Source organism: Geotrypetes seraphini, chromosome 3, assembly GCF_902459505.1.
Source record: "Geotrypetes seraphini chromosome 3, aGeoSer1.1, whole genome shotgun sequence".
Taxonomy (NCBI): domain Eukaryota; kingdom Metazoa; phylum Chordata; class Amphibia; order Gymnophiona; family Dermophiidae; genus Geotrypetes; species Geotrypetes seraphini.
The window spans coordinates 375,033,888-375,322,245 of NC_047086.1; the positions used below are offsets into that span (position 1 = coordinate 375,033,888).

The window sequence follows — 288,358 nt, forward strand, 5'->3', positions numbered from 1 at the left end:
CATTTTCAAGAGGGCCATTCTCAAAATTGTCAGTGCTTTATAAATTTGGTTAATAGGGGGAGTAGTTATCAAGGTGCACACCTTGATTTACCACAGGAATTAACCGCCTCTGGTATAACAGTCCTGCAGTTTGCTGACTACTGTGGTGAGTGAATAATTCTGCTCATGAGCCATCTCGAGTCTAGGAGCAGCGAGCCTCAAAGCTGTGGCTAGATGTTCCCAGGTGCCCATAATGAAACTTGTGAAGTGTACACCACAAATCTTATAGTTTATACATAGTAATAAGCTGCTCCACATGCTTGCATCTCATTACTATGCAACATTCAGTGACCTAAATATCACTGCAGTAAGGCAAGACATGCTGCATTATAGCCCTTTAAGTCATATTAAGGGACAAATAAAGCGACTTAAGGCCCGAATGCAGCTTGATAACTTCCCCTACTAAATGTTAGGTGGTATAGAGAAATATAAAGAGAAATTTAAACTACAAATTGCTTGCAGAATACAAACATGACACTTTAGTAATGAGACCAATGTAATAATGGTTTTTTTTTCCTACACTATGCTTATAGGAAACTGCTTAGAACACAGGATCCGTTTTGGACACTGGAAAGGCCAATGCTTTAAAAAAAATAAGGACACACTTTGACCCAATGTCATAGCTATCTATATACAATCATTAAATTTGAAGAACATTCTATTTGATTTTCTGTGGTAAATTCTCTTTGCATTTATCTCCATGTAAAGCAGAGTCCTAAAATTATTCAAATAAATACAAAAGGCAGAGACAAAATACGTTTTAACGTTAAAATCTGTCATGCAGCAAGACCACTTCTTTGAGGAGGAAAGAAATTATCTGGAAAATATTTGTAAGCTACGATATGATTTTTATCTGCAATTCAAGTTTTGACCTTTTTCCAAAAGGGCCCTTACTAGTTTTTCTAAGGAGAAAAGATGCTCATCAGCATCTTCCGGTATCATATTCCTCATGGAATTTGCAAGTTCAAATAAGTACTCTGTGTTTCTTCCACTAGGACCAACTGCATTAGAAATCTGTATAGCAATATCTTCTAGAGGTGCTGGACCCAGGTAGTTGGGATTATCACAGGTTCCAATGTATAGTAAGACACTAAAAGATTTCAGGGAGGGATCTTTTGGGTAAAAATCAACAGTTGTAGTCCTGTAGCCCCCTTTCTCTCTAATGTCAAGGTATGCTTTTACTTCTTCTTCTTTTCCTGTTGGCAGTCTGTAAGCAATACCCCATACACAACCCTGTTGGGGAACACAAATTCATTTGTATTAAACACTGTACTGTATATCTTTTAATAAAACACACATCCTTATAAGTTAAAGATGTAACCTATCTTTTTCACATAGGCCATTATAGCAATAATACTTTCTAGTCATAATAAAATGTTACCTGAAAGTTTAAATTTTGACCGGAGCAGGAGGCTGGGCAAAGGCAAGGATAACAAATATACCCCCCTCCCCTTTATCAAGCTGTGTTAGGGTTTTTTTTAAAATCACTTGCCCATGCAGTAAAAGCACAGATACTCATACAATTCCTATGAGCGTCGGAGTTTTTACCGCAGCGGCCAGCAATAAAAAAAAAAGCTTGATAACAGGGGGAGATATTCTAAACATGTTGATTTGTTTTTAACAAAGGTGACCTTTTAGAAAACTGTGGCAAGCACCAACACATGCGTACGGTAGGTTAAAAATCTATTATTATGTGGGGCACGCTTGGAGCATCCCACAGTAGTTTGGGATCAGTGTGTGCTTCCCATTCACTAAAAGATACTTTTATTTTTTAACACTGGAGGCATGTTGTGGGGACAGGGAATAGGTGTGTAGTCTTACAAGCAGCTGGTGTAGTTTTTGGACATTTGGTATAAAAGGGTTTTCTTCTTATCTAAAAAAAGACTACCTTGATGAGGGTAGCCAAGGTTGTGCCTATTTTACATTACATTACATTAGTGATTTTTATTCCGCCATTACTTTGCGGTTCAAGACAGATTACAGAAGAGGATTTCTGGACATGTCCAGAGGTGTTACAGAGTAGAGGATTGAAATGTTTAATTCGGTGTGTGTTAGTCTTCAAGGAGTTCTTGAATAGCAAGGTTTTTATTTCTTTTCTGAAAGTTTTGTAGTATTTTTAAAAAAGGTTCCAGGGGAAATTACAGACCAGTAAGCCTGACTTCAGTGCCAGGCAAAATGGTGGAAAACAATTATAAAAAATAAAATTGTGAAACACAGACAGACATGATTTAATGAGACAGAATCAGTATGGGTTCAGACGAGGGAAATCTTGTCTCACCAATTTGCTTGACTTCTTTGAAGGTGTGAATAAACATGTGGCTAAAGGTGAGCCGGTTGACTTATGTTCTTCTTTTCCCAATCGCACTGTATGTAATTCATCTATTTGTTGTGAACCGCCTAGAACTCCCTGGGTATGGCGGTATACAAAAATAAATTATTATTATTATCTAGATTTTCAGAAAGCCTTTGACAAAGTTCCTCATGAGAGGTTCCTGAGAAAATTAGAGTCATGGGATAGGTGGCAAAGTTCAGTTGTGAATTAAGAATTGGTTAACAGATAGAAAACAAAGGGTAGGGTTAAATGGTCATTTTTCTCAACAGAGGAGAGTAAACAGTGGAGTGCTGCAAGGATTTGTACTAGGACTGGTGCTATTTAACTGATTTATAAATGAACTGGAAATTGGAACGAGTCAGATGATTAAATTTGCAGACGACACTAAACTGTTCAAAGTTGTTAAAATGCATGCGGACTGTGAAAAATTGCAGGCAGACCTTAGGAAATTGGAAGGTGGCAGATGAAATTTAACGTGGAAAAATGCAAAGTGATGCACATTGGGAAGAATAACCCGAATCAGAGTTACCGGATGCTAAGGTCCACCTTGGGGGGTTAGCGCCTAAGAAAAGGATCTGGGTGCCATTGTAGACAATACGATGAAACCTTCTGCCTAATGTGAGGTGGAGGCCAAAAAAGCAAACAAGATGCTAGGAATTATTAAAAAAGGGATGGTTAACAAGACTAAGAATGTTATAATGCCTCTGTATCACTCCATGGTGCGACCTCACCTGGAATATTGCATTCAATTCTGGTCTTCTTATCTCAAGAAAGATATAGCAGCATTAAAAAAGGTTCAAAAAGAGTGACCAAGATAGCTGGAAATCCTCTCGTATGAGGAAAGACTAAAACGATTAAGGCTCTTCAGCTTGGAAAAGAGACGGCTGAGGGGAGATATGATTGAAGTCTACAAAATCCTGAGTCGAGTAGAACGGGTACAAGTGGATCAATTTTTTACTCTGTCAGAAATTACAAAGGCTAGGGGACACTGGATGAAATTTCAGGGAAATACTTTTAAAACCATTAAGAGGAAATATTTTTTCACTCAGAGAATAGTTAAGCTCTGGAATGCGTTGCCAGAGGTTGTGGTAAAAGCAGATAGCGTAGCTGGTTTTAAGAAAGATTTGGACAAATTCCTGGAGGAAAAATCCATAGTCTGTTATTTAGACAAGGGGAAAGCCTATGCTTGCCCTGGATCAGTAGTATGGTATATTGCTACTCTTTGGGTTTTGGCCAGGTACTAGTGACCTGGATTGGCCACCGTGAGAACGGGCTACTGGGCCTGCTGGATCATTGGTCTGACCCAGTAAGGCTATTCGTATTCTTAAATTATCATAGCTGGGTTTAAAAAGGGTTTAGACAAGTTTCTAGAGATGTCCATAAACCATTTTCCATGTAGATTTGGAAAAAAGTAATTGCCTATTCCCAGATGTATGTTCCAAGGAAAGGATCTACTGTCAGGATCCTACTGGGTACTTATGACCTGAATTGGCCACTGTTGGAAACCAGATACTGGGTGTGATGGACATTTGGAATGATATATATGGCATTTCTTGGTACGGATATGTGCTGAGCCTTTTCATCTCTTCAGATACAACAGCATTACAATAAGTATTTTGTAAGGTGGGAGATACTGTTTTTGATATTAAGCTTACTAAAGAAAGATTAGGCACTTACCTCGATGATCTTCTTTCTTGTAGATGCATCTAGTAGTCCTGAACGCTAGGGTTATCTATCTGAACCTGCAAGTTACTTGTAGAATGCTGTCAGTCATCTTTTCAACTCTACCTCTTCCCCAGCCAGCTGCTCCTGCCCCCTCAAGTTTGTAGAAAAGCAGAAAGGAGGGAAACGGGGAACTCCCCAACACTAAACTTCTGTTCTGTAACAAATATAACAATTAACAGTACAAATCTGTGTGCAACCAGCACTAACATTTATGGAGCTCGCAGCTTTTTGCATGTCCTTCTAACAGGCAGAAACTCAGACCTGATTTCTGGGTTTTTTTGCAACTCAGCTTAGTTGAGAGACAGAGAGTTCTCCAAATTCAGAAACAGACTGATTAAGACAGAAGGCGGGCAAAGCCCACTTATGGGGCAGGGCTTCAGGACTACCTGACACATCTACAAGAAAGAAGATTATCAAGGTAAGAACCTAATCTTTCTTTCTAGTGTAATGTGTATAGTAGTCCTGAATTCTAGGGATGTACCAAAGCAGTCCTCTGAGGCTAGGGTGGGACTACTGAGCCTGCCTTTAACATGAAGGACTCAAAGGCGGCGTCCATCCTGGCTGCCATGTCCACTCTATAGAACCTGGAAAAGGTATGAAGAGTAGACCATGTAGCTGCTCTACAAATCTCCTAGGGAGAAACTGCCTGAATCTCCGCCCTTGAGGTAGCCACCGTGCTGGTAGAGCGTGATTTCAACGCGATCAGTGGCTGCTTACCACAGCCCACATACACGGAGGAAGTTGCCTTTTTAATCCATCTGGAGATCAAAGCCTTAGAAGCAGACCTCTCTTTCTTAGCCTGACAGGTCAGAACAAAAAGGTGATCAAAGACCCGAAACTCATTGGTAACTTTGAGATAATGAAGAAGCACTCTTGATATCTAGCAAATGCAATATTTGTCTTTTTCTTCAACCCTGTAGGCTGAAAGGTGGGCAAATGGACTTCCTGATTGAAGGTAAAGACTACTTTAGGTAAGAAAGATGGAACTGTGTGCAAGGAAAGCCCTGCCTCTGTAATCTTTAGAAATGGCTCCCTGCAAGAGTGTGCTTAAAACTGAGACCTGTTTTGCCAATGTACCAGGTATCAGAAACACCATTTTAACTGTAAGATCATAGAGAGCCCTAAAGATGGATGGGAATAGTAGACGCACTGAAGGGCGCCACCTGAGAAATCCTTTAAGGTATCTGGTGACATCTGGATGAGAGGCCAGGAACTCTTTCCCCCCCTAATGAGCTCGGAAAAAGAAAAGGCCCGCTATCTGCATGCTCAGTGATCTGACTGACAGAACCTTTTCAAGTCCCTCTTGTAAAGATTCCAGGACTACAGAAATCAAGGCTTTTAAGGGCTTTGCATTGACCTTAGCACACCAGTGCCAGAAAGTCTTCCAGGCCTTAGCATAGGCTGTCACTGTTGAGGGCTTTTTGGCTCTGAGTAGAAACGACCACCTTCCTTACTAGGGCAGCCCAATCATGAGCCATGCCGTAAGCATGTTGATGAGAACCAGACCCTGCGTCAGGAGATCCATATGAACTGTTAATCTGGGGCTTTTGTCTCTCTGTAGATGAATTAGGTCTACATACCATGGTCTGTGGGGTCAATCTGGAGCCACTAGGACTACCAACCCCGGATGACTCACAAGCCTATGAGTGACTCGACCTAGCATGGGGCATGGGGGGAAACATATTACTCCGCCACGTCTGGAGTAATACATCTAACCCTATGCTTCTGGGCTCATATCTTCAGTTGTAAAAATGATCCACCTTTGTGTTTACTTCTGAGGCCATCAGATCCATCAGTGGCTGTCCCTACTGCCGAACAATGGCGTTGGACACGTGGGGACAGCAACCACGTCCCCAGGTCAAGACTGCTAACTGAGATAGTTGGCCCGAACATTCTCCATTCCTGCGTGTGTGGCTGAGAGAACTTGTAGGAGCTGGGCTTCTAGGTGTAACGGAGCACTTCTGGTGCCTCCTTGTCGACTGACAGGCCCCTGCTGTCACACTGTCTGAGAAGATCATGACTGCCTTGCCTTCCAAAAACTCCTCCAGGGCCTGTAGGGTAAGCCAAATGGATCTGAGCTCCAAGCGATTTATGGACCACATTTGCTGAGCCAGGGATCAACGACCCTGAACTGGGTGTCCATTGCAATGACCATCCCCCCTAACCATAAAGGTTAGCATCAGTTGACAGTATCTCCCAGGAGGAAATGCGAAGTGGTATGTCGTTTGAGAGGGGAGCTATATGCAGCCACCATTGCAAGCTGTTTCTCGCTTCTGGGGGTCCATGGAAGTGGCTGATGAAGCGAACTTGTCTGAGGAGACCAGCGAGATAGAAGAAAATCTTGAAGAGGTCTCATATGCTCTTACTGAAGGGATCACCTCTATGGTTGTCAACATTGACCCCCCAGGACCTGCAGATAATGCAACACCGTAGGAGCTGGCCTCAGTAGCAGGTCTGATATCTGCTTCTGGAGCTTCTGTCTGTGTGGTTGTGGAAGAAAAACCAGGCCTACAGCCAGGTCGAACAGAACTCCCAAGTACTCCAAGCACTGGGTTGGTTCCAAGTGACTCTTCTTGAAGATGACGATCCATCCCAAGACCTGCAGAAGTTGGACCACTCTCAACACTGCCAGTTTACCCTCCTCCTTAGACGGGTCCCTCATTAACCAATCATCCAAATATGGATGCACCTGGGTCCCTGTCTTGCGGAGGTACACTGCTACCTCCACCATTACCCTGGTAAAGGTGTGAGGCGCTGGTGCTAGTCTGAAGGGCAGAGCGGAGAATTGGAAATGCTGCTCCAGCATACAGAACCATAAGTACCTCCTGTGACCCAATGATCTATGCCTATCTGTGCCCAGACCGACCAATAAGCTGACACTCTACCCCCCTATCTAGGGGTGTGTGGCCACTGACCTGACATCATTGTATTTTCTTGGAGGATGGAGAGGGGCGAGATCCAGAGGCTTGCTGCTTTCTGCCCCCGCTGAACCTTTGTCTTGACCCCTGAAAGGACTTCTGCATTGCTTGACCTCCTGTGTAAGAATGGAATTTTCAAGAGCTTTGAAAATTTCTATGTCCTAAACCTTGAGCCACCCGGGGTCTGCTGTCTGGCAAGACCTTAGGGCAACAGTCCGTAACACTGGCTATCAGGTTGTCCAGACCCTTTCCAAATAGCATTTGTCCCTGGAAGGGAAGCCTGCTAAGTGTGGCCTTAGAAGTTGAATCTCCTGCCCACTGTCTGATCCACAGCATCTGTTGGGTGGAGATAAAATAGGCTGAAACCTTGCTCATGACTTATGTCATACAGAGCATTTGCTCTATAATTCACCCCAGTTGAGGGTCCTTGTCTTCCTCTGATGCTGGGACCCGAGTCAGACACATGTGGCAAGCATGTGTTACAAAGAAAGCCGCCGCTGCTGCCTGATTCCTAAGGCTAAGGCTTCAAATTGTCTCTTGAGAACTACGTCTACCTTGCAGTCATTCTGGGGATCTAATAGCCTTTCTCAGTGCATTCCAAACCCTGGATGATCCCCAAAATGATTTTCGCTATACTCTAGACCAGTAGTCTCCAACTCAAACCCTTTGCTGGGCCACATTTTGGATTTGTAGGTTCTTGGAGGGCCTCAGAAAAAATAGTTAATGTCTTATTAAAGAAATGACAATTTTGCATGAGGTAAAAAATCTTTGGCTAAGTCTTAATAATAATATTGTCATTTATAGCGAAAGAGACATATGAGCAAGAAACTGTTTTATTTTACTTTTGTGATTATGATAAACATACAGAGGGCCTCAAAATAATACCTGGCGGGCTGCATGTGGCTCCTGGGCTGCGAGTTTGAGACCACTGCTCTAAACCTAACTAAATCAATTTCTTGCAACTGAAAACCATTCATTCAACCCCATTTTACCAAAATCCTTAGGGTCATTTTCAAATTCAGAGTTCTGAGAGAAACATACAATTATTTTTCTCTTTATATAATAAGATAAAAGTAAATGTAATATGCCGATTTTGAGACCTGTTTAAAAATGTTTTGTTTGGCAATCTTAGTAAAAGCTAACTAAAGAAAACTTACAGTTACATAATTACTAGTTTGCAATATGTGGCTATGTGTGTATGAATGAATAAGAATCCATGCAAAACATATATGGCTTTACCTTAGGATCTTCAATCAATGTTACAACTCGTCCAGGCTAAAAGAGAAAAAAAATAAAAGTTGACAGTTAGAGTTTGGCTTTTATTCAGACAATATAAAACTGCAGAAAAAGTAAGAGAGAGGCATTTTAGAAAGGATGTCCAACTCAAAATAAGCACATCCAGGTTGGTGCATTGTTAGTGGTACTAGTATTTAGAGCAGGATCTGCCGACATACAAGATCTGACAATTAAGTTCATGAACTCATCCTAGAAAAACTGCTACGTATTAGAGAATGACACAGGGAAAAAATTTGTCCCTGTCACCTCTCCGCCCCCGTAATCACTATCCCTGCCCATCCCTACTATCACTGCCCCGCAGAATCCATACAAGCCTCAGTACTGCAATATTTAGCTTATTCCTTCCTTATAAATCAAAGTTCTGGCTGCTGAACTGGAGAAAGATATGTTCAACTGGCAGGGCTTTGTTTATAAATTTTTATCAACACAACTAATATACTATTTTATTCTAAAGAAAAGAAAGAAAGAAAATAAATACTTTTTTATCTACCTGTTATCTGGTTTCAGGTTTCTGCTTCCTTCATCTTTTCTTTGAATTCTTTCCATCCATTGTCTGTCTTCTCTCTGCGTCTTCCATTTGCTCTGTTACTGTGCCTCTCCCTTCACCCCTGCCTAATTGGTCTGGTACCCATCTTCTTCCCTCCGCTTCTCCCATAGTCTGGCATCTCTGTCTTCTTCCCTTCCAGCATCTTCTCTCCACTCTGTCTTTTCCCATTTCCCTTCAGCGTCTTCTCCCCACTGTCTTTCCCCATTTCCCTTCAGCGTCTTCTCCCCACTGTCTTTCCCCATTTCCCTTCAGCGTCTTCTCCCCACTGTCTTTCCCTATTTCCCTTCAGCGTCTTCTCCACACTCAATGTTTCCCATTTCCTTTCAGCGTCTTTTCCTCTCCACCCGCCTTCGGCATCTGTTCCTTTCCACCACCACCCTTCCCTCTCACCACCTCATTGCCCTTCAGCACCCCTCGCGCGGTCTGAGCATCTCCCTCCCTCCCCCTTATCTTCGCGGTGCGTTTTATGTTTACAGACCAACTTGCTCAAGCCGCCGGAGTCTGTCTGCAGTTGCGTGCGTCTGGGCGGAAGTTGCGTCGGAGAAGCTTCCGCTCAAAGATGCACGCGACTGCAGGCAGACTCTGGCGGCTTGAGCAAGTTGGTCTGTAAACTTAAAACGCGGCGTGAAGGTAAGGGGGAGGGAGAGAGATAGACAGATAGATAGATTTGGCCAGTAGGTAGGAAGGAGGGAGGTGACTGCGCACGTTTCCTCCCTTAACTGCGGGGACAAGGCTATTCACCGCTCCACGGGGCGGTGGATGGCCTTTTCCCGTACCCGCAGTGAGCACTTCCCCCCCCCCCAATGTTTTGGCGGGTTACCCATGGCCACCGTGTCATTCTCTACTACGTACCTCGTTGCTGAATATCACTACTGTCACCTTTGAAGTACTCGCTAGCGCCTAATCCACTCTTCAATGCAATTTTGGAACTCTTTTTCTGGAAAGGCCATCAGAGCCGTCATCGAATTACCCTTGGTGTCCTGAATGTCATAAAAATGTCTTCCTTTCAATATTTCCTTTATTTTGGGGTAAAGAATAAAGTCATTGGGGGTGAGATCATGTGAGTAGGGAGGGTGTCCCAATAGTTATTTGCTTACTGGCTAAAAACTCCCTCACAGACAGTGCCGTGTGAGCTGGTGCATTATTGTGTTGCAAGAGTCATGAGTTGTTGGCGAAAAGTTCATGTCATTTTCGTCTAACTTTTTCTTGCAGCCTTTTCAACACTTCCAAATAGTAAACTTGGTTAACTGTCCGGTTGGTACAAATTCATAATGAATAATCTCTTTGATATCAAAAAAGGTTAGCAACATCGTTTTGACTCTTAGTTTGGGCTGACAGAACTTTTTTGGTTGTGGAGAATTGGTTGACTTACATTATGCACTTTGACATTTTGTTTCAGGGTCATATCAGTACATCCATGTTTCATCACCAGTGATAGCATGGCCCAAAATACTGTCTTGCCTCTGGCAAACTTCGACTCTTCTCATGCCAAGATTCTCAGTTACGATTTTCCTGTTTCTCTATCAATGTTTACTTGGTCTGCTATGCTTCTCACAGTCAGCTGACAATTTTGATGCACAATTTAATTAATTTTTGCAATGTTTTTTTCAGTTCTGCTCATTACTCTCATAATTGGCGACGCTTTCTCTCCCCTCAGAAAAACGTTTAATCTATTTATACACTGCTGTTTTCTTCATGGCATTATCCCCATAAATGTGGACCAATGTAATGTTGGTTCATTGCTCTAATTCAAGCTCTGACATTCTCGCGATAGCACAGAAAAACATGAAACAACAATAATGAACGCCACTCAGCAAGAAACCGCCACACGCTGACACAAACACAGCTGTGAGATACTGATATATCAAGGTCATGAAACCTTACTGAGCTGTTTGTACAGTGCTGCCAACATAAGCACACGGTGACAAGTTCATGAACTTAATTGTCAGACCTTGTATATAGCTTGTTGAAAAATATGTGAGAAATAACCAGCACATGGACATTCATGTCCAGCATGAACTTCGTTTTTACAAACTGAAACATCCAAACTATGGACTGAGCAAACCAAGGGACATAGATGCCAAACTGGCAGCTAAGGAAAGTCTGTTATAAAATGTAAATCCCAAAATCCTATAGGCTATCTTATTGACTGGTACACACGGGAGCAACCTTAAATCAGGAGGACTGGCGTGCAAGAAACCACAGAACTGCACTTTAACTGACGTCCGATTCTCCAGCAGCCATACTGGCAGGCCTAATTAAAATTTTAAAATCTTTTTAGGGGATAGGAGGAATAAGAAGCTACTGTGGGGGAGAAGTATTGAGAGAGGCTACTGCTGGGGGCAAGATGTGATGCCAAATTTGTTACTATTGTGGTTGGGCAGGTGATAAAGAGTAGCTTTAGGTGTGGTTGCTGGGAGGGGATTGACCAAAAGTGAGGAGGAGTACTGCCTGATTCAGTGACAAAAATTTTGATTCGATTTGCTTTTCCCACCCAATCATGCTTTTTTTTTTCCCCCCAAACATCCTAGTGGGTTTATTTTGTAGCTTCTTCATCCACCCCACCCCCCTTTGCCCTCTCCAACCCCATGCTGGCGCTGTGGTGTAAACAAAAAAGACTTTTTTCTCTCTCCGTTATGTCCTAGTTCATGCTTGCTGCCTAACACCAGCTCTGACAGGATACACATTTCAAATCTGACATATTGTAATCACAAAATAGAAATTAACCTTATTTTTTTCTACCTTCCACTGCCATAACCAACATTTCTGTTTCTTTCACACTGTCTTACCGTCTCTCTCTCTGGCCACCCCCCCTGCCTTGTGCCCTAGGTCAAACCTCTCTATTCCCCTTCATGCAGCATCTCTCCCTTCCTCCCCTCCATTATCATGTGCAACATTTCTTTCTCTCTCCCCATGCACCATCTCTCCCTGCTTGTGGCTTTGCAAAGAGAAGTGCAACTGGGAGGAGGAAGCCTCAGCTGGCCAAAGGAGGTAAATACCCATGGGAGGGAGGCACAAATTTGGGCCGAATGGAGGGAAAGATGACACAGAAGGGAGGGGACACAGAAGGGAGGAGGAAGGTCACATTTGAACCCGGAAGGGAGGAAGAAGGGGCATGTTGGCACAGGAAAAGAGAGGCAGAATCCTGGTTCGTAAGTACGAGCTCGACGTAAGTTTGGTGTTTTTAAACCGGGGACTGCCTGTATATAGTATACTGTATTTGATCAGGGCTTAAATCAGTGATTCCCAAACCTCTTCCTGGAGAGCTCCAACCACTCAGGTTTTCAGGGTATCCACAATGAACATTCATCAGATCGATTTGTATATGCTGCCTCCATTGCATGCACATTTCTCTCATGGACTCCCCAATTATGTAAATTGTTCGAGATCCATATTTAAACTAACATATAAATTGTGCCTGCAATTCACTGCTGCTAGTTATGTACTTATTTGTCTTCCCTGACCTATACCATGCATCTACTGTAACTCTAGGTGCTTGTATTATTTGTTACCAAGACAAGCAAAACATTTGCAAAATCAGCGCCTCGGAAACCCTCTCCCCTGTGATCCGGCACCCTCTGCTTGCGTCGCACCCCCTCCCCGCTGCGATCCGGCATCCCCCAGCCATCCACCCACCCACCCGATCACATTTCTTACCCCTGTTTGGCACCGGCACCAACACACAAAACATGCCAGTGCCCGAAGATCTGCCTCCTTCGCGCTGGGCCTTGAAAATCTCGGAGAGAACGGGAACCCGAAGGCCTTGAGTATACGCAGATGCTCAAGGCCCAGCACAAAGGAGGCAGATCTTTGGGCACCGGCATGTCCTGTGCATTGGTGCCGGAGCCAAACGGGGGTAAGAAATGTGATCGGGTGGGTGGGTGAATGCCTGGGGGATGCCGGATCGTGGCGGGGAGTGGGTGCGCCGTGAGCGTGGGGGGGTCGCCGGATCGCAGGGGCGAAACGAGCAGGGTGGATGGCGGATCACGCGGGGGCCTTCATGAGCGGGAGAAGCAATGTCGGTTCTTGGGGGGGAGCAGCGCCGCTGGCCTTGGGGGGGGAGGGTTGGAACGTATCAAAGCGAGTTTCCATTATTTCCTATGGGGAAACTCGCTTTGATTTATGAGTATTTTGGTTTATGAGCATGCTTCTGGAACGAATTATGCTCGTAAACCAAGGTACCACTGTATGTGCTGTCTGTCTTGTCTCTGACCTAATATTGTGTATGTACTCCTGTAACCCGTTCTGGGCTCTTTTGGGAGGACGGGCTACAAAAAAAAAAAAAAAAAGTGAATAACTAAATAAATAAATAGTGAATATCCTGAAACACTAACCTACAAGTACGTTAATTCTGCTGCCCCTAAATATCTCTCCTTATACACCTCCTAGAGAACTCTATTCCTCAGATCAACTGCTGTTAGCTGCTCCGTTCTCCTCCACTGCCAATTCCAGACTTTGTACCTTTCATCTAGCTGCTCCCTATGCCTGGAATAAACTGCCTGAGTTTGTCCGCCACACCCCTTCCCTTGAAAGCAGACTGAAAACTCACCTTTTTGATATAGCCTTCAATCCATAACCCTACTCCCCAATGCCCACCACCCTAGCCAGCAGATTAACCATTCCCCTTTACTGTATCCATGGCATCCTGTCTGTCTTGTCTGTTTAGATTGTAAGCTCCTTCAAGCAGGGACTGTCTCCTTCATGACTCTCTACAGCACTGCATGCGTCTGGTAGCGCTATAGAAATTAGTAGCACTACTATTACTAATCATTTATAAAGCGCTGAAAGGTTTATGCAGTGCTGTACATTTTGACATTTATAGATGATCTCTGCTCAGAAGAGCTTACAATCAAACTTGGACAGACATGACATATAGGGTTGGGGATGCAGAACCCAAAGTGAGAGGAGTTAGGAGTCAAAAGCACTCTCAAAGAGGTGGACTTTTAACTGAGCCTTGAACACATCCAGAGACGGAGCCTGCCGCAGGGATTTGGGCAGCTTGTTCCAAGCATATGGAGCAGCAGTAGTAGTAAAACTTTATTGGCTAGGGTTCCCCAGGAACAAGTTTGGGAATCACTGGCTTAATTTCTGGGATATGACAGTATTCTGCTCTGTCCCCCCTCTCTTCTAGGCAACCTATAGGGAAGGGAGGAGGGAACAGAGAACAGTCATTCCACTCCCTGATCTAGAGGCTGATGCAACATTTGCGCACAATTTTGTGGGTGCACGATGCAGAAAAGGATTCTGTACAGAAGCTAACCTCTTGCAAAGCATCTAATTGTCAATGGTAATGAGGTCATTAGGTATTCTGCCTTTTTGCGGAGAAGTGCACAGACTTTAACACTGAGCACAAGGCCTGGGCTTCAACACCATGTCTAAGGAGGCATAGAATGGTTTAGCTGCGGTACTACCTGGGAGGATTTAACTTTTTGCCAATTTTTTGGCTTAGTAAAATAAAAGAATGATTTGATTTATTGTTCTTGATATACCACTATGCCATTAGTATTAAGTGCTTTACAATGCTATAATTCAATAGTCTACAAAGATTATATAATACTACAATTCAATGGTCTACATAAATTACACATTATTCAGAACCACAGTACAAAGTGATAGCAACATCATTAGCAGTTCCTCTAAATACTGAATCAAAAACTAAACAAAATTCAATCAAGAATCTGCTGATCAAAATTTTTCTGAACCATAATATTGGTCTTAGTCAGCTTGCAAAATGCAAGACAGGATAAATCCCCATGAAAACTATTTAGCAAAGAATTCCACAAGGCTAGACCAACATATGAAAAAGCTCTACTTCTGGGACCTTCCAGGCTGATTTCTCTATGACCAGGTAACCTAAAAAGATCCTTTTGTGATGATTGTGAAGACCTCCCTGGAGAATATTTAACCAGATTCTTGGATGGATACTTAGGTGATTTCAAGTGCAGGCTTTAAAGACCAGACACAACAATTTAAACTACATACACTATGTCACAGGCAACCAGTGCAAATTATACAAGACCTGTGTATAAGACTGGTGGGGGAGATAACAGTTCTGTGCTAAAGGCAGCTATAGTTGCACAGATGTATAAATATGCCAGATTTATGTGCCTGTGCTGAATTGCTATTTTGTACATAAATACTGGCATCACAAACATTTTATGCACAGAAGGGAAAATTATGTCCTTACCTGATAATTTTCTTTCCTTTAGTCACAGCAGAGGAATTCAGAGACTAGTGGGATTACATCCATCAACCAGCAGGTGGAGATAGAGAGCACTTGATTTATCCTCAAGGTATATCTTGGATGCACAGCCTCCTGGCCAACTAGTACAGGTCTAGGTCTTCTCAAAGCAGTTGAATTAAAACACAAAGTAAAGCACATAAAAGACATGAGACATATGAAACATAAGATACATATGCAACTTCATTCCCTCACATGTGCTACCCGCACCATTGATGCTACAAAATCAAGAATGCAATTTCAGCCGAAAGCATTCTGAAACTGCGCCTGAGAGTGACAAACCCCTGCAACAGGGTAGGGCTCTGGATTCATCTGCTGTGCCTAAATGGAAAGAAAATGATCAGGTAAGGACATAATTTTCCCTTCCTTGTCATCAATAGCAGATGAATCCAGAGACTAGTGGGATGTACCAAAGCAGTCCAAACGTAGGAAGGGAAATAAACAAGCGAACGGGAAATCCCTCGTCCCCCAAATCCTGCCCTGCAGCACGCATCCACAATCATAACCTCTCTAGCACATGTGAGCAGGAGCCATCCTTGCCTGAGAGCACCATGCTGTGAAAACCACAGCTACATTGCCTCTCCACGAATAGAATGAGTGCAAAGCAGCCTCCTATCATGACAGCAAGGCCCCAAATAACTTCCTGTGAAATGGAACCATCACACCTGGCAATGATCCTTAGCTGATATCAAAACCCATGAGCACCACTGCAGACCAGACCTTTTTTTCCTTGCAAGGGTCTAGGGCACAGTTCTTCAACCGCCAGTCTGCGGACCAGTGCCGGTCTGCAGAAAATTCCTGCCGGTCCGCGCAGGGCCAGCGAGATCGACGGCGTTACATTTCCTGCCCTGGTAGTATTCGCGAAAATCTTCTGTTCCTCCCAGCCTCAGGCGATCAAGACAGGCTGCCAACGGGCATTCCCTCTGTGAATCTCGCCTATGCGGAAACAGGAAGTTGAAACAAAATAGGCGGGACTCAGAGAGGAAATATCCCGACATCGGCAGCCTGTCTTGATCGCTGCCCCTATGGAGTCACCGAAGAGGGCTGCGGGGAAAGTGTAAGTAGAAAGGAGATGGTCAGCGTGCGCGGGGGGGGGGGAGGGGTGTCAGCGTGTGGATTTGGGCCATCAGCAGCGTTTGCCCATGCGCAGGATGCAGTGGGTAGGGGCCTCCGGCTCGTCTTGGGCGGCAGGGCCTGCGGTGCAAAGCTGTTTTTGCCGGCTTGGGGGGTCGCGAATGTGCAGGGAGCCTTCAACAGTGGCTGTCTGTCTCCTCTCCTAGCAGCTCTGTACTTACCAGGGCAGTGATTCACTTCGGCAACTTCCCCTTTCCTCAGAGGTGGCAACGGACCCAAGGCTGCCTAAGGAAATCACTGCTGCAGGCAAGTACTGACAGCTGCTGGAAGGAGAGGAAGCCACTGTTGGAGGCTGGGAAGCTGCTGGATAAATGGAGAGATGCTACTGCACCTGGAGGGAGGTAGAAGGAGAGATGCTGCTGGGAGGGGAAGAGGGAAAGGGATGGGAAGAGAGCTACTGTTGGATAGGGGGAGAAAGAAAAAAGTAAGGAAACAGCTGGCAGGGAGATTACAGGAGGGTAAAGGGGGTCAGGGTGGAATGGAGAGATCAGATGAGAGAAAGGGGAGAGAGAGGAATGAGAAAGTAGAGAGAGATTGATGCTGGAAAGGGGGTCAGCAGAGAAATGAGAGAGGGATAAAGATGCTAGATCTGGTGTAGGAGAGATAAAAATGAAGAAAACAGTGAAGCTGGAATGAATGATGTAAAATGGAGAGAGGAGGCACAGGCTGGATGGAAAGGGGAGAGGGGCATAGAAAGAAGTCAGATACATATGGAAGGGAGAGAGGGCAGACAGTAGATGGAACGGGCAGACGCTGGAAGGAAAAGAGTGAAAAGAAGATGAAAGCAGAGACCACAAAAGGTAGAAAAAATCATTTTATTTCTATTTTGTCATTACAATATATCAGATTTGAAATATATATCTTGTTAGAGATATAACTGGGGACTGCAAAGCCTAACACTATTCCTGTCATGTGTTGACTGCAGTATTCTGCTAGCATGATATTTCTGTGTAGCATTCTGTAATAATTTGGCTTGTTCAGTTTTCTTGATAGTACAGGGGATATATGTGAAGGGGAGGGGAGACAGGGGTTTTGTTGGTCCTTGCTCTGAATATTTATATTTATAAAATGACAATTGTACAGAATATTGTTTCTTTTTATACTTTAATAAAATACGTTCAATATAAAATCATAACTGAGGCTTGTGCAGATGGGATCAGATGGTTTGTGGGGACCGAGCTTGTGAAGACGGGGCGGAAATGTGTTTTTTTATTTCGGTCTTAGTAGTTTGGTTTTTATTGAGCAATAAACCAATACAGAATGCAAAAATCACAGAGAACATCTTCCATGTTGCTCACTTAGAGAAATTTCACCCCTCCCAATTTGGTTTTATATAAGCAAAGCTGCAGCTAATGTTATCGTTAGTAACACAGATTCCCCCCCCCCCTCATCCCACCTGCTGATTCAATGAGATTTGTGAGGCACTGTATACGGACACCAGGAAGAAACTGACATTTGAAAGGGAGGCCATAAGGAAGTCAAAGCCCGACCCACCCAATCTCCCTCTCGTGCTGACACGACCAAAGCAAATGATTAAAGTTTAGGCAAATTTACATTTTTCTTGAAGTAAAACTGCTAAAGTTTGTCAAACGGTCTCAAGCCTTGTCAGCGGGCCCGGGCGATCCCCTTGACAGGTAGCAGAAGATAAAATACCCAGACCTAAAAGAAAATAAATATTTGCTTAAACATCCTCCACGTGAGGATCCAGGGTGGGTGGGTGGGGGGAGGAAGGGAAGTGTATTTCGAGGATTAAAATTATTTCATTATAATATTGGGGGGTCGGTGAACATGCATTTTGTGCAGTTGTGGTGATTAAGGATGTACCCGGAGTAGCTGTAAAGACCACAGTACCACCTTACTAAGATAAGTAGTTTTTGTTCCTAGTTCAGGAGCTGTGGATGCAGTTAAGATCTAATGTTATATGTAATGGTGGGAGAGACTGTGAACAAGCAATGATGGTCTCTTTACACAGCTTCTCTGTGATATTTCACTGGGATATAGTTGTGGGTCTGAGCGTTCACTATTAAGCACGTGTGGTCATTCTATATATAAAGAGATTTACAGATTTGGTATGGGTGACTAATTAAAGCAGTGTTATTATTATCACCCTTTTTGTGATTATAATTCCCTCTCATAATAAGTTTAATTATAATATTGTAGTCACATAATATGTTCTATTGTATTAATAATTGGGAGGAGGGTGGGAGAAAATGATTGTTTTATGTATTACTTGTGTAATTAATAGTGCGTTTTAGGCAGTATTTTATGTTCAATTAATGGTATTGCACTGTCAAAGTTTGAAAATCAATAAAGATTAAAAAAAAAAAAAAAAAAAAAAAGAAGAAGTTTCGGTCCCTGTCCTGGCCCCCTCGTGAGGCTGACCCCCCCCGGCTGCGATCATCCTCCCGTTGCTGTTCCGCTGGGATCTCTCACCTTTCCCGGCACTCCGCGGTGGTCGGTGCTGCCCTGCCAAAACCTCCGGCTGTAGCACGTGATGTGGCCGACCAATTTCTCCTCGTAAGGAAAATCCACCTTCCAGATCAAGGACCCGTAACCGAACACCCACATGGTTTGACTCGCCATTGCTCGGAGGCAAATGCCGGTATCCATACAGCCGGTAGCGCAGTGACGTCCCCTAACCACCGGCCTAGGCCCAGGGCCTCGTGGGAAATGTAGTCTCGACGGCACTTCGGCGCGCTCCCCAAATAGCTTCGGTTGGGGAATTGGGGCTATATGTATGTCGCTGTCGTCAAAGAAAAACACGTCGCCTCGGTTTCTTATTACCTGCGTTCCACTAAATCCCCTCGTTTAAATCGGAAGAAGATACAAGAGTGGAATGTGGAAACTAGGAGGGGGGAATCAGAGGGAAAAAAACAACTCCAACTCCCAATGCACTTTTCGTCGCTTTGCGCGTAACGTGACGTCAGGACGTGCAGCCAATGGCAAAAGAAGAGGAAGCGAATTTTAATTTCGAGTCTTGGGTTTTGGGGCAGTGTGGAATTCAGGTTGCTGCAAAGTATTTGCCTGGGGTAGGAAGAGCGAGAAGGCGCCTGGTTTGGTGGAGGCGGCGACATCCGGGACAGAGGTGGATGAGCTCATTGTTCTGTACACCTGATTGTTCAGAGTTGGATTTCTTGGGTTTGTATTTTGTTCTTGTATGTGCTAGCATTGGCTGAAACGTTTTCAGGCAAATTTTTGGTGTGTTCTGAGGTGCTTGTGCATTGGTAATATGGTGAGTTATATAGGGTTTTAAGTTTACTTAAAAAAACACACAAAACAACAAACAGTACGGGATTTGTAGTTCCTGGAGGAGGTAGTGAGCATGCAAATCTTTCTCATGTATATTCATTAAGAATAGCCTGAAAAACTGACTTACTGGCTGAATCAAAGACTGGGGAGCCAGATTCTCAAAATTTAAGGTTGCCTTTAATGCGGTCGCTAAACCGGTTCCTGACCAGCTCCCCCCCCCCCCCCCATTCCGCTAACTACACACATCCTCCCTCTGCAGCGGAAGAGATGCCCACTCTATCCCACCGTTGCTGGAGGGATGCCTAACCTCCGGCTGGCAGGCCCACCTCTTCCAAATTGGTGGGCCTTCCCTTTCCCGGTGCATTCTGGAATGTACTGGGAAGGGGCCTAGGGCTCTGATTAGCCTAGATGTCTAAGGAGGGGCCTTAGGATGCACTGTGAAGGGAAAGGCCCGCCAATTTGTAAGAAGTGGGCTTGCCAGTCGGAGGGTAGGTGTCTCTCCGGCTGGACTTCCTGATTAAGGTAGGGAGGGGAGGGGTGGAGTTGTTGGGGGCACAGGAGAAGTTATGGGGAGGGTGGGTGAGTGATGGTGGGAGCAGCATATGTTTGGCAGTGCTTAGAAATAAGTAGTAGTAGTAGTAGAACAGAATGAACAAAAATTAACTGACTAATACTCAGTGTATTGATAAGTGGCCACTTGTGCAGGGAACGCTCACAGGGCTCCTGGTCCCTAAGGGACTCGGATCTTTGGGGAATGAAGAAAGTTCAAAGTGCTATATATAATGCTATTACTCATATTTTGTTCCCCATGTACTAAGTTCTAACTGCACAGTCCAACACCATCAAACAATGAACACCACTTATTATAAAAATAGAAACATAATGGCATATAAAGGCCAAATGGCTAATCAGGGACTTCCTTAGACTCCTCCCTAAGGAAGCCCCTGATTGGCTGAGGTGCCCCAGGCCACTTCCAAGGGAGGAGCCCGAGGTGCCTCAGCCAATCAGGGCCTTGGGCCCTTCCCCATACATTCGTTGTCGTCGGAGGCCTGGAACAGGAGGGACAGAGCACCCCTCCTACTCCCAACTTTTTAAAGGTATGGGTAGGGGAGGGTCAGCTCGGCCCGGCTGGGCTAGCTAAAGGTACGGGGAAGGAAGTGGGCCGTGCCAGGCTGGGTTTGCGATGGCAGGAGGGAGTTGGCATCCCTCCTGCTATATTCATTCATGCGCAGGGAGGAGGTAGGTGGGCAGCGTCGGGCCCTATAGCAGCAGGCATCAGTGCATGGGGCATTTTTGGGGTTCGGAGAGGGAGGGCACTGTCGAGTTAAAACCATGGCCTTGCCATGCATTTTGAAGAATATAAATAAAAGAAAAATTCCTTTTTTATATATCCTGCTAAAAGCATTGCGAGCCCGTGGTTTTAAAGGGCAGGAGAGTCGGCAAGGATAGAAGTGACTGGTCTTCAGCAGTCGCTTCTTTTCTGATCGGCAACCCCAATCGGTGTTCCAGAAATTGTTTAGTGAATCGCCTTATAAAATTTGCATGCCATTTCCCTCATTTGCATGCACAGATCGGATTGGGAGGAAGGATAGTAAATCGGGTCGGGGAACAATTAGGTCCTGAAGTGGTCGGGACATGATCGGTGTCCTTAGTGAATCTAGCCCATAGTAACCTGTGGAACTTTTAAAGCCTCTGTGCTTTGAAAATGCGCCCCTTTATTCATTTATTTATTTTTGAAATTCTTTATGTAGAAAAAGAAACACTGCATCAAACATCAATACAATAAACCAAAAAGTTAATACAGAATAACCCCCCCTATACAATCAATCGTCATGACACCACTACATAATCCCCCCCCTAACAGCAGGCTATGAGCTACAGATCCCAAGTCCCCCAGCTATTTCACAATCCTTAGTGCAACTAACTAAACAAACGGGTATAAACATGAAAAGAAGAAGAAGAACCCCAGTAGAAACAGTTATGATTCTCAAATGTACCCAAAAACCAGCCAATCAGCCCTGATCAGTCCTACCCATATCCAAACCCTCCTCTGCTAGGTATCTGCCCCAGAGAGAGCCCCTTTATTAATCACATTTTAAGAAGAAATTCACCCTAGATGGGTATCTAAATGTTATCATAGTACACATTTAGAACCGTGAAGTAAACTTGTAAATCAGGCAAATTAAAGTAACAATGGTTCAGCAGAGTAGATTATTCAAATAACAGAAATATGCATTAAAGTGGTGACAAAGACGAGAAGGGTACAACAAAGGAAATGGGATAAATAAAAAGTTGTTCAGATAGTTGATTAAGGTGTGTATAAATGGTCAGGCAAGTGATTGGCTGGTGTGTTTTCTTGGTACTGAATGCATTGACTTCTTTCTAGGACCTGTCTTTTTCTCTCTTGTCAGCCTTCTTGACTAGGATGGTGGCATATTGGCTTAGTCCCTGTTTAAATTGTGTGTCATCTGCCAATCGGCAGTATCAGCCTATTTTTTTCTCTAGTCTTAGTTTAATTTCTGTGTCTGTTTTCTGATAATTTGTGATGTATTTTGCATGTTCTATATGTGGGCAGCCATGTATATGTTTCTCAGTAGACTCTTGACAAAGGCATAGATGCCAAAACACTGTCAGTGTTGAGTCAAGTCCTTGCAGTGCTACTACCCTGTTTCCCCGAAAATAGGACCTATCCCGAAAATAAGCCCTAGCATGATTTTTAAAGATGCTCCTAATATAAGTACTACCCCAAAAATAAGCCCTAGTTAAGATCGAAGCCCCCCCCCCCGAATGTACCCGACACTCCCTGACTCCTTCCCTGACACTAGTGCTGTCTGATTTGCTGAAAAAATTGGACTCATCGATTTAGCAACCCCCACCCTTGCTGCTTTAGGAGGCCTCAGAGCGAAGGTATGTCAGTCTCATGGTGGGAGGGTCGGTGAGGTTCTGCTGCACAGGGGGATGGGTGAGAGGGAAGGAATGATGCCGCAAATGGTGGGGGGGAGAAAGGAAAGAGGAAGAATTGGGATGGAAGAGAGGAAGGGATTGATAATTGTTGTACATGAAAAAAGTAAGCCCTAGTGCTTTTTTTGGACCCAAAATTAATAAAGACATTGTATCAATAAAGTAAACTGAACTTTACACCCGTGGTTGAATTATTGACATCTCATCCTCACAACTCCTTTGTTGTGCCTTGATTGTCTCGTCGTTGAAGCCCCCTTGGGCTCCCTTTTTGGAGTTGTAAATAATCTACATTATCATTCTTTATTTCTTCAGTTGTATTAGGTATATAAGGTGCTAGGTAAATCTCTTACATAAGTCAGTTGGAACAGGTCATTTTGAGATTGGCATAGCTTCTCTGCGATTGAGTTCAGTACGTGGGGGCTATTTCCGAGAAGGCTCGCGGGTGGGTATCACGTGGTGTGATTTCCTTTGGTGAGGGTATAGTTAGTAATGTTCTGGAATGTCCCTGTTCATATAATCCGCTCCCTGATAAGTTTTAAAGAATGTTTTAATATCCTATATCTTTGCTTTATTCTACAGAAACTCCCAAAATGGACTTTACAGAAGATTTCTTGGACACCTGCTCTGCTGTAGGCCTTGCAGCAAGAAAGGGAGATGCAAAGCATTTACAGAAGTTGATCAAACAGGGAAGGAGCATTGATGTCCGTGATAACAGAGGCTGGATGCCCATTCATGAAGCGGCATTTCATGACTCGAGTAAATGTCTAAGACTGCTCATTCAAGCAAGTAAAGCCTCGTTGACAGGTGCTTGACTGATAGCCTCTGGTTTCCCCCTCACATCGTTTTCTGAATAGCAAAGAAGTCAACAATCATCTACTTTCTTTAGTTTATTTTTATGACTGCCTTTTCTTTGTATGCTTTGGTGTATTTACCTTTCTGTGACATCTTTATGTTTGCTAAAGTGATTTAAATGTTCTGTAAGACATCTGATGAAGGGCCTGTTGTGTTTTTGAAAGTTCATGTACAGCATGTCCGACCTAATTTTCATATAGAATTCAGTTTCTCCATTGACAAGGCGGATGAAAAAAACACATGGGTGTCAATGCCAGGATGGACTGGATTTGAGATGGACTGGAAGAGCTTTTGAGCAAGTGTGGAACCTCTAGCGCAGGGGTGTCAAATGTCAGTCCTCGAGGGCTGCAATCCAGTTGGGTTTTCAGGATTTTCCCAATGAATGTGCATGAGATCTATTTGCATGCACTGCTTTTATTGTATGCTAATAGTTCTCGAGAATCCCTGATCTAGTGTGGGGTTTGTTGTTGGTTTTTGTTTTTTGTTTTTTTTTTAAATTCTGCATGCCCAAACAAACTTGTTTGTAGGTCTGTAAAAATCCTGAAGTTGTTTTTTTTTTTTTTTAATGTTTTTGGTTGCAGTTTTTCTCTCTAACCTGCTTTCAAAAAAACAAAAGCTGCTTCTTTTTCTTCAAATCTATTTTTGTTCCTTAATTTAACCTACCAAAGGAAAATACATCTTTTTTAAAAGGTGCCCCATCTACCATCACTTTCTGTATTTCTATAAGAAGCATATTTACTTATTTCCTTCAATAAAATGTTATAAATTAAGAAGCATATAGCTTTTCCAATCTGCCCATCCAAACCAGTCTCTACAACCCTTTCACCATCAGGTATTATAGGTGCTTGCTTCTTGCTTTCTGATACTTCCTATCCACTGCACCTCTGGGAAGCTCTTTCTCACAGGTCTATTTCTGTTTTTGTAAAGATATATTTTCTTAAGTAGTACTGATTGTACCTCTTTTGTCCTCTGCTCCTCATTCCAGAGCCTCCTTTCCAGTGAAAAAGGCCTGACTTCTATCTGATCCTTTATAGGTATTTAAATATCTTTTTCATGTCTTTCCTATTGTGCCTCTCCTCCCAGGTGTACATATTAAGATCTTTAAGTCTTGTCACCGTGTTCTTTATGATGATCATTGACCATTGAAGTTAATCATTTTGAAAGTGTGGTCTCCAGAATTGCACCCAATACTACAGAGATTTATAGAATGGCACAATCACCACTTTCCTGCTGACCATTTTTTCCCAATGCCTCAAGTGTCCTGGGTTTTCCTATTTCCTTTTGAAACTATTTGGTCACCTCAAGATCCTCGATACATTTAACCCCAGATCTTACTCTTCTTTTGAATACAAAAGAACTTTGCTCCCTATAACTGTTCTCTTGGGGTTTTCCAGCTCAAATATGAACCCTGCTGCTTTTGGCTTAAAATCTTATTTGACAAATAGGGGCATTTTCAAAACACAAAAATGTCCAAAAATTGGCACTCTGCAAAACGTCCAAGTGCTGATAATCAAAACAAAGAACTTAGATGTTCTAAAATGTCAAACTCAGGGGGAGGGGGGGTGTTAAAGGTGTGATTTGAGCGGGCTGTGGACTGTGTTAGACTTGATGTTTTGCGGCAATAATTAAACCTTTTATAGGATGTCCTAGACCAGAGGTGGGCAACTCCGGTCCTCAATGGCCGGAATCCAGTTGGGTTTTCAGGATTTCCCCAATGAATATGCATTGAACGCAGTGCATGCAAATAGATCTCATGCATAGTCATTGGGGGAATCCTGAAAACCCGACTGGATTCTGGCCCCCAAGGATTGAAGTTGCCCACCCCTGTCCTAGACGGCGCTTAAATGTTCTGAGCTAGACCTGTTTTAGAAGTGTCTTTGTGCCAAAAAGTTACCTAAACTGACCAGATGATAACTGGAGGGATTAAGTAATGATCCCCCTCCCACCCCCCAAAATATGAATAAAACATAATTGTCTGTAGAACAGCAGCATCTGGTATGGGAAAGGTTAGTAGGGCATCACATAGATGTCTTAGGTAGCCTGGTGGAGGGGCTAACGAGCCATTGAGAGGAGGATCCAGGCCCATAAGACACTCTAACCCAGGGGTGTCCAATGTCGGTCCTCGAGGGCCGCAATCCAGTCGGGTTTTCAGGATTTCCCCAATGAATATGCATGAGATCTATTTGCATGCACTGCTTTCATTGTATGCTAATAGATCTCGTACATATTCATTGGGGAAATCCTGAAAACCCGACTGGATTGCGGCCCTCGAGGACCGACATTGGACACCCCTGCTCTAACCACTACATTTATGGTGGGAAGTGTAAGGCCACAGAAACATCCGAGTTCAAGTTGAAAACATCGAAATCTAGACCATTTGTATGTGGGAAGGCCCAGTATTATAATGGACTGGTCACATAGACATCCCAATAGAACAGTGGGGCACTGCTGTGAACTTTACATAAAGGGCGTCGGATATACATTTTGCTATAACCCCCTTATAATATATGCTGAACCCTCCAAAACTCTCCCAAAACCTGCTATACCCACTTGTCTTCAACCCCAATAGCCCTTATGGCTGAAGGCAGCACCTATATGGAAATAAAGTATGATTTTTGTGGGTTTTGATTGACTCGCATTTTCCACCATAAATATAATGGTAAGAGTCTTATGGGCTTGGGTCCTCCTCTCTATGGCTCGTTAGCCCCTCCACCAGGCTACTTAAGACACCTATGTCATGCCCTACTAACCTTTCCCATACCAGATGTTATTCTGCAGACCGGTCCGTACTATTTTATTCATATTTTGGGGGGGTGGGATCATTGCTTAATCCCTCCAGTGGTCATCTGGTCAGCATGTCTAGCACGATCTTCTGATCCAGCTCTTGGGTTATCTAGTCAAAGAAATTGATCTGCTTCATCTCACAAGACCTTGTTTTGGTATAACCATACTGCCTAAGTGAATTTCAGAAACAGTCCCACCCTCAGGTTTTAGCAGCAATTTCCATTAACTTACTCATTATGGAGGTCAGACTAATTGGCTTGTGGTTCCCCCATCTTCTCCCTCTCTTTTTCTACAGGAACCATATCTACCCATCTCCAGTACTCTGGGATTTGTCCCAACTCTAGAGGCATTGAAGACATTAGAGTTGCCAGAACTGTGTTCCCTCGGTGTCTGACGATGTTGCTTTCCCCCCCCCCCCCCACGTGGACGAGTAGCCTGATGGTGAGGGCAGCAGGCTGGGAAGTAGGGAAACCAGATTCAAATCCCACTGCTGCTCCTCTTGATTTGGGGCAAATCGCTTAATCTTCCATTGTCTCATGTACAAACTTACCTCCCCTTTTATGAAGCCGCGTTAGGCTTTTTTTTATTGCCAGCCGAGGCAGTAAAAGCTCTAATGCTCAAAAGAATTCCTATGAGCATCGGAGCTAATACTGCTGCAGCCGGCGATTTAAAAAAAAAAAAAAAAAAAAAAGCCTAACGCGGCTTCATAAAAAGGGGCCTTAGATTGTAAACTCTCTGGGAACAAGGAAATACCTAGTGTACTTGAATGTCACTTTCCTTGAATTATTCAAAAGTCATAGAGTTAAAAATCCGAACCCTTTAATCTAGTTTTCTGTAAGCCTGAGTTCTACCCTATGTAATGAATCTTGTCATTATGGACTCAGAAATAATGAGCTGCCCAGGGGTGGTTCGGTGTAGTTTTTTGCCTATAGAGGCCAGCTTACTTCAAGTTGAGCCCGTAGTGCTAGTTGCTGCCAGATCTTATGTTGTAATCAAGTACTCTAAGCATTTTCCCTATCTGTTCCAGCAGGCTCACAATCTGACTGTCCTCTAGATGTGGGACTTTATTTTTCATATAATGGGCATTAATATGCATAGCATTTTAGATAAGAACATAAGAATAGCCTTACTGGGTCAGACCAATGGTCCATCAAGCCCAGTAGCCTATTCTCATGGTGGCCAATCCAGGTCAGAAGTACCTGGCCAAAACCAAAGAGTAGCAACATTCATGCTACTGAGCCAGGGCAAGCAGAGGCTTCCTCCAGGATAAACAGAGGCTTCCCCCCATGTCTTAACACACTATGGACTTTTCCTCCAGGAATTTGTCCAAACCTTCCTTAAAACCAGCTCTGCTTTTACCACAACCTCTGGCAATGCGTTCCAGAGCTTAACTATTCTCTGAGTGAAAAAATATTTCTTCCTATTGGTTTTAAAAGTGTTTCCCTGCAGTTTTATCGAGTGTCCCCCCTAGGCTTTGTAATTTTTAACGGAGTGAAGAATCGATCCACTTGCACCCGTTCTACTCCACTCAGGATTTTGTAGACTTCAATCATATCTTCCCTCAGCCATCTCTTTTCCAAGGAGGAGAGCCCTAACCTTTTTAGTCTTTCCTCATATGAGAGGAGATCTATCCCCTTTATTATCTTGGTCGCTCTTCTTTGAACCTTTTCTAGGGCTGTTATATTTTTCTTGAGATAAAGAGACCAGAACTGAACGCAATACTCCAGATGAGGTCACACCATGGACCGATATAGAGGCATTATAATATCTTTATATTACATTAGTTTCTTTTATTCCTCGAATACCTTGGGTTTCTAGGCAGATTACAAAAGGAAGAGATTCTGGTCTAGTCTTGTTAACCATTCCTTTTTAATAATTCCTAGTGTCTTGTTTGATAAAATATTGCTTTTATTTACCTATTTTAATTGTCCCTTACGATCTTTTTATATTGTACACCGACTAGACATTTGTTTTGATAGATGGTAAAAACTTGAGCCCTATTCTTATGCAAGCTTTTAAAAAGGTGCAAATTAAAGCTCTGGCAAGTTTGGAGCAGTCTCCTTCCCATTGAAAATATGGGGATGTACATTAGGTGAGGAAAAGTAGAGATGGTGATCATTTCCCCAACTAAGGAGCAGGCCCAATGTCAGGAGTCCAACTGCCATCTTATTTAATGGACACGAGTGATTGGCCTGCTTAGATTGTATATTTCTGTTTAAAGAGTGCTGCTTGTCTGTGCTGTCGGATGCCTTCAACAATGAAGTGGTGAATGTCACAGGCTATACGCTAATACAGGCGATTGTAAGAAGAGAGACTTTCTTTTTTAACCCCTAATACACAGTTGTGATGAAACGGGGGTCCGTGTTGAATCTGTAGATCTGCATTTTTCAGGAAAGTAACTTTTATCTATAATTCACAAGGAAGGATATAATGAAGAATAATACTTGATGAAATTCACATGAAAGTGAGGAATTAGTGGTGGCAGCTTTTTTTTAAGTGTAGGTGCTTGTTACATAAAAGCATAAGAATTGCCACTGCTGGCTCAGAACTTTTGTTTATATATACCCAGAGGTTGTTGCATGATATTCATATTTAAACATAAGAACATAAGAAGTTGCCTCCACTGGGTCAGACCAGAGGTCCATCTCGCCCAGGGGTCCGCTCCCTCGGTGGCCCATCAGGTCCGCGACCTGTGAAGTGGTTTCTGACCACTTCTATAACCTACCTCAAGTTCTATCTGTACCCCTCTATCCCCTTATCCTCCAGGAACCTATCCAAACCTTCCTTGAACCCCTGTACCGAGTTCTGGCTTATCACTTCCTCCGGAAGCGTGTTCCAGGTGTCCACCACCCTCTGGGTAAAAAAGAACTTCCTAGCATTTGTTCTAAACCTGTCCCCTTTCAATTTCTCCGAGTGACCCTTAGTGCTTGTGGCTCCCCACAGATTGAAGAATCTGTCCTTATCCACTTTCTCTATGCCCTTTAGGATTTTGAAGGTTTCTATCATGTCCCCTCTAAGTCTCCTCTTTTCCAGGGAGAACAGCCCCAGCATTTTTAACCTGTCAGCTTATGAAAAATTTTCCATACCTCTTATCAGTTTAGTCGCCCTCCTCTGCACTCCCTCGAGTACCGCCATGTCCTTCTTGAGGTACGGCGACCAGTATTGAACACAGTACTCCAGGTGCGGGCGCACCATTGCGCGATACAGCGGCATGATGACCTCCTTCGTCCTGGTCGTGATACCTTTTTTGATGATGTTTTATTTTTTTTTATCCTTTATAGAGTGTTAGTCTTTCTTTCATAATCCCAATCACCTGCTTATTGTAAAGTCACTTATCAATATTCATGGGTTCCTTAGGCTTTCTACCATTGCTATATACTTAGCTTATTCAATGTGAATGTCTAGGAATCCCATTAGAGGTGACTGGATAGTCTGGTGCTTTTGATTTTCTAGGTGATGCACCAGACTATCCAGTCACCTCTAATGGGATTCCTCGACACTCACATTGAAATAAAAGAAATATGAATTAAGAGTGTAATCCAATATAGGAGGATAAATAAAAAACCAATGATAGCTCGCAATAGGCAACTTTGAAAAAGACTAGTTCTTAATATCAGATTGCCACGAGCACTTGAGGCTTATATATCCCTAAATAATATTTAGAATCCAGGTGTCCTAGTGATTTCTTTTATTAAGATCCTCATAGAACATTAAATAATATAATATATTAGTGAAAAAGAGAAAATAAGACAGGATTTTGCCTAATTCATCGATAATAAATAAAATAAAAAATAGTTTGCATGGGCTGGGCTTCCATGCACATAACACAGAGAATATTGTAAGCTATGTATGTCCCTGCTGCTTTTAAGCATCTGCATTTATGCCAGGTCTATGGCTGGTATGACTGTGGGTATGTAAATGGGTGTGCAGATACTGGGTCAATGCTTGTACAGTATTCTATAATGGAACCCGGACACCCAGATTCCATTGTAGAATAGCTTCCATTGCATGTCCCTTGTACCTAAACAGAGGTGCCGAGTTGTGGCACTGTCGCCTAAATGCATTACCAACCACCTACAACTTTTATCAGCTTATGAAATGGCTCAAGCATCATCTGGACTTGAATTCTAAATGTTTGTGTCTTAAAAACTAGTTCTACTGCCTTTTCTGACCTGCTGTGTACAGACTAAATTAAATCATCAATATGAAAGTTAACTCTAATGTCATAATAGGAAAGAAAACAAAGTGCTTATAAGAGCTATCATTCCTTCCCCCCACAAAAAAACAAAAAAACAACACAACAAAAAAAGAGGACAGCTGATCATCTGATTTCTGGGAATGATTAGGGGTTAGAACCAATATGCTAAAGAGAAAAATGGCTTTTCAAAAGGGCTTTAAACCTAACAAATGTGAAATGGTGTGGTCTTCTTCAAGGTATTTTTACATATAATCTAACGAATGAGACTTCTAAATGAATAGCAGAGGGACTCATGCATGTGAAGGTCCTTTGCCTGAGAGAAAATAATCAAAGATGTCTCAAAAGTGGCACGATCATGAAAGCCGATTAGGGATGATTAGAATGAACGAGCAGAAGGTACCACTCCAAGTGAGATCTTAAATAATCATAGCCAAGGCCTTAAATGCACTTAAAACAGTTAGACAAATTACACAATAACAAATCCCTCTCTAGTGGAAGGTTTCCTATCTTGAATTTGATCTTTCTACTGTATTAGAAGTGTTCTCTAAGAATAATGTTATAATCTTTTAGGTGATTCTTCAGCTTACATAACATCGAAAACGTTTGAGGGGTGGACTTCACTGCATCTTGCTGCTAAAGGTGGATGTGTCAAAAGTGCCAAAATCCTTTTAAAAGCTGGAGCTAATCCTAACCAGATCACTCATCAGAACACAGCACTATTTGTGGGTGAGTTACAGCGTGGGAATTCTAACATAATGCTGGAAATGTTTGGTTGAAGGGTGGGTAGGACTATAAAGCGAGCAGATACTGTGTAATATGTATATAAATTTACCCAGCAGAATAAATGATGTATTGGGCAAATAAATTGACTATATCCTGTCAGGAAGAGGTAGCTGAGAAGCCATACACATCTCGGAGAAACTGAATAAATCCCCTTTATTTGGGTTTCTGGGTCAGCCCCTACTTTCCATGGAAAATTGCGTTCATGATATTAATGGCAAATTGGGTATAGACAATGGACTTTCAATAGCAAAAGAAGTTTATTAGCACAGAGCATATAATCATTCATTCAACATGGAACAGTGTATCAGCAGAGAATCTGCCTGCCTCAGGATTCCCAATACGTATTTATAAAAAGTAAAACAATACGTAAAGGTAATGATTAAAAATAGATATAAATATATACATGTATAATTCCTTTCATAAACTTATGTCGATAAATATACAATATGTGTGTGTATAGTAGTATAAATAAATGTTTAAAAATATGACACAATATATAATTATGACAAAAAAATACTAAATACAAGCTGAATATATAGAAAGTTCACTTCACCACACAAAATATATTCAGAAACCCCACTGTACCTGAGGTAATCCTGAGACAGTTTCCTATTATTTAACGGAGAAAAGACCTCGGTTCTTTCCAGGGATTGTTGTCACCTGGAAAATCTCTGTTAGCTGTACTGTACAGTTATATAGGAAAAAACATCTTTGGTCTACAAAAACTGTATGAAAGGTTAATATATTCTTTAAATAGTATTCTTATTTAAAAACTCAGTAACAGTTCATAGGGAAACTTATCTTCAAAGGTGCTCTATCCTCCGGACGTGGTTTAAATCTTAGCCGTCCATGTTATTCTCCCAGTACTGCTGTCACTCTATTGCCTGGGAGAAAAAAAAAAAAAGAATTCCCGACAGGCCCTGCTTCGCACTTCTTGCTGCGTCAGGGGAAATTATTGAACAATCGAATTGCCGCTTCAATGATTCTCTTTTAGAAAGTGCGCAACGGGGGCCTGTCGGGAATTTTGTTTTTTTTTCTCCCAGGCAATAGAGTGACAGCAGTACTGGGAGAATAACTTGGACCGCTAAGATTTAAACCACGTCCGGAGGATAGAGCACCTTTGAAGATAAGTTTCCCTATGAACTGTTACTGAGTTTTTAAATAAGAATACTTTTTAAAGAATATGTTAACCTTTCATACGGAGTTTTTGTAGACCAAAGATGTTTTTTGGTGACAACAATCCCTGGAAAGAACTGAGGCCTTTTTTCCGTTAAATAACAGGAAACTGTCTCGGATTACCTCAGGTACAGTGGGGTTTCTGAATATATTTTGTGTGGTGAAGTGAACAATATATAATTAAACATGCAAAAAACTAGATCAGTGAGGATGAAACCAAAATGATATCTTAAGAACATAGGAATTGCCAAACTGGGACAGACCGAAACGTCCATCAAGCCCAGCATCCTGTTTCCTGCTGTGGCCAAACCAGGTTCCAAGTACCTAGCTAGATCTCAAGTACTAAAACAGATTTTATGCTGCTTAGGAGGAATAAGCAGTGGATTTCCCCAAGCCATCTCAATAATGGCCTATGGACTTCTCTTTTAGGAAATTATCCAAACATTGTTAAGCTAACTGATTTCACCACATTCTCCGGTTTGTTCTAAATCTACTATTTAGTAGCGTCATCGCATGCCCCCTCGGTTTAAGAAAGGTTTTGGAAAAGTTCCTGGAGGCAAAGTTCATAGTCTGCTATTGAGATAGATGCAGGTACTGTGACCTGGATTGGCCACTGTTAGAAACAGGAAACTGGGCTAGATGGACCATCAGTTTAACTCAGTATGGCTGTTTTTATGTTCTTTCTCAGTAGAATTAGTGACTGAGCAGTAAGAAATCCAGCCACAAATTTATATATTTTCTGTAGCGCCTGGTAGACCATTATAGTCCTTACGAATGGGTTATATACCTCACTGCTACCATCAGGTGGAGACTGAGAACAAACTTGAATATTAGGATAGACTACCCCCCCCTAGCAATCCAGTCTTATCTCAGTCTCCAACAGACTAATTCGGCTCCCCTCTTTGTACTGTTGGAATTTGTTTTGAACTCCTGGGTTCCCTTTTGTGCCTCATTTCTGACTTTTCCTTCGCTTTCTCCCCAGGCTGTGGCTGAGTACATCCACGACAGGGTTCATAAGGATTAACGTTGAGTTCTCGACCAAATTTGCCTCCGCCTCTCCCTCTTTTCTGTCCTGCCAATCCTCCACTGACCCTTGCCGCCTTCCTTCCGTGAAATCACGGAGGAGGAAACTGCACATTTTCTCTCCTACTCCAAACTCGGTACCGGTCCTCTGATCCCATCCTCACTCATCTACTGATCAACATCTCTCCTACTGTCATCCCTGCTATTTGCCATATCCTTAACCTATCACTCTCTACTGCGACTGTACCAATTCCTTCAAACATGCTGTAGTTACGCCACTCCTAGGGAATTAGTTACACAGGTTGAATAATTTTATTTATTGGGATTTATTAATTGCCTTTATGAAGAGATTAACTCAAGGTAGTGTACAATAGGTAATCTTGACATAAACAACTTTTCAAATGTGTTAACAGTGTAACAATAGTAAGTGACCAAATGTAAGTATTAAATGCCAACACTGAGGTGAACCTTGAATGTAAGTATTAAATGCCAACACTGAGGTGAACCTTGAATGTAAGTATTAAATACCAACACTGAGGTGAACCTTGAATGTAAGTATTAAATGCCAACACTGAGGTGAACCTTGAATGTAAGTATTAAATACCAACACTGAGGTGAACCTTGAATGTAAGTATTAAATACCAACACTGAGGTGAACCTTGAATGTAAGTATACCTGAACTGAATAAGTATTAAATACCAACACTGAGGTGAACCTTGAATGTAAGTATTAAATACCAACACTGAGGTGAACCTTGAATGTAAGTATTAAATACCAACACTGAGGTGAACCTTGAATGTAAGTATTAAATACCAACACTGAGGTGAACCTTGAATGTAAGTATTAAATACCAACACTGAGGTGAACCTTGAATGTAAGTATTAAATACCAACACTGAGGTGAACCTTGAATGTAAGTATTAAATACCAACACTGAGGTGAACCTTGAATGTAAGTATTAAATACCAACACTGAGGTGAACCTTGAATGTAAATATTAAATACCAACACTGAGGTGAACCTTGAATGTAAATATTAAATACCAACACTGAGGTGAACCTTGAATGTAAGTATTAAATACCAACACTGAGGTGAACCTTGAATGTAAGTATTAAATACCAACACTGAGGTGAACCTTGAATGTAAGTATTAAATACCAACACTGAGGTGAACCTTGAATGTAAGTATTAAATACCAACACTGAGGTGAACCTTGAATGTAAGTATTAAATACCAACACTGAGGTGAACCTTGAATGTAAGTATTAAATACCAACACTGAGGTGAACCTTGAATGTAAGTATTAAATACCAACACTGAGGTGAACCTTGAATGTAAGTATTAAATACCAACACTGAGGTGAACCTTGAATGTAAGTATTAAATACCAACACTGAGGTGAACCTTGAATGTAAGTATTAAATACCAACACTGAGGTGAACCTTGAATGTAAGTATTAAATACCAACACTGAGGTGAACCTTGAATGTAAGTATTAAATACCAACACTGAGGTGAACCTTGAATGTAAGTATTAAATACCAACACTGAGGTGAACCTTGAATGTAAGTATTAAATACCAACACTGAGGTGAACCTTGAATGTAAGTATTAAATACCAACACTGAGGTGAACCTTGAATGTAAGTATTAAATACCAACACTGAGGTGAACCTTGAATGTAAGTATTAAATACCAACACTGAGGTGAACCTTGAATGTAAGTATTAAATACCAACACTGAGGTGAACCTTGAATGTAAGTATTAAATACCAACACTGAGGTGAACCTTGAATGTAAGTAAAATAAATTCTAATAATAGCAATGATATGATACAATATGAGGAATAGCAACAACAAAGAATCCAACAGAACTGCAGTGAGAAATCGAGTCAAAAATCAAAAGCAAAAACTGCAGTGGTGATGTACAAGATGCCAAATCTTTAATGGACAATCATAAGAAATAAATATCAATATAGTCAGAAAACAATTTGTATCCAAAAAATTGATTGAACCCGGTCCCGACACATTGAAACTGCACAGTGGAACATTCACATAACTTAAATATGATAAATGTTAATATATAAGTGATTCAGCATAATAGGCAGAGGGAAGAACATTCACATAGGTTCATAGTCTATAAATGGCCCCTTAACTTAGATGCTGGTAGGCGCTCTACCGGCACTTGAGTGCAAAACTCCATTTAAAAGACCTTTAATAGAAATTTCAAGGCGCTTAAAAAATGGTGTCAGAATCGCACTTACGGAGGCGCTTTAAGATGCCTAACACCACTGTTAGGCGTGGCTAATGTCGGAAGTGACATTAGGCTTGAGTCGCATCAAAGGAAGGCACCGGAAATGTAGGCCTTGAAAACCTTGGCCTACGTTTCTGGCGCCTACCTTTCTTGAAGGCGTGATTCTCAAAATGGTGCCGTTGCACGATTGACACGCAATCGGAGGCCACTTTTTAAGGCGGCTGCCGACAACGGTGCCATTTATAGAATCTGGGCCATAATGTGTTTTGATACGATACAACGTCGGCACAATATAAATACATTAAACATGCATTAGAACATTCCAAATAACAGCTTCGATGCTCACGATGTCAGTCAAGAAAATCTAGTGTATGGGATGCGCTTGAAATTGTTTTTGCAAACTGCAAGGGGAACATGGGTGAGATTGTCTGTAAGTAACTGAGTTATTCTGAGGGAAATCAAATTAAAGCTATCTTTCCTGCTCTGACTGTTAAAACCTTGAATTAGAGCTTGCATTTGTAATGCCTCCAGTTTCATCAGTTTCTACTTATAAATAATCCAACAGAAGCATCCGTTTCTCAAACTGTCATATACCTGTTATGACCCATCAATACATTTCTGTTTTGTATGAGTGTTCTACATTCAGCATACCCTAGGATTTTTTTTCCCCCAACAGTGTGCTGTATTATATTGGCTAGAAGTTTTAATATAGTACTAGTGTTTTAGCCCGTTATATTAACGGGAGCTAGAGTAGATGTCTGTCTGTCTGTTTTGTTTTGTTTTTTTAAATTTGTCTCTCTCTCCTTGGACGCTGTCATTCTTTCTGTCTGTGTCTTTCCCTGGCCCCCTGTCTGTCTATCTTTATTTCTAACTCTATCCTCTTCCCTCAATCCTGCATGTGGCCTTTTTCTTTCTCCTCCCCACTTCCTTCCAACGTCTGCTCCCCCTGTCCTCCACACTTCCATTCGGTGTGTCTCCCTCTCTCTACCCCTTCCATCTACTGTTCACCCTCTGTCTTGCCCCTCTCTTCTCTTTCCATCCAGTGTCCGCCCTCTCTCTCTCTGTTCCATATGGTCTCTCTCCATCTCCTCCTTTCTTTTCCCTTGGTCTGGCATACCTTCCTCCTTCCCTCCAAGCCATTCTCTCCCCCCTCTGCTCCCTTTCCTCATTTAACTACTTCATTGGGCAGCAGCAGCATTCACAATTCATTGCTGTTGATGGCTTCAGGTCTTTCTCTCTGGCCGTTCCTGTCTTTATGAAAACAGGAAGTAGGCAGGACCGGCCAGAGAGGAAGGCCTGAAGCCAGCAACAGCAGCGAATTGTAAACGCTGCTGCTGCCTGAAGCACCCGAGGCAGACGCTTCTCTCTCCTCCCAGCCCAACCCCTGATGACTCTGCGACCCTCCCAGCAAGATGACTTTAATATCAAACCTCCCTCCAGCGTTGGCAGCCGCAGCACGCTAAACAGGCTGCTTCGCGGCTTTTTTCTGCCATTGAGTCCCTCTGTCGCGTCATTGATGATGTCATCAGTGACGCGGCAGAGGGACTCAACTGCAGGAGAAAGCCCGAAGCAACCTGTTTAGCGTGCTGCGGCTGCCAACGCTGGAGGGAGGTTTGTGCCGGTATGTGCAGAACCGGTATGTCCCTCCCCCTCCAGTATGTGTGCAACACTTTGCGCGGCGCATCCTCCCACGATCCTGGGTCGGCCACAGCGCTCCAGTGTGGGCCCTAACCGCGCATCCGCTCTCCTGCCTGCGGATCACGGAAGCACGCAGGCAGGAGTGCGCATGCACGGCTAGCGTTTTATTATATAGGATGACCTGACCATTACTTATCTTTAGCTACGCGGATGGGGATATGCACTCCGACGTAGACTACGTTTCGCCCCTCCGGGTTGTATCAAGGAATCCCCCTGCAAAGTAGTAAAATATATTATATATATTGTATATAATAGTGTCAATTCACTATAATAGTTTTAACATAATTCTGAACAATATATAGTTAATTAGGTTACCTCAAATATACCAGCTCATGCTCCCCGCGTCAGGTTTAAAGACAGGAAACATGGCCGCGGCGTTCACACATTTAAATACCCTAAATCCTTTTCAAAACGTGATGACATCAGTCTTAGCGTAAAACAACGCCCCCCTTTTTTTTCTTTTTGGCCTCATAGTAAAGTAGTCCATTCTATTTCGGCATTCAAGCCAGTAGGAGTCACTGAATTTAAAGAATAGATCCATTTTTGCTCCTTATAGTTTAGTTTACTCTTAGAGTCTATAAGGAGCAAAAATGGATCTATTCTTTAAATTCAGTGACTCCTACTGGCTTGAATGCCGAAATAGAATGGACTACTTTACTATGAGGCCAAAAAGGAAAAAAAGGGGGCGTTGTTTTACGCTAAGACTGATGTCATCACGTTTTGAAAAGGATTTAGGGTATTTAAATTTGTGAACGCCGCGACCATGTTTCCTGTCTTTAAACCTGACGCGGGGAGCATGAGCTGGTATATTTGAGGTAACCTAATTAACTATATACTGTTCAGAATTATGTTAAAACTATTATAGTGAATTGACACTATTATATACAATATATATAATATATTTTACTACTTTGCAGGGGGATTCCTTGATACAGCCTGGAGGGGCGAAACGTAGTCTACGTCGGAGTGCGTATCCCCACCCGCGTAGCTAAAGATAAGCAATACGTTTTTGAAATATAAATTTAAAACAAAATTATCTTTAAAAATGTTAAAAAATATAAGGGACCAATGACGATTAGGGGTGCCATTGATTCTGCATGTTCTAAAAGTTTAGTGGCATGCAGACGTTACCACTGAGGTCCGTGAGATACAAGCTACTGTTTATTTTGAAAATGTTTTGAGACCTTCCGCACTTTTGCATGTTGAACAAGATATTACAAGGGAAGGCTTGAAGAGTGTTTTAGCCACAGTTGAAAATTTATTCTGATTGGCTTATAAGCAGGGAGAGCAGAGGATGCTTTATTTTATTTTTTTAATAGGCAGGAGGAGCTGTGCTAACATTTGCTCTTCTGAGCAAGTGCCAGGTACAGTTCTTCCTCATTTTACTGGCAATGCTCTGCACGAATAACATGCATATAATTTGTATGCTATTGTGCTGAGCATCACTAGTAAAAGAAAAATTACTCCCGTGTGGTGTGAGAGTTTTGTGCATCTGGGCCTATAACTGGGAGTGGAGCTCAGCAATGGAGTTCCCTACTGTTATATATTAAATCTCTAAAAACAAGCATTGAAAAACTTGGCTTTTTATTAAATATTTAAATAACAAAAGACCATTTAGGTTATACACAATTTTATGATAATTATTTTCATTGATCTATGTTTTATAAAACCAGATTATTGATGTATATTGTAGTAATTGATGTTGATAATCTGATATCCGCCTATAACTAGTGCAGGTGATGGAGGCAGACAGCGTGCCAGACTTTAAGAATAAATGGGATACCCATGTGGGATCCCTACGAGGGTCAAGATAAGGAAATTGGGTCATTAGGGCATAGACAGGGGGTGGGTAAGCAGAGTGGGCAGACTTGATGGGCTGTAGCCCTTTTCTGACGTCATCTTCTATGTTTCTATGTAACTAAATTAAATTCAAGTCAGAGGCATCCACTTGTCTGTCTATGTCAAAGTCTAGTACAATCAAAGTCCCACCAGGGGTAGCTGAATAACTCCAGTTTTTCATGGAAGTTTGTATTTTTTCCTCAGGTTTCTATGGCTCACTTTTAATCTGTCAAGAAAATGGTTCAGAAAGTTCCATATTTTTATTTTTCTATTAATAATGTAAAAACAAATGAACCCCTTCCTCCATCAGCTATTTGGATTATTGCTTGAACGTATCTTATTATTTAGCCATGTATACTGTGAAAATTCTTGTCCATGTGTATCAAAGAGTAACCTAACCAGTAAACTCAAAAGTCAAAAGGCCAAAAGATAGTGTTTGACTATTTTTAGCTCTTGAAAACTAGTCCAGTAGAATATCCTTATCTACAATTGTCTTAGCCCCTTATTTCTGCAGTACTCGAGTGGACTCAAACAGCAGCCACAATACTGGTGCTAGTAATGGAATTTCCTTGCGGTTCTAAGTGCCACCAGATGTCAGTATAACCAAAGTACAGGAAAATTGCCTCTGATAAAAATGTGCTGTACTGAAATGAACTAAAATGGACCCTGGTAATGGAAGAAAGTATCCGATGACAATTTTTTTTTTTTTTTAATAACAACCCACATATCTTCCCTCAAAACAATTTGTGTGTAAGGTTGTTTTTTGTTTTTTTTGCTAAATGATTCCTAATTTGTCAAAGTTTTGATACGTGTGTTCTTACTGTCAGGGTTCATGACTATACACTGTAGTACATGGCTGAAACATAGCAAACTGATCACAAATAATTTAATTTATATTACACCAACTTGGAAATAATTATATATGGATGTTGGGGTGGGGGGGTGTCAGAGGCAATTCAGATCTCAATATGTATATTTTAGAGGAAAGGAGGGAGAGGTGAGATATGATAGAGATATTTAAATACCTATGTGATATAAATGCGCATGAGGTGAGTATTTCATTTGAAAGGAGGTTCCAGAATGGGAGGGCATAGGATGAAGTTAAGAAGCGATGGGCTCAGGTGTAATCTAAGGAAATACCTTTTTTTACAGAAAGGATGGTAGATGTGTGGAATAGTCTCTTGGTGGTGGAGACAGAAAGTGTCTGAATTCAAGAAAATGTGGGACAGGCATGTAGGATCTCTTAGAGAGAGGAGGAGATAGTGGATCCTGCGGAGGGCCATTGGACCTTCAGCTGCCATTGTGTTTCTGTGTTTCTAATTGGTAGTACTTTAGTTAAATAATGCCTACAGAAGCCAGTGGAAAGATTCTGTTGGCAGATTGGCATCCTGGCTCTATGAGCAAAATCCATTTTAAACGGAGAAAAATGTTTTACCTATAGGATCTAAATTTACAAATCCAATTGTGTTTTGCTTAACAGAAAGAGGCATTTCTTTATTACTATTCATGTCGATCAGTGGTGCCACACACACATCATTTCATGGTTATCAATTAGCATACTCAGTCTAATTGTAGTACCTGCTGTCTACCTAGGCTTCGCTTGAATTTTTGATTCTTAGGCGTATCCTCAGCAGTGAAACTGGGGAATATGAAACAGGGTGCAGCACTTGGTTAAGTATGGGAGTGTTTGACCTCAAACTTTACAAGATTTTCCAGGAAAAGATAAAGCCTCTAGTTCAGAGGGCCGTAGCTAGGTAGGCAACCCTTTTGCAGGGCACCTACTTAGCTGGTCTGCACTAACACTTAGGATGGCTCGGGGTGCATTCTCCTGGGAGCTCAACTCGCCCCTGGTTTATCAGACAGTTGAGCAAAGGCTGAGTGGCCCTCTGTTGGTCCACAGAACTGTGCTGGCTGCATTCTCCCCCTCAAAGACACGTGATTTGCTAGTGGGATTGAGGGTTTCAGGCTCTCAGAACCTGTCTAAAAGGCAGCCCAAAGAGACAAACTTCTGGAGGTTTTTATGTGCTTATCAGAGGCAGAAACTTCTTTGTCCAGCTGCAGTGTGAGCTGATGCAGGCACAGCACCAGGCAGTTGTCTGAGTACAGTCTAGTATTATTGTCTATGGGAGACTTTAGGATGGTTAAAAAATGAATGTTTCGAGGGTCTCTGGGCGTTCCGGTAAGGACCCCCACTTCCAAAAATCACTTTTCTGAGTTTTTGAAACTTTTATCTAGCTCTCATGGGCTGTTTGTTTTAGCTGATTTTATTTCAAAAGCCTTTATCTGCCTCATAACTTCAGTTTTACTAATAATCAATTTTTATGGATTTGGGAGCACTAGGCTTAGCCTTCTGTGGTCCCTCCAGGATCTTATAGTCACAGGAAGTTTGAATATTGGGTTAAAATCCTTCCTAGAGCTCTCAAATTGCGACTTGGTGTCAAATTGCAAATGTGCAGACACCTTGTAATCCATGAGGAGACGAGGAACGTTCCTGTGGAGGTGCTTAGGAGATCTAGTTCAGGGATTTGACTCTGATTTTGTGAATGCAATGATTGAAGCTTATATGACATATTCAGGATCATCTGCATAGCCTGGAAGTATGCCGGTGACTGTGTGTTTGTTTTTTTTGTCTTACAGATCACTGATCATTTGTGGAAAAATATTCTGCAGGAACCAGAAATCCAGTTGGAAAAGGACTGGGATAACTGGGGATCAGGTTTGATTCCTTTGCTCCCACAAAGTGAATCTTCAGGTTTAGAGGATTCTGGGTTACAAGTGGGCACTACCAGTCAAGTGTCTGTGGCAGCCCTGGACCAGGCAGACTCTTTAAACCAGCAGACTTAATGGAAGTCATTACAGTATCTCTGAGGGAGTTATGTTGGAACCGCCTCAGGCTTCCATGGTTCAAATCTCTCTTATGAGCAGTTCTGAGACCCAGTCCACATTTTTTTCTTTCGTATCCAGAGATCACCATGATGCTAATGGAGCAATGAGAGACACCAGAGGGCCCCCTTGAGGTTTGCCAGAGCCATGACAAAAGTATACACATTGACTTCTGAGTTCCAGAAGTTATTTGTGCTACCTAGGGTGGATTTGCTGGTAGTATAAGTTATAAAGTAGGTGCCACTTCCTAGGAAAGGTAGAGTAATTCTAATGGCATCGGCGGTCAACAAGAAAGCGTCTCGTTACTTCAGCCACAAACTAGATTTGGGAAACGCTGGCATAGATGCCAGGATATAACCGTGGCCAACAAAGGCGCTGTTTTGCTTATTTCCCCATGACCAAGGATAGGCCAGATTATTTGAAGAATAGCAACTCATCAAGGGGTGGGGATTCTCGTGCACTGGATTGGCTACTTCGCACATGGTATGCAAATCTGATTCAGCTATAGCAGGGCAAGTATCTTAGAAACTACCAGTGCTATCAATGCTGCTTTCGCAGGGTCCAGTTGCCCTGGAGAGTCCACACTTTGGGCTTATGGCATGGCTCTTGAGCGTGCAGCCCTAAAGAAGAAACAATATTCACAGGGGGTTATAGCTACCCTCCTATGATCTAAAAAACAGACTATGGCTTGGAAGACTTTTCAGCAATGGTGTGCGGAACAGAAGGTGGAGCCTTTTAGGGTTCTGATTTCTGCGGTCCTTTTAATGTCTTCAGGATGGTCTCCAAAAGAACTTGGCAGATGCAAGCCTCTCATGCCTTAAGGCTTGAGTGGAGAAAGGGTCTTTGGCTTCCCATCCAGATGTGTCCAGGTTCTCTGAAGGGAGCATTGCATTTGTATCCTCCTCTGTGACAGCCATTTCCAACATGAAATCTTATTGTGATACGGGCTAGAGAATGACATAGTAACAAAATTCATCACCATTCCCATCCTGTGGATAACTCCAGGAAACCATCCCATTACATTCATTAGTGTCTTATCTCAACCTCGATCCTTCTACAGCAGCATTCTTCAATGCAAGGCTTTGAGGGTCAGTGGTTGCACCCATTCTTACTCTGACTCTTCTCTCTCTCCTTAATTAATGACATGAGGATGGTTTGCCGTGGTTATCTGTGGGAACGGTGACGAATTCTGTCATCATGTCATTCTATTAACGGGTCCCAGTAGAGCCCTATATGAGCCTTTGCAAGAGTTGTCAATAATGGATCTGACCATCAAGATGGTTTTCTTGATAGCTATTGCCTCGACAAGAAGGGTTTTGGAATGTCAAGCTCTGTCATGTAGAGAGCCGTTCCTCAGATTTACAGAGACTGGTGTGTCTCTACACAGGGTGCCTTCCTTTCTGTCAAAGGTATTGTTGGTGTTCCATGTCAGTCAGGGAGTCTGACTGCCTCCATTCCAGGTGTAAAGAAAAAGGGCAAAGTTTTGCAGTTACTGGACATAAGGAAAGCTCTTCTCCTTTATATTGAAGTGACAAATTATTTTCATCTTTCAGATCATCTTTTTTGGGATCACTAGTCCTAGCAGACTGGGGAAGCCAGCATATAAGGCTTCAATTTCCAGATGGATCCACATAGCTGTTTGGTTTGACTACATTGGCTGTGGTAAACAGCTGCCAATCTCCTTGAAGGCACATTCCTCCAGAAGTGTGGTTTCTTTAGGGAAGAATCCCAAGCAGTTACACCCGAAGAGATTTGTAGAGCAGCTACATGATCCAATCTCCAAATTTTCACAAAGCTTTACAGAGTGGACGTGAAGACATAAATGTACGCTGCTTTTGGGTCCTTGGTGCTAGCAGCAGGCTCATCTTCCCTGTCCTAGACCCAGGGCACAGCTTTGGTACATTCCATTGGTTAAGATTCATGTTCCTTTTGCACTGGAAAGGAAGATTAGGTTCTTACCTCAATTTTCTTTCCAGTATAAAGGAACATGAGTCTTGACTCCCACCCTATCGGATATCAATTTAGCCTGCTTCCTGTCTCAGACATATATGTGTGTCTCCAAATGCTTGCCATGGAGCAGTCAAGAGGGTATGTAGATTGTTTTTTGACTGTCCAACAAGTACAATAAGTGATGTGATAACTCGTTATGGCAAAGTCCAAAGGAGAACCTATAATAGCTGTATAAATGTGAGTGTTGATTGCACACAGATAGGTGGCTTGTTTGGGTCCACATTGGTTGGATTAAGTTTTCAAGGGGTTTAATTAATTGTTTTTGTTACAGAGCAGAAAAGACTTGACTTGGTTGGGGAGTTCCCTGTGCCCTCCTTGTTATTTCTTCTCTAAGGGTGATCAATTACTTTGGTATGAACTGAGGAGATGGGGACTGCCCACTGACACAAGTTGGTGGAGCTAAAAAGCTGTTTCTCCTACAAAAACTCACTGGTAGAGGTGAATAACCCACTGATCAAGGCTCATGTTCCTTTATACTAGAAAGAAGATTATCAAGGCAAGAACCTAATCTTCCCTTTTATGCTATGTTGGAATAGAAATCCCTAATGTAATGTAATAATGTTGCATTGTGATTGATAAAGACCTGCAGTGTTAAAGCTCTGTCATAGCAAAACACTAGACTTACTTTTACAGAAGCATTAAAATTTAACCAACTGAAATAAGGCAAAATTAACATAACATAAGAATAGCCTTACTGGGACAGACTAATGGTCCATCAAGCCCAGTAGCCCATTCTCATGGTGACCAATCCAGGTCACTAGTACATGGCCAAAACCCAAGGAGTAGCAATATTCCATGCTACTGATACAGGGCAAGCAGTGGCTTCCCCCATGTCTTTCTCAATAACAGACTATGGACTTTTCCTTCAGGAACTTGTCCAAACCTTTCTTAAAACTAGCTACACTATCCGCTCTTACCACATCCTCTGGCAACACGTTCCAGAACTTAACTATTCTCCGAGTGAAAAAAAATTCCTCCTATTGTTATGTTCTTTGGGACTATATGGCACTAAAAGATAGGTTAAATATTTATACAGTGAGAGAATTGTTTATTTTTTTTCCTTGTTATATGCCCTTTTCATCTCCCTCACATTGCCTGCTCCAGCTGTCATTGAGCCTTGTGGGTCTTAAAGGTTAGATGGAGGTCCCTTCCAGACTTATCCTGAGTGTCATTCCATAACTCTGCAGGCTGGCATAGTAGAAGCAGCTGCCAGTCTACTTTTCTTGGCTCACATTCACCAACTTCATGGGATGTCTCAAAACCTGCTTGCCTTGTTGAAAAGGAAATTTTAAAAAATGCTTCTTTCCACACACAGCCTCCATGCAAAATAGCTTTAAAATGTTGTTTTCCCTATGAATCTGAGAAATGTTCTATGTTGTACAGCCTGGAAGTCAGTGGTTGTCTCTATTGACCTCCAAGTATTATTTCCAACTCACCTCCTACTACCTCTAGGGTCTTGCTCAGCACCACCTTCAGAAAAGCTTTTCTGTTTTCTTCTACCGTATATACTCAAATATAAACCAATTCAAAAATAAACCAAGGTAAGTTTTCCCCCCCCCCACTAAAAGAAAAAGGGGGTTTACAGATTTTCTTAAGCAAGAGGCACTCAACAATTTAAACTTTCCCTCCCTTTTAGGAAAAGAACTAAAGGAGTCAAGAATTTCATCCTCTCTTTGGCTTTTAAATTTTCCCAATTATGGAATGAACTTCCTTTAATTTGAGATGTCCCAGTCCTTTCCAGTCCTTTGTAAATCTTTAAAAAATTTTCAATTTGCTAAACATTTTGAAAGTTAATCTCCTTGCAATTCTAGCATATCTTTATTAATTATTGTTAACCGTGTCGAGCTTCCTCTGGTTGATGACCAGGTATATAAAGCTAAGTTTTAGTTTAGTTTAGTTTTAGTTTATATTAAGGTACAGGGCAGAAGCAACCCCTCAACCCTTCCCTGGTGTCCTGTCTGCCGGCTCTGCAGCCAAACAGCCAACCAATCTGCCCCCCTTCCCGAAATGGCCCCCCCTTCCCACAATTCCCACCCACCACGGGCCTGCAGTACTGCCATGGCGGTCCAGTGGGGCAGACAGACAATCTGTCCACCTTCCCAGACCCACTGCAGATCTTGTGGCAGTCATTTTTTCCACTATGGAGACTTCTGGGCAGGATCGTAAAGGGATCGCTCCTGCCCCGGCCTCATGGCTGGACCACCGGGGACATAAAGTAGGCCTACAGGGTGACTGGGAGAGGAGGGACAGGCTAGTTGCACAAAGTCACCTGGAGGGAGGAATTGATGGCATCTCCGGCTCCCTGCACCATTGGACCACCAGGGCAGTACTGTGGAGGCATATGGTGGGTGCGGGATGGTGTTAGCTCAAATATAAACTGGTAGTGTCAGTAAGCCTTCTCAGAAGGTGACAAGGGCAGTAACATTAAGGGGTCAGAAAATGCTGATTTCAAGGACTGCAAGCAATAGTTTATCTAGTGCAGGGGTGCCCACACATTTTGGGCTTGCAAGCTACTTTTAAAATGACCAAGTCAAAATGATCTACCAACAATAAAATAATTTAAAAAAAACAAAGCACACTGTACGCAGAGAAAATGTTAATTATCATTTATATTCCGGTTTTTTTTCAAAGAGGTCAAGGCAGATGACTCTATGCACTGTCACCTCAGTAACAACCATACAAAAATAGACAAATATACCCCTTCTCCCTTTTTACTAAACCGCGATAGCAGTTTTTAGCGCAGGGAGCTGCGCTGAATGCCCCGCACTGCTCTCAACGCTCATAGGCTCCCTGTGCTAAAAAACGCTATTGCGGTTTAGTAAAAAGGGGGCCATAGTGCAAAATATAGACAGCAGATATAAATTCTCAAAACGGACATATTTTGATCACTAAATTGAAAATAAAATCATTTTTCCTACCTTTTGTTGTCTGGTGATTTCATGAGTCTCTGGTTGCACTTTCTTCTTCTGACTGTGCATTAGAGAATGACACGGGGAAAAAAATATCACCGTTCCTGCCCCATCCCTGCCCCGTCCCGTGAGCTCAGTCCCTGTCCCCACCCTGCAAACTGTCAAATCTCCATTCGCATAAGCCTCGAATAGTTGTGATTTTATATTGAACTTATTTTTTTTAAATATAAAAAGAGACAATATTCTGTACAATTGTCATTTTATAAACACAAATATACAGAACAAGGATCAACAAAACCCATCTAACCTCCCTTTCACAAATATCCCCTTCACTATAGTGAAAACTGAACAAACCAAATTACTACAGAATGCTACATAGAAAAATCAAGCTAATAGAATACTTTAGTCACACATGGCAAGAATAATGTTAGGGGAGTGCAACTAGGGCAACTGCCCCCTGGTCAGAGAGAGAGCCCTAAGCCAACTGGAAGCTAAAGAAGCACAGCCTGGACTTTGCAGTCCCCAGTTATGTCTAATACTAGCTCTAGCAGGATACATATTTCAAATCTGAAATATTCTAATCACAAAATATAAAATAAATTAATTTTTTTTCTTTTTGTTGTCTAGAAATTTTATTTTTCAAATCACATTGGTCTCAGGCTTTGGTTTTAGGTTCCTTCTGTCTTCATCGTGGCATGACAGGCTCCTGAAGGTAAAATAGGCGCAAGAAGAGCTGGGGAGAAGATGCCGAGTCTGACATGGGCACAATTTTTTACCACAGGAGTAAGGCTTTTCACCGCTCCCATGGGGCGGTGAAAGGTCTTGTCCCCATTCCTGCGGTAAACCAGTTGCAAATGTCTCCATTCCTGCAGATTTACTGCAGTGACCCGTGTTATACCGCGGAAAACGGTCCACGTGCCATTCTCTACTGTGATTCCAATCTTTCTTCCCTTCTTTCAGCCTGTATGCTTCCTCTCCTCCAGACCTCATTCCATCCCCCAACTTTTTCTTCCCCTCTCCCTGCCCTTTTTTTCTCCCTGCCCTCCTTTCTTTTTTTTCTCTCTTCATGCCCCCTTTCTTTCTTTCTGTTTCCCTTATTTCCTTCTGTCTCCCTGCCTGTCCCCTTTCTTTCTTTCTCCCTGCCCTCCCCCAAGCCACTGCTGCCGCCATCAGGGAACAGGTTCCAAAGCTACCACCGCCGCAATCCGTGTCGGGCCAACCAGCATTCATCTCCCGCAGCATCCCTCTCCATGCTTCTGCCCCGCTGCTAACCCAGCTGGTCGCTGCCGCGAGTTCTGGCTTCTGCCGCTGAGCAGTACCGAGGAGGTGGCTTTCTGAATGGCTCAGCTTTTCTTTCTTCCATTTGTATCTTTGCTTTCCTGACTTCTTGATCAGCCTCTCTAAATGTTTCCAGATATTTTTGCTTGTCTTCCTCTTTCTGCAATATTTAGTAGTTTATGAAAGCTAACCTCTTATTCCTTACTGTCTCAGCTACTACTTTTGAGAACCAAAGCAGCCTTCTTTTCCTCTTATTTTTACTTACTTGCCTCACAAAAAGATGATCACTGATGTCAGGTATTGTATGCTTCAAGTGAATGTTTGTCTCCCACCTCCCCGGCAACATTTTAAGCCTCAGATGAGCTTGTCATGAAATTATATACATCCATCAAGGATTAAAGGGCAGCTGTCAAACTGAAACCCTGAAACTGTGGTGAAAGTAATGTAATAAATTTGGTTTATTTTGATGTTATATTTAGACTAGGGGAACTTTTTAACTTGCTGAACATTGGTAAAAATTTTAAACTTCTTTAAGAGAATAATGGCTGGGCAGTACAGGCAGCCATCTACTTTTAGACACTTCATAAAATTAGTGTTTTGGGATAGAAATTCATTATTATTTTTTTTTTTTTCAACCCAATAGAAGTTGGAAAGAATTATACAGAAGGGGTTGAGAATACCTGTCTGCCCTCTCTCTGTCTGGAAGCCAAATAACTGTCCAAAAATATAATGAACTGTGCTGAAACTTGGTTTCGGCGGGAAAACTAGTAAAATATGCAAACAAATTTGAAAATAGGCTAAATTGCACTTGGTGGTTCCAGAGAAATAAGCATCTCCCCACCCAAATAGGACCCAATTCATTTCTTTGGGAGAAGGAGTTCAGCTTCTGTAGATAGTGAAATGTAGCAGTTGGCAACTTCTTCCTGTCAAACTCTCTTCAAGTTCCCACCCTTAAAAACTAATCCCCCCCAGGGGGCAAAGTCAAGATGGCTGCACATACCCGAGTGTGCTCCGCTCTGCATGCTCCATTTTTGCTTCCTTTGTTGCCTTGTTCATACGAAGAGGAGCATGGTAATTTAACCTGCAGCCTCTGCGGCTTGAACTTCAAGCCCTAGTGCAAAAGACCATTAAGTGCTATGCCACTGGGACCTCTGTAATAGTTAAGAGTTGGAGTGTCTGCTGCTCAGTCTGACAGAGGAGTGTAAGAGAGCTTGGGATTGGAATATTCTTTTTTTCTCCTCTAGCCTGTAATATACCCACATGGCCAGCAGACATGCAGAGAGGAGCTGAATGTAGAAGTCGCAGTCAGTATCCCTCCGGAGGCAGAGTTCAATCTTTAACCCTGCGTGGAGTGATGCTGTATGGCGTGTGATGAGTGCTGACCAAGGTGGATGTGGTGCTATCCAAGACTTTATCTGCATTTGTGAGTGACTCATTTAATTGGTACCATGAAATCTATTAAAATTAACTTTATAGTGCCGATTCAACAAATAAATGATTATGTAAAATCTACTCAGGAAGTGACAGACCTGGTCAAAGATAATGTAATGCTACATAAGAAAATTGAACAGCTGGAGAACTTTAATAGGAGATTGAACTGGCATTTATTTAAATTTGCCCTAAATTGATAGATATTTGGTAGATATATTGAAATACTTGTTTTACTTGGGAAAAAATTCCCTCTTATAAATGTTTACATCTTGCCTGTTTCCTCGAATAAAAATGGAAGCAACACTTTTTGGAAATGAACAAAGGAGAGAGCAAATGGGGGAAAATGAATTGGACTTTGGAACTGTAACAAAATTTTTAGAAAATTCATCAGTGGAAGATCTGGAATGATTTATATTACTTGTATCATTTGTATTTGAACAAGATTTAAATTCTCTTCTTTGGTTGGAATTTTTAGACAAATATCTGGATGTTTACAGGTAGTCTAAGGCAATTGCCTATGGGGGCTATAAATTCAGCAGCTTGTGAAATGTCTCGTTCCCCATGCCAAGAAGGAGTGGATGCACAGCATATGAAATAATAAGAACATAAGAACTGCCATCTCCGGATCAGACCTTCAGTCCAGCGATTCGCACACGCGGAGGCCCAGCCAGGTGTATACCTGGCTAATTTTAGTCACCCATATCCCTCTATGCCTCTCGTAAGGAGATGTGCATCTAGTTTGCTTTTAAATCCTAGAACGGTGGATTCCGCAATAACCTCCTCTGGGAGAGCATTCCAGGTGTCCACCACTTATTGCGTCCATGTCCTCTTGTCTGTGTCACATTGGACATTGTAAATAATTTTTTTCCCTGCTCTATTTTGTCAATTCCTTTCAGTATTTTGAAAGTCTCGATCATATCCCCTTGCAGTCTCCTTTTCTCAAGGAGGAACAATCCCAGTCTCTTAAGTCGTTTTTCATATTCCAAGTTCTCCATACCTTTTATTAGCTTCGTTGCTCGTCTTTCTCCGATCTACTCGTGATTCCTTTCTTTATCATGCCTAACATTCTATTTGCTTTCTTTGCCACTGCCGCACATTGTGCCGACGGTTTCAGGGTCCTATCTATCAGTACACCCAGGTCCTTTTCATGTTTGCTCTTACCCAGAGTTGCACTTGACATTCTATACTCGTGTTCCTTGTTCTTTCTGCCTAAATGCATTACTTTGCACTTTTCCACATTAAACTTCATCTGCCATTTCTCCGCCCATTTCTCTAACTGACACAAGTCACTCTGGAGTTCCTCGCTATCCTTCTGCGATCTGATTGCCTGGCATAGCTTTGTGTCGTCTGCAAACTTGATGATCTCACTGGATGTTCCTTCTTCTAAGTCATTGATGAAAATATTAAATAAGACAGGCCCAAGTACCGAGCCCTGGGGTACACCGCTAGTCACTTTCTCCCAGTCTGAGAACTTCCCATTTATGCCTACTCTCTTTCTGTTCTCCAGCCATTTGCCTATCCATCTTAGTATATCTCCCTCTATTCCATGGCTTTGTAGTTTCCTGAGAAGTCTTTCATGTGGAACCTTGTTGAATGCTTTCTGGAAGTCCAAGTATATTATGTCCACCGGTTCTCCACTATCAATTTGTTTGTTCATGGTCTCAAAAAATTGAAGTAAATTTGTCAAACATGATTTCCCTTTCCTGAAGCCATGTTGACTGGCTCTCATCAGGTCGTGTGTATCCAAGTGCCGGACTATGCTATCTTTAATCAGTGCTTCAACCATCTTTCCAGGGACAGACGTAAGACTCACAGGTCTGTAGTTGCCTGGTTCTCCTCTTGATCCTTTTTTTGAAAATTGGTGTGACGTTCGCTATCTTCCAATTGTCAGGTATCTGTCCAGGTTGGCAAGTTTTTGCAAAAGCTCTCCGATTTCAACCTTCAGTTCTTTTAAGACTCTTAGGTGAATTCCATCAGGTCCAGGGGATTTATCGCTTTTAAGATTGTCGATCTGATAGTATATCTCGTCCAAGTCCACTTCTACTGTGGTGAGGCTATCCTCTATTACTCCTTTGAACACTTTCACTGCTTCTGGTATTGTTGCGGCATCCTCCTTTGTAAAGACAGACGCAAAGAAGGAATTTAGTCTGTCTGCAATTTGTTTGTCTTCCTTGATGTACCCTTTTCTTCCCTGGTTATCCAGCGGTCCCACCGCCTCCTTTGCAGGTTTTTTTTCTTTTACGTATCTAAAGAAGGACTTGAAATTTTTCTTATTAATGTATTTGTCTTTCTAATATTGACTTTCCTCAATCTCTTTTTTTCACCCCAAACCACTTAGGGCTCCTTTTACAAAGCCGCGTTAGCAGTTTTAGCACATGTAGCTTTTTAGCGCTAGCTAAACTCGCACTACGCGGCTAGAACTAACGCCAGCTCAATGCTGTCGTTAGCGTCTAGCTCGGCTGGCAATTTAGTGTGCGCTATTACGTGCATTAAACCGCTAACGCGGCTTTGTAAAAGGAGCCCTTAATCCCCCCACCTCCACATCACTCACTTTTTGATTTCACCACCTCACTCTCCCTTTTGTCCTCCACCCTCTTCTCAGCTCGAGAGCTTCAACACTTTCTCCCTCTTATTCAGCCATGTCTACTCTACTTGCATGCATCTTGACTGCAGTGCAAACCCTCCCCCCCCCAGCTCTCCCACACTTATCCATATTCTCTTACTCCTATTCTTGCTCTCTGCTGGGGACATCAATCCCAATCCCAGTCCTCCCAGCCAGCCCTTACCCTACTCATGCGAGTCACATCGCATTGTAACCAATCTTATTTCTGTTCCTCTCCGCCTTTTTCATGTGCCTTGTGGAATGCCCGCTCTGTTTCCAACAAACTTACCTTCACCACCTGCTAGCACTAACTGAGACCTGGATTTGCTCCGAAGACTCTGTTTCACTTGCTGCCCTGTGTCATGGAGGTTACCTTTTCTCACATACACCTCGCCCAGTTTGTCGTGGCAGTGGTGTTGGGCTGTTACTGTCACCATCTTGTAGATATCAATCCCTTCTTCCGCCATATACAGACACAGACCGTGAAAGTCTGCCCAGTACTAGCCTTAGTTAAATATTTAATATTATTTTCTGATTCTAGATCCTCTGTGTTCATCCCATGCTTCTTTGAACTCAGTCACCGTTTTCCTCTCCACCACCTCTCTCGGGAGCGCATTCCAGGCATCCACCACCCTCTCCGTAAAGTAGAATTTCCTAACATTGCTCTTGAATCTACCACCCCTCAAACTCAAATTATGTCCTCTGGTTTTACCATTTTCCTTTCTCTGGAAAAGATTTTGTTCTACATTACTACCCTTCAAGTATTTGAACGTCTGAATCGTAACTCCCCTGTCCCTCCTTTCCTCTAGGGAATACATATTCAGGGCTTCCAATCTCTCATCATACGCCTTCTGCGCAAGCCTCCTATCATTTTTGTTGCCCTCCTCTGGACCGCTTCAAGTCTTCTTATGTCCTTCGCCAGATACGGTCTCCAAAACTGAACACAATACTCCAAGTGGGGCCTTACCAATAACCTGTATAGGGGCATCAACACCTTCTTCCTTCTACTGGCTACGCCTCTCTTTATACAGCCTAGCATCCTTCTGGCAGCAGCCACTGCCTTGTCACACTGTTTTTTCGCCTTTAGATCTTCGGACACTATCACCCCGAGGTCCCTCTCCCCGTCCGTTAATATCAGCTTCTCATCGCCCAGCATATAAGGTTCCTTCCGATTATTAATCCCCAAATGCATTACTCTGCATTTCTTTGCATTGAATTTTAGTTGCCAGGCATTAGACCATTCCTCTAACTTTTGCAGATCCTTTTTCATATTTTCCACTCCCTCTTTGGTGTCTACTCTGTTACAAATCTTGGTATCATCTACAAAAAGGCACACTTTTCCTTCTAACCCTTCAGCAATGTCGCTCACAAACATATTGAACAGGATTGGCCCCAGCACCGAACCCTGAGGGACTCCACTACTCACCTTTCCTTCCTCCGAGTGACTTCCATTAACCACCACCCTCTGGCGTCTGTCCGACAGCCAGTTTTTAATCCAGTTCACCACCTTGGGTCCTAACTTCAGCCCTTCAAATTTGTTCAACAGCCTCCTATGAGGAACTGTATCAAAGGCTTTGCTGAAATCTAAGTAAATTACATCTAGCATATGTCCTCGATCCAGCTCTCTGGTCACCCAATCAAAAAACTCAATCAGGTTCGTTTGGCACGATTTACCTTTTGTAAAGCCATGTTGCCTCGGATCCTGTAACCCATTAGATTCAAGGAAGTACACTATCCTTTCTTTCAGCAACACTTCCATTATTTTTCCAACAACCGAAGTGAGGCTCACCGGCCTGTAGTTTCCTGCTTCATCCCTGTGACCACTTCTGTGAATAAGGACCACATCCGCTCTCCTCCAATCCCCAGGAACCACTCCCGTCTCCAGAGATTTGTTGAACAAGTCTTTAATAGGACTCGCCAGAACCTCTCTGAACTCCCTTAGTATCCTGGGATGGATTCCGTCTGGTCCCATCGCTTTGTCCACCTTCAGTTTTTCAAGTTGCTCATAAACACTCTCCTCCGTGAACGGCGCAGAATCTATTCCATTTTCTCATATAACTCTGCCAGACAATCTCGGTCCTTCTCCAGGATTTTCTTCTGTGAACACAGAACAGAAATATTTGTTTAGCACATTTGCTTTTTCCTCATCACTCTCCACATATCGGTTCCCAGCATCTTTTAGTTTAGCTATTCCATTTTTCATCTTCCTCCTTTCACTAATATATCCGGTGCCGGTCCGCAGAAAATTTCTGCCGGTCCGCGCAGGGCCGGCGAGATCAAGTCGGCAGTTAAATTTCCTGCCGACTGCGGATCCTGCTGACTAATGTTCCTCCCAGCCTCAGGCGATCAAGATAGGCTGCCAAGTGCCAACGTCGGGGCCTTCCCTCTGTGAGTCTCGCCTGTTCGGAAACAGGAAGTTGAAACAAAATAGGCGGGACTCAGAGAGTGAAGATCCTGATGTCGGCAGCGTGTCTTGATCGCCACCCCTGCCGAGTTGCTGAAGAGGGCCGCGGGGAAGTTGCGATTAGACCGGAGAGAGCTGCAGATTCAGGTGCAGGTGGAGGAAGATGGTCAGCGTGTGCGAACAAGATCCTGGGGAGCCTTCACAGTGGCTGTCTCCCCTCCCACCAGCTCTCCAATTTGCCAGGGAAGTGATTTACTGGCATCTTCCTGCAGGCAAGTACTGAGAGCTGCTGGAAGGGGAGGAAGCCACTGTAGGAGGCTGGGAAGCTGCTGGATAAAGGGAGAGCTGTTACTGGACTTGGAAGGACTTAGAAGGAGAGATGCTGCTGGGAGGGGAGGAGGGAAAGGGATGGGAAGAGAGTTAATGTTGGATAGAGGGAGTAGGGAAGGGAGAAGAAGGAGAGATGCTGCTGGGAGGGGAGGAGGGAAAGGGATGGGAAGAGAGTTACTGTTGGATAGAAGGAGGAGGGAAGGGAGAAGAAGGAAAGATGCTGCTGGGAGGGGAGGAGGGAAAGGGATGGGAAGAGAGTTAATGTTGGATAGAAGGAGGAGGGAAGGGAGAAGAAGGAGAGATGCTGCTGGGAGGGAGGAGGGAAAGGGATGGGAAGAGTTAATGTTGGATAGAGGGAGGAGGGAAGGGAGAAGGAAAAAAAGGAAGGAGGGTAGGGAGAAAGAAAAAAGGAAGGAAACAGCTGGCAGGGAGATTACAGGAGGGGAAGGGGTCAGGGTGGAATGGAGAGATCAGATGAGAGAAAGGGGAGAGAGAGGATTGAGAAAGTAGAGAGACATTGATGCTGGAAAGGGGGTCAGCAGAGAAATGAGAGAGGGATAAAGATGCTAGATCTGGTGTAGGAGAGATAAAAATGAAGAAGGCAATGAAGCTGGAATGAATGATGTTAAAAGGAGAGAGGAGTATGGACAAGGAAGAAGGGCATAGAAAGAAGTCAGATACATATGGAAGGGGGAGAGGGCAGACATTGGATGGAACAGGCAGATGCTGGAAGGAAAAGAGTGAAAAGAAGATGAAAGCAGAAACCAGAGACAACAAAAGGTAGAAAAAAATAATTTTATTTCTATTTTATCATTAGAATATATCAGATTTGAATTATATATCCTGCTAGAGACATAACTGGGGACTGCAGTATTCTGTTAGCACGATATTTCTATGTAGCATTCTATAATAACTTGGCTTGTTCAGTTTTCTTGATAGTAGAGGGGGATATATGTGAAGGGGAGGGGAGACACGGGTTTTGTTGGTCCGTGCTCTGTATATTTGTATTTATAAAATCACAATTGTTCAGAATATTGTTTCTTTTTATACTTTAATAAAATACGTTCAATATAAAATCATAATTGCGGCTTGTGCAGATGGGATCAGATGGTTTGCGGGGACCGAGCTCGCGGAGATGGGGCGTAAACGGGGTTTTTAAATTTTAGTCCTAGTAGTTTGCCGGTCCACAAAATAATTCTTTTATTTCTGCCGGTCCACGGGTGTAAAAAGGTTGAAGAACACTGCTGTAGAGTATACCTATCTAGATAGAAGTTCCATCTTCTCTTTTCAGAGCAATCCATATCGCTTCTTCCTCTCCCCAGGTCCCTTGCATTTCGGTCACTTGGATATTGATCTTTACATGGAGAGCTACTCCTCTGCCTTTTTGACCATCTCTGTCCTTCCTATAAAGATTATATCCCAGTATGTTTGCATCCCATCCATGTGATTCACTGAACCATGTCTCTATGATAGCGACAATATCTAGATCTGCCTCTAACATCAGGGCATGCAGATCATGAACTTTGTTGCTTAGAATGCGAGCATTTGTGGTCATCGCTTTCCAGCTATTTTTCAACGGTAATCTGCTTTTTCGTATAGATTTGTTTCGTTTCACTTTCTGTTGCAATGCTAAGAAATGAGTTGCTGATATTGTTTATGTTGCAATCTTTACTACTATGACATCTTTTCTTTTGCCAGGGGTGGTCTCTATAATTGTCCTTCATACATACACCACCCCCCACCTTCTAGTTTAAATGCCTAGAAACAGGCCAGGTCTCCCACCATGTTATTCGCAGTTTCACCATATTCACGATGGTTTTTAATAGAAAATGACGAATAACATATGAAAAAGTTATTTGCAGTTTTTCTGTATTCACGGCCTGTTAATCCCCTATCACAGCGAATATGGAGGGAGAAGTGTAGTAGTTCCATTTTACCATCCACTCCCCTTCCTTTGTGGCCATATAAAGAGTTGGTTTTTTTTTCCCTATTATTATCCTATTGATGGATGTTGTTCCTCTGGGTTTTTTTTAAATTGTTCTCTCTTTCCTTAAGTTGTAGCTTGTCTGTAATATTTTCTAAAACTATAAATAAAGAATTAAAAAAAACACCTCCTAATAATTCCAAAAATTAACAGTCTACAATTCTTTCACTCCTAAAATAAAACCCAAACCTACCCCCCCCCTACAACTATCTTGCCACTCTTGTAGTTCCTGAACAGAGCCCCCACAACTGCCCTAACATCCCTCAAACTGCCCACCCTCAAAATTACCCCACTTCACAACAACCCTAATCCATCTCAAACTGCCCCCACCCCAAGAGTTATCACTCTCAAATGTTCTAGGCCCCTACAAAGTGCTCCACTCCAAAAAAAAAAAAAAATACCCTTCTGCATTAACTTCTTCAACCCTCAAACTATCCCATGAAACTGTCACTACCTTACAAAATGCTCCCATCTCCAAATTCTACCCCATGAAACTTGTCTAACACCCCACAGTCTGCTCCCTGCAAATGCACTATTATCTCGCATACTATCCCCACTAATGTTGCATTTCTCTGAAAATTACCTCATAACCAAAATATACCCCCCACAATTGGCCTACACAAAGTGGTGTGTGCTGAGTAGAGTCTACACATATGCACTCTGCCACACTGCCATGAACACTATGGATAATTACTTTTTATAGATAGTAGGATCAGTGGCGTACCTAGGGGGGGGTGGGGGGGGGGCGGGCCGCCCCGGGTACCAGCCCTAAGGGGGTGTTCCCGGCCTTGCCGTTCAGTCCCCCGCCACCCCCGAAGGACCGCTCGCCCCACTGACCTTCCTGCACCACCTGTGAAGCAGCCCGCAGCAGGATCGCGAAGTCAGCGTCAGCATCCCTGCGCTGCTTCCTGCGCCGCGATCCCGCCCCTCCTCTGACGTCAGAGGAGGGGCGGGACCGTGGCGCAGGAAGCAGCGCAGGGATCGCTGACGCTGACTTCGCGATCCTGCTGCGGCTGCTTCATAGGTGGTGCGGGGAGGCCAGGGGGGCGAGCGGTCCTTCGGGGTGGGTCGGGGCATCAGGCCTTCAGGGTGGGGCGGGCGGGCAGGCAAGCAGGCTTTCAAGGGGGAGGGGGTGACAGGCAGGCAGGCAGGCCTTCAAGGGGGGACAGGCCTTCGGGGGGGGTGCAGACCTTCAAGGGGTGCAGGCCTTCAAGGGGGGACAGGCCTTCGGGGGGGGTGCAGACCTTCAAGGGGTGCAGGCCTTCAAGGGGGGCAGGCAGGCCTTCAGGGGGGTGCAGGCCTTCGGGGGGGGGGTGTAGGCCTTCGGGGGGGGGTGTAGGCCTTTGGGGGGGTGCAGACCTTCAAGGGGGTGCAGGCCTTCAAGGGGGGGAACAGGCCTTCAAGGGGGGAAAGGCAGGCAGGCCTTCAAGGGGGGGACAGGCCTACAAGGGGGGGGGACAGGCCTACAAGGGGGGGGACAGGCCTACAAGGGGGGGGGACAGGCCTTCAAGGGGAGTACAGGCCTTCGGGGGGGTGCAGACCTTCAAGGGAGTGCAGGCCTTCGAGGGGGGTGGTGCAGGCCTTCAAGGGGGTGCAGGCCTTCAAGGGGGGACAGGCCTTCAAGGGGGGAAAGGCAGGCAGGCCTTCAAGGGGGGGGAGAAGCTACAAGGGGGTGGGACAGGCCTTCAAGTGGGGGACAGGCCTTCGGGGGGGTGCAGGCCTTCGGGGGGTGCAGACCTTCAAGGGGGGGACAGGCAGGCAGGCCTTCAAGGGGGGGACAGGCCTACAAGGGGAAGGGACAGGCCTTCAAGGGGGGTGCAGGCCTTCAAGGTGGGACAGGCAGACCTTTAAGGGGGGACAGGCCTTTGGGGGGGGACCATGATTTAGAAGTACACGGAGGGAAGGGGGTGTTCAAAGAGACATGCATATGCCAAACTTTGGGGGGGGGAAGAAATAATGGGTCTGAAAATAGAGGAGAGGGAGAGAGATGATGGACCATGGGATTTAGGGAGGGAAGGAACAGAAAGGGAGAGAAATTGGACACAAGGGATGGTGTGGAGGAGGGATAGAGATACTGGATAGGAGGGTAATTAGGAAAAGAAACGGAGAGATGGTGGACTCTGGGATGGTGGGGAAGGAGGGAGAGATGCCGGATGAAAGGGTAGTTAAGAAAAGGTGGATCTGTGGAGGGAGATGAAAAAAAGGAAAGATACCAGACTTCCTGGGAAGGGAAGGGAAATGGAAAGGGAGGACAGAGTTGGCAGATGGATGGTTAGCATGCAGAAAGAAGGAGACCCTGGCAAGCAAGTTATCAGAAGAAAACCAGAGCCTTGGACCAACAAGATTTGAAATATAACCAGACAACAAAAGGTAGAAAAATTAATTTTATTTTCTGTTTTGTGATTATAACATGTCAGATTTGAAATGTGTATCCTGCCAGAGCTGGTGTTGGACTGCAAACGTGAGCTAGGATTTAACAGAAAGAGGAAAAGTCCTTTTTGTTTCTTTATTTTATTTACACCACAGCGCCAGTGTGGTTAGGAGAAGCCAAAGGGGGTGAAAAAGCTATAAAACCCACCAGGAGTTTTGAAAAAAATCACCCAACTGGGCAGGAAAATCGAATTGAAAAACCAATTCAATAGGGCTGAATCGAATCAAAATTTTTTTTTCCTGTATCTGGCAGCATTAGTTTGCGCTACTGTCTTAGACTTTAGGACCTGGGATTGGGGAGAGATGGCATCCTCAGTACTTTATAATGCAAGTGAAACGAGGATTTGGTCAGACTTTTGAAGGGTCTGCAGAAAAAAAATATTGTATAGGCCGGGGACATGAGACAGCAGGAAATGGGAACTTTTCTTCCTTCTATTTTTGTGAATGGAAAGGCTGAGGATGTCAGAGAGGTCAGTTAAAATATGTGCTTTATAAGAAAATATAATAATGTGTTTTATAAAGTTTATAGCATAGCTGGCCTACCCAGTGAGGTGTTCCTAGTGGTGATGGTGGCAGCGTGTCAATGTGTTGAGAGGAAGAGGTGGTCTGGGAAATTCTGCTGAGCAAACTCCGGGCCCATTTCCACCCCCCAGTTAGTCCACTCCACTCAACTGATTCACACACTGAGTGGGTCTTTGGGTGTTGTTTTGGGATCTCTTCCAGTGGTTTATCTCCTTCTGGTCCAAGGAAGGAAACTTTGTTATCCTTAGCATTGACCTACAGAATATGTTTGTAACAGCGCTGCTTGTGTGGCATTAGGCTATGTAGTGATCGAAAGAAAAAAACAGACCTTTGCACATTTTTGCACTATATGGTGGGTGTATGAGGAGATTCACATTTCCTGCACAGCTAAGTCCATGTGAAGTTACCTTGTGCTGTATTTGACATCTAGCAAGGTCTCTGTTTGAAAGGAAAGATCTAAACTTAAAAATGAAGTGGCCAGAAGTTATGGTAAAAGCAGATAGTGTAGCTGGTTTTAAGAAAGATTTGGACAAATTCCTGGAGTAAAAGTCCATAATCTGTTATTAAGACATGGGGGAAGTGTCTGCTTGCCCTGGATCGGTAGCATGGAATGTTGCTACTCTTTGGGTTTTGACCAGGTATTAGTGTCCTGGATTGGCTACCATGAGAATGGGCTACTGGGCATGATGGACCATTGGTCTGACCCAGTTAGGCTATTCTTATGTTATGTTCTCATCTGTAGGGGCCTTTGTTTTCACTTCTTATTTTAATGTATTTTTTTTCTGGGAACTTATCAGTGTTTTTTATAATGGGAACAAAAATGGAAGAGAATTAATGTGTGTGGAATGGGGGGTAACTAATTTCTTCAGCTAAATAATTCAATCCACTTCAAACAGACATAGGAGAACTTGTGCACCATTCACACACCCTCCAACCAAAAATGTCAAAAGAAAAAAAACTGTTCGACAACCTCCTAGCCATTCGAGCTGCAACACTCGACCCCCAACTCTACAACCAATTGATATCAACCACAGACTGCAAAACCTTCAAAAAGAAATAAAAACCCTTCTATTCAAAAAACACATAAAACCGAACTAACACAATCAGAACTGTCCCAAGCATCACCTGCAACTACTCCATATGTACTTCTAATGTCATGACAATTTAGACATAATTTATGTTATGTTATGTTTGGAATAATGGTTACATATATGAGGTTCAATAAAAGAAAATTTTCACTGCCTGTTTCTATTCTGACCATTTATTCCATTTCATGGTTATTGCAAAAAAAAAAAAAAAAAAATTTTTTTTACATGGGGGGGGGGGGGGGTGTCAAAAAATGATGGGCCCCGGGTGCCACATACCCTAGGTACGCCACTGAGTAGGATTCTGAGTTGTTTTGTTAGCAATAAGGTATTCAGTCTTGAAATTGAGTAAGTCCCCCACACCTCTTTTATAGCATTGCTCTAATGGGAAAATTGGTTTCAAGTTAATGTTTCAATTTAGTATGATTTTTACTAACCTTTTGTATTTCAGTCTGAGGAATACCTTTTACCGTCTATCATTGTTCTTTGTTTTACTCTTTACTGCACCGTGCAGTAAATAGATTTGACTTAATTGATCTCACATTTTCTATGATATATTTTATTGGACCAACATTCATTTTTCAGAGTAATCTTTTAAAAACTACCTCACAAACTCTCTCTTGCTTCAAACAATAAACCAGTGCAGTGACAACTCATTTCCTATTTAAATAAGTTTTCTGACTAGGTTTTGTTTTCATTTTTACCAAGTTGCATATCTTATTTTTTTTTTAAGTCAAAAGCAACTATTTTTTTTCCTCTCTGCACTTTCTTTAAGGTCAGCCTCTCTTCTGAGAAACAAACTGTCTTTTAGCAGCTTCATATATCATTACTGACAGCCTGATAACCTAAAAACAAGTTCTGGTTCTGAAGTGATTCCTTCTAGCGATTCTTAGTAATGATGTATAGAGCAGATAGGAAGCAGCCTGATTTCGTGAGCTGGGTTAATGCTGCAGATGGATGATAGGAAGAAAAGCTAGTTTGACTTGTAAACTAGCAACACAGGAGCTGAATATATTTAGAGAAGCATATGACATAGGAAATCTTTGGGGAAAACTTGCAGGTTTTTTCATAGGCACAGTATGGGGGAAAAGTACTTTCCGTGTAAAGCCTTTTGACTTAAAATAGCTTTTCACCCTAATCACCTTAAAAGGTTGTGTAGATGAAATGCTATTCTCAGGTATATCATAGTAATGAACTTTGTGGGATCTGAGTAGTTTGAAACTAGAGAGTATCGTGTAGCCATTGAATTTTATGTGGCCCAGAGACCATGGGAAGTATATCCAGGGGTCAAATTTGCAGATTGAGTGGCACCTTTTCTTGTAAATCCTCATCGGAATCTGATAGGTTTCAATGACTAACATAAGACAGGACCAGAAACAGTAAAGAAATAAAGGCAGAGATAAAATCATACAAAAAACAAAGAGTAAAAAAACAGAAAACAAAAGAATAAATACAGTTTAAAGAGGCGTAATTGTTTGTGTAACACTCAAGGACAGTAGAACAACGTAATGAAATACAGTTGGATCAGCAGGAGTCCTTTATCAGTTTTTTAATTATAGCGATCACAGTCGCGAAACTAGTGACTCTCTTCGACATTATGTATATTCATATTTTGAGGATTTTAGATATTAAAACTGGGTTTACTGCATTGCTGCTAGTCCCGTTTGGAGTCTTCCTCCATCCCAGGTTGTCTGGCATTTCTGAGAGCGAAATCAGCTGTCGCTGAAGTTTACATTGACGCTAAACCGTGCAGTATGCTTCTAGAATAACGCCAGCTCAATGCTGGCGTTAAGATCTAGCGCGCACGACAATTTAGCGCGCGCTATTCCGTGCATTAAAGCCCTAACTAATGCACCATATTAAACATTTATTAACATACTAACATATTAACATAATAGAATAACAAAAATAATATCAGTCTAGTCCTCAGGAAATAGTTATAGTGTCCCCTTACTGCAACACAGATCTCAATGTTCAAATCTTTTCCAGAGAAGGGAAAATGGTAAAACTAGAGGGCAAAAATTGAGGTTACATGGAAGAAGACTTAGGAGTAATATTAGGAAATTCTTTTTCATGGAGAAGGTGGTGGATTCCTGGAATTCCCTCCTGAGGGAAGGGGTGGAGAGGAAAACGATGATGGAATTCCAAAAAGTGTGGGATAAACACAGGATATCTAACTAGAAAATGAATGGTAAAATTTAAAGAACTAAGGCTAGTACTGGACATACTTGCACAGTCTGTGTCCTATATATGTTGATTTGGTGTAGGATGGGCCGGGGAGGGCATCAGTAAAAACTCCACTAACTTGGAACATGAGGATGCTACTGGCCAGAGTTTACGGTAGATATCCTGTAAATAACAGGATGGTTGGACAGGTCGAAGTGAGCTTGGACGCTAACTCCAGCATTTGGAACCTAGGACAGAACCGGGTGGACTTTACAGTCTATGGCCCAGAAATATCAAAGAAAAGAGACCCAAGCCAATTTAATCATGTATTGTTAATGAGTGTGATGCAGCATCCTGAGGTTGTGGGTAGAGAATGACACGGTGATTGGTAGCCGAGGGTAACCCGCCGAAACGGGGGAGAGAAAGGAAGTGGTTGCTGCAGGTATGGGGAGACGACCATTCACCACCCCTAGGAGCTGTGAATGGCCTTGCCGCCACAGTGAAGGGAGGGAACGTGCGTGGTCACCGATCGTGCTCCCTCCATATTGATAGCTGCCGCCCGATCGCCGCCACCGCCCAAGCATCTCCCTCCTGATCGCCGCCGCATGAGCCTGATCGCTGCCCAAGCATCTTCCTCCCTCCATCCATCCTGATCTCCGCCTGAGCCCGATCTCATCGCCCTCCCTGCCTTACCTTCGCAGCAGGGAATTTCTCTAAATGTGCTTCTTTACCAGCAGCCGGAGCATTGAAATCACGTGTGGCTGCCGTAAAGGGTCATCTCTGATGCAACCGTAAGTTGCATCAGAGATGACCTTTCCTGCAGCCACATGTGATTTCAATGCTCTGGCTACTGGTAGGAAATATATTTAGAAATTGCCTGCAGTGAAGGTAAGGGGCAGGGAGGGAGAAAGGGAAGAAAGGTGGGGTGGAGAAAAACAGACACTGAAGAGACCTGGGGAAGGTGGGGTGGAGGAAGTGGGGAGAAGACGCTGGGAAATGGTGAAGAGAGTAGGAAGAAGACGTTGGGAAATGGGGAAGAAAGAGTGGGGAGAAGACGCTGAAGGGAAATGGGGAAGCGAGAGTGGGGAGAAGATGCTGAAGGGAAATGGGGAAGCGAGAGTGGGAGAAGACGCTGAAGGGAATGGGATGAAGAGTGGGGAGAAGACGCTGAAGGGAAATGGGGATGAAAGAGTGGGGAGAAGACGCTGAAGGGAAATGGGGAAGAGAGAGTGGGGAGAAGACGCTGAAGGGAAATGGGGATGACAGAGTGGGGAGAAGACGCTGTTACACCAGTTCCCTGGTCAGACCATCAACTTATTACAATTAAGCTCCATTCTAAACAAATCATAAAGTATCCACTGTGCAAAAAAAAAATTTCCTATCCCAATTACACAAAACTAGAACTATCAAACATATCTCCATTATTCACATTATCCAAAAGTATTAAACTTAAATGCTGACACATTAGAAAAACAGCTCATTACCTGGAATTCAGCAATCCAATCCTTATTAGATAAAGAAGCACCTTTGATCTCTAAAACTATTTCCTCACGTAAAATACAAAATCCGTGGTTCTCAGAGACGAACTAACTTTACTTAAGATCTCTTGAGAGGAAGTGGCGACAGAATAAATCACCCACAAATTTAAAACTTTACAAAGAGCTTGCTTCTCACTACAAGATGAAAATTAACCTTGCGAAAAAACCCTACTATTCTAATAAAATCTCAAAAGCAAAAAATCCTTCGATTCCATTGTCAAAGCTATTGCCCCTAATCCTCAGAGACTAGATACTAATACGATAAATGGCCTAACAGCCCAAGATCTCGCTGACAACTTTTGCAAAAAGATTAATGATATTTGGAAAACATTTGTTCCTGCCACAATTAACCAACTACTTACACCCCAAATGATTACCATTTACCGCTAGCTAAATGTTCTACATTTAATCTTCCTACTTTAGATGATGTGAAGCGTCTTTTCCAAAGAGTCAACTTAAAAGGCTCTCGAGCAGAGATCATTCCTCCATTAATTCTAAAACAACTTTTCTCGTGTTTTGGTCCTTTCATCCACACCCTTATTCTAAATAGTTTAAAACTTGGTCTGTTACCTTCAGCATGGAAAAAGGCCTCAGTTCTTCCAATAATAAGATTACAAAGCTAGTCCGGAAGACGCCTCAAATTATCGTCCTATAGCTAATATTCCGTTTCTAGCTAAACTAACAGAAAGATTAGTATTCGAACAGCTATCAGACTTTGTCGAAACAACCAATGTCTTACACCCAAACCAAACAGGATTCAGGAAAAACCATTCTACAGAGTACTCGCTAATTGGTTTGACCACGAACATACTTTATCATTTAGATCATCATAACTCTGTTATTCTTTTCTCTTTTGATCTATCAGCAGCATTCGATACTATCGATCATGTGTTACTTCTTGAAATACTGAAATCTATAGGAGTTTGTGGCCAAATACTTGATTGGTTTAATTCCTTTCTAATCGCTCATCTACTGTTACTTTCAAGGATACAGTTTCAAAATCCTATGCTCTCAATTATGGTATTCCTCAAGGATCCATTCTATCCCCGCTATTATTCAATATTTTCCTATCCCCTTTACTAAACTTATATCAATCTATAGGCTTTACTATTTTCACATATGCTGATGATGTCCAACTTCTACACACTTTAAATCCAGAAAATAAAGAAGAAATAATTGATATTAACAGAAAGTTAGTGGACATTAAGCAATGGCTTAATTCTAATATGTTAGCCCTAAACATTCAGAAAACTAAAACTTTACTTTTCCCGTGGAAAAAAAGACATGTCTGACTATCCCATTCATCCTAGATAACATCCATCTAAAGTTAGTAAAATCTTTGAAAATATTGGGTGTCACTATTGATGAAAGGCTTTCCTACCATGAACATGTAAGTAACACCATTAAATCTTGCTTTTATAAGCTACGAATGATTCGCTCAATTTCTAAGTTTCTTGAGCCAAAATCACTCGACATACTAATTCATTCCCTAGTTATCACTAAACTTTGACTAATGTAACTCTTTATTAATAAATATTACTCAGAAAGAAAAGAGGCGTCTTCAGATAGTCCAAAATACCGCCATTAAATTGATTCATAATGGCAAAAAATACGATCATGTTACACCCTTTCTGATCAAATCCCACTGGCTTCCAGTTAATCACCGCATTACTTTCAAAATCTTACTTTTAGTATTTAAAACTTTGTCTTCCAATGAACCTCAATTTATTAACAAACTACTTATTCCTCATAATACATCACGCTCCCTTAGGTCCACTAATCAAAAACTTATAATAGTTCCCTCATTGAAAGTAATTGGAACTCGTCGTCATGACATGTTCTCAGTAATGGCCCCGCAAATATGGAATACCTTACCTCAGTATATAAGAGAAGAAAATGATTTAAGTCGCTTTAAAGGCAATTTGAAGAGTTTTGTTTTTAAAGATGCTTTTAATCTTTAGCTATGCTCAAAGTTTATTTTAGTCCTTCCTTATTTCTACTTTACCCCCCTATTGTTCTTTCCATTCATGTCTTCTCCTATATTCTAATATAAACAATTGTAGTTCTGCCCTTCTTACCTTATGTATCTGTTAGTCTGTTAGTTAAACCCATTATATTTAATGACCAAATTGGTATATGCTTATACCTTTTTTTAAATTTGTAAATCGCTTAGTAAAGTAAATAAGCGATTCATCAAGTCAAAATAAAACTTGAAACTTGATGACAGAGTGGGGAGAAGATGCTGGGAAGAGAGAGTAAGTAAAAGACGCTGGGAAATGGGGAACAGAGAGTGGGGAGAAGACGCTGAAGGGGAATGGGGAACAGAGAGTGGGGAGAAGATGCTGAAGGGAAATGGGGATGACAAGAGTGGGGAGAAGATGCTGAGAAATGGGGAAGAGAGAGTAGGTAGAAGATGCTAGGAAATGGGGAAGAGAGAGTGGGGAGAAGATGCTGAAGGGGAATAGAGAGTGGGGAGAAGACGCTGAAGGGAAATGGGGATGACAGAGTGGGGAGAAGACGCTGGAAGGGAAGAAGACAGAGATGCCAGACTATGGGGGAGCGGAGGGAAGAAGATGGGTGCCAGACCAATTGGGAGGGATGAAGGGAGAGGCACAGTAACAGAGCAAATGGAAGGCGCAGAGAGAAGACAGACAGTGGATGGAAGGAATTGAATGAGGAGCTGAGGAAAGCAGAAACCAGACAAAAAAGGTAGAAAATTTTTATTTATTTATTTATTTATTTTTGCTTTAGGATAAAGTAGTATATTAGTTGTGTTGATAAAAATGTATAAACAAAGCCCTTCCAACTGAACATATCTTTCTCCAGTTCAGCAGCCAGAACTTTGATTTATAAGGAAAGAATAAGCTAAATATTGCATTACTGAGGCTTGTATGGATGCTGCAGGGACAGGGACGGGGCGGTGAAGGGGCTAGCGGGACGGTGGTCCAGTGACAGGGCAGTGATGGGACAGATTTTTTTCCCTGTGTCATTCTCTGGTTGTGGGTTCAAACCCACGCTGCTCCTTGTGATCCTGGGCAAGTCACTTAATCCCTCCCATTGCCCCAGATAGATTGTGAGCCCACTGGGACAGACATGAAAAATGCTTGAGTACCTGAATAAATTCATATAAACAGTTCTGAGCTCCCTTGGGAGAACGGTATATAAAATTGAATAAATAAATAATGGGCCGACTAGATGGACCACTTGGGTCTTTATCTGCTGTCATTTACCATGTTATAGCTAGTATAGTGTATAGCTAGTTGGTATGTTTACTTTTATAACTTACTGATTTATTTGTAAGCTGTCTAGAGCTAATAGTAAGGACTGTATATAAAAATCTCGTTATATTGTATATATTTTTAAATTGAGACATTAAAACTGCTCCTTTCTATTAGAAGGAAGCCTATTTTTATAGCACTGCTGACATGTGCAGCAATGTTCAATGGTGATAAGCATTCAGCAGCAGTTGGTTCTTGCCAAGAAGAGCTTACAAGTGGGTACCTGAGGCAGTGAGAAATAGTGATTTTACTCAAGATAAGGATTGCTGGTGAGTCTTAGGGCTCCTTTTACAAAGGTGCGTTAGGGCCTTAATGCGTGGAATAGCATGCGCTAAATTGCCGTGCGCTAGACCTTAATGCCAGCATTGAGCTGGCGTTAGTTCTAGAAGCATAGCGCGGGTTTAGCGTGCGCTAAAATCCTGCGTGCGCTAAAAACGCTAGCTCACCTTAGTAAAAGGAGCCCTTAGAGTTTGCATCCTAGCTTCCCTGGATCTGCCCACTCCTTTAACTGCTAAGCAGCAAGCGCTCTTTTGTAATACCGTGTTTTTTTACTGTGTTTGACAGGCAGCTCCTGATTGGTGAGGCCTGACTTTAGTACAGGAATAGGCGGTCGGAGCATACAGCGAGTGATTTCCCTCACTCGCAGCGCTCCGGCTGCCCTCTCCTGCCTGGTCATTCGCGGTTGAAAAATACCGTGAATGACCAGGACCGCGAACCGCAAACTTGCAGGGGAGCACTGCAATGTTTTACTAATCATTTCTATAGCACTGCTAAACATACGCAGCACTGTACATCGAAACACAGAAGAGACGGTCCCTGCTGAAAAGAGCTTACAATCTAGTGATAGAATTTGGGGGGGGGGGCTTGTCCTTATTTCTTACCCTAAAATCTCATTTAACTATTAACCTGAGATCAAAAAGCATGAACCCCTGATTCGGGATTTGGCTAGGTGAGAAAAAAGGCTACTGGGAAAAATAAAACAGGAAAGAAAGTGTATGATTATACCAGCTATTCACAGATCTGGAAACAGCCTCCCCAGCAGGGACAATCATTATTCAACGTTGAGCTTATTCTGTATAGTGTCACTGAAATGCTTAGGGGGTGTTCAAGTCCCCTTCGCAGTGATCTCCTCTTTTACCTGATGAGAATTTGCTTTGATTATGCCAGGCCTGCAGCAGAATTGCAATCGCATAAAAACTGAGACGGCCGATTCACCTAACATGCCTTTGACAACCATTCTTTTTCAAATCTGTGTTTTACTGCTCCTTTCCTAGCTGTTGAAAATGGACATGCAGATGTTGTAAAGCTCTTACTCAGACATGGAACCAATGTTAATGGATCCCATTCTTGGTCTGGATGGACTGCTTTGCACCAGGCTTCTTTTAAGGTAGCCTATAAATTCATTATTTTCATTCTCTTGTAAATCGTGCATGTTACCCTTTAAAATGGAAGTCTCTACAGTTTGTCTCTTGCGCTTCTGTGATTTATGGTGGTTCAACTAGTACAGAAAAGACAGTCTAAATGCTAATGATCTTTTGAGATTTGCAAAAGTAGGCTACAGAAGATATAGAGGGTGGTGAGATACAGTTATTATTTAAAGATTAAAAGTGTTGGTGATACTTTAAAAGGAACAAATGCACTACATTTTTATAATACGCATATTTTAGTATAAACAGTTAATTTAATATGCAAACTAACACTCATATTTATGCTTGTTTTTGAGGTAGAATGGAAAAACCATTAAATGGAAATTTGTGATTTTTAAGTTTTCTCCTCATATTGATCTGACTGACTAAGGAGGTTAAAAAGTTTAGATTTAAATTTTTCCTCTGCTGCTTTGGATAAGATGAAGGTAGGGTTGGGTCACTTGTTGCACAAGGAATTTGACACACAGAGAACATTTTGTATTCCAGGAATACACTGAGATAATGAAACTTCTGCTAAAGAATGAAGCCGACAAGGAATGCCAGGATGACTTTGGAATCACACCCTTATTTATAGCTGCTCAATATGGACAAGTGGAGAGTTTAAGAATACTTGCATCGCAAGGTAAATGCTTTGTTCCTTTGCTTAACTTCTGAAGTTCAAAATATCAATGGGGGGGGGGGAATTAATCACTATTTGTGATTGAGGGTGTACCAGACTGGTTGAATATAAAGAATAAAGGTCACTTCTCTAAAAAAAATTAACAACTAAACTAAACTAAACCTTAAGTTTATATACCGCATCATCTCCACGGAAGTAGAGCTCGGCACGGTTTACAAGAACTTAAAAATGAGAAAGGGTAGGAAAAGGTTTGCATAAGTTTATAAATCGAGTGGAAAAGTAAGGGAAAAGAAATGACATGTTAGAGAAGAGCCAGGTTTTTAGTTGCTTGCGGAATAAATGGAGGGAGCTCAGGTTCTGCAGCGGGATAGTAAGGTCATTCCAGAGACCTGTAATTTTGAAAAGAAGTGATTTTCCCAGTTTACCTGCGTGGAGAATACCATGTAGGGAGGGGAAGGATAGTTTTAATTTATGGGCGGTCCTGGTGGAGTCAGGGCACGAGGAGTTGAAAGAAAGTGGGATTAGGGAAGGAAGGATGCCTTGAATAATCTTAAAAGCCAGGCAAGAGCATTTGAATTGGACTCTGGAAATCACTGGGAGCCAATGAAGATTGGCCAGGAGTGGGGAGACGTGGTCAGATTTACGTTTTGCAAAAATCAGCTTGGCTGCTGTGTTCTGAATAAGCTGGAGTCTTTGGAGGCTTTTTTTTTGTTAAGCATAGGTAAATGGCATTACAATAGTCAAGTTCAATAGTCAATAGTCAAGTTCAATAGTCAACCTCGTGCACATAAGCATTAGACTTCTCATATATATAATTCAAAGGCTGAATATGCTCAGACAACACAGAGGCAAAAACAAGGGGTATTTACCCCAGAAATATCGCTAGGAATTCAAAACAGTTTCATAAGCATATATTTTATTCAAGCATACATTTTCTTCACGAAAATGTATGCTTATGAAGTTGTTATGAATTCCTATCAGAGACTATACCATCTTTATAATCGATTAAATCTCTTTTTGGTTCCCTGACACAGGAGCAAAGCAGGTTTAGCCTGTCGGAACCTCTGAAAAAGTTAAGTATTTTGTCATTCTAATTGAACACTTTTTGAAAACAATTAGACTGGGATATACAGCACTCAAAGGTGTTTGAAGGCACTTTAAGCACATGCGATGATTGGGTGGTGAGGCGATATTCTTGGGGTAAATACCTCTTGTTTTTGCTTCTATGTCTCTGAGCATATTCAGCTTTAGAGGAGTGACCTAACTTCTGAAGTTAGCTGTATGCACAGGAGTTCATTTGCATTGCAAGTTATAAAGTTAATAGTTTTGTATAGTTGTGAATGAAGATAGCAACTAACTGATTTATGATTTTATTTAGTATTTATTACTTGTCGCCATGTAATGTACATCTTACTAATTTGTCAGGACGTAATCTTAATAAACTTTGTAGAGAATGACACGGGGACAGATGTTCCCTTTCCCCCCAGGACCTCTCTATCCCTGTCCCGTCCCCATGGATCTGTCCATGTCCCATTCCTGCAAGCTCTGTCCTCATCTGCATAAGCTTAAAACATTTTAAAATCATAAATGTTCGAGACTTGTGCGGTTAAGGCATTGAGACATTTAAATACGTCACTGGTTGTGTCGAGGTGGAAAAAGATATATTCTTTCCCAAGGGACCCTCAGTCACAAGGGGGCACCCGCTCAAACTCAGAGGGGGGAAATTTAGTGGTGACACCAGGAAGTATTTCTTCACGGAAAGGGTGGCAGATCACTGGAACAAACTTCCGGTGCAGGTGATCAAGGCCACCAGCGTGCTCGATTTTAAGAATAAATGGGACATCCACGTGGGATCCCTACGAGGGTCAAGTCAAGGTCACTAGCACTCAGACTCAAGGGGGTGGGTCAATAGAGTGGGCAGACTTGATGGGCTGTGGCTCTTTTCTGCCGTCATCTTCTATATTTCTATGTTCTATGTTTCTAAGCTTGCACATAACTCGCGGGGACAAGATGGGATATTGAGGTCCTGCAGAGATGGGGACAAATTTGTCCCCGTGTCATTCTCTATGGCACTGAGCAAGATTATTGGCATATTGATTGATGGACGTGTTCTCTTTTGGATGGAACACAGATTCAACTTTCTACTCTTGCAAGGTATTTTAGAGTTTCATCAATTTATTAAATAATTGTAATGATACTGTACTTGCTGTACAGGAGCATGTGTTGTATTTTGCTGTCCTCAATCAGAGCTAATTACATTTTTATACCTCTGTCATCAGCTGTAAATAAGTCACTCTTTGGTGTCCTTAGTTAATAGTAGTCTATAAAAGACTTCGCTCTTTAGTAATCTATTTGTACTAGAAATCCCATTTTGTGAACTAAAGTGATGGCATAGAGAATGACACGTCTAAGCCCAATGAGTGTTCGAGGCTTGTGCACATGAGGGCAGAGCTGATAGGGACAGAACTCGCAGAACGAGGATGGAGATAGATCGCTCATGTCATTCTCTAGACTCTGCATTTTATATCACTGAGGTTCAAACTGTGTTCTTTTGCCTGATTTTCTTCCCAGTTAAGACTAGTTGCAAAGCTCATGGTCTGCACTTGCTAATATCTGACTTTCTTCATAAGATTATGCTCATTTTAGCCTAGGAGTCTTGTTTCACATCTGGTGAACTGGACTTGTGACCAGAACTGATTCTAATATTTATCACTTGCTACTAAGCAATTTCAAGAATCTCTAAATCAGTGGTTCTTAACCTGGGTTCGACCGAACTCCAGGGGTTCGTTCGGTGAGTCAGTCTCGCGGGTTCGGCGGAGGTCAAAACACACCTCCGACTCATATAGCACTTCGGTCACGTTCAATCATCTATCAGTTATTCAGTGATTTTGATCAAGACTGATCGTGTACTCGGTTTCTTGATCTATCAATCTGTAACTAACGCCTTATATACATCCATCAATTCCTGATCAAAATTTGTGATTTAACTGATAGATGATTGAACGTGACTGAAGCGCTTATGATTCGTGATGATACGCCCCGCTTGTCCATAATTGGCTGCAGGTGATCACGCAACATCGCTTGGCCTATCTGTGCTGCAGGGGATTTGATGCGCACAGTAGTCGAATTGTAACTGTTGTGATGGTACGTCGTGTGATACCTATCTTAATATTTTAATCCCTTACTAACTATGTCGAGCAAAATACGAAAGTGGTCGGACGAATATGTACAATATGGATTCACATGTATAACGGAACGTGATGGGAGTCAGCGTCCTAATTGCATGATTTGCAATGCCAAGTTGAGTAATTCTAGTCTAGCTCCGGCAAAACTAAGGGAATAAAGAAGGGTTCGGTGAACACGCATATGAAACTGGTGGGGTTCAGTACCTCCAACAAGGTTAAGAACCACTGCTCTAAATAGTTTAAATTTATCATTGGCGTTTTAATGGTTTTGATGATGATGTTACACAGTAAGGTAAAACTACAAAAGTTTTTCATAGCAAGTACCTTTTCTGTCTGGAATGTTAACATGTTGCAGAAGAGAGAGAGAACAAAATGTGCTAGAATTGAAAGTACAAAATTGAAATTATATAAAAGTAATAAAGACTGTTGATCATCTCGCTTTCATTTTGGGACAAAGGAGGATTGCTGTTTTGCATTTTTGTTTATGGCAGGTGCTATTGTCAATTGTCAAGCCAAGGACAAAGCCACCCCGTTATTTATTGCTTCTCAGGAGGGGTATGACCAATGTGTGGCGCTACTGTTATCCAAAGGGGCGAATCCAAATCTATACTGCAATGAGGAGGCCTGGCAGTTGCCAGTTCATGCAGCAGCACAGATGGGCAAAAGCAAGTAAGTTGTCTGCTCTTGAAAAATATGCGCGCAAGCTAATAGTTATAAAATTGGATAACAATCGCGAATTGGCATCCTTTTCCAGAAGAAAATATGCTAACTTAGACATTTTACTAAGGGTCCCTTCTATAAAGCCACGGTAATACTTCTTCTGTGGCAAATGCACCGAAGCCCATTCAGTTCCTATGGGCTTTGGTACATTTGCTACGGGAGAATCGCTACTGTGGCTTTGTAAAGAGGACCATAAGTGTTATAAATATTTTTTATTTTATGACACATTGTATAGCTATTTCATTGTTGGCAAGGAACTGTGAGAGGAGATTGATATATAAGGGCGATTACAGTTTTGGTAAGTATCGTTTTGACTGTGACCAAGATCTTGCTGCTTAAGCCCTCTAGTTGGAGAGCGGTGTGTTCTATTTCATCCACTATATGTAAAGATGGAGGACCTAATTTAATTTGCTTTTTTCCCTAATGTGAAACGGTCATTGCTAATATCGGAGAAATGGCTTTAAGTATGGCGTTTAAGTAGCGTGCCTGTTTCTGCAGTGTTCGTTTAAGCACAAGTTTTTACACTGAGGTAGTGAACGGGCACAGAACTTGCTAATTTTTCTTATGGAAAGACACTTTACTTTTGTCATTTGAAAATTGAGAACACTTTTTGGCTCCTGTATATTCAATGTTTAATCTATTCCAGAATTGTATACTCAACTACTAGGGAAATAGAGGTGAATATTCTGTGATGTATAAATGATCACAATCTAATACCACAGTTCTGAATAATTTAAATTCATCAAAAAAAAAAAAAAAAATTATTGTGTAAAGTGCTCAGACCCTACAACCAATTATGTTCAGTGTTGTCACTCAACTATGGTTGCCGGTGGGACCATCATCGCCTTTACAGTCACTGCCTCCCTGAGTCACCATTGATGACACATATACTACTTTGTATATATAGGTAACTTATCTGTAGACATTGATGGGAGGCCCCTGGTTGGTTTAATCGGCAATCGTAGACTGGAACCATAAAAGTGCTTGTGCTCTGAAAGTTCTGATATTAAAAACAACTAAGTGCCAAGCTGAGAAACCGAGCCCCTCGACTCGAGTTTCGTATCCTTCTTCAGGAGGGGTCCCTAATGAATACAATAAAATAATAAAATAAAAATAAATATGAAAATAGATATGTAAACATCAAACCCATTATAAACAATCAGTATAACAACACTGAAACACCTTATTCATACTCCATTGCGCTATATGTTGAGAACTTCTAAAAGTTGTTGTATAAACTCATTGATAGAAACATACCTTCTCTTGGCTAATACAAACCCAGAGGGAAACCAACCCAGGCTATGAGTGAGCTTAGAAACAAAAACAGCCCATTTTAAATCCTTCCCCAAAATGGATCCCGAAGCATCGCTGAACACGTCATCTCATTATCATAACCTTTGTGCCAAAGCTCCAAGGAATATTTACAATTGAAACCAGTCGATTTCAGCGTTTAAACCATGAGGAACTAAAGTTGACCAGTTAAAAATGAACTTATGTTCTCTGAGAGATAACAAATTTGTTAAATCACCTGTAAAGCCAAACACTTGGAAGAGGACCATATACCTGAAATCGTCAGTGGTATGGCCCATTTCCAACCTTAGGGAAACTCCAGAAGGGCTCAGATATAAATCTTGGTGGATCCCTCCAGGTCCCCCTGATGCTTCAATAGCAGCATTTGAGCGTTTAGTTTTGCGAGACATTGACACTATGGAAAAAAGGAACCATAGGATCAAGTTTAATTTATCAGAAGAACAAAATAACATCATAAAAAACTTGCAAAATGATAGCTCAATTATCATTCAAAGAGCTGACAAAGGAGGCGGCATTGTGATTCAAAATGTTTCAGAATACACCAAGGAAGCTTATCATCAGTTATTAGATACCAGATATTATATGACAATGACAAGAAGTGTGGCAGCTTAAAGTCCTTGTGGTCTGCTGTCCTTATATATGATTTTTGAGGCTTTTTCTCCACCTTTTGTGATAATTGATATCTCTACTGGCTTGCCCACTTCTGGCTGGTAGTATTTGTTTGCTACTATTTTTGATTGTTATTGTGAGAATATTGCGTATGCCCGATTGTCTTAGAGAAAGCAGAGGTACTTACTTACCTGTAGCAGGTGTTCTCTGAGGACAGCAGGCAAACATTTTCATAACCCGCCCACCTCCCCTAGTTGGCTTCTTCGCTTTGTTGCTACTCCAACTTATGAAGTTAGTAAAAGATTTAGGGGACTCAAAACCTCAGATGTTACTGGAAAATTCTTGCATTTGGCTGATGGAAGGGCAAAGCTCCAGGATAACAGCCAGACAAGAGTGGATCTTCTCAATAGTCTCGTTTTCAACTTGGAAAAACCCAGTTTGTTCTGACAGAAAAGGTGTTGGACACCGTTTAAAGGCTGCTTCAGCAGGAGTGGATCCAGATATTTGACCATTGGGTACTGGATGTGTTGAGGTGGGAATATATGCTGGAGTTTTCCTACCATCTCACGGATTTATTAATAGATACCTCTTGTCATACTCCAGCCAATAAAGCAGCTATGCTAACAACTTTAATGTGATTATTGAATTTAAGAACTGTTGTTCCCATGCCTAAGGGAGACTGGGGTAAAGGCCAGTACTCCCATTTACTTTATGGTACTGAAGAAGGAAGGCTCTTTCAGCCCATTCTCAGGATATCCCCCTCTGGTCTGGCCTTGGCACTTTGAACCTTCTAGATCAGTGGTCTCAAACTCAAACCCTTTGTAGGGCCACATTTTGGATTTGTAGGTACTTGGAGGGCCTCAGAAAAAAATAGTTGCCGTATTTTTTGCTCCATAAGACACACCTGACCATAAGATGCAACCTAGATTTAGAGGATGAAAAACCAAGAAAAAAATATTCTGAACCAAATTGTGCCTCTGAACCCAGCCTCCTAGAAAAATAGACAAATTACTGCAGCAAACAGATTTTGATCACTAACTTGAAATCCTACCTTTGTTGTCTGGTGATTTCTGGTTGCACTAGATAATTATTTCCTTCTTTCTTTCCTTCCTTACTTCCTCAGGCCCAACAATTGTCTCTTTCTATTCCCTCCCTCCTTCCTATGTCCCAAGTTTGGGGGAAGACTTGTGGGCCCGATTGCACTCCAGCGGCCCTTCTCTTCCTTTCCTGCGGTGGCGAGTGGGTAAGAGGGCGGTGAGCAGCACTAGCAATGGGGGACCACGAGCAGCAGGAGAACACCGGGAGGGGCGCCGCTGAGGTGTATTCGCTTCATAAGACGTACCCCTTTTTCCACCCCTTTTGGGGGTGAAAAAGTGCATCTTATGGAGCCAAAAATATGGTAATGTCTTATTAAAGAAATGACAGTTTTGCATGAGGTAAAACTCTTTATAGTTTATAAATCTTTCCTTTTGGCTAAGTCGTAATAATAATACAGTATTCCCCCAATATTCGCGGGGATTCCTTTCCAGGAACTCCTGCGAATGTCGAACAACCGGGAATACGGTTTTTAGGCAGGGGAGACAGGAGAGGGCAGCCGGAGCGCCAGCAAGTGAAGGAAATCACTTGCGGTATGCTCCGACCGCCTCTTCCTGCTTTGACACGCTGCTCCTTGTTGGTAAGGCCTGACTTTAGTACAGGAAGAGGTGGTCGGAGCATACCGCGAGTGATTTCCTTCACTTGCCGGTGCTCCGGCTGCCCTCTCCTGCCTCCCCTTCGCGGTCGGAAAATACTGCGAATGATTGGGACTGCGGACCGCGAATTCACCGGGGAGCACTGTATTGTAATTTATAGCTAAAGAGATATATACTCAAGAAACTGTTTTATTTTACTTTTGTAATTCAGATAAACATACCGAGGGCCTCAAAATAGAACCTGGCGGGCCGCGAGTTTGAGACCACTGTTCTAGATGGTGGTGGTAGCTGCAATGCTTTGTGAAGAGGTGATACTAGTTTGTCCATATGTGGTGATTGGCTCATTGAGTGATTCTTTCTGTGATCCAGAAGTGACATCAGAGGGAGCGTTGTAGATGCTGCTTGCACCGGCGAAGAGCCAAAGAGGTATGGAGGAGAGGAGAGGTACTGGCACCCCCACCAGGATGGCACACGGGACATTCTGCCCCCCCCTTACTACGTCACTGCTTTTATCCTCTGCCTATCTTCCCCTCTGTTCTGTTTCCTGCTGCATCAACTGTACTTTGAGTAGTGCCTTCGACCTGGTCGACCACGACATTATGCTCAACTGCCTTGACTCCATCGGCATCTCCGGTCAGGTAATAGATTGGTTCACAGGCTTCCTAACCAACCGTACCTACCAGGTCCACAGTAATGGAGCCTTCTCCCACCACTGGCGTAACCCTTGTGGAGTCCCACAAGGCTCTCCCCTATCCCCCTCCCTATTCAATATTTACTTGACCCCTCTGGCACGAAGCCTAGCAAACTCTAACCTAAAATCGTTCATATATGCAGATGACATCACCATCATTGTTCCCATTACCTCACTCACTCTAGAAACGGAAAAACTCATCGCATCTATCCTCACCAAGTTAGAACTGTGGACCTCAAAACTCAAATTAAAATTGAACTCTGAAAAAACCAAAATCTTCCTAGCTAGTCCCAACCACAAATTAACAAACACTTCCCTCAGATTGAATGGGCTAGATTACCCTATCTTACCCACCATAAAAATCCTTGGAGTCATCCTGGACCGCACCCTAACCTTCGATGACCATACCAGTGCCCAGGTGAAAAAATGTTTCTGTACCCTCTGGAAACTGCGCACCATCAAACGTTACTTCGACCACCAAGCCTTCCGTCTACTCGTCCAATCTCTGGTATTAAGCATATTAGACTACTGCAACATTATTTACCTGGGATCCTATAAAAAATACCATCAAACGTCTTAGAACAGTCCAAAATGCGGCCGTCCGCCTCATCTATGATCTCAAAAAATACGACCATGTTAGCCCCTACTACACCAAACTCCATTGGCTCCCAGTAGAGGCAAGGATCATCTTTAAGTTCGCCTGCCTCTGTTTCAAAACTCTAACAGGATCTTCCCCAATCTACTTGTCTGAGCACCTTGAAATAGCAGGCCCCTCTCGCACACGAAACGCCCACCTATTCACCTTTCCCTCCCTAAAAGGCTGCCTCTACAAGAGATTCACTGATAGAACCCTAGCATTCCAAGCGGGCAAATGGAACAATTGCCTTACCGCCCTCATCTCCAACTCTCCACCCTACCACCTGTTCAGGAAGTCACTAAAAACCTACCTCTTCGACAAATTCCGCTAACGCTGCCTTCCCCCCTTCCCTGCACCCTCCTGACCTCGACAGGCCTCCATTCCCTCTGACTACGCCCCCCTCCCAAGCCACTATGGCCTCTCTTTCTCAAGCTCTGTTTTACCTAATTGCCCTGCCTTTTCATAGCCTCATATTTAACATCACTGTAAATGTACCACCGCTTTAACATGGAACATCGCTGTATACGTACAGTCTCTTCTTTAGTATATGCCTTTTTATTACTGCTATTTATGTAACATCTTTGTAAATGTAATAACACTGTAATATGTATCATCGCTGTAAATGTACAGTCTCTTCTATTGTTAACCGCATTGAACTTCCATGGTATTGCGGGATACAAGAATAAAGTTATTATTATTATTATTATTATTATTACTTTTTCTACAAAGAAATCAGCTCATCCTTACCAGGCTTCTCAGAGGCCATTTTATCACTATTTCCCTTATTCCCAACCAACTCATGCTAAATGCTTTCATTGAATCAACTGTATGTGGGAGGAAAGTTTAATGTGGGCTGCTGTTAAGTGTTTTACTATTAATGCTGGTTATTAGTAGCGTGCACGGCATTTTAGAGCGTGATAAAACTGCTAGCGCACCTTTGTAAAAGGAGCCCTAAGTCTGTCCCCTCTCAGTCTCCTCTTTTCAAGGGAGAAGAGGCCCAGTTTCTCTAATCTCTCACTTTACGGCAACTCCTCCAGCCCCTTAACCATTTTAGTCGCTCTTCTCTGGACCCTTTCGAGTAGTACCGTGTCCTTCTTCATGTACGGTGACCAGTGCTGGACACAGTATTCCAGGTTGGAGTGTACCATGGCCCGGTACAGTGGCATGATAACCTTCTCCGATCTGTTCGTGATTCCCTTCTTAATCATTCCTAGCATTCTGTTTGCCTTTTTTGCCGCTACCGCCACACATTGTGCGGACAGCTTCATCGACTTGTCGACCAGTTCTCCCAAGTCTCTTTCCTGGGGGGTCTCTCCAAGTACCGCCCCAAACATCCTGTATTCATGTATAAGATTTTTGTTACTGACATGCATCACCTCACACTTATCCACGTTGAATCTCATTTGCCATGTCATGGCCCATTTCTCGAGCGTGTATATGTCATGTTTCAGATCTTCGCAATCCTCCTGCGTATTCATTACTCTGAATAACTTAGTATTGTCTGCAAATTTGATCATCTCTCTCGTCATGCCATGCCAATTTTCAGAGCGTTTATAAATATGTTGAAGAGCACGGGCCCAAGCACCAAACCCTGGTGACACTTTTCTAGTCCGAGTATAGTCCATTTACCTCCTCTCTCTGTTTCCTATCCGCCAGCCAGTTTTTAATCCATGTGAGTATTTCACCCTCGATTCCATGGCTTGCAATTTTTCAAAGTAGTCGTTCATGTGGAACCTTATCGAACACCTTCTGAAAATTCAGATATACAATGTTGACCGGGGCGCCTTTGTCTATCTGCCTGTTTACTCCCTCAAAGAAGTGCAGCAAGTTCGTCAATGAAGATCTTCCTTTGCTGAAGCCGTGCTGACTGGTCCTCATCAGATTGTGTCCGTCAAGGTGCTCAGTGATGCAGTCCTTTATCAGCGCCTCTACCATCTTTCCTGGTACTGAGGTCAGACTCACCAGTCTGTAGTATTTTGGAGCAGAGCACATGTGTGTGTCCATTGTTCGACTGTGGCTACTAAAAGCAGTCTGAGGAAAAGGTGAGGGCAGAAGTACAGCCCAGTGTTGCCTGTGGGCAAAAGGCAGTGGACTTGGGCCCCTGTTGCAGAGGGCTGCTAGAACTATGGTAAAGCAGCAGCCTATGAGATAGAATTGAGTGGAACTGTTTTTCTTTTCCTTGTTTTTGCTGAGGAATTTTTTTTTTTTTTTTTTTAACCTTTATTGTTGAGGATATTAAGAGATTGCTATGTCCTGCTGAATGAGAAGGACTTTATGAAGAGTGGCAAGGTGGTTTTGATGACAGTTCACCTGTATGGAGAAGTGTAAAAGAAAATAAACCTTTTTTTATATGTTTTGAAAAGTAGAATGGCTCAGAGACTGTTGGTATTTGAGAAACCTGCATAATCCCATTGGCACCCTGTAGAGAGTGGATCAGTGTGCACGTGGTGGATGTTTGGGCCTTGTCCTGCTGGAGGGCCTTGACCCCGCCACAAAGTGCATCACACTGAAAACAGAAACAGTCTGTCAATAAAACAGTATCATTTTTGAATTGAAATAAAAAGTGTGGGCAATGTCAGCATTACATTACTGTGTGCCGACTGTGTTCGGAGTGCAAGCAAAGGATTCTGGGATATTATATTAAACAAATCTGACCCTGGAAATGTCTGCAGATAGGCTGAATGGCCAGTGCCACTCAGTGTAGCAAAAAAGACATTAGAATGCAACTAAATGACTCCTTAGACCAGTACTTGAGATTAAGATAGAACCCTTTGCATAGTACTGGGAAGTATCATGCACAGCCTTGGAATTTCAACAGATGTGCTAAAGACAGGTGTTTAAGGAATGGCTCCAGCTACCTGTTCTTAAAGACAGGTGCTTCTTGTTAATTGAGAGTCATTGTTTACAGACAGATACCAGACTGTGACAGAAGAAGACACTGGAAGATACTATTTTTAGAACAAACTCAAATTTATAAAGACAGGCTGCAGCACCTTGGTCTCTCTCTTACTTATTATTCTTTCTGCCTCCTCTCTTCCCCCTTCAGCCCCTACACACTTCCACACCTACCTAACGCATTCATACAGACACAAAGGACATCCCTTCATACAAACTGTCTTTTCTCTCTCTCATTCACCAAAAGCAAAGGAGTTCTGTAGCATATCTCTTTAAGCATTGTATCTTTGTAATAATACACTTATTTCTATACAAAATATGTTTTTTATGCACCACCTGGATCTTGTCATCTTTATTTCCCACTGTCTCTGAGGCCTGAAACCAGGACCCCAAAATAGACTAGACAGTTACAGAAACACAAAATATTACAGGCTTCATCAGGGAAAATTCAAGTACATCCCACTGAAAACAAAAACAATCTGTCAATAAAACAGTATCATTTTTTAATTGTTTTACAAAAAGTAAACCTGCTTTGAAAGTTTACTGGTGCTTCTACACCATTGACAGGCAAATTACAAATTGGCATCTATTTATCTGAGCCACTCGCACATTCCTGAAACAACTTTCTCATATCTCCTCCTGCACTACATCTCCTATCGTCTTCCCCCTCTATTCCAAACAACAAAGTGCTTGCTTTTTTTTTTTTTTTTTTTCCTTTCATCTTAACTGAAAATGGCATCCTCATTCTCTGCTTCTGTAATCCAAACTTTCTTCTTAGTCAACCTGTCCACAGTAACTGTGTTATTCCATATATCAGTCAACATTCTTAAGGTACACTTGTAAATTCTCTGAAATGGCTTTCTGAAAATCCTCTTTACATATCCTCTGCCACACTGCAAAACCGTCACCTCCTCACTCTGCCATTCCTTATTCCCACCTTACACATCAAACAAAAAGAAAATGATCTTTCCACGCCAATGGTAATAAACCACATTTCTATCATTATGAGCAGGAACAATAACATATATGTTCCCTCCATACATTTTTTTATACAATTTTTATATGTATACCGCTAATACCTCATTTGAAGTTTACAGCAGTTCCCAAACAATGAAACATCTAATTCTAGGTGCTTGGAAACATCCCTAACCGTCCAGTAGGCTCACAATCTGACTAAAGCACCTGTATAAACAATTTCTCACAATACTGAGGAAATAGAAAGGAGAAAAGAGAAAGAGAGTCCAATAAAATCATAATCGCAGCTCCTTAAGGGTTAAAAATGCATAACAAAATTAAATCAAAATAAAATTAATTACCACATTTTTCGCTCCATAAGACACTTTTTTCCCACCCAAAAGTGGGTGGGAAATGTTGATGCGTCTTTTGCAGCGAAGATATAAATTTTTAACACCCTCCCTCCCGGTCGGGCCTTTTAATAACACCCCCAATACCTTTTTTAATCCTCGTCCCTTTTTAAAACACCCTCACCCAGTCCCGTCCCTCTTCAAATCTCCCCCATTGCCTGGTGGTCTAGCGGTGCATCGGCCGGCAGGCGCGAGCCCTCCACCCGCCTGCCTGGGCCCGCACCGCCTCTTCCCATCCTGTTCCGCACCTCCTTATGCCTTTCCCATTGCCTGGTGGTCCAGCGGTGTCAGCGCCGCCCTCTGAATGGTGTTTTCAGCGTCGGCCAGCAAGCGCAAGCTTTCCACCCGCCTGCCTGGGCCAGCGCTGCCCTCCGAATGGTTCCTTCAGTTCTTGCGATCTACTGGCAGGCCAAGTTTTCAGGATATCCACAATGAATATGCATGAGAGAGATTTACCTGCACTGCCTTTTTGGCATGCAAATCTCTCTCTCATGCATATTCATTGTGGATATCCTGAAAACCTGGCCTGCCAGTAGATCTCGAGGACTGAACTTGACTGAACTTGGGCAGCCCTGCTGTGGAGCTTTCTGTATGGCCTTGGTGTCTGCTCCTGCCCATGTAACTACTTCAGTGGTTGCTACCATGGAGTCTAAATCCTGGATGCATTTGTATACTCGTGAAAGAATATCCTTATGGCTGAGAGCCAGAGAAGACTGATTCAAATTCTACTGCAGCTACTTGTGATCTTGGGCAAATTGCTTAACCCTCCAATTAAAGTACAAACTTTAATTTTAAGCCCTTTGGAGACAGGAAGTATCTGCAGTACCTGACTCTGCTTAAGCTACAAAAGTAAAAGGTGTGTGAGAAATCTGATATTCCTTCCTTTCCTTTCTCCTTCCCCTATGGCAGGGATGTCAAAATCAGTTCTCAAGGGCCGCAATCCAGTTGGGTTTTCAGGATTTCCCCAATGAATATGCATGAGATCTTATTAGCATACAATGAAAGCAGTGCATGCAGATAGATCTCATACATATTCATTGAGGAAATCCTGAAAACCCGACTGGATTGCGGTCCTCGAGGACAGACTTTGACACCCCTGCCCTATGGAGAACCTTGTCGAAGCCTTTGCTGAAACCATATCTAGCATTCTACCTTGATCCAAAAGGTGGAATAAGGGGCCTTTAACATCCTCAGGCAGGCCAGTGAGTCATATTACTTGACATGTATTGATTTTCTAAATCTTTTGAGCTTTTCCATCAAGTTGTCATTTCTTGCTAATCTGCTTCTGATATCATAGAATAATTAGTACCTAGAATTTCATTGAGTTCCTCTAAAACAGAATGCATCTTGGACACACTGTCTTCAAGAGTGGCTATGACTTGGGTTACCATTTTTCGGGCTGCAAAAATCCAGACACATGGTCCTACCTCATTCCACCCTTGGTTCCACCCCACTCTTCCCAGCCCTTCCCTGTTCAGACTCCAGCCCCGCCCCCACAAACTTCCTCTTTCTTCCCCGACAAGCTTCGGCCGCTTCTGGAGGGCCTGGAGCATACTCAGATGTATGTGATATCATCCACACATGCTCAGATGCCCTTCAGATGCTGCTGCAGCTCATCAGGGCTTTCCAAAACTTGGACAAGCTGCCAGATTTTGGAAAGTCTGTCTGGGACTCCGGACAGTCTTCTAAAAAGAGGACATGTCTGGGTTTTCCTGGATGTCTGGTAACCCTAGTTATGACTGATTTTGTCACCAGTTTGGAGACTTCAGTTCATCAGGCTTTACTAATTCTGCTGCTGCGTCATGTGTCTATTTAGATTGCTCATCCATTGTCCTTTTCAAATTTTGCACACATCTCCGGGGCATCTCTCTTACAAACAAATTTGTCCAGAAGTCAGTTATTCAGGTTTGCAGAAATGTAGCCTATATAATCCAACTTAGTCCATTGGAGACTAAGAATAATAAAATAATGCGAGTCCACTGCAGAGTATAGTGTGTGGGATGCTCGTGCGTACTCTACTCATCATAAAACCTCTTTAAGATCTATTTTCTGTTTGAATAAGCTGCTTAATCACAAACTCTCTTGAATGACTTGTTTAATGGAACATTTATAAAATTTGGAATACATTTTTAAAAATATTATTTTAATAGATGAAATATTCTTCCATTCTCTCTGTCCTGTGGGTCCTTCTGCTGGCCTGCTCTTTATCCTGAAGTTACCGTTGCCAAGGAGATTGGCAAGAGAAAGCTGAATACAGCAAGAAATTCAAGCATGATCAGATTACACAGCAGGGGAACTTAGAATGCTAACTAGAAGAAGAGTTTTATCCTCCAAATTAAGCATGAGGTCTCTGGTGTTTATCCATGTGTGGGTAAAAAAATAAGGAGACCTTTTACTGAAGTGCGCTAATGCATTTAGCACATGCTAATGGTTAGCTATGCCGTCAGTAGTTTCACTACCCGCAGGGTCTCCCAAGGAGCACAGGTTTCAGTGGAGATGCCAGACTAACAATGTACCACCCATCTGGGCAGCAGCAGATGGGCAGTGTTGGAGGCGGAGGATTGCGTTTGATGCAACAACGGCGACAAAATCAAATTTATATAGGCCTGGCAATCTACTTCTGTATTCTGCCAAGAAAACTTTATGATGATGATGAGACATAAAGAATCGACGTATAGTGCTGGAAGATGGTCCTCTAGGTCAGAAGGTACTTGCTGTGCTTCTAGGGAAGAGCTGATCATCACCCATTCTATGCCCAGTGTTTGTGAAGCTGATGGATCAAAACCGCCAGGAAGTCTTGATATTGATATTACTTGACAGAAAAGGGAGATCAGAAGCTGTAAAGATATTCTTAACATAGGAACATAGAACGTACAAAGCATGAACCAAGGAAAATTAGAAATTGTTAAAAATCAAATGGAAAAAGAAAAAAAACACCCAAAAATTGATTTGTTAGGGATCAGTGAACTCAAATGGACAGGACAGGGCTATTTTTAATCAAACGTGCATTAGATCTGCTACTCTTGTCAATAAACACAGAAGAAAAATGGCTTGGCATTCATCTTCAACAATTAGCTTTCAAAGAAGGTATTAAAGTTCAGTGTTATCAGTGGTAGTCATGTCAATCCATCTACAGGGAAAGCCGATCAATGTCACCTTGATCCAAGTATATGCTCCAACAACAGACGTGGAAGATGAGGATATAGAGTTGTTCTACAAAAAACTTCAGAATGAAATAGATCAAATGCCTAAACAAGATCTATTGATCATTATGGGGAATTTCAGTGGAAAAGTAGGAAGTATACCTGAAGATGGAAAGTACTGCATAGGAGAAAGAATTGAAACTGGTGATAACTTAATACAGTTTTGCGAAACGAACCAACTATCATGAATACACATTTCCAATAACACAAACATCGCCAGTACATGTGGACCTCTCTAAATGGCATGTATTGAAATCACATCTGTATAGGACAGAGATGGAGATCTGCATTTTTGTCTGCAAGAACTAAACCAGGAGCTGATTTATGGAAGCAACTATGAGCTTTTGACATGCACCCATATTTGGACAATTGGCTCATCAGAGCTCTGTCCAAGGAGGAGGACGAGCTGGCGGTTTCAATAGTGGTGCAGCTCCTCCAAGATTTGGGCTGGATAGTTAACTTCAGGAAGAGTCAGCTATTGGATCACCTTTTTCTTCTGATCAGTCATGCCAGAAAAGGGAGGCTGGAGTCTAAAGCCTTGATTTCCAGATGGATTAAAATGGCCATTTCCTCTGTGTTTGTGGCTGTGGTAAACGGCCACCGATTGCATTGAGAGCACACTCCACTAGAAGAGTTGCTGCCTCGTTAGCAGAGACTAGGGCTGTCTCGCCTGAGGAGATTTGTAGAGTGGCTACATGGCCTATCTGCCATACCGTCACCAGGTTCTATAGGGTGGGAATAGCAACCAGGAAGGACACCACTTTCAGGGCCTCCATCTTAAAGGCAGGCATTGCAAGTCCACCCTAGACTCTGGGAACTGCTTTTTTACATCCCTATTGTTTCAGGACCATTGCACTAGAAAGAAAAATTAGGCTCTTAACTCAGTAATCTTCTTTCAGGTAGCCCTTTGGGACAAGAGGTTTAGTTCTAATTCCTACTTAAAATATTAGGAAATTGTTAAACTTATCTCTGTGAAAAAATTTCCAAATAGCTGAAATGTAATTCCTTTGCTTGATTGCTCATCCATTCCGGTTCTAGAATAGGTGTGTAGACTTGGGCATTTCTTTCTTTCTTTCTTCCTGTCTCTCACCCTTTCAAGCAGCACCCCTTCCCTCTTACTTTTACCTCCCCCCTGTCCAGTAGTACCCCTTCTCCTTTCCCTGTTCCCTGTCCAGCATCCGCTAGGCCGTGCAGCCTCGGGGCTTTTGCTAGGCTGGCCCGCCTTGCATTATTGAAGTGGGCCAGCCTAGCAAATGCCTCATGGCTGCTTGATGAAACTGCGTCTGCTGCCGCTGCTGGTCCGGGGGTGAGAAGAAGAGGCATCCTGGCAGCGGCAGCATAGTCAGAAGGCAGAAAGTCAGCTGGAGTTGGAGATCGGGGCAGGAACGTTGCTGGGGAAACTGCCACATGCATCGCAAGCCGTCGCAGGCTCCTACTGCGCATGCGGTGGCATAGAAGCACGGATCACAAAGCACGGACACACGGAGATTGAAGTGGGCTTGTGCGCTAAGGGTTTTATTATAGCGGATTATCTGTCTAGTGGGCCTGAAGCTCCGCCCTTGAATGGGCTTCGCCTGCCTTCTGCCTTAGGATCAGTCTGGAATGGATTTCAAGAATTCTCTGTCACTCAGAGGAGCTGAGAGGAGATATAATTCGTATATAAGATAATGCATAGGAAAATCCTCTGGTTTAAGTCTCTGCTTGATAGCAGGACATGCGAGTAGCTATGAGCTCTATATAAAGTTAATGTTGCACAAGTATGGATGTTATAATGTTTGTTAAAGGAACAGAATTGTAGTGTCAGGGATTTTTTCCCCATTTTCCTCCTTCCAGTTTTGTCTTTTATTACAGTGCTACTTGATTGCTTTTGTACAAACTGAGGGGGCAAGAATAGCTACCTAGAAAGGAGGCGCAATTGAAAACATGGATAACAATTTTCTGCAAGCAACTTGCGGGTTGAGATATAGAACTCCTTCAAGAAAGAAGATTATCGAGGTAAGAAACTAATATATCTTTCAGTCTTTCTGCCACTTTTTTTCTTTGTAGAGGCATAGAATATAACAGTAGCCAAATCTTTTACAGGGTATTGGACTTGCTTATTCCAGTTACCGATCGGATCTGTGAGAGAGCAGATAGCAAAGTGAGTCCAGTCTACTCAGCAGTGTATGGCGGTTACAAGGATTGCTTGGAAATGTTGCTTAAAGAAGGCTACAGTCCAGATGCCCAGCCGTGCCCATTCTTTGAGTGCAGCTCTCCTATGTCATTGGCCTTTCAAGAGCAGTATGTATACACTTTTGTTTTTAATTTTCCTTTGACCCTAGGGTTGTAGTCCAGTCACGTACTATTGCCATTTACAGTAGAAAGTGGTATACCCTACCATCAGAATCCTTTGATATCTTGCTCTTGCCATAATACTCATCTTGCTGAGAGGCATAAAAACCAGTTCAAGCACATCTTTAAACCAGTGACAGGTATAACTGAATTAAAATGGCCTTAGTCCCCAACCCATGTAGCCATGTAGCTTTGCACCTCCCCTCCCTTCCCCTCCATCCAATAGCAATGGCACGCCTATGATTGATATAACAGCTCCATGTGACACGTGTCTATGACTTGTGCATATATTGCACTCCAATAAGGCACGCCCTCAATATGTATGCCTATGGCATTGCTTTTTCTTGGCACATGTACACATTTATGCCTCTCTTTTTTTTTTTTTTGTGGACTTTTTCTGCGCATGTGCCGATCACTATCGCCAGCGACTCATCATGTAAATTTGGTGAACCTCATTTGCATACGTGGTTCTCCAAGCATGATTCATCTTTTTGAAATCGTTACATTTAAGGCTGTGACAGCAGCCTGTTAGATTTTACTGGTGACATTAGAGAATCCGTTCCCTCATGGTTAGAATAGTGGGCTGAGAATCAAGGAAACTTGGTTTCAAATGTGACTGACGCTCCTTGTGGCATTGGGCAAGTCATTGCCTTCCATTGCCTCGGGTACAAATTCAAATTTGTAAGCACTTCAAGGACAAGGAAATATTTAATGGAATGCACCTTAAACCACTATTGAAAAGACATGAACTGTGTCCAAATAATAATAATTTTTAAGTCTTTGAGAGCCATAGGCAAGTCTGTTTTTACAAGGCCTCCACAATGCATATTCATGATTATGCTAGTATATATTGGTTGTAGAACATCTAATATTTCTGTCCTAAGATCTGACATTCATAATCTCTGAAGTTATGACAACAATTTTAGACAGGTCCAATTCAGCCAACTGCAGTAAGTGGCTTGTAAGTTGCTCACATCCATAGGTCAAATTAACTACAGATAATTCAATGCTGGGTCGTGTCCAGCCTCTAGCATTGAATGTCTGGGTTAGTTCAACAATCTGGAAGTTAACCAGGCACCAGTTGTTACTTGGACCAATGCCCAGTTAATTTGGTGTATATAGTTGGGACAGCCTTCTTGCTGTCCTAACTTTATCTACTTACTTAGCCAATTAGCAGACTGAATATTGCTGTCAGATACCCTAACTTAGTCCAGGATTCTCAAAACCCGAATTAAAAAGCGACGGTCTGCTAATGCAGTCATTTTGATAGTGAATTGAAAAAAGTGAGACATTCTCAAAAAATCGCACATGCAAATGAGGTTGGCAGACAGCAGCGAAGATTCTCTAAATTTGTATGTGCCCATCACTGGTGATATCGATGGGCACATGCACAGAAAAAACACGTAAAGAAACAACCCTCCCCCCAAAACACAACAGCAGCGGGAGAGATGTTCAATCTATCCTGCTGTCAACCAACAAACATCCCCCCCAGAAGCGGGAGAGATGTCGATTCTCTCCCACTGCCAAGAAACCCATGTCGCCACCCAGCCACACCCCATCCCCCCCTGCAGCACAAGAGATGGCACACTCTCTCCCACTGCCTTGAAATCCCAGTCACCCCCCCCCCACTGCAATGTGAGAGGTCCCTAAGGTCGCAGGCCAGCTGAGAAGAGGGAGTCCGCGCCCCTCCCTGCATCTATTTGGAGGTAAGGGGGAGGAGGCATTGGAGGCAGGGGAGACGTGTTCTATGGCAGGGGTGTCAATTGCCAGCAGGGGAGAGTGGACATCTCTCCCACTGCAGGGGAGGAAGTATTGGTTGGCAGTGGGAGAGAATTGGCATCTTTTCCGTTGCAGGGGGGGGCTGTCGCTGCTGTTCCGGGGGGTTGTTTGCTGCTCCTGCAAGGGAGGGGTGTTGTGATGCAGCGGGAGAGAATGAGCATCTCTCCCGCTGCATCACAACAAAGGATTTCTAGCAGTCTGTGACACTGACTGGCACCCCAGAACCAGTCACTTATTTTTGTCGCCAAAAATTGTCGCCACTTCTAGAAAATGGCTTGGCATTTTTTTAAGAATTCACCGGAGGGCTCATTTCAGTGTTGAAGAGCCCATTGGCATGTCATTGTCGGAGACTGCTAGAAAGCTCACTATCGACAGAGATAATCCATTTTGATAATACGCTGCTAAAATGTGTACAGGCTAAGCTGTCGGTAAACAGTTTAGCGACGGCATTAAAGTTTTGAGAATCAGAGCCTTAGTTGGTTTGCACGTGGTCAGTTAGAGCTGATATTCAGCAGCACCACCTAATTAATTGCCAATGAATACTGATGGCTGGCCAGCTCAGTGGGGTTTAACTAGGCAAGAGCCTCTCCTACCCAGTTAAACTCCTTTGAATTTTGACCCTGAATTTTAAACAGACAAACCACCACATAAATTCACTTGGATATGTGGGAATAAAGGTCAATAAACAAGTTGTAGGTGATATCTTTTTATTAAACTGATGATGTTTCTTTGACAAGCTTTTGAGAGTTATTTTTTTAATGATTTTGGAGGACATAGGGTCATGGACTTGATGTACTGCCTTTCTGTGGTACAACCAAAATGTTGTTGTTTTTTTTCATATATTATATGCAGGTACTTTCTCTGTTCCTGGTGGATTCATAATCTTATTTGTTTTGATTTTTTTGTTCTTGGAGAAATGGAGAGTGTGATGTGTGCTTAAAGCTACTCACCTCAGCACCCAAACCCACACTGCTCCTTGTGACCCTGAGCAAGTCGCTTAATCCCCCCCTTATCCCAGATACCGTGACAGACAGGGAAAAATGCTTGAGTATCTGAATAAATTCATGTAAACCCTGGAAGAATAGTATAGAAAAACTGAATTAATTAATATAAATAGAAGATTCAACAAGGTAAACTACAAGAAGACAGTTCCATATTAACTGAAAGCCCTTAGAATCAGGTAAGAATTGTCAGGCCTAAAACAAGAACTGTTCAGAAAGAAAGAGAGATAATTTCTTCCTCTTTCTCTCTCTGTCTCTCTTTCTTTCTCTCTCTGTCTCTCTTTCTCTCTGTCTCTTTCTTTCTCTCTCTGTCTCTTTCTTTCTCTCTCTGTCTCTCTTTCTCTGTCTCTCTTATCAGCCCACTTCATTAACCTAGAAGAAATGGAACCAGCCTATGGGAGTTGCTCTGCATTACCAGGGAGATGTGTGTTTGAGTCCTACATTTTAAAATGGCTCCGATTACAATGCATTTAAGGCTACAAATACTATGACCATAGTTCATACATGAACTTGTTTTGTCATTGCTATAGCAGCTCATTGGATGATAAAGGTCAAGTAGTATCAGTTTAAACCAGGGGCTTTCAACCCATTCCTTTGGAATACACCAAGCCAGTCAGGTTTTCAGGATACCCACAATGAATACATATGAGATAAATTTGTGTGCAGATCTATCTCATGCATATTCATTGTGAATATCCTGAAAGCCTGACTGACTGGGCTGAGAACCCCTGGTTTAAACCAACACTTTAACTGTGGCACAGGAAATGTTACATACCCAGAATAGTTTAGAATTATATGACGTTGATAGGCTAAAAATTATTTTCCAGAAATTGTTCCAAATAGCTGGTTTGTCAGCATCATTGATTTTTAACAGTACTTCAGGTACCTTTTATGCAGTTTGAGTTGGATTTTTATTGTATACAGGTTCTGAATATTTTAACAGTTTTACATGGTCCTTCCATTCTGTGGTTTTTCAATAGCTTGAAAAAATGTCCAGCTAAAGAAGTTAGAAGAAAAACATTGCTTAATCAAGGCTACTATTGATCTAAATATAGGCTTGCTTATGGCACTAAAGCAGTTGTCTTCTAAACAATGCGTTTCCAATAATGGATACACTTCCTGCCTCTTTCATTTCCACTCCTGAATAATCAGTTCTGTTGGACGTTGATTTGAAGAGATCCTCTTGGTTTCTTGGCTGACAAAAGCTGAAATTTTTGATCTGTATGTAGGAAAGAATGTGGGAAGAAATTACTGCTTCTACATCCACAAACAGGTTGAATCAGCCATACAAGTGTCTCTGTAGTTCTTTGAGCTCCGATAAAGCTTCTGAGCATGTTCTGCTGTTCCATGTGTTACATACAGGAACTTAAATTGTGAGCCCATTTCTGGTCTTGGTCACTCTGTCTTTCTCTCTCCACCACCCACCCACCCCATCCCCCCCTTTTGGATCCAGCATTCATGTCCCCTCATCTGCTTGCACCCTGAATCCCTTACCCCACTCCCCATAGTCTGGCATCTCTCTCTCTCTTTCTCTATGATCAAGCATCTCTTCCTTCTCACCCTCCTTTCTGGCCTGGGTTTTCTTCTCATCTGCTTTCCCCTCCACTTACTGGTCCATCATCCTTGCCCCTTCTCCTCTCCCTACAGGTTTAGCATCCATGTTCCCTCTTCCCCCCCCCCACTTGCAGTCCAGCATCCATGTGCCCTCTTCTTCCTACCCCGCCATCATGGGCCTCACAGAATATTCAGAATTCTGTACGAATGGGGAATTCTGCGCAAATTCTACACTGCGCAGATGTGCAGAATTCTGCCAGGAATCAGTAGTGCATTATGCCTACTTGTGGCAATAGAATAGGCATGAAATCAATCTCTGCATAATTTCCAGTTCCTCTAGTAGCCAGAATCTCATGAAAGTTGAGCAAAGAAATCCTCCTTGTATTTGATCTCTTTTCAGCTAGAGCTGTCTGTAAAAGTAAACATGCGACTCTGTGGGATTTTGCCAGGTTGTGATCTGGATTGGCCATCTTTGGAATCGGGATACTGAGTCATACTCAATATGACTATTCTTATATTCTTACCAGTCAGAAGAGGATATAGAGCTGGACCAGGATGTTTGGTCTGACATACACTGGGAAGATTTAAAGTCCTTTTCCGTGACTTGCCTAGGGTCACAAGGAGCAGTGTGGGTTTGGGTGCTGAGGTGAGTAGCTTTAAGCACCACACCACACTCTCCATTTCTCCAAGAACAAAAAAATTAAAACAAATAAGATTATGAATCCACCAGGAACAGAGAAAGTACCTGCATATAATATATGAAAAAAACCCATTTTGGTTGTACCACGAAAGGCAGTACATCAAGTCCATGACTCTATGCCCTCCAAAATCATTTAAAAAAAAAAATAACTCTCAAAAGCTTGTCAAAGAAACATCATCAATGTTCAGGTCCTGATCATTGGGACATTTGTTGTCTGCATATGCAAAAGGGAACACTTTAAAGCCCGACAACTTCAGTGTGAAAAATGTTTTTGGGTTCGGCATTGACATTGCGCATGATGGGAGATTTGGGACAAGTTTCTCTACGCATTTCCTCCAGTCCCTCTCATCGGGAAATATCTCCTCAAGCTTCGCCAAGATTGGGGCACCATGATCCTCATAGCATCCCTTTGGCCATGCCAAGTGTGGTTTCCACTCGGAAACCGCAACCACAGATGAGCATTCTGGAAGTGCCAGTTGATATTAGAACCTGTTATTAGGGTCAACACAGATATGGTGATGAAGTGGCAGTATAAACTTCCACTGCTGCTCCTGATATCGCACTAGGGCTGGATCTGGGGCTGTACAACTTGAAGCTTGGTGTGGGCAGCCACTTACCTTTTTCTTCTCAGTCACGCACTATTACTACTACTTATCATTTCTATAGTGCTGCCAGACATACGCAGTTCTGTTTATTAAACATGTAAGAGACAATCTCTGATCGATAGAGCTTACAGCCTAATCAAAATAAACAAAAAGGACAAATAGGGGTTAGGGAATTTCTTACAGAGGGAATGATAAAACAGATGGGTACTTTACAAGTAAGAGCCAAGAGTTAAAAGCAGCTTCAAAAAAGTAAGCTTTTAGCCTAGATTTGAATACTTCCAGAGACTGAGCTTGATGCGTGCAGCAAGATAGAAGGGACAGAGTCTGGAGTAGGCCGTAGAGGAGAAGGGTATAAATAAGAGAGACTCATCCAATGAATGTAGTTCCTAGGGAGGAATATGAGGAGAGATACTGAGGAGCTGCAGCGTGAATGCATTTGTAAGTCAATAAGAGGAGTTTGAAATACTGTATGTGGAAATGGGATAGGGAGGCCATTGGAGTGGGAGGGGTAATGTGAGCATAGCAGCACTGGCAGAATATAAGTTGTGCAGCAGAATTTTAAATGGATTGAAGGGGAGAGAGATAATTTAGTGAAAGGACCTGTGAGAAGCAGGTTACAGTTTTCTAGTCAAGAGGTGATAAGAACGTGGATAAGGGTTTTGGTAGTGTGCTTAGAAAGGAAAGGTCAGATTTTAGGACTCCTTTTACTAAGCTGCGATAGCGTTTTTAGCGCATGCAAAATTTTAGCACGCGCTAAACCCGCGCTGCACGGCTAGAATTAACACCGGCTCAATGCTGGCGTTAGCGTCTAGCGCGCGCAGCAATTCAGCGCGCTAAAACCGCTATCGCAGCTTAGTAAAAGGAGCCCTTAGTGATACTATGGAGGCAGAAATAATAGGCACATGGACACTAGAGGGTTACTGCTCATCTTAGCTTCCTGAGCGACTACCCTTCTCACCCAACCTACTCGGTATGCATATAGTATAGAAAACATACTGGAAACCAGGACAGTCCCATATATGAGCCTGCATAAGATATATCAGAAACCATGGGACAAATATTCGGTCTATATTCAGCACATATCCCGGCCATGGGTTACTGCATAAAGATAGGACTGTTTTGATGCAGTCCTATTATGTGTTTACCCTGGCTGGTTAAGTACTTAATATCAGCACTTAAACATAGAAACACAATTGACCTAGTACCGACTCTACTCCTGGAACTCTTCCAAAATAGCTGGTTTTCACATAGCCAATAACTGCTAATCTTCAGCAGCGATAACCAGTTATATTCCACTGAAAATTAGCGGATAGCTCTGAACAAACGATTTATCCAGTCAGTGGTCATTTATGGTCTGTTAAATCATTGGTTATATCGACCAGCAGATTACTACTTACGGGTTAAAATGGGCAAGAAAAAGTAAGTAAAAGTTGACTGTCTTTAGCCGGAGCAAACACAAAACACCTTTATACTAATTATATCATTTCTTTTTTTCTAGGGACTTTGGCATGGTGCATGTATTATTAAAATATGGAGCCACTTTAACTGAAGCCCACTTAGGATTTTGCTTGAAATATGAGAAGTGCTCTCTGTTTCGCTACTTCCTGAAGAAGGGTTGTCCATTGCCTTCCGAAGGACATCTTCCAGAGTTTCTACAGTGTGCAAGACGGGCCCAGCAGAATTATAAAGAATGGCTACCCTATCTCCTATTGGCTGGATTTAATCCCCTGAATCTGTTGTGTGACTCTTGGTAAGAAACATATTTCCTCATGACGGAGAAACCTGTTTTGGGAACTCCATTTATCTGAATGCTTAGGGAATGATTCTATAAGTAGCTGCCTAGATATAGGTGGCAAGTACGTACTTAAATACCGATTAGTTTAGTCATTTACATGTGTATGTGAACACTTTATTAATTTAGGAGTCCTTTTACTAAGGCACACTAGCCGTTTTAGCACACACTAGCACGCCTTAGTAAAAGGACCCCTTAGTTAGTTTTATAGCCCATTCTCCCTGGGGAGCTCAGAATGGGTCACAAGATTACATACATAGTACAGATTGACATACAGTTCTAGACTTACAAACTTAGAACAGACAGGGTTACAGAGTTGTAAAACTAATGCATTCAGTCGTGAGAGGTTACAGTTTAAGGAGGTTGATACATGGTACAGGATAGAGGGGTTCTGTTTGCAAAGGGAAGGGAATTCAGGAGTAGAGGGAGCGAGGTAAATGATAAGAGTTACGCCATGTGCATAAATGCAATTTTCTGGCTACACACTGGTCTGTAAGTATGCACAAAACATTGCTAGGGTGTACTTTACAGGTAGGTACTCATATGGGCAGGGTGCATAATTACATGTATAAATTATAGAATACTTTAATTGACTGCAACCTTTCAGCAACTTATGCAGAATCATTCACACCAGCTTGGTGAGTGGTATGAGGGGGTCGGGTCTTAAATTTACACATGTGTTTGACCTGTGATGCTAGTATTTAGTAAAAGAAAGTATGTGCCTGCTTTCCTTTATATAGAATATATAGGTTACTTAGCAAGTTCTTATTAGATCAGCCTCAAAGTTGGCTGGATAAGGTTCACTTGGGGTTTTGTTAATTTTTATGTGGTTTTATTTGGCTTTGCTATTGATATTTATCCCAGGACAAGCAGGCAGGTATTCTCACTAGTGGGTGATGTCATCAGAGAGAGCCCCGGTACGGACGTCTCACAAGCACGTGTTGCTTGTAGAAACTTAAAGTTTCTAGATGCCCGCACCGCGCATGCGCCGGTGCCTTCCTACCCGGAGATCCGGGCGTGTCTCCTCAGTTCTTTCTTTTCCGCGGAGCTGAGAAGTTCAACTTCTTCATGCGCTAGCTGAATTCAGTTAAATTTGCCTTTCTTGTCCGCGTTTTCGTTTTCTTTTAATTACAGTTAACAGTTCTTTTCTTTTTCAGTAAAAAAAAAAAAAAAAAAAAGAAGATTATTTCCTCCGGCAGGTCGAACGGGCCGGCCACGTGGCTCAGGCCCACTGGCTTCGACCTAGCGGCGGAGATTTTCCGGCCTATGTCCCGGCCAATCACCGGGTTTAAAAAGTGCAGCAAGTGCCAACGCGCGATTTCACTCACGGACCCTCACTGGCGCTGTTTGCAGTGTTTGGGCCCTGACCACATCCCGAAATCGTGCGGGCCTTGCTCTACCCTTACGGCACGCTCATTCAAGCGGCGTTGCCTATTGTGGGAATCGATGTTCAAGATGGACGCAGCTAAGGATCCCTCAGCCTCCACTTCATCTGATACCTCCCCGGTTCGGGCGAAACCGGCATCGACCAGTCCTGCATCGAATGTGGTGAAACCGGCATCGCTCACCCCGACACCATCCACGAGCTCGACGTCGGTGCCTGCCCCGGTCTCCTCGGTTCAGGTACCTCTTCCTTCCACAGTGCCACCAATGGTCATCAAAGTGCCGAAAGCTACTAAGCAGAAGCACTCGGCCTCGAAGGAGCGCGATGTCCGTGCAGGAGGACCCCCTTTCGGTGCGGATCCCTCCTTATCGGCTTCGCTACGGTCCGTGCTGGAAGCTCAATTCGTTGAGCTCATGCAGACCATCGGACCCGGGCTCATCGCTGCCATACAGGGTGACCTCCCGGTACCGGTCCAAAGGGGCGGTCCGCCCCCTCCCCCTCCCCCACACCGTTCGACCTCGACAACCGACGAGGACGAACGGGGGAGGGCGGCGATGCCCACGCGGCAAGCCTCGCTTACCGATATGCCGCCATTAGAACCCATTACGCCTCCGCGCCAACATGGGACCAGACCTCCGATCGATACTCGAAGCCCTGGGCATAGTCAGGAAGAGTTCTTCCGTACTCCTTACCAGACTTGGGTAGCATCGCAAGAACCCGCATCGCAAACCCAGTTGCGATCCACTGCTTCCAGCCCTATCCACTTGGGGGCCTTGGGAGACCATGCGATGCACAGATGATCCCGATCCCCGTCCCGCCACCGAGACGGGCACCGATCGAGACACTCATCCTGGCACTCCTCACGCCATTCGGAGGTGTCACCGCAGAAAAAACTGCAACGTAGGGGATACTCCTCATCAGAGGTGTCCCCCCCGAGGGGCCCGGAGTACGAGGAGACACTGGTGCCCGATTCTCCTTGTCACTCCCCGATGTCCACGGACCTGGAGGCCTCCTCCTCCTCCAGCCCGTCCCACAGACCGACGCTGGCGGAACAATTGTCCTTCTCATCATTCCTCCGACAAATGGCGGAGGATCTGGATGTGACCCTTGACACGGGCTCCCGATACTCCAAAGAGTATCTGGACACCATGCATTTACCTAACCCTCCAACGGAGTCGCTTCGGCTCCCCTTGCATAAATTACTGGACCAGACCTTCATGCAGTGCTTCGAAACGCCGTATTCCATACCGGCGATCCCCAGCAAACTCGATGCTCGATACCGCATCGTGCACCATAAAGGGTTCGAGGGCCCTCAACTCTCCCACCAATCCCTACTGGTCGAGTCCTCCCTTAAACGCTCTCATCCCTCCCAGGTCTACGCCTCTGTACCGCCGGGCCGAGAGGGGAGAACGATGGACAAATTTGGTAGAAAATTCTACCAAAACTCCATGATGGCGTCACGGGTGCTAAACTACAACTTCTTTTTCTCTTCCTATCTGGAGTTCTTCTTGCCGGTGCTCCGCAAGTTCACTCCGTTCATAGACAACCAAGCTCGATTCGAGTTCGAGGAAGTGGTAGCCTCCCTCTCCCAATTACGCCTCCAGCTGATGCAATCCTCCTTCGATGCATTCGAACTCTCGGCACGCGCCGCCGCAAGCGCGGTAGCTATGCGTCGCCTGGCATGGCTCCGTACTATCGATATGGATCCCAACCTACAGGACAGACTCGCCAACGTACCATGTGCTGGAGCTGACCTGTTCGATGAGTCTATCGAAACTGTTACCAAGAAGCTGTCGGATCATGAAAAATCCTTTCAATCCATCCTGCGGCCCAAACCCAAACCTCAACAGTCTCGACCTTCCAGGCCACCCCTGATTTACCAGCGGCGTTACATGCCCAGACAAACGCCTGCTGCGAGACAGCCTGCGAAGAGACAACCTCCCCAGAAGTCTCAGCAAAAACCTCAGCCACCGGCGGTACCTAAGGCTCCCCAGCCCTTTTGACGCCCCCCCCCGGGAGCATAACCTCGGCCTCTCCCATAGGGGGCCGCCTCCATCTTTTTTACCATCGATGGGAGGCCATAACCACGGACCTATGGGTCCTCACCATCATAAGAGAAGGATACTCGCTTCAATTCCACCGGGTCCCCCCGGACCATCCTCCAAGAGAGTATCCTTCAAGCTCGACGCAGACCGCCCTGCTTCTTCAGGAAGTCCAAACCTTACTTCAGCTTCGGGCTGTCGAGCCGGTCCCGTCAGACCAATTGAACCGAGGGTTTTACTCCCGGTACTTCCTCGTCCCGAAGAAAACGGGCGACCTGCGACCCATTTTAGACCTTCGAGCCCTCAACAAGTTCCTGGTCAAAGAGAAGTTTCGCATGTTGACTTTGGCTTCTCTATACCCCCTCCTCGAGCAGAACGACTGGTTATGCTCCCTGGATCTCAAGGAGGCCTACACTCACATCCCCATTCACCCGGCCTCCCGAAAGTTCCTCAGATTTCGGGTGGGAAATCTGCACCTACAGTATCGAGTGCTACCATTCGGCCTATCTTCGTCCCCCAGAGTCTTCACAAAGTGCCTGGTGGTAGTGGCCGCAGCACTCCGGGACAGGGGTCTACAGGTATTCCCATACCTCGACGACTGGCTCATCAAGGCCCCGTCAGCCCCAGAGGTCACTTCGGCGGCCTTGGCTACAACCTACTTCCTCCAGAATTTGGGCTTCGAGATCAACTTCTCCAAGTCTCATCTACAACCCACCCAGTCCCTCCCCTTCATCGGAGCGGTCCTGGACACCACCCGACTCCGAGCATTCCTGCCTCGGCAACGCATGGAGTCTCTTCTTCATCTCAGCCAATCGGTGTCTACTCGCCAAACCCTACCGGCGAGACAACTGATGGTGCTCCTGGGCCATATGGCCTCCACAGTACATGTGACACCCTTTGCCAGACTCCACCTCAGGATCCCCCAGTGGACCCTGGCATCACAGTGGAATCAAACGTCCGATCCACTATCCAAACGCATCTTAGTCACACCTGCTCTTCGGCAGTCTCTACTTTGGTGGATGACCTCTTCGAATCTATCCAGAGGTTTGCTGATGCACTCTCCCCCCCATCAGAAAGTTCTAACAACCGATTCGTCGAACTACGCATGGGGGGCCCACCTGGAGGGTCTCCGCACCCAAGGATTCTGGACCAGTGCGGAAAGACTACACCAAATCAATCTACTGGAACTCAGAGCCATCTTCAATGCGCTCCAAGCTTTCCAACACCTACTCCACGACATGGTAATCCTCATTCGCACAGACAATCAGGCCGCCATGTATTATATCAACAAGCAAGGAGGCACGGGCTCGGCCCTCCTTTGCCAGGAAGCTCTACGAGTCTGGGACTGGGCGGTGCGCCACAACACCCTACTCAGAGCAGTATACATCCAGGGGGAGAACAACGTCTTAGCAGACAAACTAAGCCGTCTGCTACAACCGCACGAATGGACTCTCCATTCCAGCCCCCTTCACCAAATCTTCACGCAATGGGGGACGCCTCAGATAGACCTCTTTGCGGCTCCCCACAACGCCAAACTGCCTCAGTTTTGCTCCAGGATCTACACTCCTCATCGCCTCGAGGCAGATGCTTTTCTACTGAACTGGGGGAAACAATTTCTATATGCGTTCCCACCATTCCCGCTGATCCAGAAGACTCTGGTCAAGCTGAAACTCGAACGGGCCACCATGATTCTAATAGCTCCTCGGTGGCCCAGACAACCTTGGTTCTCCCTCCTACTTCAACTCAGCAGCAGGGAACCAGTACCACTTCCAGTGTTTCCTTCACTGCTTACTCAACATCAAGGATCACTACTTCATCCCAACCTGCAGGCTCTCCACCTGACAGCTTGGTTCCTCTCAACGTAACCCCTCACCAATTCTCACAAGAAGTGAGGGAGGTCTTGGAAGCTTCCAGGAAGCCCGCCACTCGACAATGCTACTCCCAAAAATGGACCAGATTCTCCTCATGGTGTGTTTCTAAGTCAAAGGAACCTCAGCGAGCTTCCTTATCCTCCGTGCTGGACTATCTCCTACACCTATCTCAATCTGGGCTCAAGTCCACATCCATACGAGTCCACCTGAGCGCTATTGCGGCGTTCCACCAGCCCCTACAAGGGAAACCCCTCTCGGCCCATCCGGTGGTCGCCAGATTTATGAAAGGACTCTTCCATGTTAACCCTCCTCTCAAACCACCCCCAGTAGTTTGGGACCTCAATGTAGTCCTTTCCCACCTCATGAAGCCCCCGTTTGAACCACTCAACAGGGCCCCTCTGAAGTATCTCACCTGGAAAGTGCTTTTCCTTGTAGCCCTTACGTCCGCTCGCAGAGTCAGCGAACTCCAGGCATTGATGGCGGACCCACCATTCACAGTATTCCACCATGACAAGGTGGTCCTCCGCACTCACCCGAAATTCCTGCCTAAGGTGGTCTCCGAATTTCATCTCAACCAATCCATTGTACTTCCAGTATTCTTCCCTAAGCCTCATTCTCACCACGGAGAATCGGCCCTTCACACTCTAGACTGCAAACGTGCCTTGGCTTTCTACCTGGATCGCACCAAGCCACACAGAACCACTCCTCAACTTTTTGTCTCCTTCGACCCTAACAAGTTGGGAAGACCCGTATCAAAGCGCACCATCTCCAATTGGATGGCGGCTTGTATCTCTTCCTGCTATGCCCAGGCTGGATTATCACTTCCTTGTAAGGTCACAGCCCATAAGGTCAGAGCAATGGCAGCCTCAGTAGCATTCCTCAGATCAACACCAATCGAGGAAATTTGCAAGGCTGCCACCTGGTCCTCGGTTCACACATTCACCTCACATTATTGTCTGGATACCCTCTCCAGACGGGATGGACAGTTTGGCCAAACAGTATTGAAAAATTTATTCTCTTAAGTCGCCAACTCCCCCTCCATCCCACTGAGGTTAGCTTGGAGGTCACCCACTAGTGAGAATACCTGCCTGCTTGTCCTGGGATAAAGCAATGTTACTTACCGTAACAGTTGTTATCCAGGGACAGCAGGCAGCTATTCTCACGTCCCACCCACCTCCCCTGGGTTGGCTTCTCAGGCTAGCTACCTGAACTGAGGAGACACGCCCGGATCTCCGGGTAGGAAGGCACCGGCGCATGCGCGGTGCGGGCATCTAGAAACTTTAAGTTTCTACAAGCAACACGTGCTTGTGAGACGTCCATACCGGGGCTCTGTCTGATGACATCACCCACTAGTGAGAATAGCTGCCTGCTGTCCCTGGATAACAACTGTTACGGTAAGTAACATTGCTTTTTCAGTATTATATTTTATTTTATTCTCTTTTCTTTTTGTTAACTCACCTTGAAGTTCTCTGGACAGAAAACTGGGAAAGCAAATATGGGAAAATGGATCTTAATGTTGGATAGTTGACTGGAATTCAGCATTAGAGTATGATTTTCTATTGGTTTCTTGTTTTGTCTAAACCAGGCCTGCACAACTTCGGCCCTCGCCAGGCCAGGTTTTCAGGATTTCCCAAATGAATATGCATGAGATCAATATGCATACAATGGAAGCAGTGCAGGCAAATAGATCTTATGCAAATACACTGGGGAAATCTTGGCAACCCGACTGGATTTGGTCCTCGAGAACTGGAGTTGTGCAGGCCTGGTCTAAACTAATCAGATACTTCTTCCCAAGTCCCTCAACAGTCTCACCAAGATTGACTCTGCATGCTTCTGTTCCATTCATCGGTTCTGCTTTTTGTCTTCCTGATCTTCCTTTGCCTTTTGTCTTTTTAAGAGTGATACTAATGTAAGACTCGTATATACCATACCATACTATACCATACCATACAATATCGTATATCCCACAATTTTCTACCAGGATTCATTGTGGTTTACAATATAATTACAGGACAGTTGGTTTGAGTTACAGTAAGCTTTCTCAGAAATGGGTAGTAAGTGGGGAGCTGAAGCAAACTTAAGGGTAGGCTATTCTAGCCTTTGGGTCCCTGGAATTTGAAGGTAGACTCAAATAGCTTTTTCCGTTGAACTTGTTAGGGAGAAGGGAAGGCCAGTTTGAAGCGTTTTGTTGTCCTTGGGTTATGCAAAGAGTGTGTGACCTTGATATCTGATACTAGTCCTTTAGAGTTTTCTCCATATATTATCTTGTAAAACCATGCAAGCGATCTTAAATCGAACTCTTTTTTTTCCTTGGCAGCCAGTGTAGCTCTTCTAGTAGAGAATTGGCCTCAAATTGGCTTACTTGAAAAATTAGTCTAGCCACTGTATTCTGTAGCAATTGCAATCTCTTATATTCCTTTTCAGTAATACCATAATACAGTAGAATCTCAGTTGTCTGGTACCCACGGGGATTGGTGGATACCAGATAACTGTTTTTCTGATTACTTGAGAGCGTGTTAGAAACCTTGTCCAACACGCTTTCAATTCTCCCCTCTCCCTTCTGCCCTGAAGAATCAGTGCTGCAGCAGTCCTCAGCCACAAAGCCCTCCTTCCTCCCTCAAGCCCCAAAGTGGCAGAAGCAGGTGGTGGTTCTCAGCTGTGTACCCCCTCAATCCCTTCCTCTCTCCCTCTCTTTCTTCCTTACCCGAAGCGCATTGGTCAGCAGAAGGCATAGGTTTCTCACAGCCAGCCCTGGCAGGGCCTTTCCTCTGACGCGTCACTTCTGACACAACAAAATTTCCATTTTGAGCCAATCAGTGACTTCAGCCCCTCCCACTGCATCCCATGATGCATTGGGAGGGGAAAGCCCCATCATTTGCAGCATGCGGCCCTGTAGGCTGGAGGGAGTGAGCTTCCCTTCTGCCGTTTGCTCTTCTGAAGGTACAAGGGGGCCCAGGAATGTTGGAGGGATGTGGTGGTGGGGGGAGGGGGCAGAGATGTCAGGAGATGTCGGGGGGGAGGTACGGGATATCAGGACGATGTGGGGGATGTCAGGGGGAGGGGTGTAGGGCTCCGTGGCTCAGTTGATCCTGGCAGGGGGAATCCCCATCAGCTAAGCCACCAAAAATCTCCAAAACCGGCTCAGCTGATGGGTATTCCTTCTGCCATGATCAGAGAAGGTAGTTGATGGGTACATCTACAAAACTTGCTTTTGTACGTTTTTTGTGTGGACGTTTTTATTTTTGGAAATGGACAAAAAAGGTAGACGTTCTAAGGATCAAAACTTACATCTAGTTCATTTACAAAAATAAAAGATAGACGTTTGGCAGCTTTGAAAATGGACATTTTCCCTGCTGGGTTTGTAGATGTCTTGCATAAAATGTCCAGCCTCAGATTTAGGTACATTTTTGATTATGCCCCTCCACGCGTTTTGTCGGTATCTTGACTTGATCCCATACTGCCATCGCTGACTCACATGCCAACTTATAGCTTTCTGGTATAGGTTTTCCTTCATTATAGTGATGAAAATTGACAAGTTAAAGAACATCCCGTCCACATGGCAGTCTAGAAGTTGACAGCTGGCAGACTGACCTTCCAAGGAGCCAGTTTTCAGGTGCAGATGTAAACTAGACGATGCCATACAAACTAATTATGCGAAGTCATTTACATTCACAATACACAAGCAAACAGTGCATGCTGGGGTGACCTCAAAATATTGCCTAATCAAACTGATACTTGACACACATGAGTAAGACATACCAAGTAGACAAAAATAAGCCTTTTGGAGACAAGATTTGACCAGGAAGAAGAAGGCAGTGTCCGGGATAAGTTAGAAACACCACTCTAATATGAAAGCTTAGCAGACCTGAAATATTAAAGTACCAAGATGCTTTTTGATTTATCTTGTTTGCTTCCATACTATGAAACAAAACATTTCCAATCTTTGATTTATATGGTATTGTAGAGAAACACAAGCTAAATAAAAATCATGGTGTTATAAACATGGAAATGCATTCTAGTATGATGGCATTCTCTGCCAGTAAGCTGGTGGACAGTAATTACAGTATTATCTCACTAATCATGGTATGAAATAATGCTTGCTTTGTCTTGCCTCATTTGCTATCAGATGGCAGGCTATACAGTTTTGTGTTTTGTGCAGCCATAGCTTATGTTTATAGCTGAAGTGAAGCTAGTCATATCTAAATCATAAGTAATGTCTCTTTGAGTGTAACACCGTGTTTGCCTTAAATCCTATTAAAAACATACTTGGCAGAATAATTGTCTGTCAAAAAGCAATCTTCACTTGATATGTATTTTTTTTCAAATCTAAATATGTACACATCTTATTTTTTGGGGTGCAGAAAAAAATTGGAGAATAATAAAAAGTAGATGCCATCTGTGCATTTGGCATGATTAATTGTTACTGATTTAGGATCATACAGCCGCTTTGTACAGCAACAATACATTTTTAGTGGCAGTATCAGCTGTAGTAAAGCAAAATCAGCGTTCCGTTAAGTACAGTCATGTGTATTGTTCAGATAACCGCATGAAAATGGCTTTATGCTTCTCAAAACACTAAACTGCATTGTATAAATTTGGAAGAAGGCACTGTTAAAAAAAAATCAGCTTACCAATAACAAGTAAATTTTATTTTCATTTAGCAATCTTGATGGCTTGAAAGCACTTTGTGGCATTTAGCTGGTGCTTCTGTGCTTTGATGTAATACTGTGGGTATTTGGATGTATCAAGTATGTTTTGAGAATTCTTCTAATGGCTCAAAAGGACCTTTGCACATTTGTGCTTTGAGTACTCTGGTGCTTGGAGAGAACAGTTTCAACAATAAATAAAATGGCACTTTGGATCTTCAAGCACTACTTAGCATTTCATGAGCACTTTGGAACCTCTAGATTATTACAGAACACTGAGAGTGTTTCATTACCTAGAGATTCCTTTGGTCTAGTAACTAACTTAACATAACTTTATTTTTCTATACCGCCTTAATCAAAAGAATTCTAGGCGGTTTCCACAAAAGAGAAAAACTAGACAATCAGTGAAATCCAAAATAATAAGAAAAAGGAATGTTATATTAAAAAGACATTAAAAATTTAAAATTAATGGAGTAAAATTAATTATGTTAAAGATAAAAGCCCAGATTAAAAGATAAATTTGTCAAATAATACTGTCTTAATTTCTTTTCTAAAAGCGCCATAGGACAGCATGGCTCCGCTGATATAATTACCCAACCAGGACTTAGAAGTGCTTAGTACATTTGCGCTACAAAAATTCCAAGAATTCTTTGGTGTCTTGAGAGTGTATTTTTGTGTCGGACCCTTTTGAATGCTTTGGCATCTTCTAATTGAAAGTTTCTTGAGATGAATTCAACCGTTGTGCTTTAGCTTCTACCTGCATGCATCTGTTTCTTGAATTTTTCTGAGTTTAAAAAAAAAAGTGGTTTTTCTTGGGGCAAATTCTCCATAACACTCCTAAGCTCACTCCTAAGCCAGTGTCTCTGGAGTGTGAACTCAGGTTCTCAAATTTACTGCTGACGCTCGCTGTAGAACCTGCACTGTATCAAAGAGAACTATTTCTGGATTTCATAGAATGTAATATATTGTAGGCTAACTTTCAAAGTATACTTGAAAATTGCTTTTAATCTGGTACCTAGTAGTATGATGAGAAATCTATCTGTTTTTATTTCTCATTTTTTTAATATATGAGGTGCTACCCAAAAGTTCGGGGAATGTGAACTCTGCGTGCCTTAGAGGTGTCTAGCATTATGCTTTGTGAATCGGTGTTCCCACGGGTGTGCAGATGAGTGATCGCATTGTTTTGTTCTGTGCGATTTTGTAAGGTTGTGTTTTAGTGACTCGGCGGATTTCGATATGACGGATTTTACTGAGCAAAGAATCTGCATTAAATTTTGTTTCAAACTTTTAAAGTGCTGCAGAAACCCATCATATGCTCCAGGACGTCTTTGGAGATAATGCCATGTGCCAAAGCAAAACCTTTCTTTGGTACAAATGCTTCAAGGACAGACGAACAAACATCTGTCCACGACGATGACCGTTCCGGACGACCACCAACAAACACAACACCGGAAACCATAGCAAAAGTTTGAGAGACTATCTTTGCAGATCATAGGCAAACTATCCATGATATTTGTGAGATGATAGGACAGTCATATTGGACAGTTCAGCAAATTTTGTCAGACGAATTGAACATGAGACGCATTTCTACCCAGACAAGTGGGAAAACAAAATTTGGTTGCTCCACCATGACAACGCGCCCACTTGCACATCACTTGTTGTTCAACAATTCCTGACTTCCAGAAACATTACAGTGATTACGCACCCTCCCTATTCACCTGACCTTGCCCCCTGTGATTTTTTTTTCTATTCCCCAAAATGAAATTATGACTGAAAGGGTGCTGCTTTAACATGATTGAAGAGATCCAGGCAGAATTGTAGGAGGTCCTCAAGGCACTCACCCAAGATGACTTCCATAGATGCATGGACTCATGGGAAAAACTCTACGATAGCTTTATACATTCTCATGGGGACTACTTCGAAGGAGACTGTGGAAACTAGGAGTTTCGGTAAGCAATTTTTTTTTTTTTTTTTTTTTACAATTGAATTCCCCCAACTTTTGGGTAGTACCTCGTAAAGGAGGAATCTAGTGCCTTTAGACAGTCTTGCCTCAACTCAGCAGAATGTTTAATGATCTATTTTTGAATCAGTTTCTTCAGTTTTTATATACATTTAATCACTTTCAGGATGTTGGGAAACTGACAGGGTTGACGGTCAGTCTAGAAGAGGTATGCAGGCAGATCGATAGGCTCAAGAGCGATAAATCCCTGGGACATCAAGGAACTGAAAGGGACTATAGCTGAACTGCTTCAACTAATAGCCAATCTGTTGATCAAATCGGAGAAGATTCTGGAAGACTGAAAGGTGGCGAATGTTACACCGATCTTCAAGAAAGGTTCGAAGGGAGATCCAGGAAACTACAGACCGGTGAGTCTAACCTCGATAGCGGGAAAGATGGTAGAGGCGCTGATAAAAGACTGCATCATTGATCACCTTGATGGACATGGTCTACTGAGGACCAGCCAGCACGGTTTCAGCAAAGGCAGATCTTGTTTGAGGAATTTACTGCACTTCTTCGAGGGAGTAAACAAGCAGATAGACAAGGGCGACCCAGTCGACATTGTGTATCTGGATTTTCAGAAGGCGTTCGACAAGGTTCCGCATGAATGACTACTTCGGAAAATTGTAAGCCATGGAATCGAGGGTGAAATACTCACGTGGATTAAAAACTGGCTGGAGCATAGGAAACAGAGAATGGGGGGGGGGGTAAATGGACAATACTCAGACTGGAAGAGTGTCACCAGTGGGATGCCACAGGGCTCAGTGCTTGGACCCGTTCTCTTCAACATCTTTATAAACGATCTGGACATTGGTACAAGTGAGGTGATTTAAATTTGCGGACAATACGAAGTTATTCAGAGTTGCGAAGATCTGCAACATGACATAATCAAGCTGGAGAAATGGGCATCAACATGGCAAATGAGGTTCAACCTGGATAAGTGTAAAGTGATGCATGTCGGTAACAAAAATCTCATGAACGAATACAGGATGTCTGGGGCGGTACTTGGAGAGACCTCCCAGGAAAGAGACTTGGGAGTTCTGATCGACAAGTTGATGAAGCTGTCCGCGCAATGCACGGCGGCAGCAAAAAGGGCAAACAGAATGCTAGGAATGATAAAGAAGGGGATCACGAACAGATCGGAGAAGGTTATCATGCCGCTGTACCGGGCCATGGTGCGCCCTCATCTGGAGTACTGCGTCCAGCACTGGTCGCCATACATGAAGGAGGACACGGTACTACTCAAAAGGGTCCAGAGAAGAGCAACTAAAATGGTTAAGGGGCTGGAGGAGTTGCCATACAGTGAAAGATTAGAGAAACTGGGCCTTTTCTCCCTCAAACAGAGGAGATTTGAGAGGGGACATGATTGAAACATTCAAGGTACTGAAGGGAATAGACTTAGTAGATAAGGGCAGGTTGTTCACCCTCTCCAAGGTAGGGAGAACGAGAGGGCACTCTCTAAAATTGAAAGGGGATAGATTCCGTACGAATGTAAGGAAGTTCTTCTTCACCAAGAAAGTGGTGGAAAACTGGAACGCTCTTCCGGAGTCTGTCATAAGGGAAAACACCCTCCAGGGATTCAAGACAAATTTAGACAAGTTCCTGTTGAACCAGAACGTACGCAGGTAGGGCTAGTCTCAGTTAGGGTGCTGGTCTTTGACCAGAGGACGGCCGCATGAGCAGACTGCTGGGCACGATGGACCACTGGTCTGACCCAGCAGCGGTAATTCTTATGTTCTTATGTCTCTGTACTTGTAGAATTGCACACTAATAGGAACATAGAAACATGATGGCAGATAAAGGCCAAATGGCCTATGTAGTCTGCCCATCTGCAGTAACCATCATCTCTTTCTCTCTCCGAGAGATCCCACGTGCCTATCCCAGGCCCTTTTGAATTCAGACACAGACTCTGTCTCCACTATCTCTTCTGGGAGAATGTTCCATGCATCTACCGCCCTTTCTGTAAAAAAGTATTTCCTCAGATTACTCTGGAGCCTATAACCTCTTAGCTTCATCCTATGCCCTCTCATTGCAGAGTTTCCTTTCAAATGAAAGAGACTCAGCTCATGTGCATTTACTTAACAAAGGTATTTAAATGACGCTATCATATCTCCGCTCTCCCGCCTTTCCTCCAAAGTATACAGATTTAGATCTTTAAGTCTGTCCCCATACATCTTATGATGAAGACCACATACCATTTTAGTGGCCTTCCTCTGGATTGACTCCATCTTTTTTATATCTTTTTGAAGGTGCGGCCTCCAGAATTGTACACAATATTCTAAATGAGGTCTCGCCAAAGTGTTCTACAGGGGCATCAATACCTCCTTTTTCCTTCTGGCCATACCTCTCCATATGCAACCTAGCATCCTTTTAGCTTTCACCGTCACCTTTTCAACCTGTTTAGCCACCTTAAAATCATCACATACGACTTACTGAGACAAGATAGCACTGAGATCGGACGTTCAGGAGGAAGCTCCGTTCGAGTAGCGACTTCACTTGAATAGCGATGGTGAAGCAGAAGGGCAAGCCGCATACTTACCCAGCTGAGGTGGCTGCCTCTCCGACTTTGGATTAACGTACACTACAGGAATTCCTTCTGCTGAAGGAACAGAATTTTCGGGAGCAGGAGCAGGCAGTGGAGGAAGAATCTGCTCGTGGCTCTGACACCTCACTAAGCCCCAAACAATGCGAGACTCCCAATCAGCCCGGAGGTGATGGCGCATTTGCAGTCGGGGAGTGAGGTCTAATTCTGAAGTAGTTAATGGGACTTCCTCTAATGCTGGAACGCTGCCTGCTCTCTTACCTGGATTAATGGGACACCCAGCGGCAGCGGTCTGTTTGAGAGCAGAAGGAGGAAGCCCAGTGGAGAATTTTCCCTCTGGAGCGGACACTGGAAGCTCTGAAGGCCTACCAACTGCTGGTATGAGAACTACCCAGAGGCTGAAGAAGAGACCTGAGAAAATTACCTTAGAGGTCGTGTGGGATGCTGTAAGTTTACTGGAAGCTGAATTGACTGCTTGACTAGATAATATTTTACAGATTCCAGAGCAAATTAAAGACCAGGTGTAAAGCAATCGGTGGATTTAGTCTCTAGCATTGAGGCTCGAGTTCAGCAGTTAGAAGCAACATCTGAGAAAATGCAATCTACTCAATCAGTCTTGATTAAAGATAATTTGTATATCCATCAAAAGCTGGAGAGACTAGAAAATTATGAACGCATGTTGAATTCGAGGCTGTTGAATTTTCCACAATCACCAATGTTATCACCTATTGAAATGGTTAATTTAGTTAAAGAACAGAAATCAGAAGTCAATTTTGATCTTACTGGCTTTTTTAGAGGATTCTAGATCAGTAGTGACTACGTCTACTGTAATTGCATCCTTTGCTCTGGAATTCGGATACTTTGATTGTATTTTCGCTTTAAGAATATAATGTTTCTGGGTCAGTCAGTAATGATTTTTCCTGACCTTTGTAGAGCCATGCAACTGAGAAGGAAGGCCTTTTTGGCACTCAAATCTCAGGTGCTGGAGCTCAAAGGGGTGTTTTTTCTTCAATTTCCATGTAAATGTATAGCTAAAATGAGTGATAGAACATATGTATTTTTGGACCCAGATCATTTAAATAATTTTTTAGAGGCAAAGCAACCTCCATGGAGTTCCTATAGCTGTATCCACCCCCTCTGATTGTGATGTTAATCTCATGATATAAAAATGATTCCTAAATGGTTCTGAAAAAGAAAAAATTTCTGTTTTGAAATTATGTTGTTTACTTTCCTCCAAGATTTCTGTAATTTTGTCTCCTCTCCATTTATTTCTTTTTTTCTTTAAATTGAGGTAAATATAGAGTTACACTTTTGTTTACTGTATTGCCTTAACTAATTGCTACTGGAGTTTTTCTAGTTAATCTATTTTCTTTATCAAGTGTAAACTTATATTTGAAAATTGCATAAATAATTTTATTTTTTTTAAAAAAGATCATCACATACAATCACACCCGTCCTAATCTTCTGTCATGCACATAAGTTCTTCACCCCCTAAACTGTACTGTTCATTTGGGTTTTTGCATTTCTTAGCATTAAATTTTGCCTAAGAGCCATATCACCTTAATGTTGTTTTGAAGAGTCATCTGCCCATGAGTGCTTTGGAAAGTGATATATTCTGTTTTCTCACTCAATTAACTCTTTTGAACACCTTCTCCCCCAGCTCTAGACAGCTCAGGTATCTTTGCTAGTTTTGGGTACTGGCAGTAGGTCTCCTCTGACTGTTGCTTTATTGTTCTTCCTCCCTTCCACGGATAATTGCGGGAAATCATCTCCATGTCATTCTATAATGAGAGAGGGAAGAATCAAGTATGAATAGGCACAACCACTGACCCTCAAGCCTTGCATTGAAGAATGCTGGTGTTGAAGGACTGAAGTTGAGATAGACTCTAAAGAATGACATGGGATTTTTTCTTGTGGTTATCTGTGGGGACGGGAACAATGATGAATTTTATCCCCAGGCCATTCTCTACCCTGTAATATGCTGAACTTTGTCATCACCCATAGTTTGGGAAATCCAGTCTAAATATATTTGTTTCTTTTGTTTTGTGGCTTGCTTGGAACTTATTAAAAAGCAATAAACTTTCAATGTACATTTCTACTTGTGGCTATTTTGTATGGCAATAAATTATAAATGGAGTGTTTAACATTGTGTTTTGTAGGGTTTGCTCTGCAACTGATGACATGCTTAACTTCACTCTGGAGTTCACTAATTGGAAGATACTTTTTCCAGCTGTGGAACAGACCCTGTCCTCCCACACAAAAAACTCCTCCTGGGTTCTCCCTAAGTATTTTGGTAAGCAGACCAGCCAGCTAGATGATTTCTGCTTTCTCTAGTTTGCAACCATTAGAGTAGAGAATGACTCTTTGGGGTATTACTTGAAAGCTTGAAATCTTAAAATAAATTACATTGAAACTGCATGTTCTATGAATCTGTAACAAATGATATTGCTCTAAATTGTTTTTGACTTTGTAAGATTAAAATAAAACAACTATTACCTATAAGGAGGGAAACAATGCAGGTGTTTCAATATGAAATATTCCTGTTGTGATAATTCCAGCACTAAGGTGATGAAGAATTGCTCCCAAATTAAGTTTCGGAACTACAATATTACATTTGTTTTCAAAAGTGGAAGACATGCATGTGGGTTATTGTATGTTTTTAATGAAAGGAATGAAAATTTGGAAAGATTTTTGCTTTAGGAAGAGCAGTAGATATGGGTCATTTTACTAAGATGCACTAACATATCTAGCGCATATTAATTAGTGTGCATTAAGTGCCATGCAACTATAGGTATATAATGGACTCTTCAGCATTTAGCGCACACTAAATCCATTAGCGCACTGTAGTAAAAGGGTCCAATAGTGTAACTGTTAAGAAGATTAATATTAATTTTAAACTAAGTTTTCCACATTACATTAGTGGTACAAACTTAAAAAGGTTGGCCTTGGGCTGTGCTGTGTCTCCTCAGTTTTACTTTCTACAGGCGAGTTGAAGGTGTCTGATCTGCTCTGATTTTCGGTTTGTTATTTTCTATTTTTTATCCTGAATTTGAGACTTATTGGTGCTTCAGAGCTCCTTCAGTTTTACTAGGGTAACTCTGCCTGGGAGAAGATACAGACTCTTCTGTCAGAAGTCTGTAGCTAGGAAGGTAACCCTTTTACAGGGCACCTACCTCAGCAAGAAGGTTCTCGGAGCCTTTCCTCAGGTTTACAGAGGCTGGGGGGTCTCGCACATGATACCTTCCTTTCTGCCAAGGGTGGTTTCGGTCATCCACATAAATCAGGAAGTCCAGCTACTCATGTTCTACACCACAGGTTCGAAGAAAAAGGACAACGTTTTGGCGTTGCTGGATGTTAGGAGAGTTCTCAGTTACCTTGAGGTGACAAATGATTTTCATGTCTCAGATCATCTTTTTGTTCTAACGAGTCCTAGCTGTCTGGGGAAACCGATTTCTAAGGATTCATGTGGATATTTCTTCAGCATATATTGGGTATGGTAAGGAACTACCGATTTTCTTTGAGAGCCTGCTCTATAAGGAGGGTGATTTCTGCATGGGCGGAGTCCCAGGCAGTTCCATCCGAGGAGGTTTGTAGAGCGGCTGCGTGGTCCACCCTCAATACTTTCATGAAATTTTACAGGGTGGATATAGCAGCATGACCGGACACCGCTTTTGGGTCCTCTGTACTAGCAGCAGGCTCATCTGCTCTGTCCTAGACTCTGGGGACTGCTTTGGTACATCCCACTGGTTCAAGACTCGTATGTCTTTTGCAGCTCATTCAAAACACGACTTTGGTACATCCCACTGGTTCAAGACTCGTATGTCGTCTGCAGCTCATTCAAAACACAGCAATTAAGCTTATCTATAAGGTTGGGAAATATGATCACGTTACTTCTCTTCTGTGAGAAGCTCACTGGCCCCCCATTACCCACCGTATCACCTATAAAACTTTAATGCTGGTCTATAAAATCAAACTTTTGCATCTCCCATCTTTTCTCGATAAACTTATCATTCCTTCTTGCCCTTCCCGGACTCTTAGATCGGCCGATCAGAATCTACTGACTATACCTTCCATCAAAGAATTCTATTACACAAGGAAAACTAACTTCTCTGTCATAGCTCCTACTCTATGGAACGCCATGCCACCTCAATTCCGCCTTGAAAATTCACTTGACAAATTTAGGATTAAACTAAAAACATTCCTATTCAAAGACGCTTACCATAGCATTTAAATATTTCCTCTCTAACAATTAGCAAACTAAATATGAACTGCTTTTAAGAAGCGATCCCCTTTCCTGATGTGTTATCCTTCCCCTCTCTTCCGCTCCTTTTAATTTGGGTTTTTTTTTTTAAACGATGTAATTATTAATTTTCCCTTCTCCCTTTACCCCCAAGCTCACGTTCGTTCTTGTAATTTGTCCATTTAATGTTTACACTTCCCCTCCCCTCATAATAATTTAATTTTAACTTTTTATTTTTTTTTAACATTGTAAACCGGCCAGGTGTTATTCGATGGTCGGTATATTAAAATTAATAAACTTGAAACTTGCACTAGAAGGGAAGATTTAGGTTCTTTCTTCAATAATTTTTGTAGTTGAAAGGCATACGAGTCTTGAAAGCCCGCCTTATCAAATTTCAATTAGCCTGCTTAAGGTCTTAGATGTGTGTATTTCTAGATGTTTGACTTTCTCCTGTCAAACAGGTCTGAAGGGTGATGAGCTAACTCTTTACTGCAAAAAAAACCCCCACAAAAAACAATGGGAGATCATGAGAACTACAAAAATGTTAGTGCTGGTTGTACTTAAGTAGGTGGCTTTTTCGATTTCACCTTCTTGTTTTGTTATGTTCCAATTTTTTTCTGTAATTGCAATCATTTAAGACCAGAGCAGACTTGACTTTGTTGGGGAGTTCCTCATGCCCCTCCTTTTTATTTCTCTATAGTGGTTTTCAACTGCTTTGGTACAGACTGAGGAGATACGCCACAGCCTAATGATACAGGAGGCAGAGCCAAAAAATGTAGATAATTCCTTCTATACAACTCGCAATTAGAGGTGAATAACTCACTGGTTCAAGACTCGTATGCCTTTCTACTAAAAAAAGATTATCAAGGTAAGAACCTAATCTTCCTTTGCCCCTTAACATGTATTAAACTGTAATGCATGTTAGTTTAAGTTACTACCCTAAAACCAACCTCCACCAAGTAGTCCCCTTGGCTTCTCAGAATACTCCACCTCCCCAGTCTACTTTTTTAAAATCCTGGTATCTAGTGGATCGTGGGTGGGAGAAATCCTCAATTACACTTACCTCCTTCAAAAAAAGGGCAGGAGCAAGTGAGGATCCTGTCTTCCTTGAAGCCATTAGATACTAGGGATTAAGAAGATAGACCGGGGGGAGCCTAATGGAGATAGGGTGAGGGTATTTTGGTTGTGCTTGGAGTGGGATCTCATGGGGAGAGATGGTTTTTCTGGTGGTGGTCGGGAGATCTTGTAGGTCTTTGGGGCCCAGGACAATTACTTGTAATGGTCAGCTTCAGCGTGGGGGGAAATAGTTGGAGGGGTCTTTGTTATGGGGTGGTGTTATTTGGCGGGAAGGGGGAGTTCTTCATTGTAAGCATCAGAAGCATCAGACTATAGACTTGCAATCCAGTGCTTCTGGAACAAAATAATAACACTGCTTATGAAGTTGATTCCAAGTTGTGTTATTGTTCTGCAGGAGTCTGTATTATGTGGTCTTGAGCTACCGCTAATTGGTAAATCTCTTGTAAATTAAGGTGCAGTAAAAGTCTAACTTACATTTGGTAACTACTCCTCTAAGTTTGTTAACTCTAGAGGTCATTAAGTGATCCCACAGAATTTATTTTCTTTCTTGTTTTTTGCTTTTTCAGCAGCATTTGTATGAAACAAGTTATAAAACAACAACAAAGCTAACGAGGCCATTGGAGAGTTCTCTTATGATAGCTAGATAGGAAAAAAGTAAGCAGAGTGGGTTATGTAAAGAAGTTCTTTCTCCGAGTCTAAAGTGAATATTTTATTTTCATAAATATTGGAATAATATGGTACAATATCTTTTGTGCTATTTTAGTTTTATGAGCATGTTGTGAAGAGAAGGCCATGTACAGTTCTGTTTGTTGTGAAGCACCATTGTGCAATGTGAAGACAAAACAGAATTCTCTACATGGTACATAGTTAAAGTTAAACTCTGTATCTTTTTGTAATTGCCAATGCACAGTTACTGTTTGTTTGCAGTATATTTTTTTATACAGATTCAGAATAAGAAAACTGAATTTGGCAGGTGTAAAATTTTGGTCACCTTTTTAATACAGTACTTTGTAACAGGGGCCTAGCCACAGGTGGGCCTGGGAAGGTTGGGCCTACCCAGTTTAACTGTGGCCTGTCCAGTGCTTCTGCACCTTTGACCATGCTGACATAGGGGAAGCATGCTGGAAGGGTTGCTGGCAGTGGCAGCAATTCTCAAATGCTGCCCACAGCTAATGCAGATGTCTCCCCTCTGCCACATTCCACCCCCACTGACTCCCTGTTTGGGCAGTACGCAGCAGCAGGGAGACTTCTGGGTGAGCCACAGGCGGCATTTGAGAATCGCTGCTGGCAACCCTTCTGTAGAAAAATACGTGAAGGGTGGGTTAGACTAGCAGGGAAAGACAGAGGGGCACAGTGGGGAGGGAGAGATGCTACACAAGGAGGGGCAAGAGAGGAAGAAATGTTAAATGCACGGGTGGAGGGGAGGGAGAGGAAGAAAGATGTTGGAACTGGGGCACAAGGAAGAGAAGGAAAGAGAGGTTGGACTTGAGGGTGGAGAAAAGGAAGGGAGAGATATCTACAGGAGGATGAAGGGAGAAAGAGGGAGATCTAGAGACCGAAGGGAGTGAGGGAGATATGCTGGATAATTGGAGGGAGAGAACATAAAAATAGACTGACTTGGTCAAACCAGTAGTCCATCTAGCCCAGCATCCCATCTTCACGGTGGCCAATCCAGATCACAAGTACCTGGCAAAAATCCAAATAGTAGCAACATTCCATGCTACCAATTCATAGCAAGGGAGATGTGCTAGACCATGGGGAGTGAGCAGGAGGGAAAAGAGAAGGGACAGGAAGATGTCAGTGGGACTGGGTCATAAGTCACTTTTTCTGTACACTGGCATGCACTTAAAGATTTCATTTCCAAATGATTGTTTAAAGTGTGGAGTTGAAGATTAAGTTTGTAAGAGAATAGACTCAAATTTTGATTTTGAACAAAGGAAGGTTTTGGTTTGTTTTTTTTTTTTTGAGCCAATGAAGTTATTTCCCTCTCTGATTAGAGAATAGGTGCTTGCTTTTTTTTTTTTTTTTTTTCTCCTTTTGTTGAATTTAATTCCTTTTCTATTTAACATGTGAAGCTGAAGCTAGTGCTCGATAAGTGTAATTTTATAAATACTATGACAGGGAAGAGCCTGTCACTGGCTTAAATCTGGTTTCAAACCTAGCCACTATGGGAAATGTCTCTGTTCCTAAGGAGAGGAACAAGCCCATTAAGTTGGTCCCTAGCCCTAAAGGAAGACAGAGAGGGCAGATTAGAGGGGATACTGCAGGGAGGAAAAGGATTTGTGCTACCAACCCCTATCATTCCTTTTACAAACAAACTGTAGGCTCTCAGACTAAACCCCTAGCCAAGCAATCTGACACATCAATGGTTAAAGAAAGAGGAGGGACAGAAAGGCACAAGCTTGCTCAGGGCACAGCTAGAGGTTGCTCCGAGAGACAAGGCAAAACTGAAGACATAAAGAAATAAATTAAGCCCAGTTGAGAACATGAGAGGGCAATCAGGAACTTGGAGGGAAGGTAGTTCCCCAGAGGGCAGAAAATGTTATGTTAGGAGCCCAACCCCGGTGCCTTTACCTTGTAAGCATTTTACTCCAGTGTACAGCAAGGCTGACAAGAATTTACTTCCAAGGCAAAGGCTAGCTTGGGGACAGGGGCAGAGGTATTCAGAAGCTGCCCAGGAGAACAGTATGTTCCCTACTTCTGAGTGGGAGGAACCCTCCATGGAAATAGAGGAAAATCTCCTTGAGGGAGGTGAGAGTGACAATGAAATAGAGTGGAGCCAGAAGCAGTGGAACATGTGACTGAAGAAAGCATAAGTAAGTAAAGTACTATAGGGGAAAGAGGGGCAAATATACTGGATTAAAGAAGATGATCTAAGAGACTGACTTTATGAATGAATGTGTGGCTTTGAGATCAGGAGTGGTAAAACCAGGGTCCCTTTGTACTGTTAGAACAGAGTGGAAAGGGGATGGGCTAAAGCTGGCTAGTCTCTGAAAGGGAATGGAACCCTTAAGTTAACTCAGATCCCTGACATCTGGTAATACCTTCTAGAGGAAACTTGGGAGGGATTTAGACCATCAGAATCATAACGGGTGGTACAGTATCCCTCTCCACTGTCCAGAGTTAAGAACTGGTCAGTGAGATACATGTACCACATATATACTTGAATATAAACTGATCCGAATATAAATCGAGGTAACCTTTTTCTCCCAATAAAGGAGGAATAAAAGGTTGACTTGAATATAAACTGAGGTTAGAAATTTGAGTATGTGAGTGTCATTTATCATCCCCACCAGAGCACCTGGCCTCATTCACACATGCTCACACAAATTCAAACCCATAAAGTAAGAACATAAGAATTGCCGCTGCTGGGTCAGACCAGTGGTCCATCGTGCCCAGCAGTCCGCTCCCGCGGCGGCCCCTAGGTCAAAGACCAGCGCCCTAACCGAGACCAGCCCTACCGGCGAACGTTCCAGTTCCGCAGGAACTTGTCTAACTTTGTCTTGAATCCCTGGAGGGTGTTTTCCCCTACGACAGCCTCCGAAAGAGCGTTCCAGTTTTCCACCACTCTCTGGGTGAAAAAGAACTTCCTTACGTTTGTACGGAATTTATCCCCTTTTAACTTTAGAGAGTGCCTTCTCGTTCTCCCTACCTTGGAGAGGGTGAACAACCTGTATTTATCTACTAAGTCTATTCCCTTCATTATCTTGAATGTTTCAATCATGTCCCCTCTGTCTCCTCTTTTCAAGGGAGAAGAGGCTCAGTTTCTCTAATCTCTCACTGTACGACAACTCCTCCAGCCCCTTAACCATTTTAGTCGCTCTTCTCTGTACCCTTTCGAGTAGTACTGTGTCCTTCTTCAAGTACGGCGACCAGTGCTGGACGCAGTATTCCAGGTGATGTCGGACCCGGTACAGCGACATGATAACCTTCTCTGATCTGCTTGTGATCCCCTTCTTAATCATTCCAAGCAGTGGCGTACCTAGGGGGGGGGCGGGGGGGGGCGGGGCCGCCCCGGGTACCAGCCCTGAGGGGGTGTTCCCGGCCTTGCCGCTCAGTCCCCCCCCACGCCCGAAGGACCGCTCGCCCCACTGACCTTCCAGCACACCTATGAAGCAGCCCGCAGCAGGATCGCGCCGTCAGCAATCCCTCAGCTGCTTGGGCGCTGCTTCCTGCGCCGCGGTCCCGTCCCTCCTCTGACGTCAGAGGAGGGGGCGGGACCGCGGCGCAGGAAGCAGCGCCCAAGCAGCTGAGGGATTGCTGACGGCGCGATCCTGCTGCGGGCTGCTTCATAGGTGTGCTGGAAGGTCAGTGGGGCGAGCGGTCCTTCGGGCGTGGGGGGGGCAGTAGCTTAAGGTAGCCCGGCGCAGGAAGCAGCTCCTAAGCAGCGCAAAGATAGCTGACGTCGCGATCCTGCTGCGGCTGCTTCATAGGTAGTGCGGGGAGGCCAGGGGGGCGAATGGTCCTTCGGGGTGGGTCGGGGCATCAGGCCTTCAGGGTGGGGCGGGTGGGCGGGCAGGCAGACTTTCAAGGGGGAGGGGGGGTGACAGGCAGGCAGGCAGGCCTTCAAGGGGGGGTGCAGGTCTTCGGGGGGGGGTGCAGACCTTCAAGGGGGTGCAGGCCTTCAAGGGGGGGACAGGCAGGCAGGCCTTCAAGGGGGGGACAGGCCTACAAGGGGGGGGGACAGGCCTACAAGGGGGTGCAGGCCTACAAGGGGGGGGGACAGGCCTTCAAGGGGGGACAGGCCTTCAGGGGGGGGTGCATGCCTTCAGGGGGGGTGCCGACCTTCAAGGGGGTGCAGGCCTTCAAGGGGGGGACAGGCAGGCAGGCCTTCAAGTGGGGGGACAGGCCTTCGGGGGGGTGCAGGCCTTCGGGGGGGGGTGCAGACCTTCAAGGGGGTGCAGGCCTTCAAGGGGGGGACAGGGGGACAGGCCTACAAGGGGGTGGGACAGGCCTTCAAGGGGGTGCAGGCCTTTGGGGGGGTGCCAACCTTCAAGGGGGGGTGCAGGCCTTCAAGGGGGGGGACAGGCCTTCAAGGGGGGACAAGCAGGCAGGCCTTCAAGGGGGGGACAGGCCTACAAGGGGGTGGGACAGGCCTTCAAGGGGGTGCAGGCCTTTGGGGGGGTGCCAACCTTCAAGGGGGGGACAGGCCTTCAAGGGGGGACAAGCAGGCAGGCCTTCAAGGGGGGGTCAGGCCTTCAAGGGGGGGACAGGCCTACAAGGGGGTGGGACAGGCAGACCTTTAAGGGGGGACAGGCCTACAAGGGGGTGGGACAGGCAGACCTTTAAGGGGGGATAGGCCTTCAAGGGGGGACAAGCAGGCAGGCCTTCGAGGGGGGGTCAGGCCTTCAAGGGGGGGGGGACAGGCCTTCGGGGGTGCAGGCCTTCGGGGTGGGTGCAGGCATTCGGGATGGGTGCAGGTCTTCAGGGGGGGACAGACCTTCGGGTGGGGGGTACAATCCTTCGGGGAGGGTGCAGGCCTTCAGGGGTGGGGTTTAGGCGTTCAGAGGGGGACAGACCTTCGGGTGGGAGGTAAAGTCCTTCGGGGGGTGCAGGTCTTCAGGGGTGGGGTGTAGCCCTTCTGAGGGGGGACAGACCTTCGGGGGAGGGGGGTCCTGGTGTAAAAGTACACAGAGGGAGAGAGGGAAGGGGGGGTTCAAAGATACGTGCATATGCCAGACTTTGGGGGTTAGAAATAATGGGTCTAAAAACAGAGGAGTGGGAGAGAGATGGTGCATAATGGGATTTAGGGAGGGAAGGAACAGAAAGGGAGAGAACTTGGAAACAGGGGATGGTGTGGAGGGGGGATAGAGATACTGGATAGGAGGATAGTTGGGAACAGAAAGGGAGAGATGGTGGATCCTGGGGTGGTGGGGAGTTGAGAAAAGGTGAATCTGTGGATGGAGACAAAAAAAAGGAAAGATGCCAGATCTCCGGGAGAGGGAAGGGAAACGGAAGGGGAGAACAGAGATGGCAGATGGATGGTTAGCACGGAGAAAGGAGACCCTGGCAAGCAAGACAACAAGAGCCTGGGACCAACAAGATTTGAATATTGATCAGAGAACAAAAGGTAGAAAAAATAATTTTATTTTCTGTTTTGTGATTACAATATGTTAGATTTGAAAAGTGTACATGAGACAGCTTGAAATGGGAACTTTTCTATTTTTGTGAATGGCAAGGCTGAGTTCAGTTAAAATATATGCTTTATAAGAAAATATAATAATGTGTTTTATAAAGTTTATAAGCATTGCTGGCATACTCGGTGAGGTGTTCCTAGTGTTGGTGGTGGTGGTAGCATGTCAGTGTGTTGAGAGGAAGAGGTAGTCTGGGAAATTCTGCTGAGCAAACTCTGGGCCCATTTCCACCCCCAGTTAGTCCACTCCACTCAACTGGTTCACACACTGAGTGGGTCTTTGGGTGTTATTTCTGGGTAGTTGTTTTAGAATCTCTTCCAGTGGTTTGTCAGTATCTCCTTCTGGTCCAAGGAAGGAAACTTTGTCAACCTTAGCATTGACCTTCAGAATATGTTTGTAACAGCGCTGCTTGTGTGGCATTAGGCTATGTAGTGATCGAAAGAAAAAAACAGACCTTTGCACATTTTTGCACTATATGGTGGGTGTATGAGGAGATTCACATTTCCTGCACAGCTAAGTCCATGTGAAGTTACCTTGTGCTGTATTTGACATCTAGCAAGGTCTCTGTTTGAAAGGAAAGATCTAAACTTAAAAATGAAGTGGCCAGAAGTTATGGTAAAAGCAGATAGTGTAGCTGGTTTTAAGAAAGATTTGGACAAATTCCTGGAGGAAAAGTCCATAATCTGTTATTAAGACATGGGGGAAGTGTCTGCTTGCCCTGGATCGGTAGCATGGAATGTTGCTACTCTTTGGGTTTTGACCAGGTATTAGTGTCCTGGATTGGCTACCATGAGAATGGGCTACTGGGCATGATGGACCATTGGTCTGACCCAGTTAGGCTATTCTTATGTTATGTTCTCATCTGTAGGGGCCTTTGTTTTCACTTCTTATTTTAATGTATTTTTTTCCTGGGAACTTATCAGTGTTTTTTTATAATGGGAACAAAAATGGAAGAGAATTAATGTGTGTGGAATGGGGGGGTAACTAATTTCTTCAGCTAAATAATTCAATCCACTTCAAACAGACATAGGAGAACTCACGCACCATTCACACACCCTCCAACCAAAAACGTCAAAAGAAAAAAACTGTTCGACAACCTCCTAGCCATTCGAGCTGCAACACTTGACCCCCAACTCTACAACCTATTGACCTCGACCACAAACTACAAAACCTTAAAAAAAGAAATAAAAACCCTTCTATTCAAAAAACACATAAAACCAAACTAACATAATCAGAACTGTCCCAAGCATCACCTGCAACTACTCCATATGTACTTCTGATGTCATGACAATTCCGACATAATTTATGTTATGTTATGTTTGGAATAATGGTTACATAAATGAGGTTCAATAAAAGAAAATTTTCACTGCCTGTTTCTATTCTGACCATTTATTCCATTTCATGGTTATTGCAAAAAAAAAAAAAAAAAAAATTTTTCCATGAGGGGGGGGGGGGGGGGTGTCAAAAAATGATGGGCCCCGGGTGCCACATACCCTAGGTACGCCACTGATTCCAAGCATTCTGTTTGCCCTTTTCGCTGCCTCCGCACATTGCATGGACGGCTATATCGACTTGTCGACCAGTACTCCCAAGTCTCTTTCCTGGGGTGTCTCTTACCGAGTACTGCACCAGACATCCTGTATTCGTGTACAAGATTTTTGTTACCAACATGCATCACCTTACACTTGTCCACGTTAAACTTCATTTGCCATTACGCGGCCCATTCCTTGAGTGTGTTTATGTCTTTTGCAGGTCTACGCAATCCTCCTGCGTCTTCACTACTCTGAATAACTTCTTATCATCTGCAAATTTAATCACCTCGCTCATCCTTCCAATTTCCAGGTCATTTATAAATATTTTGAAGGGTACAGGCCCAAGCACCAAACCCTACGGCACTCCACTGGTGACGCTTTTCCAGTCCGAGTATTGTCCACTCTTTGTTTTCTATCTACCAACCAGTTTTTGATCCACGTGTGTATTTCACCCTCAATCCCATGGCTCATAATTTTTTGAAGTAGTCATTCATGCGGGACCTTGGCAAACGCCTTCTGAAAATCCAGATATACAATGTTGACCAGGTCCCCTTTGTCTATCTGCCTGTTAACTCCCTCAAAAAAGTGCAGCAAGTTCATCAAGCAAGATCTTCCTTTGCTGAAGCCGTGCTGGCTGGTTCTCATCAGATTGTGTCTGTCAAGGTGGTCAATGATGTGATCCTTTATCAGCGCCTCTACCATCTTTCCCGGTACACACATCTAAGACCTTAAGCAGGCTAATTGAAATTTGATAAGGTGGGCTTTCAAGACTCGTATGCCTTTCAACTACAAAAATTATTGAAGAAAGAACCTAAATCTTCCCTTCTAGTGCAAGTTTCAAGTTTATTAATTTTAATATACCGACCATCGAATAACACCTGACCGGTTTACAGTGTTAAAAAAAAATAAAAAGTTAAAATTAAATTATTATGAGGGGAGGGGAAGTGTAAACATTAAATGGACAAATTACAAGAACGAACGTGAGCTTGGGGGTAAAGGGAGAAGGGAAAGTTAATAATTACATCGTTAAAAAAAACCAAAAACAAATTAAAAGGAGCGGAAGAGAGGGGAAGGATATAACATCAGGAAAGGGGATCGCTTCTTAAATGATCTTAGCTGCTTCGGCTGAAAAAAAACATATTTAACGAGCATATTTAACTATACATCTACAAGGGTATGCTAACAAAATACACGCCCCCAGAGCCCTGGTCTCCTGTCTCATAGACAAAAAAAAGCTTCCTTTTTTCTTGAGTAACCTTAGTTACATCTTGGTAAACCCATATTTTTTTTCCATAAAACAATTCTTTTGACAAACGAAAGTATAATTTTATAAAGGAATCCAAATCCTGCTGGAAAACAAAGGAGACCAAAAGTGTCACTCTTACTGAGGAGTCTGAAATAGACTCTTCCAAAATTACTGATATATTGTTTATATCCAATTGCGGAGTTTGAATTTTTTCTTCAGCCGTTGTTACCTGGTTTTTAGTGGAAGGTGGTAAATAGTAAATTTTGTTCAAAGGAGGAATAAGTTCTGAAGAATACTTTAACATTTCCACTAAGTATTGCTTAAACAGTTGTAAGCAGATATTCCAGGTATTTTAGGGAAATTCAAAATCCAAAGATTAAGTCTGCGATTGAAATTTTCAATATTTTCAATTTTTCGATGAAACATTGTGGATTCCTTAATCGCTGCTGCTCTATAATCCTGAAGTGACTTGATTTCTGAATGCATTTCTTTTATAGTATTTTTTACCTCAATATTCAAATGTTCCAAGGCTTTGGAAATATCGTCAATTTTGTTAATCAAAGATTTTACCTCCTCTGATGTTTTAGAAGCAGCCTTGTCCAACTTTTGGAGCATGCCCCAAATTGCTGTTAGGGTCACCTCGCTAGAGGGGGTTCTCTCCCCATTGCTGACTTCCATCGGCAGAAGCTCATCTGCCCTAGGCGTTCCACTAAATGTATATTGTACAAAAGGATTATTTGATACATTCCCCTTTCTTTGGAAGGAAGAAGGTATAAAATATTTAGGCATTTGGATACAAAAAACATTGGAAGAAACGATGAAAGTAAATGAAAAATCTTTATTGCTGAAGGTCACAGAAATGTGTGAGCATTGGAACCCATTATATCTGTCTTGGTGGGGGAGAGTCCAAACAGTTAAGATGATGATTCTGCCTGTGGTTTGTTATCAAATGGGTATGTTACCGTTGTTTTTCAAGGGTCCTTTTATAAGAAATTAAATAGCATTCTGACAAAATTTATTTGACTAGGGAAAGCAGCAAGAATGCCTTGGCATCTCTACAAAAACCATTTGCAGAGGGTGGGGTAAAATTTCCCAACTTTTATAGGTACCATGAAGCCTATATTATGCGTCAGGGTACGTACTGGATCATCCCTGAGCTCATGGAAAATCTCCCAGACTGGTTATGGTTGGAATGGCAACTCATGTCTCCATTGTGATTAGGTCATGTTCTAATTATCAAGTTTCCTAGATTGTATAAGGACAATAGAATTTTATTAGACACGTTGCAAATTTTAAAATTTATCAATAATTTAACAACTATTCCAGTCCATAAATTCTCATGTCAGGCCCTCTGGCTGAACTCCAAGATTCAAATTGGCAGGTTTAAGGTCATCTGGAAACACTGGATGAAGGCAGGTATACGTAGTTTGGATGATGTTATATCAGGTGGTAAGCTGCTTGACTTTTCACAATTGCAACACAAATTAGGGCTTAACAAATCACAAAATTATAGATGGTTGCAGTTGAAGCAGGCCATTCAGGAGGGGTTCCCTGAATGGAAAAATCTAATTAATCAGCATAGTTTGCCGATCTTATGTTTTCAGGTTGACTTCCTGGGACACCAGACTGCTCAGTAGTATAAATTAATATCTGGATTTTTGAATAAGAAACCAAAGACTGGTCTGCATGACATTTGGAGCACTGAGATAAAGCATCAAATTACTGCATCTCAATGGCCACAAATTTGGCCTTGGAGGATGAGTTATACGGCATCAGCATCTATGAGACAAACTTGTTTTTTTGGTTTTTTTGTTACATAGAGCAGTTTGGATCCCAGTTCGTTTACAGAAATTAGATAGCTCTAAGTCTAATAGATGCTGGTACTGTCATCTTGAAGCTGGGATATTAGATCATTTACTATTCTATTTTCCATTGATACTTAGTTTTTGGAAATCCATGTGGGGCCAAGTGAATAATCTATTGGAAAATCCAGTGGCATTATCATATGACACGGTATTATTTGGTACTTCCATGAGAGCCAAGAGTCAAATCTCTTCTAATAATATTAAACTTTTGCTCATTATGACAGGGGTTGCCATACAGCAAATTATGAAAAACTGGAAAAATTGGGATCAGTTGAATTATAATTTTTGGTGGAATTCGTTATGCCAAATCTTTAAAATGGAGTTGGCAATAGCCATATAGCCATAAGAAATCTAGGGAGGTTTGGGAGCCATTAACAAAATACTGTACAGAATGAATTTTATTTTTTTCCCTTTTGTTCATACACATCCAGGGTGGGGAGGGGGGTGAGAATACTTTATGATTTCTCATGCTTAAGAACAATTGTTGGGTATAAGGGAGGGGGGATATTTGATGTGAATTAGAATTTGATGATATATTAAGTGATGTTAAAGTATAAAATGATTGTTTCTTATGTTACACTTATTGAAAGTTTTAAAAATGAATAAAGATTTTAAAAGAAAACCCCCAAAAAACGGACTGTAGTTTGAACCAAGTGAACCTAACTAAGGCGCTAGCCTAGGAAGCTGCCTGAACAATCCAGAGAACTTTGAACTGGGAAAATGTTTGGATTGTGACTTCGTTGTGGACTGCATTTTTTTTCTTTTGTCTGTTGCCATTACTGTGTGGTTCTCCAGGGAGCATTGGGCCTTGCGCCTGTGGCGGATGTTGGGTCTCTTGCATGCTAGACAGACCCCATATACTTCATCATGCCAAAGAAAGGCTCAGATGACTGGAGGCCAACTCTGGACCTCAAGTTGGTCAATGCTGCATTGAAAATGGCACATTTCCACATGGAGACCATAGTGGCAGTGGTAGCAAGCGAGTTTCTTGCTTCCCTCGATATGATGGAGGCCTGCTGGACGACTGCCCATGGGTGGCTGGCACTGAGGACTGCCAAACTGCAGTATGGCAAATGAAGAGGGCTGCTGGCCATCTGGGGGTCCCAAGTACGGATGAGAACACCTGAAGGGACAAAACATAGAGCGTCCCAAATCCCTGAAGGGCAAGACCTATTCACAGGAGTCTAATCTATAAGGGCCTTCTATCTTTTCCTAGCAGAAAACCAACTTACTTACCTGTTGCATGTGTTCTTCTTAGACAACAGGATACAAGTCTTCACAGTCTCGCCTATCTCAACTAGTCTGTGTACTCTAAGCTTAATTAAAGATTGAGGAGATGTTTGGGACATGATAGTGATATGCAAAACAATATTGAAGATACTTATCTGCGTGGATTCTTAGATATCATCTGTGAGGATTGGTATCCTGCTGTCCTAGTGAATAAATTCTATAGGTAAGCTAACAAGATAGACCTGGGGAAAACCAACTATTATTCCTTGTGGTAAGTAGTATGACATCCTTTCTAGTTGTTTTGGATCCTACCAGATATTATGATCTAGATTGGTCACTGTTGGAAACAAGATACTGGGTGCAGTGGATCTTTAGTTTGACTTTTCTTAAGGTAGCCCCACAAAATGTTAATGTCTGCTGTTTATGTGCACCTCATTTTTATATATTTAAGAAGATAACAAATTTTGATTCATAGTAACAATAGTATAGGACAGATAAGGGCCAATTGGCTCATTTACTCACCATGAGATGACAATGTGACTGTACCATTTTGTTTGAAATCAAAGGATTCATCTCGGAAGTTCTGCTGTAGTTTGTGATGGTTGTTATCTAGGTTCCTATGTTTTGAATATTTTCTTTGTACATAACTGATTTAATGAAGAAATCTAATTTTTTTTGTTCTGTTTTTAAATAGCATCTTTACCCTCACTGGCACATCTTTGTCGTCTTAAGATTCGGTCACTTTTAAAAGATGAACGTCTGCGATCTGGCCTTTCTATCTACCAGTTGTTGCTTCCTGCTTGTCTGCACCACTTTCTGCTCTATGCTGAGACACTGAGGCGATATGGTGTACCAGAACTCTTAGATAATCAGGATTGTCTGCCGACAGTTGATTCCAATTCTGAAGACACTGAGAGTATATAAAAGTATTTTTACTGAACAATAAATATAAGCACATTGCTTTGGCCAGATTTAAAAAAAAATTGTTTTCAAGAATGTTGAATGCCTAGAAAGAATTTCAGTTATAAAACATTTGCTACTGTGGTTCATTTGTGTGGTATAACCAGGTATATAAAGTACGGATAAACTGAAAGCTGATTTTGAAAGCTTGTATAAAATCTTACCTTTCTTTAATTTGTTGTACTTTTTTATGAGAAGTAAAAACTGCTTTATGTCCTGATATGAAAATTTTTTTTAAAAAGTTTGTTTTTAAAAAAAACAACTTTTTTTAGTAGAAAATTTTGAAACTGCTGTATTCCAAGGCTAGTTTTCTGGGCAGATGTGGCTCCCCATGCCATCCTTGAGGCATTCCCTCCTCCTTTCCCTGTTCTCCCTCTCTTCTTATTTGTTCTTTCTTCTCCCTTCTCTCCAGGCATTTGATTTCTCCTTTCCCCACTTTCCCTTAAGCAATTTTGTTCTTCTTCCTTTCAGGGGTTTTCCCCTCCAAACATTCTCTTTTCCTCCTTCCCGACATTCTCTCCCCAAATTGCTGCCCTCTGGTCCATTGGGCAATGCCTGGAGCACACCTCATCTCAAAGCACTTTTGGTGGCTCCTGCGCTCTCTGCTTAAACATTTTTGGGGATCTTGCCAGTTACTTATGACCTGGATTTGCTACTGTTGGAAACAGGATACTGAGCTTGATTGACTTTCTCCTAGTATGGCAACTCTTACGTGTGTTCTTATATCTTCTTCCTTTAGAAGAACTATTTTTGATCTGAAATTGCTAAGTTGAGCCTGATTTATGTTTATCATCCTTGTATAAAAGATTCAAAAAGTGAAATTTTTCAAATATGTACAGGACTTTGTTCCTGTTGCAAGGTAATGCAGATATCTACACATTTTTATTGTTTGCATTGCTCTAACAAAGACCTTTTTTTTTTCTAAGCTAGCAACAGACAATGACTTATCTCCTCCTGTGGTGTTTTTAGAGGAACCTTGCACATTTGATAATTTAAGCACCGACACAGACTTCTGGAGTGCTTGTGCCAACACATTGTCATCTATCTAAGCTGACAGATTGAATATCAAATGAGCTATCATCTGTGCTTTTTACTCTTTTTTTTACTCTTTTTGCAATATGACATATTTCTGAAGACTTGCCTATTCAATACCTTTCTATTTTGACTGTTGGCATCTCTGTCATGCATAGAACTAATGCACGAAAGAAAACAGGTGGTAATTGAAATTGGAGCATTGAGACTTGTAAGTAGCATCTGTTTATGTCTCTCATCAGTTAATTGTTATCCTAATCTTTTACTCACTAGCTTGGTATATACAGGGTATGTGATAAGGCCCATTATAAGTCATCATAAGGTAGTAATTTGCACTTAACCTTTGACATTACTGAGTGGGTGAAGAGAGAAGCTATCTGGTGACCACACATGAAGGGGGCAGTGAAAAAAAATCAATTCTGAGATTAAAGTGTGCATGCAGCTCAAGTACTAAGCTAAAAGAATTTCCTGGAAAAAAAAAAGAAGATGCAATAATTTCTATAAATCTTAACTCCTCCCATAACATTGGCCTTTTGTTCTAAAGCAACCTGTTTCATGAGTTCTAATCTATCTTCCAACTTTTGTGTATTGACCTTAATGGTTTTTAAAAATGTGTAATATTGTATAGTCCCGTCTAGTTCATTAAAAAATGCACATATGACCACAGTAGATTTTACTAACATGAATGTCCTTTTTTTTTTTTAATTCTTTATTCATTTTCAAGATTACATTAAGTATTAAAATATATTCATTCACATAAACAATAAATACATCATTTACAAGCAATCATTAACACATTTCATAAATTTTTATCCCCTCCCCTATCTCAACCTTCCTTCCCATATATTCCATTATCATATAAAACATATAACAATAAAATCCCCCCTCCCTGCTCCTTAAATGAATAAAATATAAGGGAAATAATTTTATTATTATTTTTTTTTTAATTAATCTTTATAATATTTCGTTAATGGTTGCCACACATCCTGAAACTTCTTAAAATAATCCCGCTGTAATGCAATAAACCTTTCCATTTTATAGATATGGCATAAAGAGTTCCACCAGAAGGTATAATTTAATCTCCTCCAATCCTTCCAATTAAATGTGATTTGCTGAATGGCAACACCAGTCATTATTAGTCATTATTATTAATAAAAAGATGTTGTATTTAGCTTTTATGAGGCTATCATCTAGGCACATTTGGCATAAGGGGTTCATTTTTTTGAGAATGTGTTTTGAACTATAAAACAAAATAACTTTTATCAAAGCTAAATGCAACGGCACTCCATACGTACAGAGAGGATGTGGGAAATGTACCACTAACATAACTGTAATGAAGAAAATCCCTTTTCCTGAATAGCCTAGCCAGACCTAGTAATTGATATGATGATTTTCAATGGCAGCTAACATGCAAAATCTAATGTTAAGAAACTCCAAAAATGAATAAGAACCATCAAAATCCGCATAAATCTAATAATATGCACTACCAGTAAGAACCAATCAATTGGCAAGAGTCTAAAGCACAAAGCCCTTGCACTGTTCAAATAGGTTGTATATTGTATTATTATTCTAATATTAAAGATTTCTGATTTAATTGGAACCAGCCTCTATTAGGCCGCAATAGCAAGAACCTTCTTTCAAAACTTCATGAGGTATTTCCTCTATTATTTATTTAACAGACTTATATCTTGCCTAAAACCTAAGCAGGTTATAAGATACATATATAAAATATAATACATACTGTATAATATCAGACGATATAATAACAAAGGAATATTCATCCTCGTATATTCTTAGCGTCAGAGGGGTTTTTACTGGTTACCACTTGTTTTCTTTAATCATTGGGGGTATGCATATTGAAACACAGAAATTAACATTGAAGACTGAACATCTAAACAAATATCTCGTCATACATTCAGACTCCTGAGGCAGGCCCGTCAGGGGCCGAAACACAATCTTGTCGAGTCTTTCTATTCAATAAATAAGATTGAACACCAATCAGTCACCTTCATTGTTTTCCTACTGCTTAATATCTACCTCTCAACCACTCAAATTACATTTCAGGTTTTATACCTACTATTTATGAGGTCTTCTTGGCTGGCTGGGTTATACCTCTAGCACTATACTTCTATAATATCACTGCTTAGACATATAAACTGATATTTGTGATACCCTTCTCTTTCCTTCACTTGAGTGCTCCAAATCTTTCACTCTTTATGGACATAAAAAACAACAACAACATCAACATCATATGGACATATCATTTTGGGAATATTTTTTAAAGGACTTTGGTGACTGTTTCTGCCAATTATATAAATGCTTTTGAAGATTTGCCCAAATATTGTGTAAAAATGTTACATTTAAATGCAAGGCTGAACACATGACCAGTATGTGAGACTAGTGGAGTAATTCTATAATAAGATGTCTAGTTTTAGGCCACAAAGAACATGCGTAAATGATCTCTTCTAGAATACCAACTAGAGGAAATAAATGCAACAAGCTTTGATGGCTCCTGCTATGGCAATGGGCATGCATGTGGGCAGTTGTGGGGCAGAGAGCACATGAATACATGCAATTATAAAATACTATGGACTCCTTTTACGAAGGCATGTTTGGGACTTAACGCGCATGCTAGCTGCTACCGCCTCCTCTTGAGCAGGCGGTAGTTTTTCGGCTAGCGCACGTTAATCCGGTGCATGCGCTTAAAACGCTAGAGCACCTTCGTAAAAGGAGCCCTATAATTTACCTGTCTTCATGCATCTAGGCATGAACATTTAAACCAGCTATAGGCCTAATGTAAATGGTCATTCCTAGATGTATGCATGTTCTCCATCAAGAGGTAGAGAAAATAAAAAATTAAAGAGTTGGTGTTCGTGAAATACAATAAAACTCAAGAAGAGGAACACAGAAAGGAATACCGGATGAAACTGGAATAAGTCAAGAGAGAGAGATGCGTCTGGGGAAAAAACAAGTGGAAGAGCTAATGGCTAAAAATATAAAGAAGGGAGAAACACATTTTTTTTAGTTATATTAATGAAAGGAGTTGGGCAGACTGGATTGACCATGCAGGTCTTTATCTGCCATCATCTACTCTGTTACTATGGTGCTCATTTTCAAGGCACTTAGACACACAAAGTACTATAGAATCCTATGGTAGTTTGTGTATTTAAGAGCTTTGAAAATGTGCCTCTATGCTAGTAAAGATATTCCAGGGTCTGCTACACCTGTATCCCCCCTCCCAGTATCCTCTACCCAGTGGCGTACCTAGCATATGTGACGCCCAGGGCCCATCATTTTTTGACACCTTCCCCTATCTGTATGAAAAACATGATTTTTAGTAACAATCCAGACGTCACACAAGAATGTACCTAGGAAAAGGCAGCATCTTATGTACTGCAGTGAGCAGTACAACATCAATACACCCATTGTAAAACTAAACAAGCCAGACTAGTGCAGATCAATCCTGCAATCAATCCTAACAGAAAACTGTGTCTTTCGAACACACAGAACACAGAAAACACCTTCGCCTGGTATGGAATATGTAATCACCCTTAAAAACCAATGTCTCAATAAATTAGTTTGTATGGTGCCAGCAACTTCTGTTGTGTTTTGCTGCTTCAGACTAACATGGCTGCCTCTTTTTTTTAAAGAGAAATATCTATAGACTCATGCAATCTGTCCAGATCTCAGCTGTCAGTCATAGATATCCTGCAATTTATCAAGCTTCTATGCCTAGACACTGAGATCTATCTTTACTACATGGATAAGAATAACTGGGCAGGTCACCTGGGTTATTTTTCCGCCATCATCTCCTATGTTATATAGTAGAAACAGATTTCTCTTTATTTTGGCTTTGCTGTTCTGACATTATTTGTTATGATTGTGGAGCCCCTTTAGCAGCTGGTTACTTTTGTTTTCTCTCCTTTCTTTGTGTCTGCTGCCCAAAGATTCCCTTAGAACAACTTCATTTGAAATTATTATTGATTCTCCTAATCATCCTGTGCTTTTGTTCTCGGCCTTTATTTCTGTTGCTGCTAGGGCTCCAAAGATGATTTGCATCACAAGCTACCAGAAACTTCAGAATTACAGCAGAGCCCACTCGTACAATGAGATTTTACTCTAGGGGAAATTGCTGTGAAAGGGATTTTACTATAATAAGAGCAGTTATGAATATTTTATGTGGTTCAGATGGGAGAAAAAAAAAATTGCAGCAGAGTGAATTTTTCTCTTTCAGAACTTTGCTGCATGGGGCTTTCCTTTTGACTGATAAGAAATGAATTAAAATGTATTGACTTATCTCAGCCTTAGTCACTAAAGATGTTTACCTTAGGCATGAAACTGGAGAAGGCTCTTATTAATGTTCATGCTATTTTTTTTTTAATATCTAGATAGGCAAACAGTTATTTATATCTTCATAATTTAGGCTGCAAATACTAATGATGATGTTGCAAGCTGCTACCTCTTTTTAGATTGATATAAAAAGAAATAACCCAAAATGTTGCTTGTGAGCTTTAAAATGCATGCATGTTCCCATTTGGCAAGCTGAGTTTTGAGATCGATGAAGGTTTAAAAATGGATCATATATTGTCATTTTTAAAAATTTCAATATAGGTGCAAACTGCTATAAGAACAGGTAATTTATTAGAATTCTACATTCTTTAATATAATATTTCCTTACAATGTCTGTATGGGTTTATTTCTTAATTTAAAAAAATGTATATTACCTATATGGTTTCCATAGTAACAAGCATTGCTATAGTAGAAACCGATTTGGGATTGTTTTCATATTGATCAGTCCGATCTAAAACACATTGTAATGGCACAAGTATATACTATCTCCTGCAGGTTGCATATGTTTAAGTAGATGTGAAAGGGAGTATGCATAAGTAACATAGTAACATAGTAGATGACGGCAGATAAAGACCCGAATGGTCCATCCAGTCTGCCCAATCTGATTCAATTTAAATTATTATTATTTTTTTTTCTTCTTAGCTATTTCTGGGCGAGAATCCAAAGCTTTTCCCGGTACTGTGCTTGGGTTCCAACTGCCGAAATCTCTGTTAAGACTTACTCCAGCCCATCTACACCCTCCCAGCCATTGAAGCCCTCCCCTGCCCATCCTCCTCCAAACGGCCATGCACAGACACAGACCATACAAGTCTGCCCAGTAGTAATCGACATTGATAGCACTCGCGCATACCTTTTGCCAGCTGTTATCATTCTGAGACTCTATATAGTTTGTGTTCTCTTAGTTTAATTAAAGCATAGGTGTTCTCAACCTTCCCCCTCCCCCAATAGCATGTGTGTCATAACCCCCCCCCAAAAAAACCCCCATATGTACTGTTCCTTTAGCTTGTTATTGATACTGTAGCATGGGAATTCACTATAGCATGTGTGTTCTTAGTTTCCCCATGGCATGTATGTTATCAAAATCTCAATTTTCTGTAGCTCGGTATAGATCCTGTAACTTGTATGTTAATGATTCTGAAAACTACTGTGCACATATCCTTGGAACCCGCTATAAAAGTAAATAAAATATTGAGGTTTCTACAAATACATTATGTACCCTGTTTCCCTGAAAATAAGACCTAGCACAAAAATAAGCCCTAGCATGATTTTTAAAGATGCGCCTAATATAAGCCCTACCCCCCCCAAATAAGCCCTAGTTAAGATCGACCCCTGAAGCCCCCCTGCCCACACCTCATCTCCATCCCTGACACTAGTGCTGCCTGATTCACTGAAAAAATCAGATTCGTCAAACCAGCGACCCCACCCCAACCCGGTGAGACCTGACATACCTCCGCTCTGAGGCCTTCCAAAACAGCAGCAGCACTCTGAATGGGCTGCTTTGCAGCCTTCCCCCTGCCGCATCACCAATGCCATCATCAGTGATACGGCAGAGGGAAAGGCCCTGGTGGGGAAGGCCACGAAACAGCCCATTTAGAGCGCTGCCGCCGCTGCTGTTTTAAGAGGCCTCAGAGTGGAGGTATGTCAGTCTCGCGGTGGGAGGGTCAGTGTGGTTCTGTACAGGGGAATAGGAGGTATAGAAAGATGCTGCATGGGGGGTGGGGAGGAGCAAGGAAGAGGAAGAATTGGGGTGGAGGAGAAGAAGGAAGAGATGATTGTTGTACATGAAAAAAATAAAACATCCCCCAAAATAAGTCCTAATGTGTTTTTTGGACCCAAAATTAATTTAAGACACTGTCTTTTTTGGGGGGGAAACATAATATTTGACACACACAGGTAGACATTAAGGTTATTTATATTGCACTGCACAGTTACGTTTTTGTATAATTGAGGGCAGAGGGGGTTGTAGCTGATACTTTAGTAATAATTTCTAAGTGATGTCATCAAATAACACCAGCAAAGAGCAGCTCCCCTAAAGCTCAGAATTTTGTGCCAGATTTTGAATAAATGTGGCCCTTCCTGTTCACAGTAAGCTCTTCAGATCCTCAGCTAGTGTCATACTCAAGAATTAATGCAACGCCTGAGTACACAGGAGCAATTTATACCTGAAATATTTTGCTGTCTTTAGAAAACATCGGTTACAGGTGAGCAGTAATGAGATTTTTTTCTATCGGAAATTAATAGCTACTATGCAATAAATCAATCAAAATTATGCAACATTGTAAATGAGATGCCTTCAGATTAAAAAAAACAAAACAAAACCTCACCTAAGCGAGCGGCAATTATAATGCTGCCTTGAAGGGAAAAGAGTTTTCTCATTCATCGGGCCAGTCTCACTGTTGCCTATGACATATTTATAGGATTTAAATGTAAAATCACACTGGAGAAAAAAAAAACACCCCAAAAAACCTCTTTAATAAACACTATGGGCCAAATTCTATAAACGGCATCCTAATTGTAGGCAGCAGTAGGTGGTCTACCGCTCTCTGTCTAGCCAATTGGGACACATTTTCTAAAAAAAAAACAACTTGAGGCAGGCTGCCTACACTGTAGGCATCTATTGCGGGCGCAGGGAGGCGCCTAGAGACACTTAAGCTCACCCAAGGCTGGGCATGGGCATGGTTTCACCCAGAACTGGCCATAGGTGAGCTTAAGCGGCCCTAGGCGTCCCTCTACCGTGCTCACCTCAGCGGTCACATCGGGAACCCCGGACTCCCACTGCCACCCCCAAACCCACTCCCCTCCTCTGTCCATGGCAGGAGGGAGGCTAACTCCCTCCTGCTGCAAACTGCGAAACAATCTCCAGCAGGAGGGATGCCCAATCCCTTCTGCCACAAACCGTAAAACAATCCCTGGCAGGAGAGATGCCCACTCCCTCCTGCTGGCACCCCTCCCCCCACAACATCCCTAGCAGAGGGGATGCCCACACTCTCCTTCTGGCACCCCTGGACCTCCCCCCCCTCCCCGGACCTTTAAAAGGGGAGTGAACTTAGGGATCTGGTCAGAGCTAGACCACTTCCAGTGCTTCCCAGAATGCACTGAGAAGGAGGTCTAAGACTCTGGTTGGCCTAGGTGCCTAAAACCCCTCCTATGGGATGTGCCTTAGGCACATGGCCCAATCAAAGTCTTGGGCACCTCCCCGGTGCATCCCAGGGAGTCACAACAAGGCAACTCTAACAACCAGTTGGATTCTCACTCAGTTGATGTCTGAAAAGCAAGATTTCTCCATATTGGACGTTTCCACCCTAGTCCTTACAGCAGTTTCTTACAACGAAACCCGTGGTGTTTGGGGTTAATTTAGGTGAGACTATCTTTCATTCAGCAACTCAGCTTCTTTTTAAAGTAACTATTTTTGGACTGCTGGCTCAGTTAGTTTCTTAAGAGACGCAGCTGTTTTTCAAATAACTGCTTTTGGATTAATGACTCAGCGTATTCCACAACAGCAGATAAGTACTGATTTTTTTCATATGTTTTGACAGTTTGATGATTTTGCGTTTTGACATTTTTTGGTGTTTAGTGTACATACAGTGTTTATTGAAGAGATTATTTTTGTTTTTGCTCTAGTGTGATTTTACATTTAAATCCTAAAAATATGTCATAGGTGACAGTGAGATTTGCCTGATGAATGAGAAAACTTTTCGCCTTCAAGGCAGCATTATAATTTCTGCTCACATAGATGAGTTGGTTTTTTTTTTTAAATCTGAGGGCATCTCATTTATAATGTTGCATCTTATTTACATGTTGCATAATTTTGATTGATTTATATTGCACAGTAACTATTAATTTCTGGTTGTGTTTTTTTGTGTAGTATTTGTTTCTAAAACATTTTTGGGGAATTTTTTTCTTTTTTTCTTCTATGAACAAGAATGACAGAATCATATATCCATGTAGGTAACTTCTAAACTCAGAATTACTTATCTCTTTGTATTGCTCGCTTTCTAGTAGTGGCCCTCACATAAAAACAGTGTGTGAGTTAAAACATCGCAATGTCAGAGTGGTACAATTTGATGAAATGCAGTCTTTTATTGAAGACTGGTCCAAGCTGTAAATCAAGATAACTGTATAAAGCAGTGTCTCACAAACTTTCCATCCAGCGGCACATCAAATCCAGTGCCCAGGCCAGAAGTCATCGTGTTGACAGCCACGCATGCTTGGAGGTCCATCTGGCTGTGACCCACCGGTGGAGGGATCCAGGAGGTGCGGGGAGAGGAGGAGAGTCATCTGCACTGGTTGACTTCCTACAGGATGTGCCTCTCGCAGCGAGAGGCACATCCTATAGGCAGGCAGCCGGAGTGGACGAGTTTCCTCCTCGCCAGTGTGTCACGCCACACCAGAAATCTCAAGAGGCACACTGGTATGCTATGGCACACAGTTTGCGATACACTGGTATAAAGTAATGAGCAGTCAAGCAGACTTCAGGAGACTCACAATAGCTGGGTGGGTCTCTACTGCCTGGTTGTAATTCCTACCCATTTGATAAAATCCCTGGTGGTCCTCAGGACTCCATCGTGGTTCTCCATTCCCATCCTCCTTTCCAGCTTCTCTCTCTCATTTATAGCCTCAACTTAATTCCCTGTTGGAGGGCATGAATGATTCCAATTTATATAAGATGACTGCTGTGGAGCAGGACCAAACCCGAATAATCCTACTCAATTTATGGTGTGTTGGAGCTGGGAGACAAAAAAAGGGAAAGAGACAAGGGAGTCCAGGGAACCACTGGAAAATTTTAAAGGAAGATGGGAAAAGTATTAGGGCCACTGGTTCACTAAGGACATGAAGTCCAGTTTGGGGGAAGGACATCAGATCACTAGGACCTTTTCTTTAAAGGTGTAGGGTGATCTTTTAGGTTGCTGGCACATCAGGGGATCTCAGGTGTAGTGGTCGCAGGATCTGTGTTACAGTGTCTGGGATGTGAGTCCCAGAGACTTTTTCTATAAAAGAGGTAGGGTGAAATTTGGGATCACTTGCCCATCGAAACTGGAAATGCCAGGTCAGAGATTCTCTGGCTTAGTAGTCTAGATCAGGTCATCTCTGGCTCAAAGGTCCAAGACTGGAATATCTGATTTAAAGATCCTGAGGACTGTCTAGGGAGCCTCTTTTTTTTTACATTTGAAAATGGTAGTAAAGTTTTAAACCAGTCTTAGCACATGTTAATTCATCAGGTGTTTTAATGTAGTTTTTTCAACATATTATTAGCTTATTTATTACATTACATTACAGATTTCTATTCCACCATTACCTTTCGGTTCAAAGCGGATTACAAAAAGAGTTATGGAAGAAGGGTTACAACGTTAGATCAGAGAAGGTTTCCAAGAGAGGGAAAAGTAGGATCTGGGGTTAGGGAGGGGATGGTAAGAGGGGGGTTAAGCTTTATCATGGTATTAAGCTTTATTAAGGGATTTCTTGAAGAGTATAGTTTTTATTTCCTTTCTGAACATCTTGTAGTCTGGGGTTGTTGTCAATAGGTTGGAGACTTGGTTGTCCATCTTCGTTGTCTAAGTGGCCAGTAGTCCGTTGTATAGTTTTTTTCCTTTTTACTTCTTTGATTAGGGGAGTAAGTGAATGGGGTGTGTGTTTTTCTATGCCTGGTAGAGGTGGTTTGGATGAGGCGGCCGTTTAGGTAGGTTGGGCTGTCTCCATTTATAGTTTTAAATAGTATACAGTAGAATTTAAATTGTATTCTTTCCTGGCTTGGAAGCCAATGAGAATTGATGAATGCCTCAGTAATGTGATCATGTTTTTTCAATGAATAGACGAGTCTCAGAGCTGTATTCTGAATTGTCTGTAGTTGTTTAATCATTATTGCAGGGCAGGGGAGGTAGAGGATGTTGCAATAGTCTAGGATACTTAGGATTAGAGATTGTACTAGGAGCTGAAATTGGGTTTTTTCGAAGAATTTTCGGACTTGTCTAAGGTTTCTCATAACTGCAAAAGATTTCTGTATTGTTTTGTTAATTTGTGGTTGCATGGTGCAGCCTCTCAATAGTCATACCTAGAAGTTTTAGGGTGGTTTGCAAAGGGTAGTTGATAGAGTTGATTTCTAAGTTGGTTATGGTTGTATTTATCCATCAACAATGTTATTTTTAAATGTATGTGTAAACAAAATCCATTCTAAAAATTAGTGCCTATTTTTACTTACATTTAATTGTATATGAGCCTTTATCCTTAAACTCGACATTTTCTTTTGTGCTCATAAATTAAGGATGTTCTCTGATGCAGCTCGTACAATGGTTCATCTAGATCAGGATTGCCCAACATACAGCCTGTAGGCCAGAATCTGGCCTGCCAAGTGCCTTTTCTTGGCTCGCAGAAGCTTGGTAACTTATTTTTTTTTTTTTTGGGTGGGGGGGTAGGACACAGATTTTTACCTTGGGTTCCCTGCTTCCTCACCGCGCCTCATCCATCTACAAGCTTGAGCTGCATGGTGCTAGAAGTTTGGGTTGGTCTCATGGTTTCAAGTCTCATGGCACTTGAAACTGTGTGATCTACCTGAACTTCTGGCTCTGTACAGCTCGAGCTCATGGATAGATGAATCGGGGCGAGGAAGTAGGGATCCTGTGCTAAGAGTCTGCTCCTGAAGGCAGAGTAGGGGAATACCTGAGAGAAAGAAACAGACTAGGTGAAGACTGAAAGGGGATATGGGAGAGAGACTGGGTAAAGGCTAAGGGATACATGAGAGAGTATGAGGCCATATTAAATATGGCCTCTGATAAAAAAAGAAAATGGTTGGACAAGAGTGAGCGATGGGCAACTCAAAATCTCACGAGTACGTACATTGTTCAGCAGTAAGGGAATTAACTAATCCTTATGTCCCCTTTTTACATGGAAATTATTTTTGTATAGTAGTTGACTTCGCTCATTGAAATTTATCCTTTGGTTATCTTCGCATAAGAAGGAATGATTCTTTTTTTTGTAAGAAATTAAAATTGGCAGTCTACTGCACTAACCATTAAGCTACTCCTCAGATCTGTGAAGAACATCCAAAAATAGCTGAAGCTGTCAATGAACCTGGTATTTCTTGCCAGTTTCACATTCAGGGGTGAGGAAGGGAGGCAGCAACCACTGGGGGATTAAGTAAGTATCGTGCCTTATCCTTCCACTGGACAGCTGCTCAATCAGAGCACCTATCTGTAACCTGGACACGCCAAGTCTAAATAACAACATTCATCTTTTTAGACATAAACATCCCTTCCCTTTCTGTGATTGAAGTTGGACATTCATATTTTGTCTCCTTTATTCTGTCCAAAACATATCCCCTTGCCATACGGACATGCTGCAGATTTAGATGTCTATATCCTGGATTTATATAATTGGGGATTTGGATGTCTTAAGTGCCAATTTCCAAGCATCCATAGTAACATAACATAGTAGATGACGGCAAATAAAGACCCAAATGGTCCATCCAGTCTGCCCAACCTGATTCAATTTAAATTTTTTAATTTTTTCTTCTTAGCTATTTCTGGGCAAGAATCCAAAGCTTTACCCGGTACTGTGCTTGGGTTCCAACTGCCGAAATCTCTGTTAAGACTTACTCCAGCCCATCTAAACTCTCCCAGCCATTGAAGCCCTCCCCAGCCCATCCTCCACCAAACGGCCATATACAGACACAGACCGTGCAAGTCTGCCCAGTACTGGCCTTAGTTCAATATTTAATATTATTTTCTGATTCTAAATCCTCTGTGTTCATCCCATGCTTCTTTGAACTCAGTCACAGTTTTACTCTCCACCACCTCTCTCGGGAGCGCATTCCAGGCATCCACTACCCTCTCCGTGAAGTAGAATTTCCTAACATTGCCCCTGAATCTACCACCCCTCAACCTCAAATTATGTCCTCTGGTTTTACCATTTTCCTTTCTCTGAAAAAGATTTTGTTTTACGTTAATACCCTTCAAGTATTTGAACGTCTGAATCATATCTCCCCTGTCTCTCCTTTCCTCTAGGGTATACCTATTCAGGGCTTCCAGTCTCTCCTCATATGTCTTCTGGTGCAAACCTCCTATCATTTTCGTCGCCCTCCTCTGGTTCCAAAACAAGAACAGAGCTTCTAAAATAACCATCATAAGTTCTTAAACTTCAAAATAGTTTTTCTTGGAGCATTTTGGAAGGAAATATCTTTATATTCAGCAGTTACCAAGCATGGCTCCTAGAAAGATAATAGCATCGGCGTCTTTAAAAGCTATTTGGTCATATGATCATGAGCAGCCAATTTACAACCAGACTCGTACTAGTGTCATCCATGTAATTTATGCATTTCAACTAATGGAGATGCAAAGTTCAGGGAAAAGATCCAATATTATTTCCTATAGTCAGTTGTCATTCTCGATTCCCTACTCACCAATCCATTTGCATGTGATCAATAACTTGATCAGATATCCACAAAGTATGGAGTTTGTTTTTTTTCCTGCCATTGTGACACTAAGGGCTCCTTTTACTAAGGTGCGCTAGCATTTTTAGCGCGGGCTAAACGAAAAATACGCAAGCTCTATGGAGGCGTTAGCGTTTAGCACATGCGGCGTTGTAGCGTGCACTCAGCGCGTGCTAAAACCGCTAGCGCACCTTAATAAAAGGAGCCCTAAGGGTGCTGAAAGGGTCTCGGTATTAATACAACACTTATGCTCATTCAAATGAAGTTGGATTGGTTCAGTAGCCTGACCATACAGCAGTGGGACACAGGCAAAATACAGTAATGGCATAAATGACGAACCCTGTAACTACTACTTATTTCTATAGCACTGGCAGACGAACACATGTAAGAGATGATCCCTGCTAAGGTTACCAGATGTCCAGGGTGTCAGGTCAAAAGCGCGCTGGGACAAAGGCGCAAGCAGACAACTGAGCGCAGCGCGGAGGCGTGCGCTGAAGAAAAATACTATTTTTAAGGGCTACGACGGGGGGTGTGGGGGGAACCCCCCCACTTTACTTTATACAGATCTTGGATCATTCGAAATGCAGCTGCTGCACATGGTACCGTACTTCAATGGAATATGGCAACTGGGAACGTCCTATTAATAAAAGAACACATTTTGCCCAATGGAACGCTACAATCCATTCAAAATTCTGCTGTACCACCACGGCGTTCCTAAGCTCGGTAGTTTTTCCAAATTTAAGGCACCTTGTCTGGATCCAACAATTGAAGCTTATGTCGGGGGTCACAAAACCTGAATTTTAACACTATGGCAGCTTATTGGCTTGAGTTGTTCTATATGATTAGGTTTCTGGAAGGCACACTCAGGTTTTGTTATCTCTGATGTATGCTTCAGTTCCTGAATCATGGTCCCATTTGGTGGCTTTCCTCTTTCTTCTGTTGTCAGTCTATTGTCCTAGCCAAACTTCTTGGTTGCTGCTGGTTTTATCCTGCGGTGGCACTTTGCCCGTGCATATGATGGGTTCGTGCATGCAAGTAATATTGGGATAGAATGTGTACTATACTCCTAATTCTATGAATTTGTACACTCAGTTTTATTCTTGGCACACAAACTTGTGCGCAAAAGTTATAAAACAGTGGCGGTTATGTGCATAACATCATAAAGGGCTGTTAATTGATGTTAATGATCAATAATTAGCTTTATTTCCTGTCAACTGGTGCTAATTGGCATACATTAGCAATTACATGTATAACTGTTATTAGTCGTTCTTCTACAAAATGTGTGCATAATCCATAGCATGCAACTGCAAAGGGGGTGTAGACCTGTGAGGGGCATGTGCAAGTCAGATGTGGGCCTACCATTTATGTACACAGGTTATAGTGTATGTACATGTAGGCCTGAGCTGTTTCCCCAGCCAGGGAAGCTGTTGGAGAAAAGCCTATCGCCCCAGAACTAAAATTCAAATTGTGAGCATGTGAAGAGAAAATGTACAAGGCCCTGTGTTGTTGAAATTCAAGACTGAACTGAAAGCAAAAGCCAGTAGGATGGATTGAATATTCTTTTTTTTCTTTTAAAAACAGCCAGAGGTGGCAGATGATGCTGGAGGATGATTAGAGATTATGGGGGAAATTCTATATAAGATGCCCGTTTCTGAAGCCATCTAAGAAGCGGGCATGTGAGGGGGGGCAGGGCTGCTGGAAGGATGGAGTGGGTATCACTTCTGCTAGGGGAATTCGAGGGGGGTTTGGGGGGGGTGGTGGGAGGGATTAGGCATCCCTCTGGCCATGGCCAGTGTTGGGTGGGAAGGCGGTGGAAGGAATTGGGCATACTTCCTGCCACGAACAGTGTCAGGTAGGGGTTCAGGGGTTGTGGCGGGAGGGATTGGGCATCCCTCCTATAGCGGAGGGAGTGGGCATCCATCCTACTGGCTGACTTCGCGGGGGGGCGGGTTTCCTGATACAGCCGCTCAGCTAATTGCAGCAGGGAGATTTCCTTGTGATAGTCAGCTCAGCAGTTTAGTCTATTTGAAATGTAGACTAGCTTTTTGTTGGCCTACGTTTCAAGCATCTTTCGCAGCCCTAGGGAGATGTCTAGGGCTGCTTAAGCTTGCCCAAGGTCACATCCGGGTGAAATCACGCTCAGCCTTGAGCAAGCTTAAGTGTCCTGACGTGTCTTCCCTAAACCCGCAAAACGCCTACAGTGTAGGCTGCCTGTCTCGAGTAGGTTTTTTTTTCTAAAAACTTGCATCCCGATTGGCTGGTTAGACAGTGGGAGGTCACCTACTGCTGCCTAAAATCGGGACGTTGTTTATAGAATTTGCCCCTATGTGTTTTGTACCAACCCGAGTTTAGTGGCTGTTATAGTCTGTGCTCAGTGCAGATAAAAAGCCAACCTTGTTGTTCTAAAAGACTGTGAATGAAAACCCCCATAAGTTGTTAGAGGGCTTATTACCAGGTGCAAAGTGGGAAGCTATTTTGCATATATGATCAGACTCTACTAACCAGTCCTTTTTATTTAAGTATTGGTGAGAACAAGAACATAACATAAGAACATAAGAGTTGCCATACTGGGACAGACCAAAGGTCCTCAAACCCAGTACCCTGTTTCCAACAGTGGCCAACTCATATCACAAATGCCTGGCAAGATCCCAAGGAATAAAACAGATTTTATGCTGTTTATTCTAGGAATAAGCAGTAGATTTCCCCAAGCCATCTTAATACTTGTGGAAATAAAAGGAGAATGAAATGCAACAGCTCTAGGGAGACGTGAGACTGTTGAAGAGAATTCCCATGCAGAAAGGTGAATTGGATTCATAAGTCGACTTATCATATATACTCAAATATAGGATGAGATTTTTGGGCCCAAAAAATGGCCCCAAAATGGGGGGGGGGGGGGTGTCTTGTCCTATATTCAGGTCATCACCAGTGACCACCTGACCTCCCTCCCGGATTTGTTACAGGCCTCTGCCGGCCTGCCATGTGACCTGGTAGGCCGGGACAGGAGGGATCTCTCCCATTTCCCGTCCTGGCCGATTCTAACAATTTTTTTACCTCCCATGTACCTTTTTTTCATCTTTTTAAATTCCTGGTGGTCCAGCATTGGATGAGGCAGGAGCGAGCTTTTCGAGTTCTAGCTCTGCCCTGCGCCGCTCCCTGAATGGCTGCCGCCAGTTCTCGCGGGACTCGTGAAAGCTAGAAATACCCTTTTTTTTTAAAATGTATGCTCGTTTCCATATTTTTTTCTTATTGAATGGTTTGGGCAATATGATTTTTACTACTGTTAACCAAAAAAACTCGGATATTGTGAAAACCCAATAGATCTAATAAACACTTTCACAAAAAAGATGAACAATGTCTGATGGATACGATCGGATACGTTACACCCTGAGGCAGCAAACTTGTGTGATCAGATACGTTAAACCCTGAGGCAGCAGACTTGTGAAACGCTGGCCACCATTGGTGTACTGATCAAACAGAAGATAAGTGGAAAGATATTTTTTCTTCTTTCTTTTAAGCACAAATAGCATAAAAGCACCGAATAAGGCTTTTATCTGTCTGCAAAGAAATAGAGGTTTTTTGCCAGTGAGGTTAATGTCTAACCATCTTTAACCACCTTTTGTGGCGGTGGGAGGGCCTTAGTCTGAGGCTTTTTCCAAATTGCACATTGTGATTAAGCCTGGACTGTGCTGTTGGTATCCATCAGACATTGTTCATCTTTTTTGTGAAAGTGTTTATTAGATTAGTTTTACTACTGTTAAAACAGGTCTAGCCCCAAATGTCCAAATTGTGACCTGGATGTTTTCTAAAATGTTCAATTTTTACAGCAAAACATCCTAATCTTAAGCCCATCCTACTCCTACCCAAACCATGCCTCCAACGTGCCCCCTTCAGATTTAGATGCACTGCAGACAACCACCATAGAAATCCATCTAAACCAGTAGTCTCAAACTCATGGCTCACCAGGTATTATTTTGAGGCCCTCGGTATGTTTATCATAATCACAATAAAATAAAACAGTTTCTTGATCATATGTCTCTTTAGCTATAAATTACAATATTATTATTAAGACTTAGCTAAAAGGAAAGATTTATAAACTATAAAGAGTTTGACCTTGTGCAAAATTGTCATTTCTTTTTTTTTTTTTTATTTCTTTATTCATTTTAAAGCCATAAGTAAGTGCAAAATAAAATACAATCATATAATTCTATAAAAGCACTTAAATACAATTACAATTATAATCTATGACAAAAAGATTATAACCCCCACATAATTATATCTAAGAACTACACTCAAATTGAGAATTGAAAAATACATTCCAACCCGCTCTCCCACCCACCCACCCTGGACGTGTATGACCAAAGGGCATAATCAGCAATCATTCTTTGCAAAATTTTGTCAATGGCTCCCAAATCTTCAGAAACTTCTTATATTATCCCTGATGTATGGTGTCACAAGCCCGACTCCCGTTCTGGCCTTGTGCCAGTTAAGAGCCCCAGAAATTGCCCAGTAAAAATGGTTAGAGCTGACTAGTATGTCCCTGCAGGGCAGGAACAGGACCAGAAAGCTCAGGCTGAGCTCAGGCAGGACTTAGTACATAGCCCTGGAAAAAATGGTTTGGTTCCTTTAAATCCTCCATCTTTGAAACTGCTGACCAAACAGGTTAGAAGGCAGCCTCAGCTGCAGAAAGCCCTTCCCCAGGTAGGGCTGGGTGTGGCACAGCAACTCTTGAGCATTTAGAGAGCTGGCTGTCTCAGAGAAAGGAGCAGACTAAGGAAGCTCTCATGTTGAAAGAGCCTCCACCCCTTCAAGAGCCAGCAGATGTGGAAATGCTGAACCCAGAGACAGAGGAAGCAGCCCAGATAAACCAGGAACCACAGGAGATGGACTGGAGTGCTTTGCCAGAGTTTGTGTTTCCTGAAGAAATGGAAGTAAGCTAATTGGATTGTGTGCTTGTTTTTGGAAAGTTTTCTTTTTCTGGACTTTTTGGGTTTTGGCTGCTTGGACTATTATTTAACTGCTGTTATGTTTTGGAGAAAGTCACTGCTGGAGAAGTGAATTTTCTGTGTATGCTAGAAGAAGGAAGTATGCTAGTAATTTATTCTGCTTGTTTGGAAGTTTTTTTTTTTTGGTTTTTTTTTTGAGTCAAGATGGCTGCTGCAAGCTGAGGCTTGGCTGCAGTGAAGCAACACTAGTAGTGTCCTTCTTAAGAATTGCAAACCCCTGAAGGTTGGGGTAGAATCTGCCCAATATCCATGTGGTGGGATTTGAGGGTTAATTTTGCTCTTTGTCCTGACAAGTAGCCACTTTGGCAAATCTGCCAACCTTCTGCTCTTGAACTCTGAGGAGAAGGGAAGATCCATAATATTGTAATGTGATGAGTTTGTTTTTCTGTTTGCATTGAAGATTACTGGAGACTGAATTGAGTTTTGTTGTAGTGCTGCCACAATGAAGTAAGACTTACCTGGGACATAAGGTGAACACTTTTGAGTATTAATCAGACCAGGCTGATGAGTACAGCATTATTGTGCTGCCAGTTACTATTGCTGATATTTTTGCAGTTCTGTTTTACTTGTATTCTTTTTGCCCTGACTGGATGACCAATAAATTTAAGTTCATTCTTTTGGTACTTACTGGTGTGTTGCCATTTTGTTCATTAGCCACAAGATAAGCTCTCCACCACAGGGACTTCCTACCAATTGGGGAAGCACGTCGGGGCTATTTTGTGGTTGTGTACCGGTCCCTGCCTTGCCCTAAGGCAGGGATCTCAAAGTCCCTCCTTGAGGGCCACAATCCAGTCGGGTTTTCAGGATTTCCCCAATGAATATGCATTGAAAGCAGTGCATGCACATAGATCTCATGCATATTCATTGAGGAAATCCTGAAAACCCGACTGGATTGCGGCCCTCAAGGAGGGACTTTGAGACCCCTGCACTAAGGGACGGCCATGCTACAATGGCCATATTACGTTCCATCTTAAAGACATGACAGAGAGACTCCCACCAAAAGGAATAGTTCTGTCTATCCCAGTTTTTCCAATTCCTTAGAATAAGCTTTAAGACATTTACTATTTTTTACTGAGGCCCTCCAAGTACCTACGAATTCTAAAATGATCTAGAACAGGGGTCCCCAAAATCCCTCCTTGAGTGCTGAATCCATTCAGGTTTTCAGGATTTCCCCAATGAATATGCATGAGATCTATGTGCATGCACTGCTTCAATGCATATTCATTGGGGAAATCCTGAAAACCCGACTGGATTCGGCCCTCAAGGAGGGACTTTGGGGAGCCATGATCTAGAATTTGGGTTTTGAAAATAGCAAATCGGAAGGGTTTGGTGTGAAAAGCATCCATCTGGCCCTTCCTGCTACTTTTTGGATTGTTTTTCTTTTCTTTTGAAAATGAGCCCCTTGATGATGATGTCATGACAGACTATGTGAATTTGTAGACTGATTTTTACGGTATTATACGCATTCAGTATCGAAGCAGCATAACTAAAAGCACCGATTTAAGTATTTTGCTTGGGAGGTGCACAGTTATAACCTGCCTGGTAACTGCTACTGAGTGCCATAATTGAGGGTTTGTTGTACACTTTGTGAAAATTAATGGTTTCAATAACTGGTTTAAAAGAGCCACAATTTAAAACAAAATGCTTTTAAACTGCCAGGAGTATTTTTGTAAGTCATAATTTTTTTTTATATATTCAGGGATTAAACTCATGGGAAAGAGGTTTCCAAGAGGTTAACCTACTACTCATAGACTGTTGGAAAAATGTAAAATCATTTTTATTTTCTTCTAAGCAAATTTGTCACTTTCCAGTACACTTGTTAAATCATATCTTAGTCTTGCAGATAGTGTAAGAGCATCACTAGACTCCAACTGGCCCACCAGAGGCATCAGCTGCTGAGGGCATCATATGTTCGGGTGAAAACAAACTACTGCACTCAAACCTGGAATGGAAGAAAATCTGAGCATTTTGCCTTTTTATTTTCCCTTCTGCATTTACTAATAGTACAAGCCATAAAGGACCGAATTCTATACGTTGTGTCTAAGCGCTATTCTATAAACCGCACCTAAAGTAAGGCATGATTTAAAAACAGTGTCTTGCAACTTGCAAAGCCGCGGCTCGAAGGCAGAAGTGCGTGGAAGTCAACACAATGACGTCTGCGGGTGTGTGAAGGCCCTCCGGACGGGGCCCTGAGTTGCCAGTGTGGGGTGCTGGAAGGGAAAAGGCATGGAGAGAAGGAGAGGCACATCCTGTAGGCATTCAGCCGGCGTCTCTCCTCCCCCCCCCCCCCCCCCGGCATCTCATGGCACATCTGGAATTTCGGGTGGCACACAGTTTGCAATAGACTAGTTTAAAGAATAGCACTTAAGCCTGGATCCGTGTCTAACTTTTAGGTATGATTCAATCCATATCAATTGAAAGGTGTATCACTATAAATCACCCTCCATAGTCTCACACTTGCCAAATGTAAATTTGTTGGGAAGACCCTCAAAAATACTACCTAAATACTGAAAAGTTTCATTGTATCGGGCTTTATGTACTACTTCCTCACCGGGTCTTATTATTAATTATCAAGTGTTAAACTTTCACTGCTTAATTTTATAAGAGATGTTAAGGTACTTAGCTTGTATTGTGGTCTAAATTTCAGGGATTAGTAGTACGTAAAGCCTGAAACAATGAAACTTTTGAGTATTTAGGTGGTATTTCTGAGGGTCTTCCCAAGAAATTTACATTTGGGAAGTGTGAGACTGCAAGTGTTTGCCTGCAAACTTGATAGTGAATCAATTGTTACTTTAAAATCGGCCAGAGAATTGGCCAATAGCGATTGAGTCGCTATCTTTAGTGCAGTGGTCTCCAACTCAAACCCTTTGCAGGGCACATTTTGGATTTGTAGGTACATGGAGGGCCTCAGAAAAAATAGTTAATGTCTTATTAAAACAAATGACAAGTTTGCATGAGGTAAAAACTCTTTATAGTTTATAAATCTTTCCTTTTGGCTAAGTCTTAATAATAATATTGTAATATAAAGCTAAAGAGACAAATGATCAAGAAACTGTTTTATTTTACTTTTGTGATTATGATAAACATACCGAGGGCCTCAAAATAGTACCTGGCGGGCCGCATGTGGCCCCTGGGCCGTGAGTTTGAGACCATTGCTTTAGTGAATCTGGGCTATAGTTCTCTATTTGATCCCACCAAATGATGTAAATGAGTCCAAACTCGCAGTCTTGTTGTTCTTGTGGACATTTTCAATATTGAAAACCTGTGAATGAGAAAATGAAACTAATGTGTTAGTGTAAATAAGATAAATTGATAATTGAAGCACAAAAGGCATTAATATGCAATGCAAATACATAAAAACTTTTAGCAGAGCACTTAAAATATATTTCAGTAATTTGTGTATGAAACCCCCCATGTGAGCTTGGAAAGAGGTGTTTGTGAACAGTGGGTTTGAAACTAGCAATTATCTGTATGTTAAAAATTGAAAAGGGGTTTCTGCCTGCCACTTATCTGACTGTAGGAGAATTGAATTCAGTTTATAAAAGTTACATGGATGTGTGTGCACAGGGTTTGGGCAACTCCATATGCAAATCATGTACTGAGGAATGAACACGGGTGAAATGTCATGCATTTTAAAAGGTTAATGAATGGGAATAAAGCTTGGGGGCTCAAATGAACGTGGGGATGTGAGCTAAGCAGCGCTGAATCAGCGTAACAGAAGTGGATATCAACTCTCCTTAAGTTCAGAAGGGAGAAGAAATGGTGAGGATAACGGAGCCAATATACTGAGTTTGTACTGTATAGAATTATATCTGTGCATTATACTCATTTGGAGGGTAGCTCTCTCAATGGGAAACTTTCACTTGTTCACACAACTCTTTTTAGATCTGGTATAACATAACATAACATCGTACTTATAAACTGCATAGCCGTAAGTTCAATGCGGTGAACAAAAGATTAAAAATAACATAACCTAAGGATGATTTAAATTAGTTTGCTAAATATTTTGAAAAAAATGAGTTTTCAATTGAGTTTTTTATTTTTTTTATTTTTTTAAGTTCAATCAGTTTTATTAGCATTTTGTCATATAAATACAAACATAGACCTCATATTCATAATAAGTCTTTACAGAGTGTAAGTACAGGCAGTCCATGACATATCAGGAAAAACAGAACAAAGAAATAAGAACATAACCCAACTAACAAGCTCATCAGTCGTGTGTACAGATCTTAGATAAACACACAGGTATAAGAGGATATAATAACATTAAAGTGTGTCACGTAAAATTATAAGGTGGCTCATACAGTCATATACTTCAAAAAGATGATACAATAAGACACATCTTGTGTTCGTGACTCATGACTTCTAAAGTGCTTGTAAGAGAAAGCACTATGCAATAGTGGCCTAAATTCCCTGTCATAGAAAGCAGCCTGAAATGCTAGTATGTTTCAAGGATTTCTTGCTCTTACAACCTTGAGCAGACGGAAAATTAAACAATGCCATGTGATTCTCTCCTATGTTTATGGAATGCTATGAGAACTCTATCGGTCATATAGTTTGGAGCAACTTTGTAACAAAGACAATCCAGCTTGAACAAAATATGCGCCTCCACTGGAAGCCAATGCAATTCAGTAGAACGGAGTCACATGATCATATTTCTTTAGACCATAAATTAATTTGAATCAGTCTAAACCTAGCCATCTCTTTCTTGGTACATGTCAAATAGACACTATTACAATAGTCGAGAAGACTTAGAAGTAACGACTGAACTAAAAGTTTAAAGGCCGGAAACTCAAAATATGATTTTATGGTACGCAGCGTCCACAATGTGTAATAACCCTTTTGCACCACAGCATCTACTTGCTTTTTCATGGTCAAGTGTTGATCTATAACAACTCCCAATATTTTAATCGTTGGATTGATCTTATAGAGTGTTGAGTCTATAGTATTTGATGGTTCATGTAAAATTCTAGGTGGAGACGCAACAAAGAATTTGGTCTTATTATGATTTAATTTTAATTTAAATTCTTGCATCCATGATTCCATCAGTTTCAGTATAGACTCAATTATTTGGGTAATATGAGATATAGCTGTATTACAAGGAATGATGATCGTAATGTCATCGGTATACTGTTTACCAGCAGAGGTGTAGCACTAGGGGCACTCTTGAAGAAATGGATTGGCAGCCCTTGGGAGCAGAGAGCTCAGAGCAGAAGACCAGCAGCCCATGGGAGCTGAGCTCAAGGACTTTGGGAGCAGCTCAGGCAGAAGAAAAGGGCCTGCAGAGGCACTATGGGTGCCAGAGGGTTGAGAAGAGCAGAGGCAGCCTTCTAGAAGAAGCCCTGTTACTGGTGGTCACTGAGCTCTGTTGAGAGCTGGTAATCGGGACCCCAGTAGGGAGCCTACCCCAGAGGCTCTCTCAAAGGAGGGGAAGGCTACCGGAGTGCGGATTGGCACTAGTGGCCTAACATAGCTGCCAGACTGCTGGGGTGCGATTAGCACCAGCAGTCCAACAAGGGAAGAATGTTCCTTTGAGACTAGTGGCAGAGGTAGAGTGCTCTTGGGAGGGCCGCGACCCTCAGAGCTAAGGGATAATCACTAGAAGGCTGCCACAGGGGTAGGCCCACCAGCCAGGAAGGATAGCATCCACCTACCCGTAAGAGCTTCCATGGATTGGGTGAGAACTTGGGGACTGGGTGAGGGTGGCTTGGAAAGGGAAGGAGGGATAGCCATGCCCACCTAGGTACATAGCCATGCCCACCTAGTGATTAAGCTAAGAAGCTAGGGAAAAGCCTACAACTAAAGCATTGACAGAACTGATAGGGGATCAAATGTTTTGGAAATGCTGGATCTGAACTGAGAGTTAAAGGTTCAAGAGACTATATAAACAAAGGGTTTGACTATCTGAATAGTATATAAACACTGTTGAATTAACTTACTAGCATTGGTTTAAATGAGCAATCCATGATAATCGTACACATGGATGACGGAGGGATTATGAAACACGGTAAAGATGACAACTACATATAAAAGTTGACAAAAAGAGCAAGGCAGCTGGTACTGTTTAGGGTTACCATATTTTGAAAAAGAAAACCCCGGACCCTTAACCCTGCCCCGTTTTACCTCCAGCCCCACCCCTGGCAAGCCTCCTCTCTTGTACAACCAGCTCTGGCCGCACCTGTAGGGCCTGTAAGCATGCGTGGATGGGCGTGACGTCATTTGCGCATGTTCAGAGGCCCTCTAGATGTGGCCAGAACTCGGGGCTTTCCAAAACCTGGACGAATGCTGGGTTTTGGAAAGTCCTTCCGGAATCCTGGACAGTCCTCTAAAAAGAGGCCATGTCCAGGTGTTCCTGGATGTTTGGTAACCCTAGTAATGTTATAATGTCAGCTGATGCTGGTGAAGCATTACTCGAAAACTAAAATAAAGCACACTAGGTAGTGACAATGCTCAATAGAGAGAAATGATTGATACTGAGGGGGGGGGGGGGGTGGGGAGGAGAGTTAACAACGTGGGCTGCTGTTAAGTTGGATTCTTTTATCACATTAGCCAATTTTGAAAACTTCTCCCTAAATAGGCAAACTGGTGCCACTGAAACAACAGAAATCGGTGAACCAGCAACATGGCCTTTACAAATTTCTGATTCATTTCAAAATGAGTTTGTAAGTGAGGACCATGTAAAATTACTGTCTTTGAGTTTTCCTTTTAAAGATAAGACACTGATTTTCTGAAAACAATTATTACCCTAAATTACAGATTGATTAATTTATTGAATGTGGCCAACTTGTTTAGTCAATGGCAGGATGTTTTCTATTTTTTTTTTTTTTGTAAACTTTTTGGATATTTCAATTCCGGCAACTGGAGGTACATTTCTTACCGGTGAGACCATGCATGCACATGAAACCATTTGGAATCAATGCAGAAATGAAAGCTTTTGCACAGCTCATTGGAGATAAACACAACACTTGATGCAGAAATTGATTGAAGCTGAGAGAATACATTGGCAAAGAGTCCTGCATTGCATTATAGTAATTATTCAACGCTTAGCTGAAAGAAGCTTACTATTTTCAAGGAGAAGCTGAGAATCTAGATGAGCCTAAGCTATGGACATTTGCGTAGCCAAGCTGAGCTACTTGTAAAATTTGACCCTCGGGGCATTCAAGACAAAAAGACATAGGGAAACACATTCAAAATTAAATAATTTCCTGCTGGCAAAACATCTTTTTACAATAAGTCAATTATTTCAAGTAGTTAACCATCATGTTGGAATGCCCAACTCGCATCAGTCAAATAGAGCAGAAATCAGGAAGGGCTGTAGCTCATTGGTTGAGCTGCTGCCGCTGCACCCAGAGGGTTGTGAGATCAAATCCCAGTGCTGTCCAAGTAGTTACCCATCATGCTGGAGTGCCCACTGCTTTGAAATGACAAAGCAGTCCCCATTCCCTTATTGTCAGATAGTAGAGAATGACACAGGGACAAATTTGGCCCCTTAGGAACTCAATTTCCCCATCCTGTCCCCATGAGTTTTGTTGCTGTCCCTGTCCTGTTCCTGTAAGCTCAAGCTCTGCCTTAACTGCACAAGCCTCATAGAAACATAGAAATTGACGGCAGATAAGGGCCACGGCCCATCCAGTCTGCCCACCCTAATGAACCTCCCCTGCCTTTACTTTGCGAATAGATCCCACGTGTCGATCCCATTTGGCCTTAAAATCAGGCACGCTGCTGGCCTCAATCACCTGAAGTGGAAGACCATTGCAGCGATCAACCACCCTTTCGGTGAAAAAGAATTTCCTGGTGTCACCACGCAGTTTCCCGCCTCTGATTTTCCACGGATGTCCTCTTGTTGCCGTGGGACCCTTATGATTTTAAAGTGTTTGAGACTTGTGCCGATGAGGATAGAACTTGCAGGAATGGGGCAGGGACAGGAAAAGAACTCACCAGGACAGGAAAATGAGTTCCTGTGGGAACGAGGGAAAAAATTTGTCCCCCGTGTCATTCTCTTATCAGATACATCATTTTAGCGGAATGAGAAATACAAATCAAAGAAAGTTTCCTAGGCTTTATGGCCCAGATTCTATAACCAGTGTCTGAAGTTAGGCACCTAGGGTATCTAACTTAATTATTCATTTTAGGTTTAATTGGTGCCATTAATTGAAAAGTTAAATAAAAAAAAAGAAAATCACTCCATTGAAACTGAGCCGCCATGTGCCCATGCGATATTATCGTGCGTAAAACACAGGGGAAACAAATCCACAGGAAACAGAATAATAAAAACAAGTGGAATTGTCCAATAAGAAAAGGTGCAACAAATAAAGATGTCTTTCAACTCATCTGGATAATCAGGTTATTCTTTATTCTTCCAAAAATACTCGACCCGACATGTACATGTTTCGGCCCTACGGCCTGCGTCAGGAGTCTATAGGTAATGTATAAAATCATATAAACGCATATAGAAACATATAAACACTATAATAATAATAAAATAAAAGTATATAGTAGTAAAAACATTAAAGACATTCAAAATATTAAAAGGAAACAGCAAATTATATATAAAAGTTTCTTTAAACTATGCAAAACAACATATACTTTAATAAACCGAACATAAAGAATAAATAAAAAATGAATAATGACTAATATCATATAAATTTATCAAATACATATCATATAAATATTAAAATCAACCACAACAACAAAATATCATATAAATTTAAAATCGAACATAGTTTAGATATCACAACAAAGCAATATAGATATTCCATATATTTATTAATAGAAATCAATATATTATTGCTAGGAAAATTAAATATCCATAAAAAATGAAAAATAAGGTGACTAAAAAGAAATCAATAATCGATAAGCACAAAAACAATAAGTATATCTAAACGCTAGAAACAATGTACAGTATAAAATTTAAGCATATATTATGGAAATATTGGACCAATGAACCAAAGTATACTTGAAAGTGAACCAATAGCAACTAAAAGAGCAAATATCAATGTTAAAAAGTGAATATAAAGATGACTAAAGCATACTAGATAAAATGAATGAGATATAAGAGCACTGCAATAACTTGGAGATCTTTGGGTATAAATAACCACGAGTATGGACCACTTTAGAAAACTGTATATATCTAAGATAGAAATTGTACACCAACTGAACACTATATAACACAGAGAGACAAAAAAGGCTAGTAAAAAGAAAAATAATAATTAAAAAACAACCAATAAAAAAGTGCCACAAGTTGAAACAAGCAATGAAATGAAGCATGAATATATGGTGCCACAGCCCGATAGACACTAAAAATAAAGAAGTAAAGATAAATAAACAAAAATAAAAAGAACGCTTACCAGAACGTCGTCGTGTCAATACTTGCTGTAAAGTAAAAATCGAAAAGTGAACAGGTCGCAAAAACGCAGTGAATAAAGAAGCGGTAGAGAACGTGATGACGTAGGGAACGTGATGACGTCATCAGTGACTGTAATGGGACGGAAAAGCAAGGACATATGAAAAAAATATATAAAAAAAATATATAAAAAATATATATAAAAATGATTGTAAAAATAAAAATAAAAAAGTGAAAGAATGAATATCAAAGAAATAAAAAATACAAATAAACAAAAATAAACAAAGTATAAGTCAAATCCTCGAAAGAGATGAGAAATATATCAAAGGGAGTAAAAGTGAACACGAAACAAGATCAATCAAATCCAAACATAAACAATACTTAAAGGAACGAGCATTTAAAAAATATATATAAAAAAAACAGCAATAAAAAAATAAAGATAATAAGATAATTTTTTTATTGGTTGTTTTTTAATTATTATTTTTCTTTTTACTAGCCTTTTTTGTCTCTCTGTGTTATATAGTGTTCAGTTGGTGTACAATTTCTATTTTAGATATATACAGTTTTCTAAAGTGGTCCATACTCGTGGTTATTTATACCCAAAGATCTCCAAGGTATTGCAGTGCTCTTATATCTCATTCATTTTATCTAGTATGCTTTAGTCATCTTTATATTCACTTTTTAACATTGATATTTGCTCTTTTAGTTGCTATTGGTTCACTTTCAAGTATACTTTGGTTCATTGGTCCAATATTTCCATAATATATGCTTAAATTTTATACTGTACATTGTTTCTAGCATTTAGATATACTTATTGTTTTTGTGCTTATCGATTATTGATTTCTTTTTAGTCACCTTATTTTTCATTTTTTATGGATATTTAATTTTCCTAGCAATAATATATTGATTTCTATTAATAAATATATGGAATATCTATATTGCTTTGTTGTGATATCTAAACTATGTTCGATTTTAAATTTATATGATATTTTGTTGTTGTGGTTGATTTTAATATTTATATGATATGTATTTGATAAATTTATATGATATTAGTCATTATTCATTTTTTATTTATTCTTTATGTTCGGTTTATTAAAGTATATGTTGTTTTGCATAGTTTAAAGAAACTTTTATATATAATTTGCTGTTTCCTTTTAATATTTTGAATGTTTTTAATGTTTTTACTACTATATACTTTTATTTTATTATTATTATAGTGTTTATATGTTTCTATATGCGTTTATATGATTTTATACATTACCTATAGACTCCTGACGCAGGCCGTAGGGCCGAAACATGTACATGTCGGGTCGAGTATTTTTGGAAGAATAAAGAATAACCTGATTATCCAGATGAGTTGAAAGACATCTTTATTTGTTGCACCTTTTCTTATTGGACAATTCCACTTGTTTTTATTATCCCATGCGATATTATAACAAGCGAAAGAAAAGGCCTCAGTTCATTGGAGAGGTGTAGCCACACTCTTCCACCCAGACATCATTAATTGAAAAGTGCCATTAAAAAGCAGTTAAAAAAACCAATTAGCTTGTAGGCGTCTACTCGGTAGGCATCTAACTCTGGTAGGCGTCTACTCCAAGGTGCCTTCCAGATAGTAGGATTCTGGGCAAATTTAGAGTGTGGTTTAATGTAGGCTTAGGTAGGTGTTTAATTTAGGTACACTTGTTTAGACCAAGAAAACCCTGACATATAAATGGAGTGCACCTACGGTTTCGGTGCCTGCTGGTGCCTAAGAGTGCTTGGGTACCACTAGGCACAATTCAATAAACAGTGCCTAGCAAATGATTAACAATTGCACTCCTCAGTGCCCAGAAGTTAGGTGTCATTTATAGAACTGGGGTCTTTGAGTGTTTAGTAAAACAATGGGAGAAGGGTTTAAGTGAAAAAATTTTGCAGTTTCTGAAGCAAAATTCATCAGAATATACAAGCTGGTCAAAGTCAGTGTTGAGATAATAGTTGTCCTACGAAGGGCAGGCAGGAATTTTGAAGCTAAAACAACTAAGCCTTTTACCTGCCTTGTTGTAACCACAGCTTAAGTCTACTGATATGCGATGCATCCTACTCATTACAAACTGCAATTACATTTTTGGACAGTTGTCTACCTGTTCATTATTTCACTTATTGTTTGGCATCGTCAGTTCCTTATGGAGATCAATAAAGTTACAAAAATATTTCAAAATCCTACTGCTCATCTTGCAATGGCACCATGGAGGGGCATAATCGAAAGGGAAGTCTAAGTCCGTTTACGTCCATCTCGCAAGTCGTCCAAAGTAAAAAACAGCTTAAGACACATTTTTGAAAAATACGTCCAACTTTTTTTTCGTTTCAAAAATCGTCTAATTATACGTCTTGCTGATCTGATCATCCAAGCCGCTAAATCGTCCAATTTTATACCACATTTTCATCCAAGTCCAAAATGCCTAGAACAAGCCCTGTTGGACGTGGGAGGGGGTCTGCAAAGTGATGGACTGAACACCCAGACATGGCACCTAAATAGTGGGGTACCTTACAGGGCACTGCTGTGAACTTCACAAAAAGGGTGCCATGTCTTCTCCTCCCTACAGCTCCCTTATAGGTCATGGTGAGCCCCCTAACCACCTCCAGAATCCCCTAGACCCACTTATCTACCACCCCAATAGCCCTTATGGCTGCAGGAGCCACTTATATGCCAGTAAAAAAGGGTTTTGGGGGTGTATAGGGGAGTGCACATGTTTAAGATCAATGCAGTGATTACAAGGGCTTATGGGCATGGGTCCTCCTCTCTATGGTTCCCTAACCCACCCCCAAGATGACTTAAGCTGCCTCTGTGCTGGACGGCTAGGCTTTCCTATGCCAGGCGGCCAGGTGATGATGGTCTGGAGGCTGAATTTTAAAGATGTGATTAATATTTTTATGGGGGGAGGTTGATCACTGGGGTAGTGTGTGTGGGGTCTGTGTTATATGTTTTCAGTGCTTATCTGGTGAGTTTAGGTGGGTTTTTGTGACTTAGACCATGTTTTACATGGTCTAAGTCACAAATCCAAGTTCCGTCGATCGTGGGCTGTATAACTTTTGGTTATACATGCTGTACTAAGTCTAAGCCGGCCCATGTCCTGCCCAGCTCCCACCCTCGACACTCCTCCCGAAATGCCCCATTTATCTTTGGTCGTTCAGCGGCACTATGAAGGCCTAGGTCGTTTAGAAATAAATCCAAAACCCATTTTTAGTATCGGCAGTTGGATGTATTTGGGAAATGTTCATCCAAGTGTTGACTTAGGCCAGTTTTTGGACGTATTTCTCTTTCGATTATGAGCCCCTTAGTCTTGTAACAACAATATATAAACTGTTACTGTGTTTAGTAAGGGTGGAGGTGGGGTGTGGACTTCGGGGAACGCCAGCACCTCTCCTCCTCCCCATATACCTTTTTAAATGTTCGCCTGCGTAAACAGAATTTTCCACTTAACTGCTTGCAACGGGAGACTTGAGAGTTATGATCGACAAGTCGATAAAGCCGTCTATGCAATGTATGGCGGCGGCGAAAAGGGCGAACAGAATGCTAGGAATGATAAAGAAGGGGATCACGAACAGATCGGAGAAGGTTATCATGCCACTGTACCGGGCCATGGTGCGCCCTCACCTGGAGTACTGCGTCCAGCACTGGTCGCCATACATGAAGAAGGACAAGGTACTACTCGAAAGGGTCGAGAGAAGAACGACTAAGATGGTTAAGGGGTTGGAGGAGCTGCCATACAGTGAGAGATTAGAGAAACTGGGCCTCTTCTCCCTCAACAGAGGAGATTGAGAGGGGACATGATTGAAACAATCAAGGTACTGAAGGGAATAGACTTAGTAGATAAGGACAGGTTGTTCACCCTCTCCAAGGTATGGAGAACGAGAGGGAACTCTCTAAAATTGAAAAGGGATAGATTCCGTACGAACATAAGGAAGTTCTTCACCTAGAGAGTGGTAGAAAATTGGAACGCTCTCCCGGAGTCTGTCATAGGGGAAAACACCTTCCAGGGATTCAAGTCAAAGTTAGACAAGTTCCTGCTGAACCAGAACGTACGCAGGTAGGGCTAGTCTCAGTTAGGGTGCTGGTCTTTGCCGCATGAGCGGACTGCTGGGCACGATGGACCACTGGTCTGACCCAGCAGCGGCAATTCTTATGTTCTTAATAGCTCCCTTCTGAATCACTTCCTAGTCATGGGACCAGGACGTGAGATCAGAAGGGAGTCGATGCTGGCATGGGCAGCAAGTGGAAGATGGTCGTGCTGGTGAACATTTCAAGAGGTACGTGGGGGCTGGGGCGCTCATGCGGCGGGGACGAGTGGGAGGGGGTGCATAATGCAGCAAGGCTGGGCATCAGCTTCCCTCACTATGCCACTGGATGAAGCCATTAGTGTGGCTAAGTTGCCACATAAGAACATAAGTTGTAGAAAAATTACAAATTCCTGCTATGTCTCCAGCCAGAAACCATTGATGATTAAAAGGGACGTAATGAGCCAATATAATTAATGAAAAGATTCAGAACTGAATTCTTTTATTATGTTATTGATTTGGCATTACAAAAATTGGAAGACAGGTATTCCGTGCTTGGAAAGTATAATGAAATATTTGACTTCTTGTATGATTGACGTGCACTGAAGCAAATGTCCTTTCCCAGGCTCAGTAAAAGAACAAGTAGCTTAGAAACTGCTCTTACGGATTCAAAATCTGGAGAATGTGATGGGGATGGAACTGGATTTGCCAGAGAACTTCACCAGCTTACGTGACGTCTACCCAAATGTTGCAGTTGGACTTCGAATTTTGTGGTAATGCCCATGTCTTTGGCTTCAGTTGAATGCAGCTTTTCTAAAATTAAGCTCCTGAAAAGCTACTTAAACTTTCGCATGAGCCACGACCGTTTAAAGGACTTGTTTATTACTACACTTCTCCCTCCGCATTCGCGGTTTCAGCATTCACAGTTTCGATTATTCACAGTTTTTAGCTGGCTGGCTCCTCCCCCAAATTACATCAGCTTGTGTAGAGAAATCACTGATTCCAAGGATTTACAGAAATAAATCACTGATTCCCAGCACTTTCTTCACCGTGTTTTGCCTCTCCTTCAGGAACAGACCAGGTCTCCCACCATGTTATTCGCGGTTTCACCATATTCACGATGGTTTTTAATAGAAAACAGCGAATAACATATGAAAAAGTTATTTATAGTTTTTCTGTATTTACGGTTCTGTTAATCCCCTATCACAGCGAATACAGAGGGAGCAGTGTACTGATAGTTTTCAACTTACCAGTCAAGATGGCTTTCCTCCCCCCTAAGCGGCTGCACAGCAGCCTCACTTGCAGCTCATGACAATAAGGTGATCTGTAACTCAAGTATTGCAGATCAGCTTATTGTCGCATGCTGCAAGTGAGGTTCCTCTCAGTGGTCCTCCCCGCCTCCTGCTTCTTCCCCGCCCTCCAGTGCCACGTGTGTGCGCCGCTTCCCTTCCCCCAATACCTCTCTAATGTTCCTGACAGCAACCCCCAACCTGTTGTCACGCCAGCATTGGCTCTTCTTATGATGTCACTTCCTGGACACATGCCTAGGATGTGACATCAGAGGAAGAGACAATGCTGGCGTGACAGCAGGTTGGGGGGTTGCTGCTTGTGCCAGGAACGTTACAAAGGTATTGGGGAAGGGAAGCAGCGCACATGGCAGGAGAGGGTGGGGAAGGAGTGTGTGGAGGTACAGGGCAGAGAAAGGGGTGGAGGAGGGATGCCACCACCCAGGCGCCTTTCATCCTTGCCACGCCACTGGGTGCTGTGCAGCTCAGGAGGGAGGGAAAGACATTTTGATTTGTAAATTGAATATTATCAACAATATCTGGGGAAGATGTGTGGTTATAGTAAGATTCCACCATGTTTGACAGCCTATATGGTTGGAATGCTAGAGACGACAACTAGGATATAAGATGGATGGCTGTGACCCCACACTGGGTGACGGGCATGGCTCTGGCCACCTTGTTGGGCAGACTTCTAGGACCATGCAGGTTTTTATCTGCCATCATTTACTGTGGTACTGTGAGCTGAATTTGTAGAATTTGGTTTTAGAAGACCGAAATGATATATTTGTAGGAATATACCTCAAACCCTTTGCAGGGCCACATTTTGGGATTTGTAGGTACTTGGAGGGCCTCAGAAAAACAGTTAATGTCTTATTAAAGAAATGACAATTTTGCATGATGTAAAACTCTTTATAGTTTATAAATCTTTCCTTTTGGCTAAGTCTTGATAATAATATTGTCATTTATAGCTAAAGAGACTAATAATTTTATTCTTATATACCGCCATTCCGAAAATGTTCTAGGCAGTTCACAACAAGGTGAGCTAATACATGGGATACAGATGAAATACAAATTAGAATAATGGACTTAAAAACAGATAAAAGACAGAAAGCATTTACAACATAATGCAGAAAATACCGTCATTGCAGGGAAAGAAGTAATACATGGAACAGATAAAATACATCAAGTTGAATATAAGGAACTTGATTGAAAAAATGAAGCAGAATGCGTTAAGATACCAGCCTATAAAGAGTTGAGTCTTTAACAATTTTCTAAAATCAAGATAGGAAGGAGACCTCTAACATAATTTTTCCAAGCCATACATTTAATTTAGCAGCTTGAAATGTGAGGGTTCTCTCAAGGAACTTCTTATGACAGGATTTTATGGAAGGATATGATAACAAGTGCACTCTACGTATGATCAAGAAACTGTTTTATTTTACTTGTGTGATTATGATAAACATACCAAGGGCCTCAAAATAATACCTGGAGGACCGCATATGGTCCCCGGGGCTACGAGTTTGAGACCATTGTAATATACAGTAAATTATTTACACTGATGATAATTCAGATATGGTCAACTATAGGGTTGCTGTTACTATCATTGCTAATATGTAATTTTTCTATATTTAGTAGAATAGGTAACTTTGGCAAATATATATTACAATGTTTAAATCTGTAATTTCTACTCTATTTTGAACCAATTGAAATCAGTGCAGCAAGTCTCCTAGTGGATCAGAATGTGGTCATCACAAATCCATGGCTGGCCTAAAATCACTGTCCTGCAACTGTGTACCTTGGCAGCTCTAGTTTTATATGCTGATTTAGCTAAGTGAGGTAAACGTTGCCAGTACAAGGATATTCTTCTGTGTATCATTCTTAGGTATCGAAATAGAGACATGATTCAATGATTCCCATGAGTGGGATGTATCCATATTGGGCTATACTCTTTTTAGAAAGGAAAGAGATGGTCGAGGGGGTGGAGGAGTGGTGCTATATGTGAAAACCAATATTAAAGTAGCTGAAATACAGGGGTCCTGGGGAATGGAGGAAGAATTATGGATCAGCTTGAAGATGGAACCTCTAGTCTATACACACAGGAGTCATCCATAGGTCTCCAACACAAATTGAAAAGAGTTGGTTGTAGATATCCTTAAGCTGAGTCTGAAAGGGGAGCTGCTATTACCGTATTTCCCCATATATAGACTGCCCCCATGTATAGGCCACCCCAATGTATAGGCCACAGCAAACGGAGATCTGTGTTTTAAAATGGTAGATAAGCCACCCCATGGTTTTAGCCGTGGCTTATCTTACCGGTACATTATCTGCTGGACGACTGCCGGCTGCCTCCTCGAATCTCGTGGCCAGCGGTGCAGGACAGTTGCGATCTTTAAGTCATCCAGCCTGACCCTGCACAACTTGCTGAATGGCTGCCGTCAGTTCTCGCGAGTGCCGTGAGAACTGACGGCAACCATTCAGCAAACAGTGCGGAATGCTGAAAAGATCGCAACTGCCCTGCCCTGCTGGCTGCGAGATTCGAGGAGGCAGCTGGCAGCCATCCAGCAAGGGAGGTATGTAAGGGTGATTTTAAAAAGGTACGGGGGTGGGGAGGGGGGATGTGTGATTAAAAAAGGTACTGGGGGGGTTGATTTTAAAGGTTTAGATAGGCCACCCCATTTAAGTAAGCTGCGCCCCCATAGGCAGGTTTGTAAAACTCATGTAAAGGCCACAGCCTATATTTGGGGAAATACGGTACTAGGAGATTACAAACTACCTGATGAGGACTGGAACATCCCAACTGCAGAATCAGAAAGAAGCAAAAATATGGTAGATGTTCTTCAAAGTGCTCTGCTCAAACAAATGGTGATGGAACCAATAAGAGAAGGGATGACGCTAGATCTGGCACTCACAAATAGTGAAAGTGTGTCTAATGTCTGGGTAGGTGCCCATCTTGGTAACAGTGATCATAATACAGTATGGTTTGATTTAAAAACTAAAGCAGACCGTGGACACACAAAACTCAAAGTCCTGAATCTCAAGCATGCTGTTTCAGTAAAATGAGAACATTCCTGAAGAAAGAGCTAATGAGATGAAAGGATATAAGGGAAGTGAAAAGGAGCTATAAAAATGGCAACTGAACTCTTTTTGTAAGGAAAGTCAGTAAAACCAAGAGGAAAAGGAAACCGTTAAGGTTCTCTAAACAGGTGGCAGAAAAAATAAAGGCAAAAGAGGCGGCATTTAAGGAATAATGGATAAAACTCAAAGAAGTGAAAAGGGAAATGTGATTGTCGAAAGTGCAGGTAGAAGAAAAAGTGGCTAGAGAGGTAAGAAGAGGAGACAAGACTTTTTTCAGGTATATTGAAGAAAGGAGGAAGACTATAAATGGAATTGTGAGACTAAGGCAGGGATCTCAAAGTCCCTCCTTGAGGGCCGCAATCCAATTGGGTTTTCAGGATTTCCCCAATGAATATGCATTGAAACCAGTGCATGCACATAGATCTCATGCATATTCATTGGGGAAATCCTGAAAACCCGACTGGATTGCGGCCCTCAAGGAGGGACTTTGAAACCTCTGGACTAAGGGCTCCTTTTACGAAGCCGTGCTAGCTTTTCATCACGCCCTAACCCCTGCGCTGGCCGAAAAACTACTGCCTGTTCAAGAGGAGGCGGTAGTGGCTAGCGCATCTGGCTGTTTAGCGTGTGCTATTACACACGTTAAGGCCCTAACGCACCTTTGTAAAAGGAGCCCTTAAACACACATTGGTCATGCTACCAGATTCATTTTCTAAAAGCCTGAACATACGAGTGTATGTCCTTTCAAAGATTTTTTTTTTAATTTCTACAGTTCAGTTTTTAATCTAATACAAATTGGCAATGTATTCCATTCTTTGGTACCTGCTAATCACCCCCCCCCCCCCAATTTTCTTTCTTCATAGTAAACTACAAATATTAGGTAATTGCAACAAGCCTAATCCCTCCGATCTCAGAGACCTAACTGGATGATAAGTCTTCAAAACAGATGCCAAATAGAAAAGGGATAGTCAAGTTCAGCACTTTAAAAATGACTAAGAAAATGTTAAATTGCACTTGAAAAACAATCAGTTACCAGTTCAAACTCTTTAACCCTTTCAGGACCATAAGGATCGTAGGCCAATTTTTGTAGTTTTGACGACATTTTTATGGTAAAAAGGGCTTGCAGATGCCAAAAAATTGATTTTTTTTGTGAAATATCATTATTTTTAAAAAATCAACCTTCTGGCTTATGGACAGTGTGGCAAGTGAATCTTCTCGTCAATCTGGCAACGACCGCTAATGAATGAATGTCGGAACCAGTTTGTTTACATAAAGGCAGTATCATATGGAATCCGTACATATCAAATTTAGAACTGTAGACTATCCCAATCAAAATTTATAGGATTTTAAAGTTATGGGACAAATATGTCCCTTGGTCCTGAAAGGGTTAATATAGGAGATTTATGTTCAAAATGCAAAGCACCAGTTTTCAGTTGTGTGGCTTTATTTTGTCCAGCAGTTTCAGAGCTGAAGTGGAAAGGCCTAAATAAAGGCCATTGAAATAGTCTAATTTCAACACATGTAAAGACTGAACAGTATGAAAATCTTCAACTAGTATCATTGATTTCACCCTATGCAGTAATCAATTTTTTTTTAAAAAGGACTCCCCCACATTCTGTATGTGTAACTTCACTGATAAGTGCTTGCCAAGAATAATACATAGACTTTTCATTTATGATATCACAGGAATGTCATAAGAAACAAATATAAACTTTGATCAGGTATTTTCATCTCATCAGACTTTACTACACACACCTCAAATATAAAATTAATCTATTCTACTGTAACCAATCTGCTACTTCAAATAAGACCCCTTCTAATTTTTCCAAGGTTTGTCTCAGTGATTCTACTGGGATTAAAAAAAAACAAAACAAAGTACATCAGTGTATACTCTGTATTGAATCTGTAAATCAGCCAATTTAATACATGACAGAATCAAATATTCAATAAAACTGCTGACAGTGATGAGCTTTGCGGCATTCCTGTCATCTTCATGTGCATACCGATGAAAAATCACTGTATACATAATTTCCTGCATTCTCCTATCTAAATAAGAATAAAACCAATTTCAAACATCTCCTACTTCACACTCATTTTCAGCCTTTCTTATACAATGACATGAACAATTACATCACACGCAGCAGACAAATCTGGCATCGCTAAAACGTTATTTCAAATCTCTAGTCCTCCCCTCATAACATCCAGCGTAGAGATCAACAGTGATTTCAGTATTATGAGCTGATCTAAAACTAAATTGAAAACGATCTACAGATATTAGTGTAATGTATGTAATACCTACTGTTTGTTCGTTTGTATGACACTGTTTTAGATTAAAAATCAAAGATTAAAAAAAAAAAAAAGAAAATGATTTACGATCTTTGCCTTGCCTAGTGCCTACAATATATGATGAAAGACAATTTTCTTTATAATCTTGGCCACGGGGTCCTTTTATTAAGGCGCGCTAACCGATTTAGCACACGCTAAATGCTAAGGCACCCATATAATATAATAAGGACCCTCATATTTGGTAATCCAGAAAGAGGCCGATAATTCCCTAATACACAAGGGTCCATCTTAGGAGAAAAAAGGCTGAAACTACTAACATGTGAGGACTGGGACAAGGAGGAAAACCTGCTCATAAATGTTTAATTAAAAAGAAAATTAAAAAAAAAAAATTAAAAATAAAAATAATATATATATATATATATATATATATATATATATATATATATATATATATATATATATATATATATATATATATATATATATATATACATATACATACACTAAAATGTGGTTTGTATGAACTTTTTATGAGGCAGGGCTGTTTGAGATTTTGATTGTTTTTTTCATAGGGAAACAGTTTAAAGCAAAATGGTGATGTCCTCGATTTGGACAGCCTCGCCTAGCTTTCAGCTTTAACGGTAATTGCCAATAGGAAAATCATTTTTGCAGCCAAGGCCATGTCTGGTACCCTATGGACCCAACAAACAGCAACTGATGCTGTATTCATTTGTGCAAAGTACTTCTCTCTATTAATTATAAATGAAAGCAGCACTTTATGGATTTAAACAGCAGAGGGAGCCAGCTAACCTTATATTTGCGCAGAAAGGGTTGCTTCTTTACACTTGATTCCATTCTTTTCAGCTATATAAACAAGATTTTGAATTTGCTCTTGCAAAAATATGTGTTAAATTAGGGGGTTCTAACCCCCCCTCCCCACTGAGGTTGGATACAGGGTAAAACTTCTGCTTTGGGCAAGAAGGCAAGTAATGCAGAACGAACAAATGTCCTGCGTTCAGTTTCGTTTTAGATTCCGAGCAAGGCGAGACAGACCCAAACATAGGGTTACCAGACATCCAGATTTCCACGAACATGTCTGGGGGTCCGGACGACTTTTCAAAGCTCGGTACTTTGTCCGGGTTTTGAAAAACCTCCTAAAATCGTGCTGGGTAGGCAGGAAGTCCATGTATGCACGGATGTCACGTGATGAAGTCATGTGCACGCATGTGCGGACTTCCTCACTACCTGACAAGAGCAGGCGTCGGGGGAGGGGGGGTGAACTAGGGCTAGGGCAGGCATGGGGGCAAGGATGGGCAGAACTGAGCAGGCCTGGTGGCTGGTCTAGGGGTCCAGATTTACCCTACCCAAACCAGATGTTATACGAGGGCTGTTCAAAAAGTATCAGACCTTAATTTTTCTTGCGTAAACAAATAAAGCTGGGGAGGCGTGGCTTGGTGCATGTATGTAGGTGACCCTAATGCGCATGCTTGAATTTTTTCCCGCTTACAGAAGCTGTCAGTCGCCAGCAGACTGCCGATGAGTGAGGAAGTGTAAGTGAGCGCCGTCCGATTTTCATTTTGACAAAATGACAGAAAAAGTTGAACAACGCTACTGCATTAAATTTTGTGTAAAGCTTGGCGATTCCCAAGTGGAAACAATCCGCAAGATTCAACAGGCCTTCGGGGACGAAGCAATGGGCATCACTCAGATAAAGGAGTGGTACAACTGCTTCAGAGATGGCCGCTAATCAGTGGAGAGTGAAGCACGTTCTGGTAAGACCTCGACATCCAGAAATGAGATTGTCATTGACCAAGTGAGGACCCTGGTGATTCAGGATCGTTGAATCACGATCAGGGAACTTGCAGACGAGGCGAGCATCAGCGTTGGATCCGTTCATTCCATGTTGACTGAAGATTTGGGCTTCAAGAGAATTTTAGCGAAGTTCGTGCCAAAGCTGCTAACAATCGAGCAGAAGCAACTCCATTTGGAGATCACACAGGACATGCTAGAGACTGTGAACAGTGATCCCAACTTCCTCAGCACAGTGATCACTGGCGACGAGCCCTGGGTTTATGGGTACGACCCTGAAAGGGACCAGATTTCAGTCAAGAGAAGACATCATGCAGAATGTGATGGACCAGTTGCGAGCAATCTCAAAAGAGGCGATCCAGCACTGCTTCCCCGACAGTAGCAGAACCGTTGGAAGAAGTGTGTGGCAGCCCAAGGGGACTACTTTGAATGAGATTAGTATAAGATTGTTGTATCTTAATATGAGTAATTTTTTTATGAATAAAGGTCTGATAGTTTTTGCACAGTCCTCGTATGTGCACGTTTAAGATCAAATTAGCACCAAATGAAGGAACCGGAGTATCAAAATACAAACATACAAAACAAACCACAGTTATCTTTGCTGAGTATACTGCCTTATGATTTCCTTCCTAGATACATCACTTCATCTAGCAGGAGGGAAAAGGCCTCAGAAGCCACGGGGAGAGATACTGCTGTGAAGGAAAGAGCTACGTGTACACACAGGCCTGCACACTTCTATCATAAGCCTCTGGAAAAACCTCCTTTTTGTAATAGGTGTAGATTTCAGACGTAAATTTTATCGTAAGCTTTACATGTGCTGAAATTCGAACAAATGTGAAAGATGCAGAAAACGCTTATCTTGATGCTGGTCTTTAATGAACCTCTGCTGGACTTCTGTCTTATCTCGCTGTCATCACAGACTCAGTGCTAGCAACGGATTACACGTTGCCATAGCCGACGGTGGCCGTTGATTCACGATCTAAAAATCGTTTCTTCGGGGCACTGCGAAGTAGTATCGCTGTGTCACGATGGCCACCATTGGCTTTGGCAACGTGTAATCCGTTGCTAGCCCTGAGTCTGTGGCATCTGAGGCCTCTTCCTTCCCACTAGATGAAGTGTTATATCTAGGCAGGAAATAATGAGGCAGTATACTCGGCAAAGATAACGGGGGTTTGTTTTGTATGCACTTTAAGATCATACATATCACAAGGCGGTCCTCTGCTCCTAAACAGCGTCTTCTTGGGCTAATTCAAATAGGGTCCAATTAGAAAATATCACAGCCTGTGAAGCATCTACAAGCCCAGCATGAACTTTACAACTAGAGTAGATGCATGGTCTTACGTCTGTCTTGAATTGTATGCCCATGGCAAAACACTGTTCAAGCTAGGTGTTTGGGCAGGTTTCTGTCAGGAAAGTTCATAACAGAAATGTGCATGGCCTAAAAATAAATTGATGTATAATATTGTCTGGATTGTGATAGCTTTTTGTAATTTCAAAAAGACGCCTCAGCCCCACCACTCCACCGCATATAATATTTTATACAGTGGGAAGCATATTGTGGCGCTTCATCATTGGCTGTCAATTTTTGAATATTATTCTCTCCTTTTTATCTTTAATTTATCTTTTTATCTTTAATTTTCTATACGTGTTGCTCCTAATAAATACTTTTAAGAAATCAATATTTCAAAAACAGTTTGCTTCTTCAGTGTCGTAATATATGCTTTAAAAAGTAAATGGTACTTATCTCAGCCAAAACCTGGGGAGTCAGACCCTGAACTCCCCAGGTTTTGGCTGAGATAAGTACCATGAACTCCCCAGGTTTTGGCTGAGATAAGTACCATTTACTTTTTAAAGCATATATTACGACACTGAAGAAGCAAACTGTTTTTGAAATATTGATTTCTTAAAAGTATTTATTAGGAGCAACACGTATAGAAAATTAAAGATAAAAAGATAAATTAAAGATAAAAAGGAGAGAATAATATTCAAAAATTGACAGCCAATGATGAAGCGCCACAATATGCTTCCCACTGTATAAAATATTATATGCGGTGGAGTGGTGGGGCTGAGGCGTCTTTTTGAAATTACAAAAAGCTATCACAATCCAGACAATATTATACATCTACCTACATTGCATTTGACTGGATATAGCATTCTCTTCATTACACCCTTGCCATATTTCCAACAAGCTAAAAATAAATTGGGCTTGTATTCGTATTTTCAGAATGTTTCCTGATTTTTGTGTGCACTTATGTTATCTTTTTTTCACATATTTGTTTTAAATACATGATTATATGTATGTACACTACGGGGCCCTTTCATTAAGCTGAGTTAAGCTGTTAACTGAGCTTGACCGAACATCTTCTGTGCTAAAAAATGGCATCAGCATGGTAAAAACTCCATTTTAGCTTACCGTAATCCTGAAGAGTGTGGGAGCTGTGTGTGATATGGACACATGGAGCAGAGGCCAGCTGAGATAGGCTCTGATTCTATAAACGACATCTAACTCCTAGGCGTTGTTCAGTGCAGTTGTCAATCAACTGTTTACAGAACTGCGCCTAAGCATTCTTAGACACTGGTGGGCATTAATATCCTTAGGCACACTCCATTTAGGATGGGGTTTTCTTGGCCTATATAAGAGATGAACTGAATGTAGATGTCATAGGCGCCTAACTCAATTCATACCCAAATTCCACTCTGCCTATGCCCTAAATCAGGGTTGTCCAACCTGCGGCCCCGTGAAGTATTTTGTGCGGCCCCGGTCGAGTGCGATGTAGTGTTTTCCTCTGCTGCCCCCGGGTGTTTACCGGCTTGCCGGCTCCCTCCTCTGTCTTTCTGCAGCATTTGCGCGGCCCCAGAAAAGTTTTTTTCGGCCAATGCGGCCCAGGGAAGCTAAAAGGTTGGACACCCCTGCCCTAAATCCACCTCTCACCATACCTACTTGCTGGAATGAGTCTTGGTGTAGAGTAGGGGTGCCCAAAAGGTAAATTGCGATCGACCAGTAGATTGCAAAGGCAATGCAAGTCAATCACGGAGCCCATCCCGGGTTCCGTGATAGACTTGCGTTGCCTTCACGTTCTACCTGCTTCCTGACACCGTAAAGAAGACGCAGAAGTGCCGGGCCGAGCAGCCTTCAGAATGTTAATTCTGAAGTCGGAGAGGAAGTTCCGGGCTAGCCAATCGCTGCCTGGTTGTCCCGGAACTTCTTCTCCGACGTTAGAATTGATATTGGGTGGGGAAAGCTGCTCGGCCCGGCGCTCATGCATCCTCTTTACAGCGTCGGGAAGCAGGGAAAGCAGAACTCGGTGGCGGTGGCTTGGGGGCCTGTTCCCTGATGGCAGCGGTGGCTTGGGTGAGGGCAGGGAGAAAGAAAAACAAAGAAAGAAAGAGGGCAGGCAGGGAGACAGAAAGAAAGGGGGGGGCAGGGAGACAGAAAGAAAGAAGGGAAACAGAAAGAAAGGGGACAGAAAGAAAGGGGGTATGGAGAGAGAAAGAAAGACAAACAGAAAGAAAGGAGGCATGGAGAGTGAAAGACAAACAGAAAGAAAGAGGGCATGGAAAGAGAAAACAGACAGAAAGAAAGAAGGGGGCAGGGAGAGAGGAAGAAAAAGTTTGGGGAGGGAATGAGGTCTGGAGGAGAGGAAGCATACAGGAGGATGAAAGAAGGAAAGAAATATTGGATGCACAGTCAGAAGAAGAAAGTGCAACCAGAGACTCATGAAATCACCAGACAACAAAGGTAGAAAAAAATGATTTTATTTTCAATTTAGTGATCAAAATGTGTCCGTTTTGAGAATTTATATCTGCTGTCTATATTTTGCACTATGGTCCCTTTTTACTAAACCGCTATAGCCTATGAGCATCGAGAGCAGCGCAGATGCCTGCGCTAAAAAACACTATTGTGGTTTAGTAAAAAGGGAGGGGTATATTTGTCTATTTTTGTATGGTTGTTACTGAGGTGACATTGCATAGAGTCATCTGCCTTGACCTCTTTGAAAACCCCCCGGAATATAAATAATTAACATTTTCTCTGCGTACAGTGTGCTTTGTCTCTTTTAAAATTTTATTGTTGGAAGATCATTTTGACTTGGTCATTTTAAAAGTAGCTTGCAAGCCCAAAAAGTGTGGGCATCCCTGGTGTAGAGTCTACACCAGGGGTGTCCAACCTTTTGACTTCCCTTTGCCGCATTGGCCGAAAAAAAATTTTCTGGGGCCGCGCAAACGCTGCAGCAAGACAGAGGAAGGAGCCGGCAAGACAGTAAACACCCAGGGGCAGCAGAGGAAAACACTGTATCGCCCTCCACCGGGGACGCACAAAATACTTCATGGGGCCGCAGGTTGGACACCCCTGGTCTACATCAAGGCACCTTCCAGCACCTACCAGCAAGTAGGTGGATTTGGGGCAGAGTTTGAGTATGTATTGATTTAGATGGCTACATTAGAGAATGTCCCCATCCCTGCAGGAACTCAATTTCCCCACCCCGTCCCCATGAGTTCTGTCACTATCCCTTTCCATGCCCCCATTCCTGTAAGCTCTGCCTTAACTGCACAAGTTTCGGACAGTTCACGATTTTAGTGTTTGAGGCTTGTGCAGATGAGGACAGAGCTTGCAGGAATGCCACAGAAGGGACATGTCGGGGGAACTGGATATGCTGGGGTGTCATGTACAGGTCCAGACATGGAGTGATACGGGGGGGGGGGGGGGATGGAGAGATCTGATGTGCACACTGGTGTCAGGGGAGTGAGATCTGATTTGCGTGTGGGAAGCAGAAAGGCCCTGCTGTGCAATGGGACCTTTTTTTTTTGGGGGGGGGGGAAGGGCTGATTTTTGCCATTGTAATGCAGTGCTGTGCTAATGTATCTGCTCAGTAAAGGCAGGACTAGTGCTGGATACACCCTATCCTTTCACTACAAAGGCTTTGAATTTACTGCACCTTAACCTTTGCAGTTTGGGATGTGCTCAAACATATTTTAAGTGCCCAAAGAAACCTAACTGCAATCTAACAAATGCATATCCTAGTCCATAAACAATTTGGAAAGCCACTGCTTATTCTTGAGTGAACTTAAGAGCATAACAATGTAGGTAGGTCAAAGGTCCGTTGAACCCAGCATCTTGTGAAATTTTTCTTCAGCCACAAAGATTTATATTCCTTGATTTTGCTCTTCTGTTAAACCATCTGGACTACTGTAATTCTCTTTATTTCCCTCATGAAAAAAATTTCCACCCTTATACTCAGCCAGCAGGGTGATATTCATATAATGTGTGTTGGATCCATCAGAATATCTCAATATCTAACCCTTTCTGCATATTTGTCATTAAGTTCAAAATTTTTTATTAAATTTTTGAAAATACAAAATATTTGTCATTAATCCAGTTATTTATTCATTTTTTTTTCAATCTTCTATATTAAAAATTTTTATTACTTTTTTCAATATAATAAAATAACTGATCTTTATAAGCAGAAGTCAACAGCAAGAGACATATAGGGGAAATTCTATAAGGTGCTTCAAGTTAGGCCTCCATCTTAATTAGTAAATTGACAACCTCATAATTAAAAAAAGTAAACATTAATTGGGAGATAGGCTTATCTTCTTAGGTGTGATTCTACAAAAGATAGGCGCCAATCGCATGGTGTCAACGACGCCCAATACCAAACTAGGCGTGTTTAGGGGGTGGAGAAAAACTTAGGTACCGCTAGGCACAATTCTCTAAAGGACTTAGGCACCTATAATGTAGGCCTTTAAAACTCTGGCCTATATTACAGGCACCTAAGTTAGACACTGCTAAGATGGACACCTAATGTGACACCTAAGTGTGATCGACGTGAAATAGATGCTTAACTGTAGGCAAAAATTACATAATCCAGTTAATGTAGCTGGTTTTAAAAATGGTTCGGACACATTTCTGGAGGAAAAGTTCATAGTCTACTGTTGAGGCAGACATGGGATGGTAGCACGGAATGCTGCTACTATTTGAGTTTTTACCAGGGATTGGCATCCGTGAAGATGGGATTCTGGGCTAGATGGACCATTGGTCTGACCCAGTAAGGCTTGCAGTTAAAATTAAAAAGTAAAAGCTGAATTAAGATGTAAATGACATTTGCTCGGTAAACCAAATCAAACAGCAAAACCTCGTCATTTCATCTTAAATTTTGCTGTTCACTAAATATAGCCTATAAGAATAGTGGAGTTGCCTGTGCATTTTGAACTGGTTACTGGTCACAACTAGCAAATTAGGTGCCACATGGTTGGAATTATTTCCATTTCAATGCAGGAAGCAACTTTGAACTTTCAAAGCAGGTAGCCACTATGATGTAGCTCAGTGGTTCCCAACCCTGTCCTGGGGGACCACCAGGCCAGTCGGGTTTTAAGGATAGCCCTAAGGAATATGCCTGTCACCTCTATTATATACAAATGTCTCTCATGCATATTTATTAGGGCTATCCTGAAAACCCGACTGGCTGGTGGTCCCCCAGGACAGGGTTGGGAACCACTCCGTGTAGCTGATAGCAAAGCCAATATGTTGCAGCTTATAACAGTGGTACTCGCAATTCCATTCACTTTTCATACCTCAATCACTTCCAAAATAACTTCAAAACTCCAACTTAGTGGCAATACAATGGCTGCAGCTTTAATAAAAACATAACATAACCACATCTCATTAACAATTCATTCATACTTGAAATACAAATTATTGCCTTTACAACTAGTCAGTACCGCACTAGCTGTCTACTAACAATCTTTAATTCATATTGCCCCAAAAACACATAACCTGCGGTACCACAACATAACAATCACCAATGAACCCACATATCTTTACAAATAAAATAACTGCCCCTCTTCCTGTCTAACCCTTTCTTCTCTGTCCGCTGAGACCTCTAACAACCGAAATCCAAATTAACCCACTTCACCAAAAGGAGGGCGGGTCAAGCGAGACAGCTTTTCCTACAGCTTCCCACACAGCCCGTAAATGACCCTTCCTGCTCAACTCCTAACTTTCCTCCTCCCCAGTGGCGTACCAAGGGGTGGGTGGGGGGGGGGGGGGGGGGGGGCGGTCCGCCCCGGGTGCACAGCTGGCCCGGTTTTGAAGGCTACATTGGACGCTTAGCTGTCCTGTTCTCAACGCCGGCCCTGCAGCTCCGGACTTCCCCACACCTGCTCCCCCGGATCGCTATTATTTTAAATGTTATGGCAGCCGTGGCGCTGTATCCGTTGAAGGAGACTTCTAACCTCGGCCTGCCCCGGAACTCTTCCTGCAACAGCGACTTCCTGTTCCCGCCTAGGCGGGCGGCGGCTGCAGGAAGAGTTCCGGGGCAGGCCGAGGTTAGAAGTCTCCGATGGATACATCGCCGCGGCTGCCATTACATTTAAAATAATTGCGATCGGGGGGAGAAGATGTGGGGAAGTCCAGAGCTGCAGGGCCGGCGTTAGAGGGACTAAAAGCAGATGGTGCCATAGGGTCCCGCATGGGGGGGGGGGGAGGGAGGCAGAAAGAAGAGTAATCAAAGCATTAGCAATTTGGGGGGAGCAGTGTGGGAAAGTCCAGAGCTGCAGGGGAGAGTGTTGCTGTACCCAGCTGGAGGGAGAAGGAAGATGAGGGAGGGAATGAAAGGAGATGCTAGGGCTTGGAGGGAAAGAGGAAGTTATGCCAGACTAAGGGAAAAGGAAGGGGGAGATGTCAGAGCATGGAGGGGGAGGGAAAGATGGAAGAAAAGGAGAGAGATGCCAGAGAATCAGGGAACGGAAGATACCAGACTGTGGGGTATGAAGGAAAGAAAGGAGAAGAGAGAGATGCCAAAGCATAGGGGATGGGTTGGTGACAGAGAGAAAAAAATGGAGAGGTGGCAGAGCTGAAATAAATCATGTACAAAGGAGAGAAGGGGCACAGGATAGATAGTTATGAAAGGAGCATAGAAAGAAGGAAGATGTATGGAAGAGAGAGAAGGCAGACATTGGATGGAAAGGGCAGAGAGGGCAGTGACTGGAAGGGGCGAGACAGAAGGTGAACAGTAGATGGAAGGGGTAGAGAAAGGGACAGACACTGAATGGAAGTGTGAGGGAGAGGGGGAGCAGATGCTGGAAGGAAGTGGGGAGGAGAAAGAAAAAAGGGCACATGCTGGATTGAGGGACGAGGATAGAGTTAGATACTGGAAGGGGTGAGGGAAAGAGGTGGCAAGCTTTAGGTAGACAGTAAAAAAGGACATTGATGAGAGGGTAGTAAGAACATAATCTAGACAGATGCTGAAAATAAATTGAAAAGGAAAATGAGGGAGAAAAGGGAAAGGGAGGTGTGGGAGAGGGAAGGAGAGGAGAGAGATGCCAGACCAATGGGGGGTGAAAGGAGAGATGGAAGGGGGAGGCATACAGTTTCTGGAAGGGGCATAGAAGAAGAGAAGATGCCATATAGGGAAAGAGAGACAGCAGACATTGGATGGAAGGAAGAGTTACAAGAAGATGAGGAAAGCAGAAACCACAGAAGACAAAGGTAGAAAAAAATGTTCTATTTATTTATTGCTTTAGGAGACATGTGTCACTGTTTCTGTGGTGTTGCATTGTATGCAGAGTCCAGCTTCTTGCTGGTTCAATTTAACCTTTGTCTATGTATTTCTATTTTATCCCCCCTTTTACAAAACTATGGAGCGTTTTTTAGTGCCAGCCGTGGTGGTAGCAGCTCTGATGCTCAGAATTCTATGAGCGTCAGAGCTGTTATCTCCGTAGCTAAAATCCACACTACAGTTTTATAAAAGACGGAGGGGTTAGTTTGTGATTACATATTCCATACTAGGCGAAGGTGTTTTCTGTGTTCTGTGTGTTTGAAAGACATGATTTTTTGTTAGGATTGACTGCAGGATTGATCTGTACTGGTCTGGCTTGTTTAGTTTTACAATGGGTGTATTGATGTTGTACTGCTCATTACAGTATGTAAGATGCTGCCTTTTCCTAGGTACTCATGTGTGACGTGTGGCTTGTTACTAAAAATCATGTTTTCCGTACAGATGGGGGGGGGGGGGGTGTCAAAAAATGATGGGCCCTGGGTGTCACATATGCTAGGTATGCAACTGTTCCTCCCAGCTGCTTCTCCTGACAACCCACCACCAATCCCTACTCTCCAATCCTTTTACCAGAGCCACTCCACCAATCTTACATTTCCTTGTTCCTGAAATCCTTTTAAGCCCCTCCCTTCCCTTACTACTTACACCACTCCCAATCCTTCACTTTAACCCATTTCATAACTTCACAACCCCATTTCACCTTTCTTCATAGAAACCCCCCCTCATCCTCCACCCTCCCACACACCAGTTAGGCTCCTGGAATGCTCACCAGTGTTATCAGACCCCGCCTTAAAACAGAGGTCTTCTTTATGTTGAATGAAATTTCAATTTTTAAAGCAGTTAAACTGATGTTTTGCTCTAAAGCAGGGGTGTCAAAGTCCCTCCTTGAGGGCCACAATCCAGTTAGGTTTTCAGGATTTCCCCAATGAATATGCATGAGATCTATTTGCATGCACTGCTTTCATTGTATGCTAATAGATCTCATGCATGTTCATTGGGGAAATCCTGAAAACCTGACTGGATTGCGGCCCTCGAGGAGGAACTTTGACACCCCTGCTCTAATGGCACCGAGCAGGTTTGGACAATTTCCTAGAGGTAAAGTCCATAGTCTGCTATTGAGAGAGGCATGGCAGAAGCCACTGCTTGCCCAGGATTGGTAGCATGGAACGTTGCTTCTCTTTGGGATTCTAGAATCTTGCTTACTCTGAGATAATGGAATGTTGCTACTCCTTGGGTTTTGGCTAGGTAATGGGGATCTGGATTGGCCACCGTGCGAATGGCCTACTGTGCTTGATGGACCATTGGTGTAACCCAGTAAGGTTATGTTCTTATGAATGCTTTCCTTTAGTCAGGCACTTTCCTATGGCTTCAACTACTTCTGAATTCGCTGATAGGAAGAATGGATTTCCCCAAACGCTTTCCAATGCTGGGGAATCAGGCAGGTGGTAAATGCCATGAGTGTGTGTGTGTAACGTGGAGGCAGGTGTTGAATGGTGTGAGCATGTAATCGGTGCACCAGTGCCATGAGCCGAAAGGCAGGTGTGTCTAATCTGTGGAATAGTAAAAAATACAGTGCTAAAATGGGTGACATCTTAAAGTCTTGCTCCGAAAGCTACAGATTGTTTCTTCCATAAACTGGATTTTTCTGTGATGTTTTTGTTGAGTTTTTTTTTTCTTCAGTAAAGATTGTTGTCTGAAAGACTTAGTGATCAATCCTGTAGGTCCTTAGGGCATGTGCTGTTCCTATTCCATAAATCTGAGTTTCAGCAACTGCAGCTAGTAGGGTTTGGTGTTTTTTTTTTTGTTGTGTTTTTTTTCTCCCCCCTGCTGCTTCTAAAGATATCTCCTTGGCTGGTAAGAAATGTGTTGGAAAAAGGAGGTTGTACCAGTGAGGTTGTTGCCCTAGCATCCGGCTTCCTAGGTCAACACGATCTTGCTGGACAGTGCCTAACCCAGTGTCTCGCAAACTCTGTAGAGCTGCGGCAAACTAAACGTAGTGGCCGCGGCTCAAGGCATCTGGAAGTGCGTGGATATTGCTGCGATGGTGTCGCGCGCATTAACCAAGGCCCTCCAGATGGGCCCCGAGTCGCCAGTGGGCTATGCCGGCAGGGAAGACGCATGGAGTGAAGGAGAGGCGCTGGCACCAACTGATTGCCTACAGGATGTGCCGCTCGCCACGAGAGGCACATCCTGTAGGCAGTTGGCCGGCGCCTCTCCTCCTTCCCAGCGTCTTGCAGCACACCTGAATTCTCAGGAGGCACACAGTTTGAGATACACTGGTCTAACCACTACCTATAGCAGAGAGCGGCTTACAGCGCCTTCATTGTAGGCAAATTTATAGTACACTTCTCTCTCCGTATTCGCAGTTTCAGAAATCGCAGTTTCGATTATTTATGGTTTTTAGCTTGCTGGCTCCTCCCCCCCCCATTACGTCAGCTTGCCTAGAGAAATCGCCGATTCCAAGCGTTTCCAGAGAAAATCACTGATTCCCGGCACTTTCTTCACCGTGTTTTGCCTCTCCTTCAGGAACAGGCCAGGTCTCCCACCGTTATTTATGGTTTTCACCACATTCACGATGGTTTTAATAGAAAACAGCGAATAACATGAAAAAGTTATTCACAGGTCTGTTAATCCCCTATCACAGCGAATACGGAGGGAGAAGTGTATACATATTCACGAGGGATAACAATTGAAAACTACTGCAAGGGCAATTATCACATGCATTTCTAGGCATAATATGTTATGTTCAGTGGCATAGCGAGGGTGAGAGGTGCCCCCTTCCCCGCCCTCGTCTCCACCCCCAGCTCCTTCCCCGATCCCCCCCCCGTCATGCGCATGTCCCTTTCCCTCCCCCCATACCTCTAGCTGTCCACCGCCGCGAGTAACAACATCAATGTGCTTTTCGCGGCCTCGGCGGTTCTCCCTCTGACATCAGCGGGAGAGCTGACGCAGTCACGAGGAAAGGAGTGGGAAGAGGCAGAGTGGGCGGAGAGGAGGAGGAGTGCCGGCACCCCCCCCCCCCCCACCAACATGGCGCCTATGGCAGACCGCCCCCTCGCCCCATCCCCTTTACTACGCCATTGGTTATTTGATTATGTTCAGTCTTATATCCAGCTGAATCCTCACAAATCAGAATTCTAGGCAGGTTACAAGCAGCATAATATCACCTAGAAGTCCTGTAGAGGGTAAAGCATGGTTCATAGAGTTATATATACAATATACAGTGATACCTTGGAATCCGAACTTAATCTGTTCCAGATCCCCGTTCGAATTCCAAATTGTTTGAATTCCAAGACAATTTTTCCCATTTAAAATAATAGAAACTGGATTAATCCGTTCCTGGGTCCCACAAACTTAAATTTTAACAGTAAATACACTGGATTTTAAGGTAAAATATTAACAAATAATAATAATGCAGTACAGTATTTTCCTCAGTACACTACACAAAGGCGAAAATCACATGAGATGCTTTCACTACAGCTTCCGACAATGAACTGAACGACGTATGGGAGCACTGGGGAAATGTAGGCCCAAACACACACGAACAACGTGCAGGGCGTTCAGATACCACAGCAGCGTTCGGATTCCAAGGCAAAATTTGCTCAGATTTTTTGTTTGGATTCCAAGGTATCACTGTATTACCTAGAGTTATCAACATGTTACAGTAGTAAAGGGTAATAAATTAAAAAGGAGCTGATACCCGACCCTGTAAATTATAAACCCCAACCCTAATCACTAACCATGAACACACCATTCAATTCATGGAATATTTCTAAATTTCGTGTTAGCAGCATGGCACTTCCTGGTCTTGCAGCACACAAACTGTTGTTAATATTATTAATGTTGGAATTACCAGATGTACAATGCTATACCCTTTAATTCGCTGTATGTACAGTTTCTCTTTATTGTATTTACAGTTTCTCTTTATTGTAAACCGCCTAGAAGTCGCAAGATTGTTGGCGGTATATAAGAATAAAGTTATTATTATTATTATTATAATACAGGAGTTTAAATGTAGAAATGGGTCTTGGAAATTGTTACCCTCTGTTTGGAGAAACTTATATGCACAAGATTATAGGGGTGACATTTCTGGGTGGGGGGGGGGAGGTCAGGAATTACACATATATTCACATACTCTTGTATTTTGAAAAACATGTATATAATTTTAACCAGAGCAAGTACCTGCATAAAGAGCAGGTATAATTGTGTGCATGTACTTTTACCCAAGTAATTTTCACAGGGAAAACTTTCTTTTTGAATACCGATGTAAAATCGATTGATAAAAACAACTGGAGACTTTTGCACTTGTGTACACAAAGTTGTGGTCTGTGTTAGTACATAGGCAAAACTGGTTGGTTTTATCATACGTGTGGTAGGCTTCTATATTTTCCATAGCTTAGTGCCTCACCCTTGTGGTGTTCTGCAGTTCTGGCTATATTCTGAGGCATTCTTTCAGGAAACCACGATTATTTATAATTTTCTTGTGCATTTTGTTCAGAAAATGTATTGTGGTCTTTCTTAATCCAGTGGCAGGGGTGTTTTGTCCAACATTCTCAGTTTTTGGCATTGCACTGAATGTCTTCAGATTACCTTTTTCCTCATTTTGTGTTGCATAGACCAGTGGTCCCCAACCCTGTCCTGGAGGACCACCAGGCCAATCGGGTTTTCAGGCTAGCCCTAATGAATATGCATGAGACAGATTTGCATATAATAGAAGTGATAGGCATGCAAATCTGCTCCATGCATATTCATTAGGGCTAGCCTGAAAACCCGATTGGCCTGGTGGTCCTCCAGGACAGGGTTGGAGAACCACTGGCATAGACCATCAAGAGAAACTAGAAACTTCTACTTATTTGCCTATCCAAAAATTAATGGGTGTAGATATAAGACCTTTTTAGATAGGACCCTAGCATTTCAAGCTGGTAGGCAGCAATCTTGGTTAGGTAAAGCTATGTTATCCTATTGCTGTTTTCGGAAATTAATTAAGACCACTTTGTTCGATAAGTTTATTACTTAATGAGAGTTTTATTATTGAAATTCTATTTTACAAATATTTGTATTTTTTACTGTATTATTGTATTTCACTGATTGTTCAGCTCTTTGTAGTGTAAACCGCCTAGAACTTTTAGTTATGGCGGTATAAAAGAATAAAGTTATTATTATTATTAATAATAATTGCTCAAGAGTTTCTGCTTCTTACCGGTATTTGCTTTATTTTTCCATCTGCTTCTCTTTTCCTCTTCTGCTTCTCCTTGTCCTTTCAGTTTTGTTCCTTTCATTATTATGACCTATTCTCTGATGGTTCTTGTATGTTCCAGTCCTCTATTTAACACATGATCTATCCTAGGTATTAATCATACCAATCTCTTTCACTATATCCCAAAGACAGTCTTTTTTTTCATTATTCAAGTTGTTATCTTTAATCTGTATTTATCTCAGCTTTTTTTTTTTTTTTTTTTGGAACACTCTATCTATAACAAAAGTGCCTTTTTTCTTCATTATGCCGGCGTTCACTCGCCATCTGTTCTGATTGACAGAAGTGTGATTTCATTTTAAAGATCAGACCACTCCTGCTGACATCTCCAGCTTCACAATCCCTCATTCCCCTAAATACGTCTCTTGATAGTGGTGGCTTGCCTCCCCCCCCCTATAAACCTGGCCTTTTTCTCTATTTCAGTCACCTTGTTTCATATTCCTGCCTTTTGAATGTCACAGTATTTATATTCATCTTTCTGTTCAGCTGAATACTACAGATGGCTATTGATCGCCCGGATGTCCTTTTTTTCTGAGTGTCTTTGATTTTTGATCCTTTTTTTTTTTGTTTTGTTTCTCCTCTTCCACCATGCCTTTGTTAATTCTTTGCGACTTCAGTATTTCTATTGATCAAGTGTTTCACTCATATAATTTTCTGTCTCACTCTATTTCCTACAAATTTCTTTTATAATTTTCCTGCTCATAATTTTGGCATCTGTGTAGACCTCTTTCTTTCTTTTTCATGGTTTTTGACATCCATATCTTTTCTTAGTTTCTGCACTTGTCTTTCTGATCACTCTGATATCATTTTTTTTCTTTCATCTCATTCCTTTCCTACTCTTGCTAGTTTTACCTCACTGGAGCATTTTTTATTCGATGCAATTGCATTTCCCCACAATACTTTCAAGTGCTTTAATTTGGATTTCATTTCCGTCTGTGTCCTCTAATAACACATCTGACAATACCTTCCGCAGCTATGACTTACTTCCAGTAATGTGAGCTATAATGTATAGAATACAAATGTTAAAAAAATAATAGTGATGAAGTGGGGACCCAAAATGAGTGCTGAGGCTCATTTTGCACTGTAACATTTTCCTCTTAGTGCATATGGGCAAGCCCAAGAGTAGGTACTGAGGTGGACCTTCTAAACTTGGATCTTTAGCAGTGCAGGGCTTGGTGGATCTCTTTACTCGGCATGTTGAAGTTGAAGTTGTTGGGTCTGGTGTTAGCCCTCTGGAGTCACACAGGAGACAAGTGGGCCTGCTAACTCTGCTGGGCTTGAAATCACCCTTAGCTCTGATCTGAGGAACCCCTCTTCTGCAGCCAAAGTTGTAGGTCCTTCCTGGAGTATCAGTTCCAACTTCTCTGTTGGAAATACAGCATAGAAGGAGGAGAGATCTGAGTGAAGGAAGAAAGGTTAAGTTGACTTCCATATATGGAAGGCTGACCTCTAGCAGTACTGCGAGACTACCACTAGAGCTCTTGGCAGCTATTTTAGTACATGGAGCCACTAGGGGCAGGAATGAGTGGGGATCACCTCTGTCCAGTTAGCACCACTGGATCACCGGGGATGTAAGTAGGCTCTGGGGGAAGGGGGTCTGAATCAGTGGGGTGAAGGTGGAAGTCAGAATCAACAGGTGAGCTGTCTGCCGGGGTGATTGGGGGTTGGGATCTGAATAGGAAGGGGTGGGGGGATAAAGAAATTGACAGAGGCACATATGCAGATATGGATATTCAGAGTTAGAGTTGGTGCCCAGTACTGAATATCCAATTTTAATGTAGCTGGCAACAATCAGCCTTTAAAAACACTTTGACCGCTGCTGGATGAATACTAACTGGCTGGAAAATGCTTCTAGAAATTACAATTTGTGCTTTTTGAATTTTTCCTCCCACCTTCCAACAGTTATGTTCTGAGATACGTTGAGAAGATATTTAATGGGAGTCTTAGGCAGTCTGTCTGAATCCTTCCCTCTACTTACTTGGGTTCGCTATCTACCCTTTGGGAACCCCCCCCCCTAATTTGGGGAATGTGTTACAGGATAATGAATGCTTTGGATGTATCTGAATTGGAGCACTCTGACTCAGCCTTTGTGGTTGCTGCTACTTGATTGGTCGCTCTTACTTTAATCCCTGATAGATACCAGTTACTTATGACGTGCTTTAAAAATTTTGGAAAAACTTTATTATCCCCCTCTCCCCTTTTATAAAATCGAGCAAGAGGTTTTTGAATGCTATGCGTTGTTCCGCCACTCAAAAGAAACTCTGACTGTTGGAGCAGTATGGAGCGTTCAGTGCACTTGCCGGCACTAAAAACCTCTTGTGCAGTTTTATAAAAAGGGGGGGGGGGTGTGTGGAGGAGGGGTTAAAATTGCAAAACATGTATATTGCTAGATGCGTCTAAGAAAAATCGATGGCAAACACTATATCAAAATAATGGACAAGTCCTAAACAACCACAGCAAACAGAATAAGGACTTAATGCGTTGTCAATGAAGTAGACTATAAGAATTCTCTTAAGCTCTCAAATGCCTGCGTTAGCATTAGCATAGTGTTATAAGCTAACTTATGCAGGAAGTGTGGTATCTTTCATCGAGCTATAGAGTTCTTCATTAAAGATTTTTTTAAATTTTTTAAATGCAAGTTAAAACATATAAAAAGCAAAAAACCGGCACTTAGCTTTAAGCATGTGTTTTCACTGCTGGTGCTATGTTGTTAAACCAGACCCAACGGACCCCTGTTTCACCCAACTTGGGGCTTCCTCAGGGGTCAAAACGGTATTGAGCTGTTAAAGCCCAAACAATCAATTGCTTAAAGCTAAGTGCCGGTTTTTTGCTTTTTATATGTTTTAACTTGCATTTAAAAAATTTAAAAAAATCTTTAATGAAGAACTCTATAGCTCGATGAAAGATACCACACTTCCTGCATAAGTTAGCTTATAACACTATGATAATGCTAACGCAGGCATCTGAGAGCTTAAGAGAATTCTTATAGTCTACTTCATTGACAACGTATTAAGTCCTTATTCTGTTTTCTAAGAAAAATCGAAACATAAACAATTTCTTCCAAGACGACCTGGCATGGAACACATGGGCATTCATTTTTCTTGCTTTTTTTTTTTTTGCAAATGTATTATCAATCTTGGTTTTGTGAAATATGTTTTATTTGTCCCTGCGCAATTGTCTCCCTTTGTGTCTGCAAAAGTGGTTGACCCAAGTCAGCTGCATCTTCTACTAGACCAGTGGTTCCCAAACCTGTCCTGGGGGACCCCCAGCCAGTCAGGTTTTCAAGATATCCCTAATGAATATGTATGAGAGAGATTTGCATACTTGTCACTTCCATTATATGCAAATTTCTCTCATGCATATTCATTAGGGATATCTTGAAAACCTGACTGGGGGTCCCCCAGGACAGGTTTGGGAACCACTGTACTAGACAAATGCCTGTAGAATCTTCATAAAAAGAGTCCAAATTTTGAACAGAATTCTTTACTTCATTTCTCCCTCTGAATTTGCTATTACCATGTCACACCTGTACTAGCCGAACTTCATTGGTTGCTGGTCATATGGAGAATGCAATTCAAGGTTTTGACTCTAGTATTCAAATCTATATGTGACTTATTGCCTAAGGTGATTGCTTCTCTTCTGCATATATATGTGCCCTCTCGTTTTCTGAGATCACAAGATAGAGATTTTTTGATTGTTCCCACAATTCATTCTGCTACTAAAGTCGTAAATCGATCACGTATGTTCCAAGAAGCTGGACCTTCACTACAGAACTTGGTTTCAGATTCCATCCGTTTGAGTTCTCATTTTCTAGCATTTCTCAAAACCTATTTTTTTTCAACTTGGCTTCTCACATTGGGCCAACTTGTAATCTTGTAATTACTTGGCCTCATAGGAATTCTATGAGAGTTTAGAAAAAAGGGATGGATAGTCTTTAGCCACACATAGTCCTCTGTCTGTATTTGGCTGTCTGACAATGGTGAACGAACAGTGGCAGTCTTTTAAAGACTTCTTCCAGTGTCATCTGTCTTATTTACAAAGGTTTCTGTTTCAGTAGTCTCTCTTTGATCGAATACACTGCCATAATCTCATGTTCACTGATAAATGCAATTTATTCCATGCCAACAATTAAGTGGTAATCAACTAACAAACAAGCGGATCATTTCCCAAATTATCCAACCTACAAAAATTGTGATCAAGAAAAAAGGGGGTATAAAGGATAATTAATATAAAATCTAGTTTAATAAATTGTTATTATTAGTGTCTATCTTCTTTTTCATAAGATAATCTATTATTACTAATAACCCAAATTTTATCATATAAAAAACTAACTAATTTTGGGCACACACTTATCCTAATGTATGAATAAATTAAGAGGCTGAAGTATCATAAAGGATGCATTGTTCTCAGTAAAGAGACCTCTTATAACTTGGATATTATTTCAAGTCTTCATCCTGAATGCATATAGTGTAATTATTTACTTCAAGCCTCCTTCCTACCTCAAAAGATTTTTATTAATTTATACTATGTATCTTCTGGAACTCCTCTCGTACGAGGAAAGACTATTACAGTTAGGGCTCTGCAGCTTGGAAAAGAGACGGCTGAGGGAGATATAATTGAAGTCTACAAAATCCTGAGTGGAGTAGAACGGGTACAAGTGGATCAATTTTTCACTCCATCAAAAATTACAAAGACTAGGGGACACTCAATGAGGTTACAGGCAAATACTTTTAAAACCAATAGCAGGAAATTTTTTTCACTCAGAATAGTTAAGCTCTAGAACGCGTTGCCATTGGATGTGGTAATAGTGGATTGCATAGCTGGTTTTAAGAAAGGTTTGGACAAGTTCCTGGAGGAAAAGTCCATAGTCTGTATTTGGGAAAGACACGGTAGCATGGAATATTGCTGCACCTTGGGTTTTGGCCAGGTACTAGTGACCTGGATTGGCTAACGTGAGAATGGGCTACTGGGCTTGATGGACCATTGGCCTGACCCAATATGGCTGCTCTTATGCTCTTACGTGTGCCAAGTATATGACAATCAAGCCATTGTAACATCACTGATGAGGTTGGCTCTGAGGCACTGTGGAATGAGGCATTATGACATCACAACCTCAGCTCTGGAATGTTGCTCTCATTGGGGTTCCGGAATCTTGCTATTCTTTGAGATGCTGGAATGTTGCTACTCATTGGGTTTTGGCCAGGTACTAGTGACCTGGATTGGCCACCGTGAGAACAGGCTACTGGGCTTGATGGACCATTGGTCTGACCCAGTAAGGCTATTCTTATGTTCTTATGGATTTAAATGTCATATCGAAAATGCCTCTTGGTGTCTCCAAAATTGCTTTCTAAAATATGCAAATATGCAATTCTAAAGCTAGTTCAGTAGAATCTCAGGACTTCCTGCTGCTTCTAACCGCGAAGCTAAACAAATGCCTATTTTATGTTTGTTTAACTTGCCAGAGAACGCTAGTGATTCCTGATGGCTGTCTAACCTCACATTATTCAAAAGAAGATCCCGCTGAGACCTAAAGTGGTTCTGCCCACTTAATTATAGACCTGGATACCTTGTGAAGCAGCCTTTCTAATTTCACACACACACACACAAAAAGATTCCTTTTAAGATACCAGTTTTGACACAGTCATCCCATTCCACCATTTTCATTGAATTAACAGCACTATATTTTACTTGTTCTGTTTTTTTCTTACCTTTTTATCTTTTAAGCTGATTTTTAAAAATTTTTTTACATTACTTCTTGGAATAATTTGCTTTTTCTGCTGCTTTCTTTCTGTCGTTCTGCTCTGTTATATATTTCCATTGATATTTGCTATCGCAATGCTCTTCAATGCTGTTCAAACTTTTGTGCATTTGTTTTAATAATAATTTTATTCTTATATACCGCCGTACCGAAAAAGTTCTAGGCAGTTCACAACCAGGTGCAGATACAGATAAAATACAAATTAGAATAATGGACTTAAAAGAGATAAAGACTGAAAGCATGTACAATATAATGCAGAAACTACCGGCATGGCAGGGAAAGAAGTAATACATAGAACAGATAAAATACATCAAGTTGAATATAAGGAACTTGATTGAAAAAAATGAAGCAGAATGTTGGTTTGGGGATCTTCCCCAAATTACCTTTTATCTCACTTTGTGTTATATAGTCTAACAAGGATAAATAACTAGGAATTCCAATTTATTTGCCTATCCCAAAATTACTGGCTGCAGATATAATATCTTTTTGGACAGGACTCTTGCATTTCAAGCAAGTAAGCAGCAGTCCTATGGGGTAACTGTTTTGGTGGCGTTGTGTTGTCTTATGATGCAGTTCGAAAAGTAATCAAGTCAAAGATGTTTGATAAATGTACACTTTCCCCTCCCCATTCGCGGTTCCTGCACTCGCGGTTTCATATAATCGCGATTTTTTTTCTGGGGAGGGGTAAAAATTCAAAAAAGTCTTAATGTAAAAAAAAATCCATCGGTTTTTCCTCCCTGCCGCCTTCCCAGCCTTACCTGGTGGTTTAGAGGTTTTTGGGGCAGGAGCAATCTTCCTACGCTCCTGCCCCGTGCAGATCGCCATGAGGAAATGGCTGCTGGGAGTTCCTGTAGTCTCTCGAGACTACGTCGGGAACTCCCTACAACCATTTCCTGATGGCGATCTGCACGGGGCAGGAGCGTAGGAAGATCGCTCCTGCCCCGAAAGCCCTCTAGACCACCAGGTAAGGCCGGGAAGGCAGTAGGGAGGTGGAGGTGGGTCAGAGCCGGATAATCGCGGTTTTTCGGCATTCGCGGTCCGGCTCTGCCCATATCTCCCGCGAATGACGAGGGAGAAGTGTATTACCTAAATGAGGACATTACTGTTAACTAAAATTTTATATTGAATTTTTTAGGAAAATTGTTGTATTTCAATTGAATTTCGCTGATTGTCCAGCCTTCTTCTGTGTAAACCGCCCAGAAATTGTTTGATTATGGCGTTATAGAAGAATAAAGCTATATTATGTTTTATTTTAGGGTTTTGAGTAATATCTTCAAGTACATGATGCTCAAATCTTCCTTTTATTTCCAGTTCTTCCTGGATCCTTAATCAATCAAATCTCTTGCTGTCTCATCTATTTTATCTTAAAATGTCTTGGCATTTTTTTTTATTTTTTTTTTACAAGTAAGCCTTTCAAATGTATTTCTTCTCTTTCCTATTCTCTCTTCTACTCTTGATTTCTGTTCATAACAATGATTCAAATACTTCATGTTCAACTATTGCTCACAAAGTATATTTTTGATCTTGAATTCATATTTATTCTGCACATAAATCTGGTTGTTAAAACATGTCATTATCACCTCCTAAACACTGCTCAAATCTGCCATCTTTAATTTTTTTCTGCTGTTAGGCTCTTTCGTCAGATAATTATTTCTTATCTGGACTTTTCAAGCTCACAATTTTAGGACCGCTCCCTTGACCATACAGCTTTGCTCTTCATCCATCTTCACTGGCTACAGAATACTTAATAATATGGGTTTAAAATTCTTATATTTGTGAACTATATTTATTGCTATACCACACAATCCAAAGTTCTGGGCAGTTCACCAAAGAACATACATAATAAATCCAACTTAGAGGTGTGGTATGGCGGGACTAGGGCAGGCTTATGATTTAGAGATATCCAGGACACAGTTTGGACATTTAGAGCTTTACCTGTTTTAATAATGAATAAGTGCCAAAAAGGTGCCTAAACTGACCAAATAACCACTAGTGCCCTTCCCACACTCTCCCGGTGGAAACGGAGACCAGGACTGAGGTGAGGGGTAAGATGAAATGTCTTACGTTTCGGCAGAACCAAGCCAACCATTTCCCTTAAGTGAGGACAAAGGAATGGGTCTACATATGATTGTTTGCAAATACACAAGCTATCTAGAAGGCACCGTTTGGAAATGAATATTTTTGCTTTTAATCCTGTACAACTTACTGGATATAACAGATCTGACTGAAAGCACAGTGTATATATAGCCCAAAACCACATATTGTAGTTATGAAAGAATGCATCAAATGCTCATTAATATTTCAGATGCGAGTACTATATGAAAACGAAACCCCATCAACCTTTTATTGCATTTAGGAATTAAAAGCAAACAGAAATAAAGCCTATTATGAAACAATGTTAACACAGACTTAAATTTCCCATAAGCTAAAGATTTCTGTTCACAGAAGGAATCTACTTTGCAGGCCACCTCTCTGGTCCTCTTCCTTGTAGTCTTGCATAGTAAATTAAACTGGGCTACCAGCCAAAGTTGAGCAACATGCAGTGTCTTCTTTAAAGCTGTTGATTTCCCTTTCTTGGTTCCTTAAGTTTGAAACCATTAAATGATTTTCTTGAAACAGTTTCTACAACCCCTTATAACAATTTTTATGGAGGCTTTATTTGGCTAAGGATGTTAAAAGACTTGAAGTGGTTCAGAGAAAAATGACGAAAATGGTACGGGGCTTGTGCCAAAAGACGTACAAGAAGAGATGGGAAGACCTGAATATTTATACTCTAGAGGAGAGGAGGGACAGGGGAGATATGATACAGATATTTAAATACTTGAAAGGTATTTAATATAGAAACAGATATTTTCATTTGTACAGTACATAAATTTTTATCCCTCCCCCTTCCTATCCCTCCCTACCATATATTCCATAATCTTATTAAAAACATATTAATAAAATATCCCTCACCCTACCCAAATTAATTGATACATTAAAGGGAAACATTTTCAACTAATCCTTACAAAATTCTGCTAATGGTTTCCAAACATCCTGAAATTTCTTGAAATACCCTCTTTGTACTGCAATAAATCTTTCCATTTTATAAATATGGCACAAAGAGTTCCACCAAAAACTGTAATTTAGTCTCTTCCAATCCTTCCAATTATATGTAATTTGCTGAATGGCAACCCCAGTCATTATAAGTAACAATTTATTGTTGTTCGCAGAAATCTGACTTTTTGCTTTCATAGGATAATGCCACTGGATTGTCTAATAAATTATTAATTTGGTCCCAAATTGATTTCCAAAAATTCATTATAAATGGGCAATGAAACAATAAATGATACAGGCAAAAATCTTAGCGGTTTCTGTACAAATGAAAGAATGTAAAATGATATGTTTATTGTTAATGTGATTGAATATATATATACATTTAATGTAATTTTGAAAATGAATAAAGAATTTATAAAAAAAAAAAGAAACAGATATTTTCCAGAGAAAGGAAAATGGTAAAACTAGAGGGCATGAATTGAGGTTGCGGGGTGGCAGACTTAGGAGTAACGGAGAAGGGAGTGGATGCCTGGAATGCCCTCCCGAGGGAGATGGTGGAGAGGAAAACAGTGACTGAATTAAAAAAAAAGGTCTGAGATGAACACAGAGGATCTCTAATTAGAAAATGAATGGTATAGAACAAACGAAGGCCACTGCTGGGCAATCCTGCACAGTTGGTGTCCCATATATGGTTAAGATGAGCTGGGGACAGCTTAGGATAGGCTGGAATGGGAACCTAAAGACAGTAGCAGGTGGACTTCTAAGGTCTATTGCCCAGAAATATTAAAGAAAAAAAACAATTTAACCATGAATACAGACTGGATGGACCGTTCAGGTCTTTATCTGCTGTCATTACCAAAAAGATGTGCTGAGAGTTGAGTCGGTTCAAAGAATGGCCACCAGGATGATCTCGGGGACTCAAAGACCTCCCGTATGAGGAAAGGCTGAATAAATTGCAGCTATACTCACTCGAAGAACGTAGAGAGAGAGGAGACATGATAGAGACGTTTAAATATATCACCGGCCGTATTGAGGTGGAGGATGATATCTTCTTTTTTAAAGGTCCCTCGGCCACAAGAGGACATCCGCTGAAAATCAGGGGTGGGAAATTTCATGGCGACACCAGGAAGTTCTTCTTCACCGAAAGGGTGGTCGATCGTTGGAATGAACTTCCACTTCAGGTGATTCAGGCCAGCAGCGTGCCGGATTTTAAAAGGAAATGGGATATACATGTGGGATCTCTATTGGGGTAAAAATGTAGATGGGATACACATGTGGTATCTCTAGGGGGGTAAATTCAAGGGGGTAGGGTTGTTAGAGTGAGCAGACTTGATGGGCTATGGCCCTTTTCTGCCATCATCTTCTATGTTTCTATGTTTCTATTACTACATTTCTGTGTAAGAAGTCCAGACAGGAACTATAGTTTCCCAGAGGCTGAAAATGTGTTGATTTGCACGCATGATTCAGATTTTTTTCTATGTGATTTTTTTACCATGCAAATAAAGTCCAGCAGAAAAACACTGCTTTGACTTTTGCTACAGAATATTTTGCAAAGTAACCCTCACTTTACAAAGCTACAGTAGTGGCTGCCGCATGGCAAACGCTCCGATGCCTATTAAATCCCTATGGGCATCAGAGCGATTACCGCAGCAGCAGCTGCTACCATGGTATTGTAAAATGAGCCCTAAATGAGTTACATATATTGAGGTGTAGTTATTTTCTTTTTTTTTTTTTTACAATTTCACAATTTAAAAATTTAAGAACGTTGCATCAGAAATGGATAGCTATTTTCTTTTGTGAAAAACATTTTGGGCCAGATTCTACATATGGTGCTTTAATTTGCATGCTTCACTTTGAGTGCATGTCCATTTGGTTATTGAGCCAATTAACGTGAATAATTAGGTGCTAACAATTATTAGCATTAATTGGCAAAAATTTAGATTTACATGCACATCTTACAATGCAATATTCTATAGAGATGAACTTCTAAATCTTTTAGTGAAAAATGGTGTGTGGGGTCTTCGTGATAAGGCGTATGGGGACAGACTTAAAGATCTCAATCTTTATACTTTGGAGGAAAGGCGGGAGAGAGGAGATATGATAAAGATGTTTAAACACCTACGTAATATAAATGTGCTTGAGTCGAGTCTCTTTAATTTGAAAGGAAACTCTGCAATGAGAGGGCACAGGATGAAGTTAAGAGGTGATAGGCTCCGGAGTAATCTGAGGAAATTCTTTTTTACAGAGAGGGTGGTAGATGCATGGAACAGTCTCCCGGAAGAGGTGGTGGAAACAGGGACTGTGTCTGAATTCAAGAGGGCCTGGGATAGGCATGTGAGATCTCTTGAAGAGAGAAAGAGATAATGGCTACTGTGGATGGGCAGACTAGATGGGCCATTTGGCCTTTATCTGCCGTCATGTTTCTATGTTTCTAGTGTGCAACTGAAGAGGGTGCATGGTCCTGAGAGGGGCATGTGCAGATCAGGGGTGTTCGCTAGAGATGCACACAGAATTAAGGAGAATTGCACCTTTCATTTGGGGCAAAGTTGGACTTAGATCCTGGAGAGATGGACTATTCTATAAATGGTGCCCAATATGGAGCACTGTTTATAGAAACGCTCCGAGCGTGATTTTTGTTCGGTGGCCAGATTTGAGCGTCATTTATACAATTTCTCCCTTTGTGAAGCAAATCTCACCCATACTTTTCCTTTTTATTAAAATAATTTTTATTAGAAATGCAGCCAGTACAACAAGAACATGTAAACATTGTGGGCACAGTATCATTTAACCACTAACATTGCACAACCCTGTGGATAGGGCCAAAAGAACCCCCCCTGCCCCAGCAAAGTTAAGTACTTGATGGGACTGTAGCACCCCTGCAAGCTACAGCACATACACAGACGAAGCAGACCCCCCAGCCAATCAACAATGTGCCCCTGTCTCCGGCAGTACCCTAAGGCAGTGATTCCCAACCCTGTCCTGGAGGAACACCAGGCCAATCGGGTTTTCAGGCTAGCCCTAATGAATATGCATGAGAGAGATTTGCATATGATGGAAGTGATAGGCATGCAAATTTGCTTCATGCATATTCATTAGGGCTAGCCTGAAAACCCAATTGGCCTGGTGTTCCTCCAGGACAGGGTTGGGAACCACTGCCCTAAGGGACCCACCAAGGACAGTGCTGGGATGGGAAGCATCCACACTCCCACAAAATTGTCAAAAAGCTGCAATAGAATTTTAAGAAATTTAAATCTCCACTCACACTAACATTCATTCCATATAGTTTTCCTATATGTGAAGACTTACTGGGCTGCTTTACAGCAACTTAATAACTGTTAAATTTCAAGCATGCAAAACTCTGTATGAAATTTTGTGTAGTGAAATGAAATGAAAATAGTATACAGTGTAAACTGAAGAAAGTAATGGAAAAATCCTGTTTAAGTGACCAAATAAAGTTTAAAACTAGCCAAAAATGTAGGAACACTTATAATATATAATGTGTATTTTTTATATAAACAAGGGAAAAAAGACCTCAAAATACCCCTTGTATGTGATCAATAAGTCACAACTTTTTCGGGGTGGGTATCATCACTGCTTTTTGAATGAATTTTGAGCAATATTGAACATTATACTGGCACTATCACAAACTTTATCATTACCCTTGAAGAAGCCCATCAGTGCGAAACGGGCTGGGCCTCCGTCGGTTTGTTGAGATAAGTGCTTTTTTAGTATTTCACATTAGAATAAGATAAATACTATGTGAATACTTGTTATACAAGATGCTAGTTATATATATGCTCATTCACAAGAAGGAAATTTTTATATAGTCATAATTTGACTTAAAGTGAAAATAAATCACAAAAGCATACACAAAAGCATACACAAAAAAATTGTATTCAAAAATTATAAATTAAAAATCAAGGGTTTTTGACCAGTGATGATACCCACCCCAAAAAAGTTGTGACTTATTGATCACATACAAGGGGTATTTTGAGGTCTTTTTTCCCTTGTTTATATAAAAAATACACATTATATATTATAAGTGTTCCTACATTTTTGGCTAATGAAAATAGTATACGCCATCACAAATAACACATGTTGCAATCTACTACATTTTTCCGAAGGGGTGAATAAGCATGTGGATAAAGGTGAGCTGGTCGACATTATATATCTGGATTTTCAAAAGGCATTTGACAGAGTACCTCATGAAAGACTCCTAAGGAAATTAGAAAGTCATGGGAAAGGAGGTAATGTCCTATTATGGATTATGAACCGGTTAAAAGATAGATTAGGAATAGATGCTGGCACTGTCATCTGGACATAGGGACACTGGATCATCTGTTGTTCTATTGTCCTTTTGATACTCAATTTTTGGAGGTCAATTTGGGGAGACATTAATACCATTCTGGAGTCGTTGATTCCATTGACATATGAGGTTGTCATATGTGGGACATTATTGCATATTAAGCCCCCCATGGACCAATATAAATGCCAGCTTTTCCTGATTATGACTGGGATAGACATGCAAATGGTTACTCGTAATTGGAAAAATTATGATCGCCTCAATTTTCCTTTTTGGTGGGCGAATTTATGCTCAAGCTATAGGTATGAGAAAATGAATGCTGACATTTATTTAAATTGGTTTGGAGCCCGTTGACGTTTTTTACTACTTCATTATAGTTGACTTTTATCTTTAATTTTTGTTTATTTTCACACACATCCCGGGGAGGGTGGGGGGAGGGATGGCTATCTCTTTGCTTTGTCTTAATCCTTGATGAAATGTAATGGAAGGAAAGGGGGGGATCTATTCTTTATGCATTGTTATTGATTATGATTATAAGTGTTTAACCTGACGATTAATGTATGTATACAGTTCTGCACTTTTGTTGGCCTTAAAAATCAATAAAGATTAAAAAAAATAAAAAATAAAAAAGAGGCTAAAGTAGGATTAAATAGTCAATATTCTCAATGGAGAAGGATAAATAGTGGCTGAATGGCATCAGTTTGATCAGCTTAAATGCACTGTGATTGATCAAATCCCACCTTTGCAACAAGGTGATGACAGGAGAACAGTGCTGTTATGCTGAGAGCAAGAGTAGATTTATAATTTGAACACCGAGGAACCTTTTGGTCTCTGAATGCCAAGACTGAATGGCGTTATTTCTTCTGAAGGGACCCTTAAATGGATTTTCCTTTTATATATGATTTTTGTCAATGGATTGTTTTTGGAGCCTGGATTGGTCTTTTCACTATAATGTCACCAAATACATTTAACTTATATTTTGGGACATGTGATAAGGACAAATTCACTGGAAAAGGAGGTGCTACTCGGAATGGTCAGCGGTAAAAGGAAACAGGGGAGACTAAAGGCCCGTTGGCTGGATACCATCAAGAAAGACATGGGAATGAACATCAAGTAATTGAAAGAAGCTTTGGAAAACAGGGAAGCATGGTGAAAACTGGCCTAAAGAGTATTTAAGGGTCAGACATGACTGAATGGATAGTAGTAGTAGTATCTTATAGCAGTGATTCCCAACCCTGTCCTGGAGGAACACCAGGCCAATCGGGTTTTCAGGCTAGCCCTAATGAATATGCATGAGAGAGATTTGCATATGATGGAAGTGATAGGCATGCAAATTTGCTTCATGCATATTCATTAGGGCTAGCCTGAAAACCCAATTGGCCTGGTGTTCCTCCAGGACAGGGTTGGGAACCACTGTCTTATAGCATGCAAGGCAGTACAAGCTCTCAGCCCAACTGCCGGTGGCCTGCATATTGCTTCGTGGCTGTGTCAGGGGATGAAGAGGACTGAGTCTGCAATAAAACACACAGTCAATAAAAATGTCATACAAACACTAAAAGTTGAGCAACTTGCTGAAAAATCTGTGCTCATCTTCATTAACTTCTCAAAGGCACACAAATTTCATGCTAGCGATTGCCCACACAAAGATGGCTGCTACGTGCCTGGTGTTGTATAGGACCCCACCCACTACACCGTATGATGTCACACTGAAAAGGCCAGTCCAGGCTTAAAAAAACCATTCATTGAGAGAGCTTTTTTATCTTGTATAAAAGTTACTTAAGACAATATTGTAAGGAAAATCCATTACAGAGACCCTCCAGAAAAAAATAACACCATTCAATCTCCTAATCTGAGAGGATCATTCAGTTTTTTAAAGTGCAAAGCCCTTCTTTATGGGGTATGCATACAAGCCGCTAAAGTTTGAAGTAGCGTCTACATTTAAAATATTGAAATTAATTAAGCCCCACTAGTTACACTATTTGTTGAATAATTTTGCCAATTTCTTATAGACTCTGTTTCCCTGCTGAATCTATTTAAAGGGGATTCTATGAGCAAATTAGCCAGGTTTGGAGGGTATTGAGCAGGAAGCATCATTTTCCATGTGTGAGCCAAGCGCCAGTGTATAAAGAAAATAACAAAAAAAATTCTCCTAAACAGAGATTTATTTATTAAACTTTATGTACTGCCAATGCAATACAGATCATTCAAGGCAGTTTACAACAAAATAAAATAATACATCAATAAAACAATATAAAATACAGTGAATAAAACCAATCATAACCATATTCTTGGCTATGAGGGAGCCCAGTCTTGTTTCTCCCATATAGGAAATTCATGTAGCTCATTCTTACCACGGATACAGTTTCTGAAACATCAGTGCAATGTTTAATTATGAAATGCTATCCCCCCATGAGGAAGTGAAGTGTGCGGTTGGCAGTTTTTTACACACACATTTCTTGAATGTGACATGGTTTAGAGAAAGTTATGTTTGATGTGATAATTGTGACATCCTAATGCAGTAGCAGGCAAGTCAAAGGGTCATGGATTTGATATACCACCTTTCTGCGGTACATTTATTGGGAAGGGGGAGGGGAGAATTCATCAACATGTGCTACTGTTCAGATGTGTGATATATCTCTTTGGCCTTTGATACAGTAGATCCTATGATTTTGTTGCACAAATTGCAGAGAGGAGGTGTTGGAGGTGCAGTACTGAAATGGTTTAAATCATTGTTGACTGATCGTATGTTTGTGATGAAAAGCGGTGGTGGTATTTCTGCTGCTTTATCATCGAATAGGGGAGTGCCGCAAGGTTCAGCACTATCAGCCTTATTATTTAATGTGTACATTGCGTCATTGGGGCAGGTCTTGGAGAAACTAGATGCAGTTGTTATTTGTTTCTGTTTCTCCAACTGAAACAGGAATTGATTATGCAGAGACAATATTGACAGACTGTATGGAAAAGATAAGGGAATGGATGGATGAAAAGATGCTGAATATATGTTAAATATACAGAACAAGACATGCAAACAGAAGAACACCTCGCTTTGGGATATATGCAGCCAAACAGAAAGGCAAAGGAGATGTCTTTTCAACCAACGATCGAGTCTTTATTGAAAACAAGTGGTCCCAACCAGGATCCCAGTTTCGGCGTGTAACAAACGCCTTCCTCAGGGGACACTTGACCAGTAATCACTGAGTGCAACACGCTCTTTGGTGAGTAAACCGCAAAGCGACTTTCATTTTGGATTGCTCTGAGCATTGCTGTTTGCTCACCAAAGAGCGTGTTGCACTCTGTGACTACTGGCCAAGTGTCCCCTAAGGAAGGCGTTTGTTACACGCCAAAACTGGGATCCTGGTTGGGACCACTTGTTTTCAATAAAGACTCGATCGTTGGTTGAAAAGACACCTCCCCCGGCTTTCTGTTTGCATGGTTAAATCTACAGAAAACAGAATTGATGTTTGTTGGTAATGAGAACTGTTTGTTGTGATTGAAAGATATAGAGATACAGGATGTAAAATTGACATGTATGAGATTGTTGGGTATATACTTAGTCTGAAGTATCTCAATCCCCCAAAGTAACCCACCTACCAGTAGGTACAAGCAAAAGATTGACCCTTATTCCCACAGAAAATACAGATCCAGCGAAAACGAAAACTCTGTGGAGATGGTGATGTTCAAGATGCAGGCTTTATTTTAAAAAATATACAATTTGATAATCCACATAAAATATATCTAGGACCCAAACCGTTTGGAACTATGGACCCAACACGGTCCGTGTTTCAACAATGCTGTCTTCCTCAGGGTCCTATAAATGACTATTTAATAAATGTAATCTTACAGTATTTAAAGAGCATATTCTTATATTTGAGAGTGTAGTGGATGTGCTTAATTTATAAAGTAACTGGTGCGAAAAAGTATGATAGTGATAAGACATGAATAAATATTAGTGTTGACAAGTGCTCTGTGGCAAATAGATGTGGAGAAATAGTAAGTTGACCAAAGTGCCAAAAATATCCAAATGAAGAACTCTACAGAGAAAATCGAAAGGCAGAAAAGACTCTCCTTGGATATTTTTGGCACTTTGGTCGGCTCACTAGTTCTCCACATCTATTTTCCACAGAGCACTTGTGAACACTAATATTTATTCATGTCTTGTCACTATCATATTTTTTCACACCAGTTACTTTATAAAATTAAGCACATCCACTACACTCATAAATATAGGAACGCGCTCTTTAAATACTGTAAGATTACTTTCATTAAATAGTCATTTATAGGACCCCTGAGGAAGACAGCATTGTCGAAACACGGACTGTGTTAAGAATATAAGAACATAAGCAGTGCCTCTGCTGGGTCAGACCAGAGGACAATCATGCCCAGCAGTCCGCTCACGCGGCGGCCCATCAGGTCCAGGACCTGTATAGTAATCCTCTATCTATACCCTTCTATCCCCTTTTCCTTCAGGAAATTCTCTAATCCCTTCTTGAACCCCAATACCGTACTCTGTCCTATCACACCCTCTGGAAGCGCATTCCAGGTATCCACCACCCTCTGGGTAAAGAAGAACTTCCTAGCATTGGTTCTGAATATGTTCCCTCTTAACTTTTCCGAATGCCCTTTCGTTCTTGTAGTTTTTGAAAGTTTGAAGAATCTGTCCCTCTCCACTTTCTCTATGCCCTTCATGATCTTGTAAGTCTCTATCATGTCCCCTCTAAGTCTCCACTTTTCTAGGGAAAAGATCCCCAGTTTCTCTAATCTTTCAGCATATGAAAGGTTTTCCATACCTTTTATCAATCGTGTCGCTCTTTTCTGAACCCTCTCAAGTAATGCCATATCCTTCTTAAGGTACGGCGACCAATATTGGACACAGTACTCCAGATGTGGGCACACCATCACCCGATACAACGGCAGGATAACTTCTTTTGTTCTGGTTGTAATACCTTTCTTGATAGTACCTAGCATTCTATTCGCCTTCTTAGAGGCCGCTGCGCACTGTGCCGACGGCTTCATTGTCTTGTCCACTATTACCCCCAAGTCCTTTTCTTGGGTACTTTCACCCATTACCAGCCCTCCCATCGTATAGCTGTACCTCGGGTTTCTGTTTCCTACATGCAAGACTTTACATTTCTCTACATTAAACTTCATCTGCCATCTCGTTGCCCACTCTCCTAGTTTGTTCAGGTTCCTTTGTAAATCTTCGCAGTCCTCTTTAGTCCTAACTCCACTAAATAGATTGGTGTCGTCTGTGAATTTTATTATTTCGTACTTCGCCCATGTTTCTAGATCATTTATAATTTCGCACTTCGTCTATAGTTCCCAACAGTTTGGTTCCTAGATATATTTTATATGGATTATCAAATTGTATATTTTTTAAAAATAAAGCCTGCATCTTGAACATCACCGCCTACCAGTAGGTACCTAGATCAGGACGTCTACCGATGTAGGTACCTAAATTAAATCTTTTAATTGGTTCAGTCGGCGCTATTAATTGAACAGCGCCATTAAAAACCAATTAAAAAAGATTATAAAAAATTAATTTGCAGGTAGGAAAGGTGATATACATCAAATCCATGACCCACTGACTTCCATTAGGTCACTACTGTTTATTGCTCCAGCCCAGCGGTCACCTTTTTGTAAATTATCTGCAGGATCTAATTTATCGCAGTCTTTTATTGCTCACTATACATCTACCATTTCAGGTATTTACCATGAAAACATTCTGTAAAAAGAGTGGCTCGGTTGCTGGGAGATTCATTTTTTTAATTATGTTCCTTCATAAAGCTGCTGAACCAACTCAGTGTTTCTAAGATGCATGTCTAGCTATTTTTAAAGACAACTGTAAGCCAGTCTTCAACCTAGATGAATAAAGATCTCTTCCTCTAATTCCACTGAAGATACCCCCTCAGAACATAATTAAATCTGAATTATATCTCTCACTTGAAATAGAATGAATAATTCATGAAGTTTAGGCATAATCAGGTTAAGTGCTTTATGAGATCTGCAGTTGATGTGCAAAGGTTAATTTTCTTTTATTAAAAAAAAAAAAAATCTCTGCGGTTTGGTCCGACATCCACGGAAATGCAGGTTTCCTAGGCTACCACATAATAGGGGTCAGTAGGGCGCAGAATGTATATATCTCTACAAGCAGACAAATCCATTCCAGTACTTATTTGAAATCTTTGATTTTTGCCTGTCTTAGCTCAGATGTAACTTATAACAGCTTATAAACATCTTTGCACTTTGGTGATGTAACCTTAGGGTTTACTCAGCGCTATCATGTAGGTCAAACACTAGGTTTTTTTTCCTTCTGATTTTCCTTTGCATTCTTCCAGGCCAGAGCATTCTAGAGTCAAGAAATCTGAAAGCAGCTCCCTGTAGATCATCTTGCAGTGGCACTCTCAGGTTGGCCGTTAAGTGTGATGCCCTCGTGGAACTTATGTTCTAGGTAAGCAAGACTTTCGTTCCTAGGCAGATCTAGTACTTGCTCGTACTTTTATGAGATTACGATTTTCAGTTATACATGAAAAACTTTCATAAAGTCTCCCATCCCCTCTCCCAAAAAGTAAAAAATTCTGGAAACTGACTTTCCTTAAGAACATAAGAAATGCCTCCACTGGGTCAGACCAGAGGTCCATCTTGCCCAGCAGTCCGCCCATGCGGTGGCCCAACAGGTCTAGGACCTGTGCAGTAGCCCTCTATCTATACCCCTCTATCCCTTTTTCCAGTAGGAAATTGTCCAATCCTTTCTTGAACCCCTACACCGTACTCTGCCCTATTAAGCCCTCTGGAAGCGCATTCCAGATGTTCACAACACGCTGGGTAAAGAAAAACTTCCTAGCTTTCGTTTTGAATCTGTCCCCTTTCAGCTTTTCCGAATGCCCTCTTGTTCTTTTATGTTCTGAAAGTTTGAAGAATCTGTCCCTCTCTACTCTCTCTATGCCCTTCATGATCTTGTAGGTTTCTATCATGTCCCCTCTAAGTCTCCACTTTTCCAGAGAGAAGAGCCCCAGTCTCTCTAATCTTTCAGTGTATGAAAGGTCTTCCATGCCTTTAATCATTCGTGTCGCTCTCCTCTGAACCCTCTCAAGTATTGCCATATCCTTCTTAAGATACGGTGACCAATACTGGACACAGTACTCCAGGTGCGGGCGCACCATTGCCCGATACAACGGCAGGATGACTTCTTTCGTTCTGGTTGTAATACCCTTCTTGATAATACCCAACATTCTGTTTGCCTTCTTTGAGGCTGCTGCGCATTGTACCGTTGACTTCATTGTTGTGTCCACCAGTACGCCCAAGTCCCTTTCAAGGCTACTTCCCTCTAATACTAATCCCCCCATTTGGTAGCTGAACATCCGGTTCTTTTTCCCTATATGCATGACCTTGCATTTCCCTACATTGAAGTTCATCTGCCATTTATTCGCCCACTCCTCCAGTTTGTTTAGGTCCCTTTGTAGTTCCTCACACTCTTCGGCAGTTGTAACCCTGCTACAGAGTTTGGTGTCATCCGCAAATTTTATAACTTCACATTTCGTCCCCGTTTCCAGGTCATTAATAATTACATTGAAAAGCAGTGGTCCGAGTACTGACCCCTGCGGAACTCCGCTCGTAACCCTCATCCAGCCCGAGTAGTGACCTTTCACTTCAACCCTCTGCCTTCTGCCTGCCAACCAGTGTTTGACCCATCTGTGTACGTCCCCTTCCACCCCGTGATTCCACAGCTTCCTAAGTAGCCACTCATGGGGTACCTTGTCAAAGGCCTTTTGGAAGTCAAGGTAAATGATGTCTACAGGTTCGCCTTGGTCCAACTGGTTGTTTACCCCCTCAAAGAAGTGCAGTAAGTTTGTTTGGCACGATCTTCCCTTGCAGAAGCCATGTTGGCTCGCATTCATCAGCCCATTTTTTTCGATGTGCTCACCGATGCTATCCTTTATTAGTGCTTCTACCATCTTGCCCGGAACCGATGTCAAACTTACCGGCCTGTAGTTTCCTGGATCTCCTCTCGATCCCTTTTTAAAGATAGGTGTAATATTTGCTGTCTTCCAGTCCTCCGGGATCTCTCCAGTTTTCAAGGATAGGTTGCAAATTTGTTGGAGTATTCCCGCTATCTCGTTTTTTAGTTCTTTTAGTACCCTAGGGTGTATTCCGTCAGGGCCTGGTGATTTGTCGCTTTTTAATCTTTCTATCTGCTGGAGGACATCCTCATGGCTTACCTCTATAATTGACAGTTTTTTTTCTTGGTCTCCATGGAAGATCCTGTTTGGTTCTGGTACACTGGATGTGTCCTCGCTTGTGAAGACTGACGAGAAGAACTTGTTTAACCTGTTGGCCACCTCCTTTCCCTCCTTTATCACTCCTTTTCTATCTCCATCACTCCTTTTCTATCTCCATCATCCAACGGTCCTACTTCCTCCCTCACTGGTTGCTTCCCTTTAACATATCTGAAGAACGATTTGAAGTTTTTTGCCTCCCTGGCTAGCCTCTCTTCGTATTCCCTTTTCGCTCTCCTAACCACTTGATGACATTCTCTTTGGCGTTTCCTGTGTTCCTTCAAGTTTTCCCCAGTTTGGTCTTTTTTCCATTTCCGGAATGATTTTTTCTTGTTTTCTATCGTTGTCTTCACTTCATTGTTTATCCATGCGGGGTCTTTTGTTCGGTTTTTTTTGCACCCTTTCCTAAATCTGGGGATGTACATATGTTGTGTTTCTTGCACTGTGCCCTTGAATAGAGACCAGGCTTGCTCTACGGTTTCTGTTTTCCTTGAGCTGTTTCTGAGTTTTTTCTTTACCATTGTTCTCATAGCATTATAATTCCCTGTCCACACTTTCTCCTTCAGCATTTGGGTTCTTTTTTTTTGTCACCTGCCGCCTCTCTAGGCTGCCACTGCAAACTCTTCTGCCATCTGAGGACTGAGCTAGTGCCTCTGTTAGAAACATAGAAACACGACAGCAGATCTAAGCCAAATGGCCCGTCCAGTCTGCCCTTCCACACCATCCACTATCTCCTCTTCTCCCAATGAGATCCCACATGCCTGTCCCATGCTATCTTGAATTCAGATTAGAGAATGCCTTGGGGACAAATTTATCCCCGCCCCGCAGGAACTCAATTTCCCCTTTCTATCCCCACGAGTTTTGTTACTGTCCCTTTTCTTGCCCCATTCCTGTAAGCTCTGCCTTAACCGCACAAGCCTCGAACACGTATGATTTTAAAGCGTTTGAGGCTTGTGCAGATGAGGACAGAGCTTAGGCATTGGTGGAATGAGGCATTATGACATCACAATCTCATCTCTAGAATGTTGCTACTTAGGATTTTAAAGCGTTTGAGGCTTGTGCAAATGAAGATGGAGCTTACAGGAATGGGGCAGGGGCAAGGACAGGAAAAGAACTCGCCGGGATGGGGGATGGGGAAAATGATTTCCCGAGGGGGATGGGGAAAAATTTGTCCCCCTGTCATTCTCTAATTCAGATACAGTCTTCATCTCTACCACCTCCACAGGGAGACTATTCCACGCATCTTCCACCTTTTCTGTAAAGACGTATTTTATTACATTACCCCTGAGCCTGTCACCTCTAAACTTCATCCTATGCCCTCTCCTGGAGTTTTCCTTCATTTGAAAAAGACTCACCTCCTGTACATTAACGTCACAGAGATATTTAAACATTTCTATCATATCCCCTCTCTCCCATACCCCGTTCTCTCCTCTTGGTCAGTGGCAGAAAAAGGGCCAACATTCTGTGCAGGTGTATGGACTGGAGTATGTGCCAGTGTGCCCCCTTTTCCCAGGGCCCACATCTCATTCAAAATCCAAGAGGGAGAGGGGCTGTTGTTGGACCTGGAAGTGAATTATTATGTTATATAAGCACCTATGCTTTTTGTGTGAATACTTGGTACAACTATATTTGGTTGAATAATTTTATAAAATCCATTTCCCACATGTGAAACAGGCTTTATACATGAAAAATGAGTTATAAAAGTATTCCACTTGGGGAACTCTCTGAAATGCATTTACCTGGTTATTTGCAAATTCTTTGCACTTCTCCAGAAACTGCTGTCCCAGCTGACTGCCTGATGTTTAAGTCTAGTTGGCCTTAAGAAGATGGCCACATCATACTTTAGATATTAGAAGTATGAAAGACCAAAGTGATTTAGAAGAGCACTCAGTAGGGGAGAATTAGAAAACCATTGATATAAGAGGTATTCCCTAGATAAGGAATGCCATTTTCAGAGCTGGAACAGAAAAACCCCTTCCCAAGTCCCACAGAACAAGCTAGAGGCAATCGGGGCCTTAGGCCTCTCCCCATTAATGAGTCTGGGACTGGTTTTCCTGAGTTTTAAATTAAGTTTTCTCTTTAATAAAATGCTGAATTATGTTTAGTTGCAGACCTAACTTATCTCATGTTCTAGCCTGCCTGAACTGGGTGTTTTAGTTTTGGCATTTTAGCTTCTTATGGTTATCTCAGCATACACAATACTGTATTCCACCCTCCTGGACATGTAACAGAAAGACTGCAAGGCTTAGATAAGTAACCTGCTAGTGTGAGCTTAGGACCAATGATTGTTAAGAAAAGTAACACGTGAGAAGTTTTTTCTAGAATTCAGTTGTATAGCCAGAAAAGTGTATAAATATCTCTGTAACTTCCTGGTTTTGGCACTTCTGAAGCTGCCAGCTTGGGGGCTCAGGAGTCGCATATATGCTGAATAAAATATACTTGTCACTTTCTTCAAGTCTCTAAGTTTTGTGGCTGACCAAAGTGACCTTTCACCCATGCATCCCAGGATGCACTGGAGAAGGGGAAGGCCCACCATTTTGGAGTGGCGGGCTTGCAAGCAGGAGGGATTGGGCATCCCTCCTGCTGTCTTCTTCCCATAGGGGTGGTTTGGGGGTGTGGGGGATGGTTCGAAGGGCTGGGGGGGTATCTGGTGGCAAGAGGGACTGGGCATCCCTCCTTCCAATTTTTGGGAAAGCGCAGGGAGGAGTTGTAGCAGCAGGAGAGAGTGGGCATCCCTCCTGCCGATTGTTATTAAAGTACAGGGAGGGGGGTCCTGGCAGGGGGGGTTGGTTTGGCTTGGTGGGGGGGTTCATGGCAGCATGAGGAGTGGGCATCCCTACTGCCTCTATTTTTGTTCCGGTGGTTATCTTGAAGGGGGGGGGGGGTGCAGCTTGACTTCTTTATTTTTTTATGGAGTCGGGTATTACAACATCTATGCAGGGCCGGATTTTCCTATAGGCTAACTAGGCTTCAGCCTAGGGCCTCAAGATCCGTGTCACATTTTTTATAAAGGTTAGTACCAATAACAACATGTTTCATTTAACATATTGATATATATCAGAGTAATGATGTATTTTATTATCTCTCATGTAATTTACAAACTTAAAAATGGGAGGTGAAAGGGCCTCATAAGTGGAATAGCCTAGGGCCTCTTTTCATCTAAATCCGGCCCTGATGACACCCATTTGCTTTTTTTTTTTTTTTTTTACTTTGGCAGGTTTTAGTCATGCAAGGGGAAAGGCTCCCATCGTACTCTGCTTCTGCTAAGTGGAAAGAAAGAGGAAAATGCATCAGTCGATTAAAAAAAAAAAAAAAAAAAAAAATCCTTTCATGCAAATAGGGGAGAGAAATCAATTTGGAGATCTAAAATCCATATCCAAGCTGTGAATTGTTTGGCTTTTGGATTAATGGCTGCTTATCCACTTTCCAAATGAGTCCGTAGTGGATTAATGTACAAAATCAGGAGGGTTGATGTTTATTCATTTTGATATTCCTTCTACATTTATGACATTGTACACCACACCTCCTTTCTGCCTCTTTTATATTCCCCTTTTAGCCTTGCCTGCTTTCTATCCTCTAATAGACACGATTCCTGTTTTATAAGATCATAAAGCAAACCATTAAACAACAGCATTACAAACAGGTGGATGGCAACAGTATGCCATCTTGGACAAATTACAATAATTATTATTCATTGAAATGTTTGATGGCTTTCCAATCATAACTTCATGCTTGTTTAATGAAATATAACCTGGCAAGATAACTGCTCTGTGCTTATTTGCCTGCCATCAACTCATACAGCTTCAACAAGCCCATTCTTACCTAATCAGGGTCTGGTTCTAAACCACCTTACTTTTCTGTTACGGAATCCTAGACCACTTTTATTTAATGAGGCCTAGGTTTCCCATTTTTAACGTTGCCACCAGAAGACACTATTACTTCTTTACTCAGTCCAATTCCCAAAATTCCTAAACCCTTGGCTTAGTTGTTCTTTAGACCCACTTTTCTTAAGTAAAGGTTTATATTCAACAAATGTGTGCCCATCAAGCTTTCGGAGAATAAAAAGCCCAAGAGCTTGTCTCGACGGGCGACTTTAACGCGGAGCTGGGTGGCCCGCTGAGTCGCCCGTGGGCTAGGAAGTCTAGGGGAGGGGTCGGTAGGTCGTGGGGCAGCAGGAACTTCGTCTGCGGAGGTCGTTTAGTTGAGGGATCGACCTGCAATTGGTCCGTCGCGGCCGAAGAGGATTGTGGGTGGGAGGGGTTAAAAGAGGGGCTCTCGGAGGACCCTAACGGATTTAGGTCCTCCGAGGCAGCCTTCCCGCCCGCCCGCCCTTTAGGTTAAGGGATGAGTGGGGATGGTAGAGTTGCGGTATCCTGAGCTACTGGCTACTGGGCTCATCAAGGGATGAGCGGTGGGCCGGCTGGGAGCTGTGCCTGGTGGGTCGGATGACCCTGGATAATGGGGTATGTGTGGGACATGCCACCCCTCGGACCCTTGCTTAGATGGCGGGGTCGGGGGCCAGTTACATCTGTTAAGGTGGGTCACAATGGTGATACCATTGTTCTGGGTAATTGGTTAATGTGTTATTTATGGCTGTTAATCTAATATAATAAAACGCTAGGCCGCGCATGCGCACTTCCTATGTGTGCGCCGGTTTTCCGTGAGCTGTAGCGACACATACGAAGTGCGCATGCACGGCTTACAGTCTGGAGCGGTGAGCGGTGGCTACTCTCATGATCTCCGCCTGCGTTTATTGCTCTTGACGTCACCGTGATGTAGGGACCCGCAGGAAGGACTGCGCATGCCCCTACAGTACTCTCTCCGCTCTCTCTCTTCCTCCCCTGCCCCCCCCCCGAGTCGGATGTCGACCGCGGCGGCCCGAGTCGGATGTTGGCTGCGGCGGCTGCTGGCCGTGGCGGCTGTCGGCGGCTGCAGGCCGCGGCAGCCAAACCCAGAAAGCATTTTAACATAAGTAGGAAGGAAGGTATGAGGAAGGTATGGGGGGGAGGAAAATACTGCACAGGGAAGTGGGGTGGGAGGGAAATGCTGCAACACACGGAAATGGAGGGGCAGAAAAGGGGTTGATGGACAGGGGAAGAGGTGCTGATGAACAGGAAGGGTGGGGCAGAAAAATGAAGACAGGCCTACTGCTGGACAGATGATGGACAGGGGGAGGTAAAACAAAGGGAGAAGGGCTTCTGCTGCATAAGGTGAGCAGTGATGGGGTGGTGGAGGACACAGGGGAGGTAAAAGGAAGGGAGAATGGACAGGGGGAGCAGGCAAGGGGTGATAGTGGACAGCCAAGGAAAAAAAAAAAAAAGACAGACAGAAATACAGAAAGCGACTAAGGAGAGAGAAAAAAAAAATAAAGACAGACACACACACATATTCTAGCACCCGTTAATGTAATGGGCTATAAGACTAGTTTATATATATTTAATTATGTTAAATGTTATATGAATATGTTTACTGTTCAATAAACAGGGCTGCGGCCAGGTTGTACCAACTAAAGAGTATTTGTCTCCTTGGGAAGGGTGAGAGGTATGTCGGGTGGGAGGTAGATTGTTTGGGGAAGCGACCCAGGTTCCGCTGTTACAAGTGGACCTATGTTCCACGACAAAACAGGGTCAATCAAAAACAAACCAAAGTGGAACAATAGTCTCTGGATGTGGCAGGAACTGGTAAAGTATAAAATATTTATTCAACAACCATGTAAAAACAAAATAAAAACAGTTAAAAACAATAAAAATAGCAAATAAAAATTATCTTCAGTCCATGTAGCGTTGTTTTTCAGTCTCTCAACCCTTCGGACCCATCGGCACAAATATTCATTGTTAACTCATTAGAAGGTTTTGAAGTCTTTTTTTCAAGCCTAATCCTTGCCATAATTAGGACCCCTGTGGAAGGCTAAAGGTTGTCAAAACACGGCCCAGGCCGGGTCCACCATCATCTTCAGCTTTATAATATACGCATGTTTGAGTTTAAATATGGAGTGATAATAAATGCATATTTGAGCTTCAATATGAACTGATATTACCTATGAATGCTTGTGCTCTCACATGGACTGAACATCATTTTTGATTTGCTGTTTTTATTGTTTTTAACTGTTTTTATATGTTTGTTGAATACATATTTTTTACTTTACCGGTTTCTGTCACATCCAGAGACTATTGTTCCACTTTGGTTTGTTTTTGGTTGACCCTGTCTATCAAACTTTAATCATCACAGAATCACGGTTTACTTCAGATCTACCTGTTCTGCTTGTTAATGTTCCCTGTTCCTTCTATCTTTCTCTGTAGCCTTTGAAATCTGGGATCCAATCCAGGTCAACCAAGGCATATCATGGGATCATATAAATAACCATGGAAAGCTATATACATTTTTATAAAAGTCACGTCCTTTTTTGGTTTTATGAATAAATCAGTTTCTTTTGGTTGACCAAAGTCATTGTTGCCAAGTGAACATCTGTATTTCCATACATTGCTATGTGCTCTATCAGTATCAGAATTAGTGTGTCCCTTTAGAATCCTTTTTTTCAAACTAAGGTACTGCAACTCACCAGAGCAGTATCCCTAGGGTTCTTCTTTAGTAGTGCCTATTAATTACTTTCTTGCTTGCTCAATTAATAAAGAAATAATTACATACTATCGTATGATACTGTGGTACATCAATGAGAGCTATGAGCCAAATATCTTCTAATAATAATAAACTTTTGCTCATTATGACAGGGGTTGCCATACAGCAAATTATGAAAAACTGGAAAAATTGGGATAGGTTGAATTATAATTTTTGGTGGAATTTGTTATGCCAAGTTTTTAAAATGGAGCGGGTAATAGCCATACAGCAGGGGTACTTTAAGAAATTTAAGGATGTATGGGAGCCATTAACAAAATATTGTACAGAACGAATATTTTTTTTCCCTTTGTTCATACACGTCCAAGGTGTGGGGGTGTAGGGGTGGGGGATACTTTGGTTTTTTTTATGCTTAAGATTAATTGTTGGGTATAGGGGGGGGAGGGTTATTTGATGTGAATTAGACTTGGATGGAAAGTTAAGTGATATTAAAGTGTAAAGTGATTGTATCTTATGTTGCACTTATTGAAAGTTTTAAAATGAATAAAGAATATATATATATATATATATATATATATATATATATATATATATATATATATATATATATATATATATATATATATAAAAGAAATAACTACAGATTCAACTTTTTAACATTGCTCAGCCTGAGGTCCCTCTTTTAAATGAAGATACCTTCAAGAAAATATAAAATTGATAGTAATATGTGGGTCATAGATCCATATGCCCCTAATGTTCTCTTCTGACATCTATAGATATATCATTATGGCCAATCCTAAATGAATGATTGCCACATTCTTTCGGGTTCTAGCCAAGTTCAATGCAACTACTCTCAAACCGCCTTAAACAGTTGAACGCAGGCAACAAGCTTTCCAGATCATATCTCAAACCACTTCTCTGATGTTGTCACTGGGCAAATGCTCCTTGACTTCACAGTATTCAGTTATATTTATTTTTGCTTTTTGATCCAGGTTTGATCTAAATCTCTGTATCTTCCTCTGGTTTAAAGTCTCTACTTGTTAAGAGCTATTTAGTTCATAGCCTGCCTGAATAACTGTTCATCTCTGTCTACATTCTGGCAGTGAAACAAACAAGTTGATATCTTTCTGAATATATGGGTATTCTAAAGCTTCTATACTAACACCTTTACATTGTTTCAATAAAATGTGCTATATAGGCTTGCTATCTCTCCGCCTCTGCTTTCACACCTTTGCTCATCACCTTTATGTGCTAATTTACAACTTGCTAAAACCACTGTATAAATTAATAATCAAAATAATAATCATAATTACATTACATTAGTTTCTTTTATTCTGCCAATATGTTGTGGTTCTAGGTGGTTTACAAAAGGATGAGATTCTGATCATATTCAGAAGATTACAGGGAAGCTATTGGTTGGAACATTTAGAGTCTTTTGATGGGGTGAGGTTATTGGCTGTACCATGAGTTTGTCTTGCTATATTTCTTGAATAACCTGGTTTTATTTCCCTCCTGAAGGTTTTGTAGTTTGATGCTGAGATCAGTAAATTGGAGATGTGGTTGTCTAGTTTCGTTGCTTGCGTGGCGAATAGTCTGTCGTGTATTTTTTTTACGCTGAATGCCTTTGATTGGGGGGTGGGGGGTGGTGGTGGTGGTGAAGGGTGTCTGGAAAAGTTGTTCCAAGCTAGGCGAGTGTTCAGGTAGGATGGTCCATTGCCATGTAGGATTTTGAAAAGCATGCAGTAGAATTTAAAAAGTATTATTGCTTGTACAGGTAGCCAGTGTGTGTCTTGGTAGGCAGCGGTGATGTGGTTATACTTCTTCAGTGAGTAGATCAGTTTGAGGGATGTGTTTTGCACTTTTTGTAGTTGTTTTATCATGATGGCGGGGCACGTAGGTATATGATATTGCAGTAGTCTAGTAGGCCTAGAATAATTGCCTGGACCAGGAGTCTGAATTGTGTTCTATCAAAGAATTTTCGGATTTGTCTTAGGTTACTCACAGGGCCGGATTTTCCTATTGGCTAACTAGGCTTCAGGCCTACATTCAAATTGTTAGCAAAATTAAAATTACACTATTCTAAAAACAGTGAACACTAAAACACTGAACCGAAAATATGGAGAAATTCTACACTTCGGAATTGGAACCGGCTCCTGCCGCAACGGGGCGCCGACTCAGCTTCTCCCTTTCTTTTTCTCGCCCTGGGAGGAGGATCGGGGAGGGAAAGACGTCAGTCCGGAAACAGCTGGGCAAAGCCCAGCCCCGCGGGGAGAGAGGCAAAACGTGGATCCGTTAGGACAGGGCGGCCCAGACTGGCATCGGGGGTTGGGAGGGTGGGGTGGAGGGTATCAGTGGAAGGGGGATGGGAGGCAGGCAGGCTGGCATCGTAGGGGGTGGAGTGGGGGGGTTAATGGAAGGCAGGCAGGATGACATGGGGGGTGTTCAATGGAAGGGGGATGGGAGGAAGGCGGGCATTAGAGGGGGGTGAGGTGAGGAAGGACGCACTGGGGGCACTATGGACATAGGAAGGGGCAATGTTGTGTGTTATGTTTGATTAGTTAGTGTTACAAGTATTATATATGGTGCTGAGAATAAATGTCCAAATAAGTGTTCTCGACTTTTTTTAATTTATTATCCGTGTCACATTTTTTTATAAAGGTTAGTACCAATAACATGTTTCATTTAACATATTGATATATATCACAGTAATGATGTATTTTATTATCTCTCATGTAATTTACAAACTTAAAAATGGGAGGTGAAAGGGCCTCATAAGTGGAATAGCCTAGTGCCTCTTTTCATCTAAATCCGGCCCTGGTTACGCATGACTGCGAAGGCTTTCTGGACTGTTTTATTGCTATGTAGTTACAAAGTACAGCCTCTGCCTATCGTTACCCCTAGTTGTTTTAGGTGGGGTTGTATGGGGTATGAGATGGAGTTTATTTCAAGGTTCATTATGGTAGGGATTCTATCATTTTCGAGAAGTAGGAACTTTGTTTTGTCTGGGTTTAACTTTAGTTTGTGGATTTTCATCCATTGTTTTACTGTTTCTAATATTTTGTGTAGTGTGTTTTAATGTGGTGGGGTTTGGTTGGTCGAACGGAAGGCGGATGGTGATATCACCTGCATAGCTGTATGATAATATGTTTAGTTGGTCTAAGCAGGTGCTGAGTGAGGCAATATATAGATTGAAGAGTGTTGGGGGATAGTGGGGATCCTTGGGGCACACCACAGGTGTTGTACCAGGATTATGATTTTTCTTTGTTTTTACCTTGTAGTTTCTGGATTGTAGGAATCCTTGGAACCATGTGTGTAGCCTGCCTGTGATTCCTATTGTCTCCAATATTTGTAGTAGTATGTTGTGATCAACCAGATCAAATGCTGTGGTGAGATCTAGTTGTATGATTAACATTTTTTTTGCCTTTGCTCAGGTGTTGTCGGGTTGAGTCCAGGATAGAGCCTAGTAGTGTCTCTGCGCTGTAGTTGGTCCTGAAGCCAGATTGGGAGGTGTGAATAAACAAGTGGATGAAGGTGATCCGGTTGATGTAGCGTATCTAGATTTTCAGAGAGCTCTTGATAAGATTCCTCATGAGACGCCTGAGAAAATGAAAGAGTCATTGGATAGGAGCCAATGTTCTGTTATGGATTAGGAATTGGTTCTTGGACAAAAACAGAGGGTAGGGTTTAATGACCATTTTTCTCAATGGAGGAGGGTAAATAGTGGAATGCCACAGAGATCTGTACTGGGACTGGTGCTATTTAATATATTTATAAATGATCTGGAAAATGGAACATCAAGTGAGGTGATTGCATTTTCAGATGACACAAAACTATTAATAATAATAATTTTTTTATATACTACCCTACCACATAGTTCTAGGAGGTTCACATACATTAAAAATTATACAATCGAAGAATAAAATACAATTTGCTAAAATACATTAGGATCAATGAAATGTGCTAACTATAAAATCAATGTACATTTACCTATCAATTCTGAAACATCAGTTTGTAAATTTGTCAGATAAATCAGTTTTTAGTATTGTATTTAGTATGTCCTAAAAGACATATATGAGTGTGCCTGAGAAATAATAGTACTTAACCATATATTCATTTTACCTGCCGAGCAATCTATCGAAAAATCTCTTGTAACAACACTGCTTAATAGTCAGAAGGACAAATAAATATTGCCCTCGGGTAATCCTATTAGGTTTGTATTGTTCAGAGCATAAAGACAAATAAAAAGGCGCCATACAAAACAACACTTTAAAACAGATACAACCGAACTTGAACAATATCCTTGCCTCGTACAGCAACTAATGCAACTGTCGATAAAATGGAGTAACATGGTCAAAGTTGTCAAAATGCATGAAGGCTATGAAAAATTACAGGAAGACCATAGGAAACTGGAAGATGGCACATCCAAATGGCAGATGAAATTTAATATGGACAAATGCAAAGTGATGCACATTGGGAAGAATAATCCAAATCATAGTTACCTTAAGCTAGGATCTACCTTAGGAGTCAGCACCTCCCCCCCCCCCCAAAAAAAAAGACCTGGGTGTCACTGTAGATACTATGTTGAAGTCTTCTGCTCAGTGTGTGGCTGTGGCAAAAAAAGCAAACAGAATGCTAGGAATTATTAGGAAAGGGATGATACATAAGATCGAGAACATTATAATGCCTCTGTATCATTCCATGGTGCTTAATCACCTTAAGTATTATGCACAGTTCTGTTCACTGTATCTCTATAAAGATATAGTGGAATTAGAAAAGATTCAAAGAAGAGTGACCAAAGTGATATAGGGGATGGAACTCCTCGCGTATGAGGAAAGACTAAATAGGTTGGGGTTCTTCAGTTTGGAAAAGAGATGGTTAAGGGGGTATATAATTGAGGTGTACACAATTCTGGGTGCTACTAGATTAGATTATATTAAATTAAACTAAATTAAAACTTAAATAAATCAAAATTGAAATACTGTTAAATATGTCTTGGAGTAAATTAACAAGGAATAGTACTGCTCATTAGTGGAGTTATATATTTTAATTAGATGCTACTAGCATCTACCATAGATGCCTAGCGATGTCTAAGTCATACCATGCCTATTCTCTGCCCCTAACCATGCCATGCCTACTTTTCAGGTAGATGTTCGCCTCAACTTGCTAGGCGCCGCTCTGAGTTCTGTACGGAACTCTTAATTGTTTAAAAATATTTATAAATTAGTTTTTAATGGTGTGGTCAATTACCATGCCAATTAAACTAATTAAGAAAAAATTAAGATGCATGCGGATTTTGACTAAGCATCACTAGGCATTGCCTATTAGAGCACTATTTATAGAATTCCCCCCATGAGCCTACTTCACCTCCATTCTGTAGATGGTCCCTCTTCAGTTCCACATTCAGTCTGACTGCTTTGGAAGGAAGGCATCAACTTGGTATGACAGGAAGTGGCAGGAGCCTGAGCTCCAGAGGATGAGCTATCCTCCTGCACCATGGATATGTTTGTGGGCGGGCAGGTGGGGGTGGGAGGTAGGAGGTGTTCCCAAGTAGGAAGACACAGGGCCAATGGAAAGGTATTAGGTACCTTAAGGTTAACTGCAACCTTGTATTCTTTTTCAATTAATCTTCAGGCTTTTTCAATTAATCTTCAAGCCTTTCTCCCAAAACTTTGAAAATAAAACTCAACCCTTCCCAGAATACTCTCAAAAAAATGAATAATTGGCCATTGCATTTCTTTTAAATATTAAAATTTGTTTCCTATCTATTTTTGTACCTTTGTATGTGCACACACAATGATGCCTATTTGAAAAGACCAAAAAAGTTGCTGGTTTGATGAAGGATTTTAATTCTTTGGCTTATTTTTTTTTTTTAACTTCGTCTTAGACCCTGAGCAGTGTTCTCCTTTATCCACCCAGACCCCTTTAACATTATTGTGGTGCGCTGGTGTACAGGGATGGATTTAAAATGTTTAATTCTTATAGGCAGGACCAGCAAGCAGTTAGGAGGGGGAATTTCTCTCCCAGAGATGGTCCTAAAGCAAGTGGCATTAGGTTCCTATTTAGCCTTGTTCTCTGTCTCTATGGACAACGCTCTCATCCTCCTTAAAGCAAGTGGCATTAGGTTCCTATTTAGCCCTGTTCTCTGTCTCTATGGACAACGCTCTCATCCTCCCTGTTGCTTGCAATCTCAGGGTCATCCTTGACTCCTCTCTCTCCTTTTCTCCCCAGATACAACATATCGCTAAAACCTGCTGCTTTTTCCTCTATAATATTATGAAATTCTGACCTTCCTTTCTGAGCATACTACCAAAAATCTTATCTATGCCTCATTACTGCAACTTGCTACTCTCAGATCTTCCATTAAGCCATTTTTCTCTCCTTCGATCCGACCAGAATTCAGCTGCAAGACTCATAGTCCTTGAGAGTTGCTATACTCATGTTACCCCTCTCCTAAAGTCATTTCATCGGCTTCCCATCCATTTACGAATACTGTTCAAACTCCTCTTACTGATCTACAAATGCATTCACTCGACTGCCCCCTATTATCTCTCTTCACTTATCTCCCCTGCAAGCTTCATTCAGCTGGTAAGTCCCTCCTATCTGTGCCCTTCTCCTCCAGATTCTGTCCCTTCTATCTTGCTGCACGGTATGCCTGGAACAATCTGCCCGAATCCCTATAATTGACTCTGTCTCTGGCAGTGTTCAAGTCAAAGTCTTCGAGACTGCTTTCAGCTCCTAACTCCTCTCACCTTGGGCTCTGCATCCCCAACCCTATATATAATGTCTGTCTGTCCAAGTAAGATTGTAAGCTCTTCCGAGCAGGGACTGCGTACTCATTTCAGCACTATATAAGTGATAAATAGTAATAGTAGCCCAGGTATTTGACACCCTAGCCAGTTATGTATATTGTCTATATGCCTTAATCTAGTACAGTTGGATTGTGTTTCCTTCTTTATTTTATTTATTTTTATTTATTTATTTGGATTTTTATCCCGTCCTCCCAGTAGCTCAGAACGGTCTACAAATGAACATACACAGTGGAGAGTAACTAGACATATAAGAATACAACAGGTTTAGTGATTGGACTTATAGATTGTGGAGAGAATTAAATACAGGGAGAATACAGCAGAATGAGAGAAGGGGGAAATACAGTAGTTTAGTTTAAGGAAAGTTATATGTGTTTAGGTACAATTCTATTTTGTTCTCCCTGCTTAAAGCACTAGCCACCTGTTTCCTTCTATTATGTAGGATCTCTGAAGATATCTTCACCTCCTTATGTAAGGTTGGCTGCACATATATAATTTGAAAATGTTTAATTAGATGCTTCATGTTATACACTATCTCACTGAATACTGGCTTCAACAGGTTTAAATACTTGAGCAAAGATTAAAAGCTGACGTTATAGGACAGCAGAAAGAATAAGGGGAGAGAAAATATGCAAAAGGTGAGTAGTTTCCTTAACCAGAAAAAGAGCGTGTTTTATGATAGGTATAAGAAATGGGCATTCTAATTACAGCTGTGAATAATTTAGCATGTTGACCAACATAATCATCTCAGGCTGAAGCACAAGAAGCTTATGATCTCCACATTAGATTATTAACTCATAAAATTGCAATTGCTGTTCAGATCATTATTCCATAAATAATTCAGGGGTTTGTGGGTTGCGAGGAATGATGCTCATGATATCTGAAGGAGAGGACGTTCATAGCTCATAGGTGGTAAATGAAAGTCACTAGTTAGCTATGCAAGTTGCTCCTGTCTCAAGCAAACCGAGATAATAACCCTTCATCCGACAAGAAACCAACCTTGTACCATTCATGGCATGAAAGTAGACTATGAGGCCATAAGTGTCGACATACTAGATCAGACCAAAGGTCCATCAAGCTTGATGTCCTGTTTCCAACAGTTTATTTAAAGCGTCTATACTGCTACTAATGAATGGGGAGTCAATTCAGAGCGGTTTACACATAAGAACATAAGAATAGCCTTACTGGGTCAGACCAATGGCTCACTTAATCCAGTATCTTGTCTTAACGGAGGCCAATCCAAGTCACAAGTACCTGACAAAAACCCAAATTAGTAGTAGCATTCCATGCCACCAATCCAGGGCAAGCATCGGCTTCCTCCATGTCTGTCTCAACAGCAGACTGTGGGCCTTTCCTCCAGGAACTTGTCCAATCCTTTTCTAAAACTAGTTAATTAACAACTCTTACCACATCCTATGGAAACGTATTCCAGAGTTCAACTATTCTCTGAATGAAAAAATATTTCCTCCTATTGGTTTTAAAAGTGTTACTCTGCAACTTCATCGAGTGTCCCCTACTCTTTGTAATTTTTGACGGAGTGAAAAAAAAATCGATCAACTTTTACCTGTTCTACTCCATTTAGGATTTTGTAGACTTCGATCATACCTCCCCTTAGCCGTCTCTTTTCCAAGCTGAAGAGCCTTAACCTCTTTAGTCTTTCCTCATACGAGAGGAGTTCCATCCCCTTTATCATCTTGGTTGACCTTATCTGAACCTTTTCTAGTGCCGCAATATCTTTTATGAGATAAGGAGACCAGAACTGAATGCAATACTCAAGGTGAGGTCGCATCATTGAGTGATACAGAGGCATTATAACATTCTTAGTCTTGTTTACCATCCCTTTTCTAATAATTCCTAGCATCTTATTTGATTTTTTGGCCGCCACCGCACATTGGGTTGAAGGTTTCAGCATATTGTCCACAATGACACCCAGTTGTTTTTCTTGAGCTTCTGTAATGGTGTTACAGTGACAGGAACCCCTAAAACAGCAAGATTCCATGTTTCTTACCCCTACACCTATGCATTAGCCAGCTCTGGAAACCTGTAAATTCAATGCTGGTGCTTGGACATGGCTTGACATTGAATGAGGGGGAGGGGGGGCATCTAAAAGCCACTTCTGTCGCAATCTTAAAATCCTAGCTGGATGGTAAATTTTCAAGCTTTGTGAAATACTAATTGGTGCCTCATTGTGCAATTGTTTCAAGTTTTATAAAAATTTGATGAATCGCTTAATCTTAATTCAAAGCGATGAACAAATCTACAAAAGTAATACATCACCAAATACGGGAAGATAGTGTCAGCAACATAGATCACTTACTAACAGGGCAGGATTAATTCATCGAGGGCCCCTAGGCACCCAAGTACATTGGGCCCCCTGCCCCACCCCACCATGCGCCCAGGCGGAAACAGGAAGTTGAGTCAGAGGGAAGCTTTGGGCAAGCAGCACCGCTTGCACAATTACAGTTCCTGTTGCCTTTCTTACTCGCGTTGCTTGCTTGTCTTACTTTCCGTCGATGGGGGGGGCCACGTTGCTGAGCATCGGGGGGGGGGGGGGGCGCGCCCGTGTTGGCGATCGATGCTGGAGGGGCCCATCGTCGTTTGGAAAAAAACAATGTTGATGCCCTCCTTCATCGGGCCCCCCTGACTATTTCGGGCCCTAGGCACGTGCCTACTTGGCCTATTGGATAATCCTGCCCTGCTTACTAAACATAAACAGACCTGAAAGGGAAGTGGGGGAAGAACTACAATATATGATAGTAAATGAGACGATTATGGATAAAACAATAGGGAAGGAGACAACAACAAAAAGTCTAGGTGGAATTAAAAATGTGATATGACTTAAGAGACAAAACTAGCAATCAAAAGCATCTTTAAAAAAGAAAGCATTTTAACTTGCTTTTAAGCTTATCAATAAGACGTTCTTCCCTTATGAACAGTATATTGGGAAGTAATTCCACAGTTGAGGAGCGACGACTGAAAAAAATATATTGCCTCCGAGTGTTAATGGATTTATGTAACGGAATGACCACCAGATGTTGGTCGTTAGATCTAAGTGGCCGGGCAGAAGTATAGGGTATTAAGACTCGGTCAATAAAGGCAGGAGTTTTATAAAGTATTGTTTTAAGACTTAGTAGGCAGATCTTGTAGACCAAAAGTAATATTTTAAACTTGATACACCAAATTATAAGGAAGCTCAAAGCATTGTGGTGCAATATTCTATTCAGTTCACCAATCCCTTGAGCTGCACAAAGAGTCATGTGTCTACCCTGACCCTCAGTTTCAACTGATAAAGTTGTGGAAAAGATAGCTAGATTATATATATTTTTTTTCATCTGGACTGGATCAAAAACCCAATTGCTACAATTTGGAAAATGGATAAATACGCTTGATCCTAATCTAAAATTTTCTATAACTTATCATATTTCCAGAATTAACTTTTTGGATATAGATATTGAATGGAAATATGATCAGTTTGAAACATCTTTATTTTGTAAGGAAGTGGAGTGTAACAATTATCTGAAATTCCATAGTTTTCATCCATACGGTCTAAAGAAGAGTTTGCCTGTGACTCAATTTTTACAAATACAGGGAATGCTCAAGATCTGTATCAATGATTTCTTGACCGTGGATACCCTTAGAAAGTGATAACACCCTTTACTTCTACATGATCATAGACCTGCTGAGGACGACAAGCTGGTTTGTGTAATACCATTCTCGGGGATTTCCTCTCAGATTTCAGCAAGTGTCCATTCTCGTTGGAATGTGCTACAATTGCCTGATTGCTTTTCTGAGCATCCTACAAAGGCCTTTACTAGAGAAAGGAATATTGGGGAAATGGTTAAATTCAAGACACCAGCTAGGAACTCGTATTATTCTGGGTCTCAGATTACCTGCGGCTCTTGCCATTGGTGTGATAAAGCATTGACTGAACTGTCTTGGAATGTCCCTCAGATAGGTAAAACTATCTACTTTACGGAGAGGGTGGTGGATGCCTGGAATGCGCTCCCGAGAGAGGTGGTGGAGAGTAAAACTGTGACTGAGTTCAAAGAAGCGTGGGATGAACACAGAAGATTTAGAATCAGAAAATAATATTAAAGATTGAACTAGGCCAGTTACTGGGCAGACTTGTACGGTCTGTGTCTGTGTATGGCCGTTTGGAGGAGGATGGGCAGGGGAGGGCTTCAATGGCTGGGAGGGTGTAGATGGGCTGGAGTAAGTCTTAACAGAGATTTCGGAAGTTGGAACCCAAGCACAGTACCGGGTAAAGCTTTGGATTCTCGCCCAGAAATAGCTAAGAAGAAAAAAAAAATAAAAAAAATAAAAAAAATTATTTTAAATTGAATCAGGTTGGGCAGACTGGATGGACCATTCGGGTCTTTATCTGCCGTCATCTACTATGTTACTATGTTACTTTGGGAACCGTTGTATTGTGTAATACTAAGAATGTGATCTATGCCATTCTTTGTCCTTGTGATAAAGTTTATGTGGGAAGGAGCATCAGACTTATTAAAATTTGTTTGACTGAGCACAAATCAAAGATTAATACTCTATCTATTGAAGCTCCACTGGTTCATCATTGGCATTCTAATCACCATAATACTCAGATATAAGATGTCATATTATAGAATCTATGGAAAGTGGGAGGATGGGTGCTGATATACAATGTAAATTAAACTTCAGAGAGTAGTTTTGGAACTTCAAGCTGTGTGCAATCGAGCCTTCTAGACTAAATAAAAAAGCTGAATGGAAGATGTTAATCTGAATGTTTAAGCTGATTGGTTATCAATATCACATGTCCCTGATATCTGATAAATGAAAAGACGCTGCGGCCATGTTTAAATTTTAATATATACACCACTGAGATATTCTGCTAAGAAGTATGTCCTCGGAGGGGCTTTGTCCTTTTAATATATGAGTTTTCTCTATGATTGTATCTATAGAAGGGCTTTTTTTTCTCTGAAGACGTTTATCCTGTTTTGTTATTCCTATGGGTCCAAGAAATATTTACTAAATGTGTATTGGCTATGTGCTTTTCGCCACATGCTAATTTTGCCATTAGTGCATGGTCATAAAAAAAAATATTACCACATGATCCCTTATCGCCACCTGCGCTAACCCCGTGCTAATCAACTAGCACATGGCAATGCCTCACCTGCTAACTGAGTAGCACTGTCATGCCTACTTTCCATCCCTTAACACGCTTCTTCAACAAAAATAAAAAACATTTTTTAGCGTGTGTTGTTTGCATGCAAATTGGCAAATTTTCCTTAAAAACTGGAGAGATTCTGGAAGACTGGAAAATAGCAAATGTCACGCCCATCTTCAAGAAAGGCTCAAGGGGAGACCCAGGAAACTACAGGCTGGTGAGCTTGACCTTGGTCCCGGGAAAGATGATGGAAGCGCTGATTAAAGACAGCATCTGGGAACACATCGAAAACAATGGGCTACTAAAGTCGAGCCAGCATGGCTTCTTCAAGGGCAGGTCATGCCTCACAAACTTATTATACTTCTTTGAGGGGGTAAACAGCCAGGTGGATAAAGGGGAATCCATAGACATCATTTACCTTGACTTCCAAAAAGCCTTCGACAAGGTACCACACGAAAGACTGCTAAGGAAGCTATGGAACCACGGGGTGCAAGGGGAGGTCCATCGATGGATCAAAAACTGGCTGGCGGACAGGAAACAGAGGGTTGGAGTAAAGGGCCATTACTCAGACTGGCAATGGGTCACGAGCAGAGTTCCACAGGGGTAGGTGCTGGGACCGCTCCTGTTCAATATATTTATTAATGACCTGGAGGCAGGAACAAAATGTGAGGTTGCTAAATTTGCGGATGACACCAAACTATACAGCAGGGTTAATAACATGGAGGACTGCGAAGATCTCCAAAAAGATCTGACAACGCTGGAAGAGTGGGCTAAAAAGTGGCAAATGAGCTTCAACATAGGGAAATGCAAGGTCATGCATGTAGGGAAAAAAACCCGATGTTCACTTACAAAATGGGAGAATCACCGCTAGGGGTGAGCAACCTTGAAACTGCATCTACAGTTAGGCATGATTCTGGGTGCTACGGCCCCAATTCTCTAAAAGATACTTAGTTAGGCACCTAGATTGGCGCCTATAATTGGCAAGTAGCACCTCATAATTGGCTTAAATTAAAATTAATTGGATGATAGGCATCTAACTCAGTAGGTGCCTACCATTTTCATGTAGGCGTCTAGTACAAGGTGCCTACCAGAAAGTGGGTGTGGTTAGAGGCATATTGTGGGCAGATCTTGGGCGTATTTTGCATATAGGCGACTAACTTAGGCACTGGTATTTAGGCCAAGAAAACTCTGGTGTAAATAGGAAGCACCTAAGGTTAGGGCGCCTACCGGCTCCTAAGTCTAGCTTCGGTGTCACTAGGTGCAGTTCTATAAATGGTACCTAATTAAGAGATAAGTGCCACATTACTCGGCGCCTTTGTTTTAGGAGCTGTATGTAGAATCGGGGTCTAAGTGCTATTGTACAAGTAGCATCTAACTGAGTGCTTTCTATAGAACAACGCGCAGTGCTATTTTTTCAGCATCAATTTTTTTTTTTTTGGCACCGCTTAGAGTTTAATCCAATTGGTTTAAAAGTACTTGTGCTTATGTCGAGTATTTGAAGGAGAATGGTGTGTGGCTTACTCAGTGGCATAGCGAGGGTGAATGTCACCCAGGGCAGTGGTGCTCTTCCCCTGCCCCCCTGCTCCTTCCCGACCCCCCCCCACCCACCGTCTATGCACCTCCTTCCCTTCTCCTATACCTTTTTAATTTTCCAGGCATGAGCAACCTCATGAATTTGCTACCTGCAGCACGTAGGCTAGCTCTCTGACGTCACTTCCTAGATGCAGGGCCCAGAAGTGATGTCAGAGAGAGGAGACACCAACGCGGGCAGCAAGTTCGTAATGCTACTCGCGCAGGGAAAATTAAAGAGGTACGAGGAAAGGGGCATGGGATGAACACAGAGCATTTAGAAAATAATATTAAATATTGAGCTAAGGCCAGTACTGGGCAGACTTGCATGGTCTGTGTCTGTATATGGCCGTTTGGTGGAGGATAGGCTGGGGAGGGCTTCAATGGCTGGGAGGGTGTAGATTGGCTGGAGTAAGTCTTAACAGAGATTTCGGCAGTTGGAACCCAAGCACAGTACCGGGTAAAGCTTTGGATTCTTACCCAGAAATAGCTAAGAAGAAAAAATTTTAAAATTTAAATTGAATCAGGTTGGGCAGACTGGATGGACCATTCGGGTCTTTATCTGCCGTCATCTACTATGTTACTATGTTACACGTGGTGGTGGTTGGAAAGGAGCAGGGGGGTGCCCCCCCCACGCACCTCCCTTACTACACCACTGAGCTCGCTGATTGAGCTGCTGTCTCTGCACCCAGAGGTTATGGGATCAAATCCCAGTGCTGCTACTTGTGACCCTGGGCAAATCACTTAGGCCCAGATTCAGTAAAGATAGCGATTCAATTGCTGTTGGCCGATTCTTGGCCGACTTTGAAACAGCGATTGATTCACTATATTTTTTGCATGCAAATTATTCGCAAAATATCTGGCCAATAAAAAAAAAAGAAAAAGTAAAGCCTCCCCCCCCGACAAAGCGCTCCCTCCCTTCCACCCCAAAAATGGCAGGAGGGATGCCGACTCCCTCCTGCCATCGGGCTGACTCCTTCCTTTACCCCCCAAACCTCTCCATCCCACTCCCCATATCTTTACAAGTTGGGAGCAGGAAGGGTGCTCAGTCCCTTCTGCTCCAGAGGCCTCTAGCGATGAACTGCAGGTCTTAGGCCCCACCCTGGTGCATCATGTGATACACGAAGAGGGGCCTGAGGAAACTGAGCTAATCAGGGACTTCCTTAGGGAGTAGCCTAAGGGAATTCCCTGATTGGCCATTGCTTTGATGCACCGGGGCGGGGCTTATGGCCCGCTGTTTGTCGCTGGAGGCCTCCAGAGCAAGAGGGACTGAGCACCCCTCCTGCTCCCAACTTTTAAAGGTATGGGGAGGGGGATGGGGACAGGGAGGGGGCATCCGCATCCATTGGCAGGAGGGAGTGGGCATCCCTGTTGCCGTTTGATTTTTGGGGGAAGAAAGGAGTCTGTCCGATGGCAGAAGCGAGTCGGCATCCCTCCTGCCATATTATGGAGCTCGGTGGGGTGAGCCGATGGCAGGAGGGAGTGGGCATTCCTCCTGTCATTTGGGGGGTTGAAAGGGAGGGAGTGCTTTGTCAGGGGGGAGGTTTTTTCATTTTTTTTTAATTGGCCAGATATTTTGCGTGTGTAATACATGCAAAATATCAGTGTCATTAAAAAACAACAACGGAAAAAAAACCCCAGGCAGACCTGTCGGTAACAGTTATCGACAGCTCTACAGCAGTTGGGTTTTACAATTATAAACCCCCATGCAAAATAGCAATTGTTAGTGAATCAATCGTTTGGCTATTTTGCATGGGGTTTTACTCATTTACATGGGTGGATCGGATCGGAGATTCATCGGACAGTAGTTTAGTGGATCGGGTCGGGGAACAGCAACAATCGCAAAACCAGTAAAACTGGTTTTGTGACCATCGTTAGAGGATCAGTAAGTTTAGTGAACCTAGCCCGTAATCCTCCAGTGTCCACTGCTTTGAATGTCAGCTTTGAAATGCCAGAGCGACAAAAAGGTGATGTACAAGTCCCCATTCCCTTTCTTGTGTACATGTAATTTGAGGTTGAGGGTTGGTAGATTCAGGGGCAATGTTAGGAAATTCTACTTTATGGAGAGGGTAGTGGATGCCTGGAATGCGCTCCCGAGAGAGGTGGTGGAGAATAAAACTGTGACTGAGTTCAAAGAAGCGTGGGATGAACACCTGAATAAACAATAAACAATAAACACAGAAGATTTAGAATCAGAAAATAATATTAAATATTGAACTAGGCTAGTTACTTGGCAGACTTGCTGGTCTGTGTCTGTGTATGGCCGTTTGGTGGAGGATGGGCTGGGGAGGGCTTCAATGGCTGGGAGGGTGTAGATGGGCTGGAGTAAGTCTTAACAGAGATTTCGGCAGTCAGAACCCAAGCACAGTACCGGGTAAAGCTTTGGATTCTTGCCCAGAAATAGCTAAGAAGAAAAAAAAAAATTTTTTTTTTAATTTAAATTGAATCAGGTTGGGCAGACTGGATGGACCATTCGGGTCTTTATCTGCCGTCATCTACTATGTTACTATGTATGTATAACATGTGGAATTTTGCAACAACTATTTTCAGTATGAAAAACATACTTTATACATAGAAAATATAGGGGGGGGGGCCCTACCTTCTGTTATAAAAGTCATTCATTTTCCACTGCAGGGGGTTTTCTTTATTCTTAACTATTAATCTTAGAAGTCAATGGGGAAGAAAAGGCAATTAATACTCTTTGAAGCCACTGCACTGCTGAGGTGTTACCGTTCTTAATTAAATTGTCTAGGAGTCAGGTTTTTGAGTGTTATATAAAAGTCTAGAGAACATTGCAAGCTCTGCCATTCCTAGACGGGTTTATTTCAAGCAAAGGTTTCTGGCTTTTTACAGCGAGTACTCTGCCTGAGATCTTTTTTAAGGAAAGGGGGAGTTATATTCTAGTTATGTTTTTTATATTGCTCGTATTGGTTTATTCTTGTAGCTTTTTTATGGAAGGAGATTTTGCCTGTTATTGGAAAACCTTTTTTATTTCACTGAAGAGGTTTTCCTTTGTTCTAGCTTTTAATTTTAAAATTACCAAGAGAGACGAGGTAAATTAATACACTTTGACTTTGAAGCCACTGCACAGCTGAGGGGATACAGGTCCCTCCATCTCCACCCCAATTCCTAACTACAGTTCAATTTTGCTGTGTAGACTCTGAAACCCCCTTTGAGCAGTTTGACTAGATAGATTATTTTGGAGATGAAAACAAGGGGAACAGAATAATGAATTCAAAATTTAGTTCTCTGTGCAAAAAAAAAAAAAAAAAGATTACATATATTTCAAGGGGTTTTGATTACCGGTAGTAATGTTACTTCTTTGAGGTCATTCTGAGGGAACACGCTATCTACACTGGGCTCCTTGGAGAGAACAGGATACAAATTGAATAAAATAAAAATAAGATACATAAATACATTAATAAGGAATAAGGGAAACTACTGCATACTGTAAGAATAAGTGAAAATATAAGCAGGGCGACACACAGGGAACTGGACTAGAGATGTTAGATTTCACATACAAAAGCCTATTTTTTTCTGACAGGAAAGCGGTTGGAGGATGGTCTTTTTTTTTTTTTTCCCCCCAACAGGTATCAAAGCTCCAGTGGCAAAAATATGCCTGGGAAAATATGGTGTCACCCCGCTATTATCATTTCAGCATTCACCCAGATAGACCAAGGCGAGGGACCGATTAAGCATGCAAAATGTTTTCAGGTTGAATCCCTCTAAAAACAAGTGGTGACAATTGCTAGAGCGGCAAAGTCAATGTCAAAAAACTGCAAAAGAGAAAAGTAAATGGGAATGAATAGGCTAAGGGTGCGCTAGCGGTTTTAGCGTGCACTTAGAGCATGCTAAAATTCCGCGCGTGCTAGCCGTTACCGCCTCCTTGTAAGCAGGCGGTAGTTTTTCAGCTAGCGCGTGCTAATCTTGTGCATGCACTAAAAACGCTAGCGCACCTTCGTAAAAGGAGCCCTTGGTATCACATTTTATTTATTATTATTTGGATTTTTTATTTATACGATTTTAAATTGTTCTTACAAGCATTTACATAGAAACAGAGTATGACGGCAGAAAAGGGCCATCGGCCCAACAAGTCTGCCCACTCGAATAACCCTCCCCCCTCGAAGTGACCCCACAAGTTTGTCCCATTTTTTCTTAAAATCGAGCCCGTTGTTGGCCTCAACTACCTGAAGTGGAAGATCATTCCAACGATCAACCACCCTCTTTTAGTCATAGGTCCTGTGAGGAAAAAGATGTCTTCTTCTACCTCAATACGGCCAGTAACATATTTGAACGTCTCTATCATGTCTCCCCTCTCTCTGCGTTCCTCGAGAGTGTATAGCTGCAACTTACCTAGGCGTTCTTCATATGGGAGATCCTTGAGTCCTGAGACAATCCTAGTGGCCATTCGTTGAACTGATTCCATTCTTAGCCCATCCTTTTGATAGTGTGGTCTCCAAAATTGAACACAATATTCCAGATGGTATCTCACCATGGACCTGTACAACGGCATTATAACTTCAGGCTTTCGCCTGACAAAACTTCTTTGGATGCAACCCAGCATTTGTCTAGCCTTGGATGAAGCTTTCTCCACTTGATTGGCAGTCTTCATATCTTCACTAATGATTACTCCCAGGTCCCGTTCTGCAACAGTTCTTGTTAAGGTCTCACCATTTAGGGTGTAAGTTCTGCATGGGTTTCCACTACCAAGGTGCATAACCTTGCATTTTTTGGCATTAAAACTCAGATGCCAAATATTAGACCATTTTTCCAGATCAAGAAAATACATATATAATAACATAGAAAAGAAAATTATTAAACTCTTATTTAGTCCACAACACAATCATAAGAGATCAAGAACACAAATAAAACACATCCAATCTTGGAGGGAAAATCAACTTACAATTCAGAGCAATGGCAATGGATTACTTAACCTATGGAAGGTCCAATATTGTCTGGCATAGTTGCCAACTTTTTCTTTGACTCAAGAAATTCTATTAATTGCTTAGGCTCAAAAACCCAAAAATTCTTATTTAAATAAGAGCCGTGGAGGGGCATAATCGAAAGGGACGTTTAAGTCCGTTTACGTCCATCTCGCAAGTCGTCCAAAGTAAAAAAACAACTTAAGACACATTTTCGAAAGATACGTTCAACTTGTTTTTCGTTTCGAAACTCGTCTAATTATACGTCCTGCCGATCTGATAGTCCAAGCCACTAAATCGTCTATCTTTATACCACATTTTCATCCAACTTTCCGTCCAAGTCCAAAATGCCTAGAACAAGCCCTGTTGGACATGGGAGGGTTCTGCAAAGTGATGGACTGCACACCCAGACATGCTACCTAAATAGTGGGGTATCTTACGGGGCACTGCTGTGAACTTCACAAAAAGGATGCCAGTCTTCTCCTCCCTACAGCTCCCTTAAAGGTTACGGTGAGCCCCCCAGACCACCTCCAGAATCCCCTAGACCCACTTATCTACCACCCCAATAGCCCTTATGGCTGCAGGAGCCACTTATATGCCAGTACAAAAGGGTTTTGGGGGTGTATAGGGGAGTGCACATGTTTAAGTATCAATGCAGTGATTACAGGGACTTATGGGCATGGGTCCTCCTCTCCATGGAGTCCCTAAACCACCCCCAAGATGACTTAAGCTGCTAAGGATTTTAACACTGATGTTGTTATCCATCTGGGAACAAATGACCTGGCCAACAACTCCACACTTGCAGCACAGAAAGCTTTTCGGGAGCTTGGTGAGGGCGTGAAACCTTTTGTAAACACTTTAGCTTTTTCTGAAATACTGCCTGCATATGGAAAGGGAGAGCAAAGATTGAAAAACACAGAGGACTTTAATAGATGGCTCAGAGCCTGGTGTCATCAAGAAGGCTTCAGGTACATAGGAGGATGGGGAAATACATGGAAGGACAAGAAGCTATATTGCACTGATGGGCTACATATTACTACAGCAGGAAAAAGAAACCTTGCAGAGAAATTTAGACAATATTTTTCTAGGCATTTAAACTAGAAGGTGGGGGTGGTGTATGTACGAAGGACAATTATAGAGACCACCCCCGGCAAAAGAAAAGATGTGATAGTAGTAAAGGCTGCAACATAAGCAATATCAGCAACTCATTTCTTAGTATTGCAACGGAAAGTGAAACGACACAAAAATCCATACGAAAAAGGAGATTATCGCTGAAAAATAGCTGGAAAGCGATGACCACAAATGCTCGCAGTCTAAGCAACAAAGTTCATGATCTGCAAGCCCTGATGTTAGAGGCAGATCTAGATATTGTTGCTATCAGAGAGATATGGTTCAGTGAATCACATGGATGGGATGCAAACATACCGGGATATAATCTTTTTAGGAAGGACAGAGATGGTCATAAAGGTGGAGGAGTAGCTCTCTATGTAAAGATCAATATCCAAGCGACCGAAATGCAAGGGACCTGGGGAGAGGAAGAAGCGATATGGATTGCTCTGAAAAGAGAAGATGGAACTTCTATCTACATGGGTGTAGTCTACAGACCTCCGACTCAATCGCAGCAAATTGATAAGGATCTGATTGTGGATATCCAAAAGTTTGGAAGGAAAGAGGAGGTTCTGCTGTTGGGAGATTTCAACCTGCCGGATGCGGACTGGAATGTTCCGTCTGTGGAATCGGAAAGAAGTAGGGAGATTGTGGATGCCTTTAAAGAGGCTCTGCTCAGACAAATGGTGACGGAACCCACAAGGGAAAAAGCGATATTGGATCTGGTCCTCACAAATGGAGAGAGTATCTCTAATGTTCGAGTGGGTGCTCACTTGGGAAGTAGCGATCATCAAACGGTTTGGTTTGATATAACGGCTAAAGTGGAGAGCGGCCGCACGATACTTAAAGTCCTAGATTTCAAACGTATGGACTTTAATGCAATGGGAAAGTACCTGAAGAAAGAGCTGTTAGGATGGGAGGACATAAGAGAAGTGGAAAGACAGTGGTCTAAGCTGAAAGGAGCGATAAAAATGGCTACGGACCTTTATGTGAAGAAAATCAATAAAAACAAGAGAAAAAGGAAGCCGATATGGTTCTCCAACCTAGTGGCTGAGAAAATAAAGGCGAAAGAGTTGGCGTTCATGAAATATAAAAAATCCCAAGAAGAGGAGAGCAGAAAGGACTACAGGGTGAAACTGAAAGAAGCCAAGAGAGAGATACGTTTGGCGAAGGCACAGGCGGTTATACATGCTGTACGACTAAGTCTAGTTGTCCCTGGAGCTACAGTACTCTGAGTTCTTTGCTTGGCTTAGATGTGGGGAAGTTCTTCCCTTGCCATCGTTGATGTTATTACCGTACTCTGTTTGTAGATTGAGTTCAATCGATTGAGCACACAGCAAGTTTTTTTTTTTTTTTTTGCAAGATTCATTCATAGTCCTATAAATTTAGATTCGACCACATAGGAGGGAAGTTATCAAACTGGGCTACTGTTTAGAAGGATTATTTTACTCATAACCTGGGTTATTAGTAACAAGGTCTCTTTGCATAAAATGGGACCCTGTGCAAAAAGAGCATAAAGTGGTATAAAAACCCACCCTTAACCGTAGCCCACTTTGTTAACTTCCCCCCTAAATAAGAATTGCCATACTGGGACAGATCAAAGGTCCATCAAGCCTAGCATCCTGTTTCCAACAGTGGCCAACTCAGGTCCCAAGTACCTAGCTAGCTCTCGTGCAGTAAAACAGATTTTGTGTTGCTTATCCTAGGAATAAGCAGTGGATTTCCCCAAGCCATCTCAATAATGGCCTATAGACTGTTCTTTTAGGAATTATCCAAACCTTTTTTTAAACCCTGCTAAGCTATCACATTCTCTGGCAACGAATTCCAGAGTTTAATTACATGTTACGTGAAGAAATATTTTCTCTGGTCTATTTTAAATCTACTACTTAGTAGCTTCATCACATGCCCCTAGTCCTAGTATTTTTGGAAAGAGTGAACAAGCAATTCACATCTACGATTTCCATTCCACTCATTATTTTATAGACCTCTATCTTGTCACCCTTGAGCCATCTCTTCTCCAAGCTGAAGAGCCCTAGCTGCTGTAGCCTTTCCTCATCGGGAAGTTGTCTCATCCCTTTTATCATTTTCGTCGCCCTTCTCTTTTTCTAATTCCGCTACATCTTTTTTGAGATATAGCGATCAAAATTGCACTTGTCTTTCTTCCTTAGAGTTAGAATGCTTGTACTGGTCTGCAACAGCAACCTAAAGAGCTCATTTCCAAAAGAGAAAAATGTCCAAAATATGGCATATAGGGGAAGTTGGACATTTTTCTTGCCAAAGCCTTCCAATTCGCTGTTTTGAAAAACTGGTTTTTAGATGGATATCTACACTGTAGATAAGCAGTTCATCTAAATCTCAAGGGGGAGTCTTAAGAGATGTTGTGTGGGTGGGACTAGGAAGGGATTTTGACTTGGATGTTTTTCTGCCTAATCAAACTTTTAAGAATACACTCGGGGCACAATTTGGCTGTTTGGGGCTAAACCTGTTTTAGAAACGAATAAGTGCCAATAGGTGACCAAACTGAAAAGATGACCAATAGAGCAGTGGTTCCCAAATCTGTCCTGGGGGTTCCCCAACTAGTTCAGGTTTTCAGGATATCCACAATGAATATTCATGGAAGAGATTTGCATGCAGATGTCTTTCATGAATATTCATTGTGGATATCCTGAAAACCTGACTAGCTGGGGAACCCCCAAGACAGGTTTGGGAACCACTGTTCTAGAGCGATAGCGATCATTGATCTTTCCCCCCTCCCAGATGTGAATGAAACTGTACATACCTGTCTCTATGATAGCTTCAGATTTTATGGCCAGTCCTATAAAAAGCAGGTTCCTAGAATAGCCTAGTGGGCTGTGTACTCAACTATAGAGAAAGGGACTCAGGGCCCATATTCCACTCTAACTACTACACTTGTGGTGGAATATGTGATCTTTCCAAAACCCACATGAATCCTACTGTACCCACATACAGGTGACACCTGCAGGCATAACAGATACTGGTGTGGTGTACAGATGGGCACAGTAGGTTTTGTGTGAGTTTAGAAATGAGAGTATGGCGCAATGGTTCAGCACCCAGAGGTTGTGGGTTAATAAGAACATAAGAACATAAGCAGTGCCTCCGCCGGGTCAGACCATAGGTCCATCCTGCCCGGCAGTCCGCTCCCGCGGCGGCCCAAACAGGTCACGACCTGTCTGAATCACCAGAAGGGGCTCCCTTGCCACCTTGGTTTCTCATTGAAGTCCTATCTTCCCATCGAAGTCCTAACCCTCTGGTCTTGCGCATGCACGACTTGGTTGGGTTTCTATACTTATTACCTGGTTAGCTTTCTATACTTGTGTTACATCCCAGCTCCTCCCTCAGTATCCCACAATCCCTTTATCCCTCAGGAATTCGTCCAATCCCTGTTTGAATCCCTGTACTGTACTCTGCCTGATCACTTCCTCCGGTAGCGCATTCCAAGTGTCCACGACCCTTTGGGTGAAAAAAAACTTCCTTGCATTTGTTTTGAACCTATCTCCCTTCAGTTTCTCCGAATGCCCCCTCGTACCTGTTGTCCCCTTCAGCCTGAAGAATCTGTCCCTATCCACCCTCTCTATGCCCCTCATGATCTTGAAGGTCTCTATCATATCTCCCCTGAGCCTCCTTTTTTCCAGAGAGAAGAGCCCCAGCCTATCCAACCTCTCAGCGTATGGGCAGTGTTCCAGCCCTCTTACCAGTTTCGTTGCTCTCCTTTGGACTCTCTCAAGTACTGCCATGTCCTTCTTGAGGTACGGCGACCAATATTGAACGCAGTATTCCAGATGTGGACGCACCATCGCTCGATACAATGGCATGATGACTTCCCGTGTCCTGGTTGTTATGCCCCTCTTTATGATGCCCAGCATCCTGTTGGCTTTCTTCGAGGCTGCTGCGCACTGTGCAGATGGCTTCAATGATTCATCCACCATCACACCCAAGTCTCTCTCAAGACTGCTGTCTCCCAACAATGCCCCCCCCAATTTGTAGTTGAACAATGGGTTCTTTTTCCCTATATGCATGACCTTGCATTTTTCCACGTTAAAGCGCATTTGCCATTTGTTTGCCCAGTCTTCCAGTTTGTCCAGGTCCCTTTGTAGGTCCTCACACTCCTCCCTGGACCTAACTCTGCCGCACAGTTTAGTATCGTCTGCAAATTTTATAACCTCGCACTTTGCCTCCTTTTCCAGGTCATTGATAAATATGTTGAAGAGTAACGGCCCCAGCACCGATCCCTGTGGCACACCGCTCGTGACTCCCCGCCAGTCAGAATATTGTCCCTTTACTCCGACCCTCTGCAGTCTACCCGACAACCAGTGCTCAATCCATCTGTGCACATCCCCTCCCACCCCGTGGTTCCACAGCTTCCTAAGCAGCCTTTCATGTGGCACCTTGTCGAAAGCCTTTTGAAAATCGAGGTAAATGATGTCTAGAGGTTCCCCATTGTCCACCCGACTGCTTATTCCCTCAAAGAAGTACAGAAGGTTCGTTAAGCATGACCTTCCCTTACAGAATCCATGCTGGCTTGTTCTCAGTAGGCCATTTCCCTCGATGTGCTCGCAAATACTGTCCTTGATCATAGCTTCCACCATCTTCCCTATAATTGCTCCTTATGACCCTGGGAAAGTCACTTAATCCCCCTATTGCCCCAGGTATATCAGATAGATTGTGAGCCCGCCAGGACAGACAGAAAAAAATGCTTGAGTACCTGAATAAATTCATGTAAACCATTCTGAACTTAACAGTATAGAAAACTGAATAAATAAATACTGTGAAAAGTTTCAGCCTCTGATAACCGGAGCTGGTAGTGTGACATCATAATGCCTCATTCCACCAATGCCTAAGAGCCAACCTCATCAGTGATGTCACAATGGCTTGATTGTCCTTTACTTGGTTCACTTCTACTACATTTTGATTTCTAGAGTGGTGCAGTGGCTAAAACTACAGCCTCAGCACCCTGAGGTTATGGGTTCAAATCCACACTGCTCCTTATGACCCTGGGCAAGTCACTTAATCCCCCTATTGCCCCAGGTACATTAGATAGATTGTGAGCCTGCTGGGACAGACAGGGAAAAATGCGTGAATACCTGAATAAATTCAAGTAAACCATTCTGAGCTCTTCTGGGAGAAAAATAAATAATATATATAAGGGAGTTATGGTGAGATGTGTATCTAGTGTTATCTTATTGGAACACAACTTGCTCAACCCAAAATTCTGTTTATAAGAACCTGAAACAAGTGGTTTGTGACACAATCACTTGATATCACAATAGGATATTCCAGCAGGTTTCAAACACCCTTCACCTTCCGGTGTTTACTGGGGTATGAACATCATCATTAACCTGCGGTGATTTAGCAGTACCCCAGTAAACACCGGAAGGTGAAGGATGTTTGGGTGTTTGAAACCTGCTGGAATATCCTATTGTGATATCAAGTGATTGTGTCACAAGCCACTTGTTTCAGGGTCTTATAAACAGAGATGGGAACAGCACTATACGTTGGTCTTACGATTGTACATCTCTCCTTTTCTGGGTTTCGAGCTTCGGCTGCCTGCCTACGTTGTCAGGCACCTGAGGCTGCTTTGGGCCATATATTCTGGACTTGTCCTGCTATTCAGACTTTTGGGGATTCATTGTTTCTTTTTGTGGAGCGTATCTGGGACATGACTATCCAGCGTTCTCCACTTTTCCTATTTGGGGCTCCCCTGCATTGTTTCCCCCGCAGGAGGGGGGGGGGGGCTGCTGCGTTCCTCAACTGGACAGTCATCGTTGCTGTGAAATGCATTCTGGTCAAATGGCTCGAGGTGGAGGCACCAGACTATTCCATAAGGCGGTGCCGCTTGATCACGCTCTTCATGTAGGAGCGTCGCAATGTCTTGGATTTTACATCTCTACAGGGCCGCACCTTCCAGAACATCTGGGAACCTTTTTGGAACACTATGACCCCAGTGGCTCGTAGCCGCTTATTGAACTGTTGATGTGTGAGAGGTGGGATGTTTTTTTTTGTGCCCTCTATGTACCTTGTCCCTGTACGAGTCTATGTTTCTATTGTCTTTCCTGTATTGAGTTCTGCTTTGTAGCTAGGAGGAGGACTGGGGGGATGAGAGGTAGGCGGGGGGGGGGGTGGGGGTGGGGTGTTGGGGTATTGGGGGAGATGGGCTGTGGGGGAGTTGTTGTTTTCTGGCTTTGCTTTCCAAACTTATGAGCTTGTTCTTGTTTAGTTTGTTGTACCTTTCTCTGCTTTTGATGAGCTCAATAAAAATATTTGCTGATAAACAGAGATGTGTATCTGGGCCTTTTTATGTGAAGATCACTGCAGTGTCCTGTCCACTAAGGTGCCCCACTGTTCTGCTGGGATGTCTATGTGGCCAGTCTACTAAAAATGTTGGCCCCTCCTACGTTCCAATGACTTGTTTTGTGTGTTTTCATTTAGAGGTAGGTTTAAAAAAAAAACCAAACTAAAATTTTACGGTTTGAAAAGATAAACGCACATCTGAAAAATGGCCATTTTCAAAAGAACAAGACAAGATGTTTTGTAGTTTTGAAAATGGGCATGCTTGGTACTGGATTTTTGTGTGTCTTCTGCAAAATGTCTAAACTTGGATATAGATGTCATATTGAAAATGGCCCTCAAAATCTACCAAGTGCATTAAAGGTGCACATGTGCCTGCTTCTGAAGAGAGCCAGAATAAGTCAGAGGTATGTCACTTTTGTGATTGGGTTAAACTGAATGGGGGAATGGGCTTAAATGAAAAAAGCCAATGCTTTGAAACTGAATAATAATAATAATAACTTTATTTTTGTATACCGCAATACCACAAACAGTTCAGAGCGGTTTACAATGCAAGAGACTGTACATATACAGCGAAGATACAATGCCAGGGAATGTATTATGCAGTTGAGAGCAGTTTACAATGCAGGGGACTGTACATATACAGCGGAGATATTTATACAGTGAAAATACAGTGCGAGGGACTTGTAGAGCACGATACGATGCAAGAGACTATATAATGCGGTTAAGTGGATTACTATGCAAAGATAGTTACATATATAGAGAGGATACAGAGTGGTGAATGGCCAGAGAGTACAACCAGTATCAGTTACGGGAGGGTGCCAGGGGGAGGGGTAAGTAGGAAGGATGGAAGTGTTGGATTGAGGGGGAGGAAAGGAGAGATCGGGGGAAGGAGAGGTGGTAGGGTTTGGTTAATTGGAGGGGAGGGGTTCGAGAAATTTATCATAGAGGTAAGATTTGAGAGATTTTCTGAAGGATGAGTAAGATGGGGCAGATGAGATGAGAATGGTCAGGCAATCTGTCCATTTGCCAGCTTGGAATGAGAGAGTTCTATTAAGGAATGAAGTGGATCCACCACTTATCATGAGCACTAAAGAGTAGGACTGGGTATTGCCTGGTTTAAGCATGAAGACCAGGCATGGAAGAAGAATGCTAAAATATAAACAAGAAAAAATGTTTGTAGATTACCGAATGGAATGCTGTATGGTAAAAAACAAAAGAGACGGCAGAAGCGATGCGACGAGATGTCAGAACTTTATTGAGGTCAATAAAACGTGGTAGGCCCCAAAAATGGTTCACTTGGATTAGAGCCCCCCCCCCGGTCTATGTTTTGAAAGACACGTCTTCCTCAGGGGTCCGAGATCTTGTAAGTCTCGAGAGAAAGGAACCAAACGGGTTGCAACCATTTGAGGAAGTTTCTGGCAGATGAAGCTGCAGGATCTCCCCTTCAGCTCTTATAGTCCAGCAAGGGGGGACCAAGAGCAAAATCAACAAAATGTTTGTTTTCTTGGAGGCTGCATGCTTCCATTTGGTTCCTTTCTCTTGAGACATAACAAGATCTCGGACCCCTGAGGAAGAAGTGGGGGTCCAGGTTTCTAATCCAAGTGAACCATTTTTAGGGCCACAACGTTTTATTGACCTCAATAAAATTCTGCCATCTTGTACATCGCTTCTGCAGTCTCTTTTGTTTTTTTGCTGTTCGACAATCACTGCAGACTCGGACTTTGCTTTGTTTTGAATGCCCTACGGTAACCATAAAGTCCAATATCCATGTAGCCTTTAATTCTTTTGCAAGTGCTTGCATTTTGCTCTTGTGACTTCCCCCTCCCTATCAGCTTTTTTTGTTAAGCTTGTGTCCAAATAAGATTATTGCCCGTTAGAAAAGAGAGGTGAAATCCCTGCTGCATTTGCTAAATCATATATGTTCTGGATTAAGGGTTAAAACCTCTCAGCAGATAAAGTGTGTCAAGGGCTTTCAATTCCATACTGGCAGAGTTATTATGTAGTGTTTATTTCCATGTTGAGGGGAAACCCCCCCCCCGCACATAAGCCTATAGTCAAATGCAGAGACTATAGTTCTCTCAAAAGGGATGTCTGAAACATTTAAGCATGAGCTCTTCTTCAATATTTCTGTTAAACAGCAAAATGTTTCAGTTATTACTTTTCTCAGGGTCTCGGGTTAAAAAAAACAACAGCAGAGATTGTTGACGGTCTTAGAAGCAGCAAGGTGAGTCTCCAGTATTATTGGTCATTTATCTCTTGTTACTCAATATTTCTGTCTGTCTCGAGAACCAGAGGGAACTAATGAAGGGCATGATGGGAGACTTCCTGAAAGGATCAGAGCGTTACACAGCTGCCATTTTTCTTACTTTTTAAAATCTAATTTGGACACACCACATGTCAAATTAAAAGAAAGTGAAAGCTAAAATATTTTTCCCATCTTCCACAGTATTTGAAAAGTTTTGATGCATTTGTCTGGCTCCTGAAATATATATATTTTGCTTTCCTGATTGTTCTGTAAGAATAAGGGGAAGGAGATTTTGCCTTTTTAGTAGAAGCTCAAGGTGATTTGCATTCAGGTGCTGCAAGTGCTTTCTTGTCCTTAGAGGGCTTATAATCTAAGACAGTGTCTCAAACTTTAGCTCTGGCACAGTAAGGGCTCCTTTTACTAAGGTGTGCTAGCGTTTTTAGCACACGCAGGACATTACCACATGATACACTGCACGCTACGCGGCTAGAACTAATGCCAGCTCAGTGCTGGCATTAAAGTCTAGCGTGCGGGGCAATGTAGCACACGCTATTCTGCGCATTAAAGCCCTAACACAGCTTAGTAAAAGGAGCCCTAAACGGAGCAAATGTTTTTTGTGGCACATTATAATTGAAATTATAAAATTGCAAAACCAATAAAAAATTAAATTTGAGAGTTATTTAAAGTTCTTTAAGCTATGTATGGGTAATGGTAACAACGGTGAAACTAAAATAGAATTGCTAATCAACATGATGGATGTGCCTGTTTTTGAGTGCAAATTAGCTCAAAACGCGGCTTGATAGTTGACAAGCAAACACGCATTTCATCATCCACAATATGCAGTCGTTCTCTTTTTTTTCTATTTCTGTCAGAGCTGAAAACCCAAGTTCGCAAAGATAAGAAGATCCAAACGGTAACAAAGCCTCGATTGTTTTATCGCTCAGGTTAGGACAATTACTGCATAAAAAATGAAAATGAAACTAAAATTATTTGCTGTTAGTTTTCAAGGACCAATCGCGTCAAAGAATGATGCTTGTCTGGGCAGTTGTATCCCTCCACGTATAGACACCCATAACATTGACAGATTCCTGCATACGCGATGTACATGTCATCTATTCTAGTGTATACTTATAAAGGGAATTTTAAAAAATAAAGTAAAATTCTGGAATCTTTTGTGGCACTCCTAGAATCTCTTCAGGGCACACCATTGTTCTATGGCACATAGTTTGAGAGACACTGATCTAAGGGGGGGGGGTCAATATTCTAAGCGATTTAAATGGCTTGTGTGGGGCTAATCGGGTATATTTAGCGACACTGAACCAGATAGTGCTGTTGAATATACTTTGTTAGCACTTAAGCCGCTGAATGTGCTATTTTGTGGGTGATCTGGGGCAGAGTAAGGGAGGAATGGTTCATAGACAACGGCGCGAAAGACAAAGGCGCGCCTGGACAATTGAGCGCAGCGCGGAGGCGCGCGCCACTCTAAATTACTGTTTTTAGGGCTCCGACGGGGGGGGCGTAGGGGGGAACCCCCCCACTTTACTTAATAGACATCGTGCCGGCGTTATGGGGGTTTGGGGGGTTGTAACCCTCCACATTTTACTGTAAACTTAACTTTTTCCCTAAAAACAGGGAAAAAGTGAAGTTTTAAGTAAAATGTGGGGGGTTACAACCCCCCAAACCCCCCACAACGCCCCCACAACACGGCGCGATGTCTATTAAGTAAAGTGGGGGGGGTTCCCCCCCACGCCCCCCCCGTCGGAGCTCTAAAAACAGTAATTTAGAGCGGCGTGCGCCTCCGCGCTGCGCTCAATTGTCTGGGCGCGCCTTTGTCCCGGCGCGCTTTTGACCTGACACCGGGAGGAATTCATCAAGCAGTGTTAGGGGGTTAAGTCATGGTAATAACTTTAACAGCCCTAATACTGCTGTTTCAAAAATAGGACGGTGATATTAAAGTCACTGTGCATTAAGAATGAGATGCAAAATATGCAAATGCATGTTTTGCATCTCATTACTATGCAAATCTCCTAATGCATAAAACATAATCCTATCTTTATCCTGTTTAGCTTATCTGGTTAAGTTATAAAGTATCTGGAAGATCAAGCTTCGTTCAGGAAAGTGGGGCAAGTGATTATGATGGGGTTGTAGACCAAGTTGGCCATGTAAGCAGCAGTCGCCAAAGGAGTGGCAGTTCATTCAATTGGATACAGTTTCTTTTAAGAAATAGAGAGCTCTGCAGTGAAAAAAAATCTACCACTATGGAGGAACTGGGGTAAAAAACCCCCCATATAATTCGAACTCTGCAGTGAACGCATATATTTTAGGCTCAATGACTTATACCAGTTTAGCTCATGCCTAGACTGCTAAAAAAAGTGAACGTAAGATAATGGGGCTCATTTTCAAAGCAGACAAATGTCTAAAAACATCATAAAGTGGCAGAAAGATATCTTTCTTGCAAAAATGTCTAAGTTGAGATTTTTGAAACTCAAATTTGAGATGTTTTTCTCCACAGTTCATCCAAATATCAACATAAGTACATACGAATTGCCGCTGCTGGGTCAGACCAGTGGTCCATTCTGCCCAGCAGTCCACTCGTGCGGCGGTCCTCAGGTCAAAGACCAGTGCTCTAAATGAGTCCAGCCTCACCTGCATACATTCCAGTTTAGCAGGAACTTGTCCAACTTTGTCTTGAAACCCTAGAGGGTGTTTTCCCCTAAAACAGACTCTGGAAGAACGTTCCAGCTTTCCACCACTCTCTGGGTGAAGAAAAATTTCCTTACGTTTGTTAGGAATCTATCCCCTTTTAGCTTTAGAGAGTGCCCTCTCGTTCTCCCTAACTTGGAGAGGGTGAACAACCTGTCTTTCTCTACTAAGTCTATTCCCTTCAGTATTTTGACTGTTTTGAGCAAGTCCCCTCTCAGTCTCCTCTTTTCAAGAGAGAAGAGGCCCAGTTTCTCCAATCTCTCACTGTACGGCAACTGCTTCAGCCCCTTAACCATTTTAGTCGCTCTTCTCTGGACCCTTTCGAGTAGTACCTTGTCCTTCTTCATGTACGGCGACCAGTGCTGGACACAGTATTCCAGGTGAGGGCGTACCATGGCCCGGTACAGCGGTACCATGGCCCTCTCCGATCTGTTCGTGATCCCCTTCTTAATCATTCCTAGCATTCTGTTTGCCCTTCTTGCCACCGCCGCACATTGTGCAGACGGCTTCATCGACAAGGGAATGTGTTTTGGGGGAGATTTGGGTCTTACCAAAAGTAAGCCGTTTTTCTGCTTTAATAGAACAAAACCAAAACATCTAGGGCAAAAACTGAGATGTTTTGGTCTAGACTTGTTTCTATCATGACTGACACTGGCTTTTACACAGCTGTGGTGGAGGTTTCTATTGCAGGCTGGCGAGGTAAATGCTCCGACGCTCAGAGAATTCCTATGAGCGTCGAAGCATTTACCTCGCCGGCCCATGGTAGAAACTTCAACCGTGGCTTTGTAAAATGAGCCCTAAATTACAAAAAGGTGCTCTAAATGACCAGATATCTACTGGAGGGATTAAACCATGACCCCTTCTCATTCCTCCAGGGGGTCACTAAATCCCTCCCACTCCCCCTAAGATGTAAAAGTAACAGTACATACTGGGATCTATGACAGCTTCAGATATAATGGTCATTCCTATTAGTGTAGCAAGCAGGTTTCAGGAGTAGGCTAGTGGTCAGTGAAGTGGACTGTAGAGAAGGGAACCCAGGGCTATATCCCACTATAACTAAAACCACTATGTACCTACATAAAGGTGATACCTGCAGGCTTAAGGGCTATTCTAGTGGTACACAGTGAAGTAACGTTAGTTTTTTTCTGTTTCTGGAGGTTGCTCTATACAATATAAGCAGGTTACCTGGGACCTTTTAAGTAAAGTGTTCTGCAGTGCACCCTAGGCTGCCCCACTGCTCAACTGGGATGTCTGTGCTGGCCTCCAGACATCCCAATGGATTGTTTTTATGAATTTTTCCTCAGGACAGTTTCTAAAAAAAATGGTACTAAAAGAAGGACACACTGAGCTCAAACAGGTTTAGAAAATGGTGATTTTCAAAAGAAAAAGACATTTTCCTGGTTCAAAAATTGCTACGTTTGACATTGATTTTTGGACATTTTTCACATAACGTTCCAAATTGAACTTAAATGTCATATTGAAAACACCCCTCATAAGTATTCTATAATTTATATGAGATGTGCACCATGCCCAGGCTCCAGTCATGTGTATGCCTATCTCTAAGCCACTTGTATGAGCCATTGCATTTAGGTCCCATTTTATAGAACAGTGGATAATTGGACTATTGGTATTTATGCAGAGATATGCATGATGCACATTGGAAAGAGTAACACAAATCATAGTTATCAGATGCTTGGGGGTTAGCTCCCAAGAAAAGATCTGGATGCCATTGTAGACAATACGATGAAACCTGCCCAATGTGCGACAGCAGCCAAAAAAGCAAACAAGATACTAGGAATTATTTAAAAAGGGATGGTTAACAAGACTAAGAATGTTATACTGCCTCTGTATCGCTCCATGGTGCAACCTCACCTTGAGTATGGCATTCAATTCTGGTTGCCTTATCTCAAGAAAGATATAGCGGAACTAGAAAGGTTCAAAGAAGAGCGACCAAGATGATAAAGGGGATGGAACTCCTCTCGTATGAGAAAAGACTAATAAGGTTAGGGCTCTTCAGCTTGGAAAAGAGATGGCTAAGGGGAGATATGACTGAAGTCTACAAAATCCTGATTGGTGTGGAATGGATATAAGTGGATTGATTTTTTACTCCATCAAAAATTACAAAGGCTAGGGGATACTCGATAAAGTTACAGTGAAATACAATAGGAAGAAATATTTTTTTCATTCAGAAAATAATTAAGCTCGGAACGCATTGCCAGAGGTTGTGGTAAGAGAGGTTAACGTAAACTGGTTTTAAGAAAGGTTTGGACAATTTCCTGGAGGAAAAGTCCATAGTCTGTTATTGAGAAAGAAATGGGGGAAGCCACTGCTTGCCCTGGATCGGTAGCATGGAATGTTGCTACTCTTTGGGTTTTGGCCAGGTACTAGTGACCTGGATTGGCCACCGTGAGGACAGGCTACTGGGTTAGATGGACCATTGGTCTGACCCAGTTTGGCTGTTCTTATGCTCTTATATGTGCCAAGTATAGAACAATCAAGCCATTGTAACATCACTGATGAGGTTGGCTTTGAGGCACTGGGGAATGAGGCATTATGACATCACAATCTCAGCTCTGGAATGTTGCTCTCAATGGGGTTCCGGAATCTTGCTATACTTTGAGATGCTGGAATGTTGCTAGACCTTGGGTTTTGGCCAGGTACTAGAGAACTTGATTGGCCACTGTGAGAACGGGCTACTGGGCTTGATGGACCTTTGGTCTGACCCAGTAAGGCTAGTCTTATGTTCTTACATGAGCCAAATATAGGAAAATTAAGCCACGTAGAATTCATATGTTCACTTATCCAACAATAAAGGCCTGGCGTTATAAAAGATTCCTGGTCAGAACTCTTGCTTTCCAGGCAAGTAAATTGAATGATTGGCTGCGTAACATTATCATGCACTCCTCATCCTATTTTAGTTTTAGAAAATCAGTAAAAATGAAATTGTTTAATCAATTTATTGCTTTTACTTCTTTTATTCTGTATGCATGTATTTGATGATTTTACGTTGTAATTATTTCTCTGATTGTCCAGCACTTCTTATTGTAAACTGCCTCGAACTATTATGGCTTTGGCGGTATATAAGAATAAATTATTATTATTATTATTATCATCATCACTAATGAGGTTGGCTCTGAGGCACTGTGGAATGAGGCATTATGACATCACAATCTCAGCTCTGGAATGCTGCTCTCATTGGGGTTCCGGAATCTTGCTATTCTTTGAGAAGCTGGAATGTTGCTAGACCTTGGGTTTTTGCCAGGTACTAATGACCTGGATTGGCCACTGTGAGGATGGATTACTGGGCTCATCGGTCTGACCCAGTAAGGCTATTCTTATATGTTTGGATTTTGGTCATTTGCATGCATTCTTCATGCCTAAATGTTGGCATGCTCCTTATAGAGTTACCCCATGGGTGCTAACTTTCCTAAACAGATGGGTTCCTGACCCCAAATGTGGATTTTGTGAACCCATTAAGGGTTGTGACCTATTTGTTGAGAATTGCTACATAAAAAGGATAGTGATTGACGAACCCCATAGATGTTACAATAGAAATACATTTTTCTACACACAAGAAGGAAACATTTGAAACTGCATTGCTGTACAGTAGATGGCAATGTAATGACTTACAAAGGTTTAACCTGCCTTCACATGAGAAACTCTCACACATAATCATTTGCACAACCTCTCCTTCAGTATGAATCACCTCATTGGCAAAGAAAAGAAAAATGCATAACTTCATTAGAAGGAAAAAAAAAATACTCAAAATAGCAATGACTGCTTGAAATGTTAACTAGATCTCCTTGCCAGAAATACATCACTTTTCTTTCGATTTCTCACTTAAGTGAACTTCACATTCAAGATATATGACAAACTGCTCATTTAGAAAATAGTATTATTATATATGTTTGCCAAATAAATGCAGTTCTTCCCTCTCAACCTGATCCCTAATAAAATACTACTGGAATGACTGCTTTATGGCTGCCTATATTAGAATAAAGTTATCTGCAATGCTTTTGAGAATCTTTGGACTCTTGCTCATATTTGAAAAACACAATCTTTAAGAGATGTAGGTTTGCAATGATTTATGAGGTGAATGTAGAACCATGGGAGTAATTCTGTAAAGTAGGTACTTACATTTATGTGGCAATTATGCTACATATCTTACATAGCACATATTATACAGGTAGGCCTATAGATAGGCAGATCATGGGCTAAACTCATGTGTGGGGTCAGGACAGGCTGTAAAAAGAGGAGAGAGAGGCAATGGGAGTGTGATAGAGTGGGGCAGCTTGCCCAGGAGAAGGGGTTGCACAGACGGACAGACAGACCACTCTGGGCATTCAAAGGAAAAAAAAAAAACTTCTTTAATTCTATAGTAGTGCAGAGCCTGTTTCTTCAAAGGCTCCTCTAAGTTTGTGTTCTTCAAAAGAAAACAGTAGGCTTTTCCCCAGTCTTTTCCCAAACACAAGTCCCGATCTCTATAGGGTTTGACACGCCCCCAACAGTCTTTAATCTATGTGCAGGAAACAGTTAGGCAGCAGTTGGTCCCAGGTCTTAGCAGGCAATAGACCAAAGGTAGGTTTTTTAAAAAGCAGTAGAGTCTTACCTCCTACAAACTCTGTCTGTGCCAGGCCCTTCAACCAGCTTCTCTAGCTCCTAGGTTCCCTCTAGCACACCTCTCCTCCTGGATCTGGCTCGGCTTTTTAAGTTCCCCTGAGTCACTTCTGGTTTCATACTTTTCTTCCCCCCCCCCCCCCTTCCTGGGAGAAACTTTTTCTCAGTGCTGCTATGGTTGTGAGCCAATTTAACCAGGAGGGAGAGTGCTGGGTTTTCCTGAGGTTTATTCTGAGTTTGAGCAGCAGTGCCCAGCCAGGGAAGTGGTAGGGTTTCATACATTCTGTCAGAGGCAGGTAAGAATGAAGGACTGAGGCAGAAGTTCCTAAGAATGAAATACATTTATCAACAAAAAAGAACTAAAAACTGTTGGTGTAAAATCAGGAGAAATAAGAGATTTTTCGATGAAACATAGTTGTCACATTGTTTGAAACAGCTGTCATGGGTAACTGAAGGAGCAAGGGCTACTCCCTCACAGGGATTGAAATTATACCTCTATACCAGGGGTGTCCAATGTCGGTCCTCAAGGGCCGCAATCCAGTCGGGTTTTCAGGATTTCCCCAATGAATATGCATGAGATCTATTTGCATGCACTGCTTTCAATGCATATTCATTGGGGAAATCCTGAAAACCCGACTGGACTGCGGCCCTCGAGGACCGACATTGGACACCCCTGCTCTATACAGTAGAGGGTGCTTGTTCACTGAGGTGGTAGTTAAGGTATCCTCCAGCAGGTGGTGCTACACAATCAGAACAGGTCCTGCTGAGTCATGGGACTGGGACTCAGGGAAGGAGGAGTTCAAACGCCCTAGAGGGAAGTCAATTGGGGAGGTCCTAGAGGGAGAGGAGCCATGGGAAGGAGTGGAATATGTAGGAGAGTGTCAAAGTGATAGCAGACCTGACTACATGATAAAGATTAAAGATTTCTGAATTGGACTGAACTCTGAGGAGTTAAGAATTTATGTTGTTTTCCCTGAGCCTGTGATTTGTTAGTTCTTCTGGCAGTTCATGGCAGACTTAAAATCCTTCTCCAGAACCAAAGCTCAAATGAGTATCAATCTTCTTTCTCTCTTGTTTCTGTAGTGTCCAGCTTTTGTATCTGTAACTGACCACTGAGAAAATGAGTGCATGGACAAGTTTGATCTTCGTTTGCAGTGTTACCTCCTTGCCTCATTGAAGAGCGACCGTTATTTTGTAGAGTATTTCCTCGCTGCTAGTTGCTTCTTTGATTTTATAAAAAGAAAGGCGACGCCAAGAACTGTAACTACAGAGTAATTGTAATTCCACACACCAGAAAAATATTGCTGAAGTTAATACAATGAAGGCTCCAATCATATGTTGATCAAGAACTACCCAAAGTTCAGGCTGGTTTCAGAAAAGATCGAGAACAAGAGACTTTATTGCCAATGTTAGATGGATATTGGAGAAGAGCAAAGAATACTAAAAAAACCCTATACCTTTGCTTCAAAAGCAAAGCTTTTGACTGTGTGGATCACAATAAACTATGGAGAATTCCAGTGGAAATGGGAATACCCAAAAACAACTCAGCTGATAAAGAGCCTATTTGAAAATCAAGAAGCTGCAGTAAGAAATGAATACGGCAACAATGATTGCTTTCCAATAAAACATGGCGTCAGGCGAGAATGCACCTTGTCATCTTACCTGTTCAACCTGTACAGTGAAACCACCTTCAGAAAAGCAAATTTGGAAGAAGAGAGTATCGATTTCAAAGTTGGTGGCCGAAATATAAACAACCTGCCCTATGCAGATGATACAACATAAGAACATAAGACTTGCCGCTGCTGGGTCAGACCAGTGGTCCATCGTGCCCAGCAGTCGATTATGAGCCCCATAATGTTTAGCCTGACAATCAGCTAGACGAGTGATCCTTTGGACCGGATCGAACACTGCTGTATCACATGAAAGTTAGTGGGTGGGTTTGCCAACACTAAAAATAAAGAACAACTTCTATACTGAATGATAGTGTGAACTCTACTAACTTGGAACTTGAGGATGTTACTGGAAATGAGAGCTATGATGAAGAGAGATTTTTGAGTCTTTTTGGGCATCTATAATCTTTTTCCTCTTTCATATAAACATAAGATAAGCCTTACTGGGTCAGACCAATGGTCCATCAAACCCAGTAGCCCGTCCTCACAGTGACCAATCCAGGTCATTAGTACCTGGCCAAAGAGTAGCAACATTCCATTCAGAATCTTGCATCATTCCATGTCTTTCTCATTAACAGACTATGGACTTTTCCTCCAGGAACTTGTCCAAACCTTTCTTAAAACTATTGGTTTTAAATGTATTTCCCTATAACTTCATTTGCAGTTTTTCCACAATTTATTTTCTTTCTTTTTTATATAAGTAATCTGAAAAGTTGATTCCTCAAGAACAATGAAGATGTTTACGAGCTAAAAAATCGGGCCTTTAAGTTCTGTAGGTGCATCTTTGTGGAACTCATTGCCTGATATGGCTCCTTCAGCTTTCGAAAAGCCTTGAAAACTTGGATGTATTCAATACTTTTGAAGTTTCTTGATTTTTTTTTTTTTTTCCTTTCAAAAGGGACTCAATGTAGGCTGTATTATAATTTTATCCTAATTATTTAAACTACCTTAAAACTTGTGTGAAAGGCAAATACAATAGACCGACCTTAACAATGTTTCTTAGTTCGTCTGTATTGTCAATCTGTCGTAGCCCCTTGAAAATTGTTACTGTAAAATAACTTGTTTTATTGTTCTATACTATAATTCTTTTATTATGTAATTCGCTTAGATTTAATAGGCGAACCATCAAATTTTAATAAACTTGAAACTTGAAACTTGAACAAACTCTATAAAAAAATTCAAGCAAGAATACTATTTAAATTCTACTGTCTATTATTTAAATCCATAAATGGTGACAGCCCAGCCTACTTGAACAACCGCCTAATCCAAACTACCATAACCAGACACAGGAGAACCCAGTCATCATTCACATACCCTCCAATCAGAGACATCAAATGGAAATAACTGTACAATGGCATTCTAGCCACACAGGCAACAAAACTAGACCACCAAGTCTCCAATCTACTAATTGCGACCCCAGACAACAAAACTTTCAGAAAAGAAATAAAAACCCTGCTATTCAAAAAATCTATGAAGACTAACTAACACTGTCTGAAACATTTCAGTCCTCTGAAGCATAAGAACATAAGAATTGTCGTTGCTGGGTCAGACTAGTGGTTCATCATGCCAAGCAGTCCGCTCACGCAGCGGCCCTCTGGTCAAAGACTATCACACTAACTCAGACTACGATTGAGCTTTAACATAAATAATAAAAGAGGCAATGAGAAATCAGAGTTCAGGTGTTTATTTCAGTAGGATTTAGCACAGTAGAACCTTGGATTATTCATATTCGAATTTAGATCACTATTTGGCCCAATAAAATTTGAATATGAATATTTCAATACCGCCCTCTGATCATAGACCAGAACCCTAATTAAGACTAGCCCTACCAGCGTATGTCCTTATTTAGCAGGAACTTTTCTAACTTTGTCGTGAATCCCTGGAGGGTGTTTTCTTCTATGTCAGACTCCAGAAGAGCGTTCCAGTTTTCTACCACTCTCTGGGTGAAGAAGAACTTTCTTACGTTTGTACAGAATCTATTTCCTTTTAACTTTAGAGAGTACCCTCTCGTTCTCTTTACCTTGGAGAGGGTGAACAACCTGTCCTTATCTACTAAGTCTATCCCCTTCAGTACCTTGAATGTTTCGATCATGTCCCCTCTCAATCTCCTCTGTTCGAGGGAGAAGAGGCCCGGTTTCTCTAATCTTTCCCTGTACGGCAGCTCCTCAACCCCTTAACCATCTTAGTCGCTCTTCTCTGGACCCTTTCGAGTAGTACCGTGCCCTTCTTCATGTACGGCGACCAGTGCTGTATGCAGTACTCCAGGTGAGGGCGCACCATAGCCCGGTACAGTGGCATGATAACCTTCTCCGATCTGTTCATGATCTCCTTCTTTATCATTCCTAGCATTCTGTTTACCCTTTTTGCCGTCGTAGCACATTGCGCGGATGGCTTCATCGACTTGTCGATCAGAACTCCCAAGCCCCTTTCCTGGGAGGTCTCTCCAAGTACCGCCCCTGTACATCCTACATTCGTGCATGAGATTTTTGTTACCGACATGCATCACTTTACACTTGTCCACGTTGAACCTCATCTGCCATGTCGATGCCCATTCCTCGAGCCTGATTATGTCACATTGCAGATCTTCGCAATCCCCCTGCGTCTTCACTACTCTGAATAACTTCGTATCATCCGCAAATTTAATCACCTCGCTCTTTGTACCTAAATCCATATCGTTTATAAAGATGTTGAAGAGCACGGGTCCAAGCACCAAGCCCTTTGGCACCCCACTGGTGACGCTCTTCCAGTCCGAGTATTGTCCATTTACCCCCACTCTTTGTTTCCTATGCTTCAGACAGTTTTTAATCCACGTATTTCACCCTCGATTCCATGGCTCGCAATTTTCTGAAGAAGTCGTTCATGAGGAACCTTGTCGAACGCCTTCTGAAAGTTCAAATATACAATGTTGACCAGGTCGCCCTTGTCTATCTGCCTGTTTACTCCCTCGAAGAAGTGCAGCAAGTTCTTCAAACAAGATCTTCCTTTGCTGAAACTGTGCTGGCTGGTCCTCATCAGACTGTGTCCGTCAAGGTGGTCAATGATGCGATCCTTTAGCAGCACCTCTACCATCTTTCCTGGTACCGAGGTCAGACTCACCGGTCTGTAGTTTCGCAGGTCTCCCCTCAAACCTTTTTTAAAGATCGGCGTAACATTCACCACTTTCCAGTCCTCCGGAATCTATCCCGCTCTACTCTGTAACACCTCTGGACATGTCCAGAAATCCTCTTCTGTAATCCGCCTTGAACCGCAAGGTAATGGCGGAATAAAAATCACTAATGTAATGTAGATAGGTGCCTAACTTAATAAATTGGCTTCAATAATACATAGTAACATAGTAAATGATGGCAGATAAAGACCTGAAAATTCATGATTAAATTAAACTTGTCTCTTCTTTGATATTTCTGGGTCATAGACTGTATTGTCCTAGGTTCCAAATGCTGAAGTTACCGTCCAAGCTCACTCCAGCCTATCCAACCATCCTGTTTGCAGGATATCTACCATCCTAAGATGCATTGGGAGGGGGAAGGACTGTCATTTGCAGCACTTGGCCTTGTAGGCAGGAGGGAGTGGGCTTTACTCCTGCTGATTTTGCAGTGGAAGGTATGGGGTGTTGGATGATGTGTGTGTGTGGGGGGGGGGGGCGGGGATGGGGGTGTTGGGTGATATGGGGAGGTGTCAGGGGTGTGGGGTGATATGTGTGTGTGTGTGGGGGGGAATGTTGGTGGATGTGAAGGGGGGGTGTAGGGGTATAGGGCTCCAGCTGATCCTTGCAGGGGGAATCCCCTTTAATTGAGCTGGCAGGAATCCCCGAAACCGACTCAGCTGATGGCAATTCCTCTGCTGCGATTAGCTGATGGCAAGCCCTCAATGTGCTGTTTTTTCCCTCTCATCTCTGGGTGGTGGAAGGGGGGGGGGGTCGGTGCCCACTGGGGGAGTAAGGGGGGATCATGCCTTAATCCCTTCAGTGGTCATCTGGTCGGTTTGGGCAGCTTTGAGGCACTTAGACGCAACTACAACAGGTCTAACTGCTGGCGTCTAAGTTTCCTCTAGGAAAGCTTTGATTATCGCTACAGTACATCCAGGTTTAAGCCCACCCAATTCCCACCCATAATGCACCTCCCAATATGCCCCTTAGAGCTCTGTTCGAACAGTAGCTTAGAAGTGCTGCTGCGCGTCCAGAAAGTTGGTTTTGATTATTGGCACTATTAGGACATCCAACCAAATGTCGACTTAGGCAGGTTTTTGGACGTTTTAAAGTTTTGATTATGCCCCCTATAGACAAAGACCTCAGTAGCAGAGGAAGAGTGGGAAAGGGTAAAATGACAAGTAGGACCTATGGCAATACAGAAGCAGTTAAAAGTAGACAGATTGGTTCAGAGCAGCTCATATCTTCCACGTTTGCACTTTTCAGGTGCAAATAGAACTGGTTCACATGTGTCAATATCTTCTGTATTTGCATGTTTTAGCTGCAAATAGAAGTGACATCTGTTGACTCTGTGTATAATGCTATGCAATATATCTCATGCCTATTTGTCATAAAACCTGAATGCCAGAGTGGTTTGCAATCCTCAAAGACTGGATTTTCATGCTTCTGGCTTATGCGATTCATTTTGCAGTGTGTCTATTTGTATATCTAGATCTGTATTTTTATGCTTCTTGAAATTTGTGGTGGGAAGTACCATTGGTATTAAACACATCACATGACTGAAAATATGTGCTCTGCTTTATAAGCAGATTAGCCTAAAGGCAAGGGTTTGTTAGTAACATGCTTTTTCAGCCTTCACATGCTGAGGAAAGTTAGATCCTGCTTCCATCAAAAACATTTTACCCTCCTTGTCCAATCCATCATCCTCTCCAGATTGGACTATTGCAACTCTATCTACTTAAGCCTAACTAAGAAAAACCTCTACAGACTCCAACGGATTCAGAATGCCGCGGCCAAGCTCATCTTCGCTAAAAGTAAATTTGACCATGTCTCCCCGCTCCTGGCCAAGCTCCACTGGCTTCCGATAATCGCCAGGGTCCACTATAAATGCGCCTGTTTAACTTTCAAAATCCTATATGGTATCCTCCCTCCCTTTATCCTTCTTTCTTGGAATTCCTCAAACCCTAATACCACCAGATCCTCCCACAAATTAAAACTATCCTTCCCCTAGCTAAAAGGCATTTCCCACACAGGAAAGCTAGGGACCTCCCTCCATTTCAAAATCACTGAGCTCTGGAACAACTTTACCTCCCCTCTTCGGAACTTGAGCTCTCTCCAAGTTTTCCGCAAACATCTGAAAACCTGACTTTTCTCAAAAAATGTAAGTCTCCCTCCAATTTAGGAATCAAGGAACTCTTATATCTTGGCATCCCAAGTCCTCTAAATTTTCTTCACACTTCTACCTCTAACCCTCTGTTGTAGTTCCTTCCTATTTCTCCTACTGTAAACCGTGTCGAGCTCTACGAACGTGGAGATGATGCGGTATACAAACCTAAGGATTAGATTAGATTAGATTAGTAACAGTTATGCTGTTGAAACATATCCTAACTTAACATTATTTTTAAAATGTATTATTATTCCTATTTGTACATAGGCAGCCTTTGCAGATAACAAGATTTATTTTTATTTACACTTTTTATAAAATGCTTTTTTTTTTTTCTATAGTCTATCTGAAATTGAAAAGGTCGGATCTAGTTTGCTTTGGATTAAAATTGTTTTTTTGGTAGCTTGTGCAATAAATCATCACTCTCTGTATTACACAGATCCATTTCACATTGCACCTGAATGCCTGACACGACTATCTAGGAGGGCACGTTGATTATACAAAAAAAATATAGACATATGGATCCACATACAATAAAAGAGAGACTTTATATGAAATATGCAGGTGAAAAGGTAACCCTTTTACACATGGACAAAATTACCCCTTCCTTTACTAACGCGTAGCGCGGGTTTTACTGCCGGCAGCGGCGGTAACTGCTCCGACGCTCATAGGAATTCTATGGAGTAGTTACTGCCGCTGCCGGCGCTAAAACCCACGCTATGCGTTAGTAGAGGAGGGGGTTAATTTTGTTAAGGAAAGCATATCATTTCTGATATGGAACAGAAGACAAGAAGCAGACCGCATGAAGAAAAGTGGATTTTTAATTAATGCTCCCAGGAGATAGTGCCTGATATGGCCACGTTTCGCCAACTAGGCTGTATCAGGGGCATACAACTGAAAGGCTAAAGAGGTTAGGGCTCTTCAGCTTGAAAAACTGATGGCTTTGGGGGGATTTGACTGAAGTCTACAAAATCCTGAGTGGTGTAGAACAGGTAAAAGTGAATCGATTTTTTTCACTCTTTCAAAAAGTACAAAGACCAGGGAACATTCAATGAAATGACATGGAAATACCTTTAGAACAAATAGTTAAGCTCGGGAACCCACTGCCAGAGGATGTTGTAACAGCAGTTAGCATAGCCGGGTTTAAAAAAAGGTTTGGACAAGTTCCTGGAGGAAAAATCCATAGTCTGCTATTGAGACAGACATGGAGAAGCCACTGTTTGTCTTGAGATCAGTACCATGGAATATTGCTACTATCTGCCAGGTGCTTATGGCTTGGATGGACACTACTGAAAACAAGATACCGGGCTAGATGGACCACTGGTCTGATCCAGTATGGCTAACTCTTATGTTCTAAATTATTTCTGAAATGTTACAAAATGATGCAGGATGAAAACTTATCTGTTCTTTCAGTGCTATGTGCTATGGACGGGTTCTTCCCTTTCTCCTTTCAATTTAAAACAATGACAGGGTTCTCTAGGTTCATTCTTTGCCTCCTAGCACTCACCCCCACCCTCTCCAAGAAGCCCTCTCTCAGAGCTTCAAGAAGTGTTTCTGACGTAGATGGAGAGGCTGAATAATTAATGATAACACTCTTCTTGTGACTGCTGTTTAGTATTCACTGGGGCTGTGAATGTGAGGAGAGGTGTACCACAGGGTTCTGCCCTGTCATCCATACTTTTTGATATTTGTATGTCCACATTGGGAGTGGTGTTTCAGAAATTAGGAGAGCAATATAGGCTTTATGCCCCCTATGCCTGGAATAAATTACCCGAGTTTGTCCGTCAATCCCCTTCCCTTGTTTAAAAGCAGACTGAAAACCTACCATTTTGAAATAGCTTTCAATCCTTAACCCTACTCCTCTGCCCTCCAACCCAGCCAGCTGATTACCCGTTCCCCTTAACTGTATCCATTATATCGTTTGTCTGTCTTGTCTGTTTAGATTATAAGCTCTTTTGAGCAGGGACTCGTGACTTTGTACAGTGCTGTGTACGTCTGATAGCGCTATAGAAATAATTAATAGTAGTAGATATATTATTTTATTTCCCAGTAGGTAAAAATGTAGTAGTAGTAGTAGTAGTAGTAGTGTGAAGAGTTTCAGTCTTTGGGAAGCAGAGCTGAGATTGTGATGTCATAATGCCTCATTCCACCAATAAGAGCGAACCTCATCAGTGATGTCACAATGGCTTGATTGTCCTGTACTCCCCTCCGCCCTCCAACCCAGCCAGCAGATTAACTGTTCCCCTTAACTGTATCCATGATATCCTGTTTGTCTGTCTTGGCTGTTTAGATTGTAAGCTCTTTAAGCAGGGACTGTTTTCTTCTTCTTTGTGACTCTGAGCAGTGCTGCGTGCATCTGGTAGCGCTATAGAAATAATTAATAGTAGTAGATACATAATTTTATTTCTCAGTAGGTAAAAATGTTCAAGAAATAGAGAAATGTTTGCAAGGCTATATTGAGAGAATTATGGAATGGATGGATGCTCATAATTTATAATTGAATGTTAAAAAAAAATGAGGTGATTGTAAAAAAAAAAATGCTAAGGATTGTTAGGAATTGGAGCACATGACTGTGATGGGGGATCAATTACAGATAAAAAAAAAAGATATGACAGTATTGGGGGTTTGATATGTCTAGATATGTCACTGACAATGGGAACTCCAATTTTAAGAACAATTCAGCAGCTGCACTGATTGTACAGGTTAAAACCAATGCTTCAGCATTATTACATTACATTAGGGATTTCTATTCCGCCATTATCTTGCAGTTTAAGGCGGATTACAAAAGAATTATCAAGGAAGTATTACAACAAGATCTTACCAAAAAGAGATTTTGACATTTTCAAAGAGAGTAATTTCGGACTGGTGCAGATGTTAATTTTGAGTAGAGTAGACTATTGCAATGCACTGTATTTGGGTTTTGTAAAAGTTAAGAGTAGGGCTTTGCAATTATTAATGAATTCAGCAGTTAGGCTTATTACTGGCACATCTAGAATGGTGCACACAACACTGATTTTGAAACAGTTGCATTGGTTACCTGTACAACAGAGAGTACAATATAAGATACCTTCAATAGCGCACCAGGTCCTATATCATGCAGCTCCAAATATTTTTCAGGAATTGTTAGAAGTATATCATCCAAGAAGGACCTTAAGATCAGAAACAAGTATGAAATTAATATTGAACGGAGAAAGTGAGATTGCACATTCCAAGATAGGTAGTGTCATATTGGAGTGAAACTTTGGAACGCCTTACTGGGATCTTTGCGTTTTTGTGCTTCTAGAGTTTATTTAAAAAAAAATTGCTGAAGACACATTTGTGTGTGAACACTTTTATGTAATTTAATATATGCACAAGAGATGAGAAGTCTAGCAGGGTGGGAATAGAAATGCTTCTGTGATATGTGCAAACTTTTGCTTTTAACTGTTTAAAAAATATTAAGGATTTATTTGAAAGTTGATGTTCTTATAGTAGGGAGATTTGGAGTAGATGTGATTCTCTGATGCTATATGTAAGTTTTGTTTTTATTTATTGTGTATGTTATGTAAACTGCCTAGTTTTATAGGTGGTTTAAATTTTTTTTATATATATATATATATATATATATATATAAATATTAAATTCATCGGAGGTTTGTACCTTCATAGAGGCAGTAAATATATGAATACTAGCAACAGTGATAGCTGTCAGAATACCAGCATTTAGGGCTTGATTCTATAAATGGTACCTAAATCATTAGGCACCTAGTGAAATGGTGTCTGTCGCATATCAGTGGTGTCTATCAATGCAATGCAATGCAACGGTGTCTATCGCAATGGTGTTTATCGCATATCAATGGTGTCTTTCAATGCAATGCAATGGTGTCTATCGCATATCAATGGTGTCTTTCAATGCAATGCAATGGTGTCTATCGCATATCAATGGTGTCTTTCAATGCAATGCAATGGTGTTTAGCAATGAAATGGTGTCTATCGCATATCAATGGTGTCTTTCAATGCAATGCAATGGTGTTTAGCAATGCAATGGTGTCTATTGCATATCAATGGTGTCTTATCAATGCAATGCAAACGCATTGGTGTCTTATTGCATATCAATGGTATCAATGCAATGCAATGCAAACGCAGTGATGTCTATCAATGCAATGCAATGGTGTCTATCAATGCGTATCAATGGTGTCTTATCTATGCTGTCTATCAATGCAATGGTGTCTATCAATGCGTATCAATGGTGTCTTATCTATGCTGTCTATCAATGCAATGGTGTCTATCAATGCGTATCAATGGTGTCTTATCAATGCAATGCAAACGCAGTGATGTCTATCAATGCAATGCAATGGTGTCTATCAATGTGTATCAATGGTGTCTTATCTATGCTGTCTATCGCATATCAATGGTATCAATGCAATGCAATGGTGTCTATCGCAATGGTATCTATCGCATATCAATGGTGTCTATCAATGCAATGCAAATGCAATGGTGTCTATCAATGCAATGCAATGGTGTCTATCGCATATTAACCAAATTTATGTACCATTTCCATATTCACACCTACTGGCGGTTGGCATCTACAAATTAGGTGCTGGTATATTAGGCCAGGGTTTTCCTGGCCTAAAATACCAGTGCCCAATGCAGGTGTCTACTGGTGCCTAATGCTTTCCAGGCCCAAACTCTGCCCCTAACCACACCTATGTTTCAGGTTGGCACCTCTATGTAGATGTCGGTAGGAACCTTGCCATGTTCTGTGCAGCATTTTCATGAATCACTTTAAATATTTCTATACATTGGCTTTTAATTGCATTTTCAATTTTTATGTCAATTAAGCCAATTAAAATTTTTTGAAATCTGTGAGGAATTTGGCTAGGCACCTTTTATAGAATCAGGCCATTAGTATTCAGTGACAAGGGAGAAAGTGAGAGCATAAGAACACAAGAAATGCTACACTGGGCCAAACCCAGTGTCCTGTCTCCAATAACAACCTTATTATTAGTATTATTATTATTATTAATGAAACTTGATATATGCCATATAGTGATAAGATAGGTCTAAGCAGTATATATGCTAAGAAAGGGAACTTCAATATAACAAGAAAGAAAACTATCCCCCTCTTTTCCAAAGCTACACTAAACACAGGCTAACGCGTGCAGGCTATCCTATGGACGCGTTAGCGGTTAGCACATGTGTTGATTTAGTATGCGCTAAATCCGCGCTGAAATGCTTAGCGCACCTTTGTAAAAGAGGGCCCATATTTCACAAGATACAGCCATCAGGATTTTAATACTAGCTTCTCTTGTCAGACAGCAAATTCCACTCACTCCTGGGTTAAACAAATTCAAATACTGTATAAGTTTGTGTTATAAACCACGGTAAAATAAATATGTCTTAAGAAGTGTTTTAAATTTAGGAAATTATTGTTTAGCATGTATATGTGGGGGGGGGGGAGATCATTCTAGAACTTAGGCTAGATGAAGAAAAATGCTGATAGTCTTAACACTATTTATTATCTTTTCTTTATTTTAAATGTAAGCCGCTTAGACTTTAGACTTATGATAGGCGGGATATTAAGCCTGAAATAAACTTGGAAACTTGGATAAAATTGGATTGATGAGTATCTCTAAGGGCTCACTTTACAAAGCCGAGGTAGCTGCCATGGTAAATGCACAAAGCCCATAGAAATTGAATGGGCTTTGGTGCATTTGCTACCGTGGCTTTATAAAAGGGGTCCTAAGTGAACTTTCATGGGACCAGGTAACAGTATCAGCCAATTTGAATCCAGAGAATGTGATGGTGTAAATGAGATAGTGAAAGATGACCGCTGTGAAGGTTGGCCAAGATAATAGGCTTTGTGGGCCTGATTCTATAAATGGCACCTAGCCAATTTTGGTGTGGAGCATTAATATTTTTTAATTGGTTTAATTGACACGATAATGGAAAATGCCAGTATAAACAATTAAAAAATGATTAAGTTCTGTGCAAAAATTGGCAAGGTGCCTACTGGTGCCTACATGAAATATAGGTGTGGAGTTTGGGCATGGAAAGTGAGCAGTATTTTAGGCAAGGAAAACCCTGGCCTCATAAACTGGCACCTAAATTGTAGACACCTATTGGTACCTAACTCGATTTAGGTGCTGTTGTACAAATGGGGCCTAAATTTGATTAACAGGCGTTAGGCACCATTTCTCTAGGTGTCTACCGATGCAGGCACCATTTATAGAATCAGGGCCTTTGTGTCTCTGTTCAATACAGACATAGAGCTCAGCTGCATCACTTGTTGGAAAATATTTCTTACATTTGTTACTGTACTCATTGGACCATTTTTTTTTTTTTTGCCTTTGCATCTTTTGATTCCATTCTTTTTCGTTATTTAACATCGGCACAGAACTTCAGTGTATCATCTATTGGAAGGATAATTTGGAACATTGAGAGGGGCATAATCAAAACACAGGTCTAGGTCCGATTTGGATGTAGGGCGATAGTCATCCAAAGTCGGCAGGGCACAAATGTCCATTCTTGAAAAATACGTCTAAAGTATACTTTTTTCCCCCCGAAAATCGTCCATCTGTACATCTAGGTGTTTGATCGTCCAGACCGTCAGTATGTCTATCTTTATACCACATTCTCATTCAAATATTCGTCCAAGTCCCAAACGCCCAGGACAAGACCTTTTGGACGTAGGAGAGTAACCTTGAAAGAGATTTGGGTGTACTGGTGGATACAACAATGAAGTCAACGGCGCAATGCGCAGCAGCCGCAAAGAAGGCAAACAGAATGTTGGGTATTATTAAAAATGGTATTACGACCAGAACAAAAGAAGTCATCCTGCCGTTGTATCGGGCAATGGTGCGCCCGCACTTGGAGTACTGTGTTCAGTATTGGTCACCGTACCTTAAGAAGGATATGGCAGTACTTGAGAGGGTCCAGAGGAGAGCGACACGAATGATTAAGGGCATGGAAAACCTTTCATACACTGAAAGATTGGAGAGGCTGGAGCTCTTCTCCCTGGAAAAGCGGAGACTCAGAGGAGACATGATAGAAACCTACAAGATCATGAAGGGCATAGAGAAAGTAGAGAGAGATAGATTCTTCAAATTTTCAAAACATAAAAGAACAAGAGGGTATTCGGAAAAATTGGAAGGGGATAGATTCAAAACAAATGCTAGGAAGTTTTTCTTTACTCAGCGGGTGGTGGACACCTGGAATGCGCTTCCAGAGGATGTAATAGGGCAGAGTACGGTATTGGGGTTTAAGAAAGGATTGGACAATTTCCTGTTGGAAAAGGGGATAGAGGGGTATAGATAGAGGATTACTGCACAGGTCCTGGACCTGTTGGGCCGCCGCGTGAGCAGACTGCTGGGCACGATGGACCTCAGGTCTGACCCGGCAGAGGCATTGCTTATGTTCTTATGAGAGGCCAGTAATGTGATGGATTGGCCACCCAGACATGGCAACAGAGCAGAGGGGCACCTTACAGGGGGTCACAAACATCTCACCAGAATTCTCATATAAGTAATGTTGAGTCCCCCAAACACCCCCAAAACTCACCTGTCTACAACCTCAATAGCCCTTATGGCTGCAAGTGGCACCTATATGGCAGTAAAATAGGGTTTTGGGAAGTTTTGGTGGGCTCACATTTTCCACCATGAATGTTGTGGTTAGATTGTCTTATAGGCCTGGGCCCTCCTCTCTATGGTTCACTAACCCACCCCTCAGCTCTACTAGCCTACCCCCAGCTCTATTAGCCTTTCCTATTGCAGTTGCTGATGTTCTGGAGACAGGTATGTACGTTTTTATTCCGATTTTTATGGTAGAGTGTGTGTGTGTGTGTGTGGGGGGGGGCAGTGATCATTGGGGGAGTGTGTAAGGGTCTGTACTTTGTGTCTGCAGTGGTTATCTGATCACTTTCGATACCTTCTGGGCACTTAGACCTGGCTTTAGATCGCCTATGTCACAACGTATAAGTTCCATCCAGGCAGCCTTGTAAAACTTTTGATTATCCCTGCAGGACGACTAAGTCTAGGTCAGCCGACGTCCCGCCCAAATCCCGCCCTCACCACTCCTCCAAAAGTGCCCCTTTCAGCTCTGAGCACACAGCAGCATTCAGAGACCTAAAATGTCCCCGGATACGTCTAAAATAAGAATTTTGAACATAATTTGATACTTTACCGGGAGCCAATGAAGACGAGAGAGGAGTAACATCTGATTTTTATTGCCTAACTGCTGTGTTTTGAACCATTTGAAGACATTTGATATGAGAGCCAGGATTATCAACAGGATACCAAAGGAGTAGACTCTGTTTCTCAGACCCAGAGATAAGCATTGACTGTTCCAAGTGTACAAGGCTAACAATGGTTTAGGGTCACAATATGCCACACCACAATTCCATATTGCACACTGAATGGAAAAATATATATTCTCTGATTTCTTTTAAATGCATTGCCTGTTAATTTCATGGTGTATCTTCTTTTCTTGGTACTTTCTGAAAAATTATACAACGATTTTCTATTTACTTATTCCACCCATGTATGATTGTGTATCTTCTTTCCGCAGTCTTTTTTTTTCCCAGCTGATGAGCTCTAACCTTTTTATTCTATATCTTTTTTCTTTTTGATTACCCTTCTTTATCAGTTCCCTGCATTTTACAAGATGAATCTTTGAATGCTTCAGGTTTTTCGGGTTTTTTTAATAGGAAAATATCCAAGTTAAATCTTTCAGCAGCTCCTTCAACATTATTGCTGGAGAATTCTATCAGTTTGGTACAATCTGATAGGCATCCATTGTAATAACTGAAGGTTTGTGACTATCTAGTACTCATACCTACTAATTCTTATCAGACATGGGAAATGTTTTCCTATTGCTCACAAAATCAGGTTTCATAAAATCTCATCAGTCTTTTAATTTCTCTGCTGTTTTTTCGTTGGTTCCTTTTCAATACCTGACTTTATGTGAGGAATCTATTGCACCGTTTTTCACACTAACTTGTCATTAAGTTTGGGTGAGGCTCCAGACTGCCTTAAAGAGATTATTATTACTCTAATTCTTTTTTTAAAAAGGTACAAAACTAAGGACTCCGTTTACAAAGCAGTGCTACTGATTAGCTGCGCGCTGAATGCAATAAAGCCCGTTCAATTTCCAAAGGAGCCCTAAGTGATGGTTACTTGGGCTTTTGTCCTGTCTCCATCTTGGCCTTATTAATTCAAGTGGTCAAAAAAGCAGTCTTGCCTCAGTTAAATGAGTTTTGTGAAAACAGTAATCTCTTACATGTTTGTCAGTCTGGATAAAAGATGTCATCAAAGAAGTGAATCATTATTATTGGGAACTGCTGACGAAATACTGGTAAAGATAGATCAGGGATTTGATGCCCTGTGGGTACAATTAGACATTACTGTTCTGTCTTTGATACAGTATCTCATCCAAAATTAATGCTTGGAATTGAATCAACAGTTCTGAAATGGTTTGGTTCTTAGCTTTCGAATCTCACAGATTCAATGTGTATTTGAAAATTGATTTTCAATTTTTGCTGAGAATATTTAACTCATGGTTTTTATGAAAGACAATCAAAAAGTTGTTGCTTCTGAACATAATAATAGACTTCAAATCATGGCAAATTGGATGTGTGAATCAACTAAGGAAACTTTAAGAAATGTTCAATAAATATAAATGCCAGATAATGAGGACAAAAGTGTATAAAGTGGATTTCTTGCTAGACCTCAAACACCCAAGGCACTACTTTTAATTCTATTCGTGCCCTTACTGGAGTGGTGTTTTCATCATTGGTCTTAGCCTCTATCGCCCAGAATGCAGTGCTACGAATAGCGGTGGTTTCAGCTCAAAGAAAGGGCTTTTCTAACTAAAAATGTTGGTGCTTGTAACAAAGGAGGCATATCCCCTGATGAAACTAGAAGTGAAACGGTTGGGCAGCCGTCGGGTGCAAAGATAAGTGCCTTTCCTTTACAGTACTATATAGTACTTTTATGGTACTCTATGTACTTTATAATTTATGCAGAGCCTGTTGAAAATTAATAAAAATATTTATTGCACATGCTATTTGCTAAGACCAATGATGAAAACACCACCCCAGTAAGGGCACGAATAGAATTAAAAGTAGTGCCTTGGGTGTTTGAGGTCTAACAAGAAATCCATTTTTTACAAATTGGATATGTGAACACAATTTGATCTTGAATTTTGGCAAGTCATCTGCAATGTGGTTTTCCCTTAACCAGCAGGTCTTACCGATGCAGTGGCATGCGGTGAGGGCCTTCAGGGTTTTCAGTGACTGTCCTGACCTCTGGCTGCTTGCTCCCAGCTCCTCTTCACAGCTGCATACTAGTGCTGCCCGATTTCTGATTCGAATCGATTCACCGATGGGTGAATCGATTCAAATCGATGGGTATTTTTAAAAAATCGGCCTCTTTGATTCGGGGCCCAACCTCCCCTTGCCCGGCTGTTATCACGCTCACGAATCCTGCCACTCAAAACATTTTTTTTTTTTTTTTTTAAACCCTCTCACCGGCTTGTGGATTTGGCCTTACTCAGCACAGCCTGAAGTTGTGTTTGACTCCTGTAAAGAAAGTACAAAAGAAAAAAAACCAGGTGCTTTTTCAAACCCTCCCCGTAACACTAGCCTGTATTAGCAGCTGCACCACTCTCTCCTTCCATGGCTTTAGCGAGTCAATTCGCTTCTGCAAATTCAGAGCCTCTGCTAGGCCGTCCCGCCTTCGAGGAAGAAGGAAGTTGCATCATTAGTGTCTCACTTCCGGCTCACCACACAATTGTTTCCCATATACTCACCTTTATAGCATCCCCAGGGATCCCTGAAGAAGACTTTTTGTCGAAACGCGGACTGTGTTGGGTCCTTTATCCCTAGCGGACTAGGTCCTTTAAGGCTCTTATGTGGATGATTTATTTTTATGTGGATGGAATTATTTTATGTGGATGATTTCAGTGTACCTTTGGAACTTTGACATTTTCAAATAAAGTCCATTTAGGAACATCGTCACTCCACAGAGTATTTTTTTTTGGTTTACACCACAGCGCCAGTGTGGGTAGGAGAGGGCAAAGGGGGTGTAGAAGCTATAAAATAAACCCACCAGGATGTTTGAAAAAACACCCAATTGGGCAGGAAAATCGAATCGAAAAACCAATTCAATAGGCTGAATTGAATCGAAAATTTTTCCCCTGAATCGGGCAGCACTACTGCATACTACTTGTTCCTGGCTCCTCTTCCTAACCTGGCTGCAGGCTCCTCACTCCCAGCTCCTCCTCCGTGCCTACCTAGGCAGTCCTTGTGCAGTCCGGAATTCACTAGAGACAGAATCCCCTGACTGCTGAAGGCCAGTCCCAGGCCAGCACAGTATGGGCTCTTTCTCCATAGCCTCCTGCTGTACTAGAGTACATTGTGCCATTCGTGATTCAGTACTTTGATTGAATCCCATAGGCGTTTTGTTTTTGCTTTGCTTTAATTTGATTAGTTAGGCTGGCAGAACTTCTGAGCATGCTTTCTGAGCATCAAATTAAAACAAACAGAAAAAAAAGCCTACCTACGGGCTTCACTCAAGGCACTGAATCCCAGATATTACATGGTGGTTGTCTGACAACTCAGAAGGAGCTGTGTACCAGGGGAGTCTGGTATCTCTCCTTTCAGTTTTATCTCCATTTCAGTTTTTTTGTCTGCATGTTTTTTTGCAGTTTCCTGTTTTGTATCAGGTGAGAACCATTTTTTTGCATCTGCAGCTCAGGTGAAGAATTCTGCTAGTGGATGTTTTTGTAGACATATGCAACAGCCCATCTTGTTCAGTTTCCTAGTAGCCGGTATATTGGTTCTCTAGGGGCTATATAACAAGAAGACAGAATCAAATTATAGAGCATTTCTGCCAGTAGTATAGCCAAAATGGCAGGGGGAGAGGGAGTTTAGTTTATTGCCATTTCCAAGGCGTAAGGAAGCAATATCTCAGCTGGTAAGGATCCAAAAGCCCTGCCAGCTGAAAGAATTTGGAGTCCGTCTACTGTCCTGTCTCAGAAACAGATGGTAGTCGGCAGCAGCTTGACACTGGCACCACAAGCATGCATAGTTCTTAGGGTTATCAGATTTTACTTTAGTAAAATCCAAACCCCTAGACCCGCCCCCAGGCCAGCCCAGTTCCACCCATCCCGCCCCATTACATCCCATCCCACGCATGCACGGATGCCCTCCTGCCCGACACGATTTCGAGGAAGCTTTTCAAAACCCGGCCAAAGTGGTGGATGGAGAGATTGAGAGAAGGGGGCAGATGATGGAAGTGGGTAGAAAGGGGAGAGAGAAGAGGTCAGATGATGAAAGTGGGGAAAAGGGAGAGAGAAGAGGTCAGATGATGAAAGTGGGGAAAAGGGAGAGCAAATGCTGAATGGAAGTGGAGAAAGAGAGCACATAGTGGATGGAAGGACATATGCTGGATGAGGGAAGAAGATAGAGTTAGTGAGATAGTGGAGGGGTGAAGGAAAGGGGTGGCATGCTGTGGGTAGACATAGTGAAAAGAGGGAAACTAAGGACTGCATAGTAAGAAAGAATTTAATTTAAATGGAGGCAAAAAATAAATAAGGAAGACCAGAGGAGTGTGTGGCACAGTGGTTGGATCTACAGCCTCAGCACCCTGGGGTTGTGGGTTCAAACTAGAGAGTTGCGCGGGGACAGAAATCCCACCCGTCCCCACCCGTCCCCGCCAAAGTCCCACCCGTCCCCACCCGTCCCCGTGAGGAATCCCACCCGTCCCCACCCGTCCCCGTGAGGAATCCCTCCGTCCCCACCCGTCCCCGCGAGGAATCCCCTCCGTCCCCACCCGTCCCCACGAGGAATCCCCTCCGTCCCCGCCCGTCCATATAAACTTCAGAAATAGTTATTTCATTTAATTATGCTACTGAATTAAAGGCTCTGGTAGAAACCATTTACAAATAAGCAAAAAGACTTTATTAATTTGAAAATATTAATTGGGAAGAATACATACTTTGCAAATGGGTTTCTACCAGAGCCTCTAATGTTTATAAATTTTTATCAACACAACTAATATACTACTTTATCCTGAAGCAAAATAAAAAAAAAGAAATATAATTCTTTTCCTACCTTTGTTGCCTGGTTTTGCTTTCCTCATGTTCTCATTCAATTCCTTCCATCCACTGTCTCTCTTCCTTCTGCATCTTCCATTTGCTCTGTTACTGTGCCTCTCCCTTTCTTCCCCCTTCCAAATTGGTCTGGCACCCATCTTCTTCTCTCCGCTCCCCCCATAGTCTGGCATCTGTCTTCTTCCCTGCCAGCGTCTTCTCCCTACTCTCTCTTCCCCATTTCCTTTCAGCGTCCTTCTCCCCCCATCTTCCCCATGTCCTGTCAGCGTCCTTCTCCCCCCTCTGTCTTCCACATGTGCTTTCAGTGTCCTTCTCCCCCCTCTGCTTCCCCATGTCCTTTCAGCGTCCTTCTCCACCCCTTTGTCTTCCCCATGTGCTTTCAGCATCCTTCTTCCCCCTCTGTCTTCCACAAGTGCTTTCAGAGTCCTTTCCCCCCCCCGCCCTTCCCATGGCCTTTCAGCGTCCTTCTCCACCCCTTTATCTTCCCCATGTCCTTTCAGCGTCCTTCTCCACCCCTTTGTCTTCCCCATGTGCTTTCAGCATCCTTCTCCCCCCTCTGTCTTCCACAAGTGCTTTCAGAGTCCTTCCCCCCCCGCCCTTCCCATGGCCTTTCAGCGTCCTTCTCCACCCCTTTGTATTCCCCCATGTGCTTTCAGCGTCCTTCTCCCTCCTCTGTCTTCAAGTGCTTTCAGCGTCCTTCTCCCCCCCTCCGTCTCTACCGCCCCGGGTGCAGCACAGCCGGCCAGGTCCCCTTACTTTTGTGGTACTTCCCCGACCGACCGACAACAGCCTCGGTCCGACAAACCTCCCTGCCCTTAACTGCGAATCTAAATTACCTTATTACAGCTGCTGTAAGAAGATAATTTAGATTCGCGGCTACAGGGCAGGGAGGATTGTCGGACCGGGGCTGTTGTCGGTCGGTCGGGGAAGTGCCACAAAAGTAAGGGGACCTGGCCGGCTGTGCTGCAACCGGGGCGGGGTGTGGCGGGGCGGACCGCCCCGTCCCTTGGTAGCCACTCGAACCGCGAGGCTACTCTCCTCCTTACCTGCACTGCCTGCAGCACAAACAGAAGTCTTCCCGACTCAGTCGCGCGGCTCTTCTCTCTACCTTCTCTGCTTGCAGCACAGAGCCGAACGGAAGTCTTCCCGACGTCAGCGCTGACGTCGGGAAGACTTCCGTTCGGCTCTGTGCTGCAAGCAGAGAAGGTAGGGAGAAGAGCCGCGCGACTGAGTACATCCAGCCCCGCAGGAACCCCGCGACCCTCGGAGGCGTCCCCACGGGATCCCCGCGACCCTAGGGGGCGTCCCCACGGGATCCCCGCGACCCTAGGGGCGTCCCCACGGGATCCCCGTGACCCAAAGGGGGAACCCGCGGGATGCCCGCGGGTCCCGCGGGATTCCCGTCGTCCCCGTTCCCGTGCAGCTCTCTAGTTCAAACCCCGCGCTGCTCCTTGTGACCCTGGGCAAGTCACTTAATCCTCCATAGCCCCAGGTACGTTAGATAGATTGTGAGCCCGCCGGGACAGAGAGGGAAAAATGCTTGAGTACCTGATTGTAAAAACCGCTTAGATAACCTTGATAGGCGGTATATAAAAAAAAATCCTAATAATAATAAACTATTCCAGCGATCAACCACCCTTTCGGTGAAGATATATTTTCTGGTGTTGCCGTGAAATTTCCCACCCCTAATTTTCAGTGGATGCCCTCTTGTTGCTGTGGGTCCTTTAAGAAAGAAGATATCTTCTTCCACCTCAATACGGCCCGTGATATATTTGAACATCTCGATCATGTCTCCCCTTTCTCTGCGTTCCTCGAGTGAGTAAAGCTGCAACTTACCCAGCCGTTCCTCATATGGGAGATCCTTGAGTCCTGAGACCATCCGGGTGGCCATTTGCTGAACCGACTCAACTCTCAGCACATCTTTGTGGTAATGTGGCCTCCAGAATTGTACACAGTATTTCAGATGGGGTCTCACTATGGATCTGTACAATGGCATTATGACTTCGGGCTTACGGCTGACGAAACTTCTACGGATACAACCCATGATTTGTCTAGCCTTGGATGATGCTTTCTCCACTTGATTGGCACTCTTCATGTCTTCGCTAATGATCACTCCCAAGTCTCGTTCTGCTACAGTCCTCGCTAGGATCTCAACATTAAGGGTGTAAGTCCTGCATGGATTTTTTCTGCCTAGGTGCATGACCTTGCATTTTTTGGCATTGAAACTTAGTTGCCAAGTCTTTGACCAATGCTCCAGTAGGAGCAGGTCTTGTGTCATACTGTCGGACATTGAGCTTTTGTTGGGCACTATGCTTTTGTCTACTATGACAAAAGCACAGTGCCCGACAAACTGTGCTTTTGTCATAGTAGACAAAAGCACAGTGCCTGACAAAAGCTCAATCCAGGTCACAAGTACCTGGCAAGATCATGTTTTTACTATCTTCACATGACACGCCGATTAAACTCGATTCTGATCAGATGTAATTTGGTGAAGATAGTTCATGCATTCATTACCAGCAGGTTTTGATTACTGCAACCTCCTTTTTAATGATTTGGGTAAGACCAGCCTGCAGCTGGTGCAAAATACAACAGCTAGGATGATAACTAGGCGAAAAAGAAATGATCATGTCATGCCTGTTCTTTATCAATTACTTTGGCTCCTACTGGATGCTAGAATTACTTTCCAAACATTGCGCTTAGTGTTTAAATCTTTCCATTTGAAATTTTCTCTGTACCTTGCTAATACACTGACAAAATGCATTCTGAAAAGGACACTGCGTTCATATAAATAAAAAAAAATGTTCTCACTTACCTGAACTGAATATTATTAAGCTTTCAACAAAAAGGGAAAGAGCATGATCTTGTGTGGGTCCTCTGCTTTGGAACTCATCGCTAGATGGATTGCAAAATGATGCTTTGAATTTTAGTTTTTGAAAGTTTTTGAAAGCTAGCTGCGATTCTATGAACAGCGCCTAAGTGTGACTGATATGCGGCCGGCACCATTTTTTTAGGCGCCGGACGATTTAGGTGCCATTTATAGAATAAGCCCCTCAATGCCTACTGGTGCCTATCACCTCTTAGGTGCTGCCAGGTATAATTCTATAAACAGCATCTAGCAGGTGATTCACAATTGCACTCCGTGACAACTAGTAGCTAGGCACCATTTATAGAATCAGGGCCTTGGAGCTTTTTTTTTTTCCCCCCAGCATCCACATTTGGGCACCATTTACTGAATCTAGTCCGGGGTGTGGACTGTTTCCTGCCCACCCCAATACAATAACTAGGGTTACCAGACGTCCAGATTTCCCCAGACATGACCTGCCAGACATATGAGAGGGAAGTAGGGTGGGGGTTTGGATCAGGGAGGGAGGGATGGGTAGATAATGACATGTTTTTCGTTAAGAATTTTCTAATGTATATTTACATATCTAATATAATAAATCCCTAAGCGCGCATGCGCACTCCAACCTATGTGCTCCCATTTTCCGTGCGCTGTAGGGACCCGCAGGTAGGAGTGTGCATGCGTGCGGCGGCGCGCAACCTGTCGGCCGCGGTGGCTCTTGCCGTCTGAAGGATAAAAACCCAAAAACCCCCAGAGCTCGCTTCGGGTCCGGCAAGGGCTGCAGGTCCTGAAAACTTCCGATTCAAGCAGCGTCTGCAGCACTCTACACACGCTGCTTCGGGGCCTTCTACTGTCCTGATTTGCTGGGCAGTAGAAGGCCCTGAAGCAGTGTGTGTAGAGTGCTGCAGGCGCTGCTGGAATCTTAAGGTTTGTCGGGACCGTGGGAAGGGAAGGGGGGGGTGAAGGCACCAAGGGAGCCGGCCAGACTGCGGGAAGGGAAAGGGGGGAGTAGGGGAAACGCTGCTGCTGCACAGGGAAGTGGGGTTGGGGGAGGGAAATGGAGGTGGAGGGAATGCTGCTGTGGCTGCTGCACAGGGAAGTGGTGGAAGAAAAATGTTGCTGCATAGGAGGCAGGGAGAGAGACAGATAGATAGAAAGAAAAGAAGAAAGACACAGGGGCAGGGAGAGACACAGAAAGAAAGACAGACAAAGGGGGCCAGGGAGAGAGACAGATAGCGGGAGGGAGAAAGAGACAGAAATAAAGACACACAGACATATATTCTAGCACCCGGGCTAAAATACTAGTGTTTATAATATATTTGTGTGTTGCATTTTTCCGTAAGATGTTAAAGCTTAATAAAGATTGAACAAAAAAAAAAAAGAAAAGCTTTCCTCAACATCATGTCGGGCAGGAGGGCAGCTGTGCATGCGCGGATGCCACACGATGACATCATGCACACATGCACGTGATATCATCGCGTCGCATGCGCGGATGTCCTCCTGCCCGACGAGAGCAGGCAGCAAGGGGCAGGGTTGGGGCGGGATTGGGCGGGGCTAGGGGGGTTCAGCTTTTCCAAACGGAAAATCTGGTAACCCTAAATGTAACAAAATGCTGTTCAAAATAGTGCACACAACAGCAGCTGTTTCTAAAGATTAAAGTTTCTTCCTAACTGAAGTTCTATTAAACCCCCCCAGTGAAAATCTCTGCGGTGAATCATCAAATAGCCCTAAACACATTTTAAAACTTTCTTAACAAGTAAGCTGATTATTTGCTTCCACAGCCACAAAGGTTTGCTGATCCTGAACCGTTTTTGCACTCTGCCGGGCCTTATTGTTGATTTCCTTTGCAGTTGTTTGCAGCCCTAAATTTGGGATTTGGAAATTACGTTGCTTTTAAAAATAAAGCCTCTTTTCCATCAGCCCTTTCTGTGCCAAATGTCATTTTGAGTGTGTGAATGCTTTTCTGATAAAAAAAATTATTTGAAAGAATAAGCACTGAAGCAGTCTCCGAGGTTTGTCTATTATACAATTAGAATGGATTAAGTGACAACGGAACCAATTTTTCACTATTCAAAACTCCTCCAAAGCAAATGCAACATTCCTTTATGTGCCTCTCATATTTACAGACTGGGTGATGTTTAGTGACAGAAACCAACTAAGGCCTGCAAATGCTTTCCAGCTGTGATGCCTCAGAGCTAATTGTTCATTCAGATTAAATGTTCACCTACTAGCAAGCATTTCCTACCATCCTTGAAATAGATTTTGCTCCTCCGAGATCTGCAGAGGAAATGCATGCATAAAGCCATCTCGGGGTTGTTAGAATTGAAAGTTTCTGGTCACCGGTAAGTGCATATTCCATAGAAATGTATGCCATTTATCCACCTGTTCTTCTGCACCGTAGTGAAATAAAAATAATTCATCAACGTCCAAGCAAAATCAATATTTTTGTCACCTTATTTAAGGCTATCAATGGATGAGTAGAAGCGCAGTTTAAAAGGTCATGAGGTCTCGAATGCAATGCAGCTGGGCATTCAGAAGCCAGGGCTCAATTTCTTTGTCTTTCTTTCTCATTCCACGGTAGCAGATTTCTTTTGCACCGTTTAAATGGGTGACTTGAAAGTAACCACATCTGATTCATAAGAAATTGGCATCTTTTTACTATTTTGGCACCGGTTGAACCAAGTACTGCTCAACTATTAAGAGATTTCAATTATAATGATGTCTGAATCATGATTTATTTCAGGCGTCGGATTAAATCTTCTGTCATGCGCATGAATAATGTAAAGCCCTCAATGAAAGGGCATAGTACAGACCTTTATTTCCATTGTTAGCAAAGAACAATTTCTGCAGCAGCAAATAACTATCTTCAATGTTTCCCAAGTCAAAATGTACTTTTAGGGGCAAATTCTATAATTAGGGGCGTCCAGATTGTAGGCAGCGGTAGGCGTCCTACCACTGTCTAACCAGCCAATCGGGATGCATGTTTTAACCCCCCCCCCCCCCGAGGCAGGTAGCCTACTTTATAGGTGTTGTCGTGAGCCTAGGGAGGCACATAGGGGCCGCCTAAGCTCATCCAAGGTTAGGCATGGGCATGGTTTTGCCTGGAAGTGGCCTTAGGCGAGCTTAGGCGGCCCTAGGCATTTCCCTAGGGCTGCGATAGGCACCTGAAATGTAGGCCAGCAAAATGCTGGTCTGCATTTCAAATAGATGTGGCTGAGAAGCCAATCGCGGCAAGAGAATCTCCCTGCCGTCATCAGTTTAGCAGCCGCAGCAGGGAACCCGCCCCCCCTTACAAAGTGGGAGAGATGCCCACTCCCTCTTGCCGGAACCCCTAACCCCCCCCCCCAGAATGTCCGCGGCAGGAAGAATGACCAATTCGTCCTGCCACCACCGACACCCACTCCCTCCTGCCGTTAAACTGATTGCCGCAGGAAGATCAGCACAGCGGCAACGCGATTCTCTAACCAGCGCCTGTGACATGGATGCCGGTTAGAGAATCGGGGAGGGGGTTAGGCGGGGTTAGGCGTCTGTCCATTAGGACAGCTGCGATTCTATATAGGACGCCTGTGTGCGATTCTCAAAAGCTACTTAGGCGGTTTCTGAGACTGAGTGTCCTATGCAGAATCCAGCCCTTAGTACCTGGGTCTTGGGAGAAAATAAGGAACTTTTCATGATCCGCCAAAGTATTCCCAGCATTATATAACAGTGCATTTGCTTGATATGAGAACTTCGTAACTTACCTCCCCCCACCCCTTTTACAAAACCGTAGCACGGTTTTTAGTGCTGGCTGTGGCGATAACAGCTCCGACGCTCATAAAAATTCCTACGAGCGTCGGAGCTGTTACCGCCGTGGCCGGCGCTAAAAAACGCACTATGGTTTTGTAAAAGGGGAGGGGGTTAGTTTGGTGCGGGAGGTTTAGTATTTATTTTTTTAAAATTGATTTTATAATTGGGCATCTCCAAGTTTCCAAGTTTATTATATAGTTTGATTAATCGCCTAATCTACATTCTAAGCGATATACAAAATAGTACGAATATTTAAAAACATAGGTAAATTATTACATAGACAAACAATATTTCAAAAACGAACAACAACCAAAAAACAAACAAACAATATAGAAACAATAGGAAAATTCTTTAAAGGTTACAATCTGTATCAAGTTCAATATATAAAGGTAACGACATTAGGAGGGAAGACGAACATAAAAAGAAGGAAATATAAGATAAAGAGGGATTAAAGAATCATTTATTCACTAAAAGCATCATTAAAAAGGAAACTTTTAAGCTTAGTCTTTTAGGAGTCCTGATGGCCTGTAGTGAGAGCCTCTATAATGGCATCTGAGCACTCCGATTTCATTATAGAATACTAGTATAACCTGATATCGACCTAGTCACGACCCGGACCTGATGTCAGAAGGAGGGAGCTCAGGCCGATGTGAGCAGCAGACGGGAGATACTGCTTACTGCCGGTGAAGAGATGAGGAGGTCCGTTGGGGGCTGTGGCACATTGGGGTACAGTGCGTGGAGAGTGTTCGATACCCAGGCCACTCTAACCTACGGATAATAGAGTCCAATATTATCCGCGGTTTCATGTATCCGTGATAGGTCTTGGAACCTATTACCCACGAATACGGGGGCCCCCTCTGTACATCACATTATATTAGTATTTAAGGATCACTAATACTATAAGGATCACTAATGCTATACCCGTTAATTCGCTGTATTTACAGTTTCTCTTTATTGTAAACCGCCTAGAAGTCGCAAGATTGTTGGCGGTATATAAGAATAAAGTTATTATTATTATTATTATTATTAATATACCCCAGAAGGAGTTCAATGTGATTTACAATTTAGAAGAGCTTGTTCATATCCAAGGATTACATTATTTCATAAGGGTCCAAGGCACAGATAATTTAGTTTATGTTAGAGTAGGCATATGCTTATGGTATACGGTTTGGAGAGAAGATTGACTATATCTGATGTTGTAATCCTGATATTATGGGTTCTGGTATGGGTGTCATTTTTCCAGTTGTTAGGGTAATGGGTAAGTAAAGAGCTTGATCATCAACTGAGGTAGGGGAGGTGATTTATGGCTTGTTTGTTTTCTGATGGTCATAGCCTGGGTTTTTTCTTTTTTTTGTGGGGGGGGGAGAGGGGGTGTAAGGTGTTTTCCAAATAGATAGGTTTATAGGCTTTTACGAAAGTTCTGGTGTGCTGGTAAAGGATTCTACCATTTTGCTACCAGGTATGGGAAGTTTGTAGAGTGAATGGTTTTGTATTTGATTCCTCTAGGATTTGGGAATCTTATTTCTATATGGTTCCTGATCAGGTTGTATTTGTCTTTGAGAGGTATTTCTATTAACTTCAATATGTAGTCTGGTGTTTTGTCATAGAAGATTAAGATCAGTGCACATAGTTTAAAAATATACCTTGCTTTGAAGGGGATCCAGTGTAGTTCGAGGTATAGGAGTGTCACTTCGTCATATTTAGTGCTGAGAAAATTAGTTTTGCTGCTACATTTTAAATGATTTGCAGTTTTTTCCCATATATTTTCATTGCATCCTATATAAAGGACATTGCTGTAGTCTAGTTGGGTTAGTACCAGTGATTGAACCAGGATCTGAAAGTTTTCTTTGGTGAAATAAAGCTGAATTCATCTGTTTTCGCAGTGTTATGAATATTTTCTTGGTTAATGTTCACATTTGTGCTTCCCAGGATAGGTTTTGTCGAATATAATCCCTAGGAGTCTCAGGCCAGGATTCTCAAAAAAAAAAAATCACATTAAAAACTGACGGGCCGCTGTCGCAACTGTTACAGTAGTGATTTTAAAAAAGCGAGTCATTTTCCCCAAAAATGTTCATGCAAATGAGGTTGGCGGAGAGTAGCTAGCGATGGGCACACGTGCAGAATAAACGCAAAAATCCCCTCAACCAAAAACAAATTGAGCCGCCGGTCAAGCAACCCTCCAAATGACAGCGGGAGAGATGCCCATTCTCTCCCACCGCCAAGCAACCGCCCCCCCCCCCCCAACATCCCCTCCGCAGCGGGAGAGATGCCCACTCTCTTCCACTACTAAGCAACACCTTCACTGGCTGAAAAATCACTAGCTGAAAAAACTCCAGCAAACCGGCAAATATCAAACACTCTATAAAGCAGTGTGTTGAAAACTGTGTGCTCCGGTGCACTAGTGTGTCACCTGAGATTCCAGATGTGCTGCGATGCACTGGGGAGAAGGAGAGGCGCCGGCTGACTGCCTACAGGATGCGCCTCTTGCGGCACAAGGCATGTCCTATAGGCAACCAGCTGGCGCCAGCGTCTCTCCTCTTTGGCCCTCTTCCCTGCAGGCATCCCTCAATGGCGGCTCAGGGCCCATCTGGAGGGCCTTCGCGTATGCGCAGACATCACAGTAACGACATCACGCATGCACACGATGTCATCACGGCGACATTCGTGCACTTCTGGATCTCTCGAGCCGCGGCCACTACGTTTAGGGCTCCTTTTACGAAGCCGCGTTAGCGGCTTTAACGCACGCACCTTTTGAGCGCGTGCTAACCCCCGCGCTAGCCGGAAAACTACCACCTGCTCAAGAGGAGACGGTAGCGGCTAGCGCGGCCGGCAAATTAGTGCACGCTATTACATAGTAACATAGTAACATAGTAGATGACGGCAGATAAAGACCTGAATGGTCCATCCAGTCTGCCCAACCTGATTCAATTTAAATTTTTTTAATTTTTTCTTCTTAGCTATTTCTGGGCAAGAATCCAAAGCTTTACCCAGTACTGTGCTTGGGTTCCAACTGCCAAAATCTCTGTTAAGACTTACTCCAGCCCATCTAAACCCTCCCATCCATTGAAGCCCTCCCCAGCCCATCCTCCACCAAACGGCCATATACAGACACAGACCGTGCAAGTCTAAGGCCCAGTACTGGCCTTAGTTCAATATTTAATATTATTTTCTGATTCTAAATCTTCTGTGTTCATCCCACGCTTCTTTGAACTCAGTCACAGTTTTACTCTCCACCACCTCTCTCGGGAGCTCATTCCAGGCATCCACCACCCTCTCCGTAAAGTAGAATTTCCTAACATTGTCCCTGAATCTATCACCCCTCAACCTCAAATTATGTCCTCTGGTTTTACCATTTTCCTTTCTCTGGAAAAGATTTTATTTTACGTTAATACCCTTCAAGTATTTGAACGTCTGAATCATATCTCCCCTGTCTCTCCTTTCCTCTAGGGTATACATATTCAGGGTTTCCAGTCTCTCCTCATACGTCTTCTGGCGCAAGCCTCCTATCATTTTCAGCGCCCTCCTCTGGACCGCCTCAAGTCTTCTTACGTCTTTCGCCAGATACGGTCTCCAAAACTGAACACAATACTCCAAGTGGGGCCTCACCAATGACCTGTACAGGGGCATCAACACCTTCTTCCTTCTACTGACTACGCCTCTCTTTATACAGCCCAGCATCTTTCTGGCAGCAGCTTCGTAAAAGGAGCCCTTAGTGTGCCGCAGCTCGACAAAGTTTGCGGGACACTGCTATAAAGTGTAACATATGTAGAACCATATAAAAATAGAAACAGCGGGTTAAACCTTTCCCCCAGGATCAAAGTCAATTGCTCAGCATTCCAGTAGTAAGGTTCTTGGAATCCAAACGGTTGGTTTTGAAAGCACAGGGCAAAACATTCCCAAAAATATCTGCTAGGAGTGGCCACACCTTTATTGAAGGCGAGCTGACCCGTTTTAGGCACTTATTTTGGGGGTTCAAAAGGGTTTAGCTCCACCTTGGTGAGGGTCCTGTGTAGCGTGGTACCTTGGAATCCGAACTTAATCCGTTCCCGAACTCAGTTCGAGGTCCAAAATGTTCGAGTTCCAAGACAATTTTTTCCATTGAAAATAATAGAAACTGGATCAATCCGTTCCTTGGTCCCACAAACTCAGATTGACAGCACCATAGAATCACTTTGATCTTTTATTTTATTTTATATTTTTTTTTTACTGTCTAGCCATGAGATTTTGCTACTTTTACATGCAAAGCCATCCCCCACGCAGCTACAAGTTTCAAGAGCAGCCTTTTTTTGTTGTTTGTTTTGCTCTGTCAGATGGGGGGAAGGGCAGAAATGAAATGGAGTAGGAAAACCTTGCAATGTGAAAAAGAAAAATAAGAAACCTTCCCCTCCAAGCAATTTGACAGATTTTCAGCCCGAGAGGTGGAATAAAGGTACAGCCAAAAAAAAAAAAAAAATCTCGGACATTGGAAGTGCTTCAAAACAAACAAGAAGAACGAGGGGGGGGGGGGGTGTGTTAGAGATCGCCGGGGCATCTGGGAGGGTTTCTGGAGACAGGAGAAGGAGGCATGGTGAGAAGGAGCTGGAGGAGCCCGATCGGCAGCTGCAGGGAGGGCCGCAGCCCCAGCAGATCCAGTCTCCCTCTCCACCTCACCCCCCATGAAACTTTTACCTTCCCCACCTTTCTGGCAGCATGGCTTACACAGGAGATCGGAGGGGGCGACTTATTACCGGCAAACTAGCATCTGCCACTTTTAATTTCTCCTTCGCCGCCCGCAAAACAGCAGAGAGGAGCTGGCTTTTCCTCATGTGTACAGGCGATCGGGAGCTGTTGAGGAGTTTCGCGGAAAGGAAGTACCAAAATCTGCCGGTTCTGGCTCCTCTGCTGTATTCAGGGTTCTCTCACAAGTTCGGATTCCAAAGCAGCGTTTGGATTCCAAGACAAAATTTACTAAAAAAAAAATTTACTACATTTACTAAAAAAAAGTTCGGATTCCAAGTTGTTCAAGTTCTGGGGTGTTCGGATTCCACGGTACCACTGTAGTTCTGTTTTGATTGGATTATGTTAGGAGTGTGAGTGTGTATTCAATCTCCTCTAGTTGTGAAGTGGTAGTTGAAATCACCCATTTGTTGTGTGTTACCCAGTTTGTTAGCTTCCCTAATTTTTGAAAACATTTCACCTTCTATCCATTCATCCTGGTCAGGTGGATGGTAGTGCACGCCTATCACTATCTTTTTCCCCTTTACACATGGGATTTCCTTTTCTCCTTTACACGTGGAATTCCTATCCATAAGGATTCCAAGGTGTGTTTTGGCCTTAATTCTATATGTGGCACTCAAAATTGCACACACAAATATGAGCATGCACTCAATTTGCATGTGCAATTTAATTGCTTACTGAGCCAATTAGCGCTGGTAACTAGACATTAATAACCCATTATTGATGCTTATTGCTAGTAATTGAAATTTGTGCACACATTTATAGACGTCAGGATCCGTGCATACATTTTACGTATGGACCTGAAAGGGGATGCGTCCAGGGGAGGGGCAAGAAAGGATCATTGGCATTCCTGGAATTTATGTGCAGTTATATATCTGGGACAATGAAGGGTCGACCCCCAGGATCTCAGCCACTGTTTCCTCTAAGATGAGTGGAGTAGAACGGGTACAAGTAGATCGAGTTTTCATTCCGTCAAAAATTACAAAGACTAGGGGGACACTCGATGAAGTTACAGGGAAATACTTTTAAAACCAATTGGAGGAAAAAAATTTTCACTCATAGAATAGTTATGCTCTGGAACGCGTTGCCAGAGGAAATGGCAAGAGCGGATAGCGTAGCTGGTTTTAAGAAAGGTTTGGACAAGTTCCTGGAGGAAAAGCCCATAGTCTGTTATTGAGAAAGACTCGGGGGAAGCTACTGCTTGCCCTGTATTGGCAGCATGGAATATTGCTATACCTTGAGTTTTAGCCAGAAACTAGTGACCTGGATTGGCCACCGTGAGAACAGGCTTGATGGACCATTTGTCTGACCCAGTAAGGCTATTCTTATGTTCTTATGAGCAGGAATCCTCCAACTGCATTGCTGCCAGTGGGAGGCGCTGCTGTAATATTGTGTTTTCAATTGCTTGGGGCAGACAGGTTCCCTCAAAGCTCTGCAGAGCTTGCCTGTCCCTCATAATTGAAAACGTGATAGTAAAATAGAACCCCTTCTGGCAGGACTATAGCTGGAGGACCTCTGCTCAGATCAGAGGGAAACAGTGATTTTTCTCAGTTCATTATACCAGCCATTAGTCTACTCTTCCACTCCTGATTTAGACTTGTATAATGCAATAAGTATAATATAAAGTAATTGAGAAGCCTGTGAAACAAAATTAAGCCACCTTCTTTTTAGTAAAAAAGCAATCTACTATACATGGTAACTTTGGAATTACTACTTCACATTTGCAGATGATTGGGAACCGAACATAATATATTTTTTGTCCTGATTTAATTTATGCCTTTATAGCATGCACTATAGTGCTGATTTCTTGTGATACAAGGCTGTACATTCCCGTGAATAAGTAATCGACATTCTCCTGTAGTCCAGCATTTGATTTTATTGAAGTTTATTATTTTAAGATGAAGTCAGCAGTTACAGAGAAATTGCTGCATGGTTTTGCCGACTCTAGTAAAAGTTTTGAATTAGCAAGTCTAACATATTAATGTATAAAGTTTAGGGATATGCTTCTCTCATTGGAGGTAAATTGTACTTTAAAAGAATTTTATGCTATCTTATGTTTCTCCCATATTAACAAAAACAAAACAGAAAATGGAATTCCAGATATACTCCCTCCTGTTTTACTAAACCGCGATGTGCGGTTATTAGCGCAGGGAGCCGCGCTGAATGCTCTGCGCTGCTCCCGACGCTCAGGGCAGGATTAATTTGTCGAGGGCCCCTAGGCACACAAGTACACTGGGCCCCCTGCCCCGCCCCACCCCACATGCGCCCAGGCTGAAACAGGAAGCTGCGTCAGAGGGAAGCTTTGGGCAAGCAATTACAGTTCCCGTTGCCTTTCTTACCCGCGTTGCTTGCTTGTCTTACTTTCCGTTGATGGGGGGGCCCCGAGTTGATGATCGGGGGTGGGGCCCCTGTTGTTGATCAGGGGGGGGCCCACGTTGACGATCGATGCTAGAGGGGCCCATCGCCGTTTGGAAAAAAACAATGTTGATGCCCTCCTTCATCGGGCCCCCCTGACTATTTCGGGCCCTAGGCACGTGCCTACTTGGCCTATTGGTTAATTCTGCCCTGCCGACGCTCATGGTAGAGATGATAGTTTTATCTAAACTGGACGATTGCAATGCCCTTTATTTAGGGATTTCAACAGTACAGTGTACAGCATTACAAATGATCCAAAATGCTGCCGCAAGGTTAATTTGTGGGGTCAGAAAATTTGACCACATAACATCTTGGCAGAAGGAACTGCACTGGTTACCCATGCGATCACGCATTATTTTCAAGACATTGGGCTCCCTTTACAAAGGCGCACTGGCGGTTTTAGCGCCTGCTAAAATGCCGCACGCGCTAGCCGCTACCGCCTCCTTTTAAGCAGGCGGTAATTTTTCGGCTAGCGTGCACTAATTCTGTGCGTGTGCTAAAAACGCTAGCGCACCTTTCTAAAAGGAGCCTATTAACCTTGGTTTACAATGTCATGTACCACGGGATTCCTCGTTATCTATCGCAAATTATGGCTGTTTACCGACCGCTCAGAACTTTACGGTCTAAGGGGGCGATACGATTATCATTGATAGACTTTTCAAAAATACATTATGAGAATACGAGAACTTCTGCTATTTCCATCATGGGAGTAACGCTGTGGAACAAAGTAACTGGACCGCAAAGAGCTTTATCTGATAGTCAAAAGTTAAAAAAAAAATGCTTAAAACTACACTTTTTAGGTTCAAACAATTTTTATTGATGCAAACACAGCAAATACACCAGCTCACCCCAAAGGTGCACAGTACAAATAATAATGCATCATATACAATAATAGAACAAGCATATACAATAAAAGAGTAACATCAACCAAACTCCCTCCCCTTCCTTCTCTACATAGGGCAAGTGAGATTAATGAGGGTGGAAAGGTACTCCAAAGCCCTGTACTCTTATGAACCCCCAAAATGTCACACCACCCCTTCCCCCCACCTGAACCACTTATCCTATCTTTGACTAATTGCCAGAACCTTCAATACACCCCCCACACCCCTCACAACGCCCCCACAACGCGGCGCGATGTCTATTAAGTAAAGTGGGGGGGTTCCCCCCACCCCCCCGTCGGAGCGCTAAAAACAGTAATTTAGAGCGGCGCAGCGGCACGCGCTACGCTCAATTGTCGGCGTGCTTTTGACCTGACACCTTACTGAGGTGGCATTGCATATTTTAAAGTCATCTGCCTTGACATCTTTGAAAAAACCCTGAAACTCGTAAATGATGATTAACATTTTCTCTGCTTACAGTGTGCTTTGTTTTTTTTTTATTTTATGGTTGCCATTATGAATTAATAAGATATTGTGTGTACATGAAAAATGAATAGAAGAAATTGGGGGCGGGGCTGGTGCAGGGCTAGTACGGGATTGGGGGCGGGACTGAAAATTAATAGATGTCCTGTTTGGATGAAAAAAATAAATGGTCACGTTAGGTATAGCTCTTGTTGTACAAGGGTGGTTGCTTCATGCCCTTGGTGTCAATCTCTATTGGCTTTTTCAAGCAGAAATGTCTCTCTCTGTATTAGGAGCAATGTTTTATGACTGAAAATACATCAGAGTATCTGCACGGTTGAGATACTGTAGATACATTAAGCAATAATTCTGCATGAGAAAGCTGATGGCAAATGTGGGAGTGGGAGGAGGAATGACAATGAAAATAAATAGGTATAGCAGGGAGAGATAGAGTGTGGAAGTGAGTGTGCATGACAGACAGGAGTGAAGGTGGACACGGCAGCGTGAGAATGTTTCTGACACTCCTTCGTAACAACTTTATGGCAGACGTGATGGGATTCCTCTCTACGGAGACAAAAGGAAAAAAATATTTATTTGGAGAACTTACATAGAGCAAAAAATCTACGTCTAGTTAATTTCCCCAAAACTCATTTATTATCTCCAGAAATATTGGTTAAGAAATATTTTAAAGAAGTTTTGGGGATGACGGACGTAGAAAATTTGCCTTTAACAAATTTGTATTATATTCCTCAGAGGAAAAAAGTTCCCACAGAATCGGGTATAGATCAGTTGGAACAAATTGATTTTGATTTAACTGGTTTCCTAGAAGACTCACAGGATATAATTCAAACTAGATCTACACTCCTTATAACTTGTACAAGAGAGAGAGATAAATCCTTAATAATGAAGGCTTATTTTCAAAATAAGCAAACTAAATTCTGTGGAGATAACGTACTGATTTTTCCAGATGTGGCCCAAGCAACGCAATTGAGAAGAAAATCCTTTTTGGCTTTGAAACCTAGGGTGTTGGCTCTAGGAGCCACATTTTATTTGAAATTTCCCTGTAAATGCTTGATTAAATTTAAGGAGAATGATTATGTTTATTGGGACTCAACTCAGTTAGAACAATTTTTGCAACATCAAGAATCTAGTTCTTCTGCCACCGCATAATTAGTTATTTGGAGTTTTGATATATCTAACACTAATATGATTGATCTATATGATCATGTTTATTTTGAGACTTTTGTTATGGTATATAGTATTTGTTCTCCCACAGTTATGAGGACTAGAGGAATTTTCTGATAACCTTTGGGTTTAATACTGTTTCTATAATTTTGTTTGTGTATTATCCTTCTTTTATTATTATGTACAAGTAATAATGTTTTAAAACCTGAATAAATATAAAAAAAAAAAAAAATAAGGAAAAAAAAATTTAAATTAGGTGGCTTCTGTAGGAACACTGGGGCCCTCTGAGTAAACAGTAACTTAAACATTTGTACGTTATATACTATTTTCCATTAGTACGGTCAAAGCGGTGTGTAGAGTTAGACAATGAAATTACAATGAATAATCAATATGACAACCAGCCTATCGTATATAGAAAATTTAGACTAAGGAGCAATTAATACTGGCTCCGTCCCTTCTTTCTTGCAGCAACGTATGCCTGGAACAGGCTGCCTGAATCAATGCGTCGTGCTCCGTCCCTGGCAGTGTTCAAATCCAAGCTATAGGCCCACTTTTTTGAAACTGCCTTCAACTCCCCGTCACTGCTGTCAGATACCTATACCCGCTATAATCTCCCCAACTCTGAAATATCCTGTCTAAATTATATTGTAAGCTCTTCTGAGCAGGGACTGTCTATTGCACGTTAAAATGTACAGCACTGCGTACGCCTTTCAGCGCTATAGAAATAATAAATAGTAGTGGTTGTGGCAGCTCTACTAACAGAACAGTGGCTTAACACTCGCACGGACTAATTCCCACTTAAGGAGCCGCCTACGAGGGGCCGCTGAAAAGTTCTCAGCCTATCTTCTGGACACTTAAGGGCAAGTTCTATAAGAAGCGCCCAAAAGTTAGGCGCCTAGTTAGGCACTGTTCAGCTCGATTCAAGTAAAATTGGGGGGTGTTTAATGAATCACGCTGAGCGGAACCTGTTTTGGAGACGCCCAAGAAATAGACCAGCTCTAGGCACAACTAAAAGTTAGGCGCCTGGCTGAGCGCACAAGCACGCTTAAGAGCAGCCATTCTGCAACAAGGCACCTAACATGTAGCCACGCCCACGCCTAACATGCAAAGCACCTAATTTTTTGAAGGCCGCCTAAAATTTTAAAGGCGCCTTGTTACAGAATTGCGCTTTCTTGATAGGCGCCTATTTATCAATCAGTGCTAATTGGGCTTGTTATTCAATTTAGATAGGCGCCCCTGAAATAGGTGCCTAACTTGGTGGGGGCGCCAGCACCTATCGCCCTCTCCAACTCCCTGCACCTTCCCCGCCCCCACTACCATGCGCGGGCCGCTTCCTTACACCCTTACCTCATTAACGTTTGTGATGCCTTCAGCAATCCCAACCTGCTGCTCGCGCCAGCGTCAGCTCTTCCTCTGATGTCAGAGGAAGTGATGTCAGAGGAAGGGCTGACGCTGGCATGAGCAGCAGGTTGGGGGTGCTGCTTGTGCCGTGAATGTTAATGAGGTACAGGGAAGGGCGTGCATGTGCACATGGCAGAAGGGTGTGGGGAAGGTGTGGATGGGAGGGGGCAGAGAAGAGGGTGGGATGGGGCACCACATGCCCCACCTCTCCACCCCCGAAAGGATAGACCCCCTGAATCCCTCCTCCCAGCCTACTCGGATCCCAAAATACCTGATATTAAGTTGACTGGCCAGCCGTATGTTTCCTCCATCCGGCTAGCAGGCCCACCTTCACTGAATGGTGGGCCTGCCCTTTCCCGGTGCATCGTGGGATACACCGGTGAGGGGGCCTAAGGTCCTGATTGGCCCAGGTGCTTAAGGCCCCTCCCGTAGGAGGGGCATTAGGCACCTTGGGCCAACCAGAATCTTAGGCCTCTCTCCCAGTGCATTCTGGGATGCGCTGGGAGTGGTCTAAGATTCCGATTGGCCAGGTCCCTTAAGCCACTCCCATGGGGAATGAAGAACTGAAGAGTGTAAAACAGATTGATGGGACAAGGGGACTGTAGGCATAAAATAGGTGTGCAGGAGTGGCCTATAGAACGTTATGCCTCCTATGGGAGAACAGTGCAGTGAGGAATCTAAAAGAATGTAATGGAATTTTTGTTTAGCGCTCAAAATTTTATTATTTATTTGCATTCCAGAGTGATTGGATCTGAATTCTTAGCTCTGAACAATACTGACAGATAATGAGACAAGCCAGTTATTATAAAAATAAAGGCTAACTTATTTATATGGAAATGTAACAAACAAACATGAAAACTGTAACTGAGTGACTTAGGATGATATGCAAATGAAGAATAACTCAGGAAAATAACAGACAAATAAATGCTCTTATCAGATAATTAGTCAGAGAAAACACACATAGACCCCTGAACTCGGATCTGAAGTTAGGGTTGCTAATATCGTTCCCTTTAGCAATAACAGAGATGGTTTACAACCTGTTGCTGTCTTCTCCTGGAGAGGGAAGGGGTAAAACGCAGATCTCGCGGATCTCACGGATCTCAACCGCAGGTCCTTACAAATCTTCAATTGTTGACAGCTGAGGTTTCAGATTTCATGCGCGCAGGTCTGCATTTTAGCCCCTCATTCCACCGCTGTATCTGTTGCCGTTTCTGACCCCAACTGATCTGTGCCGACAGTCTTTTATTAATAACAATTAATCTGCGGAACGGACCCTAACGCTTCACCTTCCCTATGCTGAGACTAAAAGTGGCACGGACCTCAGGGTCCATTCTGCAGATTAATTGTTATTAATAAAAGACTGTCAGCACAGATCAGTTGGGGTCAGAAACAGCAACAGATGCAGCGATGGAATGAGGGGCTAAAACGTGGACCTGCGCGCATGAAATCTGAAACCTCAGCTGTCATCAAATTAAGGTTTTTAAGGACCTGTGTTGAGATCCGCGAGGTCCGCGCGATCCGCATTTTACTCTTTCCCTCTCCTGGAGAAATGAGGCAGGCAGCAAGCAGGAATTTTGGAGGCCCAGGTGATCACAGTGCAGAGAACACCAGAACGGCGGTGGTTCAGGTGGAATGGTTTCCAGCACTTCCTCTTATACATTTCAGTGGCAGCTATGTCCTTGATGAGAAGCAAACTCCTTCCTATGTTCGGAGCCAGGGCCAGATTTTCCTATAGGCTAACTAGGCTTCAGCCTAGGGCCTCAAGATCAAGAGGGGCCTACATTCAAATTGTTAGCAAAATTAAAATTACACTATTCTAAAAACAGTGAACACTAAAACACTGAACCGAAAATAAGGAGAAATTCTACGCTTCGGGATCGGAACCGGCTCCGGCCGCAATGGGGCGCCGACTCGGCTTCTCCCTTTCTTTTTCTCGCCCTGGGAGGAGGATCGGGGAGGGAAAGACGTCAGTCCGGAAACAGCTGGGCAAAGCCCAGCCCCACGGGGAGAGAGGCAAAACGTGGATCCGTCAGGACAGGGCGGCCCAGACAGGCATCGGGGGTGGGGTGGGGGGTTTCAGTGGAAGGGGGGTGGAAGGCAGGCAGGCTGGCATTGGAGGGGGGTGGGGGGGTTTAATGGAAGGCAGGCAGGCAGGATGGCATGGGGGGGTGTTCAATGGAAGGGGGATGGGAGGCAGGCGGGCATCGGAGGGGGGATGAGGTGAGGAAGGACACACTGGGGGCACTATGGATATAGGAAGGGGCAATGTAGTGTGTTATGTTTGATTACTTATTGTTACAAGTACTATATATGGTGCTGAGAATAAATGTCCAAATAAGTGTTCTCGACTTTTTTTAATTTATTATCCGTGTCACATTTTTTATAAAGGTTAGTACCAATAACAACATGTTTCATTTAACATATTGATATATATCACAGTAATGATGTATTTTATTATCTCTCATGTAATTTACAAACTTAAAAATTGGAGGTGAAAGGGCCTCATAAGTGGAATAGCCTAGGGCCTCTTTTCATCTAAATCCGGCCCTGTTCGGAGCATTCAGTTCTCAGAAAGTGATGTCCCTGACGATACAGTTCTCGGATTGCAAGAAAGTCCCTGAGCTTAGCCTCCAGGGTAGAAAGATCACGCTGCCATCTGGACAAGGGTTACAGGGCACAGGTTGTGCAAATGACGTCAGCTCAATAGTCCAGCCAGCTAGTAGGTGAATTCAGGTGAAAGTTCAGCCTGATGCAATATTTCCTTGCCTACATAGCCACTGATGAGTGCCTTGCCCATATTGCTGGCTGAGAGAGAAGCAGGCAAAGGTCCGTGCTGTCATAGCATTGTCTGTGTGATATATTTCAGGAGATTGTAGCCATACCCTGTTATTTGCTTCTAATATATGGTTTGATAATGAACTAATAGCCTTCAAACAGGAATTAAGAAAATTGGAAAGGATTTGGCTAAAATCAAACAAAGACATCTGAAAACCTGGCTTTTCTCAAAAAATGTAAGTCTTCCTCCAACTTAGGAATCAAGGAAACTCTTATATCTTGGCATCCCAAGTCCTCTAAATTTTCTTCACACTTCTACCACTAACCCTCTGTTGTAGTTCCTTCCTATTTCTCCTACTGTAAACCGTGTCGAGCTCTACGAACGTGGAGATGATGCGGTATACAAACCTAAGGATTAGATTAGATTAGATTAGACAAATTGGAGACTCAAATTAAAAAAGTACAAACTCTTGATTAGAGAAAAACGCTCAAAATATTAAACACAGAAAATAGGTTCATCCAAGATAAACAGTAGAGAATTGTTTAAGCTGATTAATAAATTAACAGATACTACTCTGGCTCTGATACCGGATAGTGAATACCCGCCATCTCCTCAAACCCTTGCAGAGTTTTTTTAACAACAAAATACTCGATTTGAGAGCAACCATTCCATCCTCAACTGTTTATTATGTTGATCTACAATTTAGTCACCGGGAAAATGGTTTCAGAGTGGATATGTTTTGGGATTATTTCCAAATTCCCGACTGGCACCAGTTTCTAAAATTGTTCAACAAATATGTTAAATCCAGCTGTCCATTGGATGAATGTCCCTTGATGATTATGAAAAATGCAACACCAAATTTTAAAGCGGATCTATTTAAATGGGTAACTGTTTCTCATACTCAGGGATTGTTTCATGATGAATTGGGTCAAATTTTGATTACACCTATTATTAAAGACCAGAAGGTATCGATTTCTATAAAATCTAACTATAGGCCCATAGCAAGTGTTCCCCTGTTTACTAAACTACTGGAAGGATTAGTCAATTTAGAATTAGTGAGTTATTTAGACAAATTTAATATGCTCAATGAACATCAGTCAGGATTTAGAAAAAGATATAGCACTGAGACTGTTTTAGCCTCAATGCTTGCCTACCTTCACTGTCTTTTTAGCAAAGGCACTAGTACATTGATTCTTGAGCTAGATCTTAGTAGTGCTTTCGATTTGGTAGATCACGAGATATTGTTGAG

General features: G+C 42.3%; 2 protein-coding genes across 2 annotated transcripts; one reads left to right on the top strand and one right to left on the bottom strand.

The window, feature by feature from the left end:
• Positions 1–495: 495 nt before the first annotated feature.
• On the bottom strand, positions 496–19,086 carry CHAC2 (ChaC glutathione specific gamma-glutamylcyclotransferase 2). The gene is made up of 3 exons (XM_033938549.1): positions 18,666–19,086; positions 8,254–8,289; positions 496–1,272 (listed from the first exon to the last, which is right to left on the bottom strand). Exons 1-3 carry the CDS (start codon positions 18,840–18,842, stop codon positions 889–891), a joined length of 597 nt encoding a protein of 198 aa, XP_033794440.1. The 5' UTR covers positions 18,843–19,086; the 3' UTR covers positions 496–888.
• Positions 19,087–19,170: 84 nt separating this feature from the next.
• Positions 19,171–128,990, top strand: ASB3 (ankyrin repeat and SOCS box containing 3). Its single transcript, XM_033938548.1, has 10 exons — positions 19,171–19,370; positions 23,022–23,246; positions 30,847–31,002; positions 69,163–69,275; positions 69,802–69,937; positions 73,611–73,788; positions 88,323–88,520; positions 95,709–95,960; positions 112,646–112,779; positions 128,505–128,990. Exons 1-10 carry the CDS (start codon positions 19,172–19,174, stop codon positions 128,732–128,734), a joined length of 1,821 nt encoding a protein of 606 aa, XP_033794439.1. The 5' UTR covers position 19,171; the 3' UTR covers positions 128,735–128,990.
• The last annotated feature ends 159,368 nt before the right edge of the window (positions 128,991–288,358 follow it).

Excerpts from the sequence above, each read along its gene's own strand:
- CHAC2 (XM_033938549.1), bottom strand. The coding sequence starts at position 18,842 with ATGGATACCGGCATTTGCCTCCGAGCAATGGCGAGTCAAACCATGTGG. Across the intron at positions 8,290-18,665 it reads ACCGCGGAGTGCCGGGAAAG|CCTGGACGAGTTGTAACATT; the intron begins GTGAGAGATCCC and ends TTTCTCTTTTAG. Across the intron at positions 1,273-8,253 it reads CATTGATTGAAGATCCTAAG|GGTTGTGTATGGGGTATTGC; the intron begins GTAAAGCCATAT and ends GTTCCCCAACAG.
- ASB3 (XM_033938548.1), top strand. The coding sequence starts at position 19,172 with ATGGCAAAAGAAGAGGAAGCGAATTTTAATTTCGAGTCTTGGGTTTTG. Across the intron at positions 31,003-69,162 it reads GAACACAGCACTATTTGTGG|CTGTTGAAAATGGACATGCA; the intron begins GTGAGTTACAGC and ends CTCCTTTCCTAG. Across the intron at positions 88,521-95,708 it reads TCATTGGCCTTTCAAGAGCA|GGACTTTGGCATGGTGCATG; the intron begins GTATGTATACAC and ends CTTTTTTTCTAG.